Below are 282551 nucleotides of genomic sequence, written 5' to 3'. Positions count from 1 at the left end.
TGAACAGTGTGACAGTACAGTAGGTGTTGCAGTGGGAGGTGAACAGTGTGACAGTACAGTAGTTGTTGCAGTGGGTGGTGAACAGTGTGACAGTACAGTAGGTGTTGCAGTGGGTGGTGAACAGTGTGACAGTACAGTAGGTGTTGCAGTGGGTGGTGAACAGTGTGACAGTAGGTGTTGCAGTGGGTGGTGAACAGTGTGACAGTACAGTAGGTGTTGCAGTGGGTGGTGAACAGTGTGACAGTAGGTGTTGCAGTGGGTGGTGAACAGTGTGACAGTACAGTAGGTGTTGCAGTGGGTGGTGAACAGTGTGACAGTAGGTGTTGCAGTGGGAGGTGAACAGTGTGACAGTACAGTAGGTGTTGCAGTGGGAGGTGAACAGTGCAGTAGGTGGTTTTGGGTGGAGAGGATGTCTTTAGTGGATGTCTTTAGCTCAGTTCTATCCACGTATCCAGATGAATGGCTAATGTCTGGCCACCAGAAATGCCATGGGAAACTAATCACTTTTGTACCTCACTTCCAAAGAGTGACACACATGGTCCACCCTCCCTTCAGCCCTGCTGAAACCTCTGTCTTCCTTCCCTAGCGCCACACTCTTTCATCTCTCTTTTCTCACTCCTTTCAGGCCATTCTGAATGTCTGGGGCTGTTAGTCATGCGCTGTCAGCCTGTCAGCTGTAACCTAGTCCTTACTCCTTTCAAACAGCCTGCAGTCCCTTTATATCAATGGACAGACCAGCTTAAATGCAGCGGGGGCCAGTGTGGTATTTCCTAACCATGACGGTCCAGTCTGTGGCTGTAACCCCGGTCTGTGGTATTGTGCAGGATTTTAAGCCCCCCCTCATTTGAACAAGTTTTTTTTTCCCAAAGAGCAAGAACAAAGCAGGGACTACAGTGGCCCCAAAGTGCAAAACACATACAAACTAGAGGAAAGCACACGGCACACACAAGACACAGTATGTCCTCATGCAATGCAGACAAAAAAAGCCATGCACACAAAAACAAATCTAGCAAGCAAAAAAATGTTCTTGTGTGCACAGCTTTCTTGTGTGTGTATTGATATCGTGTGGGCTTTGCACTTCAGGGTCACCTTAAGAGACTGGTTGTCCACAAAGGTATGTAATCATCCAGTCGTGCGTGTCAGCCTGTTGATTTCTCACCTCTGCTCCCCCTCTTGACAATTAAACCCATTTTCTCAGTACCCATTTTTTTCAGTAATGACTTGGGAAACTATCAGGTCAGGCCCTGCAGTTCTGTTTGTGTTCTCTCGGAGGACAGAACGGGAAATTGGCTTGGGCAGGAAACAGTTTCTGGCTTGTAATGAATGCCGTGAGAGACGCGTTACCGACCGTCCTGGTGAGAAGGGCTTGCTCTTGCTTTGCAAAGTGATATTGATTGGTACTGGGAGGCTAAGTTTGAGTCTGGGATGACTTATTTAGAAAACAAGATCAGTCATTCCAGGCTTTTATCAGTTCAATATCCATCCATCCTCAGAAAGCTGCTCATTCCTGGTGAGAGTTGCTAGATGCTTTATCGGGAGCACGGGGCTCAAGGTGGGACTACACTCTACGCTGGAGAAGGAGTTGCCTGTCGGTCAGGAAGCGCTCACACCTGTGCAGAGCGCAGATGCTTCCTCCTTCCCCTTCCACATTCGGGGGTGGGGTGGGGGAGTGCAAGCTGATGAAACCTGCCAGTGGGCTACAACCTGCAATTTGTTAGTTGCCAGACGTGATAAAACCAGGACGTGGCCCAGCGGCCCGAGGGTGTCCTCGGCCGCCCCCGGTGGTGCCATGTCAGTCGCTCTGGAGCTCGCCCCCCCCTCTGCTGATGTCTGATGTCTCTGCCGACTTCATTATCAGGCCACTTACAGCTCTGTCATCCTTCTCGGCGGATTTGCAATGCCCCGCTGCCTTCTGCACATTCCTTTAATTAAATACCACCCGCCTCATTTTCTTAACCACTTCAACTTCTTCTTTTTTTTTTTGTGAGCTCCAAGGCGCCCAACCGGAGAGGAAGCGAGGAGGAGAGAGCAGTGCGGTCAGCCGGTGGGAGCGCGTACTTATCTAATGGGCGCTTAATCTGTTTGAATGCCTGCCCGCGCCAGGGATAGGCTGAGCAGCGGGCGTGTGGCTAGGCAGGATCGGGTGTGCCGCGTTTGCATCTGCAGAAGCATGCAGAGCCTGGTTAAAGTGAACAGATGCCCAGCCAGCGGTACCTGGGAGTGCAACCTCCTGCGCCAGGCAGGGCCTTATGCTCTGGGGAAAGGCTGAGGTACAAACAGGCTTATGAGCCATGAGCTGAGGCCTGGCGGTGGAAGAGTTTGCACGTCTTTGCTCATGGAAGAGCCCTGACAGTGGCACAATACAGGAACAGGGGGCCGTCTTTAACAGCTTGACAGTAATTCTGCATATATCACTTCTGCATGTGTCGTTCCATCGTAAAGAGTGTTTTCCAAAGGACTGAAGCTCGGGGGCCTCATGTATAAATTTACAAATTAGCACGTTGTTTGGGGCCTCTTCAGCAGTTAGAATTAACTCATTAATGTGAAGCCAGCCGGCCTTCTCAAACCACTGCACCATGACGAGTGCGCCATGGACACTGAAAGTGGACCCTAAAACAATGCAAATGGGGTCAGCAGAACAGCAGATGATGCTACTTGGGCCCAGTGTAAGCCCCAGCGTGGCTTGTGTGTGTATGAATAATATACCTCCCCACTAGCACATACTGTACTCTCATTGTGCTAGGTGCTTGTATGGAGACCAAGTCTCATGGCTCCGTGGTGCGCAGTGTTCTCCATTATATAAAAAAGGTCACCTCGTGTCTGTATAAGCACCCACTCCATCCAGCTGGTTCCTGCCCTGGCAGTGACTGCAGGCAGATTCGGCAATGCCTGCTCTGTCAGTGGTTTACCCCTGCTGGTTGTGCGGGAGTACCAGTTTCCAGACGCAATGACGGGACGCCAGCGTTCACCAGCCACGTGGCACAGGAGCTCGCGACAACAGCAAAACCCTCAGGATGTTTTTTTAACTTTTATCCACCATTAGACGAACCGTATGCTGTTATTAACTTAAATTAAGATGCTGTGCGGTCGCCGTGCTGAGCTCTTGACCCTATCTACCAAGAAGCAGCCTTCTCATTAAGCTGCGTTAGAGAGCACAATTGATCCTGTCTCCCTCCGAATGAGACTGTCTCCTGACTAACGCGGCGTGGAGTTAATGTGAACGCTGAACCGTACCGCGCCCCCCCGGCCCTCATTAACACACTGTAGTTCTCCGTGTGTTCTCGCCGTGAAGGCAGACATGTCGGATGTAGTAATAATTTGGATATTTAATGCCATTAAGGCAGATTTTTGGTCCTTACGCAGCTCTGCTAGTGAGCTGTGCAGCCGACGAGTGAGCAACAAATGTTCAGCAACTCTCGTTATTCTTTTGATTTTATTAAGTAGTCCACAGGGGTTCCGCTGATGGGACTTCTTAAATTTTACACACCACACTCCCCAGCACAAACAAGCTCTCTCAGGAACTGAAAGCATATTAAACAATTCATCCCTGGAGCTCAATAAAGAAACAGCTCACAAGATCCAAAGAACTGGATCTCTTCATTATAAGCGCTGCCGTGTCAAAAGACGAGAGGCTGGAAGTTGGGTGGGGTAGAGAAGTCTGTATGTCCTCATGGTCCCCCGTGTGCGGTCATGGGCTTTGTAGCCAAGATGTGAGAAACACACAACTGCTTATTCCAAAATTTCGGGTGGGTATAACTAAATAATTGGCGAGGAGCAAACAAAGCAAACACCTTCTTATATTAACCAGTGAAATGAGGATTTTTGACTTTTTGTTTATTTTATAAATCAGTCTTGGTTTAGTTTGCAGAATTACCTGAGAAGTGGCCACTAGCAGTGTGTTTCTCTGCCTTTTACTCCCCAAGGCACACCAGCCCCCAAGCCTCTCGCGGACACGGCACTGGATCAGGTGCATCATTATTAATATTATGATTAAGACATATTTTCTTATTTGATCTGAGCCTGGCGTTAGAAATGCACGGTGGCTCTATCCGGGCAGGAGCCGATGGCCATGACGCACCGCCTGACTCTTGCTCAGTCGCTCTGCCTTGTTCGGGTTCTGTTGTTCATCTCTGTTAAACTGGAAACGCCGAGCTCGGCCCGCGCGCGGTTCCCGTGTGGACACGAGACACGCGACTCGGAGAGCGTGTGCGCCGCGCAGCACTTCGCTTCCTCCCCTGAGCCGGTGAGAAAGCACACTGTGGAGGACGCCTCCCTGTGGGCATTCTGAATGTGCCCGGGCTGTACCGGCAGAAGTCCTCAGTTGTATTTCGAGATTGTATTGACACATCCTAGGAGGTGTTCTGAGGCTGGTCGTCTTGGAGACTTGTCAGCAGCGAGAAGGAAGCTGTAGGAAGTCTCAGTCGGTCCGTGGACAGAGCCTGGAGGGAGGGGAGAAAGGGGCCAGGCTGTCTGTAGAGCCTACAGTGTTTCTGTCTGAGCTCCACCAAGGTTGGATTAGCTGCATAGCCAGAGGTCAGCGACCCTGAATTTGACCCTATGCTCTACTGAAGGGGTGGCAGAATGCAAGACATTCGACTTCCTAAAGCTTTTGTCAGAGGTATTTGCTGTGACAATAACTGAGGGAAAGGCACGGTTTGCTATTCGGCTGGTCTCACAAAAAATTGCTTTGCCCCTGATTCCTGACACATTATCTCTCACTGGCAACCCAGTCATACCTGAACAATGGCTCCTCAGATCACACAGTGGTTTCCCCAGCCTTCGGAAGGGGCTTACAGCATACACCTATCTTGTATACAAAGACCAAAGACACATCCAAGACTGCAGCAGTGAATGGGTGCTAATGACCTGTCTCCTCCCCTACAAAGCAACATGTTTTAACTCCCTTCTTCCTTTCCAAATCACAATACAAATAACCAAGTACAAGGACATTGACGATTTAGTGGTCCATTAAGGACGATCAATAATTCCTGCCAGGACACGGTGTACATAGAGATCTTGGGCTGCTCTGGAAAAATACATTTTTTATTTGTCTTGTGGTGCAATTTTATGGCACAAAGTATGAAAAGGTCTTATTTAGATATGCCTTTGAGTCTTTGTATTGCTGTTCCAAAAGCAAAGAAGCTAACTACAGTGTCCTGAGGTATTAGTCTTACGGTCTTTAAAAGACCCCACCCACCCCTTGTGTAAATTAGGCTGCGTTGACCCCTAGGAGGGTGAAAGTTAACTATTAATCCAGGACACACAGGTGTCACTGCAGGACTATTATGTCCCAGTCCGATGCAGACCCTTCAGAATGTAGCGTTTCTGTGGCAACCTGGGTCCTGAGTGTTGACGCAGGCCTGGAAGAGAAATTCCAGCAGCGATCGCTGCCTGATCACAGAAGAACGCAGGAGAGCCAATAGGTAGGCTGGCATAAAACACAGGTCAACTTTTAAAAACGTAAAGGATTATTCCGCGGCATAATCTTATTAATTTAATGCTAACCGGATTACAAACAGCTAAGCACGCAGCCCCGTATCGCTTATCACGTAAACATTGTGCAGATCGTGGCAATTAATTTTAATAGCCTGTCGCTTGAAGGAGCTTGACTGGGAACGGCTCGAGTCGATAACGACGAGGAGAAGTAATTAAAAGTCTTAATCCCTGATGGGATCGCAAGGAGATGCTTACTCACAGACCATATCAGAATTTTAACCATCATTTATGGCGTGCTGGTTCTGTCTCGATGTGATGAGGCTCCATCTATATTCCATATGTATGTTAGCTTTTTCGCTGCAAAGATCGTAGTGTTGTATGGGATTTGTCCCCCTGTAGTCAGCAGAATTTTCGTTTTCAGGTTTGTCAGGCTCCGTTAGTGATGTGTGTGTTTGTGTGTGTAGGTGCCAGCGTCCTGCAGCGCTGTTTCGGGAGAGCTTGATGAGTTTATCTTCCTTGCCATGCAAAATGGTGATAAAAAGAGATTCCAGGAACTGACCCCCAAGAGCTGCAGAGAGGATATCCAGCGTCCCCGAAATGTCGATTTTAGCGTTTTGGATGTTCTGTCCTTGTCCATGAGTCCTCATTGATCTTGGATGGTCAGTGTTAACCTGTTCTTTGACTACTTGGGAAGTGTAACTGAAACGAGGAGGCTTTTATTTATACATGGAACAAGCTGTCCGTCCAAGCTACAGAAGCCAGCGCTCTGAGATCCTTGAAGAAGCAACTGGATACATTTTTAATATCACTTAGACCACTAGCTCCTCAGTACTGGTAGAATGACCTTGTCTCATTTGTAACCTTTCTTTCATTGTGATGTATTTAAGCGTGTATGGCCCATTCATTGTCTGGAATTGATTTCCCCATGCTATCTGACACCTAACTGAAAGCAGTGCAGTAATTATATCTTTATAAGGTTGATACAATGGGGTTTTAATGATACTGGCGCAGAGCACAGCATTTGGTCCAAACATGACTGGTCTGAGGTGAGGTTGCTGGGAAAAAATCCTTTTGGAATGACAGTCACTGCATATACACACAAAAAGATAGAAAGAAGTCCAGTAGTCGATGGGACCAACCATGCACTGCCAGAGAGGAACTCAATGCAATGCATTCTGTAAGCGATACAGCCTGGACTTGAACCTGCATTTTCATGGATGACGGGACGATCTCAAATTCCACGTCTTCCACCCTGACAGCACAACTTTGTCTTCTGTAATTTCTAAAACGCTACAGATGTGTAGCTCTGGATGCCATTCCCAGCGCCCCCTTTTCATATCCCACTTATTAAGTCTTTATTTTGTTTTCCTTGCAAAGCATATGCTTTCTCTACATCTAACATACGGACTGACAGATGGCAGCCGCTGCATATCCAGAGGAGATCCAGCGTCTCCCAAAATGTCGCTCCGATCTCCTGATGCCACCAGCGAGGCTGCTGAAGAGAACATGAGAAACAAAACACCGTGGTAAAAATCTGGAGAAAATTGGAGGAATCCGCAAATTACAGCCTTGGCGCAAGAACAGAATAGCCCATTTTGTTGTTATTGTAATCGAAACAGGCAAATACGCCTTATAGCAGGCTGTCTGTCATTGAGTGAGAATAATAAGAATTCTCATAAGAAGGGACTTATTTGGATCACAGGTTGAGACCAATAGTTAGAGATCGCTGGTCCAGTCTGGGCCGGGTCACACTGTACCCCTACAGTCCAGAGATCACTGGTCCAGTCTGGGTCACACTGTAACCCTACAGTCCAGAGATCACTGGTCCAGTCTGGGCCGGGTCACACTGTAACCCTACAGTCCAGAGATCACTGGTCCAGTCTGGGCCGGGTCACACTGTAACCCTACAGTCCAGAGATCACTGGTCCAGTCTGGGCCGGGTCACACTGTACCCCTACAGTCCAGAGATCCCTGGTCCAGTCTGGGCCGGGTCACACTGTAACCCTGCAGTCCAGAGATCACTGGTCCAGTCTGGGCCGGGTCACACTGTAACCCTACAGTCCAGAGATCACTGGTCCAGTCTGGGCCGGGTCACACTGTAACCCTACAGTCCAGAGATCACTGGTCCAGTCTGGGCCGGGTCACACTGTAACCCTACAGTCCAGAGATCGCTGGTCCAGTCTGGGCCGGGTCACACTGTAACCCTACAGTCCAGAGATCACTGGTCCAGTCTGGGTCACACTGTAACCCTACAGTCCAGAGATCACTGGTCCAGTCTGGGCCGGGTCACACTGTAACCCTACAGTCCAGAGATCGCTGGTCCAGTCTGGGCCGGGTCACACTGTAACCCTGCAGTCCAGAGATCACTGGTCCAGGCTGGGCCGGGTCACACTGTAACCCTACAGTCCAGAGGTGAGTGGTTGGCTGGGTCACTGAAGAACCTGAGTGCTGATCCTCGTGGACCAGAGTATTCTTGGCTCAGTTATCACACACTGGGCTAAGCTGGAATGGAAATCCCCAAACGTTCAAAGGCAAAGAAACTGAGTAGTTGCGTAGCAGTGTAGTGTAACTGAACTTTCCTGCTTTACCAAACAGGGTTTGGGTTGCGTGTCTTATGGCAGAAGATTAATTCAGAAAGAGTCGCCTGTGTTGTTTTGTACAATAGCTGCTGCTGATTAACTGGAGCACGTTTGATGTTTCGCCTGAGAAAATCTAGCTGAAATCTAGGTGAGCTGCTGGCTGTCGGCGTGCAGCTTGACGCAGGCCTTTCCAGGGAAAATACGGAGGACAGCTTTGGCGTTCAAAGATTTGGTTTGTCTGCTATAATATTGCTTTGGGCCCAAAAGAAAATTTGCGAGTGGAAACTGAAGCCCCATCTAATTATTTTTTATTCATTGCGGGAACACAGGCACCCTGATCTAGGAAACCTGCTGCAACAGCAGGGTCTTTAACTGGTTAAAAAATAGCAGCAGTGGTATTAATATAGTTCATAGTTTGAACAGATTCAGGGGGCTCTGTGGGTGAGGCAGAGCGGCTGGTTCCAGGAGATTCCAGGTCTGGGTCCTCTGTCTTCCCCTCCCTCTCCCTGTGTGTCTCCCTGCTGGGGGTTGTGAGCCTCCTCCAGCTCCAGCTGAGAGGTCTGGGGTCCCTAACTGGGGTCCACCGGATCGCTCTCTGCCCCAGTACGCATCAGCTTTGTGAGATGAAAACGTCTGCTAAACTGGCTGATTATTAATTGATTGATCGGCTGGTTGGTTGGTTGGTTGGTTGGTTGGTTGATTGATTACAGGCTCTTGTTATGAAGCACTCCCTTTGTTTTGACTTTGTCACGGGGGTGTACCTTTTAAGATTGGCACAGGAACTCGGCTCTTAGTTACTTGACCTCCTGCTGCTGTTGAGGAGGCTTGACCTGGTTCGATTCCACCGCCTCCCCCCTCCCAAGGAAAAGCCTGGGTGAGCGGCCCATCTCAAAAGGACAGGAGACTTCGCTGACGCCCCCCCCCCCAGCCCCCTCCCAGTGCTGTAAAAGCCATGGAGAGCATCCCATCAGCCCCTTGCTCAGGCCAAATGAGACGTTTTCATTTTCTGCTAAAGGAAACGCATATAACAGAGTGTGATCTGTGCCAGGAGTCACTGTCACTGCCAGCAGAGCAGATCTTATGTAACATGAGCTTGGGGAACAGCAGAGCCCAATCTCGTATTGTTAACAGTAATTCCAAATGAGAAAGCATTAAAAAAATCCCATGCCTTTGGTGGTTTCAGGCTCCTTGTTATTATTACTTTTATTAGTTTTTCACGTCCCCAGCCTGGAAGTGCCCCAGAACTGTAAAATCTCTCATTTTTCTCTCCTTCCCTTTTTTTTTTAATGATCTGTCAGCTTATTCTCGTTACCAGAGAGGTATAAAAGACGCAGACGCAAGCCTTCTTTGGTTACATTGCGTGACCCGGTGCTTTCGGGCATGTGCTGCGCTGCAGTGCATGTGGGGAATTGTCTACGGCCCCCTCCCTTTCAGTCTGGGAACGCGATCTTGCTAAGCAATTGTGTCTGCTGTCACGAGAAAAAGAACTTGAAATGTCAAAGTTACAGTCCCCAGAATAAAAAGAGGGAGTAGGAGAGGGGGAAAGCTTCCTCTGAGAGGAAGAATCATCGCCAGAAAGAGGAAAAAATAAACGATGTTAAGATGATTATACGGTGGCTGAGATTTGTTGACGGGGCTTTTGTGTCTCTTAAATTCCTTCTTTTTTAACAGCTGTGCTCACGTCTGCCTCCCGGGTCCGCTTGCTGAGGGTAACTGCCCAGCAGGCTGTGCACTGAGGGGCTCTTAAAATCACGAGCAGCGCCAGGCCTCAGGAAGAGGGCTCAACGAGCTCTCGGAAGGCTTAACTGATCCAGTTTAGCTCTCCTGCACAGCGGTTTGCTGGTGATGGTTCTGAGGAGCTCCGAAAAAACCAGCCGGGCTCCTGGCTGCCCGGATTCCCTGATTGTCCCGTCCTGTGAGCACGCCGGCTGTGGCCGATGCTCTGGGCTCCCTGTGGCTGCGCGGGGCGGTGGGATCAGCTCCTAGCAGGGTGAAGGAGCGGGAGGAGCCGGAGTGGAGCTGCTCCAGTTTTTGTCGTGGTTTGCTTGTGTCCCTCCCTGGGGGGCGGTGTCCACTGGGCACTGGAGAAGATCAGACACGCCCCACTTCCACGTCTTGGGCCCCCCCCCGTCTCCTCTCTTTCTGATGGTGTGCCTCTCAAGTAAGCAAGCCCGTTCGAACATCTGTATGTTGGAAAATTGCGTTGTGCAGTAGAGAACTCTGGCGAAATGGAGCCATGGGGAACACAACTCATGGGTGACCAAGATCCCTCACATCCCTCACGTTCGTCAGAGGAAGTCATTGTGGGCTTATGGGGCCGTTACAGCGCCCTCTTGTGGTGCGTGCTGCTATTGTCCAGGGCAAAGTGACCAACTCACTTTGAAAGCGCCGTGGATTTCTGACAACCCCAGTCTGACTGTCCAACAAGACAAGGGAAGTAGACAAGAGAAATCTGAGCCTTCTGAGCACAACTTGTGCTGTATACAGCGTACACAGATGGTGCACGACTTCCCTCTCATTAACTCTCCCCATCCGCGGAAAACGTAATGCAATTACTGAAATGTAATTAACGCCGCTCTGTCAACATTATATAATTGAGGGCCGTAATTAAGGGAAATATTAAGGCTCAGATTGCGCCAATTACTGCTGATGCAGTAAACATGATACCCCAGCCCTCCCCTGGATTCAGGTGTTTTAAGTTTTGATTTTACACTTTTATTAGTTCTGCGTTTCTCTTCGTGTTTGATCTCCGGAGTGACGTCGTCCCCCCACCCCCCTCCCCCTCCTTCCAGCAGATGTGCATCCACGGGAGAGAGTAGGGCGTTCTGCTGCCAGGGACAGCACTGCGCCAGCTTGGGGTGCACGCCGGCCGAGGGGACCCCAAATGTAGCTCACTGGCTGTCCATGCCAGGAACGTTTTTCTCCAGGATGCATTTCCTCCCCATTCTGTCCGGACATTGGTGTCTTTAAGATGGAATATATACTGTATATATTATGCCCTTTATGAGGGGTCATCGTGGTAAACATATCCTTGTGTTTGTGCACGATTACCACACATTTACCATGGGTTCAGAAAAACTCTTTCTTTTTTAGCCTATCCCTCACTTTTTTACCTCCACTGGGCCTGATGTTGCACCTTGACAGATATTTCTAAGGCAGGTTTAAGGTCGTGTTCTGTTTCTCTCAAATTTTATTGAAGGCAGTTGATGCAAACTGTGTGGTAGTCTTGTGGCAATATTTCGCTCGCCTCTGGCATGATCTTACCTGTATTTTTTGCGCGCTATCATGGCCTCCTGTCGTTCGCAAGGTGCTGTGCCTCGTCACTGTTCTTTGCTTGCTGTCTCCCTAGAGGGTTAGACGTCTTGGTGGCAAGTCTTTCCCAGCGAGCAGTGCTGTGGGCGCTTGCCTTCATCGACACGCTGTCAGAAAAGACGCCCAGGCAGACATGTGAATTGAGCCGTTAGCAGGGTTTCGGAATGAAGCTCCACAAAGCGAGCTAACTGCAGCTGCAAGACAGAGCACTCCCGGGGAGTGCGTCAGACTCGGAAACTCGCAAGTTTCCGAAAGCTAAAATAACTACAGGCCCGGTGTGTAGAGCCACTTAACTAGGCAGCAGTGAGCTGGAGGCAGATGTGTGTGTGAGGGGGAAAATATCGCAGTGGTTACAGGAAAGGTAGCAGGCAGAGAGAACAGATGTCTTCAATTTAGATTTGATATACAAGATGAAGATAGGGGGGTGCATCACTGATTTAGTAACTGAAAGAAATCTGAGTCAGACTAAGACCTCTGCTAAACTGAAGAAGCATCTTTCCTCCATGTCTCTTAAAACAAGCACGCATACTAGAAAATTATTTTATTAGCTCTTTTGCACAAATTACATCAGATCACAACCACCTCCTTTTATAAAGTTTAGTCATGGTGAATTTGAACATTAGTTTACAATTTTTCCGTGATCCCTATGGCATGAGATGACTTTACTTTGCCTTGGTTAGCAAAAGATCTGTGCTTTACCCTGACCTCACAGGGCTTACCAGCACTCTACTGTGTTTTTACCGTGATCTCAGTGAACTTTACTGCTTTACTACACTGTACTGCGCTTTTACCCTGATCTCACTGGGCTTTACTGCACTGTACTGTGCTTTTACCCTGATCTCACTGGGCTTTACTGCACTGTACTGTGCTTTTACCCTGATCTCACTGGGCTTTACTGCACTGTACTGTGCTTTTACCCTGATCTCGCTGGGCTGTACTGCACTGTACTGTGCTTTTACCCTGATCTCACTGGGCTTTACTGCACTGTACTGTATGGGCCCAGCTGGACATTCCATTTTCTGACATCATAGACAATCTGATTCAAATCTTAGAAAGTCTGCGTAGGAGCAGCAGCAGGTTTACGATGGAGTCAACTCTGTATCTATGGCATCATGTCACATCCTGTTATGTATTTAGCTGCGTATCCCTGCTGCCTTTGAATCCCCAGTGCTAACGTAATGTAGGATCTATACTTGAGAGACTGCTTGACCCTTATGGCCTTGCCCTTCCACCTGCTCAGTGACCAATCGAGAGCAGGGTGTTTTCACACGGAATGTGATGTTACAGTGCACATGGGAGTACTGCATGGACAATGAAGTGTTGTGCACCTGTGTATATTGCTTCTTTTCTTTTTGGCATCAAATAAGGTGTTTGATTTTCAGAGCAAAGACTTCAGGCCAAGAAGATGGTTTTATATTGAGACATTCTCTGCTAATGTTCAGTCTGATTCCTGCAGTCTTGTTGAATGTTTTCATTGCTTTCACACTGTTGATCAAAATACAAACCAGCTCTTCCCGTTTGACATTCACAGTGCAAGACCTTTTAAGTAATAACTGAAAAGAGACTAGTTTGAACTTTTTAACTAGTTTGAACTAGTTTTTTTATGTTTTTACAACAGTTCGTGGCGTAGTTACTGTGTTCAACTGCTTTCTGTGTTGGGTCCTCTGTGTTGCTCCAGCCTGTGACTTTTTCATGACGATAGGAATACAATAAAACATTCTTAATCGAAACTGAGACAAGACTCGGGTCATGCTTATAGGCTCACATCATCGTTTTCACAATGTTGTTGTTGATGGTGCAGATAAATCTTTGGTGGAAGTTGGATACCCCAGTGTTACTTTTTGCCCCGAACTGGCATTTGAAGTGCATTTTAGGGTATCTTTCTTCCATCTGCAGAAAGGTACTCCATTGTTTCTGATGCTGAAGTATTGATACACACCTTTAAGTCATCAACATTAGATTACTATAGCACTTTACTCTCGGAGTATCTGTTAAGGTACTAAATAGTCTTTGCAACGTGCAGTATTCCGTACCCCATGTGCAGGAAAAGTCCTCTGCACCCAAACATAACTCTTGTCTCTGTAAACCGCTCTGGCTACCTGTGAAATTTTTATTAAGAGTGGACTGTAAGGTTCTCTGGCTCACATACAGGTCAGAGAATGGGCTGTTTCCAGGTTATTTGAAGGGTTTACAGAGGGAATAGAGTTCAGCTCTTAATCTGAGCCCTGCTGATTCAGGTTTTCTAACTCTGTCCGGGCGACAGACGCTTCTTATGTGCGGCACCACGTCCGTGGAGCAAATCCATTACTTTTACTGTCCAAATCCATTACATTTTTTTGTAACTCGCTTCAAGACCTATCTTTAAAGCTTAGATTGTATAATTTATTTTTTTAATATTACTGGGTTGATGTGCTGTGCTCTACTTTTTTCTTCTTTTCTTCTTTTTGCTTCTCTTATGCATATTAACACAGTATGTGTGCTTTAGGCTTTACATAATAATAGTTTCAGTTGTATAAACTGAGAGGGATGTTCAGCCTTGGCTGGACGAGGCGTGGTGCAAGTAGTTGCACGTCAGTATATAGAGAATGAGGCACATTAGATGAGGCTGGGTCTTTTGTTTTCTCTTTCATTTCTGATGTGCTTTGTTGTCCCTTAAGCAGTTTGGAACTACTACCTGTACTAATTTACATGTTTACCTGATAAGGAAATCCAGTACTGAAGTATGTCATGCAGTAAATTTGGCTGCGGGTGTTTTCTTTATACAATCCTGTCCAATCTAACCAAATAATGTTGTGACAGCAGCATAGAAAGGGCTCCGAAACATTGTGCAAATGCAAGTCTGTAGACTCCAAGGGAGGTCATCAAAATATTCTTCTCAGTGTTGTGATGGCCGAAGTCTGACTGTAGCAACACAGCTCTGGTGTTCACCTGCCAGCTTGGAATTTAAAAGTCTTAATAATGTGTAGAAAATCAGGTGATGTCTTTATGTTTTTCTGTAACTTGCGTGTGTATTTACATTAACATAAAGTATCTTAAACGTCCGTAAGTTATCTACAACATTATGTTTGAACGTTTGGATGTAACCAAATAGTACAATAAAAATCATGCTGCAACATGTCATCTAGCATAATCCAATAATGGAGTTCCAGCAACATCTGAAAATGTTATGACAGCGTTGTGACAGAACCAAGCGTTGCTCGCAACACGACCTGCCATCCTCGCTGCCTTTGGGCAGGACACGCCATCTACCCAAGTGGAACCGGAGTCAGACAATCGCCGGGGTGGGTGGAGAAGTCCACTTCCTTGTGGGCCGCAGAAACCGGCATCCCGCGCTCCTTCCCCGGATTAATCAGCTGACAGGGCAGTTTCACTCGTGGGATGCGGAAAATCCAAGACAGCTGTCTCCCCTTCTGACTCCTCGTTCTGTTGTTCCTGCATGGATGTGGGAAAAACTCTGCAGAAGTCAATCTGTCATGGAAAGTGCTGAGGAAAGGCAGTCCAAATGCTTTTAATGTCCCCTAGTCCTTTAGCACAATCTGGCCCCCTCGGGGTTTCTAGCAGAAGGATGAGGCCAGTGTTTCAGCAAAACTAAAAAGTTGAAGAAATTGGGCATCTTATTTATTGACATTAAGGCACGGAAATTCAGTATAGCCGAATATTTCTGTTTACGCTCCTCAAACCACCATTCCCCTGACATACTCTGTTCTGTTTCAGGGCTGTCTACAGTATGTAGAACGCCTTAACACTCCCTTAACACTTACCTTATGTAACATAGGGTAACAAATGAAAGATAGCCACTCTGTTGTTTTTTTAGTAGCCAATTAAACCAATTAACTCATCCAGCTGTTTCGTCATAGAAGCCAGGGTATCATCTTTCACAACATGGCTGTGTAGCTTGTTCCCTACTCCCACAACCCTTTAGGTAAAGAAAGTTTGTTCTTCGTCACATTTCAAGGAGGTGCAGTTACATCCTTTGAACTGGATCCTGCAGGGCTAACGACAGCACAGAAATGAGTGGAGATGGGAGTGAGGTTGGAGGTGGGGGGGGGGAGCGAAGGTGACTGTTACACAGTGTTCTGAACCTCATCTCTAGAGCTGCAGCAACACACAATTAGCCTACGCAGCCCTGAAATTCGTTTCACCTCATTTTCATTTGTGCGTGAAGCGACGTGCGGGCATCCTGTTGATCCGCTAAAGCCGTCGGCCCCCTTTTCCTTAAGGTGAGACACCTTGCTGAATAATTGAAGTGCTGGAGCGGATCGCATTGCAGAGCAAGAGACAGCTGCAAATTGTGGGCCAGAACTTCATATTAATTTTCCTCTCACGCTGGGGTATTAAAAAATAATATAGACAGATCTTAGCGGCAGACTGGCGGGGTGCAAGCCTTTGTTTCTTCAGATTAATAACCTTCTTTGAAGCAAACAAAGCACGTGAACCTCACTCCTCTTTTTACTCTTCGAGATCTAGAAATTGGAGCTGGCCTTTTTGTCTGAAGAACAGAGCTTGAACGCTGTTGGCAGTTTATAATATTATCCGCCTTTGTCACTCTCTTCCTTGCTCACCGTGAGTGATCTTCAACCACTGTTTTGCCCAGAGTGTTCTGCAAATCTGAATCGGAGGTATTCTTTTCCTCTGATTGTTTTAAGAATTTAAGCAGCATTGGAACGACAGTCATGTTGTTCAGAAATGCTCAATCTAACAGATGTAATAACGAGCTGTTTCCAAGAACAACTACGCGTGAAATCTGCAGGGGGGCTGAGTTGCTGCCTGTCTCCCATTTCCCAGGAGTTTTGCAGACAGGGACAGTTTGGAAATGCACTCCACTAAGAGGAACTGACACTGAAAGCACCGAGAATGTGTTCTGTTCAGAAAATCGATACACCATGTCTGTGTGCAATTATACCTTTATGTGACATTTTGCTTTATTTCTTGTTTTGACCGTTGTTGTGAAATTTCTGTATTTCAAATGTTTAAAATGTTCACACACGGCTCCGGCTCGGCCAACGCTGGCTACGACCACGACCGGCCATCCCTGGCTTTGATTTTCAGCCGAGGGGCTCGAATTGCTTTGATTAGGCCGGCTTAGATCAGGTAGTTAGTGAAACGCTTCCTTCAGACGAGAACCCGCCTGGCAGCCAGACCTGTCTTCACATCTCCTGGGGGAGTTCGGGTCTGAGCGGTGAACTCATTAGGTGACCCATTTCCAACGCAGGGAGCATCAGGATGGTGGCGGAGGAGAGGAGACCACTCTGCCCGTCTTACTCATTAGGTTTCTCAGTAGATTATCGATCCAACAATCTCGTCAAGGTGCCTTTTGGGCAGTCAGCTTTCACAGCACTGCTTGGTCGCTGCTTCCATGTGCACACCTGCTCTGGAGCAGTTTAACCCTTCTGCACGGATCGCACAGACCGGTGGGGCAGCTCGAGCAGTCTGCAGGGCCGGGCAGCGGAGCAGGCTGGCCCCCGTGTCCAGCCCGTGCTGGGATTCCCGACAAATGACAAATCCCAGAGTGAACCCCAGTGATGAATTCTCCCAGTGACGAATCCCAGGGCGGGTCCCAGGGCAGCGCCACGATCGGGGTGGGCTTTGGTCTGCCGTGGTCCCCTCGCCTCAGCCCCACTCCTGAGGCTTGCGGGGCGACTTTACTGAGGGGCTCCGGCCGGTGTGAACAGGACGCGTGCCCTCCCCTCTGACAGGCAGGAGTGCTGTGGGAGAGGGTCTGCAGGCAGCAGCCGAACCCCAGGCCGGTTGGATAACGGACAGGACGAGAGCAAGACAGTGCAGCCCTAGAGGAGCAGAGCCAAGGGCACCTGCAGCTAAGCCTTCCGAAAAGACGACCTGCTTTCAGAAAGGAGCAGAGAGCAGGAGCCAAATGACTGATCGATGCGTGGTAAATTAAGGAAACAAGATTCCCAGGGAGCGAGGGAAATGAACCTGTCCTTCCCTATTGAAACGGCCTTGAAGCGCTGCCAAAGTGGCCATTCAGACAGCCGCCATGTCTCTCTATGAGCCAAACAGCCGGCTCTGACCGCCTCGCGTCCTTCGTGCTTTTTCCACCTCTTGCAAACTACACTGGAAAATTGATTAATTAGCTGATTAATTACTTAATTACCCAACCAAGGCAGCGGATGGAGAACTGCCATTTCGTGGCAGGTAATCGAATGGCCCTGTAGCAAAAGTGGATTGTTCTCGAACTAACAATTGATTAAAGGTGAGCTGGGGGGGCGTCTGTCTGCCTGTTGTCTCCTGGGGCTTCTGTGACTTTTCTTTAAAGCAGCCACTTTGTGTCCTTTTCGGCCTGCATATGAGCTGGGATGTCTTTCCCATTGGCATGGGAGCACCACTCTTTCAAAGCTCTTTCCTGCAGGTGTGCAAGGGCAGTGCCATTTGGGTCTATTGTGCTGCAGCCCTGAACGTTTTGTCCATTCCAGTGATCTGTAGAGAACACCGCTCATTCATATCCAATCGCTGGGGCTCCCCACAATAACACACAAAATATTTGCAGCCCAATTGCAACCCCTTCCCTAATGATCAGGATAATTGGGATGAGGGATGATTGGGATGTTCGACTACTTTTCAACAGGACTGAGGTCTCCGGGGCTCGTCCTGGTCAGGGAACGCGACAGTGGTCTGTCTACAGCTCCTCAAGACCAGCCAGGTATTGCTGATGCTGAGAGAGCAGATACAGTACGCTTGGAGTGGCTAATATTGTGGCCAGTGAGCATGTTTGTCCACGGTCTGCGAGTAGATGCATACTATCTGTGCATTTTTAACAATGTGATTTATTAACAGGCCTTTATACAGTTCTTTTGAGTCCTGTTCTTTTCCATTCCAGCTGGGCATGTCATCTTTTAATTGACCCCTTCATTGAACTAATAACTTGCTTCATTACACATTTTTAATTGTTTTGAGCTGCTTAAAAAAAAGAGTGGCTTCTAAACTTTTTCTAAGGCTGCCTGAAATCCACATTTGTTTCAGAGCCAAAAAAGGTCTAATTAAACAAAGCCCTAATTAAGGGGCTTGCCGAACACTACTGGAGCCAGATCTTTGGCGTCCCACTTTGAGCAGTGTGGTGTACCACTGGCCCACAATTAAGAGAGATGGAGGAATTAAGGGAAAGGGCTGAAGTGGTGCTATTACAGCTGAATCAGACCAGCCTGACCCTTCCCTGCAGGCTGTAAGATGTGATAGGTTTAAAGGGACCTACAGCACCATGGTCTCTGCTTGGCTGTGGATTTGGGAGACTCAGACAGGCGACCCTTGACCCTTGTCTTGACCCTGACGGGTACCTTCCGCAGGCTCTGGACTCTGGGCTGCAGCTCCTCTCCTGCGTTTCTCCTCTGGACTTCTCCCTCTGTCCTGATCTGCATGTTTCCAGCATTGGCAACGGCCTGGGGGCGGCAGCTGCGCTGTGGAATCCAATTTACCGCTCGCCTCCGCGGCGTCGGGAGCCCGGCGACCGCGCGCCTCCTGTCCTGGCCGGGGGGATGCTTCCTGCCCGCACCGCTTCTCCAGGGAAACGGCCTGCCTCCTTCTCCCCCTCCGACCGCAAACGATGGAGCCACTTCGTTACCGGCCCTGACAGGACGGACGACTCGCGGCACAGGTGATTGGACGCCCCTGGCGTCTGCAGGACCCGCTGCTAATTGCGCTGTGTGGCCCTGGCGCGGGCGGCGCGCGCTCCTCGCGGATGCTTGCTCGGCGGAGATCATTGTGCCCCTGCTCCTGTTGCCAAGCCTGGTGCACCAGCGCTGAGCTCATCGCCGTCTCTAGGGTAACCGAGTGGAGCTGCTTCCTTTTTACTGCACCCCCTTAGCGGGGCTGTCAGCCGGCACGGCCTCCCTTGTCTCGTCTCTTCTGATGAAAGGCAGTCTCTCCTGGCCTTTCTTTCCCTGAGGAAGATCAGAACCACTGTGTTGTGTGCACGCAAAGGGAGGTCGGCGCTGTATTTTGAGTTTTTGGAGGGGCACATAGGAGTGTGCCCCTCCAGGAATACTGACTGAGGGGAGCCCCTTGGTCTCTCAACCCATTTGGCTCACCTGGTTCTGTGGAGGACCCCAGGGAATCGGTTTCAAAGCTAGCATGGCTGTGCAGTTTGTTGCAGTTTCCCACCACCCCTAGCGTACAGATCCACTTCCAGTGTCAGTCCTAAGGAGCAGGTTCCTCTTGCGTGCTTGGGTCCTCATTTTTTGGGAACTCCTATTGCGCAGTCGTCTTGGGATGACCCTGTGAGTTGCGTTTGCATGCATGTATCTGGCTGCCCCTTAGTAGTCTCCTCTCGTCAGGACTGAAGAGATTCAGTGACCTCAGTCTGCCAGTGTCTGACATGTCTCCAGTGCAGCAGTGGCCTTTGATCTGTTACGGGTATGTAAGAGATCAGCGAAACCACAGTTCCCAGTACACACTCAGCTCATTTGCAGGGTCGCAAGGCAGCCGTGTCGATTAGTGGGCTTTGGACTGTGTGTCTTTGGGAGTTTTGTGGAGTTTGTGTCTTTTCAGGGACTTTCAGGCACATCTCAGAGACACTTTAAAAGCAGGAATTAATGTGTTTCGTGATTGAAGGATCTAAGATCTCACGCACCTTTTCAGCACCCCCACCTTTCTTGTTCAGGTGATTCATGTATGCAGATTCCTGGTCTTCTCTGCTGGAGTCTTTGAACTCTGGTCTGTTGCCTGCGGGCTCCTGCAGGAGGTTGGCTGTCCTGAGGAGGCGGGGCTGGTGAAAGGCTGGGGATACTTTCTATCTGAGGTCTCCTTAGCTTTCCTACAGCTGCACTTTCCATTTCTGGTCCAGGGAACCAACACGCCTGCTGCTTTTTGTTCTAGATGAGCTCTTAGTTGCTAATTGGATCCCTGATTGAACTAGTGACGTGTCTGATTTGAACTCTGTAATTGCTTTCAGCTCTTGGGCGGGTTGGGGGGTCTCCCTTTCACTGTTCCGTTTTGGAGGTGACTTCTCCAGCCTGCACCGATCAAGAAGGGTGCATCCTCGTCAAACTGCGCTAGGCAGACGTCTGTATTTCCAGAAGCCATGGCCGAATGAAGTGTTTTCTTTCCAGCCGGTGAGAACGTTAATTGAATCCATCCATTTTCTCCCAGACGAGGCGTCACGTTAATAAGCAAAACACCCTCCTAATAAACTATTAGCGGAATGCTCCTTGCCTGAGAATGAAATGCTTCCGTTGTTTTTTTTTCCGTGCTGTTTTTTTTTTCAAATGTTTTTAAGCAGCGTTGGCCGCGTTCGTGCAGCATCAGGCAGCTCTGAAATGGAATCCCGCTGAGCTCGGAGACCTCAGGCCCTAATCACGGGAGGGCCTTCAGTTTCTTTCCTAATGTACTGTTGTTTCGCCCCCTCTCTCCTCACCCAGCCTCATTCCTTTCCCCTGTGTTTCTCAGCCCCTCTCTTTCTCTTACGTGACCATTTACTTTTCTGACTAGTGCCTAGGGACTGACTAGGGAGAGTTAATGACACGAGCCATGAAAGCTCATTCACATCTAAAGGATGGCGCCTCCTACCGCCGTGTCCTCGGCCACCCTGCTGGGACAGTGATTTGACAATTCCGGTCCAGAGGGAACGGCGCCACCTACTGGTCCACGAGCACCACTTCTAGCAGAAACACAACATGCTTTCCCTTGGTGGTCTCTCATTCTAGCACCGACCAGGCCCGGCCTTGCTGCCCGAGGTCCGGCGCGATGAGGCCGCCGCCGCCACCCGTGTTTTGTTTCCAAACGAGAGGAGGCCGTCCGGCACATTTAGTCGTCAGCAGCTCATGGATCCGAGGGTCTCATCCCGCCGTTTCTCGAAGGGAGACTTGGTATCGGCGTCAATGCTGCTGCAGCCTCCCACAGCCCTTTGTGCAGAGGTCACAGTTTCGTCTTCGTGTCTTCCTCTCTTTTCCGCGGGGTGGTGAGAGGCAGAGGCGTCGACAGGGACTTGGCGGACGGGGAGGAGGGCCAGGCCAGGGCTCCTGCAGGTACCTCGAGGTACCTGGAGATTTGGTGTAGTGTGAGCCTCACACACACACACACGCACACACACACCCACCCCCTCCTCCTCTCCTCACTGTCAGCTGCAGCTTGACGGCCAGCAGATAGGATCCTGCTCCGGCGGCGAGTCGAGGGGCTGTCAGACGATAGCACAATTGATTACTTCTGTGGAGAAATCACAAGGCACTGTGGGGAGGTTGGGCAAGGGGGGGGAGCTGCCTGGCGACAGCGACCACTGGACTTTTCAGGGTCTGGGGAGGGGGGCTGTGGGGGGGGTGCTGGAGGTGTGCTTATTGATATCGAGGGAGACGTCTTCCGTTGCCGTGGTGACACCCCACCTGGCAAAAACATAATAATGACCCTGTCGGGGGGGGGCAGTAAGTAAACAGTCCGCTTTCTGACAGCACAGCAAACACCACTCCGCAGGCGGGGTGCCTTTCACAAGACTGTCAGGTCCCGGCGAGTGTCAGCTGTTGTGTGAGCAGAGCGCTTGGCACTCCTCCGCGAGCAAACCCTGCACAGGCAGGAGCGCACAGAGCTCAGGGTAATTCAGATGGCAAGCTCGCCTCTTCTGTCGCATCGGTACGAAGGGACTCCTGTGGAATGGATTAAAGCGCTGTGCGGTGGGTGTCTTTGCGTGCGCTCTGACATCTGCTCCCGGTTCCTCTGGCCTTTAATGGAAAGACACGCAATGGTGCAGCTTGAGGGCACAGGTTTTAGAACCTTCTGTAACTCAGCATGCAGCCCTTCTGAACTCGTATTGTAATATTTTAGCTGAACACGTACTTGGCCGAGTGCCACACTTGTGGTACCACATTTTGAAAGGGATCGTTTGGTCCATTTAAACTGATAATCGGTTGAATTAAACAATTAAGAAGTCAGGTTGAATTAAGAAAACAGGTGAGCTTCAAGAACTGGAGTCGTACAGCACTGTTTTAAAGGGTAATAATAAAGGGATGGTTCGCTTCAGGACCTGGTGTAACACTAACCTGTCCCCCTACCACTCATCCTCACGGCCAGCTCTATGAGTAAGAGAGCAGCAGATAAACAGGACTTAAACCCAATGTCTTAATCAATTACTTCATCATTTTTTACTTAATTGATTACTTCATTGATTACTTAATTAAATGTTTGGTTAAAAAAAGGCTAACACATTTATGATGCACATAAGCTGATGTAAGTAGTTGTAAATGTCTGTTGGCCGGCTCAGAACATTTAAAAGACTCAGGATAATCTAAATACAGTATTAGTTCAATTAAGGGATGCATTAAGAGGTCAATGAAGTAAATGAGAGCTCGTCTGTATTGAAAAAGGGGTCCATGTTACTTAACAGTTTTGCAGATAAAAGAGAACAGAATTGAGCAGCAAACATGAGAAGAAAGGCAGACATGAAATGGAAAACACAAAGACAGGCGACCCAAACTATCCTTTTCATTATCAAAGGAGATCGCTGCCGATTCCTTCCACCTCCCCAGCGACTTAGTAATTAAAAATAAAAATGTTTGGTGTTCTTACTAATGAGCCTGTGGTTCCCTCCTTGATGACGGCATAAAAGTGCTTTTCTTTTGTTCCTCCATTTTCAAAGCTTCTGAACTTCAAACGAGTCGTAAACTTTATTGAACTAATTAAGCCTCATGTAGGCTAACAGCGGAGGTGCTATCCGGCATTGTACCTTGAATTCCAAGGGCTTGCTACAAGATTGCAGGATGCAATTCACATTCGCCTGTCTCTGGCCAAATTATTAGGCACCCTCGGTGACAGGCAGGGCGGGACTGCCTCAACCCATTGAGGCTCAGGAGATGGACTTCCATCAGCTTTTCATGTTGTTTGGGGATGAGATGGAGAGCGATTTGATAACTGGACCAACTGGGCGGCAGTAAGGATTTATGTTTGTTTCATCACAATACGTTTTAATGTACTGCGAGAACATCTATCATCCCTTTTCTAACCGCTTTATCCAGTATAGGGGATCGGCGGGGTCCTTCTCAGGGCAACACACACACACACAGGCGCGCACTCACACCAGGGCCAGTTTTCCCAGAAGCCAGTTAACCCACCAGCAAGTCTCTGGTTTCGGGGGGAAATCAGAGCACCTGGAGGAACCCCACGCAAACATACAAACTGCACGCAGACAGGACCCCAGGTCTGGCATCGAACCCGGGGCCCCAGGGCTGTGATGCAGCGATGCGATGCAGGGCGCCACTTTACAGCCTACAGTATACTGCAGGAGCTTGTGTCACCAGACTCTTAAGGAACAGATGGATGATCGTTCCAAACTGTGCAACTGTGAAACGATAATTGCTGTACTGCAGGGGCACCCATGATCCCAGCAGGTCTGTCAATTCTCTCCGTTTCTCCGACACCTAAAGGCCTGGGAGAGACGTGCCAGATTTTGCAGTTAGGTTGTCAAGGGCTCGGGTGGAATGATGACTCAGTAGAAGCTGCGCCCTCACTCTGCTGCGATCAGGTCTAGTTGATCTGGGGGAGAGGACTGTGTAATCCAGCCCTGCTTTTGTGAGACCACATCTCCCGCTGGAACTGACCTCCTCAGTCTCTGGTCCGATTTTTCCCAAACTGCTGGGCAACAGGGTAGCCCTCCTACAACCCCCCCCCCCCCCCTTGGAGCGCAGCCCCTGCGCTTGCCTGCTGTACCGAGTGTGTTCTTTATTATCTGAGATCGATTGGGTCTGTCTTAGGCTCCACTGAGTCTGACACATCGCTGCGAGTTCTAATTGGATTTAACAGCAGGGGGGGTGAGAAGCTGGCTCATAAACTAAACAGGCCTGAGGAGGGGAATATGTTCTGCTGGCTTTTTAAAGCACTGGTGGCATGTTGGAAAAGACGAGCCCATCCAGCTCAGTGTAGTCCGCTGCTGGGCGGTGCTGGGCGTGGAGGGCCACTGTGGCTGTGGGTATTTTAAGTGTAGTTAAAGCAGTTACTCCCGAAAGAGCTGGGCGAAGTTGATCAATTGGTTCGATTAAGCCAAAAACGGGTGGAACGAGGGAATTAAGAGCTGACCAAGGAATGAAAACCTGCAGACACACCTGCCCTCCATTGCTCAGCCCTCATTAAAGCATTTAAAACATTACCTGAAAAAAATTATGTCTGAAAATGGCCATGGGCCATATTCTGACTTTACATATCTGAATCTTTACAGAAGTGTTTGTGAAAATAATTTCCTCATTATGCTCAGCGAGACTGAAAACCCTCGAAAGACACAAACTGAAAGCAAAAGTCTGCAGCACTTAAAAAAAGTCATTGCATGTTTCTGAAAACAGGCTGCATGGATAACAACTCAACATAAGTAAAAGCAACTGACTGTGATCTGCAGTCTCACGGACTCTCATGAGACCCCTGGTCCGGTGACGCAGTGTTCCAGGGAGCCGGCCAGCGCTGTGCTATGGGCAGTTCGTTTGGTTACTTGTCATTTTTAATGTTTCTCATGACGCCTTTCACGTTACTCTCCGGTGTTTTGTATTCATTTATTCACGTAGGCTACATTATTTGCATATTTGTATTCATATCTAATTCTGCATTTGTGTCACTTGTGTTTTCAGTTACCGCTGATCGGCTGCAGCTGGATAGCCGCACAGTTCAATTACCTTCATTTTAAACTGGATTTGGGGGTGATCTCCGGTCCTGCATTGACTTCTGAACCTCGTGCTGCCGTTGTTTTTCCATCTGAGAAATATTGAAAGGCCTGTTTTGTGAGCTATCATGTCTGGTGTAGAAAAAATGTATCATGTGCTTTTTTTTTTTTTTTCCAGAGTAACGCCATGCTTGCCAGGAGCAAATACAAAGACATTCAACAAGTCACAATGTCTTCCAGTTTCAGCAGCTAGAATCCAGACTGTGTCAAGTGCAGGTGACCGCGTCACTCCTGCCCTGGTGTCCCTGCCCTGGCTTCCTGTCCAGTTTCCGGTTGAGTTGAAAATCCTTCAGCCAACTTTAAAGGCTCTACAGGGCTCAGCTTCCCAGTTTGTTTTGTGTTTGCACCCTTCCACGTGATCAGTTGTCAGCTGATCCGGCTTCACTGAGTGCTCCTCCTGTTTGTCTACACTCTGTCTACACTCTTCAGTTACTGTGCCACAATGCTGTGGTACTCCCGTTGCAAAGAAAATCAAGGGCTTTGACACAGTGCTGTTAAAACCAGCCTGCAAACTTTTTTTGTGATTATTTTAGCTTTTATGTCTGTTTTTGGGGGGGAGGCTTTGGAATTAAGTTTGTTTTATTGCATTGCAGGAAATGCAATTACTTTGGAGTTCGATATTTTAAATAAAACCATAGTAAAACTGTTTTATATTCTCAGCCAAAAAGGAAAAAAAAATATTTTATTTATAATAATATTATGTTGTTCTATGACTGACACATTTCTCTGTGGATAAAAATGTACATGAAGTGTAATACTTCTATTCTGTTGTGGCAATTTCCGAAGTACTGCAATTGAAAGTAAATTTGTTTCTGTAGCTTGGCAGGTTACAATGTCATGCAGAGCGCGATTCCTTCAGTCCATGTACAGTATCACTGGTCCGATCCCCAGATACTCCTCTGCCCAGCTGTGGCACACACAGACTGGTCCCCAGGGGTGGGCTGGCTCTGAGCTCTGAGGTCTCCCCAGCTTCGTGCAGAAGAGTGGCCCTGTAGTGTACATCCCCTCCAAGAATAAAAAGATTCTTGCTTGTTAAAATTACGTGTTACTGTACGTGCAGTAACTAAGGTTGCACACACGTGCAGCACTGGAGGGACAGCCACTCTGTCCTGCTTTTTCCCCAGTGTCTCTCCAGTACAGCGTGCCGTTTATAGTCCAGTGTCCAGCAAGCTACATCTCACACCGTCACGCGGAATCACTCTTTGGATGACATCCATTGCAAACAGGCCTTAACGGCTGATTTTCCAACCTTTTCTAGCGTTGTCACGTACACTTCCAGGGGACAGTGTCAAAGCTGGAGAGTGAAATCAGGCTTACTTTACTAAATAGTAACTAAGAAACATTCCAGAGACATTCCTGAGAAATTCTGGAGTTGTTCCCAGACCCCTTCAGCAAGCAGGAGGCTGGAGAACCGGCATTTTTTTTTTACGCACATCCTAATTTATTGCCCAATTTTCCCAAAATAAAGCCGTGTGCACACGCTGGGGTCTGGAAAGAATCAGGCAAGCGCCTCGTCAAAGCACAGCTATTTTAAATTCGCGGAAAAGGGGCCCTGACTTTACAGCACTTACAAAGCATTAAACGATCCAGCAAAAATCTGCATTCTTTATTTCCCCCTTGCCCCTGTTCTGTCACTTAATTCCCTGCGTGCCTCTGGGGTTTATTAAACAAAACGTTAAATCAGCACCACGCTGAAGACAGGCAGTTCTGTTCCTGTAAACCCAGGGGTCACATGGAAATCCGTGGGGTACACGCTCACTGGAGGGGTCTGATCTCGCAGCCTGGGTATCAGCCCCAGAAACAAAGGCAAGCTTTTCAGTGCCAACATCTCTTCCCCACGGACCTTCTTTAACAAGCATGTACAGCCCTGCCCGTTCTGTAGTGCTTGTAAGACTTTGCTACCTACCGATAGTAAACTTAATTTCTTTCTTTAAGGAGTTTCGCACCTTAATTAGTGTGTTTAATCTCAAGGGGTAGGGGGGAAAGAAAGGAAGAGAACTTGTGTTCCAGGAGGCGCGAGCTTAGTGGAGAGTGAGGTGAAGCCTGTAGTGGCAGTAGAGCTGTAGTTAGACGTTGGAAAGTGCAGTACAGAACCCGTCTGGGCTTATAATCGCCGTCAGCCACAAGCTGAGGTGGAAGTGGTCAGTTCGAGGCTTTGCAGTTTGTGTTGCTTTTTACAGAGCAAAGAATAAATATAGATCTCAGTTATCATGTAGCAGTGGCATATGTTGAAAATCTGGGGCTGGCATGCTGGGGCTGTGGTAAGCATCGCTGTGCCGCTGTCTGTGTGGAGTCTGCATGTTTTCCCTGTGTTCGCGTGGGTTTCCTCCAGGTGCTCTGGTTTCCTCCCACAGTGCAAAGACATACTGGTAGACTAACTGGTGTTAGTCTGGTGTGAATGTGTGTGTCTGTCTGCCCAGTGATGGACTGGATTCCGGTCCAGGGTGTCCGGTCCGGTCCAGGGTACCCTGCCTTGTGCCCGTTGCTCTCCCGCGGCCTCGTATTGGATAAAGAGGATAGAAGCCGGATGGATGGAATGATAAGCGAACACTCACTGAGCAGCTGATGCACACCAGCCGTGTGCAGCAGCAGTACGCACGTCTGACCTTTTGCGAGTAATAAATGACTAATATAGGCCTTAAACGTCTCTCTTATGAAGTGCGTTAGGCATTTAAAACTGAGAGACTATCCCTAGACAAGTCTTTTGTTGCTAAAAAAGTAGTGCATTGCATGTAAATGGCACTTATTAGTGGGGATCGTGTTTTTTTTCTGGTAAAAAGAAAAAAGCTGATTTTATTTCATCAGAGAACATCTTATAAGTGACTCCCCAGGTGACGGGAGGGGGTAATTCGAGCTACTTCTCTTATTCACTTCTGCTATTATGTTTTTTTTGGTTTGTAAAAAAAAATCAGAAGGAACAGGCGCTTCTTTTTTGTTGTTGTTGTCTCTGCAAAAGCTAGCGCATGTGAAGCCATGCCTATGTGTTGCCATCGTTCAGCTGGGTGCCACCACGGCCTGCGAGCCAGTTTTCTGCCTGGTGTGTTTGCATTCTCGGATTGCACTGTTCAAGTGAAGGGCTTAGCTGATACAAAGATTTGATAGAAGAGATGTCTGTTCAAGTGCAGATCTGGATGGTAAGATCTTGAAATAGCCCTCTGTGTTGCTTTCTACTTGACTTGTAGAACAGGTTTCATATTGAACCAGTGTCAGCTGTGGTCCATATTGAACCAGTGTAAGCTGAGCTCCGTTCTGAACCAGTGTCAGCTGTGGTCCGTACTGCACCTGTGTTAGAAGAGGTCCTTACTGAACCAGTGAACCAATTAACACATTTCTGCATGTTTTCAGAAGACGCTCGCATGTGCTTCAGTCTTCGAGCCTTGGCAAGCCGCAGGGACTCTATTCTCCGGGGCTAAATAAAGAAATAACAGCACACACAAATGCCACTGCACACACAGGGTATTTTATGCCTTTCACAAAACATTAAAAGTGATGGGGAAAAAAAAAACGAAGGCTGTTCTGGATGATACAGGCCTATTTTTTTATTAGAAGAGATAGTTTATGATGCTGATCCCAACAAATCCACTCTAAGTCAGCAAAATCTCACATGCATTTCTCTGGACAAAACCAGTTATATTCCCTTTTTTCTGTTCCTTTCTCTGTCTGTAGATGAGCCACACATCCATTATTCAGTCTGCTTTGGGGGGGGATATTATTTTATTCCAAATCTGAATTCCTCAATCTTTTTCCTGCTAATTAGCTGAACTGTCCCGGACCTTACTGAAAAAACTGGAGGCAGGGGGGTGGGGGGGGGGCCGTGTCGGATTGCCGTGACAAACCTGTGCCGCTACATCTCCTGAGCGGTCTGCGGGGAGCTCGTCGCGCGCGCCCTCGAAAATGACAAGTAAACAAAACTGATGGATGTGTATTTACTGGCACCGGGCTCCTATCCGAGAGCTCGGAGCAGATGAAATGCAGAAGGATGTTTACTACAGCTGTCGGCGGAATAAGAAAGAGAGTTTTCGAGGCCTCCCCTGTTTCTCATTTCTGGAGGATCTGTGTTTGCATGTAGAAGGTAGGGGTGCTTGAGCAGTCCCAGGAGAAGAGTCTCCAGACAACGCAGGCAAGGAAAACTAATATCCTTCACACTCCTGTTTACAGTGTCCCGTCTTTAACCAGCGAATGACCCTCTGGAAAACAGCAAATTAATAACAACAGGGAATAAAGCCGACCTCCCCCACAGTTGTTAGGGTTACATTATTAATGAGTGCTTAACTAACAATGTTATGAATATATTAAATTATATTGGGCTTATTATCTAGTGGGCTATATTCCTGCACTCCACTTCCTCAGGACTCTGTCGCAACTGAGTTTTTAATTAATGAGGCAAATGAATCCTCCACCTAATTGGGTTATTTTTAAATTAGATATGTACCAACTTCCCACCCCATCTGTCCTTGGTTTTTTTAAATGTCCTGCTGTAGGCAAGTGTGGCTGCCAGCATGTTTACCAGACAGCATCTGCGCAGACTGAACATTTACCAGACAGCATCTGCGCAGCCTGCAGGTTTACCAGACAGCATCTGCACCCCTGGAACATTTACCAGATAGAATTTGTACAGTCGGCACGTTTACCAGAGAGAATCTGTGTAGCCTGTGCTGGTCTTGGTCTGAAACAGCTTTGACATGTGAGCAGTTAACAGGTGAAAATTGCACTGCCTCAGATACCTTAATTCACAAGCAATCTCACTTCTGCAAGAGCTCCTTAAATGAGTAGCCTCTATCTTTAAATTGACTGGAATAAATGAACTTCTAGTGGTTGGGAGGAGTGAGTGTTCAGTTAACATATTTAATGAACAGCAAAGAAGATCACAAGAAGACAGATGTTGTAAGATGTAGTTTCAATCCTAGTTTACAAATAGACAAAAGTCAACCAGCTGGACTCATCGAGGGTCACCATACTGTATATTATTATGCAGACCTGTTCATGAAGAGCTTCACCCCCAGCGGGTTTTGTCCATTGCAACTAAATGACCAATTTCTAAACGATTGTAACAATTTTACTGCAAACAGCTGGTGATTTGTTGAATCAAGCAGTTTAGGGAACTACAGCATTTGCTTTCCTAAACTCGAATATCAGTCTTCCTTCAAGGACTAGACGGTAATTATCAGATTTCTTCATCAACAGTGTGCGGGTGTTGGCTGACCTCAACCAAGACTAACTGGACTGGGGCGGCTCTCCATGACCAGGATTGCTGAGCTCCCAGTTGTATGTGTCATCTGGTTCCTGTTTGACTGCTGGTCCTGAAGCTGGTCTTTTGGCTCCACTTTGTCAATAGCTTTTTACGGTCTTCAAATACTTGATTTTTAGCCTTATATTTAAAGACATTCCTTTAAAACCAGGAACACATCTAGCTGATCTTCTCTGGACTTATTCCAGAAGAACAATGCTTTTCTTGTCTTTCAGCGTGGCAAAAAGTGTCCTCAGTATTATAAATGAGGTCTAGCGAGAGAAGTAAGTTAGTCCCCTCCTATATGCCTTTCAGATGAAACATCGAAGGAGTTTTAGGTTTCTTCTTGTACTCTTTTAGGGCACATGTTTTTCTTCCCTGTCATCTCAGGGACCGAATCGCAGTGCGGTGTCAGTTGAGTCACCTCCAGTGGAACACTAGACCCTGCGCCGTCTTTGTGGGGATTAATTGCCGTCTCTGCTCAAATAAAGGAGTTGCTCCCGGCAGCCCAATTAATCTTATTTAGTGTAGGAACTGGGTCTGTAAACAAGCCAAGGGGGAGATAACAAAGCAATCTGGCAAAAAATGTTGGACCCCATACGCCTCGTAGATAAATGTTCGATGGTGATTCATGGATGTCGGATGACAGGTCCTCATTAATCGTCCCTCTTGTTTTAATTAGCGTCACTTTTGATGACACCCCTGGCTTTGGGGCTTTGAAACGACGTTGTCTGTTTCTCCTTCTCTTTTTCTTTCCTGTTTATTGTGGGAGTGTCCCGGGCCGGGCCCCCGCTCCGCTGTCTGGGCTCCAGCTCTAGCTGCGGAGTGGCGCTGCTCGGCTCACGGCAGCGACCCCCAGCGGGACGGGAGGAAGGGCAGACAGCAGCCCCGCCCATCGGGGGGTTCTCGGTGCCTGGCAGGAGCGTTGGCGCTGATCGGAGGAGTCGCTGCCCGCGATGCCGATGCGGTCTCCGCTCCGCTCAGAGCAGAGGGCACCCCTTCTGCCCTCTGCGTGCTGTTGCTTGGGGGAAGCTCGGGCATGCTAAACTAGCCCCTCACCTCGGCCTCGAACCAGCGACTCCCAGGCCGAGGAAGCCGGGGAACCTTACCTGGCTGAGCCTCTCGTTTCCTCCGCTTTCCTCTTGACGGGGCGGAGCGCTGGCTCTGTGGCTCAGGATCTGCGCCTGTGGCTGGAAGGTTGACTCCTTATGTCCCAGGGCTGATTCTTTACTGAATCGGTCACTGTTCGTATTCCTTGGACTGAGGCCAGTTTCCACCCACAGATCTGTTATTACAAGGCCACTTACCCCTGGCAAGGGCGTGGCAACCCAGAGACTGAGAATGAACTGTCTTCATTGCCTTCTTGACTGTGAAAGTTGTACTTGAGGGCAGGGTGGGGGATCCGTCGGCCAGGGCTCTCTCAGCTGCTGGCGAGACACAGCCACCCCTTGTGGGCCGCTGGGGGCTTGGATACAGGGTTTTGTGGAAAGAGGAGCGGCCAGGAGATGGGCGTGGTCGAAGGAGCCTGCCTGCACTTCCTTCTCCCCTGTGTGAGGTCATCAACACAATTAGCCAATCCAGACACGAGTGGAAACAGCTGGCCGTTTCTAAATTAAAGCAGTGCATTCCCAGATAACGTGAAACTTACTGTTCAAATGCACCAACCCCACTCCCCCATGGTAACCTTTTTTCACCAGACACAGAACATAACAAAATCATTTTTTTCCAACTAAGGAGCTGATGCCTTACTGCTGAGTTAAAGACAGAAGGCATTATGACCCTCCAGGAAATTAATTTGACCTCCAGCGATTGAGACATTAGCCTTGTGTCTGAAACAACTAGAGGATTGCCTATAAAATATTGAATAGCTTGTTTTTGAAAAAAAGGGGGTTTTGTTTGCTCTGCAGCAAGAAGACTAATGTATCACTTTAGATTTTCTAAACAAATTATGTTACCTTTCCTGGCTGTAGATTGGAAGTAGGGGTGGGCAGAATCCTGCTGTTGTAAATAGGTTTCCCTTCAGTGCTAAAAATCTGAACACTTTTTAATTTAAAGCTTTTAAAATTGAGCTTCTGTTTCTGTTCCCTCTTATTTAAGTCTGATTTAGACTTAAAATAAGTCGTTTTTTTTTAACTGGTCGCTCGAAAGTCTCTTGCATATTGCCATCTCATTTCAGCTTCCTAACCCTGATATTAACTATAAAACGAGAGTATCTGCTGGGCTGACCACTGTATTTAAACATTTGTTTGATGTTGGTGGCAGAAGAGTTTACGGCTTCAAGCAAATGCCGTGTGGAAATAGAACAGTGTCTCTCTTGTTCCTTTGATGGGAATTAAGCTTTATTGGAAACAAGATGAGTGGAAAGGCAGGCTAGAGGTCTCCAACCCTGTTCCTGGAGCCTTTAAATCATCAATTTATGAAGGTTTAGACCAATTTAACTATGATTGATTCAATTAAACAGGTGCTGTCTTCAATCAACTAAATTAGAGATCATTAGGAACAACTTCCTTAACTAATCAGCTGCATCAAAAAGTGTTCTTAATCGGGTGGCCTGTAAGAATAACTGAATGGGGGCTCTCCAGGACCAGGTGTGGGTACCCCAGCTCTAGATTAAGGGTGCCCACCCTGGTCCTGGAGACCTGTATTTCTGCAGGGTTTATAGGTAGGCTTTATTGGTCAGTGACCAATTTACCAGTCTGGAAAGCATATTATCTAGTTATAAAGCTACTAACTGTTACAATTAAGCCATTTATAGCTTAATAATGGCTTAATAATTAAAGCCTGAGGACACTGTGGCTCTTCGGGACCAGATCTGGACACCCCTGGCTTCTTGATCAGAGCTGCTCAATCCAATCTGTGGCTCTTCCAGCCCTCTCCACTGCAGGGCTTCAGCGCAGCCAGTGACTCGGGTCCTCTGTTGGACCCCCTGGTCAAGCAGTACGATTATGAAGAATGTAGCTGTAGCAGAATTCTGCAACGGAGTGGAGTGGGAAGTGTGCCTCTCTCGATATCAGGGGTATTCAGGACTGGAACCGTGCTAAAGAGCCTAGTGTGGACCTTCCGATGCGTCGTTGGCCCAGTTTAACGAATTCTCCCAGTTGGTCGAGTGTTATTGCTTTAAGAGAGTTACTGTAGGGAGCCTGCTGGCAGTCCGTGGCTAGCACTGCAGACCCCTGCCCTTACAGACAAAGCCCAGCCTTTGTCTGTGGTCACTTTTCTCAACTGATTTCCCAGCAGCAAAATCCTTTTTGCAACATGGCAAACACATATGCTAAGTAAGCTCTTACTGCACTGTAAAATTTTAACACATTATCCATTGATTTAAATTCTACGGTTTTACCTACAGTATATATGCTAACATTCTGTTAGCTTTTGTAATTGCTTTCCTTTTTTTGTCTAGAAGACACAAATCATAGGTGAACAAAAACACAGAGCCCTGAAGCTCGATGTTTTTACGTCTCGTGTCCATAGTTCACATTTCTGCTACCTACATATAATACTGTGCACTTGTGTGTATTGAACATCACCTGGACAGGTGCTCCTCTTTCTTGAATTCAGTCTTGTTGGGTTTCGTTTGCAGCTCCTACACCGCTTGCAAATCTTCCTGTTTTTGCATTATCTGTGAACTTGTCTAGTATACCAACTATGCCAGAATCTAAATCATTTACATGAATTGGGTAGAGCTGTGGTCCTTATACATACCCCTGTGATACGCCACTGATGATATCACCCCAACTGGAGCATTCTCCCCTTATCTTTACAGTTTTCCACCCATTAAACACCATAGCCTTGAGTGTCTACTGCCTGTAAATCTAAATATACCATATTATATTCTATATGTGTGTGCGCTTTCAGTTGACTCTCGTTCAAAAACCTCAAGTGAGCCAGTTAAACGAGACTCACTTTTGTTAGTCCATGTTGCCTGGAAACCTGCTGCCATCCTGTCGATTCTCTAGTTGAGATCTAATTAGAATTTCTACAGCTTTACATGTGATAGAAACTGGACTAATTGGTCCGTAATTGCTTGGTTTGGTTTTCATAACACTTTCCCCAATGTTCCAGTCAATAGATGTTATGACTGTCTTGAGTGAGTGCTGGAAAAGTTGAACGTGCCATGAAAAATTCTTGTTTCTTTCAGTAAAGCATGATTTTTTTTTTATCAGCAAGCGCTGGAAATTCGTTTACTTAAGAGCTTTTCATACCGTGGACACATCTGCCTTTTCTGCGCTTATGCCGTCCTGTATAATACGCTGTCTTTGCTCAGCCTGAGGTATGTGGTCAGTTTGTTCTGTGATAAGCCCCTGAGTGAAATGGTCATTTAATGTCTCGGCCGTTTCCCTTTCATCATCTGAGCTTCCCATCATCCCCGGGTCACGCCTCTTTTCTTCTTTTGCTGTAGCAGTGCTGGAAAAACCTTTTATCACTTCTTTCAGCCGCCACTGGAATATTCTTGTCTATGTCTCTCTTGGCTTTTCTCATGTCCCTTTTACTCGCGTTTGCAGGAAATCGTACTCGATTCTGTTGCCTCTCAGCGGCTGCTGTCCTTCTTTAACTGCTTTCATGAGGAGCCACCGAGCCGTGCCGAAGCTGGCGGCAAGCTCCGGTGCATTGTGGGTCCTGCACGCCCCCCCCCCATCACGCTCAGCTCTCTGCCTTTCACGCCCCGTGGGAGACACAGAAAGGGCCGTGGCTGTCCGCGGCCGCCCCTTCTCCCCAGCCCAGAGCTGGGCGTCCTCCCCTTGTCCCGGTCGCCGATACAGGAAGAGCTTCTCGCTGACTGACAGCCAGAGCGCGTGCCGAGCGCCAGAGGTGTCACCCCCCCCCAACCCCTTTCTAGTTTCTCTACTGATGGGGTGAAACATAGCCAAGGCTGATGCTGCCACAACAGAAGAATGCAACCTGAGAAATACACCGGAAATCCATTTTTAATATTATTACCTAATCACTGTTGTACATCTATTGTGAATATTTCCCATTAGATGTACATACAAATGTCCTTTAGGAAAACTGAAGAAAAGCATCACATCGGGATGAATACAGGTTGTCCTGAACATCAAATTAGATTTCACCCCGAAATCTAATGGCCAGTTGCATGAGGTCATCGATTCGGGTGGCCTTGCTCGGGCACGATGCGAGTGGAAGGGTACACACTGTTCTTTCACAGACGAGAGGCCACGCTCCCCAGGGCGATCCTCGTGGGATCGGCCGGCTGACTGCCACGTGTCTTCCCACAGAGCCCTGTTTTGTCCTGGTGTGTTTATCGGCAGGGGGCGAACACGGCGCCGGGAGCTGGCCGACTTCTCCCCGCTGCTGCGTCCTGGCTGGGGGATCTGTCCGGGTGAAGCCCTCTTCAGCTCCTCGTCGCTCAGGGAGGACCCCCCCCCAGGGCCGCTTGCCTTTTAAGGGGTGTGGTGGAGGAAGTAAGAGGGCATCACTCTGCTGCCTCCAGTGTCCCTGGGTCGTGGGGAAGACACTCAGGTGTCTCTTACTGATGCAGTTTTGCTTTTTCCCCGTCAAAGTCCTGTAGGAGTCTTGTTTGCTGTAGGAATGTTGCTTACCTTACGTTTTGCAGGTGACCGTTTATACTGCTTGGCACTTTTGGAAAAATAATTGCAATCTTAGATGCAGTATTGAATGATTTAGGAATATGCAAATCCGGCTGTGTCCCAGAACACAATATTTTTCAAAAGCAATATGGGATGTGCTCACGGGCAGAAAATAATGACACATATATATTTTGGTTAGTATATGTTATATTATATTACCTTTGTCTTCTGTGCTAGAATACTTTTTTTAAGGCTTGTTTCCACCTGCTCTGTTCTAATTATGTATTTCTTCTGATTGAAGGATTATAAATAAAGGAATATAATGAATATATATATATATCATTAAAGGAAGATAAAGCAGTAGAGGATAATGTTTATGGGCTGTGAGACAGTGAGACGTGTTGGAAAAAGAATAACAGAAGTCAAATGGCATCACTTTGCCTGTTCAAAGTCATGTTCTTCCACGTCTGTTCTCACCTTTGGGCATATGGTGCCTTAAAAGTGGAAGAAATATTTGATCACCTCATAATACAAACGAATCTTTATTTTGTGAACCTAATGGGATTTTCACCAACTGTCCAGTGGCATTGGGAGTGGTGTTGGGAATACTGCTGGGAAATAGAATGGTTGTCAACAGGAAGTGCCCACGAAGACCGGAATACACACGTGTGAGAGGCTGTTCGGTGTCTGCGACTTTAAAGAGAACATGTTTTGAGCTGAAACCTCTTCCTTCCCTGTCTCGCCTCTTGCTGCTGATGGAGACACGAGGCCTCTGCTGTGCTTCCAGCTCCTGGCTCTGCACACATGTGACTTGAAGGATGACAGCAGGAGCAGCACCGGCAGCCGCACACACACACGCATGAGCGCGACCCTTCTTCTGGGACTGAGAAGCACAGCACATGTGCCCAGTCTTGTGATGCAGCAGGGGCAGGACTGTCAGGAAAGGTCAGGCCAAGTTGAGAGAAGAGACGCTCTGTGTTGGTTTTAAGAGCTCGAAAAGCTGCCCGTCGGTTTCCAAGTGTGTTTCTGTGTCACTTGTGTTCTTAGTGAAGGCTTTTTGGGGGTTATGAATGCACAAAGGATCTGACACCAAGGGCCTGGGCTACGTGGGGGACGCCTGCAGAAACTGGTGCCATGTAGGGTCCTCAGGGGTTCCCTGTCCATGGTGCTCCACTTGGACTGTCACCTGGCTGCACAGGCCCAGGCAGAATCAGCCTCCTGCAGCTGACGTCTCTTGGTGGCCTCAGCTTCTACACAGCACCTCCTTCTGTCCTGGAAGTCTGCTGTCTTCCTGAACAGGGTACCTGCGGGAAAGCGCTGTGAAGTCATTCTTCCCCATTCACATGGGCCAAGAGTACAGGACTCCGCCCTGGATGGGACCCAGTTTCTAGACTCTACAGGACTCTACATATTCCGTCCTTCGGATGAGACGTAAAACCGAGGTCCTGACTCTCTGTGGCCATTACAAATCCCAGGGCGTTTCTCGAAAAGAGTAGGGGTGTCACCCCGGCATCCTGTCCAGATTTCCCATTGGCCCTTACCAACCATGGCCTCCTAATAATCCCCGTCTCTGAACTGGCTTCATCACTCTGCTCTCCTCCCCACTGAGAGCTGGTGCGTGGGGAGAGGACTGGCGCATCATCCAGGTGGGGCTGCACACTGGTGGTGGTGGAGGGGACCCCCATTACCTGTAAAGCATTTTAAGTGGAGTGTCCAGAAAAGCGCTATATAAGTATAAGCAATTACTATTATTATGAATTATTATTACAGTCCGTCCACGATGTGATCCTCCCCTCCTGAGCATTCGTCGTGCTCTCCAGCAGCAGTGCCTCTGGCTGCACTGACCGGAGCCATCAGACTAAGCTACAGCGCCTTGATCACAAATTATTAGCGCCCACAGTGGGGTGTTCTGCCCACGGGGCGTCGGTCCTGTCTCCCAGGCTTTCTGTGTTTTCCTTTGTGATTTGTGACAATAACGTCACACCAGCCCTAACCCGGTCCCCCCATCGCTACATCCAGGGTTCGTCTTGTGTATCGAATGTCACGGCAGCCGGGCTGCCCTGGCCAGTCTTGTCCTTCACGTCACAGCTGTGGGCTCTTTTCATCCAGCTCTTTCGGATTACAGTCCCGCCCCCTCCCAGTACGTCCCTTCGGTAAACATCATCACTAAGATTAGAATTCGTGTGGCATTGAGTCACAGTGCTCACCGGTGTCCCAGGAGGCCTGTCCCCGCGACCCCAGATACCGGAGCACACATTTCCCAGCCTTCGCCGGCGATTCCGACACGAGGCGGCCTCCGGAATCACTTAGTCTCACCACGTCCCTCTTCAGGGGGGAGCGCTCCGGCCACGGAAAGCTCATGCATCCCAAATGCCGCACGTTGTCCCTCTTTGAATTCCCAGCTCAGGATACAGAGTAAAGCAATCATCTCCCGTTGTTTGTCCCCAGTCAAACAACTCCCCGGCGCTCACGTGCTAAAGGCAGATGTCCCTAGCTGAGATTATAAATTAAATCGACATAAAATCACCAGACCTGCCGAAGAGTGGCTCTAGCACTGGAACAGTACTGCTATTGAGACCAGAATAAAAGACAATGAAATGTGACCTATTCAATTACCCAGACCACTATTTAATGGCTGGAAGGTTGCCGGTTCGTATCCCGCAGCTGGCATTGGTATCCTACTGCGTTGGGCCCCTGAGCAAGGCCCTTCACCCCAACTGCTCCAGGGGCGCCGTGTCAATGGCGGACCCTGCGCTCTGACCCCAGGCTTCTCTCCCTGTCTGTGTGTCTCCTGGAGAGCAAGCTGGGGCATGCGAAAAGACAAATCCCTAATGCAAGAAATTGGAAATGGCCAATAAAGTGATCTGATCTGATCTTAAGGAACGTTTTCCCTGAAAATACCTTAAGAAAATAATAAAAGGATGAGCTGCTGTTGGAGCTCCATAAGGAGTTCTGACCTTTCCACGACTTTGTTGTTGTGCACCCTGGGAAGGCAAGCGCTACGAAGCACATGGCGTCAGCTAACGCTGCGGAAACATTAGCGTCGCCAGTGAGCCGTATGGCACCCTGTGTGACCCCCCATGTCCTGTACCCCCATGCTCGTCAATACCGATTACGCACTCTGCTTACTGCGCGCACAACAGCCCTGCTCACCTTATCCCTGCGGGGTCAGGGGGTCGTCCACAATCCCTCCTGCCTGCGCTGTAAGCTTCTTCATCGGGGAAATCGAGCCGCCCGCCTCCCCACCCCTCCGGCTCCTCCGGGGGAGCTCTCCAGCTTGGAACCGTGTTCCTGAAACCCAGGCTCGGAAGGCAAACTGACTGGCAGAAACTGAGGGTTTATTAATGGTCACTGAACTGAACAGAAATATCCAGGCCCTTCTGGGATAGCTGAGGACAGCAATTCACAAGGGAGAACTTGGGGTCTCGCCTCCGAGCCTGCCTTTGATCTGCAGCCTAATTCTGTGCTTCAGTGGAGAGCTTTGTCACTGGTGAAATAGAGCTTCTCCGCAGGAAAGTGGTAGTGCAAGCCCTACACAACTCTCCATCTGCCTGCAAGTATGTGTGTTCATTGTTACTGGGTTTGTTTATTTGGCCTCTTTCCTAAATTCTTATTTTTCTTCCCTCTTGTTTGTGTTTTCCATCTGCACATATATATGTATACACTTATACCCTGGTGTTCTAACCCTTATGTCCTAACATGTGTGTAAAATCAAAGAATTGCCATTAGAAATCCATCCTAAATCCAGCTGTCAGGACTCATCCCTGCACACACATCTCTGCACACATTACCCCAGTGCTCAGAACCCTGCACTTGCTCCCCGACAGATTTTGAAATGATTTAAAGATAGCAGCATTGTCATTATTCCTTGTGTTGTCGCATTGGAGAACATTGGCTGGGGCTGTTTGCTCTGCAGCCTGAAAATCCAAAGCATCTAATCAGGAAAGAGGCAAAGCCATTTTACTATTTTACACACACACACCGAGATCTCACTGTGAAAAACTTGCAAATTATACTACAACCATGGAAAATCATGGTACACCAAAGTAGAGGCACAGTGTATGTTTTTTTTAATTGCAACACATGCTGTCATGTTACATTTCAAAAGATGTGCGTACTGTATACTGAGCATCAAAGGAAACCCACCTCTTACAGCTGTAACAAATTTGCAAATCCACCATCAGGAAAATGACTTCTTTTTTATTTTCCTAAAACAAAAAGAGAGTTTAGTTTTTTTTTATGCTCATTATTGTGTTTCACTGCAGTGTAGAGATATCCATGTTGTGTAGTGTGATTTGTGGAGGATTGTATATGCATTGGAGGGTGGCATGGTGGCACAGCGCTGGGGCCCTGGGTTCAATTCCCTGGGGTGCTGTCTGCGTGGAGTTTGCATGTTCTGCTCGTGTTTATGGGGGTCTCCTCTGGGTGCTCCGACTTCCTCCCACAGTCCAAAGACTGTCGGTTAACTGGCTTCTGGAAAATTTGGTCCTTGTGTGAGTGTGTGTGTTTGACCTGCAGGGGACTAACACTCCTTCTCCGGGTGTATCCCCCACCTTGTGCCCGTTGCTTGCTGGGATAGGCTCCGGCTCCCCCACTTCATCCTGTTCTGGATACAGCAGGAGGAAGGTGGGTGGACGTATATGCATTGTCCCTGTGCTGCAATAGAGGAATCTTGTGTGTTTGTATGTGGAATGTGAATGTTTGGCTTTGCTAGATGCGAAGCCCTTGCCATTGCCATAAGGAACAGAGTTTTAAGATCTTTATAAAGGCGTGTTTGCTGGGTTTCTAATAGAGCGGAATTTAATTAAACCACTTTGGCAGGTTGGTTCTTAAAATGCAAATAACTCTACTCAATTACAATGTTAATTCTGCTCTCCAAGCGATCTCTTCTTCCCACTACCTGCAGGCCCTTTGCCAAGTGTTGGATTTCCTTTCTTTCTAGATCAATGTTTCATTTCAACTTCACGGACACGGCGGCGTCCTCGGCTCACTGGGCTTTCGTCTCTGCTGACCAGGACTGGATCCAAAGCCTTGTCACCTGGAGAGGATCCTCCGTCTTCTCCAGCTGGGAGGGGAGCTGGTGATCCTCTGTTTAGGGTTAGTGGAGGCCTTACCCCGTGTGAAGAAATTCCTATTGTTATATAGTATATCAAATCCAAGTTTCTTTATCAAATGCACAGCAATACAGCATGGAGCAGTAGTTGCTGGCAATGTAATGTCTGTTCTACGAGCTCACCGGGGGGGTAAAAATCATAATTCCTCACACTTCTATAGCACTTTCCTGGACACTCCACTCCCAGCGCTGTACAGGTCATGGGGATCCCCTCCACCAGCACCAGTGTGCAGCCCCACCTGGATGATGCGCCAGCAGCCAGATTGCTCCAGTCATATCCCCACACACCAGCTCTCAGAGCAGAGTGATGGAGCCAGTTCAGAGAGGGGGGTTATTAGGAGGCCATGACTGGTAAAGGCCAGGGGGGAATTTGGCCAGGACTCCTGGGTTAACACCCCTACTCTTTTCGAGAAATGCTCTGGGATTTTTTTATGCCCACAGAGGAACTAGGTTTTAAATCTCATCCGAAGGACGGCTCCTTTTTTACAGTGTAGTGTCCCCGTCACTGTACTGGGGCATTAGGACCCACACAGACCGCAGAGTGAGCGCCCCCTACTGGTCACGCAGGCACCTTTTCCAGCAGCAGCCTTAGCTTTCCCAGGAGGTCTCCCATCCAGGTACTGGCCAGGCTCACAACTGCTTTGTTTTAGTGGGCTGCCAGCTGGGAGTTGCAGGGTGATGGAGCTGCTGGCACTTATGGGGGTGGAGGGGTGGATTCACCTTTTAACGGTCTGGATAGACAAGACACCCAGCCTTCAAATTCATTCAGATACCAATTACTTGATGTGGCCACTGTTTAATTAGATGGCTCAATTAATTGCCATGTTAATTAAACAATTAAACTGCTGTTGATGTGCAAATCCTGTAATGGACTGGAAGCTGCAGTGCTTCACTAATCCCTCTAGTAATTACAGTGGATTCCTTGCGCCCGGTGCTTGCTGGGATAGGCTCTGGCTCCCCAGTGACCCTGAATTGGATCAAGTGGTTAGAAAATGACTGAATGTACCTGTTCTCCTGGCAGTGTGGTGCATTAACAACAGCACCTCTGCCATCCTCCTGCCTGACCTCACCCACACCTGGAAGCTCAGCAGGCTGACGTTCCATAGGCGCCGTAGGTGGCACTACCAGGAAGCGACCACACCAGAAAATGCGGTTGACAGGGTGTGTCCTTGGGGATGAGGTGCTGTACCGAGGGCCTGGTTTTTCATCAAATGGCGAAGATCATTCAAAAGCGACTGATTGACATTGCTGGCCCGGCAGGTCCAGTCCAGCGGACGACTGGCGGGGCACAGCAAGCGAGTCTGGGGTGAAGCAGAAACACCCCAGAGCCGAAGTCGTTTTGTTTTTTTTGCTCTACAGACTGGCAGCGGAATGAATGCTTGGCGTCCCCGTGATAGCTTCTCGATTCGCAGGGAGGCGAGACGCTTTGTACTTCAGATCCAGCGAAAACCTCAAGTCGCGTCAAAAGAATTATCACGAACTGGAAAACAAAACGAGACAGAAAAATGGGGGGGGGGGGGAAACTGGCAACAGATGAAATGAAAATGGGTTGTTTTTTTCCCCTTCTTCTCCAAGCTGCTCTGTGATATAAACCTCGCTGTGTTTTGGAGTGACAAGAGCTGCGGCGCTTCCAAAGCCGAGCTGACCGTCAGCCCTTCTACTCCAGGTGCGGGACTGATCCGCTCCCCAGCCGTGCCCGTGTTAACGCCTTACTGCCCCCTTTGCGCCGGGCAGAGCTGTAGCGCCGAAACAGGGGGGGGGGGACGGCCGGCGCTGCGTCTGGAAACGGAGCTCGACAGTGACGAAGGTGACCTGAAGGGTTAATGGCAGGGGCTCGAGAGAAGAGGGGCGGTCGCCGGCGGGCTGCTATTGGCCGGGCGTCGGGGAGGGGGGCGTGTCCGCGGAGCGGGGCGCGCGCCGCCCCCCCCGGTGTCGCTCCAGCCCCGCGCCAGCGAGCCAGCCAGCCAGCCAGCCCGAGCTCTGGAAACCAGCTCGGTGCGCAGTCGTTCGCTTGCGAAGGATTACAACCCCAGCGCCCAGAACAGCCGACTCGAACCTTGTTTTGCGGGTGCGGCTTTTTAATTATTATTATTATTATCATCATCATCATCATCGTCGTCGTTGTTGTTGCTGTTGTTGTGCATATGTGGAGACGGGAACGCTGGATTGTTTGGCTGGGATCGGAGGAGAACTCTCCGCCGGCGGATCCGTCAGCTCGGGCAAGGTGAGTGAGGCTTCTTCCCCCCCCCCCCTGCGAGCTGCCAACTGCGTGGGGCCACTTCGCCTCCCCCGGCGGCTGCGCTCGGGTTTTGGGGGGCATGCGGGGGGTGCGCTTTCAGATGTGTTCTCGTTGATCCCGGAGAGCCACGACCGGAGGAGAACTTGTGGTGTTGTTGTTGCTGCTGCTGCTGCTGTAACTGCACAGGGTTTGAGGACTGTAGTGTACGACACAGCAGGAGTTTTTTTGTTTTGTTTCGTGATTCCGGGACTGGGGGGTCGGAAATCTCCCCCGTAAATAAACACCCTTGCTCCTGGGTTCGTACCTGACGGGGTCTGCCGGCGCAGGTACGGCACTGCCTATCCGCGCTCGCTGGAGGAGCCCCACTGAGTAACACTGATAAACAAACAGGAGACTTTTACCACAGATGCGGTCTGGCGAGCGCGCAGGGATTCGCATTTCGCAACTTACTGGACTTGTTATTTTATCGTCTTAGAACATTTCCCCGTATCCCCTCTTGGCAAGAACTGCCCGGGTTTTGCAAGCCAGTCGCTGTCCGCGCTGTGCTTAGCGATCGCATAATTGCCTCGCCGGTCCCCCCTGAACCTTCGTCGCTGTGGCTGTCGGATGATGATGTTTCCAAATGAACGTGTTTCTCCGGGGACTGGGGGGTCGGGTTGGATCCTCCGAGTCGTGCTCCTTCGTCGTTTCTCCGGGTGCTGCCGGGCTCCGCGGCGCCTTTCTCGGGGGAGAAGCGGCGATCGGGGTTTGGGGGTGAAATGCACGATCAACACGACGTCTTCTCCGGGAAAGCAGAAAGTTAGTTCATGGAGCGCGTTGCAGCGAGATCAGCTTAATTAGCCTTCGGTGCCAAAATTGCATTTCATCTCCCTAGTTTGCAAATACGCTTTGTTGCTAAACCGCGGTATCGGCCAGTCCCGTTTCCCTGAACAGGCACAGGCACTGCCGAGCGCTTTCTTGTCGGCACTTGACTGAGCTGCAGCTTCCCCGGCATTCGCCAGCGATGCCCCGCGCCTCAGTGGCTTCTCTGTGTATTCAGCGCTGTGAAAGACGGCGTGTTCCTTCCCCCCCCCGGAACTTGTTGTAACTAGCGGCTCCTGTCTGCGGTCATCGCGCCGCCGGCCCCCCGGGAGACAGGTGCGTGCTGGTGGAGGTCGCGCGTTCGAGATCGCTTGCTGCAGCCTGAGGAAAGACACCCTCTCGATAGCCTCGCCGTCTCTTGACGGCTCCTGCTTCGGGTCGAGAGCGGTCATCTGGCCGGAACCCGCTCTGGAAACAGCAGGACACCGGGACCGTCCCCTGAGCCCGGGCGCGCAGACCGAGGGTGCGATCGTACGAGACGTGTTCCGGCAAGGGGGTCACGATTGCTGGTTCAGCGCTACCTCGCCCGCTGTGGACAGCCTACATTTCGGGCGCTCGCAGACGGTTGTGTATGACGTGCTTTCAAACGAGCGGATTCCGGTCTGGAAACGGTGACGGGGAGACGCTGGTTGCACTGCGCCTTCATCGTGAAAGACACGCTTTACGCCAACGAATGACATGATTTCAAGCTTTTCATCGGCTTCCTCTTGAAAAGTTCAGCGCTTGCACGGACGCGTGAGATTGCGCTGCGTGCCTTGGACAGATTTGTACGATTCTGTCTCGGGCACCTGAAACCCTTTGTTGTGGCTGCGCGAGTCACGCTGGTCTCGGTCGCTGTCGTGTCGTCTCTCCTTCTAACCCGCAGCCTCCCCGTGTAGCGGAGTCATTCATTATAAGGCAGCGCTCATTGGCAAGAAGACATTTGACGCTGAAAAGTTTGAGGTGATTTAAACAAAGAAAAGCGCTTATCTTGCCTTTTTTGTAGTTTACTGAGCACTCGAAGCTCTACCGATCTTTCCTGGCGAGCAGTGTTCATGATCATCCCAACAGCATCCTGCCGCCGCTGGCAGTGTCGCCATTGAAAGAGAACCTGATTCAGTGGCATATTCCCGCTCGCTGTGGCTGAAGGACCCCTGGTCGCCCCGGTGTTAGAAAGGGATTGCTCCTGCGCTGGTAGGTTATTGTAGTGGAAGACCGACACCGAATCTCTCAAGGCTGTAGCTCTCCCGGAGAGATGTGCCCGGCGCAGACTCTGGCATCTGCAATTGCTCAGAGGAGCGAGTGATATTTACTTTTAATATATTCTCCGCTTCTGCCTCTCGGTCCGACCTGACGTGTAGTTGGTGCGGCTTCGCCCCCAGCACAGGTGGGAACTGCTGCAGCGCGTGCTGTACGGTCTTAATTGCATTGCAATTAGCTCGTTGTTGCTATTCATTTGTCTGGAGCTTCTATGCAGAGCGACTTAAAAGATGCGCCGATTTATGCGACCCGGTGTCCCGTTACGGTGCCGTAAGAACACCCGATTTTTCGAAACGCGATTCCTAAACCTTCAACTCGCCGCTCCGTGCCGCTGCCCTGCGCTCGAGTCCGGCTTTGCGTGTTTGCATTTCTGTGGCGGCCGTCCTGCATCCACCTGCTGATTGACCAGAATCGCCCGGACCGCGCCCCACGGGGGAGTGTTTTTAATTAATGTGCCCCCCCTCCCCTCCCGGGTTGACAGTTCCGCTGCCCTGTGCTCGCGAGCTCGCGTGGCTGCTGAACCCGACTCTGCAGACGCGGCTCGCGCGCTGGAGGTGCTCGGCTGAGGGGTCCTGCTCGCGCACGCTTCCAGAGCTACCCTGTTGCTCGCGGCAGACACACACGGGAGGTGTTACAGGTGAGGCTCATACGCGTCTTGTACGACGAGCTCCTCTTGCCTCTTCCCCGTACTCCGGTGACATCGCCGAGGGTGTCAGGGGTGATCGTCCCAGCGTTGGGCCACGGAGGGGAGCCGTCATCCCGGTCTGCTAATGAATTGTAAGGACAGTGAGTCCCAAGCGTCCTTAACTATCGGCTCTCCATCGCAGTTCCCGAACCAGCTCACGCAGCGGTCCGGGTCACTTTCGGTACCTAGCAACCTCTGAAAAACGAAAAGGGGCGTTTATCCGCTCTATCGGGTATTTAAGGATGCTTCTCCATAAACCCCGTCATGTAATATTCAACACTGTGCTTGTTTTTCTCCGTGTGCTGCGGTGTCATCAAGCACCACGAGTCTTCAGCGTGGAGGGCTGATGTTGCAGGACTGTCTCGGAACCGCAGCTCGGCGCTGGTACTTTCCCTCAGACAGGCGGACGTCTTATTTACCCAAGAAGGAACATGAGTAAATAATCTCCTCGCCGTTGCGCGTTGGTAGTGGCACAGATCGGTAACGGCGTCTTTTACTGGTGTTTCTCCGGCGCTTGTGTCTGCGGGCAAGCAGCCGAACAGCGGACCTTCTAATCCGAAACGCTTTCGCAAAGCAGTAAAAAGACGAGCGCCTCAGGGGCGTCGGAAGCTTTTTTTTTTGGTGGTTGTGTTCGTAGTTCTGAAGTAATCGATTCCGCGTTAACGGGGTCTCATTAGTCTGAAAAACTTCCTGCAGCGGTGCGCACGGCGCGCGCGACAACAACAACACTTGCTCGCGCTGGAGTAGAGCCGAGCGCGCGCCGTCGGGCCTCGGCGTGCCAGGCGGGCGGGAGGTGTCACCGGGATTCAATTAAGAAACGTTAATTGCTTCATTCGCATTCTGACACAGTGTTTTATTTTCGTTTTGTTTTAAATTCACCGCACCACCATTTTTAAAAGGTAAAGCCGGGGGAGGTCTCGCTGAACACATGTTAAGCGTTTTGTTTTAAAACTGAATGCGCAGGCGTGTAGTTTTTGTTAATCTTAAATTTTATTTCGCGTTTATCGACCGAGTGGGGACGGGAAACGCGCTGAGCTGATAACAGTAAACGAACATTTCGCCAGAGGAGAGTGAGGCATTTTATGAGGTAAGTTTATATTGTACAAAACGAGAAGGACCCCGCTCGTTTCTCTCTCTTGACGAGTCTTGAAGTGTTTTGCAAAGGAATTTAACCTTGTTTATTCCGGTGCCTCGTCGTTTGTGTTAGCCTTTAGCTGAAATGAAGGAGGTCGCACCGTTTGGGAAAAAAAAACATTTTGGTGTCGGTTGTCATTCTGTTTTTCTTTCTTACAGGGCCTTAATAGTCAGAGGAATTAGAGTCCTGTTTCGACACAATTAAAATGTCCCCGTAAATCTGACTACAATTATCACTGTATTTTTATTTCTTCACGTCAGTATTTCTTCGTCCTAAACGTGAACGTGTAACTTCGTCGCGTGCTTCGTTTCAAAACATGAATAAAAATATAAGAAGTGAGATTTTTGAATGTATATATTATATATTAAACTGACGAACACATTTCGTCAAAACGCGGGAAAGCGCGCGGGCAGTCAGACGGTCTTCGGCGTTGCGCTCGCGGCACGCGCTCCTTCCGGGAGGTGTGCGAACGCCCGCGCGCCCGCCCGCCAGCTCGCTCGCAGCCCTGCGAGAACTGAAGCACAGAGACGGGGGGGGGGGGCGTCTCCCCGGAAAATCGCACGGCCGAGCTCAGCACCCCCTGGGTCGCTGTGTGCCAATGCACACTCCCCGTTCGGCTGTCAGGTATTTTCTCTCTCCTCCCCCCGCCCCCCATCAAGCTCTCTTTTAGAAGCGGAGCTCTCCGCCAGCCTTTTCCGTGAGAGCGGCGCTCGGGCGGGAGAGCAGCGAGCGCTGCCTGTTGGCTCCATGAGCAGAGCAGTTCTGGAAAGGGCAGGGGGCGATGACTCCAGGGCTGTGTCTGCGGGGCCGGGTTTGATCGGCTAGCAGTGAGGTCAGATGTAGCGGTGAGGTCCTCTGATGAAAAATGGTCCTTCCAGCGCCCCCCCCGCCCAGAGATTTGCAGCCATGCTTGGTCAGCGGAGCCCCACAAGGCCCGCGCGCGGGGTCTCCACCCCTGACGTCACGAGCGCTCAGCCATGGTGACGGAGCCGCCCGTTCGCACCCCGGCACCGCTTAGAAGCTTCAGCCTGGGTCGCCCCGCGTCAACGCGTCTGTGGCGGCGGAGGAGCTAACTGGGCCGATGGGTCCGCTGGCTGGCTGGGGCCTGCGAGGGGTCTGAGCGCAGAGCGTTCCTGTTACAGTCTCGCACCTCCTGCGGAGACCCCGGCGAGAGAGACTCCTGCAGCCGGGGCTCCAGAGCCGCCGCCCTGTCCTCTTGCCCCCCGCTGGTTCCCTCAGCGCGGCCTTGAGCAAGGAGAGGCGACTTCCTGTGGAAATGTCTGGCGTGTGTCCCCCCGCCCCCCCACCAACACCATCTTCTCTTTCTCTCTCCGTACGGCGGGGTCCTGTCCGCGCTCTCGCTGCACCGGGGGCAGAGGCGAGGCGGCTGCTGCTGTTGCTCTTGAATATGGATGGGCTTAGGGAGAGCGGCCCCGGATAATGAGGGACTTTGCATCTATTCCAGGGAATGGGGGGGGAGGAGGAGACGGGCCGCGGGAGTCGTTGTCCGAGCGCGATTCTCTCTCTCCTTTTTTGTTGAGGAAGAGGAAGATCCTAGCGCAGCGTTTGGTCATGGGCGCGCTTCAGAAATGTGTTTTTCTTCTTGGTAAAATATGGCTGGGGGGGGGCTGAGCCTCTTCGCTATCTTGTCCCTGCTGTAGGACCTCTTCCGTCCCCCGTTTGGCAGCGAAGGCCCCCGACCGAGTTTCCTCGAACAAGAAACGCTGCTCGACAAATCTCGAGATCAGTGGTGGGAAATCGGTTGCTCTTCCCGCGGGGCCCGGTTCGGCCCGCGGGCCCCGATAGCGCGTGCCATAGGCCTCGCGGAAGAAAAGCCGCGCCTCTAGATCCGCCCCGGCTCTTCACGACCTGCGAGTCGGACCGATGCGGCGGGAGAGCCGGACCGGCGTCCGGCTTGAGCTGGGGCCCTGCTCGTCCGCCGGCCTGCTCGCCGCGCCCGGGGCGAGGGGCGGGCGGTGCGGACGGCTGTACGGGCGGCGCAGGGAGGTCGAGAGCGGGAAAGGTGCCGGAGCCTGATGGCTCAAGCCTGGCTGCTGTCGCCTGCGTTCTCAGAGCTGAGACATCGCAGGGTTCGCTCCCCACCACCTCCCCCCTCTGCATAGTTTCAGTTTTCGAGTCCGAGGCCAGGTTGTTCGCAAACAGAGAGAGGCTCAGCCAACACTCGTGCCTGATGTCGGGCTCTTTATTTTACACGAAACGGCAGGTGTACAGGCAGCCCTCGTGCTCGTGGAGTCAGCCTCTCATTAGGGCCTCTGTGAGCTTTTTCTCGCGTCGGAGGCGAGGAGACATTATCCGATCGGCGATCTTGTGGTAATTAACGAGCAGGTCGCGTCGGAAAACACGAGCGGTGCCGTCTCCGCGCCACTCGTCTCTTTGCGTTTCCGTTATCGGTGGAAATGCGGAGAGGTCTTTTGGGTGGCGTATCGAGAGGAGAAGGAGAACGAGCAAATCGAGCTTATAATAACAGATACTCTCCGCTTTTGTAGGGGCGGCTTAATTAGTCAGGCCTGGGCTTTAACGAGACGGCTGTTAATTAGAAAAAGTTCACATGCTCAAGGGTCTAATTAAGTTCACTATAAAGCTCAAGATTGCTCAGTGTGGCCTGCGACAGTAGTCTTTTTTTTTTCTTCAAAAAGCCTTTATCGTAGCTACTAAAATTAGTGCCTGTGCCTTTTTCTGTCGCGTTCTTTAGGTCCCGTGTTTGTACAGAAAAACAAATGACCGTTTGTGTGAGCAGCAATTCTTATATTGCTTAACAATGCCTTGTTGGTTATCATTTCATTATTTTGAAACGTACACGCACGTTCACACCTGACAATTACAGTCTTTGACATTGCGGAGGTTAATTAGCTTTCCAGAATCTCTTAAGTCCACGTTAATCTTTTTTTTTTGTTGTTGTCGTCTCAAGCTCGGCGCCTCCACAAGATAAATGCTTTTGTCTCAGATTGCATGAATGGAATTATTCCAGCATTGCCCCGGCATCGAGAAAATCCTGAGATGTTTCCTGAGCTGATGACTGAGCACGTGTTGGTGCTCATTCTGTGCTCTAGGGTTCCCGGTCCTGTTCCCGGAGGCTCGCAAACCAGCAGGTTTTTGTTCCAGCCGAGCTTTTGGTTAACAAATTGAACCGTTAACCGGTTTATTGACGGGGTTCATTTAGAATGATGGATTGTTTTCAGCCCTTAAAATGTCGGAAGTTGACTTTTAACTGCTGTATTTCGTAACTAACATAAACTTCCAAGCTTTTGAGGAGAAAGAAGTAACTGGCGAATGATCCAGACGCGCAGTTCAATTAAGGCTTCAATCAACTAATTAAGCCAGGCTGGAATGGGTGGGCCTCCGGGCCCAGGACTCGGAGCTCATGCTTCAGGTAGATTCCTCCACTATTGCCGGTATCCTCTCCTTCCACCCCAGTCGCCATCTGCAGTCCTGCCTGCTGCTCACACCTCCACGCCACTCACGCAGCTCCAGAGGGGCCAGGGAAACGCACACAGAATCGCCAGACTGGTCCCTGACCCCAAAGGCATGAGTTATATACAGTACACAGCAGGATCTTCATCTCTTCAGTCCCACGTGGGTAACGTCACACATAAGGAGAGGGGGGGTTTGATTGTTTTAAAAGTTTCAGGGCAAATAAAGAATGTTTTCCTCTTGTGATCTTAAGCAGCTTATTTTAAATAGGGGATGTTGGACCTGCCTTATTAGTATTAAATGGTATACCAGTACATTTAATAACAAAGGGACAGGAATGAGAGGCACAAACTCGGAGCCTAACAGCAGAGCACTGTTGTCAGTAGGTGGTTTGTCCAGCAGGAGGAGAAACTGGAGTTCTGTAGTCCTGGTCCATCTGGTTTATCAGTCATCTATTAGCCTGGCAGACGGGTCCAGTTGTACAAATTAAGCTGTAATCATTGGTCCAAATAATTCAGTCAAAGTTCTCCATGATCTGTGGTTGTTCCATTCCCTGGCCTCTCTGTGTAGAGCTCAGCATCTCTGATCCACGCCCCCGACGTTGTAGCGGGTTTGCTGGGCACGGTCCAGTGTGGACTTCAGCACAGGAGGCGCCTTAAGGATTATATCGATCCTGCGAATTATCAGTTAAATAATTCAGGATCTGGCCGCAGGGAAATTCTTTTGATGGAGCGGTTAGGTGAAACCCTGTAACTAGTCTGTGGAAATGAGCTTTAAAAACACCACGATATACGTCGCTCCTATGCTGTTACTTCAGAGAGGTAATTGAGTGTTCCTGTAGCAGCTGTTCTCAAGAGCGTGATGTTAGGGAAGGGAGGAGGATTTCCCCATCTTCTTGATCTTGCTTTCTCTCCCCTGTTCCATTAGTCGGCTTTGTATGCGACGTATACAAGTCCGGTTTTGTAATGCGAGGCCTGATAGCAGCTAAATTACTTTTAGAGCTGGGGCTGTTGCTGGGGCGTTTCAGCTTTGTAAGATTGTATCCCTGGCACCTCTGGTGTGATAGACCTGCTGGTCGGTTAGCATGGGTAATGATGCACTAAGGCAAGGGTGTAATTTTATTTCCAATTTCCGCCGTGCCGTAGTTTTGTCTTAAATTACGCGATGCTCATAGCTGCCGCCGCCGATGACTGTGTCTTTCCTAATGGTCTCAAGGTAATGAGCGCTGAAATAGCCTCCCATTGCTGAGCAGAGGACAATGACGCCTGCGGAATAGACTTCGGTTCTCCTTCCAGTCACCCTGCTGGGTGTTTTTTTTGTGCTTCTTTATTAACCCCTTCTGTCCGGCATTCTTATTTTTGTCAGAGAGCTCAAAGGGACCAAGGGTGGACACTGCTTAGCTTTTAAAAAAAAAAACCTCCTCGCAGGGTTCGGGGCGGGGCACTTAAGCATGTAGTATAGAGTGGCGATGCGGTCCAGCCCAAGAACCGGCCTGCCGTCTCTGTGCCTGGCATGTCGGATTGCCCAGCGCGCGTGCAGGCCTTCCAGGGCACTGGACAAGCCTGGTGCATGAACCGGTTGCCCCCACTGTCGCAGGACGTAGCCGGAATAGGATTCCAGCCCTATCTAGCATGCACGTCCTGTAGAACATCGTCATGAATAGAGGGGGTCGTGCACTGGCTCCTCACAGACGGTGCTACTTTGAACCCGGGACCGTGGAGCTGTGGGGTAAGGGCCCTGGCGTTTTTGCTGCTGTGCCGACGCGAGAAAAATCCGACAACCCCTGTCTTGCAGTTCACGTTCTGTGTGTTTTGATTTAAGAGTCTTAATCACCAGCTATTGCTACAAGGCCTTTGGCACAATGGAATTGTTACACAAAATCTGTGGATGTGCAAGTTCTCTTGCACCACGAGAGGTGAGAGAGAGAATTTGGCAGGGAGCAGTCGGGTTTCTTAAAACTGCGATTGCTTCCTGCAGTGATGAGTAAAGAACCGAGCCCCTTCAGGTCTTGCCAGAGGTACTGACACCTTTGAAGGGGCTCCAGTGTGAAAAAGAATCAGTGTTGCCAAAGAGAGGAAGTCTTAGTGTTGTGGGGGTGGAAATAATGGGAGCGACTCCTTTTGCGTAGTGGTTTTGCGTAGTGCCAAGTGTGCTGGGCTGCTGGGCTCTTGTATGGTAGCCAGCACTGTGTGCCAGATGTTCTAGTACTCTAAGTCAAGCAAATCACCTTCGCTGATGGGTGGTGATAACTGAATCTCTTTAGTGCTGAGCGCATGAGACTTCAAGGTTTTTGTGAATTTAAATTTCAGAAAGTTGGACCATTTCAGGACTGCTAGCGACTGTGTTCTTTTGCGAAAATGCAGGAACGGAGAAGAGCTTGAATATAGAAAGAGCTGCATTCTCATCCAGCTGGCTACAAGTACCACATCCCCTCACTGTGTTTTTTTAAATCGTTTTTTTATTTCTCCAACGTGTCACAACGTGATCCAGTTCTCCCGTCGGGAGCATCTCCATTTTTAAAAAAATGGAAGGTGACTGACTGGCGGCGGATCCCCCAGACGAGGTCAGGCACCGTGGGGATTAAACAGAGGTCGCAGAGCTCCTGTTCAGGAAGTACTGGTACAGGAAGCTCTGTGGTGCAGGTGAGGGTCATGTGTTAATGCCAGGAGAGATGCGACTCGTGTTTAAGCCGAGTCGACTGTGCCTCTTCGCGCTCGGTGTGCGACAGTGATGCGTGCGTGCGGGTGCACTACATTTCAGAGGACCAGATGCGAGCGCATGTCCTCGCAGAGTGGCAGCTGCTGAGAACCGGGCACTGCGAGGTGTCAACAGGCCTGCTGTTGCACGAATAGCATTGTCTTTCAAATGTGAGAGTCCTGAAACGGTTTGTTTCGGGTCTGTTTTCACCCTCTGCGGGGCTTAGTTTTGGCAGAGTGTAGAATAGTACATAAACATAGAGCAAGAGTCAATGAGAGGCCCTGACAAGTATAGAAATACGAGTGTGTGTGTGTGTAGGGGTATATTTGTGGTTTTGTGGTCACTGTTGAGACCCATGAGTGACACACTTGAGGAGAGCAGCTAGCAGTTTCTGTTACCTTTGGCATATTTATTTTTTTTCCATGGATGTGTTCTGTTATGCTCGGTCAGCTCTTTTTGCTTTAGCTGAAGTAAAAGCTGCACGCAGATTGGGATTGGCCGGTCCATCCTGTCCTGTTTGGATTTGGGAGTGAAGGCCAATAAGTTTGCCCCTCATCTGCTGGATACCAGCCATCAAATATTGGTTTTGACCATTTTGTGATGGTAGAAATAGGTCAGACTTCTTAATTGGTCCAGTCTATGCTCCCTTTTCATATGTTAAGGGAAGAGATTAGTATTCCTGGTATGAAGCCTAAACCATTTCCATTTTCATGTGTGTATTAAATTTTATTACCAGTCAGTATTTCATGGTGGGCATGTAAGTGTCAGGGCCTGTAATTATCTAACCTCTCCTGGGACTCTCTCTGTGTCAGGTCTCTGGATTTCTAATGGGGTTTTCTGCTCTCATTCGGGCACAATGTGCATCATTTAATTTCTTTTTCCCCAGACCTTGAGGTAAATTAAAAGGCTTTTTTTTTTGTCAGTAGTTTATAGTTTTGGTCCGTGGTCACAAAAGGTGCTTCTGTCAGCACTCTATAGTAAACTTTTAGGCGCTGGAACTAAGCACGTTGGATTTAGATCTGTAGGCCTTATAGTAAGTGTTCACGATCTTTTATTTTCTTCATCACTGTGAAAATCTCATTTCAGGGAGCTTCTGTTCTAAAGAGCTCTGGCAAACAGGCGCGGACTCCTGTGAAACACAGATAACAGCAAAGTGCACAAAAGAGAGCAGTCACAAACATCACAGTGTATTTGTGTGGTGGTGTTGGTGGTGGGGTGATACCAGCCATGTAGAAACGTTTTCTGCGGGGGCAGGGGCAAGTGGAGGTGGCGGCAATATTTATTTTTGTCCGATCTGCCTGTTCAGTGTGCGTCTTTATCCGTTACTGTACAGTACGTGTCGTAGGTTTTGAATCATGCTTGCCAATTTTTTTTTCCACGAATGCTCATGTAGAGGAGCTTGGGGAGGGGGGGGGGGGGGGTCTGTTGTTCTTGGAAAAGACGAGGGATGCAGAATTCCTTTCTTAGCACATGGAAGTGCACAGGCCTGTTGCAGAGAGGAGGACCGACAGGGGTGGGGGGGAGGGTCTCAAACCACAAAAGTTTCTCACAGATAGTTATCCAGCAAAACAGTGGGGCTGAGAATTTGGCAGCCGTCGGAGAAAACATTTGGACTCTGTTTCGTGACAAAAGCCTTGCTATATTTAGGGCTGCTTATGAATTTTGCGTTTGTGGCGTGGCTTAAATATTTTGTTTCCGTAGGCTTGCGCAGAATGGTTGAGATGTTTTTTGTTCTTTCATCCCTTTTCAGCTCAGCAGTGCCAGCAGTCCGGCCACGTAGATGCACATATATTTTCGGTTTTCCTCAGCGCCTGTGGTATTTAATTACATTAAATGCATGAAGGGCTGTGTACAATATCTCAATCTGAAGGCATGAAGGGGATCGTTCTTCTCAGTCGGCCGCTTAGTCGTGTTGTTTTTGTAAGTAAAAAGACTTCGTAGCTCTCCAGGATAACATTAAGCAGAAAATGAAAGAAACGGGGGTAAGTTTTCAGAGGCGGAGATTTGCAGGATTGCTAAATTCCTGCATTTCGTGTGCTCTGACCCCAGGTTTATAGTGATTTGTGGCCCCCAGTTCATCCCTGCTCATTGCGCAACCTTTTATAATGACGGTTTTACTGTTTTGGTGAGGGTTACTAGAGTTAGCAGAAAAGTACAGAGGAGGGGAAGGGAGAAGGGCAGTTGGATACATCTGGCCTCTTGAAATGAGCAGGAAAAATCCTTATTTTTGACATTGTCAGCCCCCCCCCCCCCCACCCTCAAATACACACCACCTCTGAATTTGCAAGCTTCTTGGGACAGGAGCTATTTTTAAATCCTTCAGCGAAAGGCAAGGCAGTCAGTGTAAGGTCGTGTCATGTACAAGGCTTGACCTTGGCAGTTCACCAGCTTGTGCCCCCTCTCCCCCTCGTTCTGACAGGAGTGAGGGAGTGTCGGGTTTAACCATGTGCAGGCTTGCCTGCGCGCCTCTGTCAACAAGCGCAGGCACAGGCCTCCGAGCAATTTGTGAACAGCAGCGCTTCTCCTCCTCCTTCTTACTTGTTTGTCTGTCTCATGATGTGGGGCTTGCGGATTTCGCTGTAACTTTAGCTCACACACGCTTCGTGAATCGCTCCTGCAGCCAGAATCTCGGGTGGAAGAAAAATCACAGGTTCTCAAGTCATGGTAATGGTTTCCATGGGGCGCATATTGCTGCTGCGCATTCTTCTAAAGCCTGTCGGAGGGGAAGTTGAAGCCAGCCAGCCAGCCAGCCCTAATATGCTTCCCCTGCCTTGATTTCTTCCCCAGTGTTCAGGAATGTTCATCTAATCGATTAGGTATGCTGGATCAATACCAATATTGAGCTGCAAAAACGTTTTTAGGTTTAAGTAATGCAGGAGAAACAGATTTAAAAGTGTGGCAAGTTGTATAAAGTGCTTTAAGTACTTTTGCAGGAAGTGTTGTAAAGCCTTGGCCTTTTAAGAGAGTTGCAGGATTTGGAGTCTGTATTCCGTGCTTCAGATGTCCCGTGCAAGTGTAGAGAGGAACCGCGCTGTGCGTTTAAGTGGCTGACTGCTCTTTGCCGCAGGATGGCTAGGGGATCCATTAAGTGTTCTGGCTTTGTTTGTCAGCTGCCATTATTGGGGCGTTAATGGATTAATCCCATCAGATTTTCCTTTAGCACTTCGGTAATAATGGAGAGGGGGCCCGCTGGAACAGAAGGCATGATCACATTAAATTATATCAAGCGTTTCAGTCGGCGAGCAATCCCAAACCAAGGTTAAAGAGGAACAGTTGTGAAGGACACCCCCCCCACCCTTTTGATTATTCTTCTTAATTAACTGTTGGCATTAATGTCTTTGTCGACTTATCAGTCACTGGAGAGGTGATCTTAATCCATGCAGAATGTGTGACTGGATTGTACAAACTGTCCCTTTGTGCTCCTGTTTTTCTTTTTTTTTGTATCCTGCTGCCCCCAGCACAGGCATCGCTAATCAGATCCACTCTGCAACACGTTAAATTACTGTAATGCATTCAGCCTGGGGAGTGGTGTGAATGCACACTGCTTGTGCCCTTTCTTTGATAAATCTCCCGTCACACCCACACGCCAGTGTCGTGCGGCAGGTGGACGAGAGGGAACAAGGCTGCAGATTGGCTTCTCTTTTCCCTGGGGTTCGTGGCCTTTAATTACTTCTTCCCCAGCCTGATTCATCGCTCCCCTGCTCCAGCACCTGTATTGTGTGAATTCTGTCCTTTCTGTAGTGCATGCTGCTTGCTGGTGGTTAATGAAGACGTGTGCCAAGATTGGGCCCTAATTAACTGGAAATAATTGTAATAATCTTGGGGGGTAGGTTGGCCACCATTCGTTTCTTGCCAGTTACCCTGGGATAATCTTCATTAACTGCATAGATGGGTTTTCTTTTTTTGTTTGTTTCTCTGCACAGAGAAGTATTTGCCCTGCTTTCTTCTTCGTTTGGGGGGGGGGGGGGGGGAATGTTTTTAACTATTTTTGGCTTGTCCAGCTTTCTCCACTGCATCATCATGGCAACACCAGGGTTTTAAATCCGACTCCTGATTATGCGGCAATCTTACCGGCTCCAAGTTTTGCATTGCTGTCTCCCAGAATCCCTATGCACAGGAGTCTGAGCTACTGTAGTTTACTATACTCCTATAAAGCTGAGCTGGAGATTTCATGCTTGTTGTCTTGTGCTGAGTAAATGTGCAAAACCCTGCTATATGTAAATAGCTGACATCTTAAAACCAGACGTGCTGCATTTCTGCTTATTCAGTACAGTTGACACAACAACCAGCCGAGCATAAAAACTGACACCGTATCGGGCTGCAGGGAAATGAAAGTCTTTTTTTTCTTCTTCTCTGCCCACAGTCTCATCCATGCATCCCTGCTGTGTTTTCCCACAGTTGTGTAAACGTTGGTCTCCTTTGCTACCTTTCCCTCGGTCCCTGGGTGATCCATACGTTGTGGTCACTGAGTGTTTGAGGCTCCTCCATTTTGTGCTAGAGGGTTTGCCACAGTGTCTGCAGTTCTACTCATGCTAATCTGACAATGTTTTGTCGTGAGATGGAAAGCTAGTAAGTGGCTAGATAGCAGTAGAACACAGAGCTAATTGCACTAATCATTTCCCTTGCCCTTTTCTTTTTTGTACAGTGTGGTGCAAAATATCCAAGAATCTTATAACCTGAAATGATTCTTCCAGGTCTGATGGAACTCTCCTTTCCAAAAAAAACAAGCAACACTGGCAGCAAAGGTCAAAGGTCGTGGCTTTGTTGACCTTAAAAGATCCATAGAATTGTGCCATCCCTCTGTGGCTCAGGGGGAGGAGGAGGGGGAGTGTCTTAAAACGAGCCGAGAACCAGAAAAGCTGTTTCTTACCCCTCCGTTTTGACTTGGATCCTCAGCATGCGCGTTCTAGCTCGCCCTCGCCACCGCCGAAACGCCACCCACACGCATACCTGGTCTTAATCGGCAGGAGCAGAGGGTCTGGCAGCCACGTGTGCAGTTGCCCCCAGGCCGGGACAAGCCCTGATCTCCCTGAGAAGCTGTCAGCGTCAGCCCTTTCCAGAGAGCATCTGGTTTCTGTTTTCTGAATTGCTGGGGGGTTGTCAGATGAGGCACTGTGCATAAAAATCAGCAGAGCGGTCCACTCCCACGCCCTCTGTGCTTTCACGCTTGCAATACAGGTCCGTCACCCTTCTGCATCAGGCCCTGCTTGGCATGGCCTTGCCCAGCGCTGACCCAACCCAATAGAAATGAATCCAGTTTGTCACAGTTGCAACCTCTCCCCGTTAGGTTTGCTCTTTTTTTTTTAGAGGGCTTTTTCATGAGGATGATTGCCAGTCAGCCAAAACAGCAACATTAGCTTTTTTTTTAAAAAAAAGACTCCCAAGTAACCTATTTGCCGCTGTTGATGTTTGCTTGCCAATCTGAATGTCTACAGAACAGTTCTCACAGCAGCGTGGATCTGAATGCGGTCTAGGATTAAGAGAATCCAATCACCTGAGATTTGGAACTACACTGGGCAGTGGGGGAGGGTGAAGAATTGAGGTGGGGAGGTTGCCGAACCACAGCAGGACGTCTTGGATTAATCTGACATTTAGCTCTGGCTCATCTGCTTCCAATCTGCCTGGTTCTGAATCGCCGGATGAAACGGATGAGGACAGACTCTGGGAGTGGTCTCGAGTTTAAAAAAATATTTTATCCGTGCCTTCACCCGTTTCTCATGCCCTGTGTGTGGGGTTTTGCTGTTCCTTCTCCACGCCACTTCCCGTGCGTTTCAGTCCGAGTCGAGGTCTAGCCTAGTCTCGGTCAGTCTTGGATCCGGGAACAAAGAAGCAGGAGCTGGCGTAGTGGGCAGCAGGGACACCAGCTGTGGCCCTCTTACCCCGAGTGCCCACGGAGGATCCGTCTCTATTGCGTATTCCGTCTGCGCTGGCGTAGAAGAGACCAGGACAAGGGCACGAAGAGCAGTTACAAATGAGTGGATGCCATTCAGTCCATCGGGCGGGCTGTGGCTAAGGTATCTGCACCACACCAAAGGCAAGGGAATTCATTTCCTTTTTCCCCGTGACAGCATAAGAAAGGATTCAGTAGGGAACTTTCATGGGAGAATGTGTCACATTATGATACTGTGTACCTGTCTGGCAGATTCCCCTATGCAGGGGGGGGCTTCTGTTGGGTAGAAAGTTTTATATGCAGTGTAGGCACAGAGGAAACAAACTGTTCCAGGCAAATACAATAAAATAAATTGGCAAGGGAAGAAAAATAATGTTGGGAACTGCAGAACGATACCGCTATCCACAAGAAAAACCGAAGGGGATTTGTTAGGTCTCTGCCAAAGAAAAGTGAACTCCTCTCAGAACCCAAGCGCGTTCTTAGTACAGTATGGTTCTATTCCAAGCAAATCCAAAGGGATTGAGAGTCGATTGCGTTGCGTGTATTAAGCAACACCACCCACTAGGTAGGCTTTTGAAAGTAGTCGTCAAGCACTTTCATTGTGCTTTTCTCTTCCAGGTTTAAAATGAAGGAATAAAAGCGACCCGTAAATAAGCATTTTACAGGTTCTGTCTGTTGATCTGATTAGGGTTCTGATAGACCCTTTATCCCACTTGTGCTTAATACTGCATGACGCTTCAACCCTGAGTTGCTTTTTTCCGGACTGCAGAGCAGTGAAGTCTTTCCATCTCGGAATCATGGGCGATTAACTGAACTGCTACCACCCCCCCCTCTGGGGCTCAGATTTAAAAGCTTTAGAATCGATGCTGTTGCTGTGTTGGTACTGGTGTGGTGCCGGTTGCTGTGCCCTGTAATGGCCAAGAACAGAACGGGGTGTGCATGGATGCATTGTTGTCGCACAGAGCTCTGAAGTCCAGTAGTCTCTTGCTGAAATTCGAGACGCGGGCATTACGTTTCCACTGCCTAGAGTGGGGTTTTCCTCCTGGATTTGATGAGTCTTGGATGGCATGGTCCTGTACTGTACTTGCAGGGTTGCGCGTCGTCCTGTCGTAGTAGAAGTTTGCTTTTTCACCCACTCATGTAAACCTCAGAGGAATGGGACTTGATAAAGAAGTACTGTCTGCTATGCATGGGCCATCGGTCATGATTTTCAAAGACGCCATTAGTACTTGTTAGATCTCTCAGCTGACTTACTCTGAAAACCAAAGATTTTTATCTTTCCACACGCTAATCAACCTTGAAAAAACCATTAAAAAAATTCATTAAGGACTACTATAAATACACGCACCCTAATTTGTTCTCCAAAGCAGCGCTCTTAAAACAAAAACTGTGCTCCGTGCCATTTGGGAACAATTTGAATTCTGGGAAAGGGATCCAACGTTTCACTCAACAACAACAACCAACAAAAAAAAGCTGAGGTCAGACGAAAACTATTCTGCCCACGACAACAGTCACGCAACTCCTGAAGAATCTGGATCTGGATTTTTGCATTTTTGAAAATGCTCATCAGGCGGGGTGTGTGCTTTGAATGCCAAATGAGTCCTGTTGCGCTGCTTACCAGATAAAAAAAAAATGAAGTCATATTGGGCTTCCTGTCAAGTTTGTTGGATTAATATTCCAAGTGTCTAAAGATCACGAACTGTCCTCCATGTCAAATTGTAGTATTGGCAGCTAACCACTGCCTTTTAAGAAAGCCATAAGCCCAGAGGAGGATAGACTTCCCCTTTTGAGCCTTGGTTTCTTCCTATTTTAATCTGAGGGAGTTTTTCCTTGCCACTGTTGCCTTAGGCTCGCTCACTGGGGGTTCAGGCCCGGAAATCTGTGAAGCTGCTTTGTGGCAATGTCCATTGTAAAAAGCACTATACAGATAAAACGGAACTGAACAGTACATGATCAACATGTGGAGCTTAAGCCAAACAAAGTGAAGTAGCTCTTTGCTTGCTTGCGGCAAGTTCTGTAATTTATTTTCACATACAGCTATGGAGAGAGAGACTGACACACAGACAAGGTAAAGTCTGAATTCTGCAGTGAGTTTCGGATTGCTAAATTCCTGCATTTCGTGTGTTCCGCCTGGTTTTGAGGCAGGTGCAGTTGGGTTAATACCGATCCCAACCTCTTTGAGGATTCCTCCTCCTCCTTGTCTCATTGGGTCACTGGAGAACATCTTTCTGTTCAATCTGCATCTCTAGGCTTTTCCTCCATCTGTGGGTTTTGACTGCCTGTGCAGTTAGACTGGGAAAGGGTAAAACTGGGAAAGAGGAATCAATTTCCACCCCCCGACCCCTTCCCAGTTTCCAGGTTCGTGAAGAATAAGGTTTGCTTTGGGTTCAGTCCAGAGCAGAGGAGAGCAGGCTTGATGTCTCAAGACCCATGAACTTAACCAAGTCCGTTAAGACGAAACAGTTGTGCACACAGTTTAATTATATCAGGGGTGCATGAGCTGCATTGCAAAATGATTTATCAAGTTGCAGCCTAAGTAGGTAAAAGCAATATTTTTTTTAATTTGTATTCAAGAAATATAGTACATGACATCTTTATGTGCCATGGTGCTTAAGCAAGAATTTGGGCTCTACACCCCTATAAATGTTTACTGCACAGTACAGTGTAATACAGGCCAGTGAGATCAGGGTAAAAGCACGGTACAGTGCAGTTAAGCCCAGTCATATTGGGGTAAAAGCGCAGTACAGTGTATTACAGCCCAGTCATATTGGGGTAAAAGCGCAGTACAGTGTAATACAGCCCAGTGAGATCAGGGTGAAGGAGCTGTCAAGGGCAGCAGAGCCCAGTGACAAATGGTAGAGGGTAATGCCAACTGGGGGGAAACAATGTCAAAACAAACATGGTAAAATCTGCTAGAATGCTTTCCAAAATTCACCCCATCAGACTAGGACGACAGGCATGATTAGATATGCAAACTTGATTCCAAGAAATGGAGATGGCGAGAGGTAAGCACTCCCTACCCTGCTACTTGCGTTTTTACCAAGGCAGAAAAAGGAAAGATTAAACTTTGATGTTCTCTGTTCAGGCATGCCTCCTTTGTTTCGAGAAGGAGAGAGGAGGAGAGGAGAAAGTGGCTCGGGGCACAGCGCTTTAATAAACCCCGACTGACGCGTTCCAACAGGCTTCAGCAAAGCTGTGCGGTTAATGCACAGCAAGATTTATTTCTTCAAACATCTCGCAGCTTATCCCAATCCAGTCTCCCGAGCGAGAGCGTTATTCCGTTTCTCTTTCTCCTCAAATGACCGCTTTGATACCGTGTGCCGAGGAGGAGTGCAGCGAGGCCCGTTGGAGAGCAGGGTGGCTGTTCCTGCCTTTCGAAAGACGCGGATGTTGAGGAGGATGTGATTCGTTTATCATGAGACGCGTCGAAGGATTTGATGGCTGTTCTTAAGGATAAGTGATCTGAGGGCAGGAGCATGCTTGGGGAAAAGCCAGAGCATCATTGCTGAGGTTTACCATGCTGCCAGTGTACGCTCCTGGATTTCCTCCTTTCCGTCGGTTCAAACTTTTGCCCTCCAGATGCATGAGTTTGCGTGAGTTCTGGGGGGAAGGGGTTCACTTACTCGATGAGACTTTGGCACGGCCACAAGTTTTTCAGCCGGCCTCATGTTGCGCATCTACCTGCCTCCGGATAAAGTCCTCAAGCCGCTGAGGCGCACCGTGGCGGCCGCGGGCGTCGTCCTGTCCCCAGCGCCGCCGTGGCGCGCGGGCGCTCTGAAGAAAAGTGGAGCGGGGCGTGAAAGGGGATGAGCGTCCCATCCAGGCTGCTTCCTGGAGACTGGTGCTGCTGGGAGTTTAATAAACAAAAAGACAGCTGAGTGTGACGGCCAACGGCTGTGACAGCAGAGCCGTTGGCGGGGAGGGTGGGGGGAAGCAGGCGAATTTGCTGCATTGCATTGGCCTGTGAAGGTCTCCAGTTCGGGCTGAGAGCTAGTGTGCAGAATGGGCTTAAATTGAGAGCACATTTGCTAACTTTAGTCCGTGTATGTTTGGGCCACACTTGGTGCAGAATCTCATTACTGTTCTTTTTTTTTCCCCCCTCCCCTTTAGGTTGTGGCGGGGAATTAAATGCACTGATCGCCCCGAATCCGATTAGGCCTTTTGTCTGGATCAGCTGACTGCGACCCTGCAGTATAATAGGCTGTGTGATCTGAAGCCAAGGTAAGAGGTCTGGCTGGGGTTTCGGGGGGGGAGGGGCCCCATGATTAACCCTTCCTTCTGCTCTGTCCTGCGGCTTTGCGTATTGCTCTTGTGCTGTTTGTGCATTCCCTCTCCCACCGTGTCTCTGATCGTTTAACGAACTTCAGGATCTAGAGGCTGGGCGCCCACTTGTGCACTTTGCTGACGCACAGCGGTGCAGGTTGCGCTCTTGAAAGCACAAGTGACACATTTGGTTAAAGTGATGCGTTTGAAATTTTCATTTATCATTCGCTTTTGTTCCAGGGACAGGTAGATAAGCATTCCTCCGACACCCCAGCTTAGGTGCCCGGTAGAGTCATTGGCTGTCGTCCAGAATAGCACAGATCCAAGCTGACACAGCACGCTCCTTGCCCGCTGTGTCCCCATGCTTACAGGGGGCGAGACCGAGACCCCCCCCCCAACAGCCCCTCTCCATCCCCAGCCAAAGTGCTTTCCCCCGTGTGACGCGCGCTGGCTGCGAGCCCAGATCTCGAGGAGGCTAGCTGCTCCAAGCGCGCCAGCTTTCAAGCAGGCTGAGCGCATGTAGTGTGAAGAGTGCCGCCTGTCGAACACAACGATATAAAAGGCCTACAGCGGGGGGCCGGCGGCCCCGGCCTCAGAGCGCTGCCTTCGTTTCGGGTTTCTGTGCCCTCTCGCATCCTCGTGACTTAATTGAACCAATTGACTGGAATAAAAGCCCCATTCTGCTGGTATTTCCTGGTCTTAATGAGGTGTGAATTGGAAGATGCCTGAAGCGCCTGCTGAAGCCTGGCACTTGAGGGGCAGGGCTGCCAGCCACTGGCCTGTATGTGCAGCCATGAAGGGATTGAACGGGACCCCTGTGGATGGTTAGAACAGCCTTGGGTTCTGAAATGATTTACCTGTGTGTGGCTCCCGAGTGGCATCACCAGTAAAGGTTCTGGCTGAGCTCGGTGGCCTGGTTGTCACGGGTTCGAGTCCGGGCCCATGCCTCTTGCGGGCGGCGACCAGAACTCCCAAATTAACGGCGCTCTCCCAGTGGGGACTCTTGGCTATGACGGCTCCTGCGCCCCTCTGTGCGATCGCGGTGATGTTGGCGGGACGCAGCAGGGTGCTCCTTTCCCTAGCTTGCCGCGTGCCAGGCGGAGCGCAGCTCCACCGGTCACATGACCACGGCGTGGGAGCTGCGGGCCGGCTGCGTGCCACACGGGTCGCCTGATGACCAGCCAAGTCTTCATCTTTAGACTCAGTGATAGTTGTTTTTCTTTCGCGAGTAATACAATAAAAACAATGTTTTGTTTTCAATTTAAAAAAAAGCAAGCCGCCCTGCAGGGGTCAAGAACCCATCAGAAGTGTGAGCTCGAACACTTCTTGATATGTGTACAAATCAGGCATAAGAGTTACAGTGCGGGGCTGCTGGTGATTAAACCAACAGGTTTAAATAATTTTTTTTCCACATTTAAGGATTAAATTTCCGTTTTCTGGAAAGAAAGGGGTTGTCAAAGCCATTAAAACAGATTTTAAAAGCATCTAGAAATCTTACTTTTCATTGGATGGCAAGTTCGCTGACAACCTGGAATGTAAAGTCTGGGCCCTAATTAAAAACTTTTCCTCATCCCCGGTTACAGCGTGAGTCATATCTGTCTCTTTCCGAGGTTCACTGATGATCACGCCTTTGTCGCATTTTGTTTTGAATTCCTGATAAATAAACAGTTCTTTGAAGTCTGACATATTTTTAGTATGGTAGTATTCTTGTCTCAAGAGCTGCTGTAGTCGAATCAAGCAAATCAAGAGGTATTAACAATTTTTTTTTGGATTAGTATTTTAAACACATGGTTTACTGGAAAAAGCTTTATGAATAATGCCTCTGAGGTTTGTTAATGGAGGGATGTAGGGTGTAGATTTTGGGATAAACTGAGGCTTTGTTTCTTCTGTTGGTTTGAGGAAAATATTTACTTTTAGTATAGTAGCAAAACTCATTTGGTCTAATAGGGCCCCTTTGTGTCATTGGAGGTTTTGTGGCCTCGTTCTGAAGCGCAGACGATGATGGCAGTATTGCGCCACGCACACGTCGAAACTTTGTCTCTTTTGTGATGTAGATTGGAGGTTGTACACAGCGCCGTGTACTTGGTAGTTTCATTTCGGTTTGAAATGCACTCATCGCGGCCAATTCATCATAACCCCGGAATGGAAAATAGCATTGCACTTCCTCTTTTAATTTTCTCAGGTAATCATGTATTGTAAGTAGTAACACAGCAGGGAACCCACTGAAGTGAGCCCCCACCTGAGTGACACCCAGCAGATCTGGGGGCAGGAGAGAGAAACTGCTGCACCAGGGGAATTAAGGGTGGAGTTGAGGGAGGACAGATTGTGCAGCCCAGAGTGGAGCTCAGGAAACGAGTTCACATTATCTTGATGACCGAGTATTCAGGACCTGACTTGGGAATTTCTCCTGAAAGACGGTACCTGCTCCAGTCTCTCTAGTCGCCATACTGAGGCAAGGGTCTGCTCTTACAGGTGAGCCGCCCTTAGATCATGCTCGCTTGCGTTCGTTTGCAGGGACAAGTTACGTTTTCCTTCCTTGCATGAACACTGAGACTGGGGTCTACAAGAGCCTTAAGAACTTGTTTAATTGGCTCCTTTTTGCATTATGTGAACTTGCAATCTTTATACAGTATGTGTGTTTTTTTTTGCATTTGTTGGATGCTTTGTTCTGGTTAGAAAGGGAAAGAGCGTCTGATCCGATCTGCATTGGCCATCCTCTTGTATGGGCCTAGGCAAGTCAGAGAGGAACTGCGCTCTCCTGCAGAGCAGCAGTCTGAGGAGTGAGGCCCTGACCAGAAGATGGGAGAGGGTTCTGGGTTCTCATGCAACAGCCAGGGTTTCACAGATCTCGTTTCCCTTTACTGTGCAGGTGTTCAATAGGCTCTGGCCGCGTTACTGAAAGGTGTCAGCCCACTGGGTTTTCCAGTTATGTGCAAATGACAGTTTGAATGAAAAGCAGCTCCTGTGTTCAAGTTACAAACAAGAAGAGGACTTGTGGCCCATTTGGTCTAGCTCGTTTATTTTTTCAGTAGCTACAGTAGATCTCATCCAGCTGTTTCTTAAAAAGAGGTCAGGGCTTTAGTTTGGTAAGGGCCAGCAAATACAGTTTCCATCCATTATCGGGAACAAGCAACTTCCTGACAGGGGTCATGGGAACAGGAGCCTGTCCTGCAAACACAAGGCTGGACTCTACCCTTGATAGGACATCAGTACAGTATCTGCTAATAAGGCCACCCAGCTGGTCCTGTTTGTATGAGGACAGTCCTGTTTTTCAGAAGCCCCATATATTTAACAAAATGTTTTTATCCTGTTTTCGAGTTCCTATCCAGTGCTATGTACTCGTCTGTACTCACTGCTATGGGCTTCCCTGTAAGATGGTGCCATGACACCAGTGCATTGCTCAGCGTGGTCTGGTCACCCTGGCGTCATGAATGCAGGGAAGCTAGGATTCGGGCCTCACATCCTCCCAATTTAGTCATGTGTCCTTACTCATTCACCCCATATTGACTCATTCATCCGTTTTCCGAACTTGAACGACAGAAGAGCACCTCCGAAGAATGGGCGGGCGCCAGCATGCCCCCCAAAAATCTGGAACGCTCTTGAGGAAAGGCGTCGGACCAAGCTATCACCTGTTTGGTGCTGGTGAAACATAACTCCCCCCCCAACATAAGAGCGATTTCTGCTAGTGGAGGACAAGCATAATGTATCCCAGCTGTGACTCTGGTCTTCTAGATGTCTCTCAAGCTTGTGTACGCTCTATCTGCAACAGGGCCTTCTCTTGCTGTGCCCCCGATCTCTTCAACTCGAGGTTGAAGGTTTTAACTGGCTGTGTCTGCGCCATTTTCTAGCTTCTGCTGCACTTCTAACTGAATGTCTTTCGTATATTATGCGTGCTTTGTAATTGAATCTCCCTGTAACTTTTTTTTAAATCTACTGTAAAGTGTCCGGGCCGCTGGTCGAGCTCAGGCCACCCTCGGACAGACCTGCGTCAGAGCGCGTTGCCCGTTCAAAGTGGGAACACCCCCCCGACATGACTCGTCGCACTGTGCAAATCCTCCCCAGCGCCGCCCCGTTGAGGTCCTCCCCCACTGTCGTTATCGCTAACGTCCGCCGTAGGGGCGACGGGGGTGAGATCTCCGATAAACACGGCAATACGGCAGAGGCCCGTCACTCTCCCGTTAACGCGAGCGGCACCGATCCGCCGCGCAGCGGGTGTGCCGCACCGTTTACCATCTCCGCTCACCTTTCTGTGACATTTCTTGCACGTTGTTCAGCTGCTGATGGGTTTTGTTTCCTCTTCTGTAGGAAAGAACAGGAAACAAGGTGGCTGAAAGGTTGAGACGTGGAGATGTGTTCGGCAGCGCTGTTATATTTAGTTCTTTACTCTAAATGCTTTGTGAACGAAACTCAGAAGACCCCGCTTCATGCTGTAAAAAGCACTGAGCTGTTTTCTGAATTTGTATTTGTATACATGTATTTTTTTAAAGAGATTTCTCTATCCCCCTGGCTTTTGGTTTCATGCATTTTAAGCGGCGTTTGGTGATTCTGCTTTGATCTGGAGCACTGAACCGTTCCTCCAAAACCATTGTCCTGCAGTCGACCCAGGAAGAGTGACGGAGAGTAGATACTTGTTTCAGGAAGCGCATTGCAACGTGGGTTCCCCCTGTGTTTTCCCCGACAGTGAGAGCAGACGCAACTGCTTTTTCAGATCGCCATACTTGGATTCCTGCTCTTCAATTTGCAATATAGTTAAGGACACAGAGCATCTCCCCTGCTTATCCTTCTGTATTCCGTATTCAGTACTTCGTTGATAAGAAAGCACCCGCTGCTACCTGCAGAAATTTTTAAAAAAGCGTACTGTTAGCATGATGATAAACTTTATTCTATATAACGCCTCTAAATGTAGCTTCTCAAAGAACATTATAGTGATTTAAAAACACTTATAAGGATGGCAAGTTACAAAGTATGCATATATATGTACGACAGTCAGAAGTGTGGCAGAAGTTTGAAAATGGAGAGGCTTCCGTTCGAGAGGTTTTGAGTCTAGATTTAAATACACTCAGGGCTGGTGACTCTCTGGTATCCTTGGGGACAGAGTTGAAGAGATTCGGGGCACAGTAAGAGAAGGCCCTGTGACGGACATCTAGAAGACCAGTAGGACGCACGAAGGCTGCAAGGTGGGGAGTAGACAGATGATAATTCAGACAGGTGCCAAGCCAAGCCATAGGCCAAACATCACTTTCCACACCTTAAAGAAGGAAGTAGGGTTTGGACTTAATACCGTCTGCAGTGGGGGGGGGGAACTTAGATGGGCTGATCTAGGTTATGCTATAAAAGATGAAGGCAAATTCAGAATGACAAATTAAGGCTTGACGAAGCGTTAATGGAATTGTGGGAACACCACAATGGTGTTGTGGTACTGCAAGCCACAGGTAAACTGGGGTCATAGTTCGACTTGGGGGGGAAAAAAATGGTAACAATGGGTCTTTCAGAGCTCCAACCCGAGTTTGCACAGCAGCAGGAAGAACAATGCAGAGTTAAAAAGCTTTCCCCCGACCGCACGGGAAAGCTGCCCAGTGCTGTGGTCACGGAGAAAATAGTCATACCTTCAGCGCCCCTTTTGGGGAACAGGAGCAGGAAAGGGAAGCTTCTTGCTCAGACGGTTATTTGACATTGCAGGCCCTGCTCCCCGGGTTTGGGAACTGAAAACGTAGGCGCAGTCTCTCTGGCACTGGAAGCCTCAGCTGAAAGCTGTCTGTTTTTAAATCGTGGGAAGCGAAGAGCGGTAGCTCAGAGCTGCCACTTCTGCGAGGTCAAATTTGCAGCTGGATGGCCTACGTGCATCCGTCTTCTGCACCACAAGGGAGGGCGGCGTACCTGCCGTGAAGCTCTGTGACCCTGAAGGTGGGGGAGGCTGTGTGTGTGTGTGTGTGTGTGTGTGTGTGTGTGTGTGTGTGTAGATCAAACTGCGATCGCAGACTCAGATGGCCAGAGGATGGTGGCGCCAGTCTGGCCGCAGATGAGCTTGGCCCCTTGTCTAGAAGCTAAGCCCTTCCCTGAGCTCTTCCCCACCAGAAGGACATCTGGGATGTGAAGGCATTTCTCTTAATTAAACTGGGCATCCCCCCATGTCCTCTGAGCGCGTGCTGACAGCAGGCTTAGAGCAGTACAAGACCTAGAGTCCGTCCACTCCCATGTTTCAGACCTCCTTCCCTGAGCTGTGTAACCCCTGAAGTGCCGAACTGGAGATTTGAAAATGGCCTTTACTCTTATTATGCTGTGCCTTGGAGGCTTATCTAACAGTCCCTCCTCCGCGCTGCTCCTCTGACACGCTGCATTTTTGTCTGTACATGTCTTTTAACAAAATCATGGCCCTGCCTTTTTTTGGACTTTATGATGTGTTTGCAAATAATCGGAAACCGCAAAGGCTTCAATTTGTGGGTTTTTTTTATTGCACGGTTGCCAAAAAAGCAACTGGGACAGATGTGGGAGTTTTTTTTGTCTTTCTTTTTTTTGTTGTTGTTTTTCAACAAAATTTGCATCTATGTACATTGAAGTCTGCGTGACAGCAAGCGTGTTTAAATATAGGGCCGTGCGTTATGTAAGATATGACTGTGTTGTCTTTGTGCCGCTCCTGCAGACTGCTGGGTTTAACACAAACTACTCGTTTGAGGGGGCTGGAGCTCACATGGCTTTCGAAACCCACAGAAAAAATCTGAGGAAATATTTTTTTGTTGTTGTTGTTGCTGCTGTTCTGAACTGCTGCTGGAAAATCAATAGATACGTTTTTTTTTTAACTTAAACCCTCAAATGAGTCAACTGCAGCATCTTTGAATATACAGTTACTATCAGTCTGTATAGTAGGTTTGAACGTACGAAGTTCAAACTTTTAATCATGAATATTCCACGCTGTGTTAGTTAATGTGGTGGGTGCTGGCCGAAATAGTAGGAACCTCCAGGTAAAATAACAGATGCTCTTGGTTTGTAGGGAATGCCCAGCTGGGTTTGAGGAACCTGTGACAGACTTCCACGATAATCCCTGGATGTCCGATCCTCTTAAATTCCAGTGGGAGCCGTGGAACAATGCAGCTCAATCCTGTGAGACAATATTGTGATGGGATTGAGGCCGGTTAAGTTAAGGAACCTTATTAAACCCGCGCCCACATCCTGTGGACGTGCCTTACTGGGGGCGTGAGCCCTTCCTCAGCTTGGTAATTGGAGTCCTGGACTCTTCACCACTCTGGAGTAACTTGACTCTCCTCGTCTGTTTACTTTGCATGTAATATCTTGTGGGACAGAAACCCGTGGTCACGGCTGTGTCAGTTGCATGCCTCTGCTGCTGCACTCTTTCTTTTTGTACCCAGCTTTGTCAGCGTCTTAACACTCGGGGGGGGGGGGCTGTGGTTTTGTATGGATGCCATCCTTGCAGTAGCGGGAGTCTTAGATTTTCCTTCTCGGACCACAGAAACCCCAAATCATCATAGCAGAGCTCCAGGAGATTCCATTAATAAAAGTGAAGGGAGGCGGTAACTGGTAATTTTTAAATCTGCTTTTCTTTTTCCGTCTCTCTGGGGCACGCCAATTTCAGCAATTCTTCCTCATTGTTTCTCTTCGTCATGACGGTTATTATGGTTATTCCAATCAGCTTCATTGTGCCTCTGCTCCGTCGGTGGCGGCTGTGCCCCAGTGTGCCTCCGATTAGTGCGAGTAGAGGCGGGATTAGATGGGAGGTTGGAAGGGCACCTCTGCTTTCACGCGAAGCCTCCAAAACACTCAGCTGGGCGAACGCAGAGCTCGAGCAACGCGCCAGCTCGCTAAGAGGCGCCCGGGCCGCCGGCGCAGTCGTTGGAGTGGGCTCTCCCCTGTTGTGTAGCCCCTCTCAAAAAGAGTGGTTCCCCCCCCCGCGCCTCTGCGGTGAACCCTTTTAAGCACTGCTAGCACCAGATAAAGGTTTTTTTTTTTTGAAGTGTTGGTGGAGTGGTGAGCGATCGGCATTATTTATTCCTACAGCTTGTGTTAACTTGCTGCGACCTCGGGGTAAGAATCAGATGAAAAGCGAAAAGTGAAGATCCTGAACCTCCCGGAGCAATTTCTCTGGCGGTGCGTTTTAGAAGAAGCCCTTGTTAAGAAAGCAGTCGTGCTTGGAGTTGGTGGGGGGTGGGAGATGGGGGGGGGGTGGAGCGGTGGGGATTTGCTCCAGGAAATCGGATCTGGTTAAACTGGCGGTTGTAGCCCCCGGGCCCGGTGCTTGATTGCGCTCAGCGCTCGGTTCTGTGGGTACCTACCAGTAGTGCATTTAACCCCCCTGCCCCAGCAGACAGTCTGGTGTTGGAAAAACCGCAGACGAGAAGCTAGTCGTTTCAGTTCAGCTTGCGTTAAATTTAGGCTTCCCCTTTTCTAGTTCTAGGTATTTTTGGGACTCTAGGAATGACCATTTCAAGTGGGGAGCTGCGTCAGCAACGGAACAGGCTGCCCCCTGAAGAAGGCTCCATAAACCTATTGCTTGACCCATTACCATTTCAAGACACACAGCTTTTAAAAGTGCAATGCAGTTTTGACGACACAACCACAGTGTGTGATCAGGCTGTTAAAGGAGCCTCCCTGAGGATAATGTCTCCAATGCACTTGCAATTACCCCATCAGCAGGGGTAACAGTTAGGGACCAGTAGGGGGCGCGGACCCTGCAATCTGTGTGGGTCCTATTTCCCCACTATAGACATGGGAACACTATACTGTACAAAAAAAGGCGCTGTCCTTCGGATGAGAAGTAAAACTGAGGTTCTGACTCTCTGTGATCATTAAAAATCCCAGGGCGTTTCTTGAAAAGAGTAGGGGTGTTACCCTGGTGCCCTGGCCAGATTTCCTCCTGGCCTTTACCAGTCAAGTCACCTCTGAACTGGCTTCATCACTCTGTTCTCCTCCCCACTGAGAGCTGCTGTGTGGGGAGCGGACTGGCGTTCATCATTACTTCATGATGGCACAAGAAATCACGTTCCTGTTATTTCTTTATAGCTACTGTATATGACAGCTCTGTATGTTGTGAAGGGATCATCAGTTGGACTCACTTGTGTACTTAAAATTACTGGCCATTTCTTCTCTATACTTGTTCCTTCTGTAGTTCCTCTGCCACAGCTGTCTGCACCCATCCTCACAGATACTGACTCCAGACCTCAGCAGTTATTTTGATGCCTAATGCCTTATGTCAGAATTTCTCAATCCCATGATGCCCAGTGACTAAGATTTCTTATACCTTTTATTGATTTAACTTTGCAATCCCATAATGCAGAACTTGGTGTTCTTATGATCATAGTACTTTGCAATCCCAAGTACAGTAACTGACACAATTTAAGCTTAGTTTTGTCTGCTATTGACTGGGCTGTGAAATCTCACAATGTTACTGCAATTGAAAAATAGCGGTTTGTCTTCTGCCTCAAGGTCACGTAATGCACCATAATGCATATAAAGTAGGATTTTGTTTTACCTTTTGGACCTTGGTGATCAGATCCCATACGAATGCTGTCATCTGTGATCTGTGCCTGTTTTGTATTAATTGTGGCTTTTTGTGTCTGTGCATTCTGTCACAGGAGCCTGTGTGTCTGTGCAAATCAGTTTATCTGCAGCTTGAGACCCCCCAGGACTAATCATGACTCTAGTTACCGAATAGAAATCACTGCTTTTATTCAATAAGGTTCTGAATTTCTGGCCCATTTTAAATGTGAGCAAAGATAATTCTTTGTGGAAATGCAATCGCTAGTGACAAACGTACCTTAGGAAAATAATTTTTATGATGTTTTTGTGAAATGTTTTTTTTTTGCACAAGCAATTACACCGGAAATCAAAATTCGCATTAAGCGAAATGAAACAAAAATGCCTTGATGCCCCTTTTTAAAACGTCCGAGTAATTTGCCGTCTCCAGTGACCGCAGAGCCAGTCCTAGCTCGGTTAATTGCAGTAATTTCACTAATGAACAAAAAAACGCTAATGAACTCACGTCAACAGCAGTGAACAAATGCTAAGCTTGCGAACATCTGAACGAGCAGGAGAATATTAATTGTGGCCCAGGTGAATTTCCAGCACATTTTCACCGTGCAGAAAGGTGTGTGTGTTTGGAGGTGGAAAAGAGGAAACTGAAAGTTTAGCTGCTCCTAGATACCATGAAAAGATATAACTTGTGCATTCTTTTACATCATGCTGTCAACCGCTGAAAAAACAAAGGATGTTAGCTCTCGTTTCACAGCCTTTGCAATTTTATTTGCATTGCAGTGCAGCTCAACTGTCACACCTGTCTAATTAGATTTATGTCACACAATGTGTGTAATTGATCAAATATATGTCACATAATTGGTAATAATTTAGTAATGGGCTGGATGACATGTAAAGATGTCATTTGGAAGTATATTGACCCAGGAGGCAACCGCTGGGTCAGTGAAACACAAGCCAGAGCACACAAGGTGCAAGCTAAGGGGTAAGTGCAGTGTAGACCCAGAACCAGGAGGTGCTTCTTTCTTCCAGCACAAAGGTGGTGGATGTCTGGAATTAGACCAGGGTCTGATTGATACCCTGGGATCTCCACTTTTTTCTGACCTTTCTGTTTTTATTGTATAGTCTAACCCTGCCTTTGTGATGCTGTGCGTGTTCCTCTTTGTGGTTCCTGATGTGAAAGTTGGGGGGGTGGCTGGACAGCGCAGGAACGGTGCGAGATGGGTGGCAAGGCTCCCCGCCCCCTCGCCCCGAACCTGACGCCTTGCAGTGCGGCGGTCCCAAGAGCATCGGGGGGCGCTCCCGCTCCGATCGGGACCGCTCTGCGTGGGAATGGCCACGGAGGTGGATGCATGCCGGCACTAGCAGATAACATAAAATAAAAAAACAACGAGAAACCCTGGGAGTCCGCGGGCCGCGCTGCTCGATCGCATTGACTTGCCTGGCGCGCGCGCAAGCCGTACATCTTCATCGGGCCCCTCTCCGCTCGATATCTCATCTCACTCTCGCCTGCATATGAAGGCACTTCTCCCCGCTCCCCCTCAGCAGCTGGGTCACGCCTGAGCAGGTTAAAGGGCTCCTTGACGGGCACCTGCGTGGCCTGGGGGAGGGTGCAGGCGACCTGTCGGCACGGGTGACGAGGTGCGGGGGAGAGGAGAGTGGGGAGAGGCAGCCCCCACGATAGAGGAGCGGCTCGTGATTGATCGGACCCCCCCAGGTGAAGGAAGGAAACCCCCAGCTTCATTTTCTCTCCTTCTGCTTTTAAAAGCTGCCCAACTTTGCGCTTTGGTACGGAGGTCTTGAGCCCCCCCCCCCCCCCCCTCTTTGTAGCCCGAGGAGGGCGCTGGGCTGGGGCCTGTTGTTTCTCTGAGGCCCGCTTGTCTGCTCACTGTCAGTCCTGCTCAGTGACGACCGGTTTTCTCAGAACCTCACGTCCGTCGTCAGTCACAGGCAGTCAGCTGAATGGGTGTGGGCTGTGTTGTTTTTTTTTTTCTTACTCACCTGACATTTCTTGGAGACGTTACATGCCACCCGCCCTCTGTAATAACTCAAGAAGCAGGTGTTTTCCTTTTGAAAACGTCTCATGGAATCTCACCGGTGTGTTAGCACAGTGCCGGCAGCCATTATTCCCTGTACTACGTGATCGCAGCATTTCGACATTTTGCAGAGTCGCCTTGTTTGCTGCTTTTCCTTTTGACTGAGTAATGAGAAAAGCTGTCGAGCCAGTTGCCCCTGTATATTTTGTCTGGCATTTACTTGGGGCATTGTTTAGCTTGGCTGTAGTTTTGAACAGGTCAGAATGCTGTTTCCTGACACCTTGCCTCTCCTGCAGCTGGAATCTGATGGATATACAGACCTGGCCCTGCTAGCAAGCTTCCCCTTCCTGTCACCTGCTCTCCTGCTCTGCTGGATGTGGGCAATGGTTTAGTGGTCAGTGGCCGAGCGTGTGAGCAGTCTTTTCATGTGGTTCACCAGTCACATGGAGTTCAGCTCATGGAAGCTGAGTTGTGAGTGTGCGTGTTTTAGGCCACCCCTGGCTGTGATGGAGGTCTGCAAAGCGGCGGTATTGTTGGTGTTGTCTTTGAGACAGTTGTAGATAAGATCTTGGCAGACTTGGATATTCTCAGACACAAGCTTGACAACCGGCATGGAGCAGCCTGGTCTCGGTGGGGGTTAGTAGGGGCTGACACATTTAGATTTTCTGGGAGGATGGCCATCTTGCTGATGGCCTCCTCCCTCCCTGCGAGAGTAATAATTACAGCCAACAGAAAACGCAAAATAGTCCATCAGTCTGCTCACTTCTCCTGCTCCCCCAGTTTATCTCTGTGGATGAGATAATCATGTTATTGTTAAGCTGCAAAGAGCAGCTATACTTTGTGTCCTTTCAAAATGATGTATAGGATAAACACTAGAGCGTGGTTCACCTCTTTTGATTTTGTCTCAAGCTCAAAGCTCAAAGCTCAAGGGGTTTTTCCTTTTGCCCCAGATTTTGCAGATTTTTTTTCTGGGGTGCCTTTTCCCCTTTTTTGTGGTGGTTAACATTCTGGGGTAAAACATCACTGTGGGGAGAAATGTAAATGATAACGTGTGAAGGAAAAAATCAGGAGGACCTTTCAAGGCAGAAAAAGGGGTTGGGGGGGGAATTCTGACTGATGAATTGGAATCGGAAATGAATGATCTGGTTAGCCAACAAGGTCACTACTTCTGTCAATCAGTGAGTGTAGCTCCGATTCCAGGTTATCTTCAGGAATACAAAAGAAATTCCCGCTTTTTCCAGGATCCTGAGCTGCAGTGCTCCTGACTCTGTACACAGGCCCCCGTGATTTCACGGAGCGATCCTGCCAGCTGACCCCTCGCCAGCAGAGCCAGCTGTACCTATTTACAGGCATGGATCAAACAAAAATAGGTCCTTGGCCCTGTTTTTCCAGTGTGCCTGCGTGCTCATTTGTGTGTTTGTCCGCCTCACTAATGAACGTCTCCATCACCTTCCCTTCTACCGCGGCGAGGGAGCCGATGGAGGCTGTGCTCCTTGTCACGGAAGAGCAGGGTGCAGGTTTCTTCTGGCTCTTCCAAATGTTTAACCCCTGCGGTGCCAGCCAGGCTGTGAACAACGGTAGCCCCCGCCCCAAACGTGCGTTTGTGTAGGCCGTAATCTTTTTTTCTTTGTTTAAAAAAAAAACCAAAACAAAGCAATTTTTCTTTCTGGCTTGGTGAGTGGAGGGAGCAGCCTGCAGACTGTTGTGTGCATACTGTAATTTAATTTGGCTGCAGCCAGAGTCCCAGGATGACTTTCTGGGCTTTGCAGCTGTCGAAGTAATAAAGAAAGGGTTGTGTGCAGCATGTTAGACAAACCTGCGGAGGAGGAGCACTCGGTTAAAATTCAGGCGTTTGCCCAGTGCAGGATACAGGATAGATCCCCGACCAGGACCTCCTGGCCTGTCAGAGCAGAACAACTCCAGAACGTTTTTAGTTTTTCCTCTCCCATTTCCTGGATGGCTCAGGATTTGCTTCCAGGTTTCCATTTATTAAGGAGGAAAAAAACTGGGTAGCCGTTTTTCTTCCCTTGGTGCTCTGTGGGTCTGGGTATCTGTAATAACAGGATAAAAGATGCTGGGCATCTTGACAGACAAGTTCGGGCGTACCTGCTCTCCTGAGGACAAATGTTGCTTTGTTATAATTTTCTTTTCTCCACTATACCTGTGTTTTGGTGTCTAGGTGTTCGCGGGGAGGGGGGTTGTAGGTACGTGTCCTTCATTAAAGCTTCTCCTGTAGCTACCGCCACCCTGCTGGACTCCACTCACGGAGCTCAGTGGGATCGTGCTGTGCGAGTCAGGGACATGCGTCTTCACTGTTCCTGTAAACCTGCCCTGGAAGACTCTTAACCTGCCTCTTTTGCAGACGTTTTGTAAAATCTTTTTTTAGTTTTGCTTTGGCATCAACTGTTCTTTCATGACTCCCTGCAGTGCCTAGGGATAACTCCTCACCTGCGGCACCATTTGAGCACGGTCCTCATCCTCTGAAGCCAATTTATTCGGGTCGGTTTTTTTGTGTTGTATTTCCCCCCCCCCCCCCCCTTCTTGTTTTTCCACAAAGTAACATGATGATCTCAACACCAGATTTGCATCTTGATTGTTTCCGTTTTAAAAAAAAAGAACAATTGAAAGAGAACCAGGCGCCAGAGACTGCCAGCATGCCTTGGCCCGAGTGAGGCCGTTCTGTGGTGTGCGTTTCTGCTGAACACGGCGCTAGGCCTGCCTTCCCTTTGCTCCCGGCTCGTTTGGCTCTTGGAGGATGGTGATGGTGTTGGAAATAAAATGAGGCGACGGGATTTTTTTTCCAGTTAACCAGTTACAGCAGCAGTTGGTAAGCAGGCGCTGCCCGGGGGGCCGGCTACCTGCCCTCTGCCGGGGCTCGGCAGGCAGCGGCGCAGCTGGGTGACGGGCGCTAAGGGTACGCGCTCTCCGTTCCGACTGCGCCATGGGCTTTTGCCACAGAGATGGGAATGAGCCCCACCTCCAGGAGAGATGAGGAACAGCGCTTGTTCGGGCTTCTACTTCTGCGGTGCTTTAGTATCAACGTTAGTTGTTTTGGCATTTACAGAGCTCTATAATTTGACACTTGTAACTCGAAGGGTTTCATTTTATCTGCCTTGTTTTTAAAGCTGCTGACATCATACCCTTATGTGAGCCCTGTGTGACGTATACCGAACTAAAGTCTTATACTCTAGCCAAGGTGAGCTGTCAAATCTGTGTTCGTATGCATTTGGAAGATAATGTCAGCTTTGCCCCTATGACAGTTCAGTGGGGGTATGCAAGGGTAAAAGCACAGTAAATATGAGTATAACAGTGAGGCCAGGATAAAGGTACTGTACTACTGTGATTGCATAGCTTAAATAGTTTTATCAACAGTTCAGGAAACTCATAGCTCTGTGCAATGATAAACACAGTATAGGCCTAATAAAAGTAAAAAAGAAAGTAAAACTGCAGATTGAAACGGGCAACAGTAAGTTGGAGAAAACCAGCGCGAAACGGGTGTAGACCATGTTGAAGCCTCAAGGGCTGAAGCAGATGTACAGATGTGGTGCTGCTCAGGAGAAGGCAGTGTGGAGCCTAGTCTTCTGCAGAGTAAAAGGGCCTAAGTCAGTGGGTCTTGGATGAAATGCTTTATTCTTGCAAGAAGTCTTGAAGATCGCCTGGAGCCAATTCATTCAGTGCCTTATAAATGAGCAGGAGCACCTTAAACACCACTGAGAATTTCACAGGGAGCTACTGCAGTTTAGAGAGGATGTGCTTTATATGCTGATGGAGAGTAAAAGCATGGTAGTATATCGTAGACTAGTCTATGCATAGTGATTTATTTAATACTGTGAGCCTTTGAGAGCCATGGCAAAGTGAAATACAGGATAGGAACCAATGATAAAAGAGTGGGAGAAATGCCTGGCTGGATTGAGGAGTCTGGGACAATTATCTGACAAGCATCAAACGAGCCAGATGGGGAAAAAATGTCCCCTGTGAAGTGCTCTAGGGGTGTGGAAGTGGTGGGGGGGGGGGTTAATTTCCAGGTGCCTCAGGTCTGGCCAGGAATGACATCTGCATGCCTACTCCGGTCATGCTGCCTGTGGAGGCTGGAGCACAGAGCCCGAGCTGCCGGTGGGTGTAGTCCTGGGCTCCCCAGCCTCTTCCAGGGCAGAGTGCAGGCCTCCGGGGGGTTTGTCATGCACGGCAGTCCACTTCACATGACGTGTGGTCTCATTACTGTTGAGTCACTGGCGTCCTGTGCCTCCAACATGTAATGCTCCCATTGCTCATGTTTTTCTTCATTCCAAAGAAATTCAGGGACTCCGTGTTTCAACCTGTAATTGTAGCATGGAGGTTAGCACATCAGGTTAACGCTAATAACAGGTCCTTCCCAGAGAATGGGGCCTGCCCAAGAGAGGAATCTGTTAAAAAACAGATCGGTCACGCAACAGTTTTTTGTCTTCCAGTGACCACTCCCGCAGTTCTGGAGGAAACTGTGGGTGGACGATGGGTGTGTCAGGCTGTTGGTCTCCTTAGCCTGTGCAGACCTGCCACCCCAATACCCATCCGTCTCTTTTTCCCCTTGATTTGGGTTTGTTGCTTTTGTGAAGGCCCCCTATTGTATCGCATCTGCAACATTGCCAATTCGAATTTCCTTAAGATTGTCACATTTGCAACATTTTAACATTTTTCCTAATTGTACAGGACATTTAAAAAAGGCACATACCCTGATGGTCGAAAATCAGGCTGTTTCGTAATCGCCTAGCCTACGATGTAAAAAGAATAAAATTCACACATGTTTGGAAGAGGGTGCAGGCACATTTAAAGCTGTTGGTCCATTATTGCTAATGCAGGGGAGGCAAGAAAACAAGAGCTGATTTTACAGGGAAATGATGACATTGCAGTAAAGCAAAACCTTCCGATTTCCTTAAAGCCGTCGAGATCTGGGCTGTTCATGATGGGGAAGAAAATGTCAAACCATGTCACGAGTAAGGGTAATACCTCTCATGACGTTAAAATCCTTTGATTGCTATTTGGATTCCCAGAGCCTAGTCCCTGGAGGAAAAATGGAAACTGAAAGGATGTCAAAATGTTGGGAGCTTGGCTCCACACCACATACACATGTTCGATGTTCACAGAGGAGCTGCTTGCATTCTGGGAACTGAGCGTCGGTAATCAGTGTTTGGCAGCAATGGGCTGACGTTACTAACCACTTTGAATGACCCCCCGATTAATCAGAGAGTCCAGACATTCCCCCAGATAACAGCCCTTAAGGGCTTTGCCATTTCTTGGACCTGGGAAAAAATGTTTTAAATAAACACGTTGTAATCGCGTGTGTGTGTGTGTGTGTGTGTGTGTGTGTGTGTGTGTGTGTGTGTGTGTGTGTGTTTTTAATGTTGGCTGGAGTATAAGCTGTTATTTGTTTCCATTGTCACCAGAGCTGCCAAACGCTAAGGCTAAGGTGGGAGCAAAGAGGCACAATAACAAAACCTGCTTCTCTCTCGGTTTTAGTTGCTCTTTCCAACTTGTTTTTAATTAAGCTGGGGAGGGGGGTGGCCTTGTCAGGGTGAGCTGTAACCTTGCTCTCCTGCGACCCAGCTGGAGGTCACGTTCAGGAGCTGTTGCCTCAGCAGTTCTGTCTTCATCGCTGCGTCTCAGCCAGCTGGCGGCTGCAGCCATGTCTTCTAGAAGTCAGGTACCCCTAAATATAGACTGGCTTGTAAAGTGGCCTGATGAACAGAACTGATTAATCAAAGCCATGTAACAAGGGTTAAAAATGACAAGAGCGCATTAATAGCTTGTTGTTCGGAGGATCTTGTCTAGCTGTGTACACTGGCGTCATGGTGAAAGAAGCCAGGATATCGGCTTCAACAGCATGCCCTGACAGCTTGTTGCATCCTCCCACAATCCTTTAGGTAAAGCGGTGCGTTCTGTTTAAAGTGCTCCTTCGCACAGTTATCCACTTCTGAAGTTGTCTACTGGGTGGACACCGGCGATGCTCTTGAGGACTTTGAATACTTGTGTGTCGCAGTACTCTTTTAAAGACTGAAGAGGTTTAGTACCTTCAGCCTGTCCATGCACGTGATGCGTTGGTTCGCTTTGCTGCAGAAAAGGTGGGGGGAAAGCTGTGATTCTCGGATGGGGCTGACGAGTGTGTTCGGCATATTCACTTTGTGTGCTTCATTCTTCTTTTGTCATCTTGAAGTGGTCGGCTGTACGCAACAGGGACGTACAGTATGACAGTAGGGTTCGTAATGGTAGGGTTGCAACAGTACGTGGTCCTAATGCGGCGTTCAACTAACAAATGTGTTCATTACCAAATGACTGCAAAGGCCACTGTAGACTGTAGCTTCTTGGAAACACCCACTGCACTGATCAGAGCAAAAAAAAAAAATAGCACTTGTCATGTAAAAAAAAATAGCATTCAGATTCCATTTGTATGCGTTTTCTGTTTCTTCTCCTTGAAATTGAGATTGCAGTGCCAAGGGCCAGGGTCTCAAAAAAAAAACCAACTCCTCCACCGAATGCCAGTCAGATAAGAGCGAAACATCCTCAGTCTGATTGTGGGGCCACTGAGAAGCCCTGAAAGTGCCCCTGATTTTGTTTTGAGCAGCATGAGCCGCCATGCGCCTGCGGCTCCTCAGAGCGCCGCTGCTAGCTCTTTCTCCCGCTCCCAGCTTCCTGACTGAAGTTGCGGGAGGCGGACTCCGTAATTAGGTTTTTAATCGCCGTTTGGCGTCGGGTTTTGATATTCAAATGCGAGGTGTCGGCTCGGGGGGGGGGGGATGACTTTCATTTTCCACTTTGACACGCGGATCAGTGTCGCTGTTATCAGTGTATCAAGTCGTCAGGCAAAATTACATGTTTAGTTTCTGAATGTCATTGAACATATTTACACAACAACACAATTGGGAGGGACTGTGCAGTGTTTTTAAATACTATGAAATACTGAATACGCTATTGCTGCTGAAAACTCCTTCTCATCTGAATGAGGTTTCTTGACACTGCTTGCTTTGTGTTGCACTACAGAGATTGCTGACGGTAGGAATTGAATGCCTGTGTTTATTTCCTGTAGTTAAATTGGAAGATTAGAGTTTCTGTTGTCAGTGAGGAAGAGGACTCTGCTATTTACAGAGATACAGGAGGTTATAAATCGTTTAAGTGCGGTAGAAATAAACACTTGAGCAGCTGCAGAAAAACAGAACAAATAACGATGAACAGATAACAATAAATATGAAGCTCTGTATTAGCAGGGAGTATTTTTTTCCCCTCCTTTTTTCCGGAGGATTAGCCCTCGGGACATCGACTGCGAAGTTCAAGCAACCGAGCTGGTCGATCGTAATTGAAGGGATGGTTCCCACGCTCCTGGCTAGCTCCTAACTGCAGATCCGAGATGAAAGCAAATCCATACGGGATAGCAGAGGCTCACGGTCTCCATTGGCACGGCGGCACAGGCGTGCATTCGGGGGCTCAGTGGAAGTGCTGTAGCTCGTGCACCTGGAAACTCGGCCGGCTGAAGGTTCTGCAGTCTTGTGAGCTTCTGCACGGTCCGAAGTGCCGACCTGATGGGCCGTAAGTGAAAAGACTGAGTCGCATCAGAGCCCTGTGGCTCCAGCTGGCATTGAGCAAGGAGAGGGAGCTGTGGGTCAGCTGTGGGGGCCTGGAGGAGCCACAGAGCCCTCCACTGGACTCGGGGACACCGGGCACTGTACAGGGCAATGCCAGTTCGCCTTTTGTTCTTCATGGTTGTATGGTTTATAGTTTTCCATCCTGTCGTTTAGGGTAATTCAGTTCCGGGCCAGGTGGGTCTGCAGGTTTTCATTCCAAAGTGTCTCTCTCCTTAAACATCTAATTATTCCCTCATATTGGACCGATTTGAGAGCTTCTCCAGCTTATCGGTCGCTATGTAGAGAATCCCTGCAGAAGCACCAGTCCTCCGGGATCAGCATCGGAGACCCCCCCCCCCCCCCCCCCCCGCTTTTAGTTTCGTTTACCCTTTTGCCAGCCCCTTCAAAAAAAAAATATATATTGCTGCTGCCCGATTGCCCCGTGCTTGGGATATACCCGTCTTTGTGTAGTGGTGCCAGGGGAGACTGCGTGTGAATGCTACCTGCCTTTTGTTTTCCTTTGTGCTTGTCTTTCCATGCCCCGCCACGCCCGGTTTAAAGGCAGAAGCAAACAGCCCGCCTTGCCTGCAGCGGGGCAGCCTGGAGTGAAGCCAGGAGAAAGGGCTTCCCGTGAGAGAATGGGGGCGATCGCTCCCCCCCCCCCCCCCCCCCCATGGGCAGAGCAAAGGAAGAGCCCTCAGCTGTTCGCTCACTGTTGCTTTGACGAGGCTGACCTCCCCCCCCCGGAGGAGATTCCTTCCTCTTTGCTGTGAATCGCCCGGGGCTTCCCAAGGTGTTGCCCTTTTCTGTTGAGGAGTTAATGATCCAGAAAACTCAGGGTGCTTGTGGCGTTAGTCCACGAGTCCATCCAAACAGCCTTTGTAGAAACGGTGTATTTGGCTGAACATTAAATGGGACCGTGGGGATGAGCTGATGCTGTACTGCCTTTATGCGTGTGAATTTGACTGCTCCCCGGCGCGCTGTTGTCCCCATACAGCTATTGGAGAGGGCCGTCAAACTAAAGATGTGCTACTGAAGTATAACAAATGCATGATTGAATATCGTGGGTTTATGAATCTCAAATGGCGTTTGCTTTGCCAAGTCACGAAAGTAAATTTTGGGCTATACAGTAACGTAACACAAGGTGGAATTGTCATGGTTCCTGTGCGTGCACATCATGCTGAAACTTCAATTTCACAGCAAATGGATAAACGCGCTGGTGATGAGAATATTGGAAGATAGTGGTCCAATTTTTTTTTTTTTTTTCCCCAGTGTTGTTTGTACTCCAGAATAAGTGTTTGTTCTGCATTACGCATCCCTGCGTCCCCGTAAGTGGGAGAGCAACTCTGGGCTGGTCGCTCTTCTCCCTTTCTCTCCCCCTCCACACCTCCCTGGCAAATCAGTCTTGTTCCCCGAGCGATCGCTCGCGCGCGCGCGGCTCGTCGTCGCGTTTCCGCAAAGGCTGCCTGAAATGAATCCATACGTGGGAGCCGAGGCACATCACGGGGGGAGAGATGGGGGGGCCCCTTCTTCTTCAGCGAGGTGGGGGCGGCATCCCTCAGCTGGATCCTGCGTCGCTTCCTTCTCTCCGGCTGGTTTGTCCTTCCTTTGCGTTCAGAGGACAGGGGGTGAGTGACTGGCCCGTAAAGCATTGCAACCGGAGGCATGCACAGTTCTCCACCCTTAGGGCCATGGGGGGGGGGAATTAAAGTTATTAGTTGTCCTGTGGGCCCATAATTAGTGTTTTCTAATATTTACTGGATTAATGGTCTGGCCTGCTGGAGTGTGAAAGACCACAGGATTTTAACCCCTTTAGCCATTACATTCTCCTAGTGCCATTACTGCTTCTCAGATTCTGATGCATCTTGCAACGTGACGTGTGTGGGAATCCTTTTTAACTGCCGACAAATCAGTGTGGGGAAGAAATGCAGAATACGGGGCCGAGTCATTAATCGACGCGTGCTCAGACACTGGCACGGCACTGATGCCTCCCGGTGCTCGGGCCCTGGGTTCACGTCCGGACCTGAGGTGCCATCTGTGTGGTGTTTGCATGACCTCCCTCCGTTGGTGTGGGGTTTCCTGCACGTGCTCCAGTCTCCTCCTGCAGCCCAAAGACGGGGGGTAGGAAAATTGGCTGGATTGCACACGGAGAAGGCTCCAGTACCACAGGGAGTAGGAGAGGGAGGTCACACTGTAGTGTGCAAAAGGCATGCCGATCGACACTCGGGGAAAATAGCCACTCGGAGTAAAGAGCTTCAGTCCGGTTTCGGGAGGGATTTGGGATTTGGCGTCTGAGCTGTGACAGATGTCCTGACTCGCCCCACCCCCCCAGATCTCCGAATGTCAGGTCTCTACGAAGCCCTTCTCTCAGGTCATAGGAGCAGCTCTAGCAAGTCAGTAACCGTACCACTACGTTGATACTAAAGAACACCGTGGGGCTGCTGCTTCTATACATCTCGCGATGCAAGGAAAAGGAGGAGAAGGAGGTTCCCGGTCTGACCCGCGCCGAGTGTCCGCCATCCTCTTTCTCCTCCGTCCCTCGAATGAGACCTCGAGCGAGGCCCTCCTGTCGCAGACTTCACAGCAGCAGCTGTGGATGCCATAGCTCACCTCCCCAGACCCTGTATCTTAGATCAACATCTGTTCGGTGACGGATTACCTTCTATTTTAGACACGGCCGCCTGCAAACAAAGTCAGGGCATTGCCGCCTAACTTAATGGGAAGCAGTAGCTCAATTTGCTTTTGAATGGGAGCTGTTCATTTACGGCGCGTCGTTCTCAAGCGGGGCCGGTCGGAAAAGAAAAAGAAATCGTACTGGAGAAGAAAGGTTTAATTGAAACTGGCAGTGTGTTTGCCAGGATTAAAATGGAATCTTCCACCATCTGACTCATTAGTTTTTAAGCTCGAGAACAGGTCCGCCTTGAGAGCTTACAGTCCATCGAGTGGTGCAGGTACTCCTTAAATTAGCAGCTCATGAAGACTTAAACAGGTGATTTGACCTCTTTCCCAAATAATTAGTGTAAGAAATTAAGATTAAGGGGGCGAATGTAAGCAGAGGACTGGATTTCTCTGTCCACACTCTGGCAAACATCGCTCTCTGGCTTCAAAGAGCTCAAAAGAGGATTTTTCAGTCTCCAGTCCTGGGGTTTTAGTGTCGACAGTGATGACGCAAGAACAGTTTTTACTCCGAGGCCTCTGTATGTGACGCGGTATTATCAGATAACCTTAAAAAGAGGGCAGTTCTCTTCATTTTTCTCAGGGCTTTGAGCTGATCAGCACCTGGGGGTGGGCACCGCACACGCTCCCTGCTGAATCCTTCCTGTGCTCTCGAGGCAGAGAAGGTGCTGGAGCTGAATGGGGAAGCTGGTCAGGAGTGAGTGGGCTCCCGGTAGCTTGACAGATAACATGCCGTTCGTCAGAAAACTAGGGCAACTCTCCGAAGGATGCCGACTGCTGTCGGATCAGGGACAGGAGTGGAGTTTTCTCGCGAAACAGAAAAGCTGATTCAGTAGCAATGCGAGTAGACTTGAAAGAAATCAAAGTGTGTCCCACAGTCCAGGACGTCTGGCTTCATTTGGATGACTTTTTGTTCTCCGTTTAATTAGAGATAGGATAACCGTGTGTCTCCCTCTTCCCGGTCGTGTTTTAACACCAGCTAATATCTCCTCTTTGATCTTTTCTTTGATGTCTTTGTCCCACAAGTGCGTCTCTTTCCAGAACGGCGCTCTTCTCTGGTTCTTGCTTTCCGAAATGGGATTGGCGTCCGATAAAAATGGAAGTGACAGCATTTATGAAAAATGGAGCCAAGGCAGCACCAGACACGAAAGTGAACCGCTTAAATGTAGCAAAAGAAGTTTTTTTTTTTTCCCTCCAGACGCTCCCTGCCTGGTTGTTGTGCGCGCAGGCAGCCTGACTGTTACTCTTAATGTCACGTGAAGGGATCTGAGGTTCCGAAGCCAGGTGGGGGAGGCACCTCTGGTTTTTGCACGATGTCCGCCGTCCCGCGCCAGTCCTCAGGGGTCTCTGCTGAAGTGGAGCGCCGTGTTTTCCGGGCTGTGATCTCATCGGGGTGGCACTGGCCCTCGAGCGGTACGGCTGCTCCGAGCTGTCTCTCCTTCACCGGGCCCTGGCGGTTCATTAGCTACCAGGTCCCAATTCAGGGCTTGTCTTGACTAGATCTGGGTAAGGGCAGCTGGTCAGCAGGTAAAAGATCTGTAGGACATCTGAACGGGCCATTTTACCTCATCCATCGTATTTGTCCATGTCAGCCATTTTAACCCCCCCCCCCCCCCATCTGTATTTCTGCATGAATTTCCATTTGGCACTTCTCATCAAGTTTGGTCTAGTCGTTTTTGTGTATGTAATACTATGTGAAATGATGATGTAATATTTCTGTTTAATTATCTCACTGAAACTCAATTAACTAGGTTCTTGTGCAACTCTCGCTTAAGAAGACAAGGTCAAGCCACTTCTGCTCTGTGGTGTTATAATATGACCCGGCTCAGACTGGACCAGTTAACTCTGGACTATTGGGTTACAGTGTGACCCAGACTGGACCAGCGATCTCTGGACTGTAGGGTTACAGTGTGATCCAGCCCAGACTGGACCAGCGATCTCTGGACTGTAGGGTTACAGTGTGATCCAGCCCAGACTGGACCAGTGATCTCTGGACTGTAGGGTTACAGTGTGACCCAGACTGGACCAGTGATCTCTGGACTGTAGGGTTACAGTGTGACCGGCCCCAGACTGGACCAGCGATCTCTGGACTATAGGGTTACAGTGTGATCCAGCCCAGGCTGGACCAGCGATCTCTGGACTTTAGGATTACAGTATGATCCAGCACAGATCAGAAATTGGCACTCAACCTGAAACTTCCTCTCCATCTGCAATTATGATGATTAGCACTAAGATGAGATCAAGGAAATGTTTTCCATGAAGATGAATTCATCTCCGCCCCCCCTGTAAGCAGGCATTTTCAGACGTGGAGTTTCATCAATCAAGGATTGGATCAATGTAAAGCATAAATCAAGCCTTAGGGTATAATATCAATATGGCCTCATCAGAGAATGCAACAAAGCAGTATAGTTGTGCAAGCTGTGTTTCAGCAATCTTGACTTAACACTTTGGAGACAGCAGTGGAGTTCAGAGATCCACAGAACCAGAGTTATCCCAGTGTGCTCTTCAAAAGCCAGTGTAAAGCCATGTACATGCCGGTTTCGACAATGACCTTCTGCATCTGGCCCTGTGTGATCCAAATATCCAAGGGCCCAGGTAGCTCATGAAATCTCAGAGTCTAGTCACTGAACTGACCAGTTTCAAAAATCACGTAGCCCATCTGTGATGTTGGGAAGTGGGATGGGGACTTCCCCCTTCTCCTTGGCTTCTTCAGTTCTTCAGAGCTGCCGCTTTTCCGACAGGGAGGAGGTGGGACGGGAATTCATTTCCAAGCAGCCCTTCCCAAATAAGCCATTGCCAGGAAACATTTTCATTCCAGGAGGTCAGCAGAAAATTCTTAGGCAGTAGGCATAAATATACCTTATTCTGGTGTAGGTCCAGTATTTGAAGAGCGCTCTGTAGTTTTATAATTTCTTACAATTATATAGCGCTTTTCTGCACACTCCACTCAAAGCGCTGTACAGGTCATGGGGATCCCCTCCACCACCACCAGTGTGCAGCCCCACCTGGATGATGCGCCAGTACTCTCCCCACACACCAGCTCTCAGTGGGGAGGAGAGCAGAGTGATGAAGCCAGTTCAGAGACGGGGACTATTAGGAGGCCATGACTGGTAAAGGCCAGGGGGAGAATTTGGTCAGGACATGAGGTAACACCCTTAGTCTTTTTGAGAAACACCCTGGGATTTTCAGTGACCTCTGAGAGTCAGGACTTCAGTTTTATGACTCATCTGAGATGACACCTTTTTTGCAGTACAGTGTCCCCATCGATATACTGGTGCATTTGGACACAAACAGTCCGCAGGGTGAGCGCCCCCTACTGGTCCCACTAATACCTCTTCCAGCAGCAACCTTAGCTTTCCAGTAGTCTCTCATCCAGGCGTACTGGCCAGGCTCAGCCCTGCTGAGCTTCAGTGGAGTGCCAGTTAAGGGGTGCAAAGTGATATAACTGTTGATACAGTTTTGACAGAGGTAACTGCGAGAGTATTGGAGATTCTGTGTCTTTCCTGCGAAATACACCAAGTCTCTTGCCATAATGTTAATAGTTATTATTAGAATATAAATGAGAGGTTTGGTTTCTCAGTGGCTTAACGACTTAATCCCATAAAGCTGCTGTGTTAAAGCGTTCACGAAGAGTGGGCTCCCCATCATGGCTGAGGAAGTTCCTGCTCTTCTCTGTGCAAAGGAGCGTCTTCTGTTATTCAAGCAGTATCCCCCGCCCATAAACATACCGTTTTTTTGCCTTGCAAAGAGCTGCAGCTAGTGCTCAGTAACCCTTTCTTTTAAGGTGGTCTTCTCTAACCAGCGCTAGCGGCTCCGCTCCCAGTCCTGTAAGCGCAAGCTGCCGTGGCCTTAATGCCTGCGTGAGACCATGCTTAACTAACCAGCTGTCTTTAGGCCTTTCCTGCACGTGCAGGGACAGACGTAGACGATCACGTGGGCGGTGGTTTATTTGAGGTGAACTGGGGAACGCTCTCCAGAGTGGTCAGGTCATTGTGGTTTGGCGTAATACTAATACTACCAGTAATAATCTTTCTCACTGTGTACCAGCGAACAAAACACTGGATGATAGCATGGCGTTTTGTCTCTCGGGGAGCTTTAAGGTCAATTAAGGTTTTTTTTCCCCTTTTGAAGGGAAAGACGTTGCCTTGGCAGAGGGGCCTGCCGAGAGCTTACCGCGCGGCGGCCATTTTCCCCGCGTGGGTTCCGCTCGGTGGCTTTTAAAAGCCTGGCACCCTGCTGCCGGCCGGCCCCGCGTTCCCCGTGCTCCTCGGAAATGTCTCGCGGCAGGGAGGGCGGCCGCGTCTCGTTTCCCTTGCGGAGCGGGGAGAGGGAGAGCGCGGTGGTTCCCCGCCGTGCGGGTTAATGTTTCTCGTGGTCATTTTCCCCCGGGCCGGGGTCAGGAGCGCTAGGAGCCCCGCAGCTCCGCTGGGAAAGGGGGGCGCCGTGTGTCGGCGGGGGGTTGTGTCCCCTGCGGGATTCGAGCTCGCTGTGCTCCTGTTCCGTTGGAATCTGTTAGTGCATCCTGTCACCCTCGCTCGGAAACCCGGCGAGTCCCTACATACTGTAATTACTCCCCCCTTTCGGCTTTTCTTCTCCTTTCATCCGAGCGCCCGTTCCTCTTACTCTTTGTGAGTTTTGTTCTGAAAAATGAACAAAAATACGTACTACGAAAAATGTTTTTTTTCCCCCCCCCCAAATCCCAGTTTAATTTTTTTTTTTAACCCAGCTAAAAAAATCCATCCTGGGTCCCGTTGTATTTAAAACAAAACTCCTGAGCCTTTTCAGATGATCAGGAAAACATTTTTCTGAATCTGTTATAAGCCCTGGAGGATTTCTCTGTAAGATGCTCGCTGACGGAAATATGAGAACCCCCCCCAAGCTATACATGAATTCATAAATGAAGAAAAAGGCTCCTTTGTATCCTTTGCTGACCAGAATAATCTTCAGACTTGCATTTTGTAAAAAATGGGACTGGTCAGGGCATCATCCTGGCCTAACATGTTAATTGGTGGTTCCTTATAATTTTGACCGGTTTACATATGCTAATTCATTTCAGTGGGATATAATTCCTTTGACAGTGTGTTTTTTTGTTTAGTGACAAACTGGATTTATTGCTTAAATTTAATACACTTATGGTGTCCTTTCAGACTACCGTTATGCTTACGGAAATAAATATGCTTATTAATTCAGTTACAATCTCTCATGTTGGAGACCAGACTCTGTGTGGCTTTCGTGCGGAGAGGTGGCTCTGTGGCTAAGGATCTGCACCTGTGGCTGGAAGGTTGCCAGTTCAAATCCCATGGCTGGCAGAGGAATCCTACTCTGTGGGGCCCCTGAGCAAGGCCCTTAACCCCAGCTGCTCCAGGGGTGCTGTATAAATGGCTGGCCCTGCACTCTGACCCCAAGCTTCTCTCCCTGTCTGTGTGTCTCATGGAGAGCAAGCTGGGGTATGCGAAAAGACACATTCCTAATGCAGGAAATTGTATATGCCCAATAAAGTGATCTTAATCTCTTATTTCCCAAGAAAAGCTACATCATGAAGACAAAGGAACATTCAAAGCAAATCCAGGACAGGGTTATTGAAAAGCTCCAGTCTGGCGAGGGGTATAAGGAAATCTCCAAGACATTGAATATCCCCCAAAGCACAGTGAAGTTCACTATAAAGAAATCGAGAAAATATGGCACAGCCGTGAATCTGTGCAGAACAGGAGATGTACCTGTGGATGAAATGGAAAGAAATTTAAAGCAGTAGCGCTGACATCTGTCCAACGGTTCAGGATGGAGTTTCTGCGGGACGGTAATTAGTGTTCGTAGCCGCTGTCCTGGGACATGCCAGAGTTGAAATTTGGAAGCACAGAGCACATGACTGATGTTCAGTTAGACATGAGGTCTGTTATTACATTACATTATTACATTGAAGTTCCCTGGGGTCTTTAAAACTGCGGTAAGAACAAGATGTTATTTTAATTTGCCGTGCACAGGAAGACCAGCTTATCAGCGATCCTCGAATTTGCCACAAGTTTTTTTTAAATAGCATTACAAAAGCAACAAGTTCAAATGTCCCATCTGTCAAATGGAAATATTTGACACGTATTAAACGGGGAGCTTAAATAGTAGGCAAGGTTCTTGTCATTAATAAATTAAGCTTGTCTCCTGGTGATGCTGACGGAGGCAAATACCTTGCTTTTTCATATTTCAGTTTTGTTCGTTCCTCTGTTCCACAGGCAGTCCAGCAGACTGGCTTTGAAGGCGAATTTCAATGACTTATTTCCATGCTCTGTGATGGATTCCCGTCACACAGACAGTAAATTTTCTTTCCCCCATCACCAGAGAGGAAAGGAGGGGAGGGGGGAGGGGGGAGGAGTGTGTCGGCTTTCACACAGACCAGGGCCAGGGCCACAGCTGGGCCCCTGAGGGGGCAGAGTGGAGCCAGGGGGCAGTGTGGGAACTGCTAATGACTCCTGAAGCCTGTGAACGCCAGGCTGCCTCGTCAGTGCTCCGATGAGCTTTCCCAGATGCGTCTATCCTAATACCCCCGCCCCCCCGGACCTTGGGCTTTCTCTCTCCCTCGTCCTGCTATCTGCCCTCCCGTCTCCGTCGCGACCCGCGGGCTCCGGTGCCGAACGGGCCCCGCGGAGACTCGCCGAGTGAGCGAGGCAGAGATGCGGTGTGGCCGGAGCTCTGAGGCTGGGGGCCCTGCAGCGTGTGGCGGATGTCTGCGTTTCAGATCTTGTCCAGCGCACACCTTGCAATTGGGTCACTTCGCCCTGCTGTCGCATAGGCGCCTCGCTTCTCCCCCACCTCCCCACCCCCCCCCACCGGCTCCTTCAGCTTCTCTCCTGCTTTATAAATAATGATCATATTCCTCGGCCGTCGTCGGGCTCCAGTCTGCTGTTTGTCACAGTCACTGCCTCTGTGGAAGTTCACTCTCTCTCTCTCTCCCGGCAAGCCATTTAGAATGCGGCACATTCACTGCTTATACAAATGACCCTCATTTAGGCACAGCGGAAACCTAATGACTTGGAGACATTCGCTGTGTTATTACACCCTGGGGCCAAGTCACAGAGGGACCTGCTGGCTTTAACCCTTCCGGCTGCAGCCGAGGGAAGGCAGGGCAGGGGAGACGTCCCGAGACTCCAGACGTTGAGCGGTTTTGATCCATTTCAGGCTTTTATTTTCTCCCCCATAAGCTTCAGGTATGTCTAAGCACTTAAAAACGCTGGGCATTCCGTGCGTGTTTCTTTTTTTTTGTTTTGGTTTTTAAACAGCATTTTTAAGTTGGGGGAAAAATGACTGCCAGTTTTGGCGATTGAAACTAAACATCAAACAATAAGGGGAAAATGACCTAATCCAGCCTCTCTGCCAGAGTGATACAGATGTCACTTTGCCAGATTTTAAATGACTAAAGAAACCCACATTAGATTAGCTTTTAAGATGCCTGCAGGGTGGGCCGCCAGTGCTGGCAGGACTCCGGCAATAAATACATGGCAAGCGGGCCTGTCGGCTCCGAGACTTGTGGATATAAAATGGTTGAATAAGGATGAGATTTTCTCCAGCAGTTTGAAGACATCAAAGCCCGATCGGCACCAGCACTTTAAGGGCAACCAGATTTTTAAATTTATGAACTAACTGGGAACGCTGAACTTAATCGGCCCTTTAACCAGTGTTTCTCTCTTGTAATTTAAAATCGAAGTCCTGTTTGCTCACGCAATGGTGCATAATCGCGGCCCTGAGTGCCAGAGTCCTGCACGCGGGGCGGCTGGAGAGTTTTGCTGGGCCTGTTGGAACAGCTGCTTGGTGAAACCTGTCCTGGGGGGCTGTGCTGGTGGGGTGGGGGAGATATTCGTAAGGGAGGTGCCCACCAGGGAGTGCAGTCACCACCACTGTCCACTAGAGGGCTCTCAGTCGATGCCTAGGCAACAGAATTGCTGCCCGGCTTCTCAATGGGGGACCCCGCCAGTGTCCATAGAAAAGTCTCCTTCTGAGGTTCCTCATGGTCCCATCTGTGTTTCAGTTCACCGCCACCTCTCTGGTGTTTCTGTTTTCACCAGGCACCCCATAAGCTGTGCTACGTACAGTATATCCATACCGAAGGTGGGTCATGGATAGCCTGTTTCTTAAAATACCTTCATGTGCAACTTGGGGCTGTAATGCTCCCATTTGAGAAGTCACTCTGTTCAGTATGCTTGGAAAATGAACCTTTAGCCACAGTGTAGCCCCGTGTTGTAAAATGAATTTGCTGGACACTCCTTTACAGCTCTGCTATGAATTCTGTATGCTGACTTGCACCCATATCGTAACCTACCAAACGGAGACTTCCAGGAGCTCCGTGACCCTTTCTCAGATCAACATTGGCCGTGGTGTTGGTACTCTCCCACAGAGTGAGAGAGTGAGCAATGTGATTCTCCGTAGGTATTGGTGTCAGCCTGATCCATCTGTTCTGTTTCGAGTTTTTAAGAGGTGGGGTATCCCATCACGCAGTACAGAAAAGTGATGTACACACTACCAATTCGTCCCCGATATCTTGCACATTAACAGGATGACTTTTTGTTAAATGTGTACGCAAGGAAGCAGGGAGCGGTAATCTCAAATTACAAGAGATTACCTCAGAGGTGGCTTTTGTCTCCTGTGTGTCACATGTAGCCCTGCTGGAGTACTTCCTGTTTCCCAGGGCTCGGACTGAATGCGGGGCTGTACCCAGCAGCCTTGTGGCACTTACAGTGCAAAGTTGGCTTCCTTTAACACCTGTCAGCTGCCTGGCCTTCGCAATCAAGGCCATGTGATGAATGCAAACCCAATCATGGCACCGATCTCTCAGCTGACAGCTAGCAGTCAGCAAAGAGCAGTTCCTCATACCTGAGTTGTTTTCTTTTTCCCCCTGTGACTCCCTGAGCTTGTAGACCTGTGTGTACTGATCGACAGACAGGGCAGGAGAATGCCGCTTTGCGGGAAGTTGCTGTCATGCCGATAAGGTGTATCTCTGGGGTATTTGGAATGTTGTCGCTTGCTGTGACCCCCCCCTCCCCCCCCATCCCCCAAAGTATTGGCACGCCATGCCACGGTATGTGCACCGTGACTTGTGAAGGCAGGGCGTCACTGATGAAGCATAACAGATAAGTGCCCCCAAAGTGCACGAGCACGTCAATGGTGAAGATGATAAACTCTGTCCATATCGGCGTTTCTCCTTCGTTTTGAGATGATCTTGTCCCAGGTCAGCCCTGCTCGTACGTGACAACAAGACGAGCAGTCATTGCTCCCTTCTGACGGGGGGGGGGGCGCGTAAAGCTCTTGGCTTCTTCAAAACCTTTTTAAGCTGCATTCCAATCTGCAGCAACATCTGATCTTCTGCTAACGAGATGTCATCATGGGGCAGGGGATATGGAAATAGCTCTGAGTGCATGCAGGGTTCGGCCTATAGGGAACTGACGTTGGTAAATGCACGGTCAGTAAGAGGCTATGGAACACCTTTCCTTTTTTAAGGAATACTGTATGCAGCTATGTGTGCATTCCAAAAGTTAAAGACCGCTTTTCTTTCTCCTTTGATATTCATAGGATCTTGGACCGGTAGCAGTTCAGGGACCGAAAGACTAGGAGATTACTTCAGAAGCTTCAACTCTGGCCTGACATCTGCTACATTTGAAGAACGAAAAAACCCAGGTAAGATCTGCAAGGCCGTAATTGAACCTGAAGCATTCTTCCCAGACCTGGATTCCTTATAAACTACAGTACTCCACTGTACCTGATCCATGTGTGTTGATCTATGGGCTCTGAAGCAGCCTAGGACAGAAGCTCTAAATCTTCTAAAGATTTGAATGCAGGCCATTATAATATGGTTTTATTTTTTTCACCCAGGTGAGGTGCTGCGATGCTTTATATGCACGTTTTGTTTGTAAACCAGGAGAGATGAATGCGTCCGATAAGCGACAATGAAGCCACAAAGATTTATAGCTGGGCTGCTGGGTGTGTGTGTTGGGTGCTGGTGTTTGCAGGCACTGCATCAGTCTCCGGCAGGCTCTCATTAAAAGGCATGCTTATGTGCCGGCACGGCCTGCCCCGTGCGGAGGCGGAGGACGCCAGCGCCCTTAAATGGGGGTGCACGATCCTACCGCCTTACAGGAGGGTAGAGGAAAAAAAAGAGCATCTCTAATCTCGGATTACCTGCCTGCCTCCGCTCTCGCGGAGTCTGCGGAGCAGCACCGGGGCTCTTGGTATGCAGTCGGAGCCAAGGGCTGCTGGGGGCGCGCACGGAATACATCCCCGTTATTCCGGTACAAGGATCTCTGCTGATCGTAGGGGATGAGCGGCAACGTCGTTGGGTGCTTCTTGAGTTACAGAAACGCTGGGTGGCGGCAGGGGAGAAATTCTCCCAACAAACCTTCCATCCTAGTCATTTGGGGAAAACCCCAAAATGCGGAAGCATCCTTCTTTCCTCTCTCGGGCAGCAACGTGCACTGACCGGCCAGCTAAAAAAAAAAAATGAATTTCCCATCTTCAGCCTTGAGCTGCCCTCTTTAAAAAGGGCTTTGCTGGCAGACGGTGGCCTTTGGAATTACTGAGCACCAAGAGGCTGCAGCAGACTGTTAAAACTCAACTGCGGTTGAATTAGCCTTATTATTTCTGCAAAGCGATCCAGCACGCTACTTGCAAAGGATGCTAGGCGAGGAGAATACCGTATTGCAGTGCATCGCTCAAATGTCAGCGCGCAGCTGCAGAAAGCGAATCCTGTCTCTTGTCAACGTTATTTATGGGTTCTGAGAAAAATTACTGTAGGACTCTCTTAATTCCAACCAGAGGCAAAAGCACTTCTGGCAGGTGCTGGAAAGGGGTGATTTTTTGGAAAGTTTTTATTTAGTTTTACTATTTCTTTTCTAAAAACAAAGCCCCTGGGGCTCCCAGGCTCAACCAGGAAAGATGCTGGACTGATTGCTGATTGAGCTCCACTGTTCCCTCTTGCAGTCCAAACTTTGGGGAGGCCAGATTGTACAGTCCAGAGTGGACGTTGGCCAGAACACCCCTACTCTTAGAATCGGTGTCCTGGGGTCTGTAATGACCAATGACCAATGACCAAGCAGTCAGGTTGGTTTAAGATCTCACAGGAAGGGTGGCGCCTCCATTGGCACAGTGTCCCCCGTCACTATACTGGGCCACTGGTGTGGAAACTGTGGTCCAGAAAGAAGAGTGCCATCAACAGTTTCTGCAGCACCCATTACTAACCAGGCCCAGCGTTGCTGAGGCTCTGAGCTCTGATCAGAGGAGCTGGCAACACTGCAGTGGTCAGACAGCTCTCATACTTGTATGCCACAATTACGTCTTTGTGCCATTTAGGGAGTCGCACGGGGCGCCAAATAAAGTGGGTTGCCGGTGCACAAAGAAACCCATTTTCAGTTCCCTTTAGAAACCTTCAGCGCAGTGTGACGGTTCTGCACCCCTGGCGGGGTGACAGTTGTACCCCCAGTTCTCCGAAAGCTCTGGAAACGGTGGGTGAGCTTCAATATCAGTTTGAGCCATTTTGACGACTGCCCCGGCGTTTTTTAAGGGACTAGCAAGTTGCGGTAAAAGCAAAGTGGCGCTAGTGGAAAGCTTTGCTGCAGAGAAGTTACTTCGCTTTGCAGCCGGGGAGGAAAACCGGCACGGACTTCTTTTCTTGAACATGGTACCCTGATGAGCCAGCCCCAACTTTGGGGGATTGAGCTGCGCTGTGCTGGCCTGAGGCTTGCAGGGGTTGTAGGGGGGTAATAAACCACAGAGTTGTGGGGCACAGAAAAGCTCTTTTGACGGTTTGTTTTGGTTGATGGCGCTCCAGGGCTCACGATGGACCAGGAGGCTGCAAAACTGTGTGTTTCTGGGGGCAGCACAAGTGGAATTGATTTAGAGCTGGCTGCTGCCTAAACTCCTGTTTCCCCCCCTGACATTTTGGCTTTGCGAGTGGAAGAACTGCTTTCACATGTGCCTCTCAGTGCTTTTTCCACTAGCAGACAAGCGGGCTTCTCTGTCGCAGAGCGAGAGGAGGAAAGGGGGAGAAGGGGGGATGGAGAGAGTGAAGGATGGGGCAGGGAGAGGGATCAGAGACGCGTTAGGGGAAAGGAGGCTGGGAGGAGGGTGAAGGGAAGGAACAGAGAGGTAGAGAGACAAGGAGAGAGAGAGGGGGAGATGGAGGACAGAGCGCCTGCATCTCTGTGATGGATTTGCCTAGTCGATGGGTTTGAATTTTTTTTTTTCCACCATAAATTAAAGTGCTCAATCATAAAAACATACTGCAGCATAATAAAAGAATCTTTAACTGGCTTCTGAAGGTTTTAGCAGCCAAGAAAAAAAAAGGCAAACTGGAACAATGCAGTCTGATTTTATGACAGGCTGCGGTAAAACTGTAGTATATTGAGTTGTAGAATAATGGTGCTGCAAGATTTTTGGACCTGTTGAGATATAAAAAAGAATGTTCTTTTGACAGCTTTTGTTTTGTTAGTCATGCTGCAATAGTACAGTGCTTTTTTTCTTGACACGTTTGCCAAAGTTTTTACTTAACAAAAGCAGCGTAGCAGAAAACGTTGCATCATTCTGATTAAAGACAGATTGGATATCACAGCGGTGGCACGCTTTCCCTGGATTGAATTATAACAGGCAGTTCAACTGCTGGAGCTCAGCTGGAGCTTTACAGTGCTGGTCTGTGACAAAATGTTGAGCCGAGTTTTACTCTGACAAATAAACTTTACATGCCAGCAGTTCTGTAGGGCTTTATTTTTAAAAACCTCAAGCCTGTTACAGCATTTTGCGAGCTGTTTACACGCTCAAAATTCCTTTAACTTGTTGAAGGGGTATTAATGAGAAAGCAATTTATATGCTGTCATTTCTCATCTCGTAGTTCACTTTGAGGCCTTGGGGTTCAGGCCGACGGGAGGTCCCGTCCCGGGTCAGGTCCCCACACGGGGCGGGGGTGTGAAATTCCTCGGGCCGGTGGCGCTCGTCTCGGGGTGTTAATGGGATTCTCGGACAAGGCCGCCTGGCCGCGTCGTGGAGGCAGCTGCCTGGCGCTTTCGAAATGCCTTTTCTCCTTCGCGGCGGCGGAGGTCACGAAACGGAGGCTCCGCCGAACGCCCTGGGAGACCGTCGCGGCTGTCCAGAGTCGGCCCTCTCTCAGCCCGCGGTAGGAATCCAGCTCCGCGCTTTCGGGGGGACCCCCTGGCTAGTCCTCACGGCACCTGTTTGCGGGGACCTGCCGTCTCTGTGAGAACGGCTCTTCACGGCTTCCTGCCACACGCTCTCGCTCCCGGGCGGCTCCGCGCAGCGTGGCCCCGGGCGCCTGGAGGGGTCTCCGGATGCAAACAGCAGATTCCATGGGCGGCGCGGGGGGATCGGCCTCGTCGGCACTTCCCCAGGCGACGCTAACGAATGGGCCACCGCTGCACGATCCCGTCTCCTGTTCGGTGAGGCCCTGCGCAGTCCGTCATGTATGGTCTCTCCTTCCCTACGGCAGCAGCAAGCCATCTCTTTTTCCCTGCTCATCGCAGCGCTCCGAGACGGAGGAGGTGGTCCCCCCCCCCCCCGCCTTCTTACTGCTGTAATCTTTTTTTAATAAAGACACAGGTTCTTAAATTAAGAGTGTCACCGCGCGTCTCGCGGTGCTTTGGGATTGATTCATAGCAGAGCGGGCTATTAGATTAGAGGCTGTGTGGAGGCTCGGGCTGTTTCGTAGCCTTGGGGATTGAAAGGATTACGCGCTTCTATTTGTTTGTTTGCTAATAAATGTTGGGATCCAAGGGAACAAAATAAAAAACAGGGACACCGAGCTCCTGATTAGTGTTGGAAGCGAGGGGGGTGTTGCCGGTGGTTTGCTACAGTTTGCTCCTAGGCAGACTGGACCAGTGCTCCACCTCTGCGCCGATGCAGGTTTACCCCAATCAAGGAAACGAGCTTGAGGAGCCCACACCTGCGGCTGCCGAACAACACGAGATCACTGTCTTCACGCCGCGGGGGAGAACCTGACTCGTGCGCTTCTCCGTGTGTTTTTCCATTTTGCGTTCTCTAAAGAAAACAAAAGGTATCGAGGAGAATCAAATGAGAGGGGCATGTGCACACGCACGCGCACGCGCACACGCACACCTTGCACAGACAGATGGCCGGCTTCGTCCCTGCGCGCGTGCCGGTGAGGAAGAACATGTGCGCGTGAATCCCTCACCAGACAGAAGCATGGCAGGTGAAGGTCGCTCACTGTCGCACCCTCTCGTGGCGGCGAGGGGGAGGGGGGGGCCAGTCCAGCACATCTGGTAGCATGTTGCAGTGGAAGCCTGTGAGTTCCCTGCATCTTCACGCGTGATCCTAGCTCTCCTGGCAGGGAGGGGTGTCTCTCTTTCCTGTGAGGGTGGTCAGGGGGCTTTCTGAAGCAGCAGAAAGCAGCGTCAGCTAGTCTGTGCCATAAGGTGGTTTGTATAGCTCCATGGGCTGCAGGGTTGTCCCGCAGTCCTGTCTGCTGTCCATCTCCACAGCTCCTCACCTCTTTGCTGTCTCGACCTCTGACCTCCAGCCCCATGTCCCATCCCCAGCTTGACAGAATCACGCTTCAGGTAGTATCACGTTTTCTTTGTTGCCTTAGTTATCAGCTTCAAGATACATGAAGCCTTCCGGCTTTGTTTCCAGTGTGTGAGCTCAATCGGTCGCGTGCCGAGCTCCGTCCTATATAGACCTCTAGCTGCTTAGATGTAATGCAAACGTCAGTTTAGGATCGTAGAGATTTCTCTTTCTGCTGCAGGCCCGATGCACAGACTAACCTGTGCACGGGGAAAAAAAACTCCTTCTTGTGAGGTGATAACACACAAAAAAAACTGAGCAGCAGTGAGCGATTCAGTTTATAAAAACAGCATGTCTTTCTCTGTCAAGGACCGGCCATGGAGAGAGGAGCTACCTCAGGGTTGAGGGGTGAGCTCAGGGGTGTGTTGATCTGATTGGCCTCACGAACAGCATGTGTTTCTAAAAACAGAAGCTGTTTGCTGGAAGAGTGCTGGTTAACCCTGCCTGCTTGTTGGTTTGGGAAGCCGTGAGAGACAGGCCGGTGTGACTGCAGCAGCAGCTGAATGAACAAAGACAGCTTGTCGGCTCGAGGTGATGAAAGAAGGGCTCTCCCCCGGGACAGGACAGGCTCGGGGTCCAGGGGGGTTTGTATTGAGGACAGTCAGAAAGGTTAAGCATGGGACCGTGTCAGGCAGGCAGGCAGCACGGCGCTCCGGAGAACACGCGTTGCGGGCAGGTGGGGCCAGCTGTGGCTGCAGATGAAATCGCGGGCTTTTTTTTAACTCTCTGCAGCCGTGTGCTGCGCACGTGTTTTGATCCACCGGGACCTGCGATTTTTCTCAAATTGGCATCTGGGGATTTTCTGTAACAGGGAGTTGGCGGGGGGGGTCCCTGTCCGCTGAAGCAGTGTGAGGAAATCCTTGGAAAAAACATTCCGGACGTAATTAATTGTTGTGCGCGTCCTTATCAGAAACCCTGCCCGACTCTGCAAACTGTCCTCGGTGTGTCGTCTGCACTTGCTGTGCCAGCTGTAGCATTGTAGTCTTCTCTTTCGTCGCTGACGCGTGTGGCAGATATAACTGGGTCCGTGTGTCGTGGCAGCAAACAACACCTGCGTTCTGAGCGCGAGAAGGAAGTGCGCGACTGAGGAGCGCAGTCGGCTCGTGCAGCGCAGTGACCTGCCGGCCTGTCGGTGCGCTTAACGCAGCTGCCGCAAAACTGTGGTTTGCGCTTTTACTGTCTTAGGAATCTGAATAAACTGTAAGCTAGGGTTCCTGAAAACTGGCGTTCATGGCGTAGGTCAGTAGGTACTCAGTGAAAGTGCCTTTTGGGACTAGGAACAGGAGGCATTTCTTTACACAGAGAGTGGCCGGGGGTGTGTGTAAACCCAACTTTTTTCAAAAAGAAGGCTGGATGGGATCCTGGAATCAATCAGCACCTAATTAACGAACAATCTAGCCGTGCCAAAGGACTTCTTCTCATTTATAACCTTCCTGATGTTATGGGGGACACTCATTCCTCCCATCAGACGGCAGGGAGGATGCTCTCGATGAATTCGAGCTCGTCTGCCACGTCAGGCGCGGCGCCGGCGATGCGGTGTGGGCTCCTCTGCAGGCCTGGTGCGCTAGCCAGCCGCTGTGCCCAGCGTGCCCCGTGCTGTCAGAGCAAGAGCGAGAGAGAGAGAGGAGAGCACTAGACAGGGATTTGTTGGTCCTAATGGATGCGCTCATCTCGCCTTCTACAGCCTGAGCAGCCCAGACAGCTTTTATCAGCAGGCAATCCATCGCTCTCTGGCTCCCTCTGTGCCACAGCAGGGGGGAATCGCTGTGCTTCAGAGCTCAATCCGGGTTAACAAGAAGAATAAAGGGGGGACTCCTGTCTCATTACTGTCAGCGTGGAGACACGGTGGGGGGGATGCACACAGACACTGATGCAACAGGTCCGACTGCTGGGCTCCAGACTGAAGCTGGAAGGGCTAACAGGCCGCAGCTGTAGTGTGGCCTTCGGATCTCGGGGAACAGCGGGAGAAGGCCGGAGCGGGTCAGATCCACAGCATGGAGGAGTGACATTGCCGGTCACTTCCCGAACCCGGAGGAAGTTTGAGAGGTCTTTTAGATTTTATACGTCATGCGTTTTACAGAACAAAATGGAAATTCGGAGACAGAAAAAAGGAAACGCGAGTCACTTGCCCTTTAGGTCAGGCAATCAGCCGGATCCATAAGGCCTTGGAGTTTGGCCGGGGATCTCTGCTGGCAAGCTGAAACTGGCAGAGTCTCTCTGTGAGGAAAAGGGGCAGATTGTTTTCCTGTTGCCTCAGCAGCTACCTTCCTGTAGCACTGTGACTAAGTGTTAAGAGTTTGTTAGGCCGGATAGGCTTGGACTAGGGGAAATGTGCTGAGCGAGTCGCTGGTACCTGTGGTGTGCAAATATTGTTATATCTCTTGACGATCACGTTCAAGAGCATTTGTCTAAAGACAACCTACTGTTTTCTGAACCCAGTGGCATCGTCTTTAAAATTGAAAGTGACAAAACTATTTGTTTTGAGTTCTTTCTCCCTGCATGGAGTTCTATTTCGGGCAGTGACAGTATATAAAAGAGGTCCTTCACAAATAAAGATATACAAAGGTGTGAGTGTGGGTGGGATGGGTTTTGTTTGGTCACCCTGGTTTTTGGACCAGGGCTAAACCGGGCGAAAGACGGATTGCTCCGCGGTGGGTCCGTGCCGGTCTCCGGTCTCCGCTCGTGGGAGTAGTGGGGGGGAGAGTGATCCCTGTCCTGGATTGGGAGCGAGGCCTGAACACAAACTCTTGCGTGTCGTGCGGATTACACAGCCGCCGCACGTACGCCGACTGTCAGCATCAGCTACACTCCGATGGCTCTGTGTGTTCTCGGAAACAGCTGTCACATCTTTTATCGCTTTGCTTCGCCCGTACTGACTTAAGGGTTTTTAGATGTAAACTTGCGTTTTTATTTTTTTTTTTTCCCTGTTAGAAAATTTAAGTCTTGACATCTCCCTATGCCTTGTAGGATGCACTGCTGGATCAAATTAATTCGCAGTCCCGTCCAGCATTTCTTTAAAGTTCGCTGCCTTCGCCCTGCCATGGGAGACAGATAAAAGCTCCCATTGCACTGCAGTCTGATCTGTTTCTGGTTTTACAAGCTGCGGAGTCCTTGAATCCACCAGGAGTCGAGCGCTAGACACTTGAAGCCTGTCATCTTGACTCAGGTTTGGTTGTAGAACAGGTGTACCAGTAGCACCAGGAGTCGCGCCCACACGGGGCACGGCTTCGGCCCAGCCGCGTGCGACTCGAGCCCGCGTTATCCACGCGACGTGACAGCGTCACCCCAAGTGGCAGCAGTTTGCAGGCAAAGACAAAAAGAGGCCCTCGCTGTAAATCTCTTCCACATGCGTGCCGGCTCAGCCTCATTTAGTGTGATTTCCTCCTGACGGACTGGTGAGACAGATGAGGCACGGAGCCTCGGTTTTCGTAATGAGCTTGCGAGGTGATTTGTGACCGCACGAGGAGCCCCTTCCCCAGCCCGGTGTCACAGCCGGCTGGCTTCAGGACAGAGCATGAGCTCATCCGGAGAGCCTGTGTGGTCTGGCTTTCTGAATCCGAAGGGACGGCCGCCTGGGATTTGGGGCTGATTAGGGAGACAGTTTTGCTGTGTGTACTGAGATGTTCCCCCTTTCCAATTCTACAGTGGAGGGTTAAGTACTAAATTAAAAGAAAAAAAAATCACTTTTGCGTCTGATGTAAGATCAACAGAAAATGCCTGAAAATAACTGTGAGGAAGGAGCTTGGAGTCTTGACCTTTTTGCATGACCTGTGAATGAAGTGGCTGTGCTGAATGAATGTTGTTCAGTGATAAAGACCTGAAGATATGTCAGTGTGAGATTGTAGTCTTTAGAAGCGCTTCAAGGTTCCTGGTATTCTCCTACATCCTGACTCTGCAGAGGTAAGATTCTTGTTGTTCTCTTTTTAGAGCAAGTCCTCTGGAGAGTTTTCCTCAGCTTTGAGTTTCTTTAAGTACTGTAGCCGGGTTTAATAAAAGACGACATGCGCCCAATGTATTAGCGTGTAAAGGTATAAAAGTAAGTTGAGATTTAGCATCTTTGACTTGTTGGACTTTCTGTGATGTTATCAGACTGTTTACATTGTGATGCATCACGCTAAATCTTAATTTCTTTTACTGGTGCTTGAGAAACAGTTCTAAAACGTTATGAAATGTTTTACATGCTCAATATCCTTAATACACAGTTACGTCTCGGCTCCCCAGCTCTGACATTCATTTTGTCTGCATTTTGCTCCGGTACCTAGCCAGTATTCATGGCATTACCCGGTACCTTCGGCTCTGGGGCTGTTTCACCCATCATGGGTCTCGGATCAGAAATCATAAACTATTGAGAGAGAATGTCCCTGCTATTGTAAAAACAACTAATTGGCTCTTTTCATTCACTGCATGAATCAGGTCTCTGTTAAGCCCTTGATATCCATCTGCAAGCACAGATGAAGTAAGTGTTGCAGTCGCAGCTTAATCCACTGGGAAACATGGGTTCATTTTGCAAGTAGATTGTTTTCTTTATTTTTTTTTATTTTAATCTGAGCTTCTTTGTTATTTGTATATATTTGAAATCCCCTGAAGCACCAGTCTTGATCAGTAGCAGGGCATCTCCAGGCCACTGGAAGCATCTGTCTTTACCAGTGGCTGTATCACCTCTGGTCTACTGAAAACGTCTGTCCTTACCAGGACAGGGGCAGCTCCCAGTCCACTGGAGAACATCCGTCTTTACCAGTAGTGGGAGAGTCCTAGTCGAATGCAGGATAGAGACATTAAAGAGACCTTTTAGATCCAGGCTAGTTACTGTAGGTAACCTGGCTTTTACCCATCAGATCTATTCCCTGTTTACTATTCCTGCATGCCAACTGGCAGCTTAAAACCAGGTGTTCTCTGTGCCAGTGGGACTAGTGTAGCTCTGCCACCTCTAGGGTTTGAACTCGGACCCTCCCGGCGCACCACTCCACACCAGTCAACAGCAGACAGTTCTGTCAGAGCAAAGTGATCATATAACCAGGGATCTTCTTTTTATTTACAAATAGCCATCTGACCACCGGTAATAGAGACAAAACCATCAGACTATTATTGTCTCACTATACATGTACAGGGTAGAGGTGGGACAAACACTGGTCTGTGTTGATTATTCTTATATTCTTATCATCTTCTTATAGATGCTTAAGTCAATTGGGGGAAAAAAACTCTCATTTATAATCATGAGCTAGAGACCCCTTTATACAGCAGATTAATCTGAGTGAAGCATCGTGAACCTGCAACCCTCCAGTACACCTTGGACTTGGTTGGATGTTCAGTTTAATGGTTAATAGTTCAAGTTTGTCACATGTACCCGAGTATAATGAAATGCTTACTTGCTTGTTTTCCTCAAGTCACAAATGACATAAGTGATGATATAAGAGATGACATCATGTTGATGAAAAATCATCTCAGATTGCTGGAGACGGGAACATGGTTATACTGTATATATGCCTATAATTTTAAGCATTGTGGATGTGGATCTGTGAGAGGATTAAAGGATGGTTCCTTTATTGGGGGACTTTTCTGGAATCTTAAGAAGTGTGGGGGGGAGGGGGTTAGAGTGACCCTTGGCTGTGGGGATCGCTGGTCAAACCGACACCAGACTGATGGCACTGAGTGACCTGGAGCGAGAGAAGGGCAAAGGGTCTTCTTGACATCACCTGCTTTCCTTGTGGATCAAACGGTCCTTGTCGTGCCCCGATACCTGAAATGGTTTTCACTGGCTGATGTGACTGGATGATCCTGAAAGCTGAAAGCTGAAAGCAATGGGAAAATCAACTCACAGACTGTTCCCCAACCCCCCCTCCCCGCGGTCAGTCAGAAAAGCCAAATAAGACATAGCTTCATACAGACCTCTCGCTTGCTGTCATCATTTTCGAATTCCCCTCTCTCTGTTCATTTCAGTCTGTCATCTTGCTTTCCTGCGCCCTCCCTAAAGATTCAGTGACAGACGGACTAGGGCTCTCCTTTGTTTAAATTTGTACACGCTCCACAATTAATCCAATTAGGACATCCATCATGCCAGCACGTGCGTCTTCTCCTTCCCTAAATTGCAAAATATGACAGGGGAGTCATGTATTATTAATATTTTCATTTCTGGAGCCCGGAGGCTTTCAGCCAGGAGCTTCAGAGAACTATTGATCATTCCAGCACACCACACGGCAGAAAGACCGGAGGCACTTTTAAACAAATTGCTAATCTGTTAGCTACCGAGGGTGGGGGTGGGAGAAGAGAGGGCGAGAGAGACTGAGGGAGAGGGGAGAGGGAGTGATGGAGAGAGAATGGAGGAGGGAGTGATGGAGAGAGAATGGAGAATGGAGAAGGGGGGAGAGGGAGTGATGGAGAGAATGGAGGAGGGAGAGGGAGAGGGAGTGATGGAGAGAGAATGGAGAAGGGGGGAGAGGGAGTGATGGAGAGAGAATGGAGAAGGGGGGAGAGGGAGTGATGGAGAGAATGGAGGAGGGAGTGATGGAGAGAGAATGGAGAAGGGGGGAGAGGGAGTGATGGAGAGAGAATGGAGGAGGGAGAGGGAGTGATGGAGAGAATGGAGGAGGGAGTGATGGAGAGAGAATGGAGAAGGGGGGAGAGGGAGTGATGGAGAGAATGGAGGAGGGAGAGGGAGTGATGGAGAGAATGGAGGAGGGAGTGATGGAGAGAGAATGGAGAAGGGGGGAGAGGGAGTGATGGAGAGAGAATGGAGGAGGGAGAGGGAGTGATGGAGAGAATGGAGGAGGGAGTGATGGAGAGAGAATGGAGAAGGGGGGAGAGGGAGTGATGGAGAGAGAATGGAGGAGGGAGAGGGAGTGATGGAGAGAATGGAGGAGGGAGTGATGGAGAGAGAATGGAGAAGGGGGGAGAGGGAGTGATGGAGAGAATGGAGGAGGGAGAGGGAGTGATGGAGAGAATGGAGGAGGGAGTGATGGAGAGAGAATGGAGAAGGGGGGAGAGGGAGTGATGGAGAGAGAATGGAGAAGGGGGGAGAGGGAGTGATGGAGAGAATGGAGGAGGGAGTGATGGAGAGAGAATGGAGAAGGGGGGAGAGGGAGTGATGGAGAGAATGGAGGAGGGAGTGATGGAGAGAGAATGGAGAAGGGGGGAGAGGGAGTGATGTAGGAAAGGGAGGGGGGAGGGAGCCTTGCCGCGGTGACGAGATGCAAGGCGCAGGGATCGTTAACTCAATGAGGCACGTCTAAACGACAGTTGAGATCGTTAGGGAGCTTTTTTTTTTAAAGAGTGAAACTGCGTGGGGAAATGAAGTGAAGATTTATAAGTGAACCGCTGGGAAGAATTCTGGCTACTGGCAAGCTGACAAAACCCAGTTCCTTAACTCCCCTCTCTCCTCCGCTCCCATCACACTGAGCCTGTGCTAGAGCGCCGGGGGTGGCTTTGGGAATCTGCCTCTCCAGTCGTTTGTGCGTTTGACACATCCACTCCTCCGCCCGCGCTTCAGTTTTTCTGGTCTTCCTTCGCTCTTTCCCTCCGTCAGTTGAGTCTGTCATCACAGACCCCCCCTGAACTCATTTGCGCGGGCTTCCCGTCCTGCAGCAGCCGGAGGGGAACGGAACAGCAGCCGCGGGACAGCAAAGCGGTACAAACACAGTGATCGGGACCACAGTGATCGCTGCAGAATGACCGGCCCGCTGTGAAGCTTTAAATGAGAAGACAGGGTTCGGTTCGGTTCCTTCATGGGGGCAGCTTTCGGTTTCTGAGGATTGGCTCCGAGTATTCTATCAGTAGGGAGGCGGGGGGCAGGGGGCGGGGGGCGGGGGGAGGAGGAGGAGGCACCTGTATGGAGATCTAGAGCGCGACGCTTCCAAAGTCTGCGGATGGGACACGCCCCCTTATATAGAGAGGAAACTGCTGAGTCAGGCCAGGGGGTGCTGAGTCACCAAAGAACCAGTGGATCCCCTGTTTGGTCTCCCGAGCCAGGGCGTGCACAAAATATCGAACTCGCTCGTGGTAGGAGCTTCTTAAGCCAAAGATGACCTTGTCCGGGGTTGACAGGTTCTTTTGGCTACCTGTTGCCTTAATTGATCTGGTTTATCTAATCCAAAGGTTTGTTCCATGCAGTGAAGAAAGGAAAACCACGGTTTGGCTGTGATGGCCTTGGTATGTACCTTCTCTTAGCTCTCCAGGTCCCGGTGCATGGAAGGGACCTAGGAACGATGCAGGCGGACCAGCCCTCCAGGATTGGGGTTTGGGAATCTGCACCAGCAAATCGCTGGTGTCGGTGTCACCTTGGGTTGGTCATAGCTGGCAAACGGTGTTCCTGGGTCTGGAGATCACAACTGGCTTTGAGAACATGCAGTGCATTTCATAGGGCAAACACTCGTTGGTTAAACCACACCTGGGAATCACCCTTATCAACACTGTTTTGTTCAGTAATATTTTTCATTGAGCCGTAATACTTTGCTTAGTGACGCCTTGTTAAAGTTCGCCATAGAAGTTACTTTTCTAGGCACCTTAGCATCTCCCCATCATTTAAAGAGCTGAAATCCAATTTAGTGACAAAATAAGCCAATTATGTGGTTTAATTAAGAGTGGGTGTCGCTGGGGAGTGACGGCGCTGGGGCGCAGAGGGATTTCAGTGTATTTTTGCCTCGGCCCCGGGGAAGGTCAAAGCGGAGGGCTTGGCGCGGTCTGTCCTCTTTGAGGACACGTCCTGTTTCTCAGTGCCGGGCGTGCTTTGGCAACCGTGAGCCAGCGGACGCTAGTCAGGGGCAGATAATCAGTCCCGCGGGACATGGTCGAGTCTGAAGCGGCTCTGTGTGAGCTGGGGAGAACTGGGATGTCACGCTATGGATGCCGCCTTTTTAAACAGGCTGGCGGCTCCGGGAAGCAGATGGCGTTTTTTTCGCCGATGGGGTGTCGGCAGGGTTGGGGGGGAGCCCAAGCAGCTCGGCTCTGGAGCCGAGCAGAGGGGGTCTGGTAGCGCCGCGTACCGAAGCCCGGATCTCCCCAGATCTGCTGCGTGCGAACGGGCCCAGACGCGCTTTAACCCAGCAGGCTGCAGAAGGAGAAACAAGGGCTCAGCTGGGATTTGTTTACGGAGTCGCTTCTCATTTTTTTCACTCTGCAGTAACGCCGCCGTTACTAGGAGCAAAAAAAATAGACGCAGTCCACTGGCAAGCTACTTCGCTTGTAGTGATAACAGATAAGCGGCCTCTCGCGTGGAGGTAATGTGCATGTGGTGCCAGCGCCAAGCACAGAAATGGAGGGCCTGATGCAGATGCTCACGCAGGAGGCTGGGTATTTCTCACTGTGTTACGTGGGCCCTGTCGATGAGAAGCACGCGTGGACCTGTCCCGTGATGTCGGCGCTCTCTTTCATAAGTCATGGCTTTCTTTAAGTAGGAAGCCTGTTAATGGGTTTCCCTTCCTTGCTTTAACAGGACCCTGCTGAGGGGCAGGTCTCTGAATTGGGGCAGGTTTCCTTTCTGCCCCCTGGCCTGCTGCTCAGATTGGAGTGCGCCCTGAAAGGAGTTGGAGAGTCGGCGGCTGCCGTCGGGCTCTGCGGCGCTCAGGCGCTCAAACACAGTGAGTAGAGCTCCTTTCAGAATGGAGGACGGGGGGCTTCTCTTTAGACCAGAGGTGGCCGGAGTCTGGGACAGGCTGCCCAGTCGTGTAGTTGAAGCTGAGCTGCACCTGGGTTTTTTCCAAGAAATAGCTGGAAGAGATCCTTAGATCCCATTACCCGGGGAAAACCAGCAGGAGCCAGATGGTGGTTCTGATGTCCTCTTCTGTCTCCTGCCCAGATAGTGGGCACCTCGGGTCTTGTAAGCTCTCGTGGGCTTAACCAAGCCAGTTATTCACTTGAGTTGATGAAGAGCAGAAGAGTAGACCTCCAGAACTCGTAGAACCATAGCTACCCGATTCAACATTTTCCTCCTGGTCCAGGACACACTTGAGCACTTGCAAAGTGGTCCAACTATAACAGAGGTTATAGCTCTCAATCAATAAATCAATCCCCTATCAGTCTTTTTTTTTAATCCAGCGCTATCTCTAATTGCTCTACAGTGCCAGTGGTTATTCGGTAAAAGAGCAAAGCAATGGCTCATGTTCATATCTGATACACTATTGACAAAACTGTGAACAGATACAATCTGCTTTGGAAGGTTTGTAGCCACTGATAAGGGCCTCTGTTCTTCTGTCTTTTAAATCCCAGGCTTTGTCACGCATACAGTAATTTCTGAAATACAAAGGGAGTAACAGGCATAAGCCAGGTTTGAAGACGTTGGTGAATTTTAGTAGAGGGTCATAAGCGGTTGAAAAATAAAATCGCAGAATGTCATTGCGCTGCCCTGCTCGGTGCCTGCGGTCAGAATCACTGGCCTGTTGGTACCCGAGAGTCCTACCAGTGGTAAAAGTCTGTGAACTCTGAGTCTGCAGTCCTGTCAGACCAGAAGCCCAGAGTCACGTCAAAGGACATTGGTTCTTAGAATGGAGGTGGACACTGGCCACATGTCGGTCTTGCACACAACACTCTGTAAACCCTCTGCAAAGTTTACTTTTGCGTGAGTAAAAGAAAGAACTGTGTATCTGAGTTTCATCACACGCTTTTTTCTGTCAATTAACTCTTCATTCATTGTTTATAGCTGAACAATTAGCTCTTGAAGAATGTATCTTACTCATCATCCTCTTGCTTGTGTGTAAGTATGGTTGCAGACAATAACAACAATTTTTTTTAGTTGTTTTTCTATCAAAGGAAGCATCATGTGAGCAATATATGAACACTTTTTAAAAGAAGAACAAAATTCAGGCCACAAAGTTTAAGGACAAAGCAGGTGTCTGATCGCTCCTCCAATCTTTTCTCCCATCCTCCTCCGATCGCTCCTCCAGTCGCTCTCCGATCCTCCTCCAGTCTTTCCACCCATCCTCCTCGGACCAAACTCCTCCGGTTGCTCTTCGATCCTCCTCCGGTCGAGCTCCTCCGGCCAATCGGCGCGCGCTCTCCCGCTGGGGCGGGCTCTGCGCTGCTCGCTGCGTGTCTGGTGGCGGGATGGCCGTGGAGGTGGTGGGATGATTGTTTCTGTGGCGCTCGGGAAGAGCGTGGGGGGGGTCAGCGCGCGGGGCCGAGAGCAGTGCTGCCGGCTGCGAGGCCGGAAAGAGCCGTCCCTCTTGGCGCAGCTGCAGGGACAAGCTGTCAGCCCCACACTTCAGCGTTTTAGCACCGTTCCACTCACACTGCTGACAAGTCACTTCAGGAGCCCAGCAGATGTTAAATGCCTGCAGAGCTGCTCAATGACTGTAATAACACGAATCACGTTTTTTCTGCTCCAGCCTGGTCCCCATACGTAAGGAAATATTGGTTTCTTAAAACCCCCCATGAATGCTGGGATTTACTCCACACAATGACACCCCCCACCCCCATCACGGTCTCTCAACAGGGGGAGGTGGTGTATTTACTGTATCTGATAGTGGGGCTCCTTCTGAAGTCTTGGGGTTTGGGTTGTGTGTGAGTGAAAACGGTTATTTTCTCTGTTGTTACTTGTGTTATCTCCCTTTTTATGTAAGAAAAAATGCTCAAAACACCAAACAAAGTAGGTGAGGGCATTTGTAAACATCATAAGGTGGCTTTTTTTTTTTTTTACTTGTTACATTGCTCGCGTTCGGCCTTGAGGTTTCCCAGATCGTCTCAGGGGAGCCTCACGCTATCCCTGCTGTTCTTCATTCAGAGTCAGTTCTGACTTTCAGCAGAACCAGAATCTTCCAGCAGGGTCTCCCAGGCTGGGAGAAACGCTTTCAGCTTCCAGCAGTGAGAGGTCAGAACCTGGTGACCTCAAAGGCTTTTGGGGACACTTACAGTCTGGGTGGAGCGGTAGTTAAGGAACAGGGCTGGTGGCCGGGAGCCCGAGCCTTCTTGTCAGAGACCAAGCTGCGGCAGCTGGTGAGGCCGGAGTCCACTCCCTTAGTCTTCACGTCTCCAAACCAAGCTGTGCGAAAAGACACGGCACGCACGACGCGTCAGCAGGGTCTCCTGACAGCGGCCGATTGTTCACGTGACAGAATATTTCAGTGTCGCGCCATAAGTAGTTGTCCAACTCTTACAGCGTCTGGGAAACTATACAGAAGAAAGAAAGAGACCCATTCTGCGTTAGCACTGTAAACTGATGCACCGATGACATTAAACCTTAGTCCCTTCATTATCTCTCTTAACAACCAAAGCAAAAAGTTTTTTTCAAGGGAGCCAAATTAATTCAGTTTTATCTCCCTCCAAGCAGTCTTTTACTTGATTTATATAAAAGACGAGGACTTTTCGACATTTCCTAGCGCTCTCAAATTTGGCAAAGGCAGGAACCAGATGGTATCATTTGGCTGCCTTGAGGAACGAGCTGCCGTTGTGTTGCAGAAGTGATATTAATTGATCATTTAAAACCACTTGAGCCTTCGTTCCCCCCCCCCTCCACTTCCAATCACAACCACCATTTATTATTTATTCGGCAGTCTGAAGCACAGTTTTGCGTGCTGCCCGTTTGCTTCCATTCCCCCAGCGAGCGATGCTGCGCTGTGTCCGACACCTGGGGGTCACCCGGCGCCTCGCGGGCTCCCTGAAGCACAGCAGATCTGCAGCAGAGCAGTTCCGATTGCCGTGGCGATACCAGCTCTCCTGGCAGGCAGGGTTTTCTGCCCTGGTGGGACAGTTTCCAGTTAGTGAGCGGCTGTCCGCGCTATCGGTTCAGGGAGGGAGAAGAGGGGGAAGTCCGTGACGAGGAGGAATTGTGTACGCCTTTCACGCAGGGCGCTCTCGACCTGCAGGACCTGCAGGACCTGCAGGAGCAGGACTCTTCTCACCTGGCCCTGCAGCTGTGTAGCGGTCCGGCTTGGAGCTGCTAGATGGCGCCCCGTCGGTCTCCCCGTCCCGACGAGGTTCGCCCGCGCCAGCCCCCGCTCTGAGCCCTGCCGCTCGGGGAGGAGGGCAAGGGAACGCCCGTCTGTCCCCTGCCCTCCCTGCAGGCCGGGGGGCCCCTTTCTTTCCCGGGAAGAACAGAAGAGCCATCTTCCATCTTTGCAGGTGTCCCATGTTTTTTTTTTCCCCTGCGCGGCGCCCGCTGACAGGTTGATGTCTCCCATTGTTCTCCGGCGCTCTCCCTAATTGCCGGCGTGCCAGGCGTCAGGCAGGTGTCAGGCCCTGCTGCAGGAAAGAGCTCTTACATCTGCGCTGGTGACAGTCTCCTATTTTTAGGAAGGCGCCCGCCCGCTCGCTCGCCCCCCTCCTCCCTGTCTCCCCGCTGCTCTTGAGGTTTGAGCAGGAAGAGAGGTGCCTGACAGAAGGCAGGTGGGCGGCGTGAATGGGTCCCTTTTCTCCCGGGGCTCAACGAGGGGCTCGCCCGCCTCTGGGGAGGAATAGGGCACCCCCAGGCCGGGGCCGAGACCAGAGGCCCGCTTCTTGCTGTGGGGGTGCGGTGGGGTGTGGGGGGACACGGGAGGGTCAAAGGGACCAGCGGGGCGCTTCACGCTCGGGCGAGAGGGAGGCTGTGCGGCGGCCCGAAGAGCCCAAGCGCCGCTCCCCTCCTCCTCCTCCTCCTCCTCCTCTGCTCTTCGTCCGTTTCTTCTCGTGATCAATGCGCCTTTCTTCCCGTTTCTGCACTTGCGTTTTTTCTTTCTTTCTTCCTTCCTTTCATCGCCGGCCTGCTGTCTGTCCCGCCCTGTCCCCCGATTGCTCGTCTCCCGCCGCCGACGACCCCCCTCCCAGAGCTCCAGAAAGTTTAAAAAAAAAATCGATTTTGCATTTTAATGCTTTTACTGACGGCCAGCCAAAGAGGCTTTTCAAAGTCTTTCTCTGGCCGTGCTGTCGGCGTTGGAAAGCGATACAAATCTTTCAGAAGACTGCGTGGAAAAGGTTTTTTTTTTTTCTTTTTTTAAAATTTCATCAGAACTTGGAGATGGGCGGGGGGAGGGGGGTGCAGATCGGTGCCACTTCTTGGGCGAGGAAAAAAGAAAAGGAAAATGCAGGGGGTGGTAATTGGAAGTAAAATACCAAATTCTGTATACTTTTATTCTGTAACGGTTGGGACGACATCATTATTATTCAGCTATGCCCTGACTAGGATTCCTTACTGCCGCCTCCTTGCGAAGGACTGAAGCATTCCTGGGCTTGGCATCCGTAGCAGAGGCGAGAAATACCTTAAATACCTTCGATGACTAAGGGCAGTGGTGATAACGGGGGGGCGAGAAACCACAAAAATGGTCCTGGAATATAAATGACAAAACAAGTCATTTACAGCCACCTGCCAACCTATTCCCTCCCCACCTCAGAACAGAGGGCAGAGCTGAATACCAGTGGGGTGAGAGGCAGGGGGTCAAGGGGTCACCCATCCCAGTCCTGTGAGCAAGGATGTGCGCCCAGCTTTGTGCTTCCTAGCGCCCCTTTCTCTGGGGCCCAGTAGGCGGCGCTGTACCGTGCCACCAGGAGGAAGAGCAGATGTGTGCCCTCATCCCTGCTGTGATCCCTCTTCATCCAGAGATGGATCAACAGGATCAGTCTTCCGATAATGGATGAAGGGATAAGAAAGGGGGCAAAGGATTAGAGGCCACTCCTTATGTTGCACATAGCGACTGATGCAAGGATAGCCAGCTGTTCCTTGAAGAATCCAGTAGTACTGGCTCCAGCATCGTGGACAAGAAGCTCGTTCCAGTCTCGTTTTTGCATTTGTGAACAAGACTGGACTTTTTCCTGGGTGGCCAGGCCTACACAAGGAGAGCCACAGTCCTACAGGTGTTATAGTTCAGCCTTGAATATGTTGTTCCTGGACTGTGCCGTGTTTCCATGTGTGTTTGTCGGGGGGGAGGGAGTGGTACCGACTTGAAGATCCGGAAGTGACAGCGCGAGCAGTGCTGCCTTAGAATAAAATCACAGCCTCGGGGAATAAGGAGAGGAAGGGAAGCTAAACTGAGTTTAAATAGGTAGGACAGCCAGCTTTAATTCTCCACAGGCGCAAGCGTCCTCTTTTGCTTAAATAATGGGCATCTCTGATCACTAGTGCTGTGAAAGAGAATCCTGCTTCCTGCCAGCTTGCTGAGCCTGGGAACACCAGTGGTTTCCCACATCGGAAAAGAGCTGCAGGAAAGCTCAATCCAAGGCTTGTAAATTCAATTCCTAACTTTGTTGAAAGGGGGTAATTATTACAGAACACCATATACTTAACATAAGCACGCTTGCAACCCACTGTAAACTTGAAGTATGTGTCATCTTGGAACGATGATTACTGTACATTTACAACTAAATGATTTTAATAACGGGTCTTTTTTTTATTAAAATATCCCACAGTGCACAAACACTGCCCTTGAGGGAGGTTGCTGTACATTTTAAATATTGTATGTTCTTTATTTGGAGATCAAAGGCAAAGAGATTCTGTCCCAGTGGAAATGCCCCACTTCAGCTAGTTTCTGTTGTTTTATTTAGTGTTGAACCGCATCAGTTTTCCTGCTGTGTGAAGTACTGTACCATAGGAGCATCAGGATGCTAACGAAAGGAGACCGTTGGCCCCATCCAGCCCAATGGCTAATTGATCAGTAGCTGATTGATCCCAGGACGTCATCCATAAGTTATCTTACAAGAAGCCAGGGTATCGGCTTCAAAACGTGGGATTTGTAGTGTGCTCCGCACTCCCACTGCCCTTTGTGTAAAGAAGTGCCTCCTGGTCTCGGTTTTAATTGTGCTTTCCCTTCGTTTTCACTCGTGTTTCACTGTTGATCCTGAAGAAATCCCAGGGGAAAAGATGACTTTTTCAGGGCCTCGGAGGATTTGTGAATACTTGAATCGGAGAGGTTTTAGAAAGGTTTAGGCTTCTCTGTCCAAGACTAAGTGGACAAGGAAAGCGGTGCACATCCTTCATTGTGTCAGAGTAAGACTTACCTACAGACCCAGGAAGCTACCTGCTAGCTCTTCAATGGACTGATAGCAGATTAGCAGTGTTTTGTATCTGTGAATCAGTAATTACAGTTGTATCAAGTATTCTAAATGTGGCATGACCAGTGCAATTTTAACATGATGACCCTTGATTTTAGATTCTACACTTCTAACTGCATATCCTTCTATACCCCTTGCTTTATTATTCCTTCCCGCGATTGTGTCTGCATGGCTTAGGGTGGCTTTGCTGTTCTAGTGTTGAAGGCGGAAGACTGAGGTTTTGGTCTCTGATTTTCTTATTTGTGTTTCATAGAGAGAGTATGAAAGAGGCACACAGTCGCCTCATTTGCCTGTCTCTCCTGAGCCGCAGTTCGGTATTCCAGCCTGAGTCAGAATGGCATAATTTACGCACTGCTAACTCATTCCTACCCTCCAGCAGCTTAGTCCTGTGTCCCCTTTCACCTCTGGCATTTAACAGCAGTCTTTAGTTCTCTGGCACTAAAACTCACAAGTCTCACCCTGCTCAGTAAAGAACTGATAACAAGTGCCACTCGGAAAGCAAGAGGATACCCTTTGTTTCTCCTCACCCAGAGTTTCTGCTTCTTCATAGTGCAGTTTGTTTTGCATCCTTTACCCTGTGAGACAATTAATTGTACTTCGCCTAAACACCATAAGCCTGCTAAACCCGTCTTCTCTCTCTTCCCCGATCCCGGGGCTGGGCTCGATTCCACAACCGGAACCGGGCATTTGGTTGGCTGTGCGCTGACAATCCAGTCAACCTCAGAGCCCAGATTCCCTAGCCAAGCCCTGGGGAAGTGTTCAGTACAGAGCTGGGATTTTGAGATGTCGAAGGACAGCTGGGTTGATGTTTCAAGAAGTGGTGCAGGTAGACCAGTAGGTGGTGCTCTTTCTCCCTCTGTATCAGAAATCCCAAAGCCAGTGCCTCCAGTATGCTGACTGGGGGAGGGGGGCTGGGATGCTGTGCTGTAGGAAGTGTTTTTTTTTTTCTGTTAAACACCAGACAGATGTATGAGAAATCTGCTGCACTTTTCTAAAGACCTAGGGTTCCACCCCAGTACCCTTACAGATTCCACTGTGAAGCAGTTGTCGCAAATCCCATCTCAAGTCTTGTGTCCCTGGCTGGATGATCCCTGGCTTTGCCCGCTTGTGAGCTGTGTCGCTGAGCTGGTGATGCAGACTGAGCTGTATCATATTAGAAGTAGCGAAATGATGTCGCCTCTCCCAGAAAAAAAACTCTTGTGTCTAGCCTGGCAGTCACACTCCTAACAAGTTTTCATGACATTGCTGGGCAGAGGTCTTGCAGGGGAGTCGAACCAACACACAGTAACATAGCGTCTTCCAGAGCCCGTGACTCTTGGGTCTGAAGCAGCACTTGGAATCCTCCTCTCCTCATATACTGTAGTCCAACGGATTGGGCTTGTTGTTGGCCTTTATAACCCCTGGCTCATTTGCTTACCATTATCAATCTGAGCTTTGTGTGGGGGGGAAAAGCCTCTATCAGTTGAGCACTGAGTCATCTTGCTGGGCGTGAAACAACACCATTCGTTCCACTGTAATCAGACTCATGTCCGTAAATTGTCTTTTGCGATTCCTGCCCTTATCCGCATCAATGCCTATTCTTCCCTCTGACGTGATAATTGTAATTGATGGGCATTTTCTTTCATTTCTCTCTCATGTGTTCTGTTGTATTACTGCATACTCTGCTGAGCACTTGAATGACTAGACCAGCGAGCCGCTCGTGGCTTCAGAGCACAATCCAACTGGAAAATGCCCTCCAAAATATTGGGAGTTCCCGTGCGGTTATGAAACACTGAGTAGATCCTTTGGAATGATATGACTGCAGGCCACCAGAATTCCCAGTCCTGGATGCCATCCTTGTCCTCGACGGGGACGGCACTATGTCCGTTTGTTAACGCATTAATCAATCAATTGGTCCAGTTACAGTATGTGAGGGACTGATTATTGAGCCATTTTCCTTTTCCTGGCAGCCAAAAGCAGTGTGTCTGTATCGGGGTATAGTTTACATTCATAACGTAGGTCAATCAAAGAATAAAAGCCCCATGCTGTCATCAAACATTTCATTATGGAAACCACTGAACTGAAAGGGCTTTTCTGGAACTCATGTTTTCTAATGTTCCGAATTCAGTGTTCATTTGTTCTCTTGATTTCTGCATCCATCACGGTCTGCGTGCTTGAGTAATGAGCAGAAAATTGCAGGGCGTTGCGACCGGGCTGTATTGACGCACTCAGCACGTTCTGGGTGCAGCAGATTATATCTTTGTCGTTTCAGCTGATGCATTTGTATGCCCGTACGCACATAGTCATCTCGTTCCTATTCAGACGTGGAGCGATTTTACACCTGAGCGATTAAAATCACCGCGGGTCTAGCCGGGCCACGGTGAGTTCTGCGAGGACAGCACAGGAGAGAGCAGGGGCAGAGAAGCGTTTGATACACATTTTCCCACTCGAATGAGAAATGGGCCCTGGTGCTGCACAGCCTCATTACTGCACTATCAAAACTCTGTAACAGTGTGGCTTCTCTTTATTCGTAGGCGGCAGAATTCTCACCTTGCACCCTGATCTCATCAGATCTTAGATCCCAGATGCGAAGCAAGGCCAGGCCTTGTCAGTACTGGGGTGGGAGTCCTCCAGGTAAAACCACAGTCAGTGGTTTTGGTGGACCAGTATGTGGCGCTCTTGCCCGTAGACTGGAATTTCCAGTTCCATGCCCCAGTAGGACTGTGCGATTAGGGACACTTCTGTAGTAGGTGTTGTACTCCAGTTGACATGTTAAACCTAGTACCTGACTACTGGTTACTCCAGGGCACTGTCAGTAAGAGAGGGGTGTTGACCCTGGTGTCCTGACTACTGGTCACTACAGACCCCAGGACACTGTCAGTAAGAGTGGGGTGTTGACCCTGGTGTCCTGACTACTGGTCACTACAGATCCCGGGACACTGTCGGGATGAGTTGGGGTGTTGACCCCGTTGTCCTGCCTAAACTCGTGGCTGTGCAGCCTGACCTCCCTAAAACTCCACCCCTGGTCTGTGTGCAGGGGGGCTGCTGGTGCAGAATTGCTGCTGTGAGTCTCCCAGGTGGCGCACTTTAGTGGGGCTTGAAGTGGGACCTCTTTTATATGTAAAGATATTTTTTGGTGGTCCCTTGGGATGAAAAAAGAGCTATATAAATGCAAAGAATTTTTCCAATTAATCTGAGTTTATTTTCCCTCCTCCACCGCCGTTCTGAACGATCATGTATCGGAACAGTAGTATCCAGGCCCCTCGGTACTTGTCAGAACGAGTACTCAATTCTTATTCCCTCGGCCTCCTGCAGGTTATTACCCCCGCTGTTTACATGGCCCCAACCTGAAAAGAAAAACAATTTCACGCTGTTTTGCTCAGCGAAGGGCATTTTTTCGTGTTCTCATTTTGGCGAAATGTCTTTGCTGATGGCGAGCAGCGCCCACCACACCGTCCGGAGCACGAAAGTCTTCATCTGTCAAAGCCATTTGGAGTGAGAGCGGGGGGCAGGGGCGATAGAGTAAATTGTTCTTGTAAAACTGGGACATAAAGGTAAAAAAAATAATAAAATGCAGTGGTTTCAAACATTTGTCTGCAAAAAAAAAAAATAAAGTGCTCGGTCAAGCCATCACCAGCATGAGCTGTCCTGCAGCCGAGGATGGAGTTTCTGATTAACGGCAGTGATGCAGCTGGAGAGAGCTGTGCTCCTGCTGTTTGTCGGCTGAGATGGTAAATGGGGGCCATGTGGTCATCACAGATCCTGCGACAAGTGGGCTGGAGACGGTTCCTGTCCCGAATTCCACTTCCTGAATTTCCCAAATCAGTTTCCCTGCTGTGGGCTCAATGACTCAGCCCTGGTTGGTGTTCGGAGGAAGCTGCTCCCTTCTTACCTGTAAAGCACGATGAGGATCCTTCAGGATGAAAGGCGCTATATAAAGCCAATGAACGAGTCATATTTGCTGTGCTTTAATGTTGCAGTGGGCAAGCCTAGGTGAGCACGCCACCACACGGGCTCAGGCGAAGAGCAGTGTTTGAGGCTGGCTGAGTAGCAGTACGGTGGTGCTGCAGTGCTTGTGATTATTACACAGTGATCTATAATTCCCCTTAATTGTGTATGACATTTTTTTCTTTGTTCATCTTAATCAGATACACAAAGCTTTTATCGTAGTGTTAGCAAAGAAATGAAGGTCCCTAGTGCCAATTTGCCCTGTTATCTAAAATACGATGCATTACTCCTGGTAAAAAAAAAAAAGAAGAAGTCAGTAATTCTGGGACAGTACGCTTGTTGAGCTGCTGTCTGGCAGCAGCCAGACTGCGAGAGCAGACCACCGGAAACCTGAATGTCTGTCCAGCGGCCTTCGCTCAGGGTGGTGGGTGGGCGTGGAGGCGTGCAGTCTGGCAGGTGGGTTTTGCATGTTTTAATTCCCGACCTGGAAATAAAACAATCCCCTGTTCACCTCCCATGGAGCTGTGTCATCAGCGCTGATTGTCAGTGAGTCACTGATTAATTAAAGGCCTCAGGACTCAGGAAGCTTGAACACTCGATGATGAGAATTAACCCCAGGATGTCCCGCTGAGGCTGAGGGGTGGGCAGGTTAGATATTGTTAGAGTTAGAGTTGAAATGGAAAACAAGCTAGAAACCCGGGGTAAAGCTTGGGGCAGCAGGATTTTTTTTTGCAGGACTGCTGGTACTTTTCCTTGCTGGGGATGTGGTTCTTTGTTTCCTTACCTGAGGGGGTCAGGGGTTCAGGGTGTTGAGGCCGAGGTACAGGCCAGCAGCCACACATGGCCTGGGTCACGGGCACGGGCAGGGAGGGGCGTTGGAGCTCTGTAACGAAGCCATGTTAACCCGGACTTGACCAGACACAGCCGTCACAAGCTCGGGTCGCTTCTTCGCCCCCTGGTTTTGGGGGAGGGGGCACCGGTACCCCCGTACTCACCTGTACCGCTGCCCAGGAAGAGAGGAAAATCAGGCAACCAAGACTCACCCCAACCCCCACCCAGACCGCCGCCGGCACGCACACACAACACACCGACATGACACCCCCGCCTCCCCCCAACCCCCAAATTCTGTCTCGGTGTCAACCACACAAGAGTAATGGCTCCCCATTCTCTTCTGCACACAGACTAATGAGAATTTCAAATTCGGCGAGCGCAGTGCATTTATCAAGCACTCTTGCTTAATGACATCTCGGAGAGGGCTTAACAGCCCGCGTTCGCCTCGATCTGGCAGTTATGGATGGGTCTGGTTTTTTTTTCTCCTTTTTATGCTTTCCGTACAAATGTGTTTAAAGAGCGGTCCAGGGTCTGTTACGCACCGGGAGAGATTCTCTCTCTCTCTCTCATATTCTGCTTGTCTAGCCTCAGGGAGGCCTGCTCCAGCGACTCCTGCTTTTTAAGTCTTTTTCTTTCCTTCACACGGACGGAGTGGCGCCGTGCGCTGAAGAGGCAGCGTGGGGCAAGCCGGAGCAGGGCCAGCGGGGCGAGCAGGAGGGAGCTTTAAGGCGACGGGGACGTGCCTTGCCGTCGCTCCGACGGGCAGCCCCCCCCGTCTTGCTCGGGGGGAGTCGGGCGGGTCAGCGTGGCTCCCTGTCCCCAGCCGTGGCCGGTCGGGGTCCGTCACTGCCGAGTCGGGGGAGCCGGGCAGAGTCGGCGTCAGATAGGCGCTGGCAAGCATTTCAGCAGCACTTTTAAAAAATCTGCTTCCGCTGTCTACCCAGCGCTTACCGAAATGGGAGGTAGGGGTCCGGTGACAAGGACGTTTTCTGTGTGTTCAGGCAGCTGCCTCTCCCACTACCGCGAGCTTCGTGCCCGCTGGAGGGGAGGGCCTTCATCCCTTTTGTTCTGCTTACATGTGTCCCCTGTGGACGCCGGCCTTTTGTGGGCTCCTCACCGGAAAGGGCGAGTGGTGATTTAATTAGACCACATGGAAGGGAGACCCCCCCCATCCCCACCAATCCATCCCCGCCCCAACCACCAAAATCCGCACACGTGCACACCCACATGTACACACCCCCAGGCTTAAATCATGAGACCCAGCCCGCCCGTCTTATTTCTGTCTCGATGGCCTAAAGTCATCCCTGCCGCTGTACAGGGCCTCTTGAGAAGGATGGCGTGAGTGTCTGGTTGCTTCGGGGCTGTTCTCTGAATCAACAGATTAATTCTGTGTGGCTCCGTTGTCTTAAACCCAGCATTGGTGACGATTGATGACCAATTCTTCGGTTTTTCATACATTTCATAACGCCTTTTTTTCCGAGTTTCTTCGTGCCCCATTGGTCAGAAAAGCCCACGAGCAAAAGAGGGCGGCTGGGTTCAGATAGCTTGGCAGTTCTTGCCTGAACTACATTTCCCAGAAGGTCATGGAAAAAGTGCATGACCAGCCCTTATCAAAACCTACCCTGACCATATTGCAACAGCCTCCAGTTTGCAAAGCGCTGTCTCAAGGAGAAAGGCCACTTAATTCACAGCTCCAGCTCTAATAGAATTTCGTAACGTACCCCCTCTGTTCTGGCCTTTTGTCTGCCTTTAAAGCATTGCCTCGGCTCCCAGTCCCCATATTTTCTTTCCCCCAAGCTCTTACTCCCTGGAGCTGCACGTTGCAAAGCAGGCCGTACTGACATGTGACCGGCGGGGGCTGCGGACGAGATGCCACAAGCCGATGCAACGGCAGTAAGAGGGTGAGGTTTTAACAGGGATAATGGTGATTGGGAAGGCAGTTTGTCAGGAAACACGGATGGAGAGACTTACAAGGTGATCTGGGACCGCGACGGCCTGTCTTCTTTCTCTTTCTTTCTTTCTTTTTTCCCTCTTTTTCTTCCTGTACCTTTTTCAGCATGAGAAATAAAAATGCCCTCAGGGAAGATTAAAAGAAGGGAAAGGAACACAGAAATCTGTTCAAATGAATTGATAAACTGAACGATTTGTAAACTGATCCTGTTTGTTCAACACACACTCATTAAGTGTGTGTGGGGGGGTGCTGGGTTAGTGGTTGGTCGTGTGATTGGCGCTGAGGGATGTCATGAGTTTATTTTGCCACAGGAGAGAAAGATTATCTGATGGCTATTTCAGATATACAGTATAATTTTTACAGAAGCAGAACTTTGTATGAAAGTAAAGCCTTATTTTTCAGCTTTAAACAGTATCATATTTTCATTCCCATCAACATCAAAAGCAGACTTAATTTTTTTATTATTTTTAGTTTGATACAGTAAGCTCTGTTTTTTTCTATGATCTCTGGACTGTAGCATATATTCTCTGGACAGTATGACCCGGCCCAGACTGGCCCAGCAATCTCTGGACTGTAGGGTTACAGTGTGACCCGGCCCAGACTGGACCAGTGATCTCTGGACTGTAGGGTTACAGTGTGACCCAGACTGGACCAGCGATGTCTGGACTGTAGGGTTACAGTGTGACCCGGCCCAGACTGGCCCAGCGATCTCTGGACTGTAGGGTTACAGTGTGACCCGGCCCAGACTGGCCCAGTGATCTCTGGACTGTAGGGTTACAGTGTGACCCGGCCCAGACTGGACCGGCGATCTCTGGACTGTAGGGTTACAGTGTGACCCGGCCCAGACTGGACCGGCGATCTCTGGACTGTAGGGTTACAGTGTGACCCAGACTGGACCAGCGGATCTCTGGACTGTAGGGTTACAGTGTGACCCAGAGTGGACCAGCGATCTCTGGACTGTAGTGTTACAGTGTGACCCGGCCCAGACTGGACCGGCGATCTCTGGACTGTAGGGTTACAGTGTGACCCGGCCCAGACTGGACCAGCGATCTCTGGACTGTAGGGTTACAGTGTGACCCAGACTGGACCAGCGGATCTCTGGACTGTAGGGTTACAGTGTGACCTGGCCCAGACCAGGACCAGTCATCTCTACTTGTAGGGTTCATTCTCCCAGTGACACCCACCCAGTCTGCTAGCTGTTCTTTCAGACCTTCGATCCCTCGGTCTGTTTTTAACCCCCATCAGTCTCTGCGTCTCATTTTTCCTTGCCTCTTTCCCGTGCCGTAGAGCTGATTACAATCGCAGAGGGCCTGCTTTAATGGAGTGCCTTTTCCGTCGGGAAATTGAGTGCCCTGCGACTCGCATGCAGTGCTGGCTCGCAGAGAAAGGCTACAGGACCAGCTGTACAACTCCTGCTCTAATAGAGTTTCATAACATCCCCCCTCCGTTCTGGCCTTTTGTCTGCTTAAAAGCATTGCCACAGCTGTCTCCTCTTTCTCCGTGCCCATACAGCTATAAGAAAGAAATGCATAATATCAAAGCATTTGTCAGTATCCTTCTGTAACTTTTTTTGTATGTGATTGAGCTGTGTAAGCTTTGTTGCAAGGTTTAAAACTCGGTGCACGTTCTTAAATCCTAGAGTAGTACAGTATGGCTGTTTCAGCACTGGATAGTCTGCCATTGCTTTTAATCCTTGTTTTCTATAAATAACAGTTACACCTGTTATTTCCCCATCGTGTTCCAGGACAGCCCCCTTATAATAATTAAAAATTCCTTGCAATCACATGGCACTATTGATCCCAGAGGATCTCCACCCATCTGGGTGACACAGCAGCCCCACTCCACAGCACATGAGAGGGAATAGTCAGAAACATCTACACCCTTTGAGTTAAGGAGGGATTTTAGGGAGTTCAGAATGTGTCTACTTTGTGTGGTATTTATCCAGGACAGAGCCCAGGGATCTTCAATGACCTCTGCTTAATTTTACACCCAAAATATGGTATCTCATGTACAATACTGTGTCCCTGGGACATTGTTACCCTGGTCACCACAGTCCAAAACAGCTTCTTAATAAACGTCCAATATGAGTACCACCTGCATAAAATGAAACTCTCAAAAGAATTCTCGAAAAACTGAAGTAGGAGAAATTCTATCTGCAACCTGGGAAAAGCTCCAGAAAAAAATGTTTCTTCTACCACAGGATTTAGTCTGACATAGTGTTGATTAGCTGCGATTACTGACTCCAAATTAATCCATGTCACCAAGGAACATGCATCTCTTGTTCCTGGTAGTTGGTGATATACTAAGGATTCAGGGTTTGTGATACTTTAAGATTGCAGAGTTGGATTTTGACCATCAGAGCAGCTCTGTTGCAACAGGTGTGATTTTCTTGGGTAGTCACACCTGCCAAGCCCTGCTGGTTCCTAGTGCTTTTGCAAGTAGAGTACTGCACACTGTCCAGGCACACACTGGTGTTTCATGCACAATGCCTTGTGCATCTCTGAACTGGTTCCCCCAGTACACAGGTCCTTTTTCAGAAAAGTTCCTCACCAGAAATTGAAGTGTTAACATTCAGGCAATAGCAGCAGAGAACAGAAGGCGGAACGGGAAAGGAGATAAGATCCACTTTAATCCAAGACCACTCTGTCCCCCTAAGTGAGTGCACGCACCCCAAGGCTGAACAAGCCATCAGCCCCAGTCTCCTACTTCCTCCCTCAAAATGGCAGCTCTAATAAACGCTCTGTCGGAGACCCAGGTGGACGTTAATAAAGACGTATCGAGGGGATTATGAGCGATAAGTTGCAAGATGAGCACTGACAGCGGTTATTGTTTGCGATTTCCACCCTTTCTCCCTCTCCCCCTTGTGCAATGCACTGTTTTTCATCTTCCCTGCAGGAGCGCGAGCATATCGTCCTCATCTCGCTGCGCTCGCTTTCCCCTCGGGAGCTAAGGCAAAGAGAAATAATGACAGGGGCGCAATATTGTATTCTATTAAGCGCAGGGCTGGAGACATTTCTATTCCCATTGTTGAGCTGTCAGGAGACGACTTTAGCAGTCGTGGCATGAGGGAGTTCTGAACCAAGTCGACTGCGCGCACACACACACACACTCTTTAGCATGTTCTCCTGCTCTGTTAATGTAGAACTTATCTATTAAAGACATTTTTTTAGAAATTTCCCCCCTAACAGCGGAACTGAGGGACAAAAAAAAAGTCACGCGTATGAATGTAAGAACTGTATCTCCATTTGCATTTTCTGATCTGCACTTCCAAACATTTCAGGAGCCCTGTTTCTATAGTAAAATTGCGCAGAAAGGTCTGTCGTTTCTTTTTTGAAGTCTCTTCAATCCACTGGCCGCAGATTCTGTCTTGAGTCTCGTAGTGTTTAAGCTTGAAGATCTTGGACGTGTCCTTGTACCCCAGGATACATTCTGATAATGAGGAATTACAAATAATTCTCCCTAATGAATCACCCATTATTTGGACTTGTGACTTATTTCTTTTTATCCTGTTTTTAGAGAGCAGGCATCAATTCATTGTGGTTTCTCACCACGTACCACAGGAAGAACAGCTGATTGGTTTGTGGTCCTGGGGTCAAAGGTTAAGTGTCATTTTTGGGGCAAGGGCATATAGTCACTGCTGAAAACACACGTATCTGTTCAGGCTGAATTCCCAATCTCATCAGAATAAGACGGTTCAATAACGAAGCCTCAGCTGTGATTTTACCACACGGCACAACTGACAATAACCGTCTCCTCCTGAGAAGCAGAATTGACTCGGATTAAATCAGGAAGCAAGGTAGCATAGCAGGATCCTTGCTTGATGCACGGTTATAATTCTGGTTATTGGGCTTGGGTTTGAAGCATGCAGATAGATCAGTGAGAAACAATGGCTATTGATTGGTAGATGTGCCTCATGCATTTCAAATCATCAAAGCGCAGTTCCACGGTTTAAGCCTTAACTGAGCGGAGGGGGCTGTTAACCTTCATCCAGAGAACTGAAATTAATTAATCAGGGGTGGGGGTGTCCTTTCATCTGGAACTCGGTCAAAAAGGGTGCTGTTTCTCCAATGATCCCTCTATAAATGACGGAGGCAAAAGAACCAGCAAGGACTGCCTCTCTGTGCCACGCGCTGATGGGATTTCTTTTTTCCTTTCTTTTTGGAAGGTCCGAAAGAGGGAGAGGAGAGCTCGGAAAATCCTGCTTCCGACTCCCCCTCCCCCGGCCCAGCCGCCCCACACACCCTCCATCATCGGCACCCTAGTTCTGTCCGTCTTTTACATTTTATTTGTACCTTCTTTTTTTTTCCTCTTCCCTTTTCAATTTTCCTTTTCCAGAAAGGTGTTGGGGGGGGGGGGGGGAGCTGGGGGCTGGCGGCTGGCCTCGCTGAAACTGGGGCTGGCTGACCTGGAAATTAGATCTCGGATCTCCGTTACTAAGGAGACCAGGGAGGTTGAGGCTTTGGGGATGGGAAGCAGCTTTTCATTCAGTCAAGGCAGGAGGGCTTTCCTGTTCTGCTTCGAAACCCGCTGGAGGGACAGTTCGGCTTTTGGCCCCGGCAGAGGCGTTATGCCTTGGTGCGGGTGAAGCACGAGCGACACATCTGTTGCAACAAGGGCTTCCTTATGAGGGTCCCGGGGACCCTGGGGAGGGGCGGAAGTGATGGAGAAGAGTAGTCAACTAGACTCCCCGCTGCCTGCCGACGGGAGAGGCCTGACAGAGATGCTTGCCCATGTGTTGGGGGAGGGAGTGGTCAAGTCTAAATAAAGTCACCGGATTGATTATTAGTAAGAAAGCTCACACGTTGTAGCTTTACCTCCATTTTGGCTTTGTTTTCCCATGGACATAGCTGCCTGTTCCGCACCGGACCTTGAGTTCTAGGAATGCTGGGATGTTCCCAAGGACTGTTGGCTATGGTAACACTGTCGTTTGCTTGTCCGTTAGCTGTGCATGGGTAGAGTTGTATCTCACTGGGCTGCAAAGAAGAAGAGGCCATTCATACGTTCACTGTTACTTTACTGGTGTAAGGGCTTTATCCAGCCAAGGGCATCCCTCTTGTTCCATGCACCCACCCCCCTTTGTGTAAAGACGTGCCACATGTTTCCAATCGTATTAATATGAGGAGGGTTGTTAACGGGAGTAGGCCCGTCTGTACCTGGGGCCTGGGCTTTCGTTCTCCTCCTGTTGCTGTTTCGCTTTCCAGCTCAATCTCTGTCTTTCGCTGTAGATCTGAACAAAGGTGGAGGACAGCGTAGCTTTTGGCGATCGCGGGATTTTGGAACGTGAAAGACGGGGAGGCTGTGTTCCCAATTCCGTCCTAATGAGACCCCCCCTCCTCCGAGCCCTGCTGAAGATGGTATATCGTTTCAACTGCACCAGCCCCACCCTGCTCTGCTGCGTTACTTTACAGACTGACCTGATAAATCACGCTGTGGGTCCCTGGACACCACTGTCATTTCAAACACGATTAGGCACGTTAGCCTGGGCTCTCCACAGCCCATTACCCCTCTCCCTTTTTTTCTACAGAGGGGCCGCGGCTTCATTAGGAGCTGTCAGATAATGGGAGCCCCACTCTGGCAGAGCACAGACTGGCTACTTCATCACAAGGCACTGGGGGGCGGAGGGGGGGGTGGTCTGTCACCTTACCAGCTGCTCTACCACGGTAGCTTTTCCCGAAGGTGCGATGGGAGATATAATTTTAAAGTGTGCACAGCACTGTAGGTGTGAAAAGGCCAGCCCTTTCCCTTGCTGTAGGCAAAAATACGAGGCACCAAACAGAGCAGCCTCAAACACATCGGTGCCTGGCAGACTTGTCTTCATACAGTCATATGGAAAGCATCTCCTACGCTTATTTAATGGAAGAACTGCTAAGATTTTTTCCACACCTCCCCTGGGGGGGGGTTCTCTTATTCTGTTTGGAATACCTCATTGTTTAAGACTTGGCTGTCCGGCAGTGACTCCTGCATCCGCACGGGAGACCAGCACCCCGTAGGCATGCTTTTACCCTCCATGAGCTCCACGGCACCTTGCAGGAGTTTGAGTGCCAACTGGAAGAGCAGCACGTCTCTTATTGACGTCACTGTAAGCTGGGGCCTGGCGAGTTGCAGGAGTTGCTGTTTTGACGAGAGACCGAGAGCCCTGGCCGAAAAACAGCCACCCTGCCCTGGCTGCAGTGTGCAGGATCCCAGGGGGTGCTGACTGCTTCTTTCCAGCAACTGCCTGCGTCAGTCCTTCCTTGCTCCAGAGGGGTTTTCTTTTTGCGTTTAAAGCTGTTTTTTTTGCCTGTAACTTTTATAGCAAGGGGTAGGCAAGCATGAACTTTTACAGCGCATAGACTGTAGGACCATGGCGTGTTTTTGAATAAAACTCAAGCTGCATCTTGCTTACGTCAGAATGTCGTGCTTTTCCAGTGTGTGTGTGTGTGTGTGTGTGTGTGTGTGTGTGTGTGTGTGTGTGTGTGTGCGCTCCAGCATTTCCAGAGATGGACAAACAGAGTTCCTCCGGAGTACATTGGCAGACACACGCACGCACGCTCTAGAAAAGCAAGCGATCTCGGCAAGCGTATCTTTTATGTCCTGTGTAATGGGAGCGGCGGCAGCCCCACGAGGCGAAAAGACTGGGGTGCCGCCTGCTTTCATCGATGCGGCCTCTCCCTTGTTTCCATCCCGTGTTACAGTTGTGTTACAAGGTGTGGTTCCCCTAATGCCCAGCTCTGGAGCTTCTGGATCCTAAAAGACCGGAAATTATGTGGGATAAGGACGGGACAAAAAGCAGTGTGCTGGGCCACATGGGTGTCTGGGGCACATATTGACTGTTTTTTATTCCATCCCCTTGTATCCCTCCCTGCCAGGGAGTTTTATACTTTCTCATCCTGATTTTTTTTCATAAGCTGCAATTGCCATAGGAATCAAGTTATGCAGTAATGATACGGGTCTTAAGCGGTTTTTATTTCTTAAGAGAGATTTCTTAAGGCATGATTTCTTAAGCAGAAGCAGCACAGAGGTAAATTGGTCACAAGGCAGAAATGGCCTGAGGATATGCTGGTACTGTATGTTCTTCTCGTGTCTTTCTAGACAGTGAGGCTGACTGTGTTCTGAAAAGCAGAACTTCCCTTAAGCTCAGTGTTTAATTTTAAGAAAGCCATTAGACCTGAGGTTTTGCAAAAGATGACATTTTCACTGTCCGATTTGGCTGAAGTGTTTTAAGTGCAGCATAAACCTGCAGTAGATGTTCAGGTGCTGGTGTCTATGACAGCCTCAGTCTCACGGCCCTTCAATGTACAATTAACCGTGGCTCCTTCCATAACTAGGGCTGTGGCATTCAGCCTTTTTTAACCTGACAAGCTGTCAAATGCAAAGGACAGTCTCATCCCACTCTATCTTAGACCTGATAGCGCAGTATGCTACTGTGGCTAAATAACTCAAGTAGAGTTCTTAGTGGTGTGGCTGTGACTGCTTATATTTATTCATCTGCAGGACGGAGAGGTTGTGCGCACTGCTCAGTCCACATTGCAGTAGGAGGGTCTGGATTTCTGGATAGCTGGCAGGTTGTAGGTTCACATCCCGTGTGGGGCTTGACCTTTAGTCAAGGTATTTCACACGAAGTGCCGGAGTGTGAACGAGTTCAGATTTAGGTCTCTGTGGATAAAAGGGCAGCGCAGGTCATAATGAGAATTGCGGTTTCATGATAACATATCTCAGCATTTCTAATGCCAGTCTGGGTTGAGACCGTATTGACGGTGTTCCACGAGCTTTGCGAACTGTTTCTGAATCTGGAGAAATGCAGTCTTTTTTTGGACCCACTGGAAATAGGAGTTCAAGCCAAGACAGCTAGAGGGGGAGACTGGGGGAAGGCGGGGGTGGTTCACAGGCCAGACCCCCCCCCCCCACGCTCAGCCCTGTCAGCTGCGACAGCCGCGCAGGCCCACCTGGACCTCATTGGGAACGTACTTTCTTCGCTGTCCAGCCCCGCTCGCCCCCTCCTGCTTGTCGGCTCCTGCCAGGGTGCTTGCAAAATGCTTAAGCAGCTAATCGGCAGGGGGAGCAGCGGGTCCCGGACCGGTCGGGCTGTCGGGGGGCGGCAGGCTCGAGGGGTGGCAGGAGGGAGAGTCTGGAAGCGGCAGGGCTGTGCGCTGGTGGCAGCTGATGCCCGTCAGGAATGAAGGGGAGGATGGAGCTGTTCAGTTCTGTGTGCAGTGTGGCTGTCCTGATAAAAGTAAATATTGCTTTAGTGACCCTCTTGCGGCTGTGTGTCCGGTATCAGGGGTTTTCTGTGCTCTGCTCGCTGAGCATTCAGTGGCCCAAAGTTGCCAGGTGGCCATTGTCATTTCCTAAAATAATTTTTTAATTGAGAACAGTTTAAACCCTGTAGTCTGCAGTCTTCCGAGGCAGGCGACGCACAGCAAAGTAATTGATCTCTTTTCCGCCAGTCTTAACAGTGCTTTGTCTGTATCATCTTGGAATGGATGAAAAGACAGATTCGTCTGGAGTGGAGGCATGCTGAGCTGAGCCTGGGGCCAAATGAGTGTGAATTGCTTGCTAGTTGTCTGTGCTAGCTAGCTTGAGGTACCGAGAAAATTAATTCATGCATTGATCAGTTAAACACGTCGGTTAATTCTCATAATCAAGGTCAAGTCAGAAATATAAATGGGTACGTTAAGCAAGGGCCCTTGTTCTTTCTTTGCAGACCGTGCTTGTCCGGCGTGGTGAGCCATGCTGCCCTGCTGAGCCTGTGGCGAGGACCCGTGCTGCTGCTGTCCCCTCCCCTGCCCGTCCCTGACCCCTTTCACTTGTAGAGATGACCCCGCCCTCTTGTCCGCCACACCCCCTGGTGGGCGGGGCCCTGACGCTGACATCCCTTCTGTTGGCTGTGACGGCGCTGACCTCGCCCTTCCCCAGAGACCTGGAGCCAATCAACGTTGTCGACCAGCAACGTGAGTACCCCTTCGGTGCCTTTACCAGGGGGCCATGGCATTGGAGAGACATTAGTGCAGAAATCGCTAGCATACCAGAAAGGACAGTGGCTAACACCACTGGTCACGTGATCAGTATTGGACGCACACATTTATCTGTTCAGGAGCAGAAAGAAAGACTGCCTTTGCCCTTTGCAGCACAGTGTGATCTCTGTCATTTTCTTTCCAAGCTCATCTAAGCTCTGCACGTCACTGTGATGAAGCAGAATGGCAAATATAGCAATGACTTCACTGAGAGTTAAGAACAGAGAGCTCTAAAGAAGGCTCAGCCGACACCGTTACCTGTCACTGTGACAGGCAGTGATCTTCCCTTACAGACTCCAGCTATTTATGAGACCAGATTGGCCAGAATGAAGAATTTATACCTAAGGAGTAGGGGTGGGTGCTGCAGGTCACGCATCTCACTCTGATCTCTCAACGTAAAACCAGAGTGAGAGATCTTAGCTGGAGTTTGGGACCAGACCGGATTGCTTGGAGCCTCTCAGTGATCTTTCGGTTTTATAAAAAAAAAATGATGAAGGAACTGAACCTGCAGTGTGAAAGAATAAAACATCACAAGGCAGACCTCTTTTACCTGTCCGCGGCCAGGAGAAAGCCGGTTAGAATAAAGGAGATAAAGGAGATCCGAGACTCTGAACAGAGGAAGAGGCAGCCCGACTCCCCGCAGGTTGTAATTTCAGATAAATCATGTGTTTCGAAGGTCAGGACTGGGTTTTTCTCGCTGCTACCCAGTCACATGTTTGTCCCAAGGCTCCAGAGAGTATTAACGCGGCTCAGCAGGGCTCCTGTTCCGCCAGCCTGATCTCCCTCCTCCCAGTTTGCTGTTTTTCTGTTTTTGTTTTTAATTTAATAAACTTTCCGTACGCGATGTACTGTAGCAGATTACATAATGCGCAGCGAGCTGGGAACTCTTCCCTTCCGTGACTTATCACAGTCCCGAGTTGCGCTGGGGCAAGAAGCAGATCTTTCCCATCTCCTTGCGGAAGACCATTGCAAATTCATTAGGGTCCAGGAGGGATGCTGCTCCAAGTCAGCTGAGTGAATCAAAGCCCATCCAGCCCCATTTGGTTGTTAGTAGCTAATTGATTTGATCTCATCCGGCTCTTTCTTGAAAGGGTCCAGGGTATCGGCTTCAACTACGTGGCTGGGTAGCTTTCTTCACACAACTGTTTCTGTGAAGAAGTGCTTGATGTTCTCAGTTCCAAATGCACTTCCACTGAGGCTCCTCCTATGTCCTCCTTTTCCTATTCTAGTGTTCAATCTGAAGTCCACTGGATTGGCTTTGTCAGTGCCCTTGAGGATTTTGAGTACTTGTATCAGATCCCCTCATGACCTTCTCTGTTCCAGGCGAAAAAGGTTCAGTTACTCCAGCCTGTTTGTGTGGGACACTCCCTTCAGACTGAAGAGACTCAGTTCCTCCAGCCTGTCAGTGGTGGGATACTCCCTTCAGACTGAAGAGACTCAGTTCCTCCAGCCTGTCAGTGTGCTTCCTGTTCTCAGTTCCCTTAAGTCCTGGAATGTACCTAGTTGATTTTCTCTGGATATATTGCAGAGCAGCAATATCTTTTCAATAATGTGGTGATCAAAACTGTCCACCTTAAAAATCATAGGTTAATAAGTACACAGGTACCTTGTTTAATGCTCCTTTAACATCCAAGTGTTCCTCCTCATAGAAACCTAATGGTGAAATCGGTGATGTGATGGTGTCCTAGGGCTCTGCTGGCCTGCAGAGCCTAGGGCTCTCCAGCACCATGTGTGACCCGTAGACCAACAGTCACTCACCACCATTGTCCACTTGAGACATTATAGCTCCCTATGCCCCTCCTAACAGAAAGGTCAGGTGAGCTACAAGACGACATTTCAGGAGCACCAGCACCTGGACTCCTGACCTTGAACACAGACAGTGTTCAACAAGTAGCGCTCACCCTTGCTGCTGCCAGACACAGGAAGTGAGCAGATAAAAGCTTCAGATGTACGCCGGCTCTAGACTGTGTCTGAGAAACATTGTGCTAAATTCAGCCTTCCTGTGATGGTACACGCGTGAAATTTAAAGAGCGATAAAGTTCTCAACTGTTAAGTCTCCACGTCTGCATGATTAAAAAAAATTTTTTACACCTTTGCCCATTAACAAACCATATGTAGGCTGACGGTCTTTTAACAGTATGTCCCGTCTTATGAAGGCCAGCTGAGCCTACAGTATGTAAAGCAGAGAGATTTAAAAAGACTCTCCTCTCGAAGGATGCGCTGTGCTATTTCTAAATGAAAGTCTTTGCTCTAGTTTTATGAGGTAAAGGACTGCTTGTACAGCACCTGGTTCACCAAGGTTGAGAGTAAATTTTGCAGAAAGGGCTGATGGAGGAGGCTTCCTTTGCTCGACATGCTTGCTCATGTCTTCCGCTTCATATCATCCTGAAACCCTCAAGACAAGTCTGATCAAGTGTAAGTAAGCACATTGGTGTAATAATTAGGGGATTTATAACCCCACCTGTGGAGGGTCCCCAGTTCCAGAATAGGGAAAGGCAAGAATTTTAACTCTAAGTCCATCACTGAATTGTGGAGCGTGGATCCACGTAGACGAGGGCCACTCTTTCTTTGTGGGTGATTCAGCTCTGGCGTAGTTCAGCTCTGCACGTGTGGTTTGGTGTTTCTTCCTGCACCAGTAAAACATTGTTTTCAGAATCCCATGTGCAAGGATTCTGCCGGGTCAGCGCCGCTGGCTGTCGGGACCCCAAGCCTGATGCCGCAATGGGCTTGGACAGCACAGACGAGGACCGGCCGGCTCGGCCCGCTGCCCGGTCAGAGACCCGCCGAGTGCTCACTTTCGCTCCGTGTTCTGTCCCAGACTCCCTGCGGTACCCGGGGTTCCAGGGCCTGACCTCGGACAACGACACCGTCCGGCTGGGCCTGGACTTCCAGAGGATGCTGCGCATCAACCACATGCTCTACATCGCGGCCAGGTCAGCCCCTCGCCCCCTTACCCCTCGGCCGCCTCCCTTCTCCCCACTGCGGTCGCGCTAAACAGTCTGAAGTGTGAAGGGGGGGCAGGGGGACACTGTAGCTCCGTTGTTGCTGCAATCTGATGCCCTCTGATGATCAGTCCTCCTGAGTCCAGTTTCCTCAGGAGGTCTAATCTCAGCGGCCAGGGTGAGGTTCCAGGGGCATCTTTGTCGTCGGGCAGAAGACATCACTTGCATACGACTGTCAGACATTTACATGATGTGCTCGCCGGCGATGATTCCCTTGTCTCGTCGGCCTTCCCCCCCCGAATGGCTCTCGCCGAGGTCGGAGGTCGACCCAGCGCGCTGCCAGTATCTACTGCACGGTTTCCCGTTCCCCCGGTTTCTCCAGGGCCAGAGTGCGTCACACAGCCGTTCCCTGCCGCCGTGAGTTGTAAAAGAGCACGGTCTGTCGCAGGTCTGCTACGTAATGGTGGATCGGCTCCCCAGCCAAGGCGGCGCTGGGGCTGCTGCGTGGGGCAGAGAGATGGTGCCCTGGTGGAATTAAACACCCCACCCTGCTCACTCCCCTCACGCAACTGTCCCCCTAAAAAGCTGGGTTATGTCCAGAAGCACAGTTGCTTCCTCGGTCAGGACCCTGTAAGAAGTGTAACGGGCCCCTGGGTCACTCTCACGCCAACAGTTCATATAGGTGTGCTATATAGGAAATAATGTATTCTTTTATTTACATTATAGCTCTCCGTTTATTGTGTCAGATTAAGATATAAATAGATATGAAAAGATAAATGCAGATATATCGTACCTAAAGAAAGAGGGATACAGATCCAGGCAGATACAGACAAACATAGCAGGATCTCCTACCAGCAGAACTCTACCCACTTTCAAGCTAAGCTAAGGGGACACACTTAGCAGGACTCCTAAAGCCTGCGGCCAACTGGTTAAATTCCCCGAGTCCTGCCTTTTTTAGAGCATCCTGCATTGCTTTCCTGAAAAACAGGGCACGATCATCAATCTCTGGGGCACCAACAGGCACTTAAAGGCCTCAGTGAGAACAGAGTAAAAAAAATGAGCAAACTTAGTAACTTCTGAGGTTTAATACATGTTTTTTTTTTACAAAAAAGCTCAGGTGTTGAAGCTATTGGGGGGTGGGCATTTCATGCATCGATCTGTAGGTGCCTTTTTTTTCCCAAGGAGAAAATTTGTCTTTAGCTCTTTTATGGTGATGAGCTATAAATCCCTTCCTACGTGATGCTCAAACACAGACTGGTGACGTTGGTGGGTGTAGGGGGGGGTGATTTAAGCTATAGATAGATGGCCTTATTGCTACAGATGGAGACTCTGTTGCCTCTTTTTTTAAAAGAAATTCTGTCTTTTAGGGATCATGTTTTCGCCATCAATCTCAGCACCTCAGCCGAGCAGATTGTTCCACAGCAGGTAAGTCTCACCTCCACTCTGTGAGCTCCAGTATCTGACAGCCATAAAGGAAGCAGGCAGAGCTGGGGTGGAGGAGATCAGCTACTAGTGGCACATTGTTAAAGATACACATAGGTAATAAGACAATGCAAGAGATCTGTTGGACAGGAGGAGACCTTTGTTTCTTGCACATTTAGTTGCACAGTGGGCTGTCCGATTGAAAAGTTCCTGTGTCGCTCTTTCTTCAAAGAGCCCAGTGCAGCTTGTTCCAGACACCCGCCACTCTTGGTGTAAAAAAAGGTACCTCTCGTTTTCTGTTCGAAATGCAATCTATCTCAATGTCCATTTCCCTCCTTCTTCAAGACACTTGTACGTGTAGCCTGTGCCATTCATTCTCTCCAAATTGCACCGTTTCAGCGAAGTGCTATGTATTTTGATGTGTTGCACAGAAAATTGGCTGGGTAGCATACCTGCGATAAGGAGTTTAATTCCAGTCTGCTTCGCAGGGAGCTGCAAGATCAGTTCCCTTTTCTTTTTAGATCTATGAGTTTTTTGCTCATCTCGTTTCCTCAGCCTTATCATCAGTGCCCAGGCCATTAACGATTCCTCATTGCTTTGCTGATGAGGTTCAGTCTCCACCTCCGAAGACAGAAGGGTCATTAAATCTCCCTGAAGGATCAGCCTCCTAATGTCAGGCAGCAGCACATCAGAACTGCTACCTCAGAGCCTTGTTAACTACCTGATAGATTTTTTTTTTGTCACTGGCATCATTTGCGGCAAGCAGTCAGGGAGAAGGACGTGAGGAAAATACGAATTATTCTGTAAGGGCCATCTAGAGGGGGGAAAAAACAGAACTTTGTTAGTGCTATTATATTCGTGAAAGTTGGGACCATATTAGCACTAATCCAGTTGCTGAACAAGTAATTTTGTTTTTCTTTCCTTCCTTCCTTCAGCTTCCTCTGCTGAGGATTTTTTTTCCCTGTTTTGAGTCACCGAAAGTTAAAACACATGAAATGAAATGCTAGCAAGGGCTCAACGAGCGATTACTGGTGGTGCAGGCTGATTGGCTCCCTCTTTCTCTTTGCTTTGCAGAAGATCACCTGGAAGACAAAAGACGTGGAGAAGTGCACTGTGAGGGGTAAGAACAGCGTGAGTATCGGGACGTTTCCTGGTGGTCTCGTTGCAAGTTAGAACGACCAATCGGCTGTTTCTGTCTGAGGCCCCGTCTTGCTCATTCAGTTAGTTACTCAGTAAGGATCCCTCGATCCCAAAATCACGTCTTCCCACTAAAGACGTGCCACATTTAACGTTAAGCGCACCCATCCATCCATCCATTTCTTACCCACTACATCCACTTGAGGGTCACGGGGAGCCGGAGCGTAGCCCAGCGAGCAGCGGGTACGAGGCGGGGTTCGCCCTGGATGGGGGACCCCAGTCCATCGCAGGGCAGACACACATGCTCACAGCAGGGCTGACTCCCCCAGAAGCCAGTTATCCCACCAGCATGTCTCTGGACTGTGGGAGGATTCTGGAACAACCGGAGGAAATACATGCAAACAAGGAGAGACAAACATGCTACCGCCCCAGGTCTGGATTTGAACCCAGGACCCCAGTGCTCCAAGGCAGCTATACTAACCTCTGCACCACTGTGCTGCCCAAAATGTATCCCAGGCGGATTAGATTTTTCTGCAACAACAGAGCTACATTACAATCGGGAGGTAGGATTGATAATTAGTGCGGTCGCTCCAGTGCAGCCCAATTTGGCGGGGTTGTGCTATGAGCTTCCCCATCTCGTCAGGTCATGCACAGTGTCAAAAGGACATTCAGCTTCCTGAATAAGAAAAGGCACGGTCCTAAATAATTTCAGCTTCCTAAATAAAATAAAGACCCGCAGGCCAGGCCTCCTAATGGGATGCGGATTAACCCCCCAGGTCCCCAGGGGGCGCTCCAGCGTGCCGCTGACGTCTCTCCCCACATGGTTCTCTCCTGCAGGACGAGTGCTACAACTACATCAAGGTGCTGGTGCCGCGGAATGACGAGATGCTGTTCGCCTGCGGGACGAACGCCTTCAATCCCACTTGCCGAAACTACAAGGTACGGGACCTGAAACGCCGGCCTTCCGTGTCCCGAGAAACTGCGGAGGAAGGGGTTCTTTCCTCGAAGCCCCCAGCGGCGGGGCGGCAGTGATGCGGCGCCCCGCCCAGCGCACGTGCTCCGTGAGGCTGCGGCCCCTGGCGTTTCTCCCGGCGGCCATGAGTGACATCTGCCGTCAACCAGATTGGCCCACTGGCGGTAGCCGGTCGGGATCTCGACCAGTGATAAGAAAGAAATAGGCACCCGCTGCTGAAGTATTTTCAATTCCGGGTGGTGAAGAGCTGTATGATTCCAGAAACCCCACTGCTTATGGGGTTTTTTCTACAGAGTCTTCTTTAGGTTCATAGAGCAAAGCCTTCCTCTTCTGGCATTGTGTTATTTAAGAGCAATGAAATAAAAATGGTACAGGACCAAGCCACGAGATAACAGTTCTCAAGAAGGCCTTTTAACACCTCACCAGTGGAGTCGCAACCAGAGTCTGAGCCCCCAGGGAGCATTTTACAGCGCAGGGAAGGGAGGTTTTAGAACGATCATATCCGCCACCTTAGAAAACTGGAGGCATCTGTAATTTGGTGACACTCCTAACATCATGAAGACTGGCAGCAGCGCAGCGAGGCTATTAGCTCTTGTCTGAGTTCGACTTCTGTACGTTTTCACCGGTGCCTCGGTGCTATTTTGAGCAGCGCACTCTTTTTTTTAAAAAAAAAAAAAAAAGAGCCAGCTCTGGCGCGGTTACACAAAGCTATTTCTGTCCCACCGCTGCTTTGAATCCAGCAGTATTAGCTGAGCGAGTTTGCACTGCTGGCAGCTGGCGCTACCTAAGCGAGTGCGTTCTTTCTTTTGGCCGTGTGTATTTGAACAGACTGCCTCATGCAAGCTATAATAAGCTGCCCCAGCTCTGTTTGATATAGTTCAATGGATAAGTCACTGCCGAATATATACATATATAAATGCAGATACATAGGTGTAGTTGCGCATGTATATGAATTTAGGTGGGTTACGGACAAATACTGATTTATGTAGGCAGAGGGTTTATGAGAGGCTGTGAGTGGAGAGGAAAGGTGAAGGAGAGTGAGAGAGAGAGGCAGCCATGAAAGGAAAGAGGGATCTGAAAGGGTAGATGAGGGAAGTGAGGAAGGGGGAGAGGGAGAGGAGGGGGAAAGTGAGGGTTAAAGAGGAGGGGGGCGCGAGGGCGAGAGAAGGGTGAAGAGCTGTCTTCTCAAGTGTGTGCGTTTCTTCCTGACGGAGGGCATGCTTCATTAACACCAAGTGCACAGGCTGACACCAAGCTGAGAGCAGGATGTACCTCACACAAACAACTGGCATGGATTTTGTCACCCATGATGACAGATAACGAAGCTCCTCATGCAGAAGGCCTCAGGACTCACCAGGACGCACTTTCCTCATGTCATCTCCAGCTCGACTTGTACACCCGGCCGCCTGTGATGTGTGGAAGTGGTTCTTGTCTCTGCTAACGAGATGGCTTGCTGTGACAATGAAACAGTCCCGCGTCGCTGTGCGCGTCGCCATTGCGGTGCACTGAAAGGTGTTCTGTTCCTCTGCCGTTTCTTACCGCCACCTCGCTTGCATCGGTTTTCCAGATGGCCACCCTGGAGCAGGAAGGCGAAGAGGTGGTCGGCCAGGCACGCTGTCCCTTCGAATCCAGGCAGTCCAACGTGGGCCTGTTCGCTGGTGAGTGCCCCGTGACCCCTGACCTGATGTTAACTGAGGTCAAAGGTCACTGTAGAACGCCCCGCGTGCGCGGGCCAAGAAGAGAGGACACATCGGGTCCTTTCTGGGGAGCTGTTCCGTTGGATTTAATTTTGAAGCCGTGTAGTTGTCTGCCTTGTGATCAGATACTGGAAGAGCCTTGCTCTGGTCTCGGAGGACCAGCGGGTGGGCCCGAGGTCAAACTCCAGAAAGCTACAGGTGTGATGCACCACACCTGGGCCTTTGAGGCCAGACCGTGAAAATCGGACTGCACCAGTACCTGAGGATGCTTAGGGCCTAGTGCTCCAGCGCCTACGTGCTGAAGAACCTTGGTCCAGGTCTTCCTGGTGTTCCCATTGCAGCCGGTGTTCCTATAATTGGGATTGACCCCTCCCCGGGAATCTCTTTCAGGAGGCAATTTCTATTCCGCTACCATGACGGACTTCCTAGCCAGTGACGCAGTGATCTACCGCAGCCTGGGAGAGAGCAGCCCTGTCCTCCGTACAGTGAAGTATGACTCCAAGTGGCTCCGAGGTGAGAGTGTCTTCCATATTACTGGGGAAAACAGTCATATACCACAGAACTAATAACTAATAACCCAGGCCTCGGCTGTGTCCATCATACTGTATGAACTGTTCATTTTTGTATAAATTGACAAATGTTTTTAGTTATTATTGACAATGTGTAAGATCTGAGCGGTAAGGTAGCAATGTCGTCGGTGTCTACCCAGGGACGGTGCAAATTATCTTCCTGCTGTTGAAAATGCAGTTCTGGTTTTGCCTTATAGCTGACACATTATTGTGACAAATAACATAATATGCACCTTACTGTGCAAAGCTGGAGGCATGTGGAGACTTTTGATAGGCTTAATACAAAATCTAGTGTGAGGACCAGGTTATTATTTTCTTGATACTTTGGTATCAGAACCCCTTAATTACAGAGGACTCCTATATTAGCCTGAAATCTGTTAATGCTATTCCCAAGGAGATCCATTCATGAACTACACAGAAGCCATGTTCTGTGTTCTACATAGTGTTAAAGATGGCACTGGAGAGAGACAACATCTTACATGCTGCTCCTCACAGAATGTACTATGTCGTGTTAAGTATTGTTATTGTTAAGTTTATACATACAGGCTATTCCTGCAGTAATCCCATACGACTGACATGCTCTTTTAACCATGAGATCAAGAGTGACTGACCGACTCTCTGCACGTGTGTGTCTTGTCCCCATCAGAGCCGCACTTCCTCCACGCCATCGAGTACGGGAACTACGTGTACTTCTTCTTCAGCGAGATCGCGGTGGAGTACACCACCCTGGGCAAGGTGAGGGCCGGCATGGGCAGCCGCCGTTAGAGAGAGGATCCCGTTACCACGTGATAAACACAACCTCCCGCCCTCCTCCTCCTCCTCTCTCACCCTTCCTCCCTCTGCGCCAGGTGGTGTTCTCCCGCGTGGCCCGCGTGTGTAAGAACGACAACGGCGGCTCGCCCCGCGTGCTGGAGAAGTACTGGACCTCCTTCCTGAAGGCCCGGCTTAACTGCTCCGTTCCCGGAGACTCCTTCTTCTACTTCGACGTGCTGCAGTCCCTCACCAACGTGCTGCAGATCAACCAGCGGCCGGCCGTGGTGGGGGTCTTCACCACGCAGGCCAACAGGTGACCGCCCCCCTTCCTGACCGCGGCATGCAAGCATACAACTGAGATTTCAGGTCACTACCCCCATGTCCTTGGAGGGCCGTGTGCAGTGCCTCACACATACACGCATGCTGTCTCACACTAAGTCACTGTGAGAGATTTGCGGGCTGAAAAGCCACTAATCTCTACCAGGTACAGACAGACAGGCGGGCCCGTATACTTAATTGATGGTTTTACAGCTGCTATCACTCTGCTTGGCAGAAATGGCAGAAATTCTGCAGGCATGCCTTGTCGCTGTTGTGTGGGAGAGGGGGAAATTAAGACTGGCTCAACGGGTTCCTGTCACTGCCACTGCTGATGTTCTCTCTCTCTCAGCATCACGGGCTCGGCGGTGTGCGCCTTCTACATGGACGACATCGAGAAGGCGTTCAACGGGAAGTTCAAGGAGCAGAAGAGCAGCGAGTCTCCCTGGACGGCGGTCTCTGAGGACCAGGTCCCGAAGCCCAGGTGAGAGTCTGCCTGGGCGGGGGGGGGGGAGGGACAAGCAGCACTGCTCAAGTTCTGAATTGGGAAAGATCTGGAGACCGTCGGACAGGAGCGCTACGGAGGGGTGACTTTCGGCTCCCTGTCTTCCCCCTCTCTCCAGGCCGGGCTCCTGTGCGGGAGACGGTCCCGCCGCCTCCTACAAGTCCTCCACCAACTTCCCGGACGAGACCCTGTCCTTCATCAAGTCCTACCCGCTCATGGACGAGGCTGTGCCCTCGGTCAACGACAGGCCCTGCTTCACCAGGACCAACAGCCGGTAAGACCATCGCTGGGGAGAGGGAGGGGGCGCCACACTGACTGATGTAATATCAGCAGCTGCAGCAGGCGCTGCACTTTAAAAGGAGCTTTTAGACCATAGTCATCAAAAAGCATTTTGTAAATTGAAGGATTGAAGGAACTTGACTGATTACGAGATGCTGGTGGCATCAGACGTGACTCAGCTCTTGTTTGAATATTGAAATGTGACGGCAATGCAGCTCTAAAACCTTTGAGGCCTCCTCTGTTTCCGTTCACTCTAAAGCCCGTCAAGGAGGCCCAGCTGTCAGTTTCAAAGGGTACAAGGTGTGCAAAGCAGCTGAATGAGGGAACCTGCAGGACAGTGGGCCGCTGGTACCCGAGATCATTTCGGACCAGAAAACTGAAAGCGTCACAGAAATGAGCTTTCATGTAGAAGAGACGCCATGTGTTTCCTTAGTCCGTGTCATGCCATGCCCCTCCCCTCCCCTCCCCTCCCCTCCCACCACCACTGTCTCCACTCCCACCCAGGTGTGTTTCCCTCTTTCAGGTACAAGCTGACCCAGATTGCCGTGGACACGGCCGCCGGTCCCAGTAAGAACCACACCGTCCTGTTCCTGGGCTCCGAGGACGGCAGGGTGCTCAAGGTCCTGGCCAGCACCCACCCCAGCGCCTCCTTTGGCACCCAGCTCCTGGAGGAGATCGACGTCTACAGCCCCGCGAAGTGAGCGCTCGCCAGGGGGCCAGGGCTGTGAGAGAGAAGGGGTGCCTCAACATGCCAAGTGCGCTGCGCCATGAAGGAGACTTCTGTGGGGCTCCAGACGATGCCAGGGAATTTAGTGCAGTACCCTTAGTGTCGCCTCCTCGCCTCTCTGAACTACCACACCTTCCCCAGGTCCAGCCAGAGGTCCCCCACCTGAACCCTAAGCCCTAGTGACTCCGAACTCGGCTTCTACTCAGATCCTATACCTTAAACCCTTAAATTAACTCCTACCCTAACCCTGATGCCAGCATAAGCATTACCCCTCTCCCAGTTTCAAGCGCTCAAAATCTAAGGGACGTCCTTCAGAAAAATACCAACTGCTTCTCTGTTGCTCCTTGTGAGATTCAGTTTTAGGTAGAAGTCAAATATCAGAATCTCTGCCATCTTCATTGCCTGGCCTACCAAGGTGTGTTTTGTCCATTCGTCCCTAACATCTGGGTGTGCGTGCTCTCTCTCAGGTGCAACGTGCGAGGGGAGGACAGGAGGATTCTGGGACTGGAGCTTGACAAGGACCATCATGCCCTGTTCGTGGCCTTCTCCAGCTGTGTGATCCGCGTGCCGCTGAGCCGCTGCCAGGACTACGGTACCTGCAAAAAGTGAGCAGAATCCCGTAGACAAAAATATCGGTCTCTAAAGTTTTTTTAAGAAGTTCAACTGTATAGGCTGCAATATTTTTCTGTGTTGTGACCTCCTTGTTTGGAATAGCTAGTTCGTCCCGAGATCAATTTTTATGACCACAGCTACTGCACCACTGGAGGATGGAATGTGGACCTGTAAATTTCGGCTCCCGCTTTCTAGATGCAATCTCTACCAATCGGTGCTAGAGAACCTTCCCCATGAATTTAAAGCATTTGATCTGATAAAAATCCAGCTTAGAAAATGCTTTCATAGCTAGATCTGAGAAAGATAAGTCTCTCCAGCGTTATTGGGTTAAAAAAATCCCATTACTGCACACCTGCAGAGCAGCACTGTGAACCATATCGCACAGGAAGGATTAAAATGAGATTATCATCTTTCAGTTAGGGAGTCAAGTGTCAATCTGTGATAGCTTTTGCTTTAAAGTCTTTATTTCTGTTGAATTAAATCAGTTCTGTCTTAAGCCTCACTTTCTTTCAGACAAAATCATGTATCGGAGTGTCTAATAGGAGCGTGAGAGAAAGGCTGGTCCCTACATCCTAGCAGCTGTAGGTGGGCAAGAGAAAGAGCCTTTGTTTTGACGTTTTGCAGTGAGAACAAACACGCAATTGGTTCCCTGGGGGCCCACGCCAAGTCAGCGAAAGCGCCCATTCGGAATGCCAACCACATCGCGCAAAACAGAAGTAGCCAGCCCTGGCGCGGGTCACGGCATCAGCTGACTGTGACCGAGATCTCAAGTTAGGTGGCCGCTTAGCGCGGGAGGTTGTGCTACTCGCACAGTTGATCAGAGTATCCCCCCAGCTAAACAGCAGAGCCCCCTTTGCAATCACCCCCAGGCTGAGAGCCCGCTGTGCCGTCGGTGAGCGTTGCGTTACTCCTCCCTTGGGTGCCTCAGTGCTTCCTCACAACTCCAGGGTGCTGGGTTGGACCCCCGCCTGCGTGTTGTCTATATATTTGCAAGTCGAGATTGAAGAGTGCTCTGAATTGTGGAGAGGGGCGGCCTCGAGGTCTCTTCATCTCTGAGGGATCCTTTCCCAGCACAGGGATTCATGGCACTAGGGAGAGAGAGAACGGACTGAGCCTGAAAGGCCGAATGCCTTCCTCTCACTTGTTGCCTCACTAGTGTGCACTTCTAATGTGCCGTTTGCACCGCCATTCCGCGCTAATCTGAGGTGTTGTAGCAGTCGATCTGCATGTATTAACAGCGCATTTAATTAGAGCAAGAATGAACGACGTACCTATGAAGATGTGCTCGCTGAGCAGCAGGTCCCAAGTGGGAAAGAAAAATTCACACATTTGTAAAGCCAGCCAGCTCCAGAATTAATCCGCTGGTGTTTGTTGGCTGTTTTGTCTTCTGTCAGGACCTGAAAACACTGCGTTATTGCCAGGTGTTGCTTTTGAAATAGATGCAGAAGTGCGTTTTCCCTCCATAATCGGTCTGTGAAGAACAGTGTTGTGAGAATGAGACTGCCCTGTCAAGAGAGAGCACTTTGTTCTTGTCTTTTTTTTATGAATGTCGTAAGGGTCTGGTTCTGGAGACCCCTAAACCAGTAAATCTAAGAGGCCCCCCCCCATATCACCACTTTGCGCTTCTAAAGATCAAGAAACTCTTGATCGGTTAAGTAAGTGATTGGTTTAAGGTCTGGTTCTTGTGGGATGAAGTGCATTCGGGTTTCTGAAGCAATTTACGTGAAGCAGTCGCATGCATAGTTTCTCATAGTTGTTGCCTGTCATTCAAGATCGATGATTTAATAGCGTCCTGTAAAACCGGCTAGATTGGGGATCTCCAAGACCAGATATAGACCCCCCCACCGATATAAACTCTGTATCAAGGGTCACTCACTCCTGCAGTCCACGTTGTTACAGAATCTTGCGACAATGAACATGAATGACCTTATCGATGAGGGGATTATACAATCAAGAAAACTGAGGGGCTGGCTGTATGTGTCCAGTGCAGTGGAGTAAACTAAGGCCACAAATTGAGCAGGTCTGCCTCCTCGTCAAATTCTCAAGACCCCCAAAGAGAGAGAGTGACCTGTTCAAGAAAGCTGGAGTGTAAACTGTGTCACAGCCTTAAGGAATCTGGCAGTGGCTGGTGGCTACACACTGTTCTTCTCAAGTCTTCTTGCAGAGTCCGAGGCGATGCGATCCTCCTTCAGCTGCGCAATTAAAGACACCCCATGCAGTCTGGTCGCGTTCCCAGGGTCATCTGCAATGCTGCACCGTCCCTGTTCACATCACCCCCCCCCCACCACTCCCCCCAGGATCTCCCCGAGAGAGGGGATGTAGGGGTTTTGATTGACAGGGCTGAAGACAAGATGGTGACCCCTGCCCTGTGGTTGGACTGCACGCTGACAGGACCGTCCCTAGTCGCCTCATCCAAGCTCAGTCAAACTGCCAGGCTGTTGGAGCAATTGTGATGACTCCAGCAAACCTCTCCATGTCCCTCCTGGTGTCTGTCAAAAAAAAAAAAAAGCCTACTGCTTGTGACTCAACATGAGACGCTAGTCGTTTTTTTAATTGGAGCCACAGTGTGCAGTCGGAGGACGTCGGAAACTGTCACATTCAAGCAGAAGCAGCCGTGGCAGAGGTAGTGTGCCTGTAGCACACAACACCAAGCACAGGACAGAGGAGGCACAAACACAACAGGATCCAGTGGCTCTGCCTCATCTCGCTTGCAGGATGTGACGCAGGCATATTGATGCAGTGTTGTCTACTAGGTGGAAGAGAGTTTCCCTTTTTTTGGGGTTTAGCTCAATTTGATCATGACAAGGCAACGTATAGGGTTTGCTGAGAGGCTGTGAAAATAACAGATCCTGGTGCTCCAATTTAATTTTTTCCCCTCATCCTCTTCTTGAACATCTCTTTGCAGCATCTATGACAGGAATGTCACAGCTGCTTAGCTAGACCACGCAGGGGCAACTGCGTGCGTGAGTTAAGTTACATGGTGGAGTGCACTGCCTATAATTATAGATTGCATTCCTGCACCCTTCTAAGCAGTAAAGTGTTAACAGGGTCAGACAGCAAAACCACATGTTTGTTTTACAGTAGCTCTGGGGTGATCCAGCCCAGGCACATTTAAAAACAAAAATACTTAGACCGTAAACTGGAAAGTACCAGATTCATGGATTTTTAAACCTGCCTGCATCTTTTTTTCCCTCCTTTTCCGATCATTTTGTTTCTCACAATCAGAAGATTTCTCAGTCAGGAAATGGGAACAGGTCGATGCCCCCGTCCCCTGTCGCGCGGCGTGTGGTCAGTCCCTCATGGATCTCCTCCTGCACCGTGTCAGGCGGCGTGTGGGATTAGCCTGATCGCTCCCCCGACGACCCCCGAAACATCAATAGCAATACCTGGCTGTAATTCAATCCCCGCTGAGCTGGAGGCGCTGAGAGCCGCAGAGGAAGGGGCGAGTGGGACAGTGTGCGGGCGCGGTGCCGTTTCACTCACACCTCCTTCTAACTAACAGAGAGGACTCTGAGCTGTGGTAAAGCGCAGCAAAACCACTGGAAAACACAGGGAGGCAATGAGGTTAAAGGATGTGCAAAACCGGGGGGAGACCTCTAGGCAGGTTGACACTTGGCATCAGTGTGGTGACACCTTGCAGGTTTGCCCCGGTAATTCTACAGCATTAGTGTGTTTGGGAGTTTCATCCGTCCCCGGCTGATCCCAAGACCAGAACGCAAAAGGCAGGAACTGGGATGAGCGGGGTCTGTCCCCGTCCTTCCGGGATTTTTTTTTTAACTGCACGGCGTCCCGTGTCTGTCTGCGTGTCCCCTTCCAGGAGCTGCCTGTCCTCGCGAGATCCCTACTGCATCTGGGTGAAGACCGGGACCTGCACCACTGCGGCGCCTGGATTCAAGTAAGAGAGGCCTCGAACCCGGTGCAGGACGAGCGACTGTGTGGCGTGGCCTTCTTGCGTGCCCTTTTTCCAGTCCAGGCAACATGCCGATTGTTATTCTCAAAGGGCTGTGCACAGCGAGGACGGATGATAGCGCGCTCAGGCTGCGGACGGAATAGATGTTAATGGACAAATAAAATGGCACGGACATTAATAACCGCGCTCTCGTTCGCTCGCACCGAGCCGGGCTGAAAAATCACACTAGTTGCCAAGGCGAACGAGTGATCGGTTGGCTTTATTATTGCAAGAGAAAAAAATCAATTTGCGGTCGGGCAGGGGAGGGGGGGGAGGGTGTTATTAGTTTACTGGTTTTATTTGTATTGTGTCGGCACTCACAGTACTAAAGAGAGAAATATTCACCCCGTCCCTTGGCAGTAGTACCTCAATTGAAGATTTTAACCAGTTCTGGATCAGATTAATTAATCTTATGAAATAGTTTCAGCATATTATTTTATTGACCAGAGTGCTGGAAAGAAACCAGTTACCAAGGAACACTGATTGGGAAAAATCAAAGGGGCAGCTATTGCTAAAGGTGCGTTTTCCTTCTGCCCTGGAGTCGGAGATTAAAAGTCGCAGTCACCCATTCAGGGTTTGTTTTTCCCCAGTAGGGGCCTTATTTTCTCTGGCTTACTGCCTGAGCCTGGCTCTGTTCACCAGTGTGTTAATTGAGCCTGGCCACTGACTGATGCATATGAAGGGCTTCTGGTCTGTGTTTTTAGTTTGACAATTCCCTTTAAACTGCGTCACTGGCCAACCAAGAGTTCAGCCACAGGGATTCATGACCCTTCTCTTGGTAAAGCAAGGGCTTCGGGTTCGTTGGCCCGACAGACAGGACCTCACAGTGCGCCAGGGATAAGGAATTCTTGGAAAGAGAAACAGCTCTTTCATTATCCTTCCATTCCCCTTTGCACGGTAACGGTGTCTGTCTGGATCCCAAACTGCATTGCAGTGCAACGTAAATTATAAACATCAGCCAGAAAAGGGCTGTTGCAGATTTAGGACTGAACATTTGCTTACAGTCCAAGCACAGTCGCATACCTCCCACCCTCCTCCTTTGCAGAAATGCACAGACGAAAGCCTGCTGTCAGTCTGTGGCGCGCAGGTGGAAAAAGTAGAATAATTAATTTTAAGCTTCTTAAATTTTGCCTTTTGTATTGTACGTTGTTCTGTTCCTTCTGTCCCCATATCTGTGACCTGTTTCTGCCTTTCATTTTGGACCCTTTGTGTTGCGATCAGTGAAATAGCCTGTTTTTCTGTAATATATTTAAGTTCTTTTTAACAACAAAGCTGTGCCCTCTGCACAGCATTGTTCAGGAGAGGCTGTGTAGCGGGATGATGAATAAATCTCAATCTGTTTTATGGACTTTCTACTGGCTCGAGAGCTAGCAGGCGAATATAGAAAAACGGGAAGGAAGGAAGATGTACAAATGCCTTGACCGACAAAAATCAAGATGGAGGTTGTGCCAGATCTTTAAAAGTGTTTCAGGGACTTCCACGTAAGGGCACCAATTCAGAGGGGGTTCTGGGGCCAGATGTCCAGAGATCACTGGTCCAGACTGGACTAGGTCAGCTAGAAGGGAGGACAGGGTCACTGAGGTTAGGAGAAACCAAAACTAATATCACAGCAAAATAAATAATACGTTACTGAGAGATGGTGTAGTATTTTTAAATGACAAAGGGGAAATGCACCTTCCCCTCACACAACTGAAAGGCGCACATGGACAGGGACACCTGGAGATGGAATGGGGGAGGGTATGGGGGATACTGCTTGTATCCAACCGAGGATTTGTGGGGTAACGGTGTGTTGCCTGGTATTGGTGTGGACTATTGGTGTTGCCTGACGCTAAGAGAGTCTGTTCCTTTGACTTGGGGAGGTGGGGCAACAATTATTATGACCAATGCAGATGTTTTTGGCAGCGCAAGGGAGGGGCACCCCATCCTGTTCCAGGTGCCCCATGTTTCCCAGCACTTCCTTAACAAGACCTGAAGGACAGCTCCAAAGACCTGACCCGCTGTCTTCCTCTCTCTCCCTAAATCAGGGCCGGCTTCGAGCAGGACATCGAGAACGGCTACACCCAGCACCCGGACAGCTGTCACGGTGAGCAGGCCCTCTTGAGCTGTGCGTCTGACATGCTACCCCTGAGGTGTCCTCTCCTCCTCTGGGACCACATCTTCTTACACCCCTAAAAATGATTTTGATTATTCGCTGGTTTGTCTCTTCTGTAATTCTTCCTGGTTGCCTTTCTGTGTTTGTAGATGTCCTGGCTACCACTCGGAATCAAGTTCCTGCGGTTGACTCAGCCTACGGTGAGTTCTTGTCTGACGGGCTGTCATTTTGACTGTTTTTGCCTTTGCTTTTCGTTGTGCCTCGTCCATTTGTAAAGGATAAGGGAGCAGATGAGTACCAGATTATTGCCAGTCACTGATGTTCGTGCTCCAGGTCCGCTCTCAAGGTTCTGACCCAGGAGATCCTGGGCATGCACAGTCCCAGAGTAAATGCGGACCATTGAATGTTTAAATCCCAGGGTGGTGTGACCTTTCAACCTTGCATTAGGTGGGGGGGCTTGTGGTGCCATAAAGCCAGCAGGCTTCACAGAGCCCAGTAATGCAGCGAGGAGTTGCTCTCTGATTTCATATGGCGCTTTGAAATACTTGGCTGTGAAACAGGTACTTATTTTATGACAGTTCTTATTGTAGTGTTTATTACGTACTTAGCAATTAGTTGTGTTTTAATTTATATTTATGCCAGTCAATATTTATGGAGCGCAGTGATATGAAAAAAAGCTTTTAAGGTGAAAATTATACAGACATCATTGCTCTAAGCATCCTCAAAACACACACAAGCGTGCATACCGGTCCATTTCCTCTTGGGGTTGTGGTGATCTTTCACTATAATTATAAATCAGTCATCTCAAACACTAAAATTCGTGTGTTTGTGGGGGGGGGGGTGTTGGAGTCTTGCAATTTCTGCTTGCATTTTGAATTCCCACTGCCCCCGACCCCCAAATTGAAAGCGGGGCAGCCACAGCAGTGTGGATGTCGCAGAGGTTGAAAGGTCGCACCGGGTGAGGTGGGCGCTCCAGGGCGCTGGGGACGCGCGCCGTTCCATTCCGCGGAAAACCACGAAAAAACGAGCAGGCGGGAGACTTCCGCGTGCAGCTCGGCGCCTTTTCCTCTGCCATTCGGCTCCCATAGCGTGGACCCGGAGCGCTGGTCACACGGCGCATTCCTTCCGCAAGGCGTGGCGGCCTGCCGGTGACGCGCACGCTGACAGCTATGGCCGGCATGTGGCCACAGGGCTCCGCAACAGAATAACAGCCCTGCGGTTAGACCCCCGGGGCTCTTTAGAAGGAGCGAGCCGGCGTGTGCAAGTTCCAGTGCGCCGGGCTGTTTCCATGAAGCCTGCGTGTGAGGCGTCTACAGTTCGTACTGTGCGTTTGGCTCCTGTCGGACAGATCGGAACAGATCGGAAATCAAGGAATGGGAAGCAGACGCTCCAGAGCAGGGTCTGTGATGGGAGCGCGTCTGCTCGGCTCGGGAGGGGGGGAGGGCTCTGCCTGCAGATTATCGGAGGACCTGTAGCTGGAACTGGAGATTTTCAGATGGAACCAAAGGGAATGGCCAAGGTGTCAAAGAAGGGAAGGAAATAAATCAGTCCCCAAGTTGAACGAAAAGATGAATTAATATTTAATAGATAGGAAAGCGATGGTGGTAAAAGGAAGTTGGACAGACTTTGCACAGGTTTTATCTGTAGCTCCAAACACATTTCCACAAGTTAGAAATTCTAATTCCAGCTCTACTATTTACACCACAGGGCTGTATTATAGTCTTGGTGTTAAAGCCATCTGGATATCCCTCCCACTGGACCAATTCCTGTAGGGATTAAGGTTTGCCAGGTGTAAAAATCTTAGTCGGGCAGTAAGATTAGCCGACATTCATTTGCCTTTGGTCTCCCGCGCTCATATGTGGGCTTGTCAAGGCGTAGACTGAATTACCGGCGCTGAAAAAAACACGAGGACTTGCAGAGAGCGAGGGAAGAGTAAACCTACATTACCGTTCACACGATCCACACAGCATATAAGAGGCTTAACTAGAAATAACTGAAAATATCTGCCAGCAACGATGGTGGAGATGATAGTCGGCCGCACAGGCTCTCTTCTTCCTCCGTGGGGGGGAAACAGGAGAATCTGTTATAGTTCAGAAAGGCCCGGTGAACTTTTTTTTTGTTGTTGAAGTCACCTTGGCACAGGAGGAAGGGTTGTGTGGTGCTCAGATGGAGCACAGAGGGCGCCCCCTGCAGGTCGCCCGGTTCTCGGCGAGCAGCGCAGCGAGGATTCAGACGCTCATTTCCCTTCTTGCGGGGTTCTGTCCAGGGTAAAAAAAAAATGAAACCAGTAACGGAAACAACAACAGCTGTCCTCCGTCAAGCAGGAGCCCAGACGCCCTGCAGTGGGGGTGTTGGTGAAGTGGTTGGCACAGTGGGTAGTCTGCCGGGGTGCCCGTTTCTGAGCCGAACCTGGCGGCTGGAAATCAGGGTCTCTCTTGCACTCTGAATCAATCCAGGACAGACAGACATGACAGACGGGGACCAAGGACCAACGCACCCTCGATCAAAGGACTTGAACATGCCTTTGTTGGTCTGAAATCAAAGCTTTTTGTTTTGTTTTGTTTTTTTTATTAAACTTTGGAGTCAAAGACCTCGGAGGGTGGGGAAATAAGAAGCCGAGCGCAGTGTCTGAGAAGAATTGAAGGCCTTATTGAATTTGGTGTGCTTTAAATTGCAACTGAAACGTTCATTTGAGACCCCTGCGCTCTCTGCCTTTTATATTGGGGTAAAGTGCAGTTTGAAATACGCGTGCAGGCTGGTTTTAATGTCTGCCTGCTATCAAAGACGGGCTCTGTAAACAGCGACGGGAACGTGACTGTGATCTGAATGAGTCAAGCCTGTCGGCACGCCGCTTTCTACATAAAAGCGAAAGGCACAGTGCGGCAGAATGTGTTTCCGCCGTGTCAGGGTTGTACGAACAGAACTGATACACCAGACTGCTGCGCTGGCGAGAGGGGCTGTGAATGTCTAGATGGTAGAAGAACCCAGACTTGGCAACTTCCAGAGGCTCCAGTAAGAATTCACCTACCTGTTCAATTGTCATAGAGGATGAGTTAATATCACCCCTTTTATAGGATATTAGGACCTTTATGCATTTGTTTATGTCCTGTTTACTGCAACACTAAGTCTTCTCTCTATATTTATTATTGTTAGGTGACCATCTCATGGTCCCTTAGTAGATAGCTAATCAGTCCAGTGGCGCAGGATTGGTCACCTGGATCTGTTCCTATTCCAAATCCTCCAGCTCTGCTCCCTCTTTCCTCATTTGTCCTCTTGCCACTGCCTCTGCTCCTCCTGTCTGAGTTTGCTGAACCCCCTGGTGCTCCGTCCTGCAGAGGAGACATCAGACTCTCATCAGACTTTCAGTGACCATTCGTTACAAACCCACAGAGGGATATGAAGGTTTGAGGTTCTCCTTTTATCAATGCATTTGCAGCCCAGTGTATAGAAGCCAACTGCGACATTCAGGTTTGACTGCATGTGACACCAGCAGTCCAAGACATGGCACTAAAGTTTAAGCCAAATTCAATGTGTTCCATTTTTTGCTTTATTATGTTGTGTGAGAAAGATTGTCTGACTCCAACCTTGTCCCCCAATTCCACCCCGTTAACCACAGGAAAGACCACACCCACAAGCTTGAGCGCCACCAATCGGGGAGCGGATTTCCCAAAGGTCAAAGGTACCGGTCCGGATGGCCACTCTCCCATTGGTGGGGAGGGGTCACCTGACTCCGAGGAGATCAGTGTGGAGACGGAGGGTAAGGGCGGGGCTGTTCCTGTCTATCTAACTGGTGTGAGGTGTAACAACTGCACTGTGATGCACTGTGGGGCTAAAAGCTTAACTGTAGAGGACTTGAGGCTGGCACTAATGCTCTCCTGCGCCAAGAGCCAATAACATAGACATACTGCTTAACCCTCTTTCCAAAAGAGACACACCCAGTCATACAGCGTGTAAAACACCGAAGCAAATTCACTGCCCTTTAGCAGTCTTCTGGCAAAAATAAAACTTAAGAGCACAATTGCAATGTGCAAATAAGAGGAAAGGGGTGTTGACCAAGCTTTCATGGCCTCATCGATTCGCATCTCATCCTGACTTTTCTTGAAGGATTTTTGGGACTTCAACTAACATTGAGCTTCTCACCATCAACTCTGACCATTTATTTCTGGAAACTCCTTCACTCCTCAGATCTCCCCTCCCAAACATGAAACATGAAAACACGTGCGAAACCACCTTCAAGAGGAAATGGCTTGGGCGATTTTCTCTTGAGTCTGTATAAGCAGTTGTGTTCAGTATGCCAACAAAGCACACTGTAAATGTTCAATATGAACTTGATTGTGAACTCTCCCCCTGCTTCATCTGAAAAACACAATAATGAAGTGTCTACCTGTAAAGATAAAGAAAAGTTTTCTTGAGCACCACCACTCTAAGAGCAACCGAAATCTAGTCTCTCTTACCTGAATATACCCAGGTATTCCCAAATCTCCCAGTCGGCATGCACTCTGGAGGAACTAAACTCGGTTTAGAAGACGCATAAATAAATGTTCGTGTCCACTCAGACAGGAGGACGGCACAAAGTAAGCTCTGTGCTGGGGTCGGGAGTGCTCCAGTGCGGTCGGTTCCCACTCCCACACAGAGCTGTGCCAGATCAGGCCGCGCTCTTGAAGTGCCCTGGTCCTGTCCCATCCCGCTCGCACAAGGCCAGACCACTCCACAGTGGAGTGGATCGGTGCCGCCCCCTGCCCTCCATCTGCTTTTCCCGTGCCGCTGTTTTACCCCGGTGCAGGCGCGGTAAAAAAAGAAATCGGCTGCCGCTGCTGTTCACTCCAACCCAACTCAGAGCCGTCACAAAAGTACAGCGGTGAGGGCTGTTTAGTTTAGTTTGTTAGTGTTGTTGTCTTTACTTATGGAGAGACGGTAATTTCTTCACTTCTCTAGCGGAAGCAAAGCTGTGAACTCAGTAGCAGTTGCTGCTACTGTAAAATTGCACTCAGGGGGTTCTGCATTAAAAGCCAGAACCCACGCATCCGACACACTAAGAGGATTCCAGGGCTTTGCTTTACATGTGTTGTTGTGATTTTTTTTTTGTATTTCCAGAGCCTTGGTTTCTGTATCTGAGGCTTGAGTGTTGTTTTTTCTTGCTCTCCCTCGTAAATTCCGCTGTCTGCCCGCTGGTCGTGGGAGTATTCGAATGTATCGAGAGCGACCCCGAAACAACCCCCCTCCCCCCCAACCCCTCGGAACAGTGTTCCGCAGCTCGCGGCTAATTTGGCCGAAGAGCGAGGCTGTCAGCATGATAATGGAGCGTGAGGGGGCCCTGCGATTCATTAAAACGAAAACCAAGCAAACAAGCCAGAAATCAAAGCGGGGCTTGCGCTCCGCGGGGGCCTGGCTGCCCTGCTGGATCTCCGAGGGGGCTCGCGATCGAGGCCCAGGAGCTGTGGGAGGGGAAGGTTAATTTGCAAGGCCACATTTAGTGTGTCCAGCACGGGGTGGGTTAACCCTTTACGACAGGATGGCTCCGCTCCAGTCCTCACGGGCCGCCGTCCCACTAGGGCTGTAATTCCCATTCCCCCCTCGGCCCTTGTACTGGGGGTTGTGTTGGTGTCGACAGACAGCTGCCCTCTGGATTTCCCCAGCAGGTGGGGGGCGGGAGCTAGCCCTGGGGTCCCCCTCTTGCTGTCGGGCACAGGAATGACTCTCTGGGTGCTGGAGCTTGTTTCCTCAGTCCAGTCAGTGCCAACTCCTTGGAGGAGCATGGCAAGTGCGAGCAGCACATCTGTATGCCGCGTCCCCTTCCGATGGTTTAGCCAAGAAAACGGCTGATTCAGTGGTCAGTGAACAGGAAGAGCCAGGACTTGGCTATCGCTGTACTAAGGTCTGATATTCCCCGGGAGAGGTACAGGAGTTGGAGCATATGTGTACAACCAAATTGGGCGGGTACAAAAATCGAAGTAGAAGAGATGGCCTTCAGAGCTGTAGAGGAGGTCTGCATTGGGCCAAATGAAGCTCAACAAAGCTGTTTCAGCCTGTCTCCTTGGGTCAGGAACCGCAGCACATCAGGGGATCCTGCAGGACTTCTTGGTGAACTGTCTGTGCTGGAATTGGCAGAAATCTTATAATGAAAGGCAGAAAAAAGAAAAGCAGCAGCAGCAGCAGCAGCTGCTGCTTTAAGGCTCAAGATGGAGAGCTGACAGGCTTTAGCCAGTGCACGTGTTTGCAAAAGTGGATCATAGCCTTATCGTTTCTGCTGCACATGTTCGAGTCAGAAAGGCTACGTGTGACACCACCACTCGTTCCATACTCAGACATGAGCTTCATGGGTACGATTCCTGACTTGGTGATGAGAAGCTCTAATACACAGCTGGATTTTGCCACCTACCCATTCAGGAGAATCAGAAGAGATTCTAATTCGGTGCAGTCCTAGCTGCGACAGTCACAGCTGGCACGGGTACACACGGCTTAGACTTAACTCATCGGGGCCTGGTCACCAGCAGCAAAAGATTGGCCCAAAACTGAGATAAAGTAGAGGGTGTGTCTCCAGCCATAACAGGGATCGCTCACTGCTCTGTGAAGCTGTGAAGCATGCTGAAAAATACAGAGGAGGGACACCTCATTGAAACCGACTGCCCCAGGTCATTGTGGGAGTATTGATAAAGCACACCCTTATGATGTCCTTTGGACATGGATGTTACTCCCCTCCTAGTCTAAAAACGGTCTGGAGCCTCCTGCATCAGCATTAGCCCCTGAAGTGCAGGGAAAGCCAAGCCTTTTGCTGTTTTGTGTCCAGACCCTCCTTCTGTAACACTGATCCCCTTGTGGGTGTGGCTTTTTCCTTGTTAGGGATCTGCTCCTGATTAATCTGCAGTGTTCCGAGTTGTACTAATATGTCCCCCCCCCCCCCCCCCTCCATCTGTACCAAAAATCCCTCCCTTCCCCAAACCCCATGTCCCTTTCCCAGCTCTGACTTGACTTTACCGACTCGGCATTTTGCGGAGAACCCCACTCCCACCCCTGCACTGCAACGTCCCCCAGGCAAAAACCCATTCATCGCTCAGCCAGCTGGGCTTGGCAGGTGCCTGCTATTAAGAGTAAATCACAGAAATCACAGGGAAAGCATGCTCTAGTTCCAGTGTTCATTTTCTGAATTGCTCAGGTGCACTCCTTGATTCTGAAAAACATTTTTTTCCATTTCTCCTGTCATTTCTGACCTTTCTGTAGATGGCAGCGCAACCATCAGAGACAAATCTCATTTCCATCCTTTGGGAATAAAGGGAAAGGAAAAAAAAAACAGAACACCGCAAATATCAATAGAGAGCCTGAGAAAAGGCAAGACTCAGTCAAGGACTAGTGTGCACACTGCAGCCTTAGATTTGCATGAAAGTAATAGAAATAAAAGATGAAAGGAAAGACATCCTTTTTTGCAAAGTATGGCCAAACTAGTCCTCAAGTTGTTTTCTCACTCCAGGATCCAGTTAATTTTAATGAATTATTTTTGTCTTCTGGGACTGGTTGAGGGGGCCCATTGCTTCCTGTTGCTTGGCTTGTTCTGCAGCAGACTTTGTTTTTTTTTCTCCTTCCTGGCATCTTCATGTTTTTTTCACACATTCAACAGGGATGATAGATTTAAGCCGGGGGGGGGGGGGGATACATTTGCAGGCAGCTTTCAAGGTGAGACACTTGAAAGCTTTTGAACCCCAAAGGTTTCCTTTGGTCCTCTTTAGTGGCAGGGACAATGAAAGAAATGAGGAGTACAGACTGGTGTGAGCTGGCTCCGCTCTCCAGTCAAAAATGCGGCGCATCAGTGCAAGTACTTGTCCACTCCGCAGGCCTCAGCTTTCAGAAACACCACCTTCCAAAGTGCTCTTTTCATGCTGACCGGTCACAGTAGCGCTACCTCGCCCTGCCATGAAGTCCCCCAGCTATTTTCTGTTTTACAATCTGTGAATCACGCAGCACCTGTTCCCAATCAGCCCAACCGAGAAGAAGATCTCTTGCCCTCTCACTTTCCATAAGCTTGCACACACAGGCCACCTGTGTCCGTTTGGTACTGCCAGCGTCCTCTGCTCTGCTGTTGGTACTTGAGGGTGGCACAGTGGTTAGTGCTGCGGTCTCAGAGCTGCTGGAGCTCTGGGTTCCAGCCACGCGTGGGGTGTTGGTCTGTGTGGCGTTTAACCCCACAGGCACCCCGTCTTTGTGCGTTTGGGCTCCCCTGGTTTTCTGAACAGCAGAGCTCACGTGTGCGCAGGCGCGCGAGTTCACAACGCGCCCCTTCTCTTAAGCGTGGTTTCCCGATTTGTCAGCGCCAGGATAACAAGCGCTCTTTTGCAGCGAGGGGCAGCAGCCGCTTTAGTTCCGCAACGCGGCGGCTTGTTATTTATAACGTGCCTGTTAGCAGCCTGTCACAGCACCAGGCTGTTTTGTTTTTTTTTGTACATTGCTTTTACCAGCAAGAACTGTCAGAGGGCCCAGAATAGCTTCCTATGTGTCCCACAAGCCGTCTGTTTCATGGGGGAATGAGTTTAAAAATACTGATCTACCCATCTGCCCGTCTGTCGCTCCTGTCCAACAATCTGTCTCCATCTTCCGTGCATCTGTCTGCCCGGTCCCTGTGTTTACCAAGCGCAGGCAGTGGGCTCACCAGCGGGCCTCGTCTTACTGAGCCCTGTCACAGTGATGTGCCGATACAGGCCCTGCAAAGATTTCTTTTTGCAATGCGTGTCTGAAGCTTCCAGTTTCTGGCTGCGGAAGAGGGGACCGGCATTATTTTGGGTGACGCACCCCGTTCTCTTGGGGGGGGGTCACATACTCTTAGTCCGCTGGATGAGTCTCTGGCCTCATGATCATATAGGCTCAAGTGAGGATTTTCATCCAAATCTGTGGAATTCTTGGTCACTGAAGATTGAGGGATCTGCGACTACAGAGTGAAACATTGTAACTGTTCCCAATTCAGCGTGTGCCATTTGTTTGAGAAATATAGTTTTGCCAGTTACCATTGTTTTTCAGGTACCTGCCTCTTTTCTTTGGGGTCTCGGATAACAGGGGTGACCCCTGTACTGATGTGGGGGGAACGAGGAGGTGCAGGGGGGCTCCCCTCACTCTCCCACCAAGAGATGCCTTTCGGCATCTGTGCACTGCAGGGGGCTCTCGGAGCTCAGCCTCGCCACCGCGAAGTGTGTTCACTGATTCACCAGAAGCCGAGAGAAAGCCCTGCTTGTGCAGTCTGAGCACTGCCCGTGGAGCTGAGCCCCACCTAAAGAACCCTGCGGACAGGCCCGCTGCCCAGCTTGCTCCCTTTGCAAGCTCAGTCCAGTTTATAGACTATAGCATCTGTGTCATTCAGTGGCAGGGCCTCAGAGTCTCGATTTAAAAAAAAGTTACTTGTGTCAGTGCAGAAGCGCTGTAGAAAAATTCCACTTTGTTGTGTGTGTGCAGTGTATTTTTGTAAAGGTTAACAGCGAGAAAGAGAAACCCAACAGGGGCAGAGTATGTGTTCATACAGCAGGTGAATGTGTCAGATTGAAAGCCAATCTTACAGTTTTCAAGTTGTGCTAAAAGGAAATTTAGCGAAACTCCTGTTGATTCCTCGTGGCTGGATGACGAACTTTGTGTTTGACTTAGGCGTGTGAATCCAAGAGGCTCCTTCAGTAAGTCATGAGTTTCTTGCTGTGGTAATGGGGCCCGGAGGAGACTCTTCATCGTGACACCACGAGCCCCTCGAGGTGGCAGGGACTGTCAGTATCAGTCACAGCTCCCCTGCGGGGGGGAAGGTGCGTTCATTATTCATCCAAGCGACGCGCTGTTAAGCTACAGCTTCCCCAGCTCACTTTCGAATAGGGAGGATGCTGGCTGAGAACCGGTACTCTGAAGGATTAGCGCATCGCTCCAGGTCAGATCTCACTGGGCCGCTAAGTATTTTCTCTGGCTGCAGTCAGAGCTGGGTTTCCATTCCAGCTGTGCTCTGCATTGAGAACGCAGTGTTCATACTGTTCCTCCCCAAACCGACCCACCTTCCCCTGCTTCTACGCATCAGGCACAGATAGAGCTATGCCTCCACCTTCTTAGGCAGGTGCGTAAGGGACCTCCTAGAGAATACTGTATAATTAAGTTCTTTCTTTCCTCCTTGCCTTCCCCGCCCAGTCAGGATGTGGATTGCCCCCCCAATGTGCAGTTTATTGCATTGTGCTTCTGCTTGAAGTAGTTCCCACATAGACAGCTTACAGTCTGCCTTATGTGTGACGAGTTCAGCTCTCCCTGCCCCTGCCGGGATTCAATCCCAGTCCCAATGCGCACAGAGCCATGCCTTAAACAGAGCACAACTCTCCCGTGCCAAAAGATTTGGGTTCTCTGACCCCAGCAGAGCTTTACGGTGTCTAGTTTTCAGAGGGGCTCTGTTGCACGCCTTTAGGCATACACACACGCCATGCCACCTGTCTTTATCAATCAGTAACTGAGCTACATTAAGAAATTCTGACAGCCTTTAATAGTTTTAAAAATGTTTCTAATATGTGCATTGTACTGTCAGAGTTTGGGAACTGTCCAGAGGATACAGGCCAGTCCTCAGTCCTAAAAACAGCTATTTTAGATAGGCGTACATTGGCACATTCTAGCTGCATTCCAATAGACACGCCCATCTTAATGCAAATTTCAGTACTGCAAAACAGTACAGAGTGTATAAGGTAATATCACAGCTGTTCTCCCAATCACTGGCATACTTCTGCCCTGCTGGCAATTTGAAACGGTATCTCCAGAGCCTGTTTGTACAATAAAGGACTGAGAAAGCCCTGAACTCCTACCTCAGACTTGAACAGACCTGTGGGTCCTGGTTCCGCTGTAGGCGAGGAAACATGGGGTGCCCTGCTTTCTAGGAACTAGGTGGTCTGTCTGAAGCCCTGTATTAAAATCACATGGGTGGGGTGAGCTGAGGAAGGTCTTTTTTCTCAGACCCCGTGTGCCGTAAGTTAGCAATCCTAAAGAGTCTGGCTCTTGGCTTTTTTTTTATTTAGGCACCAAACAAAAAAGAGCTGCACGCAGAGAAGCTAGATGGGCAAAGAGTGCCCTCACCCCTGATGCTATCGAGCGGGGGCTGTGCAGGCACATTTACGACGCAGTTGGGAGAGAGAGATTCTTGGCATTAGCAGGGAGATTAGTTTGTATTTATAGCCCACGTCCATCCCCAGCTCGCAGCAGTATGGGTCTGTGCTCTGTCTTTTCTAGGAAAGTGGACACAGCTTGCAGACTACTCAGCCTGGCAGACACGCTCGTCCAAAAGGCCCAAAAATACGTTGGCAATGGTCTGGGGTATTCGGTGCCCCCCATGGGGACCTTGACCAAAATGTCAGTGATGTCAGCTCATGGGCATGAGCCCAGTCAAGACTGAAGATTGAACTCCTTCAACCTCTCAAGGGGTTGTTTGTAGGACAGAAGAAGTGTACAAGCAAGAGGAGGCCGTTTGGCCTGCCTTGATTAGGTTGCTAGCGCTGTATCTGAATACTGTCCCCTCCCAGGTGTCAAAAAAATCCTCTCTTAGTTTTCTCTGTTTTCTTTCAGGATTTTGAAAACCTGAATGAAAGTCCAAAAGTCCACTTCCCAGATAAAAATGTTCTATTCCCTGAATCCAAGTGTGACTTTGCCTTCAGACCTTCTGACCAGGGATCTGATGTTTTTTTTTTCCCCAAATCATTCAAATCTCATATTTCACACAGATCCCTTAGGAATCTACAGCACTTTGCTCTTTCCTACTCACTCTATAGCGAAAGACAGATGTGTGCATTTATATAATTCCCAAAACCCTAGCATGTTTCTTTGCATTCTTTACCCGTTACATTTTTGGTCAGAAATTAGTTTGGTAATCTCTTGTCAAAATGGCTATTATTCTTTAAAAGTCTTTGATTTACTGCAGCCAGTTTGCAAATACCCTTTATCACTCACTCTGTAATTGTCTCAGATATTGAAACAAACTTCTGTATTTGCGTTGCATCTGCTGTGCAGGATGTAACATCTTTTCATGGCTCTGCTGCAGTTTTGAAAGGATATTTAGTATCTCTTGAAGGTCTGTGGATGTGCTGTATTTTTTTCAATGCTAAGTATGTTGCTGTAAATAACTTGAAAAGCTGCCTGCAGAATTTCCTTTCCTTGTTTTTTTCTCAATGCCGCTGTGGATGTACCAGCTGTAGCATCTTGCTGGGAAGCTAAGAAAATGATCCAAACTGCAGCACCTGCAGTCTGTTCCCTTGTGGCCGAGATCATTTCAGCCACTAATTTGCTATATGGAGTTTTGTCACCAATTGTACAGTGCCCAGTCTAACAGATGCTAGGTCTTTTGCAGATGAGCCTAATCTGTGGTAGGTGACGGCTGGAATTGTGCTCCGTTTTGAGTATTCCATGGCCAAAGGCATCCACAGAAACTGCTTTAGTTTCACTGGATTTTAAATTGTGCTTTTCTTCTTGAAAGATTGTCAAGTTCTTTGCCTTGAGGACTAACTTCACCCTTCTCTGGTGAAGTGGAACAGGGCCCTTTGTGGTGTATGCTCTGCACATATAGCTCAATCTGCATCTCAGAAATGTAAAGTGGGTGAGAAAGCGAATTCACAGAGGCTAGGCTGATCAGACCTGTCCTGGAGATTAGCCAAGGTTAGCATCCCAGCTTTAAAGAATAACACAACCTGGGAGGTGTGAGCACCGCACTGCTTTTCTGTAGGGTTAAGATCTTGGAGGGCATGGTTGTGACCGAGGTAGGTGATGGATAATGTAATAGACGAGGTACTTGCACTGGTGTTGGTGTTTTGGCTCAAATTCCAAAACCATTACAGTTTTTGAGAGCTCCCAGCTGACTCGGTTGTGCTGAGATGCAACACACACTTGTCCAGGGAGGTCGTTGCAGCTGAACAGTAGACTTGATCTCAGTTTGGGTGACCATCTGGCAGGATTCCTGCATTGAACTTAAGTTTAAAGAAACTGATGTATGAATTATGCATGATAGATTTGCTGAGATATAGATCACGGTCAGTCTAATGACTGCGCACAGTAAAACTGCAACACTATTCATCAGCTGCAGGCTGGTCCTGCCATCAGTTAGACCAAGTGAACAGCTGGCCATCGTAATAAGTGTCTTCTGGGAGTCTTCATTGTGATTTAGGTATGATACAACATTAATAGAAGCTAAAGATTTACTTGGTTACATAAGTGAATGCAAAATTAGCATGCAAAAATAAAAACACTTTAATATTTTTTTGTTAATGTTGTTTCTCTTCAGGACAGTTAGACAACTGTATTCAGTTTAATGAAGGTGAAGTGTAACTTTATTAAAGGATGAAGACAAAACTTCATCTCTGTCTCCGAGTGTCCGGATGAACACAGAGGCATATGGTCACCCCGATCTCAGGGCACTCACTCCCCTTCAGTCTCCTTGAACAACAGGTGCTACAGGGATGGAACTTCAATCTGATATGGGAAAAAAAATGGGCAGAAAGACAAACATTCATGTTAAGAGTTTTGCTTTGAGTGTGAAAAGCAAGCAGCCCTGCCAAGCATTTCAAACAAAGCCTTTTAAAACAATTCCCCAGGCAACACATGAACCAGGCTTAGACGCTCTAACTACAAAGCAGGTCGCGGTGTTCTTTTTTCCATCAGATTTTATCCTCCTCGTGTGAAAAGCGAATAAAAACACCCTTCTCAATATTTAAATGTGAGCCATGGATCAATTGCACAAGGGAGCTCCATGTTTTAGCATCCCTCTGGAATTTGTGCAAGAACACTTTCTAGTTATTTTATTAATAGAGAAGGGGGGATTTGTGAACATAGCTTCGTTTCCTAGACTGACAGCTCTGCCATTAAACTTCCTCCCTTGTTTTGTTTGAATTTCATGAACATCAGCTGGCCTGCTGTGGGATTGTCCGGGGGAATTGTCTCCCTTAAGTTGTACCGTTTGAGCTGCAATACGACATGTCGCATATCTGATTCCCGGCTCTTGATCTCGCTCTTTCTCCCTCCTTGCCTGTCTCTCTCTCCCCCTCTCCCACCTCTGCAGGGGTGCGCCGCCAGCCCGAGGCAGACAAGTCCAGCCACAGCGTGCACTACACCCTCCTCATCGCCTGCGTGCTGGTGGCCTTCCTCCTGGGGGCCGTCCTGTCCGGCTTCCTGGTTTCCTGCTACTGCAACCACAGCCTCCACAAGACCAAACGGCTGGGCAAGGACCCCGAGGCGCCCATACCCCACGCCCTCTCCCTGCGCAGCCTGGCCAAGCTCAACGGCCTCCTGGACGGCCAGGCCAAGGAGGACAAGCTGGAGGTCTCCTCGCCCAAGATGTACAACTCGCTCCTCGCCACGGGGAAGGAGCAGCTGTCCAACGGGAACGGGAGGGCAGTGGGGGGGGACCTTTCCCACCACCATCACCACCACCACCACCCTCCCGAGCTTTCGGGGCTCCCCACGCCGGACTCGACCCCCGAGCTGCCCATCAAGAGCATGAAGGCCTTCAAGAACCAGTGGGAGAAGAACCAGAACTGCAACAACGCCAAGGAGAGCAAGCCCGCTTGCATGAGCGGCTCCAGGCCCAGCTCCAGCATTCCGGCCCAGGTCTTCCCGTTCTCCAGCGCCCTGGCCAATGGGCAGGCCCTGGGGGGTCCGCTCCTCCCCGAGGAGAGGAAGATCCCCAATGGGGAGCGGGTGGTGACCCAGCCCTTCCACTACTACCCTCAGAAGGTAGTGGACGTGACGGCGCTGGACGAGCTCCTCAAGCACCTCCACGAGCCAAGTGGGAAGAGCGTGACGATGATGGCCTCCCCGCTGCCGCCCCACACCGGCCAGGTGCTCTTCGCCAACCGGGTGCAGCCCCAGATCCCCGACACGGAGTCCGCCCCTTACTACAGCTCCTCCACGCTGCCCCGGGACAGCCTGACGCGCCGCATGGACGTGCCGCCGGACATGCCCCCGCCCCAGTCCACCCTCGAGAGGGCGTCCCGCCACCCCTCCCAGCGGCACTCCCTGGTGGTCGCCCCCAAGATGGTCAACGGAGGGGGCGTGGTTCCCCGCCAGCACAGTTTCAGCCACAGGAGTGGCCACCAGCCACCTCCACTCCTGGCCCGCATGAACTCGACCGGCAGCACCTCCGAGGGACAGCACCCCCTCATCCCCAACGGCTACCTGTCCCGGCAGCACAGCTACTCCGAGCAGCTGGCCGGCCCGCGGGCCGCCATCGTCCGGCGGGCGTCTTCCCTCAAGCCCGACGTTCCCCCCAAGCCGCTCTTTATCCCAGCCTCCTCGCCCATCAGCCCACAGGGCAACTTCAACTACTAGAGGGGCTGGAGGAGGCAGCAGGGACTGGCTTTCCAAAATAAAAAAGGGGGTATCGTGGAGCCTTGATGAGAAAAATAAGGAGGGAGGTTTTGGACAAGAAAGGCACTTTCACACTGAAAAAGAAAAGCGCCCAGGCATGTAAGTGGTGCCACTGAGGCTCTCGTACTTGTGTCTGATCGTTTTCGCCACGTGCAATGAATGTTCTTGTACCATATTGGTATTGCTAAATTACTTGACTACAGACAGGAAGCAAAACTCGTAAGACAAGACTGCCTGCCTGCCCGTCTGGGTATCCACTGCCAGCAGTCTGACCCCCACACCCGGAACAGCTGTCGCACGAGCACCGTTCAGAGAGCCATCGTGTCGATCAGAGCATGGGCTTCTGGGACTTGGCTTGGCCACACGGGGCGACAGCCTGCCTCACGTTCGCCCGCTGAACATCGTGCCGACTCGGAGTGCTTCAGCGATTGCGACCCATCAGAAACTTCATACGTGCATATAAGGGGTGCCCGGGTCAATATCCGCGCCAGCGCGTATGCATGTTGTATATACTCACACGTCTACATGCGCAGTGCGTGTCCTGTGGATTGTGCGTTGGGAGTGGCTCTTTTCGCCTTATTCTTTCAATTGTACGATGAAATGACCTTTCTGTAGCAGCTTTCCCAATCCGCTGCAAAATATTCCTAAAAAGCTTGAGCAATAATCACACAGTACCAGTACCTGCGTGCGCGCCCTGGATCGAGGGCGCCAAAGAAGTCTTGGATCCACCCCCCCCCCACGCAGAATTCACCATGACCCTGGCGTTCCAGCGCCAAACCCAAACGAAGCCAGCAAAGGCTTGAGGACTCTCTCTCTTGCTCTCACGCTCTGTGGAGAGGGCAGAGCTTAGGAGGAATATGGGGGGGGAGAAGGGATGATTCATGTGCTGACCAAAAAAAAACTTTAAATTTAATTTTGAGAGGGGTCTCTGGAAGAGGCAACCCCACACGTTCCTCTCCTCTCTGCCCCACCGCAGGACACATCGGAAGCCATAAAAGCCAGCGGAGGAAAAAGTCACGCAGAAGCAAACTCAATTCAACTGCTGATAATCCTGGGGAGCGCGGAGGGGGTGAGCTCTACCTCACCCCCTGCTTTACCCTGAACTCGTCCCGCACCCCAAACCCCAAGGCCAGACCCGGTGCACAGACACTCTCAGTTCTCCCAGGGAAAATAAAAGCAGTGTTGGATGAGGGGGTGAAGATCAGTTTATATTCGCCCAGGCCCTACGGAGCGCAGGTTCTGGTTTTAAAAAGAGACTGCCGAAGGACAGTCCTGATTTTAATGTACTAAAGACAGCTGTTATTAATAAACTTTGTGGATATCTATGTAAATAAAGGAGACTGTGGAATAATTTCAGTAACTAGCCAAATTTTAATTGTATGTGTAAATGCGTGCCTTATTTAATATAATGTGTGCTATAGGGGAAGTATTGGGAAAGTGGCAGAACAGCCTGTATTAGGTGTTTCTATTTTTTTTTAACATGAGTGTTGATACGTGTCATCGCCGTTGTAGATTTGTATTTTTATCAATAGGCTTTTTTTGATATCCTGAACCGCAAAGCAGTATTACTTATGTGTGAGACAGTCGTAAATTGAAACCTGTCAGCTTGAGGCTGCGTTTTTGTTTTGTTTCTCCCCCCCCCTCCCCCAACATGCACTGTATCAGTAGAGCATGCTGGGAGGTGCAATCCACTCCAAAGGGTTGACCTGGCACGGGCACGAGTATGTCGAGTATCTCTCTACTCAGCACGTCTTAACAGCTATTTAAGAGCTATTTTTTATTTTTATTTTTTCTACAACCGCTGTAGAGGAGGACCTTAAGAAAATCGATCCAGTAAGCTACAAAAATACCCTTTTTAACAGAACGTTTAGTTTTCTTAAAGCGTTTCGAACAGATGGGAATGACACGGGCCCGCTCAGTTGTCTGGTACCTGCAGAAGAGCTCCCCTCCTCTGGTCCTCGCTCGCGACGCAAGCCCTCGCTTTCCGCGGGGCGAGGAGTGTCCAGGCATGATCTTGCAGGGGCGGCCGCGGAGCTCGCCGAGAGACGCTGGCTGGCGCCTGTAGCCGAGCGGCTGGCCTTCAACAGCTGCTGCAACCTGGGGTTGTAGGAAGGGAGGTCAGAGTTTGGCATTGCAGGCCTCCTTTAAGTCAAGATAAACTAGTCATGTTTCTTGTCATTTGCTGGAGAGTTTAGAAGGGGCTTGCCGAAGGGGCCTGTCATCCTGCTCTCTCCGTTTCACTCTGTAAAGCTGTAGGCGACTGTCGCCAATTCAGCGGTTTTGGGTGGGTTGTACCTGCTTGATAACTTTTCAACCCGAGCTGAATTTCATTTAAAATACCTTTGTCTTTCCCAATAAATAATAAAATTATCTTTCAAATGTGCTTAGTCGCTTTTGTTTTGTAACTGGCTGCAGAAGTGAAGGGTGTAGGTTCTACGATGGCAACACATCTTTACCCAAAGAGTTGTGGGGATGTGGAACAAGCCTGACTGTGTTTTGTACGGCCTTAAAAGTTATTTTCTACTTCTGCCTCAGGGTCCTTTTGTTGCTATGGTACTGGAAGAAACACTCGGTTACCACGATTCCATGATGTAGTATAATACATGATTACCCATGTAATCTTTTGTGGGCCAAGCTCAAAAGATTGATCCCTTAGTCTGGCCACATACAAAACTCCCTTCAAGCCAGGTGGTTTCTCACCTTTGTACTTCCTCTAGGGCAGTAGTATCTGCACTACACCCCATACCTACAGTAGTCTTCAACTCATCATACTGTGTGTAAAATAACCAGGGCCTTAAAGAAGATGTGCACTACTGTTAAAAGATTGGCTTGTTTTTAAATTTACTTTTGATAGAACTCCAGTTCCATCATATAATGAAAAGCTGTTCATCAAGCAAAATAGAAGCTGGATGTTCTAAGACAACAGCCCCCATGCTGTCCACATAGGAATCTGACTGAGGCTGTGTGCGACGACCTGGTTTAGACTAACCAATAGCGATTAGAACGAGTCGCAGGGTATCCATCCAGCCGTTTTCAACTGCTTCTTCCAATTCATGGTTGTGGGAGAACCGGAGTCTATCCCAGCAAGCAACAGGCACAAGGCAGGGTACACGCTGGACAGGACACCAGCACAGGTAACATGCCATTGGGGTAAAACTTCTTCAAGTAGTGCTTCCAGTCTGAAACCACAAACAAATATTTAATGTATAGAAAGAAAAGCCAACATTTAGACAGACCGATACTGAGTACTGAGCAAACTTGCACTGTATCATTAATGTAATGTAGCAACCTAGTCCAGGACCAGACAGCTACTTGTCCCTGGTGCGAGTCACTTAAAAAAAGAGCCAAAGCCTATCTCAGAAGAACAGACCAGGCACTGGCCAGGAAACCGGGGATCAAGGAAATACAAAAGAGAAGTTAGAGACTCGGTTAACCTAACCAGCACGTCTTTGGAAGAGGGAAAACATACAACCGCCACACAGAAGGTACCACGCTGCAGAATTGAACCCAGGACCCAGGAACACCAACCAGTATTCAGCCATAGCAGCCCAACCTGTTAATGACCTTAATGCCACTTTAATATTAATAAATTTAATGTAGTGTGCTATGATAAGTTACATAGAGTCATAAAGGAGTTTTTTGGTGAAATAACCCAAGCTTTGCACTGCACTGCTGTATAAGAGCCAGGGGATGAGGGGGTCACTCACATGACTTTGAGGTGGAAGGGTAAGTCTGAATTCTGAGTCGCAAACCAGAGGGAGGTACTGAGGGCGTCCATAACAATCTCTCTCCATCTGAACATGACACCTGCCTGCCAGAAATCCCAATACCTCCTCCTGACCTGTGGCAGAACTAACACACCTAATTTAAGCGAGTGTTTTCTCAGCGTCTTCATTACCGAATTAAAAAATGGCTCCTACTCGGCCACCTCTCAGTGGGCTGGACCACCCCCTCCTCCCACCCCTGTGAGCCACACAGGAAAACAATCTGCAATTGCAACTTGGTGAAGGTGCAAAAAAAAAAAATCAAACACGCCAAACTTGTAAACGTCTCACCTTCTGGTTCAGATTGCGTACCGTTACGCCAACCACAGCTACAAATCCATACTGCTAAAAATAAACACCGAAGTACCGTAAGAACACCAAACGACTGACACCCTACAACCCCGCCCCCCAGTTTACAGCTAGCCGATCTGTTAATGGAACAATTCGCGTGAGAACAGAACTGCGATTCCCCCCCCCCACTGAGAGAAGGCAATTAATGTCACAGGTTCTCTTTGTTTCACGCTGGCGAGCTGAACCTGTAGGTGAAAACTCAAGGCATCAGCAAATACAGCACCAACGAACTTCAGTGGGAGAGCCATAGCCACACAAAGCTCAGATGGGCCTAGACACACTTCTGGGCTGTGTTTAGCATTTAGAAATAAGTAATGATAAGATAGTGATCATAATAATTAAAGGGGATTTATCATTTCATTCAGCTACCCAAAAGGTTGCACTTTGTAATTGCAATATGCAATTATATATATATATGCAAGGCTTTAAAATACCAAACCCACAGGAAGGCCTTGCTCTGGCCTTAGTTTTTTCAGACCTGTCCACAGCCTGCTGTTTCATTTTGGAAGCTGTGCACACACTGTGGCAGATAGCAAGGGAGAGGGGACAAGACTCAAAGCGGAATTAAAAGATTCAATAAAGGAAGAGTCTAGCACATCTCTGAAATAAATTTGATTTCATCTTTATATTTACCCCGACGAATGAACTGAAAAAAAAAGTTAAGGCTTTCTTGCTAAACTTGACTTTTACCGAGATGACTAATTACGGTTACGTCGCTACTGGAGACGGCAGGAGTAATTCGTTATGGCACAAGAGAGCTAATTAATAAGCAAATTGGAAAGGGGCAAGTGTCACAAGTGTTCATTAGACTTAAGGGTCCGTTTGATTAATTTAGAAATTAATTTCTGGTATACCTCTGAGTGGCTCTGTGTGCAACATGGCATGCTGTGTGCACTGTGGTCCTATTCCTGCTTTCATGTGCTGTTGAGATATTTTAATTATTCCAGCATAAAAAAGGCTCAACAACTGCTGCTTTAGAAGAGTCCTCAAGGCACAGGGTGAAATGGGGGAAGGAAATCCATGTGGCACAGGCTTCAGAAGTGCTCGATTTCTTTTTGAGCTACAGTACTGGACGGCCCTTGGCTTAGAGGTGGTGTGGCAGCCTATTCAGCAGCCATGCAACTCCCAGCTGGCAGCCCACTGAAGCTCAGCAGATGTGAGCCTGGTCAGTACCTGGATGGGAGACTCCTGGGAAAAACTAGGGTTGCTGTTGGAAGAGGTGTTAGTGGGGCATGCAGGGGGTGCTCACCCTGCGGTCTGTGTGGGTCCTAATGCTTCAGTACAGTGACGGGGACACGATACTGTAACAAGGCCCCGTCCTTCAGACGAGATGTAAAATCGAGGTCCTGACTCTCTGTGGTCATTAAAAATCCGAGGGTGTCTCTCGAAAAGAGTAGGGGTGTAACCCTGCCTCTTGGCCAAATTTCCCATTGGCCTCCTAATAATCCCCACCTATGAATTGGGTTCATTATTCTGTTGTCCTCCCCCCTCATAGCTGATGTGTTGGGAGCGTTCTGACACACTATGGCTGCTGTCGCATCAACCAAGTAGGGCCACAAACTGGTGGTGGTGGTGGAGGGGATCCCCATTACCTGTAAAGCACTTTGAGTGGAGTGTCCAGAAAAGTGCTATGTAAGTGTAAGCAATAATTATTATTTTTATTCCAAGGCAGTCTAATCCACTCCAGACTTTACAGTGTGCTTTATCAGGTTCTCAGCACAAAGCATTCTGGTACACAGCTTTCTTCAGTGCTGTCAGTCAAATCCAAAGTTTGATCCACTCCAAGCTTTAAGATCTGCAGGCTCCTTGTTAAAAAGGACACTGGGGCTCTAATTTATGCTCCTTCTGTCATTCTGGATATACCAGAAAGGAAGTAAAAATAATACAGTCTGTACCAAAAATGATCAACTTAATTCTAAAAATAAATAATTTTCTCCCCTTTACTATTTCTCGGACTGGCATGTATGAATTCTAATCTGTCCAGCACAGTGACATCTATACCCGCATGTGTGTACTATTCATACGCCCAGAAATGTCGCGACTGCCGGTCTTTTGTCGCCCGAGTGGACAGAGCTACAGTGCCGAGCTCCCAGAGCCCCACTTCCAAACGAAAGGACTCTCTCCATTCCCTTTACATCTTGATGGGGTGGGCCACACGCTGACAGGAAGAATCCAAATTAAATCCGTCTCCTCAACAAAGTACAGGGCTGGGGGGGTGGGGGGGGAGGGGGGAGGGGTTTGGGGGGAGCATTCAATATGTTTCTGCCAGAGCTGTCAAAGAAATAATGGTTTGTTGTCAAGAAGAGTTTGCCGAGAGCAGGGGGAAGTGCTGATCTGGATTTCAGGAGACGGATTATTTTCCACCTGTTGGAAATAAACATAAAGCAGACAGGCTTGCGGCACATCCCTCACAGCCTGGTGCTCTGCAGGTAGCTCACTCCCTTCCCTTCACACTGCGCTCCCTAGAAAGCCTACTGCCTCACTCTTCGCTTTTCTGAATTCTGAATCCCCGGTCCCCGCTCGCCACCACTGCCCTCGGACCTCCATTAGGGCTTGCACCGGGAATCTCATAAAAGCCAACAAAAAAAGAGTTGTCACCAACAGGAGGAGGGGCACAGCTCCTAAGAGCACAGGTTACAAACGCACGGAGGCCATTCCTTTCTCTCGTCTGGGGGTGGGTAGCTTGCTCCAGGCACCCACCACCTTCTGTGTAAAGACATGTCCTGTATTTAGTGCGCCCTCTTAAAAGAAGGTGGCTGACAGGCCGCGGGGAGGGTCGGCTTTCTTCCTGGGGTGGGAAATTGTGGTCACAGTCAACACGTTACAGCTCAGGCTGGAACCTGCGTCGTTTGGACACAACGCAGCCTTAAACACTGCGGCACGCCTTGCCACGTGCGCCATGGGCTCCAACTAATCAGCAAATAGGGAATAAGCAAAATCAGACTCTTCACAATAATAACAATAACAATGGGGCGGAGTGGTGGCTCTGTGGCTCAGGATCTGCACCTGTGGCTGGAAGGTTGCCGGTTCAAATCCCGCAGCCGGCAGAGGAATCCTACTCCTTTGGGCCCCTGAGCAAGGCCCTTAACCCCCAACTGCTCCAGGGGTGCCGTACAATGGCTGACCCTGCACTCTGACCCCCCAGCTTCTCTCCCTGTCTGTGTGTCTGCGTGTCTCATGGAGAGCGAGCTGGGGTATGTGAAAAGACAAATTCCTAATGCAAGAAATTGTAAAGGGTTAATAAAGTGTTGTTATAACACACACTGGAAAGCCAGACCCATCCAGATGGCTCCCATGCTGGTGCAAGAATCAAAGGTAATGTGGAGACGTATAGAGAAAAATGCCACCACCCCTCCCCCAATTAAAAGAAGCCAATCATAAATCCTAAATTACATTATCTCACATAGAGACATGCTTTCCCTATAGGCCAGCAACAAAAACCTGCATTTTCTCTGACAATCAGGCAACAGTGAGAGACTGAACACGCTGCCAGTGAAACCAAGGGGTTTAACAAAAGAAGACGGAAAAGAGGAATTCTAATTTCGGCTCGCCTGATGTTTAATCAAACAGAGAGAAACAGAGCTGTTATCCCATGAACAATGGCGGGCTAAGTCATTGCTCACGTACAGGGCTTTTAAGAGAGGACAAGCCATTATGATATATAGATTGATGTTTTGCAGTTTCAGTAGAACGGGGGGGGCTGTGATTTATGACTGCAAATGTACTGTGAAAAGCAAACAGTTAGGATATAAGACATAACAACATGCGTCTTAAACAGTCATACAGAAATTCCTGGCTACCATCAATTCGGGTTTAACCATGCGTGCTTCTCCCAAACAAAAGGTCTGAGATTTGCACCACATCAAGAGCTACTTACTGCTACTATAGCTGAATAAGTTAAATAAGTCCTCAGTTAAAAAGCAGTAATCCAGATTTGTCCTTGTCATAATTACAAAATCCACTGTGGAGAGCAAATGTTCTGTCCTTCTTTTTGAGCAGGGGAGTTTCTTTGAAGTCTGCAGATCATTTGCTATGATTGATCTCACCCAAGTCTGCAAAGCTGAAAAATTAATTTGAGCACTTATCCTCCACTCTTAACATTGTTCACTTCCCCTCAAACTTCAAATCACCCTGAAATGCCTAGCTCCCACCATAAAACATCTGGCTCCCGGGACCAATGCAGAAACGCTCCTATTATTATTATTATTATTATTCCCGTTTTTGAAATGACTTATTTATTTGGCATTCAGAAATTAAACAATTAAATCATAAATCTTGTTTGCCGTTCTACAGAAGCATCTGGAACTTGGGGGAAGGAGAGGAGAGACATCTGGTAAGTGCTTTAATTCCGTTTTGATTTTGTTATACAGCACCTCTGCTCGGCCCAGGGCCCCGAGCACACAAGCTGTCTAGGCCGGCCGCCACCAGCTGAAGGGAAGACGGAGGGGTCTGTGGGGGCGGCCAGACCGTGCAGCTGTTTGGACAGGCAGGTTCCCTCTCCGTCTGCGGGGGGGGGTTCGGGGCTGCGGCTAGTTTCGGCAAAGCAGACCCCCGCCCGAGGCACGGATGTTTAAGGAAAGGGCAACAAGACGAAGCCCGGCAGGAACGTCTCTTTCTGTAACGCGAAGGCACAGAGCAAATCCGACGGAGGTTTTTATTGTTTTTCTAAAGGGGGGGGGGGGGGTGGAAAAAAACAAGGTAGTTATTTCAAACGGAGATCGGGGATCAGAATGCAAGAAAGTTACTGGAAAATTCTTCAAACTGGGGTTGTGCAGTGATCTATACATGTTGTTTACACAGAATTATCAATGCACAGAAATGCGCTAGAAAATGCAGGCTTTTGAAAACCGAGCCCAACACCTTGAGAGACTCGCAGAGTGTGCAGTTTCTCAATCAAAGCCTCCGCACGGTAGCGGATTTGTTCGCAGGAGGGGGCCTGGAATTTTTGCTTCGCAGTTTCGCGCTGGGAGTCAGCTGTCAGAGCACGCCTGTGGTTTGTCGAAGGTGGAAGGAGATAAACATCGCGACAAGAAGCACCGCTGTGCGTTTAGGATTCTGCATTATCAGACGGCTCCCCGCCTTTCCAGTGCTGCGATCTGGCTCGGAAACCCTCTCCCTTCCTCATCGGCTGACCTGACAGGAGAGGGACCAACAAAAACAGCCCTTTTCAGTTTTTCCTTCTGGATTCTCCCACCGAGAGAGGCTCTGTTTTTTATGGCTTCTGTTTCCCCTCTCAAAACTTTTTCAAAGCAGCTCAAAAACGTCTGACATGCCCTGGCACGACAGGCGAGCTCGACTCCAGATGGCACTCAGAGACAGCTGGACCTGCCCAGGTGCATTCCACATCTCTGACTATTTACCAAGAGACCGGGGGGAACAGCAACCAAAAGCATTTTTGCAGAAATGCATGATTCTAACCCTTTCTGGCCACAACATTAGGACTCTCCACACAGACACCCCACACCAGTGAGGCCTTGGGCCTCTTCAGGCAGCAAGGACAGCTCCAATTGGACAGGGGGACGTGTTCTGCAAACCTCAGGAATATTTGCAGCCCAATCCCATTCCAATTACTTAAGTGGGATCACCTTCAGTTGAGGCAGATATAATCGAATATGATTTTTTTTAAACTCATTACACTGGCGAATAACCTCACCTCAGATAAATTGAGTCAGTCCTTGAACGTGAAACTGTATCCAAGTTAAAGTACCTAGGAGATTGTTTTCACTGCACTTAGAATGAGGACAGGATAACTTGTGCCTGATAGAAGGTCATATCCAATCACTGAGTTCATGCCCTGTACTTGCTCATGAAGACCAGCAGAGGGAGACACTAATAGCACAGCAGAGCAGACCAGGAAAATGCGGATTACTTTGTGTGTAACAAAGTGAGCTAATCCACAACCCATTCTCCTAATTTGTAGCAGCCGTTTCTTACTTATTGTGCAAGATACATATATACAAAGTTCCAGTCCTTCGCCGACACCCAGTATGACATGGAACATGGACTGGAGGCACCGAGTTTGGATATTCTGTGTTCTTGTGAGGGTTTTTTTAAGGTTCACAGACCTGAGCTCCGCATTTTAGACAGAGGGCCAGTTAATGCGCTTGGCCTTTCCCTGCTAGGTGTGCTGCTCCCTGTAACTGCCAGGGGCTGAGGTCAGCGGTCGGGTGGACGCAATTCCTGCAGCACGCTGTCCACCCCGACTGCGGCATTCCCACAATTCAGGGAAGGGGGGGGGGGGAAGCAGGGGAGTGGCGTGTGGAGCACACTGACTCACTCCGGAGCGTTTCGGACCATTCCGGTTACAGCTCTTTTAAGTCAGCACTTTCGGACTTTCCCCCGGAGACAAGGCAGAGACACCTGTCGCCGCTCTTCATTCTCTCTCTCTGTGTTCGGCTGCCCCAGCTGCTCCGGCTCACGCCCAGCGCCCACGCTAGCTTCTCACGTTTCCCCGTGCTCAGCAGGGCAGCGGCCCAATCCGACTTACCCCAACATCCCGGCCCACAACTCGGCAGACCCGTCCTCAAACAGAGGGGCCTTTTCAGAAAAAAAACCTCTGCCCCAGTTATTGTCCCCCTCCCCGCCCCCCACAAAGCGGTGCACGTACTGCAGGTTTTCAACCCCCTGCAGAGCTCCAGGACTCCAAACAGCTCATTAGCGGCTCACCTGCCTCTCGGCTCTTCGGGCACCGGTGTGTTCAGGAAACCAAGAGCCCTGTTGACGCGTTGGGGCCTTCTGGGAGTCCCACCGGGGAGGTCTGGTCTCATGCAGAGCGAAGCCTATCCGGAAGAACAAAGCGAGTCATTACTGTGCTCCGCCCGTCACCGAAACCCACTTGAACTTGAACTTGACTGCCAAATAAAACCAGTGCATGAACTCGTACAATGGAATTCTTACTGACAAAGCCTCTCGGTGGTAAAACAAAACCAAAGTGCAGACAGTGCATTTAGACAATATACAGGTAAACAGTTCAAATGTAAACAATATAGACATGTAAACCGTGACTGCAAATGTGCAATAAATAAAATAACAATGAGGTAGATGGTTTAGGTGCGGTCCGAGGTGCGTGGCCAATCCACTTTCACAAAAAGAACTCAGACAAATCGAGAGCTTTGAGACACCTCATGACAAAAGTAAACCTGTGTAAAAATATACAGGTAAACCATGGGTGCAAATGTCTCAATGTGAGCGTCCACTAGAGGGTGCAAATTCACAAACAGGCCTGGGGGGGTACAAGGTTACTGTTTGATTCCAGCCAAGATATTAGCTTGACGACGCTGCTAAGCACATGGTCTTAACCGGACCCCCACTCTTCAGGGCCTGGAGAGAAGAGAGCCGTAGGATCTCCAGGGCAGGAGCTGGGCACGCTCGACATCAAAACCCTCCAGCACCCCCTGAGCCGCGCTGGGCCGTCCGGCACAAAGAGACTGCAGCCGCTCCTCCGCCCGTGAGGCTGGAGGAGCCAGCAGAAGGACCGTTCGCCCGCAGCGAGCTCCACACGCCCCCTCTCTCCCTTCACTACCATCGAGCGGGCTCAGCTGCGACAGCACTTATTAAATTGCACACATTAGGTTCCCGACGTGGCCCCCCCCCCCCCCAGTACCCCGTTATTGCTGACGAGGCGGGCTGAAATTGTGGATGATGTCTCGAGCTGACATTCAATTAGCTCCGAAACAGAAGAGTCATCGCCGCGCCTAATGGGTCGTTCAGAACCTCGTTTCGCTTGGAAATAATTTTTTAAAAGCCCCGTATTTCACCGACGGGCCCGCGACGGCGAGCCTCGCAGTAGTTCATTAATAAAAAATTACAAGAACACCGGCTACAGCAGCCCCTATCATTTCCAAGCTGCAGCATCCATACCTGTCGGCCTCTCAGGAGCACATGACAGACTTCATCGCTCATTAACATCAGAGCAATTAGCTGTAAAAATGGGATTTCAGACGATTTGCGGGGGTCTAGTGGTATAATTGCGTGATCTCATTACTGGGATGGAGCTGACAGGGAGGAGTCAGAGTAAGGATACCTGAAGTGTTGTAGACACTTTAAGCTCACACCTTGGACATAAACATAACAGGAGCTATCTCTAGTGTACTGCGAGTGGGTGGGTGTATTGACAAGGTGGCATGGTGGCGCTGTGGTCAGGTCTGGGAGCCTGGCTTCAGTTATTGGGTTGCTATCTGTGTGGAGTTTGCATGTTCATGTAGGCGTCCTCCAGGGTTTCCAGAGAAATCCAGCTCTCTGAAGCCTCATCTTGAGGGCCAGCTCAAGAAACAGAAATATAAATCGCCAATTAGGTCTTGAAGATAATCAGAAGCCAAAGTTAAGACAGTCAGGATTAAATTTTTAAAACCCGTCTTAACCTGAACTGGTTACTGCACTGTCCGCACAGAGACTAGGACAAGAAGCAGAATGGTAATAAAGATTAAAGAGAGACTAATTTTAGGAAAAAATACATAATTTTCCTTTGCATTGTGGGCAAGCGGAACAAATCAGACTATGGGAACATGATCTCTTTAATGTTCAGGAGTTTGAAATCCATAATTATTTACCAATAAGACAACCGTCTTTGCAACCATACAATATTTGATGAGTGCATCCATTTGAACGATGTGATCAATGTCTGAATGGATAGCACGTTCAGCCGGCAAACGTCCCAGAACAGACACTTTCTTTCAAGGCAAACAAAAAAAAACAAGTTTTATAGGAAAGTCAAATATTAAAGAGTGCCACATCTTTGATAGAAAGGGTAACCGAGTAATTAACTAGGTGACTGATGTCAGCCAATCACTATGAAATAGCATCTGCTGTGCCAAGAATAAAACCTTGCCCTCTTCTGGAAATTCACTTTGGGAAATTAAATACACTTCTATGTGCAGGCTCATTAATTCTGCTATAATCAGCCTGTAGTTACCAGGGCCCTCTCACTGAATCAGGGCTCTCTTGGAAATAGATGTCTGGTGATCCAGCACACAATGCTTTTCAACGAGGTACGTCAAGGAATACTGAATTAATTCATCAGTATCCTCGTATTCACAATTAGTCCACAGCAGGGGGCTCCTGCCCTGGTCCTGGAGAACCCCAGTCCAGTGAGCCTTATAGACAACTCTGGTCTTGAGGGCTGAAGAGGAACTCAATTATTAGTCCAAGAACGAGCCGCAAAAAATACGTCATTTGACAAACCACCTGTCTAATTAATCACAACGGAATTGTTCCTCGTCTTTAAAAATGGGAGAAATTGGTGACCTTCAAAACCAGCTGGATCAAGGCTCTCCAGGGCCAGGGTTGGAGATGCCAGGCTTACACACACATTAAGACCATTATAAAGGCTTGAAGAAGAAATGGTATTCTGAAGTCAGGTTTAAATCAACCTGGAATTTACCTAAAGCTGCCTTAACAGCAGCCATATCACCCTGCAACTCTCAACTGGCAGCCACTGAAGCTCAGCAGGTGTGAGCCTGGCCAGTACCTGGATGGGAGACCTCCTGGGAAAAACTAAGGTTGCCACTGGAAGAGGTGTTAGTGGGGCCAGCAGGGGACGCTCACCCTGTGGTCCATGTGGGTCCTAATGCCCCAGTATAGTGACGGGGACACGATACTGTAAAACAGGGGCCATCCTTCGGATGAGACGTAAAACTGAGGTCCTGACTCTCTGTGGTCATTAAAAATCCCAGGGTGTTTTTCCGAAAAGAGTAGGGGTGTAACCCCAGCGTCCTGGCCAAATTTCCCATTGGCCCTTACCAATCATGGCCTCCTAATAATTACTCCTACATTACTCCTGTGTGGGGAGCGTTCTGGTGCACTATGGCTGCCGTCGCATCATCCAGGTGGGGCTGCACATTGGTGGTGGTGGAGGGGATCCCCATTACCTGTAAAGCGCTTTGAGTGGAGTGTCCAGAAAAGCGCTATATAAGTGTAAGCAATTATTATTAACAGAACACAGTGTGTACTGAGAGCTTCATCTATAACTGGGGCAATACTCCCACCTACAGGCTAAAAAACTGTAATGAATCTTGAGAGGGTCTGAGCTGTTAATTATTGTCATCACTGACAACTAAAGGTGCAATTTCCAAAGGTTTCACATCTCTGTTCCTGGGAGCTGCAGTGTCTTTTGGTTCTCTTTGAACACTGAACTGTTAATGACATGATTTGAATCAATTGTTCACTAAATGGGTTTAAATCACTCATGTTTCCAGGCCTTTACTCATTAAGTGTTCTTTATTAATAATTCTTTACACTCATATTCCTTACACTGGACACTCCACTCAAAGCGCTTTACAGGTAATGGGGATCCCCTCCCCCACCACCAGTGTGCAGCCCCTACCTGGATGATGCTCCAGTCCTCTCACACACCAGCTCTCAGTGGGGAGGAGAGCAGAATGATGAAGCCAGTTCAGAGACGGGGGTTATTAGGAGGCCATGATAGGTAAGGGCCGGGGGGAGATTTGGCCAGGACACTGGGGTAACACTCATACCTAAATTACCTATAAAACCTGGTGACTGCGACTCTGCAGGGCCCTGCCTCAAAGGAACTGATCAGGCTTCTACCTGAAGGACCCCAGGAAATGATTTTTTAAAACAGGATGGACAGGCAGCCTCTTGCTCCACACCTCCATCACCCTTTACCCTTGTGTAAAGAAGGGCCAACTGCTTTCAGATCAAAGTACATCACCTCCACCTGCATACTGGGGCCCCTCTTTTGGTGTTTAATATATCCATATGAAGTGAGCTGGCTCAAACTTGATATGGACTGCTCATGGAGAGCGAGCTGGGGTATGCAAAAAGATAATTCCTGATGCAAGAAATTGTAAAGGGTTAATAAAGTGATGTTAAACTTTCATGTAAGAACTGTTGTCGTCACCGCTATCCTCACTCTGTCGTCTTGCGGGAAGGTACTGCCCTCGTGTGGACGGCTTCGGTATTGCACAGCAAAGATCGCAGCTTCAACAGCAGGTGGCATGTTTCACCTACTGTAGCAAATCCGAGTGGACTTTAAGATCACTTCATTGGCCATATCCAATTTCTTGCATTAGGAATTTGTCTTTTCGCATACCCCAGCTTGCTCTCCATGAGACACACAGACAGGGAGAGAAGCTTGGGGTCAGAGTGCAGGGTCAGCCATTGATACAGCGCCCCTGGAACAGCTCGGGTTAAGGGCCCACTGTGGGCTGTGGAGCCCCAGTCCCCATCCACACCGCGAGCCCACTGTGGGCTGTGGAGCCCCTGTCCCTGTCCACACCGCGAGCCCACTTTGGGCTACCAGCTCAAGTCAAGGTACCGAAAGCTTAATGACCGTTAACCCAGGTCCAATCCTGCTGTTGAATTAACAATATTAATACGACACAGGGGTCTAACGCAACTCTGCACTCATTACAGGCTGTCGGTTCATCACCGGGGTAAAGTTAGCTTGAAGTCCAAAATGATTTTGGCACGCCTGTAGCGTTTTCACGAAACCTCTCAGAGTTGCGAGAACACTTGCTTTGTGTATAAAGTACATTGTGAATGTTTTCTACAGCCTTCACTTTGTCCTTTTCATGACATTTTTTTGACCACGCACGAATATTCTTTTGTCCATATCTTCGCAATGGAAGCACAGAACGCCTTCGAACCAAATGCATTTTAAAGACCACGACTTGCAAAAATTTCCACAGCCTCTACATCAAACCATCAGTGAGCTGATTATCTTTTTTAAACCTCCGGTTTTTCATCGATGCGTAATTACGCACTAACCGGAACCCGGGGGACCACTGTATACACACGTTCACAACGCGAGAAATACTGCTCAATACAGCTTCGGAATGCTGTTCACAAGCCAATAGCATTTAAACCACAGCACCCACAATGATGCAAGTAAGTGTTTTACACACTAAGCAGGTCCTCTGACCTTTCCAAGCCTTGCTTTGGCTTGTGAAACCTTTTTTATTTATTTTTTAATATGGCACCATTAGACATGCAATACACTGGGATAGTGGGGTCTTTTTCATGACTCAATAGCTTTTTAAGCACAACAGCCACAATGCTGCAACCAAGTGTTTTTTACACACCAGACAGCCCCCCTAACCTTATACAACCTTGCTTTGGGTTGTGAAACTTTTCCTTATTTTTATGATTTTTTGACTGTAATCAACTGTTGTGCACACTAGGCAGGCCTCCTGACCTTTCACAGTCATGCTTTGTTGTGTGAAAATTTAATTCTCTTTTTAGGATTTTTTGAACATGGCAACTTCCACCGAGATGGGTGGGGGGGTGCTCTTCAATAGCTTTTTCATCTATACACAGAAACGGATGTAACCAAGACACTCAGAACCAACAGATTCAACCTGAACTCATAGAAAAACAAGAATGCCCCCGAGACACCTGCACCCCCCTCCTGGACCACTCTGGTATCAACACCCCCAAACCCATCCATACCAGCTAACAAGACTCAGAATCGGTGCAACCCTCCAACCTGGACCAACAGCAGGATGGGACAAGAACCTACACCACACTACGTACCCCTCATCCAGACCAGCAGGACAGCCGGGCCACAGACTGTAACCCTTGTCACACCTCCGAGCTGCTATGTCACAAGATGCTGTTGTTTACCCTGTCTAGGCTACAGGCCTTTTGTAGTTTGAGGGTATGGAGTTGGAATACTTGCTCCAACTTTGTGTTTGGGAAATCACACTTGGTTGCAGCACTGTGGCTGTTGTGCTTCAAAAGCTATTGAGTCATGAAGAAGACCCCCTATACCAGTGTATTACCTGTAGTGTTATCTTCAAAAAACCATTAAAAAAATAAGGAAAGGTTTCACAACCCAAAGCAAGGTTGTATAAGGTTTTACACACCAGACAGCCCCCCCTAACACTTGGTTGCAGCACTGTGGCTGTTGTGCTTAAAAAGCTACTGAGTCATGAAGAAGACCCCACTATCCCAGTGTATTGCGTGTCTAATGGTGCCATATTAAAAAAATAAAATAAAAAAGGTTTCACAAGCCAAAGTAAGGCTGGGAAAGGTCAGAGGCCCTGCCTAGTATGTGAAACACTTAGTTGTAGCATTGTGGGTGCTGTGGTTTTAATGCTATTGGCTTGTGAACAGCATACCCCTATCCTAGTGCATAGTGCCACATTAAATAAAAGCACGAGAAAAAGAGATTCAGAACGCAAAGCTGTGTCAGTCTTCTGTGTAAAAAAAAAAATTGGTTTGAACATCATGGGAGGTGTTTTTAATAAGCTGCTGAGTAAAGAATATTTGAATCTTCCTGCTGTCAGTAGTATTGTGAATATAGCTGACCCTTACCTGAATGAAAACGGGACATAAAGAAAGGGTTTCAGAAATCAAACAAAGCTTTATTCCCGTGGTCACAGTGTGGGTAACTGGAGACTGCGCTGTTCTGCTTCCTATGGTCATAGACGGGTTTTTCGCACGAAGCCGTATTGAGCAGTATTTCTCGCGTTGTGAACGTGTGTACACAGCGGCCCCCCGGGTTCCAGTTAGTGCGTAATTACGCATCGATGGAAAAACCGGAGGTTTTAAAAAAGATAATCAGCTCACTGATATTTTGATGTAGAGGCTGTGGAAATTTTCACAAGTCGTGGTCTTTAAAATGCATTTGGTTCGAAGGCGTTCTGTGTTTCCATTGCGAAGATATGGACAAAAGAATATGCGTGCGTGGTCAAAAAAAGTCATAAAAACGACGAAAGAAGTGAAGGCTGAGAAACCATTCATAATGTACTGTATACACAAAGCAAGTGTTCTCGCAACTCTGAGGTTTCGTGAAAGCGCTACAGGCGTGCCAAAAACTTCAAGCTAACTTTACCCTGGTCTGGTGAGCCTCAGAGCTGCTTTTCTTTTTTTTTTTAATTTTGTATTTATGCTTAACAGAAGCACAAAAGTTACAATACAAACGAGTACATATAACAATTCAAGACAAAAATATCGTCAGGAGTACATATTACTACATCAATTCAAGTTATGAAAAAAGATTAAACAAATTAAATAAATGTCCGCACCGCTTTCATATTTTTGCATTTCGAAATATTCTGCAAATACCCTCTTATTTCCATTTTAAAATACTCCAACACAGGGTACTTCCCAGACCACTTCGTTTTATGTATGTGATAACGTGCCAGTAAGAGCTGCTTCTCACTTTAGACACGGTGGAAGTTTTTTTTTATAAAAACTATACAACACAACACATTTGACCAGGTTTACAGTTCGAAAATACGCTTGAAGTAAAAAAAAACCTGAGGCTTTTTCAAAGAGTTTTTTAAAAACGGTTTGAACTCGGAATGGAGGCAAGGTTGAGAGTACAAAACGCTGTTTTTTTTTTTTTAAGTTTTCCTTACCTATCGTGCTCCAAGGTCACAGCCGGCCCGTGAGCTCGGGTCGGTCCGGTCCGGTACCGCCGCCTCGTCCTTGCGTTTCCGTTTGTCTGTTTTTTGACGTTGCTGAATTTACTTTTGAAAACTTCAACACTTGTTGAAATCGTCGAGTGTAAAAAAAAAAGGGGGGGGGGGGCAGATGCGTCTAATTAAAGTTAGGTGTCGTTAATTAAGATATAATTCCCCCCCTCCCCCGCCGACTCTCGCCTTCCGTCGTCGTTGCCATGGTGACGAAGAGCTGGGTACCACGGGATACGTCCCCCCTGGCGCGGGAAGATCAAAGGGAGAGCGAGAGTCCAGCCGTCCACCGTGAAAAATAATAATAACAATAAAAATAATAATGTCGCTAAATGAGGTCTGTCAGGCTCGGGAAACTGGGAGGATTTCTACAACACGTTCACCTCGCTGTCAATCACACACTCGGACAGCATAAAACCAACAACAAATTCCGTTACCGGATCATGAAGGCCCGTCGGACGGTGTGTAATCTCTTGATGCATTACTGCAGTAAAAATGATCAAACACGCACAAGTGACGGTGTCGTTTCTGGCGCTCCTGTTGTTATTCTCTGTGGGTCTGGATTGATTGCTCATTCGGCGCAATGTGATTATTCCGAGAGGCACGGCCGGCGGTATACCTACCCCCGTGCTGTGGGGTCGCGTTCCTGTGCGCAGGGCTGTGGGGTGACGTCACGGCGGCTGTTCACAGAGGATTTCCACAGGGAAGCCCTAGGGACCCAGTCCAGGGTGCGAGTGAGTGTGTCCGGTCAAGGGTGCGAGTCAGTGTGTCCCGCGACGGACAGGTGTCTGGTCCAGGGTGCGAGTGAGTGTGTCCCGCGAAGGACAGGTGTCTGGTCCAGGGTGCGAGTGAGTGTGTCCTGCGAAGGACAGGTGTCCGGTCCAGGGTGCGAGTGAGTGTGTCCTGCGAAGGACAGGTGTCTGGTCCAGGGTGCGAGTCAGTGTGTCCTGTTCTTGAAACCTTTTTTTTTCTCCTCTATCTGATAGGACCAGGGTCTCCAGGGGTAAATGAAAACGACCCCAGACCCGGAGCACAGCCTGGGTCACGGCTCCTTCAGGGCAGGATGAAGAGGGCTCTGGTAAAAAAGAGAAAATGACCAGATCGGGATTTGAGATGGGCCGGTGAGTCTGAGCTTCAGTCTACTCGAGTGTAGCGTGTGCAGTCGCACCTGGGACCTGACATGCCCCCTGCCAGGCCGGACATGCAGACAGCTTGCAGTGATCTTACTGCACAGCTAGGCCTCCTCTCCGCACCAACAGACTTGTGCTGATAACCAGAATTTCTGTCTCTGCCCAAAATCTTGCAGTTTTCTAGATACAGCACTCTGCACTCTACACTCCAAGCTCTTTACTTACAGGAGGGGCCCCACATCTCCCCCCACTGTGCTCTACACACCAGCAGTAATGAGCCAAGTCACTGAAACTGGGAGCTCTGAAAGGTCACCTTGTCCCAGTTTTGAACTGCCTGAGGAGTTTGCTAGCAGCGTTGTGAGATTCACAGTGTATTCATGACCAAAGAAACCACTCATACACTCACACACACATGTGCGTGCACACACACTCATACACTCACACACACATGTGCGTGCACACACACTCATACACTCACTCAGACACATGTGCGTGCACACACACTCACACACACACACGTGCGTGCACACACACTCACTCACACACACACTTGCGTGCACACACACTCATACACTCACACACACGTGCGTGCACACACACTCACTCACACACACACATGTGCATGCACACACACTCATACACTCACACACACACGTGCGTGCACACACACTCACACACACACACGTGCGTGCACACACACTCATACACTCACACACACACACGTGCGTGCACACACACTCATACACTCACACACACACATGTGCGTGCACACACACTCACTCACACACACACATGTGCATGCACACACACTCATACACTCACACACACACACACACGTGCGTGCACACACACTCACTCACACACACACACGTGCGTGCACACACACTCATACACTCACACACACACATGTGCGTGCACACACACTCACACACACACATGTGCGTGCACACACACTCACTCGCACACACACGTGCGTGCACACACACTCACTCACACACACACATGTGCGTGCACACACACTCACTCGCACACTCTCACACACTGGGGAAAGGAGTGGGGGGAAATCTGACGAGTGCCTCTCTCCCGTTCTTGGCTTTGATCCTGCGATCCACGCCATCCCGGAAAACATGATAAATGATAAATATTGCAGGGTGCCCACTCAGGTTACCAGCCCGGAGCGTGCCGGAGCGTGCCGGAGCTGTGGCACGGATGAGCAGGGTACTGTTCCCATCCTCGTGTTCAGCAGGTCTCGGTGTCTCTTCATTATTGAAGCCCAGGAAGAAGATCAACGCTCATCCTGTCTGGCAGCTGGCTGTCTGACAGGGCAGGGGGCCCAGCGCCCCGTCCCTCTCCAGTTACTGACCCAGCTCCTGGTCTTGGGGTCCCCCGTCCAGTCCACCTCTTTCTTTAATTGAATCCTTAATCAAACTTAACGAGTTTCTTGACTGGAATCTTTTCAAGCTCCTTTTTCTTTGTCTACTCAGGAGCCGCAGTTACTCCTGAATGGTGAAAAAAGGACCCCAATTCCTGTTGTTCGGTCCGATTTAAGGTTCGGTTCTGTCACTGGGGTGTCAGCCCGGAGCAGGACCCACCAAATGTGGGGATCCCCAGGCCCATGTGTTTGGTGACCCCTAAACAGTGTCACATTGCACACTGGTTTAATTAGACTGATCCTAAAACATTCTTGGAGTGTCTTTGAAGCTCATCTAACGGCTTCAGGCTCCCAATTTCCTCTTCATGACTGAACAAGTCACGAGACAAAGAAATACAAAAGTTAAAAACTTTCCGAAAGGAAGGAAAAGCACAGAAAATGTTGGTAAAAGACCAAAACAAGGACTAAGTACTGTCGTTCTCAAAAGATTACATTGAATGCCTTGTTCCACTCGGATGCCTCAAGATAGAGATTTTGCAGTAACCTTTTCTTCCGATTTTGGATAATTGTTCTTGGAAAGGAGCCTTGGGAGTGTGAGAGAGACGTAAGTCCTTTGGGAAGCCGTTCAAGAAAAGAGATTATAATGTTAACAATGTAACATAAACTGTCCTGCCGTAAAGCACAAGCCCGTGACTATAAGTAATCTCCAGAAAAGCGTGGGAGAGAAGCGGAAGAGCATTTGAATCCAAGAACAGCTGGCACTCCCCTACACAAAGAGTGCTGGGAGTAGGGAACAGGTTGCCCAGCCGGTCAAGCAGACACCCACCACCCTTGGTGCAAAGACTGCAAAGTAGTTACAGCACCCTGCAACTCACAACTGGCAGGTCACTGAAGCTCAGAAACCGAAGTCCTCACTCTCTGTGAAATCCCAGGGTATTTCTCAAAAAGAGTAGGGGTGTCTCCTGGCCAGATTCCTCCCTCCCCCCCCCCACCCCGGCCTTTACCAATCATGACCTAATAACCCCCATCTGTGAACTGGCCTCATCACTCTGCTCTCTCCCACTGAGAGCTGGTGTGTGGGGAGAGTACTGGCGCATCATCCAGGTGGGGCTGCACACTGGTGGTGGTGGAGGGGATCCCCATGACCTGTACAGCGTTGTGAGTGGAGTGTCCAGGAGAGCGCTATACTGTATAAGCATAAGGATTATTTTAGGATTATTATTTACCCTGCCTCATCATTCTCACTTGTGTCCTCCAGTTTTTGTTTCATTGTTGAGAGTGAACTAATCTGTTCGGTTCATTATCTGGCCAGTAATGGTTTATTTAGAATCCCTATGTCGAGTTCCCTCCTGATCTCCTCCGTACAAGACTGAAGAGAATCAGTTCCCTTCATATACAGCACCCTCATCTAAATACCATCGCTGTTTCTTTTTCCAGTGTGGTGACCAAAATAGGACACGACATTTTACTCCTCTGTGTTAGCTTTAGAAATGAATTGCTTATTTTAACTTTAGAAGGAACGAGAAATCTAAGGCGCAGGGCACAAGCATTTTTCATCTAAACCTGGACAGTCTGTGTCAGGCGAATTTCCTCGGAGAGCCCTGGCGAGTCTTAATTGCGGCGGCTGGTGCCGAGTGCACACTGGGAGCAGGTGATCCCATTTCCTTCCCCTCTGTTTCCTCTCGGGAACACCGGTCACTCTAGAGCAAGTTCCTCATTCCCCGGAGACTGCCTCAGGCATCGGGATGAGAGCAGAGGAATGTGCTATGCACCCTTAAGTAACCCCCTCTCCCGGTTAGCCCCTGGGCAGTCAGACACTGCAGCTTAGCCTCGGTACAAAGCATGAAGCCATTGTAGGGTTTCTGTCCCGTTACCTGGAAAAGCATGTGTGCGTCTGTGTGCACATACTGTATGTGTCTGTGTGCACATACTGCATGTGTCTGTGTGTCTGTGTGCACATACTGCATGTGTCTGTGTGTCTGCGTGCACATACTGCATGTGTCTGTGTGTCTGTGTGCACATACTGTATGTGTCTGTGTGCCTGTACTGCATGTGTCTGTGTGTCTGTGTGCACATACTGCATGTGCCTGTGTGTCTGTGTGCACGTACTGCATGTGTCTGAGTGTCTGAGTGTCCATGTGCACGTACTGCTTGTGTCTGTGTGTCTGTGTGCACGTACTGCATGTGTCTGAGTGTCTGAGTGTCTGAGTGTCTGAGTGTCCATGTGCACGTACTGCTTGTGTCTGTGTGTCTGTGTGTCTGTGTGCACGTACTGCATGTGTCTGAGTGTCCATGTGCACGTACTGCTTGTGTCTGTGTGTCTGTGTGCACGTACTGCATGTGTCTGAGTGTCTGAGTGTCTGAGTGTCCATGTGCACGTACTGCTTGTGTCTGTGTGTCTGTGTGTCTGTGTGCACGTACTGCATGTGTCTGAGTGTCTGAGTGTCTGAGTGTCCATGTGCACGTACTGCTTGTGTCTGTGCGTCTGTGTGCACGTACTGCTTGTGTCTGCATGTCTGCGTGTCTGCGTGCACATACTGTTTGTGTCAGTTGTTCAAGTAGGCAGCTGCGTCAGCATGCGTAGGCTGCAAAGGAACAAGTAAAGGTTTATTCCTGCTGAAAAGAGCCACACACCCGAAGAGGGCTCCACAGCTGAAACGTTGTTTCTTTTCTTCTCTTTTCAGCATGGACTAAACCTTTACTTGTTCCTTTACTGTATGTGTCTGTGTGTGTACTGCAGGTGTATGTATGTGTGTGCACATAGTGTGTGCGTGCTTGTGTGTGGATGCCTATGTGAGTGCATGTGAACATGTGAATACCTTTGTGTGTGTGCATGCCTGCACGTACGTCTGTTTGTGAGTGTGTGTGTATCCGTGTGCTTTACCTGAAAGAGTAATCAGAGCCTCTGGGTTCAAAATATGTGAAAGAAGCCAAGGTATCGGCTTTCGACAACAAGGCTGGGTTATGTGTTCCAAACTCCCACCACTCTTTGTGTAAAGTAGCGCCTCCTGTCGTCGGGTTTGTATGCACTTCAACTGAGTTAACTCGGGTAACCGGGAGAGGTGAAAACGAGCTCTCCTCCTCTTCCTCCTTCCAGCCTCACCTTGGTTTTCCTGTCTTAGAGGTGCGGCGCAGCCCGCCCTCAGTCACCCGCTTGAAACCCACGCACTGCCCCCATCTCCAGACCTGGCGTCGCGCCGGGCAGCACCGTCGGAACCGGGATTCCCATCAGCGCTCGTCAGCGGGGCTGGAGGTGTGGGGGGGGCTGGTGGACTCGACTCGCTGGGCTCTGGCGGGTGACGGAGCTGTATTTTCCTCGGGCACGGCGCCGGTCGCGGTCTCACTCCTCTGTCGCTGCTGTTTTGGCTGCACGCTTGTTGAATTCAGAGGGGACTTTTCACAATTCCTGCAATGAGTGAGGGTGAGGCGTGGGAGTGGGTGCGGGGCCGAGGCGGGGCGCAGTGGGTGGTGGTGGTGGTGGTGGTGGGGGGGGTTAACCTGATCTATAAGTTTGCTGATTAATTCCCCGCCCGTGCGTGGAGTCCCCGACTCTCCCCTGTGTAAGCCTCCGGGGAGAAGCGAGTGCGGTAATACTAACGCAGAGGGGCAGTCGAGCGCTCCCGGGCCCCAAGTTTTGTCATCCGTAACACAACAAAACAACTCCACCCCCCCCGCCCCCACCACCAACACCAGCAGCCCCCCAAAATAGGGGAAAAAAAAAACGGCAAATGAATCGCCTCGCAGGATCGCCATAGCAACTGGTTGCCATGGGCGACGAGACACCGCTAGCTCCTCTTCTTGTCGAGGGAAGGGAAAAAAACTATGGGTGGAGGGAGATAGGAGATTCGAGAGAGGAATTGGGAGGGATGGATGGATAAAGAGAGAGAGAGGGTTGAGAGAGAGAGATAGAGAGATAGAGAGAGAGAGAGAGGGAAATAAGCAGGGCTAGCGGGTATATAAAACGAAGAAAAAGTCCTGCAGCCGTCATCTCAACGGGGAGAGAAAATCTCAGCCTGTTGATCGGGAGACGAGTGGCTACAGTACTCCTCCCCGCAGAGCAACACGCAGGTAAGCGGCCGGCGATGCGCGTTATCGGCAGACCCGGGACAGGGGGGCTCCGCTGTAAAACAACAGGAGCTTTTTGGGTTGTTTTTTTTTGGGGGGGGGGGGGCTGTGCAGGCGAAACTGACCGAAGGATGGGGGGCGCTTCTCTACAGTAGGCGCCCCAACGTCACCCCGGATTTGGGGCCGCGGGCAGGGCAGCCCCGGGCTCCTGGCATGCAGCAGTAGCTGGGTTGTATAACTGAACGCCCGGCGAGATCCTCGGCGTCCACCTGCCTGCTGCATTGTCACGCAGGACGCCAGACCCCCCTGCCTGCTCTGTGCGGGATGCGTTCCTTCCCGTTTTCAAAATCCGCTGAGCATGAAGAATCAAGAATTTGACTTCCATCCGGCTTCTGATTTTCGGTTTTCCAGTCAACTGGTTGTCTAGTTGAGGTCTGTGCACATATGCTGTGTATATATATAGTGCAGCTGTTTTTGTGAGAGAGAGAGAGTTCAAATCAATCCATTCACAGGTTCTGACAGCATAGATTCCACACCTGTTGTGTTATTTTCTTTGCAAAGTTGCGCAGAGGGGGTCCTGCTGTGTCGTCGTGGTACTCCCGGGGGTTGTGGGTGGGCGAGGGGGCCAGCAGAACCCCACTGTCTCTGCCGGTACTGGGGCGCGTTCTGGAAAGAGCTGGAGAGGTGAAGCAGCTACTCTTGTGTAAAAAGCAAAAGGTGTTTGTCTGCCCCAGCCCTCGGCTTTGTGCGTGTGCCCAGTCCGTCTGTCTGTCTCTGTGTCCGTCTGCACCTGTCAGTCTGTCTGCCTTTGTGTCCGTAATTCTCCTGCTGTTTGTCACTTTCCTGTGTTTGTGTCTGACAACCTGCCTTTGTTTGTTTGTGTGACAGCCCGTCTGTCTGTCAATCTGTTTGTATTTGTGTCAGTCAGTCCCTCTGTGTTTGTGTCTGTCTGTGTGGCAGTCTGTCATTCTCCCTGTGTTTGTGTTTGTGTGACAGTATGTCTGTGTTTGTGTCTGTCGATCTGTTTGTCTGTATTTGTGTCAGTCAGTCCCTCTGTGTTTGTGTGTTTGTGTGACAGTCTGTCTATCTGACAGTTTATGTCTGCCTGCGTGTCTGTCGGTCAGTCCGCCTGTGTGTCTGTCCGTCAGCCTGTCTGTGTGTCTGTCCGTCAGTTCGCCTGTGTGTCTGTCTGTTGGTCAGTCCGCCTGTGTTTGTGTCTGTTGGTCAGTCCGCCTGTGTGTCTGTCGGTCAGTCCGCCTGTGTTTGTGTCTGTCTGTCGGTCAGTCCGCCTGTGTTTGTGTCTGTCTGTCGGTCAGCCTGTCTGTGTTTGTGTCTGTCTGTCGGTCAGCCTGTCTGTGTTTGTGTCTGTCTGTCGGTCAGCCTGTCTGTGTTTATCTCGGTCCGTCTCTCTGCAATCAGCGATTCTCTCCCTGCCAAGATCTCTCCAGGGTTAAATTTCGAGATCAGTCCCCCTACACCCCGCCCCCGTCACACACATCTCTATTTTTTTGTTCTGTAAAATCTCGTGATCCTTGAAACCTGACTTCATTAAGCCGTCGAGGATCAGCGCCTAGCGAAAAGGAAGGCTTCTGTGCGACCAGGCGTGTCTCCAGGCTCTCTTGTAGCGATTGCGAGAAGTCAGATGAGGGACTTCATTGGCAGAAATGTAAATATAACCTGCGCAGCTCTGAGAGGACGGGCCCCGCCTGGTTTTCTCTTTCCAATGAAAAGACCTGCCTGCCCCCGACAGCTTCCTTGCGTATTTTACGTTTTATTTTAACTTAATGCCGTATTTGTCCACAGCGGGTCAATTGAGAACAGGTTCTCGTTGGCGGCGTGGGCATTGGGACCCAAGCTGCTCTCCCCAGAGCTCATCGGCAGTGTCCCACCCAGCATTCGAACCCCCAACCCTCCCGTCCGGAGCCTCTGGGGTCTTACCTGCGGGGGCGCACGCCTGGTGGCCGGGGGGTTAAGGCGATGGGCTGCCCCACTAATCCCTTGCGCTCTTCCCAGAGGGGTGTCCAATCTGATCTCGGCTCGCTCCCTTCCGGAAGCGTGGCGGCTCCGGGATCTTCCCAGCTCTTCCCTCCCTCCATCTTGTAGAGGGTTTCTTTTCTAATCGACACGTTTGATCAACAAGGAAGATCTTCTTCCCCAGGAGCTGCGCTGAAATAGATTTTACAGGGGCTTTGGTCTGACGTTCAAAGAAAGCCCACGGATGAGTTCGACGGACAGGCCGGCGATACAGCAATGCCAGCCACTGTTGTACACTCCTGTCCCGCCCTCGCAGCTCATTCCAAACTATGCCGATGCCCCACATATTGTTCACTGAAGGACGGCGGCCATTAGACAGATGGAAAGGCTTATTGAGCATTTAGGGGTACAGCAGCTTGGCCTAACCCTCCTGGCCAGGGGAGGAGGAGGCTGGGATCCCCCCTGCCGAGAGGGGAATGACCCAGGGGGCCAGCTGCGCAGGTGGAGGCGGGATGCAGAGGACGAGTGCGAGGGAGAGAAGGGGATCAGGGACGGTATTTATAGCGCTCGAGTGAGGAAATGACATAATGGCTGTGGCGCCTCATCATGCAAATCATCCGGGTTGTAAAAGAGAAGCCGAGGCGGCCGGTTCTGTCGCCCGGCAGGGTTGAAGCCGCCTCCCTGTATGACTCTGCCAGGAGAGCCTCGCTTGCAACGTCGTTTCTTTTGTGTGTGTGTGTGATCAACAGATGCACAGCAGGCTCTGGCTTCCAGGGCCTGGGCTGCTGCAACAGTTATGTAACACGGCCGTCGCTGGGTGAGTGTGCGCTGCGTGCTCTCAGATTTCCGCACAACTGCAGAAACCTCCGGTTATTCATTCCAGCGCGCACACGGGAGCCCAGATGGGCTGTGATTACTGTCACAGGTATCGGGGACAACGGGAGATCCCTGTCTGTTTCATCCTGAAGTGTCAGGCAGCCCTGCCACCATCCACACAGCGCAGGCTCCTCCGTGCGGCTGCACACGTCGCCCGCGGTGTGGCACAGAGATGGTGAGCGCCAGGCTTGAGGGGGCGGGGGGCAGGGGCGGCCAAGGGTTCGAATCCCTGCAGCAGACACCTCTGCTGTGCCTCTGATCAAGGGGGCTGTGCCTTGCTCCGACTGAGGCAGTCGGCCCCAGCTGTCACGTCTGTCAAAGACTTTAGCCCCCCCTGCTGCGCACTGCTGCACGGTCCCCGTGCTGTGAAAAACTGCTGCTTCTCTGCAAGAGTCTGAAAAAGACTCGAGCCTTAATGGGGATAAAGACCCAGGAATTGTGTGTCCAGCCCAACCAATTAGCGCAATGATCAATTCAGTTAATTAATGAAGTTCTCCAGTGAGAGTGTCCAGGACACTCCTATAGCACTCTCCAGGATCACCACCAAACCAGAAGTCGTTCCTCTTCTTCTTTGAGATAATAAGGTAGAAGTGTTTCAGAAACTATCATGCTGTTGCACTGTATTTATTTCATCCTTGCCTGGACCATTTGTTACACATATAATAAATACCACACAGTACCAGAACTGCTTGCTTAGCAAGGCCTGCTGGCTCCGTGCTCAAACTCCTGTAGGGCACATGGCTTTGAAGCACTAAATTACAGTGCTGGTCGTCGTTTTTTTCTGAACATGCCCCTTTGTTGTTTTTCCTCATTTGCTCCCTTTTCTTGGTCGTAAATCGGTAATTTCGGCAGACAACAACATTTTTTTAGCATAGACAGACAGGGTCCATTTATGAAATCGAAATTTGAATTTTCTTACTGTTTGAACCGGCAGAGATCCTTTTCGTTTCGAGCTCTTCAGTGCTTGGTAGTTTCAGAGTCTATTTTATCATATTGTAACCCTAAAGTACACAGATAGGTTGTAATGTAACCCTACAGGCCAGACATCGCTGGTCCAGTCTGGGCCGGGTCACACTGTAACCCTACAGTCCAGAGATCACTGGTCCAGTCTGGGTCACACTGTAACCCTACAGTCCAGAGATCACTGGTCCAGTCTGGGCTGGGTCACACTGTAACCCTACAGTCCAGAGATCGCTGGTCCAGTCTGGGTCACACTGTAACCCTACAGTCCAGAGATCGCTGGTCCAGTCTGGGCTGGGTCACACTGTAACCCTACAGTCCAGAGATCACTGGTCCAGTCTGGGTCACACTGTAACCCTACAGTCCAGAGATCACTGGTCCAGTCTGGGTCACACTGTAACCCTACAGTCCAGAGATCGCTGGTCCAGTCTGGGGTGGGACACACTGTAACCCTACAGTCCAGAGATCGCTGGTCCAGTCTGGGGTGGGACATACTGTAACCCTACAGCCAAGAGACTTTGGCACAATACAGGCAATCCTAATTTGCAGTCAGGAACAAGCAAGAAGCTGTCAAAGCATTTTAAAACCATACATCTCTAAGGCAGACCCTGTACTGCTATTTATTTCTATCGGTGTCCAAACCAGTGATGCAGTCAGCTACTTCCCAGCTCCTCATGAATCCATGAGTGCTAGGATGTATACTACTGGCCCAAGTAATCTTGTTTTAATTCATGGAAGAATGGGTATGAATGCTGTTAGAACGATACAGTGGAGCCTGGTTTCCCCTGTCTAATTTGAATTTCGCCTCTTCTAAAGTTCTTTAATTAAACCCTTAAATGGAGCTAATAATCTTCTCAGTCTGCTCTTTTTTTTGTTTCCAGCTCTTCAGTGCTTGGAGACGCCTGCCTACTCTCAATTTAAAAAAAAAAGTTTAATGAAGTTAATTATCAGTTCAATTAAAAGCCAGATTAAGTGATGGAGAGATCATGTGGACCGAGGCAAGTGGGATGATTGTTGGCATGAACACAGCGCCAAGCATTTGAGGGGCTTAGAAATGGGGGCAAGGAGAGAGCAGCTGTCTGGAGACTACAAGCCAGCCGATCATCTTTTGGGACTGAAGGCTGGGAAGAGGGGGATGGGTTTGAGCAAGAGGTATTGGATTTGGGATAGAATGCAAGGCGCTCGTTTTGGAGTTTGCGGGGCGTCTCCGCTCCCTGTCACCCAGCGGGACAGGGACACTGGTTCACGAAGGCGGGGGCGCCCTCTCCACATCCAGACGCACGGAGCAGTCAGGAGCCGAGACGCCGAGACCACAATCATTACTTGCTGCCTAGTGTCTCCGAGCTGCTGTGTGGTTATAGATGGGGCCACATACGACTCAGAGATGATTAATGCTGCACTGGAAACAAGCAGGACTGAAACTTGAATGAGTAACAGGAAGCAGCTCAGAGAATAATTCCCAGAGACAGCATCAGGCCCCAGTCAACGCGTATAGAGTGAGGGCTTACAAACTGAATTGGGAAGCTACAGGCAGAATCGTGCTTTTTATTTTCTTGAAATGGTGCAGTAAGGCTGTCCCGTTTTCACCTTGGGATTAAAATTGTTTCTGTTTCTTTTGGCTCACTATGGTTTCACTCTGACCTGCTGTGCAGCAGACAGTTTAAAATGTAGTAATATTGTTTCATCGGTTGATTTTCCCACAGGAGCCTCTGGCAACGCAGTTCCTAGCCACTCCCAAGATGGCCGCCTAAGACACACACCTTCCCCCCAGGGTGGGTGGTAACTGCCACTCCCAAGATGGCGGAGGAGCTCCTGAGCAGCACCCTGTCTGCCTCGGGCGCAGCCCTCCCCGTCCCTTCCTCTCTCACCCTGGAGCAGAAGGCTGCCTTTGTCTTCGTCTTCCTCCTCTTCATCTTCCTCGGCCTCCTGATTGTACGCTGCTTCCGGATCCTGCTGGACCCCTATCGCAGTATGCCCTCGTCCACCTGGACAGACTACATGGAGAAGGACACTTTCGATTACCGCATCGCCTGAGAGACGGAGGAGAGCCCTGCATCTCCTCCCCCTGATCCAAAAGGAAATCGCTAGCAGAGGAGGACGAGAGAGGGAGGAATACATGAATGACACAATGGCCCAAGAACACCAAGAACCAAGCAAACAGGCCATTGTGGTTTCAATGCGCTACTGGGCAAACAAAGTGTCGCCGCCCTGGTGGCTGCAGGAGACATGCATATTAGTTGTCCTCGTGTAGGAGAATGTCAGCTTCGGTTTCAACGATTCGTGACCTGCTGGTCACATGACGTTATTGAGGTAAATTGTGTATGTGTCACATGTCAGTCGCCGTCTGCAAAAGAAACTAAAATCAAATGTCATCTTTGGTCTTTAAAGTTTGGAGCATTCTGGTGAGAGCAAGGAGGGATGATCATGAGAGAGGATGCTGCCCTAATCTGCGCTCTATGGGGTAGGATCCTTGTGGGAAGCAGAGGAAAACTGCAAAACTGCAGGAAGAGATTCCATGTGGAAAATCCCAGCTTTGCAGATCACGACTCTCAGTGCGGGGCTGCATCACAGTACGAACGCTGGAAGGGTCTCGTAATAAGATTCATTAGGGAAGTGGTCAACACTGGAAGCACAAGGACACCGACAGTGATTGTGATGCCCCTCTCTGTCGAAGCCGAGTCAGTCATTCCTCCCCGGACATATTGCACCTGGAGATCTTGGGCTGTTCAGTATTTCACTTGTCTTGTGGTGCAATTTATGGCATCCAGTTTTAAAAGGTTCATTAGACTCCTCTAAGATTGTAACAATGCTCCAGGCAATCATAAAACTACAACAGTGAATGTGTCCTGAGATGTATTTGGACAAGAAGGGGGAGATAAAAGCGTCTCCCCGCCAGGAGGCCAAGTAAATTGGGTTGGGTGATCCCTTGCGGGGATGAGGGTCTTAAAATACAGGTATAAAGAAGAGGATCGGAGGACTCTGTGTATTAAGAGTTTCAATGTTTACATGTTTTTAAATCTTTATTCTCCGACCTCCTTATGGTGGCGACAGTGGGCTCATCCCTGCAGGTATCCCGATTCCAGCCCTGCCCCCCTCCGACTGCAGAAGCGCGGGCAGCGAGGCAGGAAGCAGGGGCCTCTGGGAGGGAGACCGCGGAGGAGCCGCACACCAACGATTTCTCGTATACCTCTGTCGAGTTTGTGCAGGCGGGGGCGGGGGGTTGGGCCGCCAGTATAAAGAGATTTGACAAGGTGGGAGCCGAGGAGCAGCGGGCGGGAAACGTGAGAAGGAAACAGTTTTGCCCAGCGAGAGAGGAAAACGGGGATTTCCTGGCATTGCCGGAATATGGAATCTGTTTTGCTGTCTGGCCCTAATCAAGTAACAAAACGGCTTCTCATCTGAACGGGACTTGTGGCCTAAACTGATGGGTAATGTGTGAGGGGAGAGGGCCAAACTCAGCCCAGGGTCAAACCTTGATTAAGGCGGAGAAGAAGGCACGATTCGGATAGGGAGCTTTTTGGGGGTGACTCACCTGGCTCCAGTCGGGGGCTGCTGGAATCCCCCCCTATCCTTCCTTTAAAGAGGGAAGAGCCAGAGAGGTGAGGCAGCGGGGGGAGAGAGGAGGGAGGGACACGATCATGTATTCGTGCCGCAGGGGGTGGAGACGGGGGGGGGGGCTCTCCTCCCGGGTCGTTGTTAAAATGGTCATACCGCACGCGAGAGCTGCCCGACCGCCCGCTTTGGTCCGCTCTTGGGCTCCCCCTGCAGGTCCGCTCGGGGGGGGGGGGGGGGGGCAGTGACGAGTCAGGTTGAGCGCCGCTGGGCGAACCCAAGTCGCGGCAGCGGATCAGAACCCAGGTGGCACAAGAGGAGCTAAAACTCACTCCGGGGGGCGGCTTTCTGACCCGGCTTCCTACAGCAGCCCCAGCCGGACCAAACCGCGGAGGCGAGGTCTGCCGGGGCGCAGTCTTTTAACATTTTGTTCCCTTCTCAAGCCGGCGGCTGCCCCCCCTCCCTCGGCCTCGTTTGCTCAGCCCGGCTCGTTAGCTCAACCTGGCTCGTTAGCTCTTATGCCTTACAAAAGTAGCTTGTTTACAGGTTAGCAGGCGGAGAAACAGCATTATTATGACAGGGGACACCACAAGTCGGGTCACTGGGATTTCTATTGCGACGTCTGTCTGAGGAACCTCATCCTCCACCTCCGCGGGGAGCTAAAGATGTGCATTAACTAGGGCTGCCAGTCTGAGACAATTTTTTTTATTTCTCTCTACTTGGATGACTTAAAATTGCATTTCTAATGCAGTTGCACGTTTCATATTTGATTCGCAGTCAGTCGCCTGGAACAAACAGGCCAGGCAAATATCATACAGCACCAGCACTGCTTGGCTAGAGAGGTCCGTCGTGCTGAATAACCCCACTGGGCAATCAGACAGCACTGAGCCCCTTTCTGCTCCAGACTCAACTAAACCCGGACTAAATCACAGTTCTGGTTTTCTTTTTCTACTCCTACTTTTCTTCTGAATGCAAATACGCGTTTCATCCTCTCAAATCTCCCTTTGTTATTTTTCCTTAATTCCTCCGTTTCCTAAGCATGCAGTCTGCAGACAATAACTTTAGTTTTTTTTATCAGAAACAAAACAGCAGCCGCCAAGCAAGAAGAGCAAAAGGAGCCACAAAAATAGATTTGTCTTGTTGTTTAAACCAGGTTCCAGTTTGGGCATATTGTAACCCTACAATCCAGAGATCGCTGGTCCAGTCTGGGCCGGGTCACACTGTAGCCCTACAGTCCAGAGATCTCTGGGCCAGGTCACACTGTAGCCCTACAGTCCAGAGATCACTGGTCCAGTCTGGGTCACACCGTAACCCTACAGTCCAGAGATTGCTGGTCCAGTCTGGGCCGGGTCACACTGTAACCCTACAGTCCAGAGATCACTGGTCCAGTCTGGACCGGGTCACACTGTAACCCTACAGTCCAGAGATCACTGGTCCAGTCTGGACCGGGTCACACTGTAACCCTACCTAACCTGCTGGCAGCCCTAGCATCCATCACAATTGTGCGCACTCTGTGTGCTTTAACTGAATGTGAACAAGGGTCTTTACTGCAGGTGTTACCAGAGTGCAGCAGAAAGCTGGCCCTGCGTTCACAAGCTGTGTCTCGGTGTTCGTAGCTCATTGTCAGCTCCTCGAGTCTGAATTATTCTGCTGTTTACTTCTATGGTCCAGCCTATTTTCAATCTGTAATATTTTTCCAAGTGTTTTGCATTTTGTTTCTTTGTTTTTATAATTAAAAGAGATATATTGAGCATTGAGTTTGCATTTCTTCTTTTTCCTGAACGTTTAAACCGCGTTCTGCACAGTCCCCGATATTTAATGAAGGAATTCTGGGTAACTACCTACCTTTTCCCGTTAATTAATTTTGGATTTTGATGATCCTCATCTCTAAGGATGTCCTTTCACGGTTCCCCAACTGTTCCTGGTTTCAGACCAGGAGCTTTTCAGACCTCACAGCTCCAGGCTCCGGGTTCTACTATGGTTTGAGGTGTCTGTTTGTGAGGAGTTTGCACGTTCTCCTCATGGCCATGTGGGTTGCCCCCAGGTGCTCCAGTATCACCCCACCTCTCGCAGACATGCAGCATTGCACTGGACTGGATTTGCCGCTCGAAGGAAGAAATCACGTGCGTGCGGAAAAGGAACAATGCCTTTGGAAAAGCTGAGTAGGATGGCCCAGGCTTACGGAAGGAGCATTAGCTGACAAGTTGTGAGCTGTCTGGTACAGTAGGGATGTTTTTTTTATTTACATTTTCATTTTGAGGAGACCGTAATTTCACAGCTTGGCTCAGGCCCTCACCGAAAGAATCTGTTTTCGCTCTTCCGCAGACAGCATGCTGCCGAGGCAGACAGGGGCTACCGTATCTGGCCTGCTGAAGCAGAGTTGCAATCCATCTGGTGAACATGGCGAAGAAGGCGATGGGCACAGAGAAGCAGATAGTCTGCTGGCACCCTGACATGGCGTCAGCTCGTGCTGGCTTTGCAGTGCCTACAGTTTTGATCACAGGGCATTAATTAACAGGAAAGCCTGTGATGACAGACCAGTATCTGCCAATATTTGCTTCGTGGCATGCGGACTGGGTGACACGTGGGCAATTTCTGATCAAAACCTGGTTAAGAGAGCGCGGGGACGGCTGGGACTCCGGACACCTGCGTCCGCTCGGCTACCGCGGGTCTGGCGCCCCGGGGTGGGGGGTGAGGGGGTTCCCTCAGTGGCGCTTTGTTAGCAACAGCAGTCGGGCACGAGGAACTGTCTCCACCGCACAAGTGAAAAATATTTCAAGTCAAGGTTCAGAAATGCTAATCGCGCCCCTGTGCTGCGCCGTCACATGGCCAGAACACGCCTTTTTTTTTTTAAAAGCCAAATGCATTAAACACGCGCTCCTGCCACGAGCGCCAGGCAGTGTCTGAGCACAGCCTGCGTGACTGACAGTCGACCCCCCCGCTCCCCCCCCTATTTTTAACATTACAGCTTGTTGCCATGGATACACCCCCAAATAGATCCTGGGAACGCTGCGTGTCACCTGCACCCGCTGCGCTGGAGCCAAGAAACCGGGTGGGAGAGAGAGAGAGAGAGAGAGGGGGGGAGGGAGGACAGATACAGAGGAGGAGAGAGGTGATAAAGAGAAAACAGTTTCTGCTTCCAGCTCTCAGGAGTTAGTTTTGTTGCACTGCTGGGACGCATATCGCCGAGAGAAAGGGGTGGTCCAGCCCCAGTCGTGGGGGGGGTCTGCAGCTATCCTAGGTCTCTCAAAAGCAGCAGCACCTGAAGAGGGGGGAGAAGCTCTTCACCTGCTCCAATAAAGCCAATTAAGCCACGAACGAACTGAGTGAGGTCAGGAAGAGCTGAGCTGCCAACGCAGCAGCCCTGGTCTCAGCAGGAAGGAGGGATGCTGACAGGGAAATGATGGTGAAAATCGCTACCGACACCCTCTTGTTAAAACAGGCCCGCTTGTGGCGGTGGTGTGTGCTTACGGGTCACAGAAAGCAGCACGCTGCCTGGCGAACCGGCCTCGTGCATCCCGCAGGGCCAGACGCAGCCGCTCACACAGGAGGTTGGCGCCGCTCTGCTTCAAAACAGAGGCCGTTTCAACAGGACTGGTAAAAAAAAAAAACAAACGCGCATTTCCACACGCACACGGCCCTTCCCGTCAGTGACGGAGGGATCTGGCTCCCTGAGGGGCTTCACCTTCTCCCGCGCTCCGAGCGGAGTGCTGTCTTGCCGCTGCCAGTAGTCCCGACAACCTGGCCCGCAGCCTGAAACGGCACCTTTCTTCCTCCCGGTCAGCTCGGCGGGTTAGAGCACGGTGCTAGTCACGCCACGATCGCAGGTTCGATCCCCTGCTCCTCTCTCCCCAGGGAGGAGATTTAAGAACGAGAGAGAGAGAGAGAGAGAGGAAGATCATTCAGACTCCCACACGCTGGCTGGGCCTGGCGGTGGGGGTGGGTGGGGGGGGGCGCGAGAAAGAAAGAGCTCGGAAAGGAGGAAAGTGGAGTGATAACCCCTCCTTCCATGGGCCTCCTGGCCCCCTCACGCAAACACAAAGGGCATCGGTCTCACGGGTCTGGTTATCTGCTGCTGCCAGGCCCCGCTCTGCCCAGCGCCCCGGCTCGGCTCTCTTGCTCACTGCCAGACCAAGGGGGCACCCGCCGGCGCGGAGCGTCCTGAAGAGCACGGTCACGGCCCTGCAGCTGGGAATCAGGCGCCACAGACGTACTTCTCCCTTTCTTGCAGGGGAAATCGTCCCCTTCCATGCTCAGGCACTGCCGGCCTCCCGCCTTGACGGCCTCCTGCGTTTAAAAGGGATCCAGATGATGACTTCACCTGATGGGTGGCGGGGAGGGGATTTCGAGTTCAAGCCACGGATTATTATTATTCCTCGACAGGAGATGCGCAGCAATAAAAGAAACAGCAACGCATGCAAAAGCAGAAATGACTCATTCTTTGCGTGTTATTCAAAGGATTTCATTTAAAAAATACAGATTATCCTGCCGATTAGCTACAGAAAAACAAAAACAAAAAAGGCAGTTTAGCAAAGGGCCAACACTGTTTATCGCGACTACTGTGAAAGTCCAGCCTATTGAGGTCTGGAGCTACGAGGCTGGCTGGTATCCATCATGACCGCTGTCCGGTTCGGGGTGTGGGGAGGGCGCCAGAAAGCCAGCTAATAAAAGGGATTTGAGAAGACATCGCCACTCCAGCGTGCAATGAGTTTCACACACCACTCGGGCCTCATGAACAGCCGCGGCCCTGGGTGTGTGCGTCCGGACACACCTGACGTCGTCGGACAGGACCGGACCAACCCAGGAGTCTCAAGGCCAAGACTACAAACACGGAGAGAGAACAGAAGATCTTAAAGGCGGCAAGAGGAAGAAACCCAGAACCTGGAAGCTGAGTCAATCCCGGGAGAGGCAAGAGGAAACCGCCGCCGCTGGGAGACAACCCATGCAAACGAGGGGGAAACATGCAGACTCCACACGGACAGGCACGCCAACCCAGAATCGAACCCAGGAGCCACCGCACCACCTACACAGAAAGAATCACCAAGTCTTCCGCGACAACGAGAGCAGGTGTCTCGAGAGCCGCGGAGGTGTGGATGAGCAGTGCTGCACTTCAATTATCACTTCCCCTTCCCCTGGCCACAGCTCTGAGCTCGGCGGCGGCGCACGCACAAACGAGCCGGCAGAGAGACAGGAGGGACGGGGGGGCGGGGGTGGAGGCAGAGAGAGGGACCAGGAGCCGCAAAACTAAAAGAAGCGTCTCCCTTTCATCCATCTTTATCACCTGTTGTCAGCTGGCTAAAACCCGGCCTTCGCTCTTGTTTAAGAGTGGGCTGACAGCTCCATCTCCACTCCCGCCTTCAGCACCCTGGAGAGCGCCGCCCGAGACGGGAATAGATGGTGAATCAGACGCAGATCAATACGCATCATCAGGTATGGAGAGCGGGGGGGGGGAGCGATGGCAGCTGTGGTGGGCAGGGGACAGGGGTGAAGTGAGAAGCCTAATTAGACGATTCCTCTCTCCCCGTCTCTCTCAAAGCCTTTCGCTTAGAAAATGTTGGCTGGGTTATTTTTGTGTTTCAGTACAAGAAGAAACATCACACCGACGCCCGCCCACCCCCCTCAACCTCGCTTCTTAGCCCGCCGAACCGATGGCAGGAGCACCGGAGAACGAGTGTGATTTATTGCCAGACACGTGACCAGCTGTCTCCGCTTTCGGTCCGTTCCCGAAATAAAAAAAACTTCAGCAACCTTTCCTTTTCTAAAGTGTAGGGGGTCATTAAAACGCATCACTTAATACACAATTTACCCAACAAATATGATCAAGCTGCTGCTCCAGGGGTCTGGGCAGATTTATGTCTGTTATGTCTGTTTGGCACATAAGATCCTTAGAAAACAGGGATTTCCAGATATGCTGCAAGTGTTCGTCACATCATGCTATTCCAAGCGGGAAGAAGTTAGCAGGGAAAGGATGGATTTCACATTCCCAGGAAGATAAAGCAGAAGCACACATCCAGGAAATACCTAACCATGTTTTGGTGCGTACAAACATTGTTACTGCTGAACACTGTTAGGCTTCTGCAAGCAAGCAGACGTTTGGCTGGAACATGGCTTTCACATGGATCAAGATTCTCTATATTAATGCAGTGCCTCTCATCCCAAAGGCCTCCAAAGCTCCCAGAGAGGAGCAGGCCCACTGCATCCACCCCTGGGTGAAAGAGAAGCCATTCTGCACCAGCGAAAGGGGAGGAGGAGTGAGAAATTACTTTGCCAGGGAATTAAAGGGGAATTTCAGAGAGGTCAGACTGAGCCGCCCAGAGTGGAGTTCAGCCAGGGCTGTGGGGTTACAGCCCCACTCTTTCAAACAACAGGGACCGAAGGCCAGGCGCGCTACAGCACTCCCCCTCGCAGTGGAGAATGGTGGAGGTTTCTCGGTTCAGTATGAGATACCTTTTGGTAGAAATCCAGCTCGCCTACGTCCATCCAGTACTGTAGCTCAGCATGGTTATCAAGACTGCAGCCGAACCGCTTAAAATATGCATTAGAATCACGTGTCAAAACAACACCTTTGTGGACAAGGGGGAAAAAATGAAAGGCAAAAGAAAAACAAACATCAATTGTACATTTCGTGCAATGTTTTTTTTTAAACACTGTAGGAAGAAACCTAAAAGGATCATAAAAAGAGTACATAGGGAATTAAGACTTTAAGTCCTTCACCGTGGATTATCTAACAGCAGTCCGCACCGACATTCAAAAGGGAAATACTGCTGTTGTTCTTCCTTGACACAGAGCTCACACATGCTTTTAAGCAGCAGCAAGCCTTATGTAAGAGCAGCACATCTGCCAGTTCTCTAAAAGGCTGCTTAACAAAAGTCCACTGATGTGAATATTCTGCATTATTCAAATCCCTAAAGGGGGGGGGGGGGAGGGAGGTGTCCTCTTTGGCCTTTTCAAGACAAGCTTCCACGAAATAATCTCAAAATATGATGGAAGAACAAATCCGTAAAATCTTTCCTGTTCCGATTTATTTTTCCTTAAACCAGCTGAGTCCAGAGGCGACAGTGACCCCCTGCACCTACTTTACTTTAACGCTGGAGACATTACGAACGGGAGCCTGGAAGTGACAGTACTTCTGAAACAGTAGCCCTCACCTTCTGAAGCCCTGCTGCCTCGCAGCTACAGCCACACAGCGCAGACATACTCTGCCGCTGCTCCCGATTTCCCACGGCATGGAAGATCATAGGGATCTGCGCCCCTGTAGCCGCTGTAATCGTAGGCCTCTGCACACGGGCTTACATCTTGTGCTGCAATTCCGGGGCGAGACGCTCCCCAGCTAAACTCTCCTGTACTGTGCCCTCTCCCAAGAAAACCGAGCTGCAGGACAAACCTGGCAAAATGAGTCTCCCCTTAAAGAAAATGCTTTCCAGGCTCCCTTGGGGCTGGTTCTGTTACGAGCCAATTTGGAGCTTTGCTGCAAAATGGAACAAGCGTTTAACGGCAGGCAATGGCACACCAGACTGCAGTTAGCGCCTCAAAAGGGAAATAAAATATTTTTGGACAGCAGTTGGAAGGACCAGGAGCTACACGCGGATCAGGGGTGTAAATTTTCATTCCCAGAGGATGGCAATGTCCTCTGGGTTTTGCTCCATCCAGGCTTCCAGCTAATTAGTCTAATTGCCTGATTTCCTGGACTGAAATGTAATACTTCCCTCCAGGCTGAAAAAAAAAAAAGATGTGTTTTGCAGACACTGTATCCAGATTCAACACCCCCGACAGTCTTAATCCTATCAGGTGCTAGAAAAACAATGACACTTGCAGAAATACAAGCCCAATTAGGGAAAAAAAGATTTGATTATTTAAGCGCTTAAAGGTAAGGGTAGTGGGCACTGTGGTCCTGCAGGAATGGGTTTTGACACCTCTATACTGGGCAGTCGTTCCAGACAAATGTTGCCAATAGGTACAGCTGCCCCTGCTCAGCAGAGTGGGCAACAGAGAAGGTCAAACTGCTCAGGGCAGCAACACCAGCGCTACAGCCATGCAGCCTGATGTCACTACATCTCAGGGGTTACTCCAGGCTGGACCTGGTCAGTACTGTACTGGGATAAACCAGTTTGCTGCTGTAAGTCGTGTTCGTGGTCAAGTAGGGTCCACCCTCTGGATCACAACTTCCCGAACAAACTCCACACAGACCGTGGGCCAGGTCCAGAGCTGAACCCAGGGCCCCAGCACCATGAGACAGCAATGCCAACGACTGTGCCTCTGTGCCGCCCGTAAGGGATGGTGTGGAACACAAATGCTGAAAATCAGTTACCTGAAAGCGCTGAACACAGGAAAACAGGTATTGCTAGAAATCCGGGCCCTGAGATGTGGGGGACAACACTGCTTTGGCACTGATAAAAGAAACAACACTCAAAACAAAAAGCTTGGGTTTTCATTTGAATGAGTGCATATTTATTGGAATCTAAAAAATATTTGAACCTTTTCTTAAAAAAGTAACATTTGTTTTCTTACAAAACTACTATATTACATTTTTATCACAACCCCCCCCGCCCCCTCCTTTCCCAGCAGACATTGTTTTTTGTCAATATTTAGTTTCTTTAAAACGTGTGGAAGACAATCCCTGATAGTGTTTCTTAACGTATAAAAGAGAATTAAATCCCACTGACGTCCCTTTTTAAAATAAACAACTTGCTACCTCGCTACCTTGCAGTCCTGTCACATTTCTGGACCTGCGCTGATCTTCAGGGTTCAACCAAACCTCAGACTGGGAAATGCAAACTAAATGAGATTGTAACAGTTGGGCGTCTCTTCACTGGAACAGTGATTTCAGGATATCAGCTCCAAATCCATTCCTCACATTTAAACTAAACCAGAGGCGTTGGCTCCAACTCTAACTGGAGCGAAACGCATTCAAATACTGTACACACCCATAATACAGTCTGCCAGTACTTAACATCCAGCCTCTGGACTCCTGACGGAAGAAGGAGTGCCCTTTCCACTCAGGTACATACCTCCTGTGCCACTCATACCTCCTCAAGAGCAGGAAGTGACAAACCTACAAACTACATGGGTCTGTTTTTCAAAATGTTTTTCTTCAATTTCCAAATCATACTAAATCATTTAAACTATGCCAAATCGTCAAAAAAATACTGATTCAACTTTTCCTCAAACTTCCAACAGGGACTAAAACAGGACATTTTTATTTAAAAAAAAAACAATGCGTAGGACCAAACCTAAAATAAAACTCTCAACAGGTCAATGAACTTTCCATTTCTACCAGTGAACTGCTTGTGATGTGTAGTGCCACCTGCTGGTTATAGTGTGGATACGCAATCTTTCCACAGTACAAAATTCACTTGCAGTTAACGAGAAAGGCATATGACTGGTGAATTCAACTGGATAAGAAAGAAAATCCCACCAAAAACACAGATACATACACTTATATATAAAACACATTAGTATGCATAAGTAAGGTTTGTATAGCAAATAAAGATTTCATTCACTATCACTTCAGAGCTAAAAAGGAAAAGTTCAAGGTTTTTCTTTTCAATTAGTCAGTTCTCTTTTGAAATGTGGGTGACAACCAAGTCTCCATACCTTAAGCACAAAAACCATAGGCCACTTTTTCTACGGACTGGGATGTACTGCATAAATCAGGAAGGGAACTATACTCTTAAATAAAAAAAACTTTGTTCCTGCACACGTTAAGTATCTGCATTTTGTTGGGGGGAAAAAAGGCAGCCCAGCAGCTAAGACCTCTTGTTGAGAGTCGACTGAACTACCCTGTGTTGCATCGGACGTCCGCCCTGCCCATCGACCGGACGCACCTGAGTTACCATGGCGCTCGGAGCAACGTGGAGCAGCGCGGTGCTGGAGCAGGCTCCTCCGGCGCACGCACGCCGGGTTAAAACTTCCAGAAACGCACGGACCCTCCAAAGCGGATGTATTGCGAGCCCAAGGTGGACCACCAGCTGTGTCTTCGGAAGGGGTGGGGAACCGAAAGGAGCCGGCAGACAATCTTCAGCGGAGACGAGGTGGCGGTTACCTCTTCTCCGATTCACACTCAGTCTTTCCATACGAAATGAATACAGGGGAGTGGGGGGTAATTCCGATAATTATAAGACAAACACTGGAATAAGGCGAAGAGACCAAAAGGCTGGGGGACTCTGTGTTGGAGCGACGACGGTGGTAGAGGGACGACTGATGCTCCTTGAAGGACGTCCTGCTCCCCTGACTCATTTCTGCAGAGAAGAGATGAGACGGACAGTCGAGGCATTCCCGTTTTTTAGGGAAGAGAGAGCAGGATGGCGGAAGAGTCTCAGACCCCGAGGCCACACAAACAGGGATTCGAAGCAGCGTTCAGGGCGGCAGGTCATTCAAGAAGAACGGAAGCCTTACAGCAAGAGCACAACATCAGGGACAGAAAACTGCAATCATGGCTCCACAGCCGACAAGCTAGGTAGCTTTCATTGGTGCAAAGAGGTTTAAAGACGACCATTACTTTTCAGAGGTGCAGTGACTTTACACTGCCACTGAAATAAGACAACTACAAGCCTTTGTGTTCTTATTTTTCTTTCTCCTGATGGCTTTGTAGCTCAATGGTTTTGTCCATGTTTCTAGATTAAAGCTTTTGAAACTTTGTACTGATCTTATCGTAAAAAAGAGTTTGGCGAAAGGCAGTGAGCTCCTGCCTTCCCCGATTCCTGCTAAAGCTCGTGTCTGGATGAGTCTGTCTGAAAGAAGAGCGAAAAGCCCATCCCTCCACATCCTTAAGAAAATAACTACGGAAAACAAATACAATTCACAAAATGAAAACACCCTGGGCTTCCGCAAAACATTAAGGCATTGCAGCGACACTGAGTGACAAAGGAGGGGGGCTGTTCTGGAGAAGAGGTGTTTGGCGGGACAGGGGGAGAGGAAACGCGGGGAAGAGTGGGGTTATGGGATGAGCTGTTCAGGTCCGCAGTCTGTCAGCCCCCTGCGGAGAGCAGGAACACGTCCTTCTCCGTCCAATCCAGGCCTCCCACTCCACTGTGCCCAGATCTTCCGAACTCCTTCACTAACCCATGTCCCGGTGGTTAAGAGAACTTCTTCTAAGCCCGGGCATGGGTCCCAAAACTGCTTTCCTCCCAACTCCCCCGTCCTCTCCCCTATCTCCTAACGTTCTTCATCCCACATGGCTTTTCTGTACACTTATATTTCTTTGTAGAAAAAAAACCCAAAAACAAACAGAACACTTTAGTGGTGTGGGCAGGCTGCCTGAGCAGTCCGGGGTGGCATTAGATGGTGAGCACTTTCACCTCACTGTGCACGGGCGTGGTTTCCACAGTCTCCACCAGCGTGACCTCCTCCTCTTCGGTGGGGTCCAGCTCCTCCGCCTTGATGATGATGGCGCCCTCGGGGAGCACCATCACCCCCTGGCCCTGGCCCTCCCCCTCTCCCTCCTCCTCCTCCTCCTCCTCTTCCTCCCGCTCCCCGTCACGGTCCTCCTTCCCCTGGCTCTCGGCGGCGCCGTTGGTCTGCACGTGCGCCATGGCCTCCAGCTTGAGCCGGTACTGCTCGGCCTCCTGCTCCTTCTTCAGCAGCTGCTGCCGGTACTCCTGGGCCCTGCGGTTGGCCTCCTGGAGCTGTTTCTGCAGGAGCTCCCTCTCCACGCTGTCCTTCTGCACCTCCGCCGGCGGCTCCTGGGGGCAAAAGCAGAACGCACAGGTGGTTGGGCCCTTCTCCTCTCCCTGCCGAGCGCTTTCGCAGAGGGGGGAATGAGGAAGTGCCGGCACGACCCCTCCGACTCGCCCACCTCCGAGCCGCTCGGCTTTTAACACATTAGAAATTTGAAAATTTGGAACCAAATGACTGCTTCACCCACTTAATTAAGGGGTAAGCTTAATTCTGTTAAAGGACTGCAAGCCCAGGGTGGAATTCTATCAGGACACAGGAGTTACGGCCCCTGGGATCTTTAATGATCAAGCAATCTGCACTTCAGATTTAGCGTCTCATCTGAAGGACAGCGTCTACTACAGTACAGTGTTCCATACTTGAATGATGGACTAGCAGTTCTGATCCAGATGGAACAGGACCACCTACTGGTCCAATACCACCACTTAAGTCAGAGACCTTGTATTCCTTCAGGATCTCCCAGCCCACTACTGACCAGACTCAACTTTCCTTGGCCTCTGAAACCTAACATGATGTAAAAGATCTGTATCAAAGGTGGTTTCCCTGCTGTAAAGAGGAGAGATGTCCTTGCTCTGCAAGGTAAAAACTGAATTCTTAAGTCAAAAGCTAATGCAAAGAATCCAGGACAGGCGTGTTACACGATTGCCAGAAACCAGTCTAGAAAGAGGAGCTCTTTCTCCACTTTGCTCAATATTCATTGATGCCCCCATCAGTAGGGCATCAGAGTGTCTGAAAATGTTCTATAAGAGCCTGGCCTACAAAAAGAAAGTAACAGAAATCTGAACTGTTAAATATCCCACCCTGTGTCATGCAACACAGAAATTTTATTAACTGATAACGGCAGTTTTATAGTATATGCCCTACAGCTATAAGACTTTATGGCCACGGTTCCAGTGTTGCACAGAGTGAATAAGGACCCATGGCAACGCTCCTCCATGGTGTCCTCCTGTCAGAGACATTCATGTTTTTAGCAGTCTGCAAGCTCTGCACTGCCTTATGGGAGAAACTGCGCCAGTGAGAGTGCACAGAGGCGCATGTCCCACTGGCTCCTCTAATCAGCGCAGTTCTCTCAGCAGGCTCTCTGGAGCTGGCGGCGTGTACCGAACATCTTAAAAGGCCGGGTCCCACAGAGGGGCATGTCTGCCCTCCCTCGGCCTCCCTCCCTCTCCCTGGGTTCAGCAGCTGTCAGTGGGAACTGAGACAAGCTGAGAAACAGCCGGAGGAGAACCTTGTATCAATAAAGTGCTACAGAACAAATAGGCAAGGTTGGGGGGAGTGGAGCTCCTATGATCTTTAATCTAGTCTATAATCTTTAGGTTCTAGTCTTGCTCAGGCATGTAGGCCTCCGGGTTCATCTCCATATCTGAATGAGCAAATCTGTGTGTTTCTTTAGATCTTAAGCAGCTCCAGATTTTAAGCTGACTGTAAATCCTGCCAGACTCTGGTCTTTGAGGACTGAAGTCAGCCCTCCTTATTCTACTAGACTGCACGTCATCTTTCTTGCTTTGACAGCTGAAGTCAAGACTGATGCCCTGTGTTCACCCAGACGGGTGACATCGGATCTTTTAATCTTCCGCACGGCAGGCCGGACCCCACGGCCAGCGTCTCATCCCGAAAGGCGGGCAGCTCCGATCCGCCCCACGGCACCCCTGGCTGCTGCCTGCTTTTCCACACTCCGCACCGACCTTGTCGTTGACCTCGGCGTGGTTGACGGCTGGGTCCAGCTTCCTCTTCCTGGCCGGCGGGGGCTGGGCCTCTTCCTCCACCACCTCCTCCCTGATCTGTCCGGCCGGCAGCGTCAGGACTGCGCACACGCAGCGGCAGCAACAACAACAACACAGCATTTCAACACCTCCTCCTCCGAGAGCAGGAAACCCACCAGACAACTGGCGCTGCCAGCGGGCACTTGAAAGGAACAAGCCCGACTAGCGCGTTTAAAGCCATAGAAGAACAGTGACTCCTGGCTTTTCTGCTGTTTCTGTACAGAGCGTCTCACCATTAATAATAATAACCAGGATAACCTGCTGCCCTTTATAGAATAACCTGCATCACTCCACTGTCCACTCCATGGAGAAACTCTGCTCCAACCAGCCCCGTAACAGCTTACTTGACAGGAAGATGGAAACACAAATAAAGGACCAAAGTTCAGGGGGGTAGCTGCATCAGCAGGCGTAGGCTGCAAAGGAACAAGTAATAGGTTTATTCCATGCTGAAAAAAAAAAGCATTTTTTTTGGAGTGAGCCTTGATGCAGTTTATTCTATGCTATTCTAAAAAGCATAAAGGACCAAAGTATTAGGATTGGTTACACTAAAGCCCCGTGACAGAGCTGACTAGAGGGCAACAGGCAGAGCAGCCCTGATCTACAGCACTGAGCTTGGCCACAAGGTGCTTGCCCACTCCAGATTAAAGATTTAAATATAATCACTAACTTGGGGTTTGCCATTCAGGTTTTAAAAAAAAAAGAAGAATGGAAATAATGGAAAGGTTTGCATTAAATATTGGAAATATGGTACTGAGTGTTTTTTTAAAGGGGAACTGCAAGACTATTTTTATATTTCGAAAGATTAGAAAGATTTGGCATTGATGAGGGCATTTCAAACTACAATGAAAGTGAAATATACACAGCAATGTGTTAAACCTCCAATGTGCACTACAAAATAGACCAGATGGTCCAGGTATTCCGCGATTGAGAATGAGGCAACAAAACGACCGGCAATGTGTTGCGGCCATATGACACTGTAAACAAACAGGCTTGAGAATACATCTCCTTTAATCCAATTAGAAATATTGCTCTTGACTTTGAGACTGTTTTGCCGAACAATACAGCTTCCTTGTTAACTCTGCGTGCAGATCACGCTGGAGGGGTGAAATGTCTGCAGCACAACATGTACTTATTCACTGCCTTACATCACAGTGACTAGCGAACAGGAAGGGCAGCGTCGATTTGCAATTTGCATGACCGCTCGCCATCACGCGTGGCGCAACCAGGAGTTTGCCAAGCCATGGCGACTTACAGTACTTTCGCAAAGCTCACAACTTGCTGCTTGAATCAGAATTTGACCAATTTTGCAATACCGTCAAATTAATTAATTTTTTTAACAAGATTGAATAACTGGTCTGAGAAATTGGGACTGCAGTTCCCCTTTAAGTAACTTTCAGCTCCGCCGACAGGTTGAGCTGAGTTGCTGTGACATGTTGGATTTCCTCTACTGTCTTTAACGCAGTAATCGGGCTCCTGGGATACCTAAACTAAGCAAGTAATTGAATCAAGAGTGAGCCACCTTCGTCATGGAAATGAACCCCAGGTGTGTGTGTGAGGGGGTATTTTTAGAAGCCCATCAAATCTGGCACGCATGGCCTTTTGGAAGGCGAGAGGAAAACAAGGCACCTGGCAAAAACCCAAGCAAACACAGGGACAAACCCGAGCCTGGAATCTAATCCAGGGCTCAGGAACTGACCCGAGAACAGCACAAATCCCACATCACTCTCAGGAGTGCAGGGCTAAAAAAAAAAATACAGAAGGCGTGGGGCTGGGGGGAGCTCACCTTGCTGCCCGTCCTGCATGGTGACAATGAACTGCTGCCCCAGTCCGCTGGTCTGCAGGTTGCCATGCTGGTCCGTTACTATGGTGATGACCCTTTGACCTCCACCACCCACCATGTGCTGTATGGCCGAATCCACCGAGTCTGCGGTGATCACTTCCTCGGAATCACCTGGGAAGCACAGGAATTATACACAGTGAATGAGAGGCCCTGCAGGGAGAAAAAGAAAACCTGTGACAGGATCCATCAGGACATTTGAGGGACTATCTTGCCAAGAGAAGAGTGTGTTGACTCCAGCTGGAGATGCTGAATCAGATCTGTGCATAAACCAACTGTCTTAAGAGATTAATGTGATCTATTATATTAAGTCTCTGAAAAAAATGTAACATTGTAAACTTAAGGTGGTGAGATGTTGGAAGGATCAGTTTACCACAGAAAGATGCTAAAATCAACCAGCATCAGCGTCAGCCTGCTGAGACTGTGAAATGGGCCAGAATGAAATACTTTAGAATCAGATTGGGGGATTGGCTGCAGAAAAAAACAAAAAGGGAAAAGGACAGCCATCAAGGCACTACCAAGGTTAATGCCAGGGAGAAAATCAAAGCACTGAATGAAGTATATTCCAAGGAACCTGACCTGAGCATTAGCTCTATATGAATTTGCTTTACCTATATTGTTTAGATGGAAGATGAAAACACGTAAGATGGAAATATGTAACTCGTTGTATTGTTACACTAAAGCCCCCTGACATAGCAAGCAGGAGGGCGACAGGCAGAACAGCCCTGATCTACAGCTCTGAGCTTGGCCACAAGGAGCTGAAGAGCTACCGCGCACTGCAGCTGAAAGATTTTAATCTCATCGCTTCATCGCAGTCATCTTCCACTCACCTTGCCGGCTGGAATTGGACATCGGTCCTGAGGCTTCGGCCAAAGCTGCTAGTGTTGCCAGGACTGAGGTGGTAGAGACGGTCGAATCCCCTGGAACGAAACCGGCAGCACTGGAACCACTCTCGAGGGCGAGGGCCTCGATGGCGGCTTTTCAATTTATCAAGGGCCTGCCGTTCACTCCTTTGGGGAATTCTTGCAGCATTTGAATCAGAACCAACTATCTAACTCTGATGAGCGCAAAAGAGGTATCCACTTTGAATACCTTTTCGTTGTCTCAACACCAAGCCACAATAACTTATTCTATTCCCACGTACTCGGTTCCCTCATTTTGTTTGCCTTTCCTGCCTTTTTATTGCTTCCTCATATTACTTAAAAGATGCAAACGATTTTTCCAACATAAAGAGCTCATGTCATGTTGCTTTTCCAAGCTCTGTGTTTCCCCATCTTCTATATATGTTTCTTACATGTGACACTATGCGCTTCATTCTCGCTACTTAACAACAACCTTCTTATCCTCCTCTCATCTGGAAACTTGACTATTTTATTAACTCCAGCAGAATCTACATCACTGACAGAACTCAGGAAGAGCGGTGACCCCAGTACAGACTACTGTTGTACTCGCCAATCTGAGCGCTCATGCCTTATCTGTATCGTTTCCTACCCATGAACATTAACCAGTTCTCACCCCAAAAACGATGAATGTCTACTTCCTGCATTTTTAGAATTCATCTTTTATCAGGAACTTTGTCAAAAGCATGTATGTCGTACTGTAGTCTGTGGGTGTTACAGTTGTTGTCTATTCAAAAGAACGATAACAAGTCAGTTAAGCACGAGGCACCTTTTATACCCTCTACAATCGTCCTGCCACACAGTTAATCCTCTAGTGCAGACGCTGGGACAGAAGTCTGCCGCGCCAGTTCTAAAGAGCAACAGAGGCTCCCAGTTTTCATTCCAGTCCAGCCATGAGCAACATGGCCTGCATCAATCAGCTGCGTCATTAGGAAGATCCGAGTGCTGACTGACTGCTACACCTACAAAGCCCTGCAGCGACGAGGCTCTCGAGGAGCAGTCGTGTAAACTTCTGCCCCAGCGCCGGTCGACGTGACCAGGGCTCCCCCAGTGGCGCCCCACAGAGGTTCAGAGCTCAGGGTCTGTACTACCTGACGCTACAGTGCGAAGGCAGGCGCCCTCGGCCCCTGACCTGAGGTAGTCTTGGTGGTGCTGGAAGAAACGAAGTCGGAGAGGTTGACCACCCCTCCCGACGAGAGGATGAACTGGGGAGTGGTGATGGTGACGGGCGTGCTGACCGGCAGGGATCGCTCTGGGTTCAAGGTCACCTGGTTATGCATCCCTTCCTGCTGGAACAGACAGACGGATGTAACAGGCAGCCAGGCAGCGCTTCTGCTTCGCAGTGTGGCGGCCAAAAGGACAAAAACGCCCGCTGCTCACCTCCCAGTCGGTCCCAATAACATTCTGCCAGACAACGTCTAGTGTCAGCTCCTGTCTCAATGTGCCAGGCTCTGCTTCTGACTTATCACGTCGTATTGCTCTTCTATTATACACACATTAAATAGACTTGCTCCTTTCTGACATTTACACTTCTGCTGTAATAAAACCCTCAGCCTTTAATGGAGTAAATGGAGAACTCAGCACCTAAAGCCACGGTCTGCAGTCTTGGCCCTGAACCAAATGTCTCCTGGCTTGCGTTGCAAATGAGCTCTGGGCAATGTCAGCTGCTTAATTAGGAGGAGTTCGCACGCTTTCGCCTGTGTGCTGCCATTATAAAATGTCCAGGACCAGGGTTACAGATCCCCATCCTACAGTGCGAAAGGTGTAACTATAACAATAACAAGCTACAAACCAGGACAAAACATGTACACCCATACAGTCACACACTGACACCAGTTTTGGAAAACTCATTGCTCCAATGGATGTAAATACACCAGTGGAAAACCCAAAAAAAATGCTTCTCTCCAGCCACCAAACTTTCAGACATTTGCCTTTTAGAAAATCCAGCTGATTGAAATGCTGCCCTCTTCAGCCGTCACTGCTCACCGGCTCTCCGTCGGTGTCTGGTAAAGCGAGGGACCGTGATCAAGAAGAACACGCTCTCAGCGAAATCCCGCCAAACCTGCGCCAGAGCCACCCTGGATCGCTGGGACCCCACGGCCCGGCAGCCCCCCGGCTCGCTTCGCCATGACCTTCACACGCCTACCTGTAGTAAGGCCATGAGGTCCGAGTTGTGCCTGTCCACGGCGATGTCGAAGGGCGTCTTGTCGAACTTGCTGAGCACGTGGACGTCGGCGCCATACTTCACCAGCAGCTCCGCCACCTCGCGGTGCCCGTGCTCGGCCGCCCAGTGCAGCGCCGTCATCTTCAGCATGTCTTTGGCGTTTATATCGGCTCCGCTCTGGGGGGGGGGAGGGTTACAGAGCAGGATGTAGGTGAAAGTGTGCAAGTTGTCTTTTGAATTGCTGCGGTTTGAAAGCAGATGATCTTAACACAGCTTAACATGAGAAACACCACCATATTGTAGACCTTCCACCTAGCAGTACCGCAGGACGGCTCACGTTGAGTTTATTGAAGTAAACAGGACAAACTAACGGAGGTGGTTAGGCTCAGCTCATCTAGCCACAACAAGATGAAGAACGCAGGGGTGGTCCTGATGGGAAACCCAGAAGGCTCTGTGCCGCCCTGGGGAGACTGTGTCTACGTGTATGAAGGACACGGACCCATCAGACTAGTCACTGTCACTCCTGGTCCTGGAGAGTCTCAGTCCATCAGTTTTTCTAGGTGGCATAATTCTGACCAAGTGAAGATCTGGAAAGATCCGGTGCTGAGCAGAAAAGAGCAGGAGGCGCCGGGCCCGGCAGCGTTTACCCTGACGAGCAGCTCCACTATGACGGAGTGGCCCTCCGCGGCTGCCATGTGCAGAGGGGTCCTGTCGACTTTGGTGCGGGCGTCCCGGCTGACTCCCGCCCTGAGCAGCACCTCGGCTGTGGAGTAGTGTCCGTACTGGGCAGCCAGGTGGAGGGGGGACGTCCCAAGCTGGGGAAAACGAAAGAAACCACTCGTCACTTTTTGTGATGGAGGCTGCCCAGCTTCAGCCTCAACTTGACAGATTAATCGCGCTGCTGACGTCTAACAAACGCAGCAGCAGCAGCAGCAGCGTTTTTAATTTGCCCGTCACGTTTCTCTTTTACCGCCCCGTCCAAAACTAGGAAGGGTCGACTGTTTTTAAGGATATGCGGCACTGGAAGGTGCCAGTTTCCTCAGCGGTTTCTAACGAGAACAGCCGCGTCTCTCGGCGGGACGGCGTGTCCGGTGTGATTACCCAGTCCGTGGTGAAGGGAGCTCCGTTGGCCATAAGCGACCGGACTTCATCGTCCTGGCCTTTCCGAGCGGCTTCCAACAACCGTTTTCCTAAATCCACCAGGGACATCTGCGAAAAACAGGAGGAGGAACTTAAAAGAAAGGACAGGATTCTGTCCAGTATTCTTCTGTCAAGATCGGGGGGGGGGGGGTTGATTCAGACGGTGGATCAAAATAAAACCGGAGCGCTGCACTCCTTTCCTGGCGAGCGGCAATATTTTTTTGTAGCTTGGTTTCTTTCTAACTGAGATTTCGGATACTTTACTGGCCCAGCAGAAAGCTGAAGTGGATGAATTTAAAACCAGTACTTCTTTCTTAAATCAAAAAAGAAGAAGAAACCTGACTACTTTATGCAGCCTAATACTGCTCTTGCAACAGTACCCAGCAGACTCCAGGAAGCAAGTCTGATGCCCTGGATGAAAGGCAACATTGATGCACTGTGTTCACCAGCTGGGTGCCTTCATGTGCCAGAGAGAGGAGCAGCATGCAGAAAAGGAAGATAGCCTTGCAGAGATCAATACTGTCTTCTGCTTCTGAACTAGTCATTATCGTTACTCATTTATTAGACTGACACTTTAATCCAAAGCAACTACATTTGCACCCATTCGTGCATCTGGGTATTTTACTGGCACAACTCGGGTTGAATATCTTTGCTCAAGGGAACAACAGCAGTGTCTCACCTGGGATTCGAGCCCACAACCTTCCAGTTGTGAGGGCAGAACCCTGAGCACTGCTGCACATTCCCCACACTTAACCAGTAAGATCTCTGTTTCTCATTTCCTCAACACCTGTGTTATAGCCGTTATTGTCCATTTTCCTTGCAGATGTCCAATTTGCACAAAGCAAATTCAATAAACTGACATACAAAACAGAAAAATAACAACAACAATGAAAAATTAATAATAAAAGAAAACAAACAAATGACAAACTTTTAAGGCAGCGGATCAATCCAGTGCTGTCTTATTACAATATGGGGAGAAGTGGAATCATCAATGAGTGATTCATGTCATAATGAACACTGGAACTTTTATGGCTGTGATTGTTTACAACAGGTCACAGACCAAGTTAACAGGCTATAGGTAGCAGACATGACAATTTACCTTTTATTTTACACCACTCCTCCGTTTAAACTGCACTTTTCTATTCCTTTATGTTACCTGAGGAGTCATATAATAGCACCTTGTCATTCACCATGACGGAATGTACTCAGCAGGGCGTTTGCTACTGTGGTCTGAGTGGAAGCCCCTTGCTCAGGAGCACCGTGGCAGTGCCCCACCCAGGATACAAGCCCACGGCCGGTCAGTCCAGAGTCCCAGACCCCAGCTACTACACAACATCCCTCCGCTTCCTAACTGCTTCTTCCATTTCAGGGTCACGGAGGAGCCGGAGACTATCCTGGCAAGCAACGGGGCACAAGGCAGGAGACATCCTGGACAGGACACCGGTCCATAACACCAGGGCTGATGTCCACAGAGCCCAATTAACCCTCCAGCACGTCTTTGGAAAGAGGGAGGAAACCGGAGCACCGAGCGGAAAAACACATGCAAACTCCACACAGACAGTTCCTCATGTCTGGGATTGAACCCGGGGCCCCAGCGCTGTGAGGCAGCAATGCTGACCCCCACACCACTAAGCAACACTACGTCAGAATTCCTTTGTTGCATTAACTACAAAAAGCGTTTTTTTTTCATTTACAAATCCAAATGCACTGTGGGGTCTTTATGCTGTGTGTTCAAGGTTCAAGTTAAAAGTTAAATACATTTAATGACACTGACGTCAAGACAGAATCGGCTTCAATTTATAGACTTGTTCGGTTTTTTTAAGCGGACACTGACACCTGCTGTCGGTGACGGGCAAGACAGCAAAACCTCTCTGTTTGAAAGGGTAGCTGGGCACACGTCTCACGGGCTTCTGCCAACAGCTAGACTGCCATGAGTCACGTGACTTGGTCACAATGACATGGACACGTCTCTGGAACACAACAAATGGGGGGAGGGTGATGGGGTGATCACTTTGCACATCTTCGTGCACCAGAGCTCGACGACCGCTTTATACAAACTCACATTTTACAACACTAGGCGCTCACGTTTCAGACAGTTCAACTTGACATGGAGATTTAACGTTAAAGGGCTGGTGCTTTACTATAGTATTTTTGTAGACTGCAAGTACAGTCTTAATTTTCATCTGAAATAGTTAAAAGATAGTAAGTGTATTTATAGCTAGGATTCAAGATAACATCACAAAAGCACACGTAAGTGCTCCGAGAAGCTACTTTTAACAGCGCGGTTTCAAATAAAGTTTATTATGATGAAGATAAAGAATCACTTGGTTTATTCACTTAATAAAAGACATTTTTCATATTTTTTTCAATTCCCGGAAACATGCGAAAAGGACTTTCATAAACGCTCTGCGATCAATTCTGAAATTGCAGATCTGATTTTTTCCAGCTCGTGTCTTTTAATGAAAGCCGCCCCATGCATGTTTTGAAATCAGGCTGATATCTGGAGTGCTTCTTAAACTGCTTGCCATGTTGCATGGGTATATTTGTTGGAATACCTACAGAAATCAAGCAAATAAAAGTCTCAACTCGTTCTCCTTAGGAAGACACACTTCTCCCCTCCATGAACAGCCCACCTGGAGGAGTCGGTCTCACCCTGCCAGTGTCTCAGCTTATCTTTAAGACGCTCACACCAATGGACTCGTCAAGTCTACCTTTTTGAAAATGCTGCTCAATTTACACCTTTCGCAGAGAAAGATTTTTGGGGTCCTGCTGTCAGCAGGAATTAGCACTGGTTAGTACCCCCCACACACACTCGGAGCTCCATGGCATAGGGAGAACGAGCCTTTTCAGCTTCGGAACACGCCTCCTGATCATATCAGAAACACGCCCTCAGCTGAAGTTATTTCATCTCACCTCCCATTCTTGACATAATTCTGATTTATATGTTCTTGATTTATAAAGTTTTGTATTATTTTTTTCTGCTTCTGTATAATTTTCTTTTTCGTGTATAATCTATGTAAAGTGCCCGGAGAATGCTCTGACTGAAGGGCGCTATAAAAGATCAAAACTGATGATGAACTGATTGATGGAGTGATCAGAGATGCGCCAGTCGCACTGCATTATGGGGGAAAGGGAGCTGGTGAGCGGTCTTTCCATTGTGTACCAGACCGTGCCCTGAGACAGGGCAGCCCTGTGCAGCGTGCATGAACAGACACGCGCGTGTCCAGCAGCAGGGCAGTTACCAGGCAAGTGGAGAGGGAGGGCTAATTCTACACTGGGAATAAAACACAGCACAAGAAAGTGCAGACAGTGAAGCAAAACATAACATTTTAGGATCATCAAGCACGCAAGCTGGCCTTTGGATTGCAAGTGCAACCTGGTTAGCTCACTGGGAACAGGGACTGAAAATGTGGAGTCACAGCAGTGGATGTCAAGTGTCACGTTAAAGGCAGCCCAGAGAGATGATCACAGCGTTGTCAGGGACAGTATTTTAACAACAGTTCAAACATATCATTTAATGCTGTTTGCTTCTTCCACAAAAAAGACAAAAGAAACTAATTAGGGTACTTTTTCACTCCCAACACCCCATCGGGTCAATAACCCCTCCCCCAGAGAAAACGATTTCCGTATCAGTTGCATTTTTAATTTTTTGTTGAGCGGGGGCAACGCCATTTTCGCAAACCCCTTTCTTGAAGTCAGCGAAAATAATGACTGCAAAGGAACAAGTAATAGGTTTATTCCATGCTGAAAAAAAGAAGAAAGAGAACACAACGTTTCGGCCGTGGAGCCTTCTTCAGGTACACACCTGAAGAAGGCTCCACGGCCGAAACGTTGTGTTCTCTTTCTTCTTTTTTTCAGCATGGAATAAACCTATTACTTGTTCCTTTGCAGCCTACGCATGCTGACGCAGCTACCCACCGAAAATAATGACTGACGACTGAAAGTCCCTCAGTCATACCGCAGGGTAGCCGTTCCCGCATCACGGCCCTGCCCACGCATCGGCACAGGCCAGCTTCGTCTTCTTAATGAAACCCAGGCGCCACTCCTGTCCCCCGGCCAGCCGCTTGAAAATCACGAGCTGCCCACAAATGCTAGGAATCCACCCGGGTCCAAAAAGCAGCCATTTTATTTTTTTTTACATTTTTACAGATCTCAAAGGAGAGGGACACGGCAAGGGTCCAATCCTTCAATTTGTAAATTGAAAACAGACCGTTAACCGTAAAGGGGGCACCAAGTTACCCCACAAAGCCGGGGGGGGGTTTGCTCTGCGTACTTGTAATCCGAAAGCAACCGCAGTTTAAAAACTTGCGCAACCCGCGGTTTATCTGCGGGCCACGGCCGGGCACTGCGCCGATCGCCGTGTAGCAGATCACAACCCCCCCACCCTCCACCAAAACAACACATGTCAGCCGTGCAAGCAGCCATTTTCTGATTTTATAAAGGCGAAAGGGAGTCTTCCTTCCAAAGGGCGAGCAGACGATTTTGAAAGCGTTTTCCTTCTGCGTTCCTGCCGCCTGCGACTCCCCCCCGCCTAAAGAAACCGACTTTAACACACCGGCGGACAGGAAACGGTCTTTAATATTTAGTTGTCAGTGTTCCGGGGGAAGTCGGATCTGAATTTTCAATTTAAACAACGAAGAGAAAAAACTACTTCCACATCCGGTGGACAATAATAATCGGATTTGAAAAACTCCCAGGCGCACACATACACACGCCACACATCGCCGCCAAAAAGGAGACGGTTTTTTACCCCGTATGCGCTTTTAGAAATATTAACTGCGGAGTTTCTGCCCTCCTCCCACTCCCCGAGTTGAGAACCCAAAACACGGCTCGGCTTTCGAAAGGTAAAAGTTGCACAAACGTGAAAAAAAAACTTTTATTTTTCGTCTCGATGGTTAACGAAACGGGACATTACTGCGAAAACCAATAGTCCGTCTCGTGTAGTGTGACTCGAGATGGCATTTTCCTTCTTTTGTCTCGTCTCGTTCGTAACACGCCGTACGTAAGTAATGAAAATAGAATAACTTTTAAAAACATGATTACTGTTGATAAACTTGGGAGATGCCCAGTCTGATTACTTTACCTCGGTGGGGAGAATGCCGTCGAGTTTCCACGTCGCCCCCCCGCCGAACTCGGATACGGATTTCTTCGCTGTTACTTGATACAACTTTTTTTGTTTGAGAAGGGGCAGAGAAAAAAATAAAATTATTATTATTATTATATTTCTCGCAGCGGCACAAAGATGGCGGCCGAACGACACCGGAAGTGGAAACTGAGACTCGGAGACCTTCTTGGTCGGGCGGATGGATCCGTGGGGGTCGAATGAAGTAAAAGGGTTTCGTTTGTAATCCAATGCGCGACAGAAATCCTCGGTAATTTTTAAGTAATTGAAGGTCGAATTTAAACGCCTTTTGGTTTTATTTATCCACTTTTTTTTAGTTGAACGTGTCCGTTTTAACAGTTGCGGTCCCGTTTGGAGTATAACCAAAATTGACTACCACTATTTAACGCGGCGTAGCGATATCATGGTGAGGGGGGGGTCGTATTGTGGTCTTTAAAGTAGTCCCGGTTACGTCTTGGCGGCAAACAAAGTCTGGGAACTAAAAGAAATCCTTGTGTATTTTGAATTCAGCGAACGAGTTTTTTTTTTAAAAAAGCTTTGCCTTGCAATGTTAGGCTAAATATGAAAAGAGTGGGTTAGCTGAAGCCAAAGCCTGACAATGAGTTAAAGTGTACCCGTTTGTGTCCCGTTAAATAAAGTGGCAATTCAATATAGGATTCTGTGCTTGCTGGGATTATCTTGATACTGTATTTTCATAGTAAAATCCACCTTGGCTATCCTTTCTCATTATCAGCGTCGTGTCCTTTGTCAAGACACAATTACAGGACCTTAAATAAGCGGTATATTTTTTTCAGAGTGTGTGTGTATGTATATATATTCGATCAGGTTTCGAGTATCTCGCTATGAAGCAGAAACGGCACAGCGTTTGCAGGACTGTGGCGTGTACTCCAGTGTGACCAGATGAAAACGGAGCATTTCTTCGCCTCTGCAAAGCAGTTCAAATCCACACAGCGATGCGCAGTGATAACATGGCGATTTTTATTAAAGCAGAACATTTCATGCAGGTGGAACAAAATGAAACTGCAATACTGAACAGTGATTACTCTGTCACTACTGGGTCTGTAGCCCTCCATGACTTAACATTTCTTTTAGGCTTTCCAGAACGAGCATCTTCAACAGTGCTGAGGCGGATTACTGTTGTCATTTGTATTCTGGACATACATCAAGAAGGCTGTTATGCCCACGGGTTTTCTTTGCACCTGCACTCTTAATAAAAACCACTAATACTGGCTTAAAGGGGCTAATTTTTACAGCTTCTCAGCTCTTCAAGCCCCCCGGTACCTTAAGAGACTTGGAAAATCAGGCACATGGACGCCACAAGTGTAATTCCCCCTACAAACCAGCCTTCCCAGTCCTGGTGTGGGGCTCCCACACTCCTGGTTTTCATTGCAGCTGAGCTCTTTGCTTCAACCCCTCCTTGAACTGAACCAACAGGCCCCCCCCCCGGCTAAGAATCTTTTGAGAGATTTGTCTTCCCCTCCCATTCCAGGGCTGGAGATATTGAGGTGCTTAAAAAAAATTCAAGGTGACCTCCCACCCGTTAGGGACCGAAACTGGTTGAAGCATTCAAATGAAACCTGTCATCAGGTCAGGTGGGGAGCTGCGTCAGCAGGCGTAGGCTGCTAAGGAACAGGGATTAGGTCTATTCCACGCTGAAGAGAGAAGAAAGAAAACCTCACACTGAAGAAGGCTCCACGGCCGAAACATTTTCTTTCTTCTCTTTTCAGCAGGGAATAAACCTGATACTTGTTCCTATTATTAGATCTACTAGAAAGGCTCAATCATTTAATTAAAGGCTCAATTAGAACAAAAACCAGCAGGTGTTCATGGTTCTGATCCCTGGAAGGACATCGGGGTTTGGTAGCTTCGCCGAACCCTTAATTAAACTAACGATCTCGTTAATTGGCCCCGTCCCGGTGACTGGTGATGAAGCGGGCGAAGCCGTGGCGGTGCCTGCCCTTCGCTACGAGCGAATCAGAATCTTAAGACCGTGCCAGAACTGAAAACAGGCCAGAACAGAAAATCTAGAGAGTAAATGATTTAATTGTGGGGTCTAACTGAATAGCCAAGAGTTCAGCTAGAGCCCAAACCAGCAGCCGCTGGGGTCGCATGGAGCGGTGCTGGGGAAACCACGGTGCTGGTCCGCTCTGGCAGCTCGGAGCAACTCTGGTACCAGTCCCGCCTCCCGGCCACAGTCCAACCAGACTCGTCCAGCTCAGGGGTGCTGACCATGAGCTTCCCATTATTTAATGGAACTGTTTCCACTTGTTTCAGGTCATAACGTTTAAAATAGAATAAAAAACGAGCCAGTAATTATTTAATTAACTGATGGGGAGCTTAGCTGCAACAACATGCATCATACTGGAAGTACTGGGCCAGCTTACAGCGGTGTACTTGCTAGTTGCCACTCAAACACTATAATCTGACAGCCTTCTATAAATACACACAGGTTGGGGTGACGGGTACAGTTGATCACACAAACTTAAACCGATCATGGGATCATCCAGGGCATTCCTTCTGGAATGGAAACCGGATAGATCATCCCCAGTCCTGTCACCCATGGGGAAACTCCTCTTCCTCCTGCGCAGTATGGCTCCCTCTGGCTATGGGGTACTGTAGCCAGGAGGAAAAACAGCTTATGTTTCCTCTCCGCAGAACTGCTACTGGCCCACTGGACTACCCCCTGGTCCACCAGCATGACCTACTGCGGCCAGCTGGTTTTCCACAGTCCGCCCGATCTGACAAGATTAGTCTATAAGGTAGCATCTGCTCCAGCGTCAGTCTACCACACTATAACACACACTGATGTACACATGTGCAGTGTCCCCGTTTAACGCTGAACATGAAACAAGGGAAGGCCGACTTCAGTGCTGATTTTAAAGATCGATTTTAAAGGCAAGCCTGTGTTCACAAATGATTTTAAGCAAATGTACCCAACTTTGTCCCCCCTTTTCAAATTTAGAATCTAAATACAGTACCTTTCTTTTAAAGCACTGTATTCAAATGATCCCTTTCCTCTTTATATAAGTACTCGAGTTTTACAACATTTTGACTTCATCTTTTTCACACAGTAGCTTTTAATTCTTTTGCATAAAATAGTTCCCAAGCCATGGATAGGACAGCTTTGAAGACATTTAGCTCCAACTAAGAAAACACCCACCAAGTTGTTCTTCTCTTTTATGGCACAATCAAAATACTTTTTTTTTTTTAATATGGCAGGGCAAAACCCTTAGTTAACAGCCCTCTCGTCATCTGACACTAAAAATGGTTTTCATCTTTTACAATCTGGTTATACGATCTTCCAATTAAAGGCCTTCTGCTTAAATCAAATTGTGCCATTCCATAATTCGAGGAAGCCCAAAACATTCTAGAGCAGTAATCATGAATTTCAAACCTAATTTTTCTCTTTTCTAAAAGAAATTAGAGATACAGCATCGTGAAAGTTCACCTCAAACCTGACCCAGCAGAGTTATTCCAGTCTTGGAACCTGATTGGCTGATGTCCAGCAGCAATAGCCAATCAGACTCAAGATCCGTGAATGCATTCATTTCAGTTAAGGCCTGCTCAGAGCAGACTAAAGCAGCATTATTAAACAAATACTTGAAACATTAAATAAACAAACACTGAAATAAATTAAATGGCTGTTGTTTCTGTGGCTCCAAGTTGAAATCAAAACACCATCCACCTATAGTTTAACACAGCCCTTGCCGAGGTTTTTGGCTTGCTAAAACGCGTCTGTCGCACTTCGACTCCGACAGATTCTGCACTCATTGCAATGTTTAACTCCAAACACTGACTCTTCACATCTCGTATAGGAACGGTGCTCAGTCCTGGTTCTGGAAGGCTGCTGTAAAGACCAATTTAGCAGCTTCTCTCCAGGCTTAATGGGCTGCTGCTTTAAAAATCCCTGGAAAACCTGTCGACACTCCCTATAGGACACGGACGGGCAATCCTACAGGGATGTGCAGCCCTTGTATCTGGGATTCCCTACGTTTCCCTGTATTCTACCGGCTGAATTCCAAAGGACTTCCTACTCAGACAACTTCATAAGCATTCGGTTGTTTCACTAACGTTATGCAGCCTTGGCTCTCCCATTCCAGAGCTCTGATCCAACCACAACTTTTAACTGCTTCATTGACTATTGATCACGGATCATGCAGGACTCAGAATGGAATGGAAGCACCAAGGTTGCCGACTCCTGGAAGAGCAGGCCAAAAACTTCAGAAAGGTGCTTTAAGCTACAGGTGGACAGTGCGCAGTTTCTGGGGAGACGGCCATCACAGCAGGTCAAAGTCCAGAGTGTCGATGCTGGCGATGATGGGCTCCCTCCAGTAGTTGAAAGTGTTGTACTCAGACAGCCCCTCGTCCTCTTCCTCCTCCCACTGCCGGGAATTCTGGGAGCTCTTCTGCTTCTTCCCGCCCTGGCTGCCCTTGATGGACGCCCCGTCGACCAATCCCAGGCCCTCCAGCTCCGACAGGTCCAGCTCCGGGATTGGCTGCCTCCAGAAGAGGAAGGAATCGTATTGGCTGTTCAGGGTGTCCAGCATTTTCAACTGCAGAGACACAGGAAGAAAAAAAAATGAAAATAAATAAATAGTAAGAAGGAAAATAAATGTATTGTCTGTTAATTAGTCTCTCAGTTTCTTATTTGATTCTAAAACTCAGGTCATATGTCCTGGCATTCAGCCATATTTTGAAAGGTACTTTTCAATTAGTAACTGGTTATTTTTGCAAGATCTACAAACATAGGCAACCTGACATCTTACAATAATTAGTGCAATTAAGTAAGGTGAGTGGGAAAAATTAAAAACAGAATAACCTTACTATAACTATGGTATTCCAAAGAGTTGTCTATTCATGCCTGAATGTGTCTTTTCCTTTCCCAATATTCTAATTGAATTTCATTAAATATTTTAATCGTTTGACTATATTGGAATGTTTTGTTTTGTAACATTTCTTGGTGTATTGTAGGTTTTGTGAATCGCCCTGGACAAGCATGTCCACTTAGCGAATAATTAATTCAATACAATTCAGAACGTCTGCAAATTAAAACTGCCGACAGCTCTAGAACCCAAAACAGTTCAGGAAGATCTAATTAGCAAATTGGTTAAATTAGAAACTAAATCAAACAGGTATTAGCTCAGCTGGAACACAAGAACAGCAGACAGTGAGGTCACCAGGAACTGAATGGGGAAAGTACTGATCGATACAATTAGATCAGGGGACCTTCATAATCCTGATCCTGGATTAGAACAGTGCACCTCCAGGTTTTCATTCCAGCTCAACTCTTAACCTCAAATCAGCTTTCTTGACAAACTGGTCCAATTAACAGCATGTCCCAGCTCCTCAGGTGCTGCTGCTGCTGCTGCTGCTGCTATAAACAGATCCGGAGAGCCGGCAGACACACTGACCGGCCTTCTGGGAACTAAGACGAGAGACACAGATTTAATTAATAATAAATTCTATATTTCAGAATGGTTTCCAGATCTGCGACAGGTAGATGAAAGATCTTTTCCTGCCAACACTCTTAAGCATTTTTTCCCCCCGAGAGAGGAGAGCACTTGCAAAGGCCTGATCAGTCACTTTTTCATTCAGTTCAGCATCAGAGAGTTGGAATGCATGTTTCACAGGCCTTTAGCCGTTTATTAGGGACACATGGTTCCCAGCATGGAGTTCAAGACTAAATCTGCCCTCAGGCACAGAACTATGCTTCAGGCTTAAAGAATCCAGGGTATTTGGCTTCAACAGCCTGGATGCACAGCCTGTTCCACGCTCCCACCACCCTGTATGTAGAGACACGCCCCGGGGCCCCGTCTGACATTGTCGCCGTCGCAGCATTGTTACTCGGACTATTGCCGGAAACGCGAGGACGGGAAACCAAGCCTATACCGTAGCGTTTACAAGCACGAAAACGCTCCATCTGGCGAGGCACGCACTTTCCTGAAGGACTTCAAAAGGAGGGAACCTCCCGCGTGTTTGTTACTTTCTATATATACACACACACACACGCACGTTTCTGCATATTCCGTTTCTTGTCGGAATTCCGTATTTCTGAACGCCGTCTTTCATGTGTACACAAGTGACGAGGGAGGAATACATTAAGCGGCAGTTCTGGAACAGCTGCGCCTTTGTGCGGCGGACTGCAGCCCCTGACCCCTGACCCCTGACCCGCCAGCTCTGTGGAAGAAAGGTCTTTCTTCCCCCCGCCCGTCTCTCGACGGTGCTTGACCGTTAACGCCGTTCAGGCCCCGGTATCACGGGCGCTCCATACCGCTGTCGACTGCGGATATCCTGTCGTTACAGTCCCGGGCAGACACCTTCATCTGGGGAGGGGTTCCGACAACACAATAATAAGCTCAATCAGTGCCTTCCTGGGGGTGCCGTATTCGGTGCTTGTTTATGGCAGTTTGGACAGACAAGGGGTCTTGGGGCAGTTTTATGGAATATTCTAGAAGGTATCCCCTCCCTACCAACGTGATTTGCTTCGTCCCCCCCCCAAAAAAAGAAATCCAAAATCAATACCCTTCGGTCATTATTGGCAATCAGAGCCGAACTATGCGCGAGCAGGCGGTGGGCCCCGTCTCGCCCTTCCTGGGGAGAACCGCCGCGCGCCCCCGCCGCAGTGCAGCCGACGGGCAGTTTCTGAAAGGCGCACCCCCCCCCGGGGGCCACGACTCCCCCGGACACAGGCCCACTGCCGCAGCCCCCCCCTCCTCCCCACTCCACGGACAACACCCACCCGCCCACTCCCATCGCGAAATCTTTCGTCTTCAGCCACCGCCCACCTGTCCCGGCGGATCTCCGACCTTATCGAGGACAACAATAAAAAATAAATCAATTGACAGATAACCGTGTAAAGAAATATGGCGGTTTTTTTTCAGGTTTGGGAGCGCTTCACGACGACGTGTGAGCCGATGCGGCTCTGTCGGCTTTGTACTCTTCTCTGGAGATGTGCATGCATACGGTTTTTAAGTACCGTAATATAGTGAAGTCTTCCTTTTTTGGGGGGGGTTGTCTGTATTTACTGGCGAAAATAAAAGAAAATCTTCCTTCTTTTTTCCCCCCCATTTGTCCCCTTTCCTTTCCGCCAGCCTCCCGAGCCCGTCTCGGTCCTGCGTGAACGCCTCGCGTTCTGACCGCTAACACACCCGCATTTAGCAAGGAGCTTCATCGTCTCCCCATATGAACCCTAAAAATAGGCTGCCGGACACGACAGGCGAGGATGCGCTATTTCTGTTCATGCCGATAAATAAATGCTTATAAGGGCAAAATTTAAACAATAATAATACTCAAGACTTAAGCTCTGTGTAGAAGAACACGGGCTTTAATAGGATTTCAACGGTGAAGGCGCACCTGCGTCTGGAAGATATGTCCCTATGCGCCTGGACGTACACAAGCGAGAAAAATGACGGAATTCAAGCTGGGCAGCTTTACCTTTTAATCCTCGCAGTTCAACCACGCAGCGAATAGAAACGACCCTCGACTTTTTTCTCTCTCTCTCTGTACAAAAACAAACCAGGCGTCCCGAGCCAGCAGGGCAGTGAATGGGCGCCTTTGTTCCGCCGCCGAACCCTCGCAATGCTGAGCCGGGCTCGCGCCTCCGCCGGCCCCGAAGCTTCTGCAGAGCGCGCAGCCGGGCGGGCACGCCCCCGGCCCGCGGCCACGCCCACCTGCCTGCCTCGTGCGGGCGCGCCGCCGATTCAGCCCCTGATCGCACGCGGACGTTATTGATGACCTGCAGTTATAATCAGCGCGGCGGCGCGTCTCGTCCTCGTTCGGGGCCGGGTGGGACACTGCAGCTGAGTCTTGTTGAAATCTGGGGGGCTGTCGACTCTCGAGATCTGAAGCTCGACCGGCATGAGATCCGCAGGTACCGACGGTGGCGCCTGCAAGGGCAATTAATGCAGCTGTGACGTCATAACTAGGACCAAGGTTTTCCCTTTAGGAAGTAAATTACCTAATTACTGACGTCACTAATTCGCATTTTGGTATTGTTTTCCCCAAACGGACTTCTTCCATTGTATATTTGCATATAAATATAAATTAGTTTTTTACGCAAATTTGTATGCAAATGTATAAGCTCACAGGCCTATTGTACATAAATTATTTCATTTATTTTACATTGTGGAAGGCAGAATAGCATTTTTTTTTATTTTCAGCAGACGAGATGCGTCTTTTTTTTTCCAACCGGTCGTTTGGTCCGCTCGATGTACTAATGACTCATAAATGAATCCGCGGGCCAGTTCTCTGCACGAACAAGTCGGCGTGTAATTTCTGCACTTGCAAAACCCGCTGCCGGCCACTGGGGGCGCCCGTCTCCCACCCACTCCTCCAGCTTCCTGAGGAAAATGAGCTGGGTCTTTTTTTTTTTCTCTTTCAAACCTAAGAATTTCCTGATTGAAGAGTAGGAACCACACCTCGCAAACTTTTTTTTTTTTCCTCTCCTGTGTGTGTGGGGCCGAGCTGCGTTGAGTGCGGCTGCTCCCGTCTCCCCTTGACCGAAACACACGGCTCTGCCGACGGGTTTTTAAGCGACGCCAGTGCGGAGCTCGCTGCCGGCCGGCTTTCGCTCGGGACGGCGCCGGGGTAAGTGGAAATGAGACAAAACCCGGTGTTTTTAATTCAAGTAACGCACAATCCTCGGACCGAGTGCCTTGCAAAACTCTCGACTTCCTCTGTGCCAGCTCGCCTGCTGGTGCCTTTCTCGTCTGTCTCGTCTGGAAGTTGGCTGAACTCGCCGGCGAAGGGGAAACGGGTATTTTCAACAACTTGTTGTTTTTTTTTGTATGTGTGCGTGTCTGTGTGTTTTCGGACTAAACTAGTACTCCAGAAAGAAGAAAAAAAAAGCCTTCGCACGGCTACTCTCACGGTATTGAACTTGAAAGCACCACAACGCCGCAAGAGAATATCGCCCACCTATAGGCGTCGGGAAACTTTTGAACGTCCCTCACTTGGAAACCATATGTCGGGCTTCTAGGTGTCGGGGCGCCCGAGTGAGTCTGGTCGGCGAACTTTCTTTTGTAATCTTCACGCCCAGCCGGTGGCTCGTTGTGAAACGGTCGAGGTTAAAAAAAAAAACAGAATTAATGAGCACCTAAAGCTTGCTTTACTGATTTCACGGGTACAAACTTTGGCTTTGAGGTGGGGGGGGGGGGAAGTACTTTTGCTCAAGTCCCGTTTTTTTCTGAGGGCCGTATTTGAATTCGAACCGGGATCATGCCGGTTCGACCTAAACCGAGCTGCTGCGGAGGCTCTGAAAACTGAACGGCGAATACGATTTATTTCGATTAAATACACGAAATATTTTGGTCCCCGTTTCTCCGATGTGCATTTGTCTGACGTGGTTGTGTAAACGTGACGATACCGTTCAAAACCCCACACGATACAAAAATACGATTAGTGCGGTTTTCCGTTTTCTGACAACCGTTTATCGTTTTTTTTAAATATATATATATATGAGAATGTTCTAGGCCGGCGAAGATGAATTTGGAAATTTGTCACGGTTGACTCCGACCTCTGAGCTCCGACAGGCGAGCCAGAGTTTTGTTTTTTCCCCAGTGCAGTTTTCTCACGGTTGGCTTTTTGAAAAGCCTATCTTAAGCCAACCTTCTCACAGAGGAAGAAGGAAAAAAAAATGAACGATACGATGTATCGCAATCGAAGGCCTTCCTCCTGCGAACGCCTTAACTTTTTTTTTTGCGAGTTTGATGTCGGACTTGGTGGGGGGGGGGGGGGAGATAATAAGTAATATTATCGCGGTGCCGTACTCAGAGATGTTAAACTTGGTCGTTCTTTTAAAACTGATTTTTTTTTTGCTTTCGGTATTCGCCGAAAGCGGCGTTTCGTTTTACATTTATACAGGTATACAGCGGTCTCCTCGTTTTTTTTTTAAAACAAAATGGTAATTTGATCTTGAAAACTCTCGCCTGCCAAGCCAGGCTCCACGTCTGGCAGTCGGTCAAAAACACAAAAAAACACCTTAAACTTCAGTAAATATCGGAAGCGGGCGTCTGTGTGCGTCACGGGGCCGCGCTGGTGGCCGCCTCCGTCGGAGTTGGAGGGGTCTCTGGTCCCCGTGTTTTTACCGGGGAAAGTCCACTCTCGGGTTTTCCGCGTGGCGTGGGGATGTTGGTGGTCCCGCTGTGCCGCTGTCGTATCCAGTTCCGTATCCCGTGGGAATCTGGATCCCTTCGTAATGCGCTCGTAAAGCCCCGCTGTCTGATGGGATTTGATTTTCGTTCCTCCTCCTCCTTCTCTGTAACCTTTCTCAGGCTGCCATCGGCCTGTCCTGCCCTGTCCGCCCTCAGCCCGCTGCCCAGCGACAGAGGGTTTAGGTGCCTGTCCTTCGGTCCCGGGTTCCGCCGTTTCCGCTGTCCGGTGGGCTCCGGGGGCGGTGGGTGTCCCGGTCCGGTGGCCGGTCCACCTCCTGGTATCTCCTGCGACAGTCCAGCGCGCAGGAGCTACGAGGACACTGGTCCTTCTGGGGGAAAAAAAGCCAAACACTATTAAAAGCTTTTCGTTTTCCCCAGGCACTGTAAGTGAGCCTAAATACAGTGCCTGCGTTTCTTGGGTCGGTTTACTGGGTCCAGGCCAGGGAAGAAGAGCTGTTATATACATGTATAGGCTGTTCCCATGTTCTCTGGGTATGGCTATATGGAAGTGTTCTTGAAACCGGGAACAAGAGGCGGTTCTTTACGTCGAGGGTGGTGGGAGTGTGGAACAAGCCGCCCAGTCCCAGCTGTTTCTTGGAAGGAGCTGGGACAGGATCCCGGGATCCGTCAGCTAGTGACTGTGGGGAAGGGCTGGGCGGTCTCCTCTGGCTTGTTCTCCTGGCGTGGGCCTGCGCTGAGCTCCGAGCCCCAGCGCCCCGAGTGGCGTGCTGTTACACGCAGGGGCGGTGGGGTTTTGGGGTTCGGCTTGGTGAGGGCTGCCCCTGTCCGGCAGAGACCTCCCCCCAGCGTCTCGTGATGTGCCGGGCAGGGCCTCACCCCGACAGTCACCAGCGGTTTGCCAGTACCCAAAAACGGGCCTCCAGCGGTGCCCGACCAGACCAGCCGACTGACCCTGAACCCCTGTTTTTGCAGGTTGTATAGTGCCACCCTGACCCCCCCCCCCCCCCCCCCAAGAAGGCAAAAATACTCTTAAGGGGGAGCCCTGCTTGAATTTCTTTCCTGCTTGGACCAGGGCCTGACCTTTCAACCCTGTGACCTTTCATACGTGGCTGAGTGGCCGAGCCTCAGTTTCACCCTCGCAGGGGGACAGAGGTCTCTGTGAGACTCTGGGGGGGGGGTCAGGGCCTGATGTCTTGCTTGCGTTCCACTTTCGGGGGGCCTTGCCCGGGCCTCAGTGCGTGTTTATGGGACTCTCTCAAGCGGATCACCCTGCTGTATGTTTATGGGACGTCTGGTCCAGGAAGAAGCCCGTAATCCATTTCGGGTCTTACTGGTGACTTGTGCTCCTCGGTGAGTGAAGGCTCCCACACAGGGGCCAGATCCGGGGGTGCTCCCATTCCAGTCCGCGATCGGTCGGTGATCCTAAGGGAGTTTCCATTTCTCCCGCGGAACATCAGTTCCTCTGTACAGCACAAACGCTGGGGGTAAAACAGTCTCCTGTGCATGGGACATGGGAGTTCTTGAATGACCCCCATTCGAACCCGTGACCAAGGGAGACCACTCCCTGCCCCTCTGTTTTTTTTTAAACGCCCGGGAATCATGCAGCGGCGTTTGGGTCGTGCCGAGAGAGACGCCCAGAAAGCCGTTTTGGGGCGCAGCGGGTGTTCCCCAGCTGCGAGTGGTGTTGTAAAGTGGCGCATGCCCCTTTAAAAACGCAAGCCCGTGGGTCGGGCGGCAGAAGACGATCTGTGAAAAGCCTTCATTGTGCGAGCCGCTCCCCCCCCCCCCCCCCTTCAGTTCGCGAAGAGACCTGGGCATCTCCCTTCCCCGTCTCCCCCGGGAAGGGCCGATCCCCTGCCCCGCGCTGTCCTTCTGCCACAACACTGTCCTCTTTCATCCGGGCGGTCAGTCCTTCTGTCCAGTCGGATCTGCAGTCTGTGCCTCCCCCGGGAATAAAGACCGGATTGTCCTGCGGTTCAGCCTGCCCGGCACGAACACAGACGGTCTTATTGTGACCCTACGGTTTAAGAATAGAACATCAAAAAAAAAAAGGAGAAAGCTGTACTCGGGATTCTGGCGCGCTGTAAACCCAGCCGTCATGGCTTGACGGGGTGCGTTTTGTGTCCTGTCTCGCGCTCGGCGCGACCATCTCTCCTAAAAGCCCGGAATAAGCCCACGGCCTGCACTCTCCAGAGCCCTGTGTTCCTGCGGTGCAGCAGCCTTCCGGCTGGTGGTCAGACGTGGAGTGGCTCAGAGAGCTGAGCGCTGGGGGGCCTGACTCGTCCACCTTTAGTTTTTAGGTTGCCAGCGCACAGCAGTACGATCCTCTGTAAGTTTTACAGCGCTGTCAGTTAGGCTCCTCGTGTGCAGCAGGCCGATCCGCTCCAGGCTTTATAGCTTCCTCCATCGGGCTCCTCGTGTGCAGAAGTCTGATCCACTCCAGGGTTTTGCAGTGCTGTCAGCCAGGCTCCCGCTGCGCAGCAGTGTGATCCGCTCCAGGTTTTACAATGCAGATCTAGAGACCTGCGTGCGCGACCGGTTACAGATTCGGCTTCCGAAGCAACGGCACCCAGTCTTTGGTCGTGCCGACGTTGACCGCGAGACACGGGGCTGCACCCATGCTGGCTGTCCCACGCGATGGGAGGCAACGGAAGTTGCTCTCCTGTTCGCTTTCCCCCACGGTGCCGCTGGCCAGTGGGTCGCCGAACCCCCCCCCCCAAGCGCTGGGACTGTCCATGAGCTCCGCCGCGCTTGAACTGAGCAGAGTCAGCGTGGCCCCCCCCCCCCTGCCGATAGGGAACCAGAGACGGGGTGCTTGCCTGTCCGCAGGGACACTTCCCTTCGGAGCCTACGTGTCCACCATCGGCTCCCCTGCTGCAGGGGAGACCCGGCGGGCCCGATGCGGGTCTGCCCTCGGGTCTGAAGAAGGATGAGGACGACGCCCGTGGGAGATCTCTTTAAAAAGCTCATCAGTAAGTGAAGGCCTTGGGCAGGGGTGTGGTGGTTGTGCCAGCGCCAATGGCACTGCCAGTCACTCCTGCCAGACTGCAGGAGAATCCAGTCCGGCACGTCTTCTGTTTCAGGGATAGGAAGGATCGGCCTTGATGAGTGCACTTCACACCGCAGTGAAAGTAAGATGTACGCAGTAACGTGTAAAACCTCCAGTTCACACCCCAGAATAGACAAATGTCCAGGTACGCACAGAGCCGTGTTCCGCGGTTCAGAACGAGGCAGCAGAACTTGTGGCGACGCGTTGCGGCTCTATTGCACTGTAAACAAGCAGGCTTGTGACAGCCTCTCCTTTAATCCAATAGAAATGTGGCTCTCTCCTTCGAGAGCGCTGTACGGATAGAGGAGCAGGAAGGGCCGCGGCACGGCGCGGTTCGCGGGGAAGACCGGGGTTTGCGACAGCATGGCGACTTGCAGCGTGTCCGCAAAGTTCATGATGGTGTGCGCAGTGCAGGATTGGAGATAAATTGCCAAGCCATCATTGAATTTATATCTTTCCCAAGCCTACCCGGGGCCGGCTGCCTGCGGGGGTCGGAGCCACGATCCGAGCGGGTCAGCGATGGGCGGTTCAGAGTGGAGAGAGAGAGTAGAAGTGAAAAGACGAATACTGAGCAGTAAATCCCCATGTGTACGTCACGGAGAGAGTAACTGAGGACAGCGAGTTCACCCCCCCTCCCCCCTCGGAGCTCTGTCATCCGATTACTCAGACTGAACTCTGCGTTAAAACAAAAATCCTCCAGCAGCACTTTAGAAGAGACAAAAGTGAGAGCACTTCACCCAGTGCAGTTAGTTAAGAGATGCAGAGGGGAGTCGTTGTGATTACAGGTCCTGTAGGAGAGGTGTATGCACTAGGAGGGTCTGGGGAGGCTCTCTGGCTGCGAGTGGGTCTGGGTGTGCTTCCTCTGAAGCCGATCCCTCTCAGAAATGCTGGCGGGCATCGGCAGAATCCGGGCAGTGCTGCTCGGGTTTGACCTCACTGCGCAAGAATTTTCTCAGCCTGGGAAAACCTCCCGCCGTCATTCCTGTCTGAATCACTCGGCCCCTCGTCCTGGGGGCCTTCCGAATCTTGGCCGGTCAAGGGGGCGCCCACGCTTCTCTGGACACTGGTTTCAGCGCCGTGGCTGGCCAGCCCTTCCAGATCTTCCCCATCCCTTGCGTCGTAAGCAGTGAATATTACGCTCGTTGTGTAAAGACGTCTGCTTCCGAAATGCAGAGGCTGGATTTCATGTACCCCTTGTTTGGACAGGGGTGTTTTGGGGGGGGGCATTGTGCAGTTCGACACACGAATGGCACTTGCTGTGCGTTTTGTTCTGGGACATCTTTCACTTCCACTTCTGCAAGAGCAGTGAACACCTTCGTGAGGCGCTATGTAACTGGAGGCCTCAGCGCTGACCCCCCCCCCCCCCCCCCCCCCTTCCCCCTTCCCTGCCCGTGGGAAGGAAAAACTCGGGCCCTCTTTCTCCCAGGGTTCCTGGTCGTGCCTCCTGGGTGGGGAGCTAGAGGGACCGGGGGTCCGGTCTGGGGGGGATGGGTTGTTGTTTCCGCTTGGCCCTGCAGGTTAAAACCCAGCACGCGTCCCGTCGCTCGACCCCTGGGGCTGCCCCGCGGGGGGACGCTTCCCTCCTTGAATGCCATGAGGTTCCCGTCTTTGGTTTGGCGTAAACGGGGGGGGATGCGTGGGGAGCAGTGGAGACAGAGGGACCCAGCTCCGACGCTGTGTGCCTGACGGCTCTCGGTTCTCGATTTCAGGCTTTTCCCCCCTCCCGGCGGTGATCAGAAATATTTGGGCATACAGGAGAATCAATGTCTTTTTTTATTCGTTTGTTAACAAGTGGTGCAGTTCTAGTTAGTTCTTTCCCCCCCTGTTTCCTGCAGCAGGGCTTGGGTCTCCCTGCTGCGTCTCCACCTGTGGAGGTGCAGCAGCGCCAATCCCTCGCTCCGATGCTTCCGGGCGAGGGCGGCGCTCAGCGGCTCCCCTCCACCCGGCACGATCCGCCAACGGAATCTGCGTTTCTGTCCCGACAGGTCGGACCAGGAGTCAGAGAGACCGCAGAGAGACGCGGGTGGAGAAGGCGACGGCGGCGGCAGCCGGAACGTTTTTCCTTCTCTTCCTGTCCGGCTGAATCCCGAGTTGGTTGGAGGAGGAGGGGGTTGGGTTCGGAGGAGATTTGGAGGTGGTGGTGGCGGCGGTGGGGAGGACGACTGGACTGGACTGGACCGGATCGCCGGGAATGGATTGAGCCCCCTCCTTGCAGGACCAGACGCAAGCGCGGGCTGCCCCCCCCTCTCCTCTCCGTTTTATTTTTTCCGGAGGGGTTTTGCGGTCAGCCAGGAAGAGGGAAAAGGCGTGGAAAGGGATCTTGTTGTTTTCTACAACCGGGACAAGAGTTCCAGCCATGAGCGAGTTCTGGCACAAGATCGGATGCTGCGTGGTGGAGAAGCCTCAGCCGGTAAGATCTTCTTATCCTGGTTTTCTTGACCACCAGCCTCCTTTATCCTCGAGTAAGCCCCTCCACCCCATTGCCACCCCGGGTCAAAGGTCGGCAGCCCTGACTTTTCTGGTTGTGGGCTGTTGGCAGCCTTTGCTCCTGCCTGGTCCTGAGTTATTAGTGGCTTCTGGCTGCACTGGGAACCAGCGATCGGGGAGACTCCGTCTGATGATGTCCGATGTGGAACCTCCCAGCTCGGCTCTTAACGAGCTCAATCGGCTCATGACTGGTTTAATTGGGCCGGTTTACCCCAGCGCTTCTTGTGCTGCTGTGACCTGGAGCACCTGCAGACACGCCGGACGCACTGACCAGCCCGTCCCAGTCTGCGGTGACCTATAGCGGCGGACCGGTTGTCCTGCTTTCTGTATTTGAAGGTGGACCAAGAGGACACCTGTATCGTGAGGTTCAAATTCGTGACCCTCTGCTTCTCCGGCGCAGGCTCCAGGGGTCGAGTCTGCGGGAAGAGAGGGATGAGTCGCCCGGCGTCTCCGTGTGCGCGTGGCACCGGGGGGGGGGGAATGTTTTACGCAGCCAGACGCTGGGGTTCGTGCTCACTGGATCGCACCTCTGATCTGGTCTCGGCCCTCAGGCTGGAGGCTCGGGTCAGCGGACCCCTCCCCCCAGCTCCGCTGTCGGGAACTGCTGAATCAACTGGCCTCTTTCTGCCCCCAGTCTTTAAACCTGGGTGTCTTGAAATCTTTTCCTTTATTTCTGCACAACTAACAATGTCGAGCCGGGCTGCGGAAGAGGTCAGCTCTCCTGTCTGGGAGAACACAGCGAGAGACCGGGGAGGAAGCTGGTTGGCTGCCACGGTTTATTTTTAGTTTTTTTTTCCTTCTTCCATTGTCGGGGAAACGCAGTGGAGCTAGACGCTGGCGGTTTTTATAGACAGTTCCCAGCAGGCTTGTTGTTCTTCTCCCCCCCCCCCCCCCCTTGGCTGCAGCGATGACGAGGACGTTCCTGGAAAACGTTAATAAGTCTCCCTGGATGGCCGTCCGTGTGGCGGCAGCTGAGGAGAGCTCGGTCAGCTTCCGGCTCCTCTGGGGCGTGCTGCACATCTGCAGGGATTTTTGTGGAGTCATCCTTAGGAAGAAGGGGGGGGATCGAGTTCGCTTCCCAAGTGTCGGAAGCCAGTGCGACTGTTCCTTCCCGTATTCGCATGAGCGCCCCGGGAAAAAGTGGGAACATCCTTTGGTTGCAGATGTTCTGTGTGAGCGTTTGTGTAAGACTCCCCCCCCCCCGGGCCCAGGCAGAATTTCTGCCTGGTGTTTGTATTGGCCGTGAACGATCTCCGCTCCCCCAGGACTGAATAACCGAATGCCAGAACAGACAAGACGCTCGTCTTGTGTAATTATCCTCCCCCCTCCTGGAGCGCTCCTCAGGAGCGTCTGGAATGGGTTCCTCCTCTCCCGGCGTGTCGCGGCAGGTGTCTGGGCGTTCAGCTCCTGGGGGGGGGGGGGGACGGCGTGTAGCAGCAGCAGCAGCAGGAGCAGGAGGGGGGGAGTGGAAGTTCAGGCTGTGGGCCCGGATCAGCGGGCGAGGCTCCCCTGTGCACCGAGGCTGGCAGGCCCTCGTGGCCATGAATAAAGGCGGTTCGACAGCGCTTGCCAGGATGAGTAAGTGTTTGCGTACACTGGGAAGACAGGTCGGTTCTGACGGACGAGCCGCGTGGCGCTTGGAGCCGAGAGAGCGGGCCCGAGCTTCCCCGAGAGCCCACGGCACAGGCTGGCCAGCCGGCCTGCTTTCCGGTCTGCGCAGGACCCCCTGGCTCCCGGGGCGGATGAGTCGGATTTCATTCCCTGGGGCAGCGCCTGGCTCTTCAGATTCGCTTTCGCCTCCCTCCGAGTCCTCTCCGGGAGTGCCGCCGGATTGATGGCTCATCCGAGAGGAAGGGAGTGGGAATGGGGAAGTGCGGTGCTCTCTCTGGGCTGGGGGGGGGGGGGGGGGGCAGTCTTGTGGTAACTGGACCCACATTCCTGTCATCGCTGGGCTGCCTGGGTCTCTCTCCTCGCTCGCCTCGGGCTGGAGCGCGCGGCTGGGGCTCTCCCCGGCCTCTGGAGAGCGCACGGCAGGACTGGGGCGCTGCACCTCTGTCGCGAGGACCCCCCCCCCCCCCCCCGGCACCGCAGGAGTGGGAGGGAATTCCGTTTAAACGCGCCGACCCCACAGCGGTTTGCCGACTCATTCTCCAGTGGGGGGGGGGGGCTCGTTTTCTTGGCCAGCCCGGTCTGTTCAGTTATGGCCCCCCCCCCTGCAGTGCACACTCGCCCACTCTCTCGCACGCTTGTTCCGGACTGTCAGCGTCCCGGCAGTAGGAGCCGACTGGCTGCCATCCTCGCCTGAGAGGGGAGACGTTGCTCGTCTCCGGCTGATCCTCGATTCCCGTTGCTCTGCTGTTTGATCCGTCTCGGGTCTCGCTGGCCGCAGGGGCTCTTGAGCGCAAGCCAGCGTGTTCCCAGCAGCCTCTCCTCTCTGAATAGGGAGAGGTGGCTGAATCTATACCTGCCTGTAAGGCTTTGCATGGCTTGGCTCCTCAGTCTAAGTTACCGTCGTCCCTCTTCCAGCATTCGCTCATCTCATTCTGGTCTCCTGTCTGACCCCCGGGCCCGTCTTCACTTTAAGGGTGCTGGGGCCTTCTCCTGCTGCACCCCAAAGCTCTGGAACTCTATCCCTAAGGATATCGGAGAATCACCATCCCTAAACTGTTTCAGATCCAGACTCAAAGCCTTCAGGAGGGTGTTGATCGACCTAGCTCTGTGTCCGCTGCCCCTGTGCTGTCCTACTGTATTCCTGTCCCTCCCTGTAACTGCGCAGTTCTGCCGTCTCTCCTCTCACTGCGCGTGTCTTTTCTGGGAAGCCGGTTTCATCCGAGGCTCGGGCGTTTGGCTGTGTGTCCGGATGCTTCTCGGGGCCGGTGGGTCGCTCTAGTGCAGCCCTGGTCTGTTGGTTCCGAGAGCCATGCGGGGTGACCTCACTAATCTCGTGGCTCCTGTGCGTTGCAGAAGAAGAAGAGGAGGCGGATCGACCGCAGCATGATCGGCGAGCCCATGAACTTCGTGCACCTGACCCACATCGGCTCCGGAGAGATGCCCGAGGGCCTGCCGCCGGTAAGACAGCCGCCGACTGCCCACGCAGGGGTCCGAGGTCACTGGGGAGGCTGGGGGGGGCAAGGGGGCTTCCATCTTCTCCCCCCTTTTATTAAACTCAGGGTGCTCTGAGCTCTTCACTAGTTTTCATCTCTGAGAGGTCGCTGGTCTCCTTTTTAACAGTTATAGTGACGCGAAAGTGAACCTAGAAGCCAGTGGAGTGGATGACCACCTTCGAGAAGGGGCTCGAACCCGAAGCAGCTCGGTAGCTCAGTCGAGGGTTCGGCAAGTGAAGCAACTGGCAGCCCCTTGTGGTGGGAGGGGCAGTTTTGCCAACACAACTGCGAGCAGTTGGGGTTTTGCAGTGTTATTTCTATAGATAAATATGTTGGGGGGGGGGTGCCCCTTCGCGCTCTCATTAGTGAGAATCCACGCTGTGCTGGTTTCTGATTGGTTGATCCCCTGTCTGGCCCAAGCCAATGGCAGCACTTGGTTAGTCAAGCACTGCTGGGTGTAATACCTCCATTGACCCTTGGACTGACCCCCTGACCTACCCAGGCCGAGAAGCTGGGAAGAGGAGATTCCTCAGCCCATTCCACCCCCTCTCCCCACCGGGAGAGCTTCCTGGGGTCTCGGGTGGATTTATAGGAAAACCAGTGGGCCTAGATGGCTTTTGATCGTTCAGGAAGAGATCCTTGGGTAGTGTATCTGTTACCTTTTTAAGGGCTTGGAGGGGGATGGGGGGGCATGTTTGAAATCATCTGAAACATAGTCAGCATCGTTAAACCATCTGTAAACACCTACGCCTTTCCGCCTTGGACCTGTCATGGGCCACGGCCGCAGGTGTCGCAGTTTGACACCCAGAGAAACGCAGGCCAGCTGCCTTGCTGCCATTCTGTGTCCTCCGGTTTAGAAATAAGTGTTTGCTGAGGCACCCTTAGCAGACGGGAGGGGTGAATGAGATGGTGGAGCAGAGTCCAGTATAAATATAGCGCTTGTCGCTGGTTCTCGGCCATGTGCGCTCCCAGCTCCCAGCAACCCCACTGGTAACGAGCCACAGGCGGATCTCTTCCCCGTGAAGAGGAAATCCTGAAAACACTTCCCCGTCCTGAGAAGAAAGGGCCTGGGATGGGTTGGGCTCACGTGACCGGCGGCTTGCAGTTCTACTTGGGAATGAAGAAGCAGGTGCTGGCAAGATCACAGTGGGGTGTGGGGATACAGAGCTAACCTGAGTCAGGGTCCCAGGGTAGGCTGTCAAAGATTATTCAAGGCTAAATTGGGCTTGTGGTAGAGGTAAAGGGCTGATCTGCCAGGAGGACAGCTGGTCCGGTGGTCGAGGCCCAGGGCTGTTACACCAGAAGGACAGCTGGTCCGGTGGTCGAGGCCCAGGGCTGTTACACCAGAAGGACAGCTGGTCCGGTGGTCGAGGCCCAGGGCTGATAGACCAGGAGGACTGCTGGTCCAGTGGTCGAGGCCCAGGGCTGTTACACCAGAAGGACAGCTGGTCCGGTGGTCAAGGCCCAGGGCTGTTACACCAGAAGGACAGCTGGTCCGGTGGTCGAGGCCCAGGGCTGGTACACCAGGAGGACAGCTGGTCCGGTGGTCAAGGCACAGGGCTGGTACACCAGGAGGACAGCTGGTCCGGTGGTCAAGGCCCAGGGCTGGTACACCAGGAGGACAGCTGGTCCGGTGGTCGAGGCCCAGAGCACAGGATAAACACAGCCACCCCCGCTGAACCTGTCCCTTGTGAATGGGAGACTATTCTTTGTCATAATCAGCCAAGGCTCTGACTGAGGGTCGTCTTCATTCTGCAGCTTCAGTCCAGTTTTGTGCGGTACACAGGTCTTAGTCCTGGTTTAGGAGGCACCTACAGACTCCACCCTGCTGCAGGCTGGTGCTGGATGAGAGAGCACAGGGGGCAGGCTGGCCTGAGTAAGAGCCTGCTGTTGAGTAAGGAGAGTTGCACACAAGTGTGCATCTGTGTGAAGCTCTCTTGCCAAGAGAAGCGGGCTAGAAGCTGCATGTTTCTGGGGTGTGGCAGCACCCTTTTCTGAGCGGAGCTGCCCCCTCCTCGCCCCCGCGTGTCTGTGCGTAAACAGCACAGCCGCGGCTCGGAGGAGGGGGAGGAGGAAGTGCCGTCAGCTGATCCTTATCAGCCGCCGCGGAGCAAATCGACGTCTCCCCTCGGCGCTGGGGGCGGCGTGTGGGCGCTGTCCAAGCCACGGCTTCTGCCTAGAAGTGTAGGGCTAGTTGTGCTTGTTGGAGAAACTGACCCGGCGATGGCCCATCCCTCCTCTGTGTCCAGTAGAGAGAGCCGAGTGTGTGATCTGTCACCGAGCGGCAATGAGAAACTCCAGTAGCTCGATCACCCCGGGTGTTTAAAAGCCAGGGTGCTGCCGATGCTGTGGTCTGTGCAGGGATACTGATTGCCTTTGTAATTTTGTGTTTTATGGGTGTGAGTATGGGGTATAGCCAAACTTTTAAGCCTTTTACTGCAGAGTGCACACTGGGATAACTGGGATAACCCGTTAAGCCTGTCACGAGCGGATTGAGGTCATCGGGAGACGAGCTGGAATACAAACCTGCAGCCGGACCGGGCCCTCCCAGAACCAGTACTGGCGGCCCCTGGACTGGCCCCCCGATTCCTTCACTCCTGCCCCTACTCAGGCTCTCTCTCCCTTTTCCCTCTCCGCAGTCGGGGTCCATGCAGGAGCAGATGCGGTCGAAGGGTCCGAGCGCCAACGGCAGGAACAGCGTGTTATAGCTCCTCAGGGTGAGTCCCCCCCCCCCCCCCCCGGCACCCACGTGTATAGCGCCCTTCCTGCAGGGCTGGCAGACTGTGCCCCTGGCGGCCCTGGTGTCTTCGGGCTTCTGTGCCCATGTCAGTAGGCAATTAAACAATTAACCCAGAACCGAACGCGTGCAGGATTTTACAGTCTGTTCACTTCGTCAGAGGTTTGGTTTCCTGTGAATCACTTTATAGCCTGGTCCAAAGTGTTGTAATATTGCAAACGACCAACAATGTAATTAAGTGCAAGTGGATAAAAAAAGGAGAAGACACTGGACCTCCAGGAATTGAGTTTGACATCCCTGCCTTGCACTGGGCTGAGTGTTGGCGTGTGTACGCCCTGTGATAGAGCAGTTAGTGAACAAATCTGCTCCTGTCTTAACGGGTGCTCCACACTATCCCATTAACCTCTCCTGCGTGTCCCTTTTGGCATTCTTTGTACTGAAGACTTTTTTTTTATCTCCGAAAAATTGAAGCTAATATTCAGCTTGCAGATTGAATTGATCAAACACGTCAGTGGGGGTTCCTTGTATCAGAAGAACATCTCGCCGACACTTGGGCCCCAGAGATCTCGCTGGAATCATTGCTTTCTGTGACGCCACCACTTCTAATTTGTTAAACCCTTTTCTGGTACATTTTAATGTCTGTTGACGTTTAACCTAAACATCTTATGCCACACCTTTCAGATTAGTTCAGCATGCAGTCACTTGTTGAATGCATGCTTCTCTGAAGTCCTGAGAAGAATTTCAAAGGGAAAAGCATTAAAGCATTCAGCCGGAGATGGATTCTGACCTGATTCTTCTCTTGCAGGGATGAGGAAGAGTCTGGAGACCCAGTCCCTAATTTCCTGGCACGGCGGCAGGAACCCCTCTGCTCCACCTCCCCTTCACACGAAGCACTTATCCCCACATGTACCCAGAATTCCTCTGATCCCCTCCGGAGCCGGACAGCTCCAACATCCCAGGAGGAGAAGTGCGTTTAGGTCTCGGGTGCCCACAAGGACCTTTAAAATTTCAGAACGAAGTGCTCTCCATTTTGGCTGCGGACTGCGGTGCAGAGACTGAGAGACTCTCCTTCAGCACGCCGGGCCTGCTTCTCACTGCAGGTGCTCCCTGCAGTTTTGTCCTGTCTTGGTCTCGGGTTAAAAAACCCACTGGCCTTTTCGAGGGCTCATCTGCAAAGCCTGTAACTCCCCCTCCTACCCCCACAGCTGCCCAGTCTGTGCCGTCGGCCAAACGATTCGGAGACGGTCCCTGACGTTTCTCACAGAGCACCTACTTTCTTGCGGTCCGAGTGAGGCGCGTGGAGTTTTATCATGTTGGAAGTCGTCTGGATGGGACTTTTTTTTTTTAATTTATAGCAGCGGGTCCATTCAGGCGGATCCACTGCCCTCGTCTTCTCTCGTCGTCTTGATTCATATCGCCAGCACGGCTGCTCTCGGAACCGGGCAGCTGCCGGGTTTTTTAGAAAGGAGGTTTGCATCCCCGTTTTCTCCAGTCCTTTTGTTGTTGTTTTTTTTTTGTAAGGAGTTTTAGTGGAAGGCTGCTCTGCGACAGCGGGCAGGAAAATAACTCTCTGGACGGGGAGTGGGGGGGGTTGTCTGTCGAAGAGACCGTGTAACATTTCAGGCGCAGGGCTGTCCTCGCTCGGCTCCGTTCCTGGTCTTTCAGAGGGCTGTCGCTGGTGCCCTCGCACCTGGTCCTCTGACGCGGAGTGCTTGATGGCAGTTGAATTGGTCGCTGGCCTGTCTCGCCCAGATGAAGGTGATCTCTGCCCGCCAGCTGAACACCTGAAGGGCTGACGTGCTCTGGGCCCGGCGTGCCCCCGTACCACCCTGTACTGCTGTCCTCCCCTCGCCGTTATTTTAATTGGGTATTTATTCGTGGCTAGGCGATAAGTGTGCGCACATCACTCGAGCTCAACACTGGATTCACACTGGCACTCGGGCACCAGGGCACCTCGTCGGGAGGAGGAGACGGAGCTGGGTGAGGCTGGGCACCGTGTGGCTTTTGGGGGTTTGGGGGTCACATTTCAATGGGACACAAACATAAATCCCCTGATACGTGGGGACACAGGCAGGGTAGGAGGGGTGTGTGTGTGTGTGTGTGTGTGTGTGTGTGTGTGTTTTCTGTGGCGTGTGCGCTCTGCTGCCCGCAGTGTGAAACTGGGTGGGGCTGGCAGTGCACGTCTCACTTCTCGCTTCTTGCACTGGTCTTCCTCCACGCTGTCACTCCACACACACCCCCTCCCCCGTGAAAGTGCCCCAGGGGGTGTCTGGGTGGGGGGGGGGGGGTGTCTGAGGGACTGACGTGACCAGTCAGGCACCAGGCTGCTGTTTCACCCTGGGGGGAGTGGGAGAAGTGGAGCAGAGCTGGGGGAGGGGGTGGCTTGTGCAGTAATTGATTAATTGGCTAAACTGGAACAATTTTAGTTGGGTTTCCCTGCTCTTCTTCATGTGATTGAGACAGACCTAGAAAGCGCTGTAGGACAGTGGTTGTCCAGGGTGGGGTCCACACTCAGTTTTAAAGTGGGGGTGGGTGCAGAACCAGATGTGAAATTTCACAAGGACCAAAGACGGGAGCCTGTACGGGGAGCGCAGGGAGTGTCCGGGAAGAGCTTGTGTGCGGCACTGGATTTCCTGGCGTGACCAGCATGCAGGGCCAGGCAACTGTTCTGACCCCAGTCCCCCCCCATTGGGATTGTGTATTTGTTGGTTCCATTCCACCGTGCAGGAATGCAGGGCGCAGAAGGTCCCCCTATATCCGTGGCCCTGTGCCCATTGACCCTCCCCGGGGTCCGGGGAGGTGGCGCCCTAGCGTGCGCCCCGCTAGTGGATCCCCTCCGGTAGAGCGAGTGGCTGGCACTCCCACCCCCCCCCCCCCCGCGAACGGGACCTGTGTGTAAATAACTTTAGCTTTTTCGTTTTTTTTTCTTTTATTCTTTTAGAATTTTAATAACGGTAATAAAACAGGTCATCCACTGGATTAATGCTGAACGGAGATGATTAACTGTATTAGCAATATTTGTGTTTTAAGACAATTTGTACTGCCTGTGATCTTTGCTGCAATATCCTTTTTTTTTATGCGAGATCTTTTTTTTTGTGTGTTTCCTGGGGTGTTCGCCCCCTCCGTCAGCGTTTTGTGTCATGGATCTGTGAGGCCCTGTGCCCTGCTGTTGTTGTCACTTTTTATAAATACAGCTGATATTTTAAGTACTCTCCTGCCTGTGGTGGTTTCATACAGCGTGTGGTCCAGGGGTTCTGAAAAGAGGCACAAGTTAACTCTCCAGGCACCCGGAGCTGCGCCCCCCACCCCTGATGGGTGTTGGGAGCAAACTCAAGCTCTGCAGTTTCTCCCCGCCTGCTGGCTCCCTGCCTGCCCTCATTCATCGGCTCCGAGTGCGTTGGCAGCCGTTAAGCAGAGAGGAGAACACAACACCAGGCACAAAGCAGAGCATACTCAAACCCACCAGGTGACCTGTTTGCTTGGCTTTCCCCCAGCCCTGTAGGACTGGGCCCAGACCATCCAGTATAAAACTTTTTGGATCGTTTTTTGGATTTTGGCGATAGCGCAAGAAAACAGGCGGTCTCCACTTTTACTTTTTGGTTAAGGGTTTTGTAACAGCTGCTGGAGACCGGTCACACAGCCCCCTGTGACTAGTAAGGCTGTCTTCCATCCCATAGAGCAGTTGATTTCATTACTGCAGACCCAGGCACTGATGGCTACTTCTCTGAAACAAGACTATATGCCCTACGTGATTAAGTGCCATAAATGCAGTCTTTTAGAATGCAAATCACAGTGGCATGTTGGCCAAGCTAACTGTACACTCTCTGCTAGCACCCCTGCTCTGGCTGTTGATGGGATGTCCTCCTCTCATCCACTCCTACTCCAGAAGAGCTCCCTCAGTCCAGGGGGTCTTGTGAGTCACACAAAATCCCCTGCTGTGGAAGATGTTTGTTGAGCGAGTAAGTGTGTGGGTCAGATGAACATCACCTGCTGAAGAGACCACCACGACGTTGGATCAGAACAACTCGGATCCGAGGGGCGATTTTAACGATCACTGGTCGGTCTCGCCGGACTGGGGCTCTGCAGATCTTGGAATGGATACTGCAGCTTTATAGGGGTTGCCTCAGATTGGCCTGCTGCCTTAAATCAGTTTGCTCAGTTGAGTGTTACTTGCTGGGATTAGTGAGTGCTGACGAACTGGGGTGTGTCTGTGAGAACTACACGTTAAGGAATTGTTTATTAAACTCGAGTTGCGGGCAAGTAAAGACGTTCTGAGGTAGGAGTTCCCCTTACCAGTTCCTGTGGGTGGGTGACATCTGTTCCCAGCTGAGCTCCTGGTTGTGAAAGTGTAAATTAAGAATGTTGGGAACTACCAGCAATTACCAGCTTCAGTTGGATGAGGGGTTTGATGAGAAGCGTCTGGTTACAGTAAGAAGTCTTGATTCAGTTAAGGGTTCAGCCGGACTCATGGGCAACCCCACACCGATTCTGCTCGAGTTTGTGAGCTCCCGATTGCTCCGATAATCGGATGCATTAATCATAATTAATCATAGAATACACTGAGGCGGGGGAGGTGGCCTTTGTCCTGACTACCAGGGTTCATCAGACTTCCTCTTTTAGGGTAAAGAAAAGCACAGGGACAGGTCCCAGGCATGTTGTTGCTTCAGGTTACTAAGGCACTGCTGGAATGAAGAGACGGACCGGGCCTCTGTCTCGGGGCTTGTCCGGCGAACGGGTTCTGACCCTGCCGGTCCGGCTTGTGTCACAGCCCAGCCAGCGCTGGGCAATGCAGCCTCCTTCCTCTGTGCCCGATGCGGGCCCTGCTGGGGCCGGGAAAGGGAGGCAGTTTGTTCCTGACCAGCCGCGCGCTGCCTTGAGGAGGGGGGGAGGCTGATGATCGTGAAGAGATGCTCTGTGCTGGCAGGAGAGGGGGTTAGCCACCAGCTTGTCGTGGGAACGTGGCAGGTCTGCTGACCACTGGGCTGAGGGGGAGGATCATTGCGCACGATGATTTGGCAAATATCTGACTCGCAAACAATTATCAGCAGCCCACATGCATGCGTGCTCGTTTCCTCTTCGTGAATAATCGGGGTCCTCGTGAAGCTGTCTGGCCGCTTCTGTTGGCTTTGGGGTGGAAAACCAGTCACCGGGGGGCCTAGAGAACGCGTCGGCCGTGAGGCCTGCAAAATGTTGCAGAAGGCACCCCACCTACACGGGTCGGAGCCTATTCGCGCAAAACATTCTGAAATGCAGGTTGACGGTATTTAAGGAGATCTGCGATTCGCCTGGGCCCATGGGGCCCGTGCGCACTAGGATCTCTTCCTTCTGTCCCAAAATGCCACCGCTGCAGGGCGTGCACCCATCCCTGGTGGAGCAGTTTCAGGGATTCGATTGCCTTTAGCAGCGCTGTGCTTCAGTTTACCTGTGACACACCACTCACAAGGCTACGAAGGAATATTTAATCTTGTGAGAAGTGATTCTGATTTCAAAACCAGTAGCTCACTGAAGAACAATGAAAAGATATCGCAGCAGGTCATACACTGTACTAAATATTCTCATGAAGTTACTTCTTAAAAGTGCCTAAAGTTGATCTTGAAACCATTAGAATGCACCAGTCTGCGTCAATCTTAGTTATCGACGATCATACTGTACTATCTTTGTTGTTATTTTTTTCTGCTGGGAATGGCAATCAGTATTGTTTTATTAAGGGACAGAAAAGGCTCAGGCATAACCTATAGTACATCATCGCGAAAAACATCTTGTAAAAAGCAGTGAGTCGTGGCTGGAGTTGGCATTTCCTTTAAGATACCAGCGCTTCCTGTCGCTTCAGAAGCAACACTCCAGACCGTTGTGAGATTCCTGAACGTCAGTGGAGTCCGCCGCGCGGAAGTCCTGAGCAGGCCTGCGCTGTGTTCTCCGAGTACGAGGAGTCTGCACGGAGAGATCAAAGGCCCCTCTTGCATCATGTAAAAGCAATTACGCTCGAGATCACAAACTCAAACTGCTGCAGTGCAGTCGCAGCATCTTCCAGGCGAACCTCTTCTTTCCCATTCAGGGCCGCAGGGGAGCCGGAGTCTATCCCAGCAAGCAACGGGCCACAGCGCAGGGTACGCCCTGGACGGGACACCAGTCCTTTGCCGGGTTCAAATGAAACAAAATCTGGGACAAGACTGGATTTCGACAGGGGGTGCCGGTGGTTTGTTTTAGCAGCAGTAGAGAGTTTCGGGAGCAGGCCGGATCACTTTTGAAGAGTCCTAGAAAAAATAGTGATGCTTTGCAAAAACTTCTCAGCAGCACAGCTGTTTGGAAAGGCCAGCTAACTTCAGAACAGAATAACCACTCTGGCGGTTACGAGCGGGGTAGCTTTAATAGATCCGAGGCTCTCATCCTGGAGGTTCCCTGTGAATTCTGCTTCATCAACAGGACAGGGCTGCTTGTGCCAGGCACCCACCCCCCTTGGCGCAGAGAAGTGCTTCTGGATTACAGACCCTAGTCGCTGCATCTTCCTGCACGGTTTTTCTTTTGCAGCGTGTGAAAGTAACAGTAACTCGGAGAATACCCTTGGCCCCCTGGCAGAGGGTAGAGAGGACCCCTGTTTGGCGTCACGAGTGCACCTCCTGCATGGAGGAGCACAGCTAGTGTAGACCCCCCCCCTTCCCTCCCACTCCGAACGCACGCCTCTCAGCTGGTGTCCAATCTGTCGCCCCAGGCTGCCGCGCTGACGAGCTGCAGGCTGGGTTTTGCACAACCGCGCTGTTTCCTTCGTTTCCTGCAGAAACGCCCTGATCTAGATGTAGTCGGTCTGGTTGTAGGTAAGAGCTCAGCCACTGACTGAATCCTACTTTACAAAAATAAGCCCACAACATCCTTCCGCAGTGGATGTATTGCCACTGCATTACACTCTCTGTTAAAATATGAAAATCTATTTTTAACCCCTACAAAAAATGAAACTTTTGTGTTACTTTTACAGTTGGGAACAATACACTTTAAAAAAAATAATCCATTACTGTTAAGAGTTACCTGGGGTAAAGGATTACTTATTTTTCTTAAAAAGGTAGGAAAAAATAATTTGACACACAAAATAAAACTGACTTTAAATGTGTTTATTACAAAAAGAAAGAAAAAAATCTAAAAATAAAAAGATCTCAGGAAGGCACTTTTCTACCAAGGTTAAAAGTACAGGTCCGACCCCCCCTCTGTAACTGCTCTTAAGCCCCCTGTCCCCTGCCGAGCAGAGCGAGGGCCGCAGGAGGCAGCAGCAGACTCAGGTACAAGAAGGAGCTGGAGGGCTGACCTCCTGTTTCTGTAGGAGGTCCACTGATCCTGTTGAACTCTGGGGATTAAACTGGCCAACGTGAGCAGGGATTCAGACATCATCGAGCGAGGAAAGGGATCCAGTAGTGGACTGTCCTGCGGGAAACCCGATGGGGCCGAGTGTGACCGGGGGGGTCAGGCTGTGGGGTCCAGGGCTCCGGGTCCGGGCATCAGCGATCACAGTGTCGGGGAAAACCAAGCTGGCCTGCCCTACAGCACACGCCTCACAGGAGAGGAGCTCTCCGGGGGTCCAGGCGTCTGGGGTCACCCTCGTCCGGCCTGATCGGGACACGAACTGGCTCAGGGAGTGGAGCCCCTGCCGCTGCCCCGGCCACGCCCTGGAGAATATCCGGCCGGCCGCCCCCCCGCGCCCACGCCGTGCTCTCGGAGCACCTCCTCCCCTCCAGCCTGGAGCCGGGGTGGCACAGGGCACGGCGGGGAAGCGGAGAGGAACGTGCTGGGGATCTCATCCCGTCTCCGAGGGCCGGGCCCTCTCTCCCTGAGGCGTCTCCACGCCCGCGTGCCCACGCTCGCACCCGTGTTCCGATTCCAACACCCAGCCGGGGCCTGCCCCATTCACGACCGGACCGTCCAGCCTTCACCAGCCAGAGCCTGGGCCTCCCCCCGAGCCCCCCGGGAACAGCGTAGCCCACAGATGGCCCTTGAGCACCCCGACATGGAAGCGGCTGTCGGTCCCCTCAAATCACGAACGCTGCTGAGCGCAGGGGGAGTGTGAGACGAGCTCAGCCGGGTCTCGACTGGAACAGCGTAAGAGACTCCGAGTGCGAACCCCCTGTGGCCAGAGGAGACCCGGTGACCCCCGCCCCACAGCCTGCTGATGCACAGGAAGGGCCGGCTCTCTCCCGGCCGGGGAGAGGTGGCACCCGAGGCGGCGCTGTTCCGGTTGGACCCCGACCCAGCAGCCTGCAGGCCCTTCGCAAGGTCCCCGGAACCGGCCTGGCAGCAGGAGCTCGGCCCCGAGCGGGGTACCAGGAGCCCCCCGAGACGATACACCCAGCAGTACCCAAACCCCTAGTCTTATATACAGCTCCACAGAAGTGTCCGTGTGTCTTCCAGCTGCGCCGCTGGCGTCAGTCCCAGCTGCCCCTAGGCCTGTGCAGCTCTTCATCCAGCCTGCAAAACAAGAACAGGGCCAGCCTGTCAGCGGAGCAGGACGTCAGGGGGCTTTACTGTGTACAGGGGGTATAGAGTGTATTCCTGCGCAGAGCCACCTGCCCAGATCTCTTTCATTCTCACTTCTCTCTCTGCATTTCTGGTTGCAGGACGTGAATGATCAATTCAGCCGCACTTGCGTTCTGTGAGGCCGACAGTCCTGGCGGTTCAGTCTTTGTCTGCACTGGGCCAGTGTGAGGCGCAGCAGAGGTGTGTAAAGGTTGGCTGGGCGTGTTCATGCGGAGAGAGGGGATAGCGAACATGAGAGGAGAATAGGAAGGGGTGGGGGGTGAGCAACCGGAGAGAGAGGGGCATGAAGGAGGAAAGAGAAAACAGGAAGAAAGAGAGAGAGACAGAGCTGCACAAGCAGAGAAACGTTAAAAATGCTCCCAAACGAGAAGAGCCATTTGGCCCTGTCCAGCCCAATTGATAGTTAGTAACTACATGTTCCAAGAACCTCATATCCAGTAAGTTTCTACTATCTACTGTGAGACTTGCAGCTGCAACAACATGGCCAGGCTGCTTGTTCCCTACTCCCACCACCCTTTGCGTAAAACGCGCTCGATTTTTAAATGCTCTCTCGTGTTCCCCGGGAGGCAGGGGGGCAGAGGGGAGACGGGAGGGGGCCTCACTGTCGGATGCAGTCCGGGATCTCCACGTGGTCCATGGGGATGTACTCCGCCAGCTCGCGCAGGCTGCTCATGAACCGCAGCTTGCGGGTGAACTTCGCGCTGCAAGAAAGAGGCGTGCTTGTGAAACAGGACGGGCTCTTGTGCAACGTCACCGCCTTGTGGTTGCGGCCTTGGGCTGTAAACAACTGACGCAGAGCCCTGCACTGCTGAAAGGAGCCTGCACTCCCCTGGCTACCTGCCCCGCCCTGGGGCAACTGCTCCCCCGAGGTAGAAATATGAGCATGTGGCTCAGGAACTGCACATCCTGCAGGTCCTTGCGCCTCTTATGGCTCTAATGCATACTCTTCCCCATAAGCTCACAGTTATTTTTTATACAGCACTTAATATATGAACAATATAATATATATGATGTATTAGATATACATATGAACGACTGAGTTAGGGGGAAATCTGGCTGACAAGCTGGAATTCGTGGTTGTACACAGCATAGCTCACAACTACAGGAGAATCTCCACAATTTATACAGAAAGAAGATGGTCACAGATACAGCTGGGTACTGACGGGGCACAGATTCAGCTGGGTACCGACGGGGCACAGATACAGCCGGGCACATCTGGGTACCGATGGGGCACAGATACAGCCGGGCACATCTGGGTACCGATGGGGCACAGATACACCCGGGCACAGCTGGGTACTGATGGGACACAGATACAGCCGGGCACATCTGGGTACCGATGGGGCACAGATACAGCCGGGCACAGCTGGGTACTGATGGGACACAGATACAGCCGGGCACATCTGGGTACCGATGGGGCACAGATACAGCCGGGCACAGCTGGGTACTGATGGGACACAGATACACCCGGGCACAGCTGGGTACTGATGGGGCACAGATACAACCGGGCACAGCCAGGTACTGATGGGGCACAGATACAGCCGGGTACTGATGGGGCACAGATGGAACCGGTACAGCCGGGTACTGATGGGGCACTGACATAGCCAAGGCTCGTCGACAGAGAGAGGAAGAGGGCCTGCAGGTCCTGCCTCACCTGATGAAGGGCTTGAAGACGGTGATCAGGGCTCTGATGTACCAGGAGGGGTGAACCACCAGCAGCCCCTTCAGGTTCTTCTTTAACCTGGGGGCAGGAGGAGACATGAATCACAGAGCGGGTCACGGCAGAAGCTGTCAGGTGATGCTGTTCTCTGAGAACAGCTGTTTTTTTGGAACAGAATACTGAGAGTTTGTTGTTGTTTTTTACAAAAAAAAAATGTTCTCTTTTCCTCCTCCGCCCCGATTTCAAGATGCTGCTTGTCAAAAGCATGCATCTCCTACGACAGAACTGATAAAAGTACACAGCTAAAAGCTAAAAAGGCACAGCTCAAAGCTCACAGCTCTGCCTGAGCTTGGAAGGAGTGGAAAAAGCTTCTCTCCTAGGTCTTGTTGGACACAGCAGTAGGAGCACAAGACCAAATCCTGTGATTTCAAAGAGTGGTGAATGTAAAAACAAGCTCATCATTCTGCAGCCTTCGTATTGCTGTCTCATGAGTCACTGAGGGCGGATTCGCGCAGTGTCAGCGGGTGATGAGTCGGCAGCACGCAGCCGAGTCATCGGTCAAAACCAACAGGCAGTGCTGCCCAGCGATTCCCATCAGCCCCCTCTGGTGGCACAGGCCAGCACACCTCTGCCCTGCTGGGGCAGGGGCAGGGGCACCTGGGACCCACCTGGGTCGCAAGGAGACAAGGAGAAGGAAGCCGAGGCAGACTGCTGAGGAGTCGGGGCGAGTCCCAGAGTCCACGTCCTGATCACACCTCCGCCGCACACACGCACGCCAGCGAAGAGTGGAGCAATCTCCCGTGATGCCCTCCACCTCCAGCTTCCCCCAGGCCCATCGTCCCATGGAGACGGGCTGAGCTGGCAGTCTCGCCGGCAAGCGTGCGCGTGCGTCAGGGGGCCGCCGGGTCGTCTGCGGAGCGCAAACAGGAGCGGTCGTGCGCGGGCAGCGGGGAGCGCCCATCTCGCGCTCCGATGAACTCCAGGGACAACCGCGAGTCCCTTCCCCCCCCCCCCCCCCACCAGAGCCCCGCGGCTGAAGGGGGGCCGCGCCTCCTCCCCCCCCGACTCACCGCCGGTCGATGGTCTGGTAGCACTGGCGCAGCCAGCGCAGGCTGGGCATCTTGCTGCGCGGAGACATGCCGTTCAGGTAGACGATGATGTAGTTCTCCGACACCATCAGGTCCAGCGTCCCGATGATGTACCTGCGGAGAGCGGGGGCCGGTCAGCACCAGCAGGGACCCCAGCCCCGGTCCCGGACAGCCCCTATCCAGAGGGGGCTTACAGGTCACCACAAATCAGGGCTTCCCCACCCTGGTCCCTGAGAGCCCCCAGCCAGAAGGTTTTATAGTTTATAGTTATCAGGGGTTCCAACAGTGCTGAAAGTCATTCAGTTTGACAAACCCCCATCAGGGACCTGCTGGCCTGGGGCTCCCCAGGAGACTGGAAGAGAGAGAGTGAAGAGGACACAGAAATGAATCAACAAGATCGCAGCGCAGAGCAGGATAGATCAGTGGACAGAGGGGCATGTCAGCAGACAAAGGGACAGATTAGTGGACAGAGAGACATGTCAGCAGACAGAGGGACAGATTAGTGGACAGAGGGACAGGTCAGCAGACAGAGGGACAGATTAGTGGACAGAGAGACATGTCAGCAGACAGAGGGACAGGTCAGCGAACAGAGGGACACATCAGCAGTCAAGGGGACGGATCAGCGAACAGAGGGACAGGTCAGTGAATAGAGGGACACATCAGCAGTCAAAAGGACGGATCAGTGAACAGAGGGACAGACAGGACAGCGGACAGACAGGCGGGCAGGCGGGCAGCGGGGCTCACCTGTAGAGGTTCTCCATGACGTATTCGTAGCTGTCGACGCTGTTCTCCGGGAGGTAACAGGAGGAAAACACGATGATGTCGTTCTGCCCTTCGCTGTAGTAACCTGGAACACAGGAAGCACCGGCCACATGAGCGGAGCAGCCAATCGGAGCGGAGCTTTCCAGGAAACCTCACAGAACTGGGTTTTACTCAAGTCCCCTCCACCCTCGAGTGTGCCCCGCCACGCGTCCCTGGGCAGGACAGAGACCCGCGCGGTACTGTGCTGGTCTCCCGTCACTGGACAGCACTCACCTCCGTGGGACAGCACCCGCAGGTAGGGCTCCAGCACGCTCATGTCCACGCGGTGCTCCTGCCCGGCGGTGCGGAACACCCGCCACTTCCTGCCGCGGCTGTCCACCTCGTCCAGGTCCAGCTGCCCCTCCTCCGCCTGCTCCATCACCGGCGTGCTGGCCGCCGCCGCCGCTGCCGCCGCCCCCTCCCTGCGGCCCGCCCGCGGCAGGTCGTCTGCAACACGGACAGCGAATGTTAAAGCAGGACGGCTACTGCCGAGTATCTACAGGACGTAACTGACATTTGGTAGACCCTATAATCTTCTTCTGAATTGTTGTTTGGGTTCCTTACAAGCTAATGGTTTGTTTTTTTAATCCTGTGTTACTGGAGGGGTTCTGAATGAGAGACAGCTGATGCCTGTTGTTGTACTGTATTATTGTCATATATATATATAATATTTATGGGCACTTGATGTGCAAGACAGACCATGTTTAATTCGCCTCAACTCCCCAACAGCCTGTCCGTGAGGATGAGGCCTCAAGTTGGGGCATGGTTAAAGGTTAAGGGTTAGATATGTTAAAGATTAAAGGTTAAAGGTTAAAGGGCATGCAATGCCCGCTTCTCACCCTCCCACTCCAAGTCATGGGTGCTCTCTGGGAAGGTCCAGGACTCGCTGTCGGAGGGCGTCTCCAGGTCCTCCAGGTTGATGTCGAAGTCCTCGTCGGGCGAGGGCGAGAGGGTGGCCGTGGCGAACTCGTCCGACACGGTGGAGTTGGCGCGGTCCAGCGTCAGGCTGAGGGCCGGCGCCACCAGGCGCTTCTTGCCGTGCCGGGTCCCCGAGAGAGCCAGGCTGCTGGGCGGCGCTGCGACACGGGCGACAGCGGCACAGGGTCACCGGCGCGCGGACCCGCCGAGCCTCGAGGCTGAAGCGCCCCGCTCCTCCTCACGGAACGGACGCGCTGCCACCTCAACCAGTGTTTCGATCCACACCGGCCCCGCGAGCCGCGCGTCTCACGTCCGCCCCCTCCGTCCGAGAGTGAAGCATAAACCCCATGGAGATCCATTCAGATCACACAAAACTCGCCCTTCCCACACCCTGTGAACTATATGAGCACAAGCTCACGGGCTAGACGCTAAGGGCAGGTTTCCTTCAGCGCCTTTACCCCACTCTAGGCCCTGGCGGGTGTTCGTTTGGGTCCATTTAGGCACAGAACGGGTCAATGAACCTGAGAGAGCTGCCTACCTGGTTTGCCCTCCTCTCCTGTGGGGCTGTCGGGCTCGTCTCCTGGGCTCTGCGTGTCTTCTGGAAGAGGCCTGTCGGAATTGCAGTATAAACACGCTCCAGTTAACGAGACAGTACAGCTGCAGGAGTCCTTCAGGCACAGACCTGGGCTGTTGAGTTTCGGGTGTTACATACCCTCCATCCACTCCCTACACTCCTCTACCCAGTACAGGGGCACAGGGGAGCCAGAGCCTATCCCAGCAAGCAACGGGTGCACGGTAGGCTACTCTCCGGACAGCACAGCCATGCTCGTGGCAGGGCCCGTTTTCTCATTAACCCACCAGCTTGTCTTTGGACTTTGGGAGGAAGCTGGAGCACTTGGAGGAAACATGGGAGAACATGCAAACTCCACACAGACAGCATCCCATGTCTGGGCCCCAGTGCTGTGAAGCAGCAGTGCTAGCCACTGCACTGCTCTATTTCATACCAGTTTTTAATAGAGCGTATCATCCGAGTCGCTTCACGAACACGGAACCTCCTAGACGCCAGAGCGGACGGAAAATCAATCGATCGGAGCTGACCTGGGGAACTCCTCGTCCTGCCACTCCTCCCTCAGCTCCATGTCCTGGATGATGTGGAAGTCCTTCCCCGGATCCTGGCTCCTGGAAGAGAGGCGGTCTCCGTTCACTAACCCCCGCGCTCACTGCTGGCTGGGAACACGTCCGACACAGTGACCTCAGTCCACCCCAGCGGGCTGCTCATAATAATAATAATTTCACAACTTATATAGCTCTTTCTTTACAGGTCATGGGGATCCCCTCCACCACCACCAGTGTGCAGCCCCCCCTGGATGATGCGCCAGTCCTCTCCCCACACACCAGCTCTCAGTGGGGAGGAGAGCAGAGTGATGGAGCCAGTTCAGAGACGGGGATTATTAGGAGGCCATGATGGGTAAAGTCCAGGGGGAAAATTTGGCCAGAACATCAGGGGTAACGCTCCTACTCTTTTAGAGAAACGCCCTGGGATTTTTAATACCCACAGAGAGTCAGGACCTCGGTTTTACATCTCATCAGAAGGACGGCGCCTTTTTTACAGTATAGTCTCCCACACAGACTGCAGGGTGAGCGCCCCCTGCTGGCCCCACTAACACCTCCTCCAGCAGCAGCCTCAGCTTTCCCAGGAGTCTCCCCTCCAGGTGCTGGCCAGGCTCACAGCTGCTGGGCTCCAGTGGGCTGCCAGCTGTGAGCAGGGTGATGGAGCTGCTGGTGTACAGATCAGTTAGGAGGATCCACCAACACAGCAGAGAGGAGAGAGCATGTGTGCGTGTGCGTACGCAGGGGGGAAGGAAACTCCTCTTCTGGACATTCTCCTCTACTACCCCACAAAAAAACATGTTCCGTACGGCTAGACCCAGGATCCTTTGCACCAGGTATATTAACATTCCAGTTGCAAGAGGCTGGGGCCACAGAGCCCTCTAGTGGAGCTCCAGGTCTCTGCACCTGGGGCTGTGACTTCAGGCCCTGGGAGCCCTGCTGTAGGTCAGGACCTGAATTAACCACAGAGCTCATGAAAGGCCCATATGGACAAGTTGATTCCTTTAAATTGTACACTTGTACACTGAAAGGACAGCAGCTAAAAAAAAATTCCTCTTTGACTAAGACTGCTGTACAAAGCGTGTCTGATCAACGACACTGTGAACACTGTAAAACCTGGAGTGGATCAGGCTGCTGTGCACTGGGAGTCTGACTGACAGCACTGTAAAACGTGGAGTGGATCAGACTGCTGTCCACTGGGAGTCTGACAGCACTGTAAAATATGGAGTGGATCAGACTGCTCTGCACTGGGAGTCTGACTGACAGCACTGCAAAACCTGGAGTGGATCAGACTGCTGTCCACTGGGAGTCTGACAGCACTGTAAAACCTGGAGTGGATCAGACTGCTGTGCACTGGGAGTCACAACGAGGAGTCTGGGTGCCACTCTTAAGGGTTTTCAAGTAGGTGAAGAAAGATGACCTTGCAGTTTTACACGCCCAAACTGGGCCTCGGGGCGATTAAGATGTCTAGCGAATGTCAAGTAATCCGAATTGTCCAAATTCGCACCCATAGCCAGCGCGCTGAAAACTAATGGGCCGAAACTAAATCGCAGTTGCACAAGACACACAAGACACACAAGACACACAGACACGTCAGGACAGAGCCAGCTATTATTATTAGAAGCAGGCTGTTAATTTTTTCGATCGGAATGCACTGTAAAAGCAGTGTGCACGTTCTCTAACACAAGGGTTTACGCGACCTGACTGATTTTTTGCCGTGTTTTTCTGCGTTCTGAGCATCGTTTTCCCGAACCAGACAAATTATTGAGCGCAAGTCGGTTCCTCAAACCACTGTTCACTCAGAGAGGCACGACACGTCCTAGGCAAGATCTCCACGTAAAAAAATAATTTCGCTCCGCATACAGTTCTGTGGGTAAGCACCATGCGTCAGTATCAGAATGGGACACGGAGATACATCCCTGTGCCGCAGCGTGTCCAAATCACGCACGGACACCACACACACGATAGCCCCCAATGGCGATTTAGAGACATTACCTGTGCGCTCCTCCCTAGTCTAACCCGAACGCAACGCCGTCTCTGTCGGGATTCCGGATTGTTAAAATCCCATCGCCTCCATCGGGGGTGGAAGTTTATCGGAATTCGCAGGACCGAGCCAAAACCTCGCCGAGGAGACGCGAGGCGCAGCCAATGAGGCGCTCGCGGACCCGGGTGACACCGTCGGTACACCTGAGGCGCGAGGTGGGGTCGTAAACCCCGCCCGGACACACAGTCTCGCGCACACGCACACACCCACACCTACCCGCTGCCGTGGCAACCGCGCTGCGCCGACTCGCCCGTGTTTACATAAGTTTCCAGATAATGTTGTAGCGACCTCTGCGCAATTCGGCGGTCGTTTGAATGCGGTCCAAAAGCAAAACGTCTTTTGTGTTATTGATAAAACCCAATCTCTGCGTCCCCCCCCACCCCCGCCCCACCGCAGGGTAAATCATAATTGGAAACCTTTTTAACTGTTTCCTTTTATAAAACGTTTCAGTATCCTGGACTAACGCCGCAAGGTAGCGAAAAGTCTGTCCAGGTGCTTTCATTTGATAACCGTTGAAGACCGATAAGAGACTGAAGCGGCGTCGGTCATGAGGTCTTTTTCATTTTGACATGAGTTTTTTTTTTTTAATTTTGAAGAGCGGGCGATGCTGACCCGGACAGGCGGGCCGGGAAAGGATAGATAGTATTCATCTGTACATTAGCAGGGCCCCTCTCGACAAACCAAAAGACCGGAGGATAAAAGTGTGCGAATGCAGTTCCATATAAAAATAAGCCGCTTACCCTGACCGTGCGTGACCCGGCAAAGCGTGTTTCACCAGGAGTGACAAAAAACAGAACCGCGGCGCCCACAGCGAAGGAACTCTTCAGGGCAGGTGAGTCACCCTGAAGGAAGGTACCCGTTAAAAACAAGCCCCTGTGTTATTCCACACAGACCGCCGTGAGCAGATTTCACCCGTCAGTACTGGGGAGCGAATGCATGATAATATAAAAAATTAATAATTCGTCCTGGGGCATTTAAAAGATGATCAGTTCTCACCTATAGGCCTGAAGCTATATTAAGACCCTCTGGAGTGTCGGGTTTTTTTTTTGGACGTGTAAGGCCTCACTGCTACAGAACGAGGAAACGGGTGAAATGTCAGGGTTGTGGCTCCAGCGGTTTGTGGGCTCATGACTCGGGGTTTCTGTTTTACTGGGGTGCTGGAGGGCCCCCAGTTGAGCAGGGTTAATGGGTAACTATTAATGCGTGTAGTCCGAACAACGGGACGTGACAGCAGGGCTGCCTCGCAGTGCGAGGGCCCTGGGTTCAGTTCCAGACCTGGGGTGCCACCTGTGGTGGGTTTGAGTGCTCTCTCTTAGATGAAGTTATTAAACACCTGTGGCTCTCCAGGACAGGAGTGACTAACCAGTGAATCTCTAGACCCAGAGTGCACAGTTCTGGGCCTGCTTTGTACCATGCTTTTACCCTGCTCACACTGGGCCTTACAGCACTGTATTGTGCTTTTACCCTGATTTCACTGGGCTTTACTGCACTGCACTGTACTGTGCTTTTACCCTGATCTCACTGGGCATTACAGTATAGTGAGAGCACTGTTCTGTACTTTTACCCTGATCTCACTGGGCTTTGCTGCACTGCACTGTACTGTGGTTTTACCCTGATCTCACTGGGCCTTATAGCACTGTACTGTGCTTTTACTCAGATCTTACTGGGCTTTACTGCACTGGACTGTGCTTTTACCCTGATCTCACTAGGCTTTACTCTACTGTACTGTGCTTTTACCCTGATCTCACTGGGCTTTACTCGACTGTACTGTGCTTTTACCCTGATCTCACTGGGCTCTACTGCACTGTACTGTGCTTTTACCCTGATCTCACAGGGCTTTACCATCATATGTAAGACAGTTTTATCTCTGGTGGAGTCAGATTCCAACCTCAGTGACTCCCTGGCTGTAGATAAATGCTGCTGAAACAGTCTTTTTTTTAATGCTGGCAAACCGGCCGATCTTTCCCACATCAAAACAAACCTCGTCTTTTTACATGTGTGCGGTGTAGCCCGCCCCCTGTAATCGCCCAAAGACCTGAAAATCAGGTTCGTTTGTTTTTTCTGCGCTCCTATGCTGTACAACTCCCCTCCCGAGACACAATACTGTTCTCAGAAGGCCAGCGCCTGGGGGCAAGCCATGAACTGGAGCCGCGTTCCAGTCGGTTAAAAACTCGGGCAAAAAGAAAGCTTCAGCTAACGTAGAGCTCTTTCTTTCTTTCATGCTGAAGCTTTTCTTTCATCTATCTATAAAGTGGGGGCGTTATACTGTAGCCATCTCAATGAAGTGCCCGGTTCAAGTCAAGTGGCAGATCCCCAGCTGGGATTCGAATCCACTGCCTTGTAGTTTCAGCTTCAGAGCGCTGACCAGTGCTGACCGCACTGCCTCCAGCCACCACAGGCGTTCATGTACCTGTCGATGCAGCGTGCCCATATCATCGTCCCCCGGCCTGCGTGAAGTATCTTTCATCCCAAAGGGTGCTTGAGCTGTTTCCGCATAGCAGGGGACCCACTTCACCCCCACCTGGGGGAGACACAGCAGCCCCACCCCAGGGGGAGGAGAGAAAGGTGAATCAAGAGGGGAACAGCAGGGAGGCCACACTGTGCAGGGCTGACAACACCTCCTAAGGGTCTAAGCAGGAGCCCCTTCGCTGATCAAAAGCTAAAGTGAGTCAGTTCTTTGAGCGCAGGTGGGGGGGGGGGACTCCTGGTCCCGCAGGAGCCTGTCAGTGTGTCTCTTCACAGCAGCAGCACCCGAAGAGCTGGGAGAACTCGTTCCATGGGTTCCACTCGGGTGATAACGAGCTGAATGAGCTCGTTAGGAGCTGAGCCGGAATGATGTGATGCAGACATGCCGGCTGTGCCAGAACAGGATTGCCCATCCCATTTTAAACCGAACACATTCCTCTCGGTCCAGGACTGAATTGATGTATGTCATTCGGTTCGCAAACAGCTGATCAGCACGTGTGTGTGTATTTGTGTGTGGTGTGCTTGGCTTGTAAAGCCTCTCTTAGGGGTCCTTTCACCTCCTCCAGCAGAGATACAAAAGAAAACAGTCCAGGGAAACCTGTGATTGCCCTCTTCTTCTCTATTTTTTTTTTTGACTCCTATCTAAGAGTTTATTTTTACAAGCGGAGAAAAAAGAAAACCCAGACCAGTTCTGAAAGTTCCCTCTACGCGTCTGCTCGTCTGTAGCTGAACTTCCTCTTTAAAGAAACCAGATGCCCCAGAGCAGAGAATCAATCGTAGCTGAACGAGTGCACGGGCCTTTAAAAAAACAAAAAAGAAGGACGACTCGCTGCAGATGAGCGTCAGACTGTTCTGGGAGATCTTACTGATGATGTCGGAGGGCAAGGAGGAGTCTTTGACATCCGGGCCTAAACTCGGCTGCTACAAACCATCCATTGTGAGTGTGGTTATGTGAAACAGGGGCTCTACCCCAGACCATGAGGTCTCACAGCTGCACCTGAGCTATTAAGGTGCTCCAGTTAAGGCCGTCATTAGCTCAACAGGATGATGAAGAGTTGCGCTGGAGTGGAGGCCTGCAGGTGCAGTAGTCCTCCTGGCCTGGAGTGGGGGCCCCCTTGATGTAGAGTGACTGACCCCCGAATCAATTCATCTGCTAAACCAATCATCTGATCAGTGTGCGCCAACATGTGCGCCAAGTCTTTATAAACAGGTGATGGAAGGGATGACGTGTGAAACCCGCTGAACTGTGGCTCTGCGGGCCGCCCTTGTGTTCCGCATTTTCAAAAGAAGGGTAAGCTCTTGCCCAGTGAAAGTTACTGTCATCCCTTACAGTTTCAGCAGGACTTTTTCCCCAGCGCTGGAAAGCTCAGACCAGTCTCGGCAGGCGCAGGGAGGGCCGGCTGCAGTTCGCTCGCTGTCTGCTGGTCAGGCCACAGCATGAGTCACGCAAGGTGGCGGCTTCTGACTGGAATGCGCTCTGTACACCCATGGTCCTGTCGAGACAAGACTGTCTTCCCGGCACGCCGAGGCAGCAGTCACGGCCGGAGAAGGCGAGAGGATACGGAAATTCGGAGAGGCTGGAAGGAGGGGGGGAGAGCAAGGGTCCGAGGAGATGCAGGGGAGGTCAGGGCGGCAGTGTGGGAGGCAGTACTTTACGCAAAGAGTAACGGGTGTGTATGGGAGTGAGCAAAGGTTTACCCCCCCCCACTCCACCCACCCATAGTCGGGATCTGAAAGCTGTCAGGCTACCTCATCCTGTGTGTGCGTTATCCAAGGCCTCAGACTGTTAGGGAGCCCCTTATGTGCATGAGGAGCCCTGTAAGATGCTACTTGCATTCACTGTGCTGAAGCTGCCAGAGTTGCATGCACTAATAGTCGGGCAGGAGTATCCTTGGTTTGTGGCTCAACAGTGCCACCCCTGTGGCCAATGCGAGCTTGCAGTGATGCCACTGGGAGCTGCATCTGAACGCTTGAAGAGCATTTTTTTTTGCCAAAGCTGGTACAAGTACCAGCTTGAGGATGAGGACTCCAAGCTAAGGGGAATTAAACTGGCTGCGATATTGCAACCCAGACGTCTGTTCCCTAACCCTAAGCCAGAACCCACTTGACCTGTTTCTTGTACAGTTTCTCGCTGTGATCAAGGTCATCGCTTGGTTGACCCTGATGGAGTCAATGAGGTCACTAGGGTCACGTGTGACACGTTTGCACAAGTAAAGGCTGGGAGAGGTAGGGCTCGGGTGAAGGCAGTCTACCTTTCAGCAAGAATGTCAGCTGTCACTTGGAGATTTTAGATGTCATAGTGGCGTCTGTTCGCTGGGGCTGATGCCATGGTTGATACTGTACATATTGGCTCTCAGCCCGCCAGTAAAGTTCTGCTGGTTTTGTTTTGTTCTGTTGCACCACAGTCCAGTCTGAATGAACCACTATGGTGTTGTAGGGCTTTCCATGCCCGTAAAAAAGAAAACCCAGAAAATTATAAGGAAAATATTAAGGAAATAAGGATGCTCATCGTACGCTCTCTCCCTCTTCACAGCCCCAGGGGTCATAGATGAGGAAGACGAAGCAGAGATAAACACCTGTGTTTCTGATCAGACCTGTCTGCCACGCCAGCAAGGTGAGTTGGCACATTCTTCCGACAGACACATCACATTCCTGCAAAGTCCTAGCGAGGAAGGAAGCAGGACAGGCCAGACCGGGTTGTTCATGATGAAACAGCTGCAGGAGCTAGTGATGACTTTGACCCCACGGAGTCTCTGCTCCTCAAGTCCTTTGGGGTCCCCCCCCCAAGTCATGTACATTAACATGGGGTTCCCTGTCCTGGCCCTGGAGTGTCCCTGTGCCCATTAGCGTTTGTTCCAGCAGAGCTCTTGATTAGTGAAGCTAAAAGAATATTGAATTGGTTTTTAAACAGCCACACTCCATGGTCAGCTATAGATCTAATTTGTGTGTAAAGTGTGGCGACAGAATTCGGATTCGACTTGATTCAAAACGGTAGTTTTCCTTGACCAACAATGAGTTGGACATCAATTAAAGATGCGCAGAAAAAGGTAATCCTGCCACTGTGACAGATGCTCTGATTATTCCTCATGCCGTACAGCCTGCTGGAGAAAATCTTTGAACAATAAGGCCTAAAGGACAGGAATTCTGAAGCCTGGCGTCTGGCACAGGGTAGATGCTCATTTTTAACTTCCCTTCCTGTTCAAAAGGAATCTAAGGGCTATAAATAATTTTCATTTTCAAGATTCATTGACCTTAATGCATTATACTTCTATTCCATGTAGTGCCTTTCACAACACAGAGTGCTTTACAAAACAGTACTAGAACAGGAGAGGCCTAGCCCAACTAGAAGAAAAAATACCAATACCCATACCAAACTTTCACACTAAGGTCCAACCCTACCTCGCGCACCCTTCATTTACAGTGTCTGTGACCCATTATAATGTCCTGCAAGTCCGGGTATCAACAGCAGGCCCACTGGGAGCAGCTGTGGAGATAGGTATGGGAAAGGTGACCTTTACTGGCCTGGTTGAAGACAACCAGGCTTCTGTATGAGAAGTGTCCTGGTAACCATACCGTCACAGGCACCGTCACAGGATCTCTGTACTGTGAAGTTCAGGCACTGGTTTTGATATAGCAAGCTCATGCACTGCAGGTAATGGAGAAGCCCGACCGGCACGGTGTGAACCCTTCTTCTCTGGGTGGCGTGACTAGTGCACCGCAGAAACGACACCGCAGACAAAGGTGCAGCTTCAAGTTGGAGCTGCCAGGAACATGCCTGTGCTGGGTGTGACACAGGCAGCAGTATCTGGGTCTGCCGTCGGGAGAGGCACGACTGGCCTCTCAGAGGCTTATCATCGCGGTACAGAGGAAGGCCTGGGTGCCCATCTTTGAGCACCTGAAACACCGCGTACAGTCACTAAAGCTTTGTGGATTCCCTCTTACTGGAAGAGGGTTTGCTTTTGGAAAGAGGATTTCTGCAGGAGGGACCAGCTACAAGCCTTATGCTTTACCAGGGCTCCTTGGAAATCCAGGCAGAAAGAGGACTGAGGACAAGAGGCACTGTTTCTACTGAATCTGACGCCACGCAGTGCAGAGAGACACTTCCTGGCACATGCTGGATTGAGAGGAGTGGAGAGGTTTGGATTGGAGTAGGCTGGGGACACCCTTAAAGAGATGGTGCAGTTGCCTCCTTACTTCCAAGTTATGCCATCATGATGATGGTAAAAGCCAAGTTAAATGCTTTAAAGCCCACTGCCGTTAAATACAATTCAGTACAGTGCAGTAAAGCCCAGTGAGATCAGGGTAAGAGCACAGTACAGTGCAGTAAAGCCCAGTGAGATCAGGGTACAGGCACAGTACACTGCAGTAAAGCCCAGTGAGATCAGGGTAAGAGTACAGTACAGTACAGTAAAGCCCAGTGAGATCAGGGTAGAGGCACAGTACACTGCAGTAAAGCCCAGTGAGATCAGGGTAAGAGCAGAGTACAGAGCAGTAAAGCCCAGTGAGATCTGGGTAAAAGCACAGTACAGTGCAGTAAGGCCCAGTGAGATCAGGGTAAAAGCACAGTACAGTGCAGTAAAGCCCAGTGAGATCAGGGTAAAAGCACAGTACAGTGCAGTAAGATCTACTGAGAGCATATGCCCTAGATAGGATTTTACTAGATAGGTAAGGTAACTTAAAGATTTCCACAGAAAAGTGGAAGGCAAATTAAATGTAAGATGTCAGCACGGTTTATTTGCTTGAGCAACTTTAACTGCCAAAGATTAAGAAATAGGATCCTGGAGATGACACACACACACACTGCTGAAAAAACAATTCTGGGCTTCTCTGAGGGAATCCTGGATCATCCTGGATCCCAGTTTGGAAAACGTAACCCCTTAATCAAGTGCTGCCACCCCCCACGATGGAATAAACGACACGCTCCCGTGGAGGTGACAGTGAATCAGGTCGCTCCAGTCAGGTGTCTCCCGTCTGTGTCAGGCAACGTTTCCTGCTCTTCTCCTGCGTCGGCTTCGGAGCGGCCTGGCGCTTTAAACCCGGGAGTTAACGACTGGGTGCTCCTGCCTTGGGGAACCTCGGTCTCTACCTGGAGGAGTGTGATCCCACATCCCCGTCCTCTTGGCAAGCCACCCAGTGGTAAGGACCCCCCTTCTAACCTGGCCCCCTGCGGGGCGCCCAGAAACCTTCCCCTTGCTCCCCCAGGACAGGGAGGCAGGCCGTGACATGCGGAGAGGCAATTTTATTTTAAGGACTTACCCGTGAGGCGCAAACTGGTCTTTCACATCTGTGTATGTCCCCATCCCTTCGCCCTGTAGGCAAGACCAGCGGGTCTGAGCTCGTCTTGGTAAAAGAAAAATAACGATGGTGATGATAAATCAAGGCATTAGTGAGTCGTTTCTTCCCCCCAAAAAAAAACCGGCCCAAAGCCCAAACGCTCTTTTATTTCCCTTCCTCTTCTGCTTCTGCGCGCCGGTCCTCTTGTCTCCTCCCAGCAGTGCCGGCTCGTCCACCCGGCTCCCTGCACGAGTCTGAATCTGTGACACTGAGCCCGTCTCTCTCGGCTCTCTACCTGCGCAGCCCCGGGGCTCGGGCTGCTCTCATTGGCTGAACACACCTGCCCCCCCGTCTCTTTCTTCTTCGTGAAGCAGCAACAGCAACAACAACAACAATGGAATAAGAAAGAAAGGAAGGAAGACTGGGGCTTTGCTAGGGCCACTCCAAGGTCCTAAAGCCCAGCCTCTACAGAGCAGGACAGCGCCGCGCGGTTTGCTTTCTGGAAACCACAGCTAGGATTGCAAGCGCAGCAGCTTTTATTAGGGAAGTCTCTTCAGCAGTCAGCTTTCTGTCTCATGCTCCTGCCCCAGGAAAATATTGGAGGATGTGGAGCTTCATGGGAGTGATCCAGCCCATCCAGAGCAGTGGGAACAGCCCAGCAGGAGGTTCTGCGTCAGTGCTGACCTCACAAAATGTCACAGAAAGCAACAGCAGACCTGGCTAATGTGTCACTTAAGACAGCCTCAAGGGTTAACTCTTACTGGATCTCAGGATACAGATGCAGCATGTATGTACCTGTACTTATGGACCCCATCCTCTATCCCCCCAGTCTAAGAGAGACCAGGAGGTACAACAGTAAAGCCCCTGTAGTTCTGCTCGTCCTGCAGTTTGATCTGTCGCTTTTAGATCTTCTTTAACAACCATTTCACGGCTTCGCCAAGATCGTCTGCAAGGAATGGCACCAATCTCTTACCTAAAGGACACTGCTGTGGGGGATGAACAGGCCAGCAGCCATATCACTCTGCAACTCACAACTGGCAGCCTACTGGAGTTCCGCAGGTGTGAGCCTGACCAGTACCTGGATGGGAGACCTCCTGGGAAAAACTAAGGTTGCTGCTGGAAGAGGTGTTAGTGGGGCCAACAGGGGGCGCTCAGCCTGTGGTCCATGTGGGTCCTAATGCCCCAGTACAGCGACAGGGACACTATACTGTAACCAGGCGCCATCCTTCGGATGAGACGTGAAACCGAGGTCCTGACTCTTTGGTCATTAAAAATCCCGGGGTGTTTCTTGAAAAGAGTAGGGGTGTTACCCCAGAGCATGCCCAAAATTCCCATTGGTCCTTACCAATCATGGCCTCATAATAATCCCCATATATATGAATTGGCTTCATTACTCTGCTCTACTCCCCACTGAGAGCTGGTGTGTGGGGAGCGTTCTGGCGCACTATGGCTGCCGTCGCATCATCCAGGTGGGGATGCACATTGGTGGTGGTGGAGGGGATCCCCATTACCTGTAAAGCGCTTTGAGTGGAGTGTCAAGGCTATATAAGTGTGAGCAATTATTATTAATTATTATAACACTAGGCTTGAATCTCCTCTGTCACCCTGCCCCCTTGTGGACACTTGAGAGATCCACAGCTTAGTTCGAAGTGCTTCTTGGTGGGAAGAAACAGTTTCACAGTCACTTTCAGTTCTTTTTCTTCACAGAAACACTTCTCTGTTCGAATGCAGATGTAACCACATTTCCTAGTGTGCAATACTCCAGCCTTGAAAACTCCACCTTTTAGCAAAGCAGTTTTAATTCAAATGACAAAACTCTGTGCTAACTGGAACGTGAGTTTATCTCCTCTGCTGCAGTTAAAGCCTCTTTTATCAGCTACGGAGCAATTTGTTTTTCCACAGAAACAGCAGGGTGTTTTTTTCAGGAAGTCAAATAAGCCGGCGATTTTGTAATGAGGTTAGATATGTACCTGACACAATACGCGTCATGAAATGGTAGGCACAACCACACATGCTCATTGTAGAGGGAGTCCTTTTATAAAGCTTTTTCAAGAGATAGGTACAGACCAATCTGAACAGAATGATGACTAATTCAAGCCAAGATGATCCCAAGTACTAACTCAGGGGTGTGTACGGTTATCCCACCCATTTTTCTAGGTTTTCATTTGTAATTACTTTTCAGAATGTTTTGAGTTATGTTATGAGGTTGTATGTTACAAAGGTAAACGGAATTATGGCTTAACCTTAAATTTAAGTCTTGAATTCAGGCTGTTAGGACACAAACTGTATTATTTTGGAAATGGTTGGGTAGACACATTTACCAATTACTGCTGTCAACCTCATGCTATTTTTCACTTTTCCAAATTTTGATCTCATTTATTAGACTGGTTTCAACATAATTCCGAGTCCCCGAAGATGGGTCTGTGTGGGTGCACACATTCCTGTGCTTGCCTTTTCACTAATAAAACCAGTACCAGTGTCTTTCTGGGGTTGCAGATCACACTTTACAAACGTGTTACAAAAAAAGCCTGAGATATCCACTAAAAAGGCACCTTTACAGGAGAATCTGCCTTTTCTACTCCTTAACCCATCAGCAGTGGCCATTTTCCCCAGGTTGTTAAGACTCTATCATGTTATAAACTCTAAAACTGGTTGTAGGGAGGTTAGCGCAGGGTTTAGAATCGCTGCCTTGCCGTACCACTGGGGCCCTGGGTTCAATTCCTGGCCCGCGTTGCCATCTGTGTGGAGTTTGCATGTTCTCCCCATGTTCTAATGGGCTTCCTACTGGTGCTCTGGCTTCCTCCCACGATCCACAGATGTGCCAGTGGGCTAATTAGCTTCTCGGAGAGTAGGCTGTCGTGCGAGTGTGTGTCTGTGTGTCTGCTCTGCGATGGACTGGCGTCCTGCACAGCGTGCATCTTGGCTTGTCCCCATCGCTTGCTGGGACAGGCTGCGGCTCCTACGTGACCCTGAAATGGACAAAGCGGTCCAAAGGGTGGACGGGTCGTTGGGTTATAAAGAGTTTTCGAACTGTGGCAGCTGTTAAAACTGGTGAATGAAAGTGAGTTTTTTTAAGAAAAGGCATGAAAGCGACAAATGACACTCAGCACAATTCATTTTTTTAAAGAGAACTGTATTGATTTCAAGATTTCAGGGTCAAAACAATTCCATACAATTGGCCTTGGCATTCATGAGGTAAAAAAAACGGACGGAGTGTTGTCATTCCGGGGTTTTTGCATATCTAGGTACCAAACACTGACGTGGGAACTGTCCGTTGCCCGACCCTTTGGAAAATTCTTGCAAACGTGTGCACACAGCTCTCCTCAGAGACGTCAGCTGGAAAGACCCGGGAAAGCGGAGTAGGAGGGGGAGCTGGGAAAAATCTTTGGATTCCCGTGGAGATTTATTGGCACAAATCACCGCCAAGCAGCTGACAAAAAACACACACACACACACATATGCATGTGCTTGTGAGGCCTGGGGTGCAGCTCTCACAAGAACACGCACAACTAAAGAGGCTGGTTTTACATCTGTAGGCACTGACGCCAGCTAAAAAGCAAAGTTAATTTTGTGCGACTCTATTTGGAAACCACTGGAGCCGGCGCAGTGTTTACAGGAGTCGTGTGGCCATGTGTTACTCTGGACAGCCCTGGATGTTTCTCGTATGGGCTTTGGGGGGTACAAGGGTACGCATTCCCCCAACTAGACAAGGCCCCCTGGTACCTGTACCCATTGTGCCGGCCCTGGGACCCATCACAGCAGCAAACTCCAGTATAACAGCAAGGGGCCGGTGTGGGCAGAGGTCACTGGCTCCACAGACCCCCACTTTCTGCCCAAATAGCCGGTACCCCAAAAGCGGGAAACATCAGCGACAAGACTCAAAGACCATCATTCTTCTTCTTCCCATGTTGAGAGTCTTTAAAAAAAAAAGGGGGTCACAAAGTGTCCTCCGCAAAGCAGGAATATGTTCCCAAATGCTCCCGGCTCTGGGCCCTGATAAACTCTAGGCAAGGAAATGAAATCCAGGTTTCAGAAACCGGGCTCAGCGGATTTCGAGCCTCCAACACGAAGTGGTTCTTTTCTGCAATGTGAGATTTCTTGTGAAATGTCTGACGACATGGGGGGGAAAAAAAAGTGGTGCTCCTCGTCCCTCCGGATAACAGTCCAAGATCCCGAGAGCACCTACAGGTCCAGAATCACGAACACGCTCGGCTCTCTTTCCTCCCGGGAAGAGCAGGTCTTGCCAGAAGGTCACGCCCGGATGGGCCGCAGATTCAGAGTTGTGAATGTGTCGTCGTGCCCAAGGGTGAAACGCCACAGCCTGCTCCTCTTTCGACGGGAGACTTGACGGCTCCGAGCGTTTTGGGAGGGGAGGGTGGAGCTCGCAGGTCCGTCCGGGCATGGGAAGTGTGGGCACAGAGAATCAGGGGTCCCCTGACCAGCAGACTCCCCACTCCCACACCAACTTTGCATTAAAATTTGGAACCTTCAGTTGTACTCCACCCAACATGCGTGATGATGATTTCAGCTTTACCGCTACAACTCCCGCGCCCCACTCGTGGCGGAGGTCGAGAACCTGCCCCAGCGTGCCCAGCTCTCATTCGCTTGAGGCTCGACACGCCGTGAGCTCCACAGCGGCCTGATGGGAGAGCCGCCATCTCTCGCCAATGCTCAGCCGGGCCTGTAGACGCAGGCTACTGGCAAGTCCCAGGAGTCATCGTTGTGCCGAAAGCCGGAACAGCGCCGAGCGACGAACCCCCCCCACCTCACTCCCCCAGCAGTGCCCGTCCACGCTGGGGAGACTCCTGGCTGCAGTCGGCTATTCTCAGCACCCAGGCTCGAACCCGTGATTTCTCGGCCACAGGGCGGTTAAACTGTCTGTATTTTGCTGGAAGCTCTCCTTCACACATCCTCCTCAGGGGACAAATTCTCGTCCTTTCAGAATACTGCACGGTCGTCCTGTCAGAGAGGAGGGGAAGCGGGTAATTCAGTGGTGACAGGGGGCAAGCGGGAGGGGTGGGGCAGTGGGACAGCAGGGGAAGTGGACAAACTTGAATATTTTAGAAGTCGCTCGCATCCCCTACGGCCCCCCCGAGGAAGCGTCTTCTGCCGAATTCTCTTCGGCCATCCTGCCAAACTTCTCCAAGATGGCCTCGGCGCTGAACCTGGGCGGTCCGTTGTCGAGCGGGCACCCTTCCACCAGGCTGTTCATCGGCGTGGGCGGCACCTGGGAGTCCTCCTCCTCGGGGGTCGGGTGGCGGTGACGCCGGGAGGCGGAGCACCATCGCGGGCGGGTGTCCTCCTCGAAGGGCGGGCAGTGCGAGGGGTCGAACTGGTCCTCCAGCTCCCCCAGGTCCTCCACCTCCCCATAATGCCCGGTTCTCCGTTCAAGCCCCCTCAGGAAGGCCTTGAGGATGGGCATCACCTTCTTGCGGGATGCCAGCGTGTTACCCTGCAGGTAGGCCTTGATGTCAGCGTAGGGGCTACTCATCGGCGACAGATTCAGATCAGGGTTCTGGGCTCTCTCCAAGGCCTGGCTCACCTACAAATCAAAGGAGCAAACACGAGTCCCCATCAGTACATAACCTGCAAACCCCCACCACCACCCCACGCTGGCTCAACTTCAAACACGTCCAACAGAGCTCGAACAGTGACAAGAGGAACATGACCTCACAGGCTCCTGACTGCCTACAGAAGTCTCTGTTGTGTGGCCATCTGAGAGAATCCCTTGATCTCTTCATCCCAGAAATGACCACAGAGCTGAAGTTGTGTGCCCAGAAATGCCCTCATGCTCTGGTTTTATGCATTATGCCACTCTCGGGAAACCTCATTTCTGCTCTGGCCTGTACTGGGGTACAAACGCTCTCCTGATGTCTCCCGAGCAGGGAAAAGTGCTCAATTGTGTTTCCCTAGAACGAAACAGCATCCTGACTACAAACTGCAGTGAGAAAGTTTGTGATCTCGGTCATTCCCTTGGCTCCATCCTGCACCAACGTCCCAGTGAGCGAGCGACCCTGTGGAGACGCAAAGCTCTGGTGCATTGTGGGAGGCAACCCTGAGGGACACAAAAGCTCCTAGGGAATACCATGAAGGTCTCCCCCATGTGACTGGAGGAGGCACCCCTCTCTGGGCAGTGAGGGACCCGAGTGACCACAGGATCAAGGGGGTACTACACAGGCCTCCGGCATTCCTGGGGGACAGGGGTCCTGGTGACCGTAGACCCCCGTTTCTATGGGCTCACCTGCTCCCTGAGAGCCGTGCTGGCACTGTAGACGGCGATTTGGCGGAAGGGCTCCTTTCTCTCATTGAAGGAGATTGTCATGACAACCAGGACGCTGTAGCGGTGTCTGTGGCAGAACTCACACAGCTCCTGCTGCAGACCAGGCCTCTGCAGGAAAGTCTTAGAAGGGGAAATTCACAATGACATTCATAAAAAAGCATTTAAGTCCAATCTAGAGTATCTGTTTCGATTGTTAATGAATAGTCCCCCATTATAGCCTGTCCCTTTACAACAAATGTTTAAGCTTTTCTGACTTTTTTTAGTCGGAAGACGCTTTTACAATGAAAGGTCTTCAAGTCCATCGTAGATCGTCATTTCAATTAAACATTAAATTCATGTCTCTCTCAAGTCCTCAAGTCTCAAGCCCTTCTCTCCCTCGGAAATCATCCTATATATTACGTGTTTTCAGACTGTAAAGAACAGAGCACTAAGGAAACAGCAATCGCCTGCAGGGAGCGACAGTGTCCCACCTACCTCCAGGATCACATAGACCACACTGACGGCCAGAGACACATCGCCGCCGGACTCCGCCTTCATGTCCTTCAGCAGCATCTGCTCCGTGGAGAGCCCTGTGGAGAGACACATGGAGACACTGCCGGTCAGTCACTGAGTTCCAAGGGGTCAGAGGTCAGACCTGAGAGACAATAGAGGGACACTGCTGGTCAGCCAGCGCGGTGCAGGGGGTCAGAGATCAGACCCACAACCCACTGTCCCAGTGTCCAGATCTCATCAAAAGAAGGTCAGGGAGGATCTGAATGGTATTTGGGGGTGTGTAGCAATGTCATGAGTAAACGTGACACGTTTTCTGCAATGGATCGCACGCTTTCTGAAACAGTTCATTTTCACAGGGTCCAGGCTGTATGACTCTTCAGTCCTGGATGACCAAGCTACCCTGGCTGTCTGCGCAAGAAAGCTGCCTCTCAGCTGACCACAGTGTGGTCACTCAGTTTCTGATACATCAAAATAGGTGAGTCCTACATTACAGCGACAGGAAACCCCATCATCCTGACCACTAGATGGCAGCATAGTCAAAACTTTATCTTTGCAGTGGGGAAAATTGGTTTTAGGAGAAACTGAAACCCTCTTTCTTGCACTTCAGGACTGACTAGTCTGTTGTGAAAAAAAAATAACTGGCATAGTTTCAATAGTAGAATAGGTTGGTCAAGTTTGTGAAAATATTTTTCTTTAATGTTTTTAAGACTAAGCCTAACTGGCACCTGTAAGTTGTCCTTCTGCTTGTGTGTGTGCACCCTGCAACAGACTGGCACTGCCCTTGTGCCCTATGTCTACCAGGGTGGGCCCCCAATTGTCTGGACCCCCTACAGCAGGGGCCAGTCCTGCTCATGGAGATCCTCAATCCAGCAGGATTTAAGGGTCACCCTGAAACCACTGCTTTCTAAAACACACGGGAGAACTGGTGGCTCTTCAGTCGCATGTCTCCTGCAACAACAGTGAGATCCACCCTTTTCGGAAATCGGCTGGCTGTCCTGGGTGAGAGGCGGGGCCTCAATCCCGCCCAGTTTCGCTGCTGGACTTGTGTGCGTGGCGCCAGACTTTTGGGGTTCGTCCTCACCTACTTGGACTTGTTACCTGCGCCATTCGCGGAGACAGAGGGTCAGTCGGCAGTACCTGACACGTCAAACTTGGCGTTCTGCAGCGCGTCGAAAAGAGCGCCCCTGGGGGGCAGGTCTGGGAAGCGCGCCTCCAGCAGGGCGACGGACTGGCTGTCCTTGGGCGTCACCTTCCCGGCCTCGGGCGCCATGTTGACGCAGTCCAGGATGATGGTACCTGGAATCAGAGAAACCGGGTCGGTCCGGTTCCACACCTTCCGACTTTTGATTGTAGCGTTTTTGTGGGGGAAAAAAAGAAGTTTTGGAAGTGCAAATTATTTTCTATTGCAAACTCAGACGAGTTTTGGGATTACCAACTGTTTTAAGACAGTCCTTAAATGTGGGACTTGGGGTCGTGGGGGAGCTGGGGTCTATCCTGGCAAGAACCGGGCGCAAGGTGGGGTACACCCTGGACGGGACTCCAGTCCATCACAGGGCAGACACCGACACACTCACGCTAGAGACATGGGGAGCATGGGGGGAACATGCAAACTCCACACAGATAGCGCACCCCAGGAATTGAACCCAGGGCTCTGGCGCTGAGAGGCAGTATGCTAACCACTGCGCCGCCCTGCTGCCCCTTCTGAGAACTAACCAAGAATAATGAGAAAGTGTGGAGAGAGAAGGGATGCTGATGAAAGGCGCTATATGAGCATCACTTTACCATATAAGAGCTGTGCCACCTGTCTGTCCAGGACCTCTGGCGCTCTCTGGCTGATGTGCTCCATCACCAGAGTGGCACAGGAGCCCACAGGCTCCACAGTGAGAGGGCAGGATGGGGAGGGCACCCTATCCAGGTGGTGGTGGTCGATAACCTCCACTACTGCCCCCTCCAGGCTACTGTCGGCTCTGTAGCAGGAGAAGCACAGACGGATCCTGATAAGGTTACTTCGGCAGTCACTCAGAAGTCAGTCAGACATCAAACTTAGGAGATGGTCTCCTTGGTGGCTCTGCTGGATAAGGTGCTTATATTATATGGGGTGAGTGAGGAAAGCTCATTAAGATAACAACAGTTTTATAATTTAATTATTATGCTATTATCTTGAAAAAGAGACTTTACGTGGTTTTCTGAATAGCTCAACCGGTATAAGTGCTCACCCTGACCAGCAGTCTCACACTCCAGACACCAGCAGACACACTGATCCAGTCTGGGCCGGGTCATACTGTCACCCTACAGTCCAGGCTGGGCCGGGTCACACTGTAACCCTACAGTTCTGAGATCACTGATCCAGTCTGGGCCAGGTCACACTGTAACCCTACAGTCCTGAGATCACTGATCCAGTCTGGGTCACACTGTAACCCTACAGTCCAGAGATCACTGGTCCAGTCTGGGTCACACTGTAACCCTACAGTCCAGAGATCACTGGTCCAGTCTGGGCCGGGTCACACTGTAACCCTACAGTCCAGAGATCGCTGGTCCAGTCTGGGCTGGGTCACACTGTAACCCTACAGTCCAGAGATCACTGATCCAGTTTGGATAAGATCACATTTCAAAGCAGCTTTACAAGCTGCTACACTGTTTGTGCATGCTCCCTTTTAAGCAGGGTGTTGTGTTACAGCTGTGCTGGGTCTGACCTGGGCAGGACGTTGTGGTCCACCAGCGTCAGAGCCAACCTGCCGGTCCGGTGCAGTGCTTGCAGGTCGATTTCATCCCGAAACAGCAGGCCCTCCTGAGGCAGGCCGGCCTCTCGGAGGAGAAAGGTGTTCTCTGGGCGCAGGGGGAACTCCGAGCGCCGGATATTCAGTACCGGCACCACCGCCGGCTTTGCAGTGGTCTGAGGAGAGGGACAAACGGATGCTACTTTTCTTTTAGGATTTTTAAGCATTTTACCGGGTAAGTTAATTCAAAATTTTAACAAGACTAATAAAAAAAGTAAGAAGCAAAAAAAAAACCAACACAAAATACATTAAAACAAAAGCAAAGAAAAACCAACAGCCCAATAAAGAACAGAAAGGTCAAACTTGTTCATGCCTTTTTACAGTTTTCTTGTTGAGGTTAGAATAGAGTCGAGGTCTGCGAGAGAAGTAACCACAGAATGACTGGATGTGTCAAACACTCAGGGGTGTGTGCAAATCCCAGTCTTTTCCAAAACAATCAGGACAGGGAGCCCAGATCCTATGGAATCACTCCAGAGTGCCTGACCTGTAGACACAAATCCGGAATTTTTTAAACTGGATAAAAACAGAACGGATGGGAGCAAAAGGGAATGCAGCAGGGCGTATGGGAATGGAACGGAGTTGATCCGAACGGAGTGGTTGGGAAGAGAAGTGGAATGGAGCAGATGGGAATGGAATGGCTTGGATCGGCATGGGTCAGTACGGAACGGAGGGGAGTTACAGTTCCTGTCCGGATCGCAGAGCCGCGCGCGCATGCGTGCGCAGTGGGGGACCCACCTTGGCTAGGAAGTAGGCGAAGGCGAGGGCGGACACCATGGAGTCGAGGTCGCAGGCTTCGTTCCCCAGCACCACGTGCACCCCGGAGCCGTCCTCGGCGCTGCGCTGCGCGGGAAAGACACGGGAGGCAGGCCAGCGGTCAGATGCTTTTCTCCTCGCAACCCCAAACCCCCGCGACCAGGCAGCCCCTGACTCCCACCCTGGCCTGGAAGGAGGTCCTTCCTAGCACGTGCGTATGTCCTGGTCAGAGATGGCTACGCCACGCTGGCGAGCCCCACTCAGGGCAACACTGTCCATGGCTGCCGATCCTGGTTTCACCCAGGCTGAAAGGCAGACAGGCAGCGTAGCCCTGCGACTGGACCAGGGTGCGAGCAGCAAGGTGGCCTCACCCGCGCAAGACGCCGATTTAAGAAGACGTACACATTCTTTTCTGTTCATGTGGCCATCGGTTACAGGATGGACAGGTGCGCCGCACAGCCTGGAGGTCTGGACAGAGGAAACGACGTAAGGTGGGCCTGCGGGGCCCTGCACACGCACAGAGACGGGGGACGCGGAGAGCTGCTGAAGACGCGCCCCCGCGATGCCCCTCTCCCCTCCCCTCCCCCCTCAGCCAGGAATCAGGTCACGCCGGTCTCCACCGCCGGAGGGGCCTGGCTGCCTGGCGACAGGGAGCAGAGGGCTATATTTAACTGCAGGCCGGGGCGCAGGCGCTGGCCGCTCACGCCACGGCACCACACACTCCCAGGGCAGCCGGGGAGGCTGGGAGCTGCCCGACTCGAGAGCCATGGAGAGGCTTTTAAGGAGAATGTCCTTCGTCACCTGCCATCACGTTCATTACAGTCACACTCACTGCTGCCCATACTTCCAGCCCCGGAGTCGATCGCTGTGTGCTGGTCTCGGGCACCTCAGTCACCTCCGACCTTCCCAGAGAGACTGCTGGACTGGCGCTCCGGAGGGCGAGAAAGGGCGACAGGGTGGTGTGGCGGTCACCTCCTGCCTCAGAGCTCTGGGGTCCTGGCTGCGATTTTGACCTAAAGCACCCTCCGTGTGGAGTTTGCATGTTTTGCTCTGGGTTCACACGGGTTTCCTCCGCTGAGGAGGACTTCCTGATCGAGTGGACCTACAAGACGAGCTCCCCTCCCCGCCTCCAGTGCAGAACCGAAGACGGGCATGTGAGCTGCCCCGAATTTTGGCAGCGGCGCAAACAGCACATCCAGACAAAATCCGCCAGACAAAATGCGAAGTGTTCTGTCCGCAGGCTGGGCAGGGTGACCCGAGTGCAGATCCCGGTAATAAAGCATGGGCCTCTTCCGAATTTCCCCACCTTCGCCCCATTGGCACAGCAATTTCCCCAGCTCGGGTTTAAAGCTTGATATGGCATGAGGCTTCGGCTTGGCGTTTTCCACCTGGACAGGCTAATGTAGGCCTGTTTACCGAGCTGCTGCATTGATCCATTACCAGATAAGGGTTAGTGCTAAGAGCGCTGCCGTGCTGCGATTAAGAGTTCCCCATTTCTTCTCAGCCCACTACAGTACAGCTGTATCTCCTCAGGCTGCTCTTTGGCTGAAATTATGTTCTTTTCCAGGCAATTTCCTCAGTGTAAATGCAATTACTGATCTCTGTTTTACAGGAGCTGAGCAGACACAGGGAAAGACTACCACCCAGCTATGGTTGGTCCAAAGGTGCAGGATTATCCACCATCTGCTGTAAGTGACAACACTGTGACACCTGGAGTGGATCAGACTGCTGTGCACTGGGAGCCTGACTGACAGCACTGCAAAACCTGGAGTGGATCAGACTGCTGTGCACTGGGAGCCTGACTGACAGCACTGTCATACCTGGAGTGGATCAGACTGCTGTGCACTGGGAGCCTGACTGAGAGCACTGCAAAACCTGGAGTGGATCAGACTGCTGTGCACTGGGAGCCTGACTGACAGCACTGTCACACCTGGAGTGGATCAGACTGCACAGAAAAGTCTGACTGACAGCAAACCTGGAGTGGCTCAGGTAACAATGCACAGGATGCCTTAAAGCATATTCTCTCCCTGCCCCCATCTCTCAATAGCCAGGTTACGAACACATCCTCCACTGTGCTGTGTGGCCCTTCCCCCCCACCGTAGGCCAGGACCTTCTCAGATGTACAATGCAAGCCCCTTATCTCCCACTCCTGCCTCAGATCATGCGGATGAGATAACAGCTGAGGTATGCGGGAGAATGCTGCCGTTCTCCAGCAGGCTGCCAGCTGCTGACCAGGGAATAACACACAAAGGAGGGAAAACAAGATGGAAACCAACGGAGACGATCCAGAGTGGGCATTAAGGAAGGTGCTGGACGGACTGGAAATCCGGAGCTCGACAACATTCTTGTCGTGGTTTGAGTGGGGAGCTGCATCAGCTGGCAGACAGCTCTACTGGCGGATGGCCAGTATAACCACTGACTGTCAAGACCGCCCCTTGCACAGAGAATCTGAGCTCCTCTAGTAATATTGAAATGCAACAGACCTAAGTTATCCTTTATTCCCATAGCTAGTAATCTGCTTGAGACAACTGATTGTATATTTTAATTTTTTTTTGACATTTTGTATCTTATTTCTCTCAGACACTGATAACCAAGATTCTGTTTTCAGAAATTCTAAAGATTACTTAAACTGCTATTTTGTTTTCTCATCTTATGCCTATATGTTTCTTGTTTCATATTGTGTTCAATGTACTGTGTATGGCATTTATGTCTTTTACCATCTGGGATAATAAAGTAATTTAGAGTGACAATATGACGCAGGCCAGACTAGAGTACTGATCCCTGGACTGTAGGGTTACAGTGTGACCCGGCCCAGACTGGACCAGCGATCTCTGGACTGTAGGGTTACAGTGTGACCCGGCCCAGACTGGACCAGCGATCTCTGGACTGCAGGGTTACAGTGTGACCCAGACTGGACCAGCGATCTCTGGACTGTAGGGTTACAGTGTGACCCGGCCCAGACTGGACCAGCGATCTCTGGACTGCAGGGTTACAGTGTGACCCAGACTGGACCAGCGATCTCTGGACTGTAGGGTTACAGTGTGACCCAGACTGGACCAGCGATCTCTGGACTGCAGGGTTACAGTGTGACCCAGACTGGACCAGCGATCTCTGGACTGTAGGGTTACAGTGTGACCCAGACTGGACCAGCGATCTCTGGACTGCAGGGTTACAGTGTGACCCAGACTGGACCAGCGATCTCTGGACTGTAGGGTTACAGTGTGACCCGGCCCAGACTGGACCAGCGATCTCTGGACTGTAGGGTTACAGTGTGACCCGGCCCAGACTGGACCAGCGATCTCTGGACTGCAGGGTTACAGTGTGACCCAGACTGGACCAGCGATCTCTGGACTGTAGGGTTACAGTGTGACCCAGACTGGACCAGCGATCTCTGGACTGTAGGGTTACAGTGTGACCCGGCCCAGACTGGACCAGCGATCTCTGGACTGTAGGGTTACAGTTTGACCCGGCCCAGACTGGACCAGCGATTTCTGAACTGTAGGGTGACAGTTTGACCCGGCCCAGACTGGACCAGCGATTTCTGAACTGTAGTTTTATAATCAGTTTATTTGGCTGATGCTTTTATCCAAAGCTACTCACAACTGTGGCCATATTACTGATGCGACCTGAATAAGGCTACAATAGCACAGCTGCCCCCCGATCTGAGATTCAAACCCACAACCTTCTTGTCATGAGTCCAGAGCCCCGAACAGCTCCAGTGTGCTGAGCTCGTGAGTAAGAAGGCGAGACCCATCGACTATGAGCACCAAGGAGCCGGGCGAGTCGCGTGACTCGGGCCCCTCGCCCGCGGCCCCTCCCCTCTCGGCAAGCCCCCCCTAGCTCCTGGGTTAATCCGCCGCCAGGACAGGCTGAAGGTTAAACGTTGCAGACGCCGGACGGGCTGTTTTGTGCGAAAGAACGAGTCACGAACGCTCGCGAGGGCGGCACCGAAACACCTCGAGCTCCAGGTGCGGGTTTAGGTGTCAAAGAAAAAAAGAAACTCCAAATCAAAAAAAACAAAACAACCAAACCCTTAACGATCAAAGCGGGACCTTGAGAAAAGTTGAAATCAAGGCAGGCGTTGCGTCCGTCCCGCAGGAGGTACTGCGGGGCACGGCCGAACCGCCGCGGGGCGCTTTGGGGGTACAGGTTGCGAGTGACGTCAGACACCGAGAGGAAAACCCCGCAGCCGCGGCCTTAACGCCTGCACGTGCGGGTTGTTTACCCTGAAGGGACGTGAATCAGGGTCACGCGTGCGCGCAGCCGGTGAGCCGGTCGCCTCCTCTCCCGCTCTGCCCGCCCAGAAAGGCGCTATAGAAGTGTAAGCGATTATTGTTATCATCGCCCGCCACCCGAACCGGGTCTGTGCACACGCCTGACCTCCACCGGCAGCCGGAGCCGGGGGTTCACTCTCCCGGCAGGCTGCGATCGCCGATGACGGCGGCCGTGAGTCTGCACAATTGCTCCAACCGGGAACACTCGCTCTAGCGTGAACGACCGGGCACCGGGGCTGACCCTACCACGGCGTCTCTCTCGTACCTTCAGCGCCGCGCAGCTGCCCCGTAAGAAAGACTCCATCTGCGCCGCGGCGGGGAGCCTCTGACACAGCCTGGGAAGCAGGGCGGATCGCGGCTCGTCGGCGCTCAGGGTGCTGTCAGGGGCACCGGGCGAACTCGCTCGCACACCCCACCGCGCGGCGAGGTCGTCGGAGAAAGACCCTCGGCGAATAGAAGAACAACAAGCGACACGTGTTTCCGCCGAGCGGGGGGGGGGTTCTGGGAAATGTAGTCGTCCACAGTTTTGGAAACTCGCAGAAAGTCCACATCAGTGTTGCGTAACAGATGGGTTTGTCACGCGGAGCCATAGTGACGGCAGACCAGAAGAAACTGCCCTAAATTAATGTGGAAGCTGAGAGCTCAATTTATATTGCTGCTAAATTATAATTAATAGTTCCATGCACTTTATTTAGCGCTTTTCTGTACACTCCACTCACAGCGCTGTACAGGTCATGGGGATCCCCTCCACCACCACCAGTGTGTACCCCCACCTGGATGATGCTCCAGTCCACTCCCCACACACCAGCTCTCAGTGGGGAGGAGAGCAGAGTGATGAAGCCAGTTCAGAGACGGGGAATATAAGGAGGCCATGACTGGTAAAGGCCAGGGGGGTAATTTGGCCAGGTCACCAGGGTGACACCCCTACTCTTCTCGAGAAACGCCCTGGGATTTTTAATGACCACAGAGAGTCAGGACCTCGGTTTCACGTCTCATCCGAAGGACGGCG

At 50.4% G+C, this 282551-nt stretch overlaps 7 protein-coding genes and 1 long non-coding RNA gene across 21 annotated transcripts; 4 read left to right on the top strand and 4 right to left on the bottom strand.

Moving 5' to 3' along the window:
* The first annotated feature begins 42783 nt into the window (after window positions 1–42783).
* On the top strand, window positions 42784–166961 carry sema6cb (semaphorin 6Cb). Of its 2 annotated transcripts, XM_088905314.1 has the most exons (22): window positions 42792–43073; window positions 63138–63248; window positions 94624–94728; window positions 109058–109202; window positions 130968–131214; window positions 134096–134210; window positions 135587–135644; window positions 136716–136772; window positions 137616–137717; window positions 139319–139409; window positions 139839–139961; window positions 140664–140752; window positions 140866–141083; window positions 141438–141569; window positions 141709–141864; window positions 142393–142566; window positions 143064–143201; window positions 147026–147103; window positions 149182–149240; window positions 149399–149449; window positions 152866–153006; window positions 163276–166961. In XM_088905314.1, exons 5-22 carry the CDS (start codon window positions 131079–131081, stop codon window positions 164541–164543), a joined length of 3186 nt encoding a protein of 1061 aa, XP_088761440.1. In that variant the 5' UTR covers window positions 42792–43073; window positions 63138–63248; window positions 94624–94728; window positions 109058–109202; window positions 130968–131078; the 3' UTR covers window positions 164544–166961. The 2 variants fall into 2 exon arrangements, with proteins under 2 accessions (XP_088761441.1, XP_088761440.1); XM_088905315.1 differs by lacking the exon at window positions 152866–153006 and having other exon boundaries at window positions 42784–43073.
* Window positions 166962–189560: 22599 nt separating this feature from the next.
* LOC148815266 (cortexin-3) lies at window positions 189561–198761 on the top strand. The gene is made up of 2 exons (XM_088905181.1): window positions 189561–189645; window positions 195156–198761. Exon 2 carries the CDS (start codon window positions 195250–195252, stop codon window positions 195484–195486), a length of 237 nt encoding a protein of 78 aa, XP_088761307.1. The 5' UTR covers window positions 189561–189645; window positions 195156–195249; the 3' UTR covers window positions 195487–198761.
* A 6663-nt stretch (window positions 198762–205424) lies between these two features.
* gabpb2b (GA binding protein transcription factor subunit beta 2b) lies at window positions 205425–221734 on the bottom strand. Of its 3 annotated transcripts, XM_088905305.1 has the most exons (10): window positions 221564–221713; window positions 216442–216549; window positions 215988–216155; window positions 215323–215517; window positions 214309–214465; window positions 213108–213197; window positions 212224–212391; window positions 210363–210481; window positions 208302–208685; window positions 205425–207242 (listed from the first exon to the last, which is right to left on the bottom strand). In XM_088905305.1, the coding sequence occupies exons 2-10, from the start codon at window positions 216547–216549 to the stop codon at window positions 207237–207239; spliced, it is 1395 nt and encodes a 464-aa protein (XP_088761431.1). In that variant the 5' UTR covers window positions 221564–221713; the 3' UTR covers window positions 205425–207236. The 3 variants fall into 3 exon arrangements, with proteins under 3 accessions (XP_088761431.1, XP_088761430.1, XP_088761429.1); XM_088905304.1 differs by having other exon boundaries at window positions 205425–208685; window positions 214309–214462; window positions 221564–221734; XM_088905303.1 differs by having other exon boundaries at window positions 205425–208685.
* On the top strand, window positions 220964–222255 carry LOC148815264 (uncharacterized). The gene is made up of 2 exons (XR_016086069.1): window positions 220964–221324; window positions 221713–222255. It is a non-coding gene; the product is annotated as an uncharacterized LOC148815264 (long non-coding RNA).
* Window positions 222256–222558: 303 nt separating this feature from the next.
* On the bottom strand, window positions 222559–231908 carry mllt11 (MLLT11 transcription factor 7 cofactor). Of its 4 annotated transcripts, none has more exons than XM_088905313.1 (2): window positions 231688–231908; window positions 222559–226155 (listed from the first exon to the last, which is right to left on the bottom strand). In XM_088905313.1, exon 2 carries the CDS (start codon window positions 226147–226149, stop codon window positions 225880–225882), a length of 270 nt encoding a protein of 89 aa, XP_088761439.1. In that variant the 5' UTR covers window positions 226150–226155; window positions 231688–231908; the 3' UTR covers window positions 222559–225879. The 4 variants fall into 4 exon arrangements, with proteins under 4 accessions (XP_088761439.1, XP_088761437.1, XP_088761435.1 ...); XM_088905311.1 differs by lacking the exon at window positions 231688–231908 and adding an exon at window positions 231581–231656; XM_088905309.1 differs by lacking the exon at window positions 231688–231908 and adding an exon at window positions 229037–229519.
* On the top strand, window positions 229936–246300 carry cdc42se1 (CDC42 small effector 1). 3 transcript variants are annotated; one of them, XM_088905308.1, is made up of 5 exons: window positions 229936–230188; window positions 236749–237173; window positions 240215–240319; window positions 242994–243071; window positions 243897–246300. In XM_088905308.1, exons 2-4 carry the CDS (start codon window positions 237120–237122, stop codon window positions 243060–243062), a joined length of 228 nt encoding a protein of 75 aa, XP_088761434.1. In that variant the 5' UTR covers window positions 229936–230188; window positions 236749–237119; the 3' UTR covers window positions 243063–243071; window positions 243897–246300. The 3 variants fall into 3 exon arrangements, with proteins under 3 accessions (XP_088761434.1, XP_088761432.1, XP_088761433.1); XM_088905306.1 differs by lacking the exon at window positions 229936–230188 and adding an exon at window positions 230290–230357; XM_088905307.1 differs by lacking the exon at window positions 229936–230188 and adding an exon at window positions 234669–234686.
* Window positions 246301–250179: 3879 nt separating this feature from the next.
* Window positions 250180–267235, bottom strand: bnipl (BCL2 interacting protein like). Of its 6 annotated transcripts, none has more exons than XM_088905300.1 (10): window positions 266949–267235; window positions 257171–257251; window positions 256611–256681; window positions 255994–256230; window positions 255389–255601; window positions 255098–255200; window positions 254336–254467; window positions 253260–253346; window positions 252211–252309; window positions 250180–251539 (listed from the first exon to the last, which is right to left on the bottom strand). In XM_088905300.1, exons 1-10 carry the CDS (start codon window positions 266990–266992, stop codon window positions 251497–251499), a joined length of 1110 nt encoding a protein of 369 aa, XP_088761426.1. In that variant the 5' UTR covers window positions 266993–267235; the 3' UTR covers window positions 250180–251496. The 6 variants fall into 6 exon arrangements, with proteins under 6 accessions (XP_088761426.1, XP_088761427.1, XP_088761428.1 ...); XM_088905301.1 differs by lacking the exon at window positions 266949–267235 and adding an exon at window positions 261637–261748; XM_088905302.1 differs by lacking the exon at window positions 266949–267235 and adding an exon at window positions 259178–259382.
* A 2844-nt stretch (window positions 267236–270079) lies between these two features.
* On the bottom strand, window positions 270080–282008 carry prune1 (prune exopolyphosphatase 1). The gene is made up of 8 exons (XM_088905295.1): window positions 281808–282008; window positions 277251–277355; window positions 276432–276631; window positions 275521–275705; window positions 274876–275034; window positions 273721–273815; window positions 273208–273366; window positions 270080–272508 (listed from the first exon to the last, which is right to left on the bottom strand). Exons 1-8 carry the CDS (start codon window positions 281844–281846, stop codon window positions 272047–272049), a joined length of 1404 nt encoding a protein of 467 aa, XP_088761421.1. The 5' UTR covers window positions 281847–282008; the 3' UTR covers window positions 270080–272046.
* Window positions 282009–282551: the final 543 nt, after the last annotated feature.

The sequence above is a fragment of the Atractosteus spatula genome, chromosome 25 (genome assembly GCF_055471065.1).
Source record: "Atractosteus spatula isolate fAtrSpa1 chromosome 25, fAtrSpa1.hap1, whole genome shotgun sequence".
NCBI lineage: Eukaryota > Metazoa > Chordata > Actinopteri > Semionotiformes > Lepisosteidae > Atractosteus > Atractosteus spatula.
This window is presented reverse-complemented; position numbering and strand designations above follow the sequence as displayed.

Bases quoted from the DNA above. Each gene is read 5' to 3' on its own strand.
- sema6cb (XM_088905314.1), top strand. From the start codon at position 131,079: ATGACCCCGCCCTCTTGTCCGCCACACCCCCTGGTGGGCGGGGCCCTG. The intron at 143,202-147,025 runs GTGAGCAGAATC...GTCCCCTTCCAG, and splicing joins GACTACGGTACCTGCAAAAA to GAGCTGCCTGTCCTCGCGAG. The intron at 153,007-163,275 runs GTAAGGGCGGGG...CCACCTCTGCAG, and splicing joins GATCAGTGTGGAGACGGAGG to GGGTGCGCCGCCAGCCCGAG.
- LOC148815266 (XM_088905181.1), top strand. From the start codon at position 195,250: ATGGCGGAGGAGCTCCTGAGCAGCACCCTGTCTGCCTCGGGCGCAGCC.
- gabpb2b (XM_088905303.1), bottom strand. From the start codon at position 216,549: ATGTCCCTGGTGGATTTAGGAAAACGGTTGTTGGAAGCCGCTCGGAAA. The intron at 210,482-212,223 runs GTGAGCTCCCCC...GCGTGTGCGCAG, and splicing joins CATGCAGGACGGGCAGCAAG to TCCTGACGCTGCCGGCCGGA. The intron at 208,686-210,362 runs GTCGGTGCGGAG...TTTTGCCCCCAG, and splicing joins ACGCCGAGGTCAACGACAAG to GAGCCGCCGGCGGAGGTGCA.
- mllt11 (XM_088905313.1), bottom strand. From the start codon at position 226,149: ATGCTGGACACCCTGAACAGCCAATACGATTCCTTCCTCTTCTGGAGG.
- cdc42se1 (XM_088905306.1), top strand. From the start codon at position 237,146: ATGCTGCGTGGTGGAGAAGCCTCAGCCG. The intron at 240,320-242,993 runs GTAAGACAGCCG...CCCTCTCCGCAG, and splicing joins TGCCCGAGGGCCTGCCGCCG to TCGGGGTCCATGCAGGAGCA. The intron at 243,072-243,896 runs GTGAGTCCCCCC...CTTCTCTTGCAG, and splicing joins GCGTGTTATAGCTCCTCAGG to GGATGAGGAAGAGTCTGGAG.
- bnipl (XM_088905296.1), bottom strand. From the start codon at position 266,992: ATGGGGACATACACAGATGTGAAAGACCAGTTTGCGCCTCACGG. The intron at 254,468-255,097 runs GTGAGCCCCGCT...CGCTCTCCGCAG, and splicing joins GTCATGGAGAACCTCTACAG to GTACATCATCGGGACGCTGG. The intron at 254,176-254,335 runs GTGAGTCGGGGG...TGCGCTCCGCAG, and splicing joins TACCAGACCATCGACCGGCG to ACGACCCGGCGGCCCCCTGA.
- prune1 (XM_088905295.1), bottom strand. From the start codon at position 281,846: ATGGAGTCTTTCTTACGGGGCAGCTGCGCGGCGCTGAAG. The intron at 273,816-274,875 runs GTACTGCCGACT...GTCTCTCCACAG, and splicing joins CGCCAAGTTTGACGTGTCAG to GGCTCTCCACGGAGCAGATG. The intron at 273,367-273,720 runs GTAGGTGGGACA...TCCCCTTCTAAG, and splicing joins TGGTCTATGTGATCCTGGAG to ACTTTCCTGCAGAGGCCTGG.